General features: G+C 42.3%; 15 protein-coding genes and 1 pseudogene across 27 annotated transcripts in view; 10 read left to right on the top strand and 6 right to left on the bottom strand.

Annotated features, from left to right (window-relative positions):
• The window catches only part of ppef1 (protein phosphatase, EF-hand calcium binding domain 1), a 10536-nt gene extending 4053 nt beyond the window's left edge, over positions 1-6483 (bottom strand). The window contains exons 1-11 of the mRNA XM_030097338.1: positions 6393-6483; positions 5897-6046; positions 4617-4649; positions 4261-4388; positions 4106-4166; positions 2369-2532; positions 2172-2286; positions 1657-1703; positions 1376-1542; positions 700-736; positions 406-555 (exon numbers count right to left, since the gene is read on the bottom strand). Of these exons, the coding sequence (XP_029953198.1) occupies positions 406-555; positions 700-736; positions 1376-1542; positions 1657-1703; positions 2172-2286; positions 2369-2532; positions 4106-4166; positions 4261-4388; positions 4617-4649; positions 5897-5951 (957 nt within the window). The 5' untranslated portion in view covers positions 5952-6046; positions 6393-6483. The remainder of the gene's footprint in view (positions 1-405; positions 556-699; positions 737-1375; positions 1543-1656; positions 1704-2171; positions 2287-2368; positions 2533-4105; positions 4167-4260; positions 4389-4616; positions 4650-5896; positions 6047-6392) is intronic.
• A 2708-nt stretch (positions 6484-9191) lies between these two features.
• Positions 9192-14764, top strand: rs1a (retinoschisin 1a). Of its 2 annotated transcripts, XM_030091884.1 has the most exons (7): positions 9192-9295; positions 9396-9457; positions 9849-9874; positions 10281-10401; positions 12317-12458; positions 13435-13630; positions 14556-14764. In XM_030091884.1, the coding sequence occupies exons 2-7, from the start codon at positions 9403-9405 to the stop codon at positions 14706-14708; spliced, it is 693 nt and encodes a 230-aa protein (XP_029947744.1). In that variant the 5' UTR covers positions 9192-9295; positions 9396-9402; the 3' UTR covers positions 14709-14764. The 2 variants fall into 2 exon arrangements, with proteins under 2 accessions (XP_029947744.1, XP_029947736.1); XM_030091876.1 differs by having other exon boundaries at positions 9192-9457.
• A 4794-nt stretch (positions 14765-19558) lies between these two features.
• On the bottom strand, positions 19559-61280 carry cdkl5 (cyclin dependent kinase like 5). 5 transcript variants are annotated; one of them, XM_030103865.1, is made up of 20 exons: positions 61062-61280; positions 54506-54540; positions 41342-41387; positions 41127-41263; positions 39303-39423; positions 37924-37983; positions 36919-37009; positions 34327-34429; positions 32788-32874; positions 32155-32235; positions 31697-31872; positions 30180-31027; positions 29228-29568; positions 27876-27977; positions 27509-27614; positions 26755-26890; positions 26144-26249; positions 21947-22108; positions 20519-20785; positions 19559-20142 (listed from the first exon to the last, which is right to left on the bottom strand). In XM_030103865.1, exons 1-20 carry the CDS (start codon positions 61096-61098, stop codon positions 19732-19734), a joined length of 3453 nt encoding a protein of 1150 aa, XP_029959725.1. In that variant the 5' UTR covers positions 61099-61280; the 3' UTR covers positions 19559-19731. The 5 variants fall into 5 exon arrangements, with proteins under 5 accessions (XP_029959725.1, XP_029959871.1, XP_029959787.1 ...); XM_030104011.1 differs by having other exon boundaries at positions 21986-22108; XM_030103927.1 differs by having other exon boundaries at positions 29228-29565.
• LOC115397776 (tubulin beta chain-like) lies at positions 24525-25521 on the bottom strand (annotated as a pseudogene).
• A 6747-nt stretch (positions 61281-68027) lies between the features above and the next one.
• Positions 68028-97755, top strand: scml2 (Scm polycomb group protein like 2). 3 transcript variants are annotated; one of them, XM_030099394.1, is made up of 14 exons: positions 68028-68049; positions 73803-73865; positions 74180-74248; positions 74519-74589; positions 75366-75600; positions 76867-76955; positions 77455-77698; positions 90629-90936; positions 91198-91324; positions 92295-92501; positions 93306-93479; positions 95190-95411; positions 95583-95734; positions 95820-97755. In XM_030099394.1, the coding sequence occupies exons 2-14, from the start codon at positions 73844-73846 to the stop codon at positions 95943-95945; spliced, it is 2046 nt and encodes a 681-aa protein (XP_029955254.1). In that variant the 5' UTR covers positions 68028-68049; positions 73803-73843; the 3' UTR covers positions 95946-97755. The 3 variants fall into 3 exon arrangements, with proteins under 3 accessions (XP_029955254.1, XP_029955250.1, XP_029955255.1); XM_030099390.1 differs by having other exon boundaries at positions 68030-68049; positions 91195-91324; XM_030099395.1 differs by lacking the exon at positions 68028-68049 and having other exon boundaries at positions 91195-91324; positions 95190-95405.
• A 6023-nt stretch (positions 97756-103778) lies between these two features.
• Positions 103779-153191, bottom strand: nhsb (Nance-Horan syndrome b (congenital cataracts and dental anomalies)). 4 transcript variants are annotated; one of them, XM_030099369.1, is made up of 14 exons: positions 152611-153191; positions 113902-114054; positions 113671-113807; positions 113150-113197; positions 112899-112943; positions 112736-112780; positions 112462-112524; positions 112011-112203; positions 111609-111740; positions 110565-110717; positions 108671-110323; positions 107138-108577; positions 106026-106149; positions 103779-105864 (listed from the first exon to the last, which is right to left on the bottom strand). In XM_030099369.1, exons 1-14 carry the CDS (start codon positions 152888-152890, stop codon positions 105231-105233), a joined length of 5100 nt encoding a protein of 1699 aa, XP_029955229.1. In that variant the 5' UTR covers positions 152891-153191; the 3' UTR covers positions 103779-105230. The 4 variants fall into 4 exon arrangements, with proteins under 4 accessions (XP_029955229.1, XP_029955214.1, XP_029955238.1 ...); XM_030099354.1 differs by having other exon boundaries at positions 107138-110323; XM_030099378.1 differs by lacking the exon at positions 152611-153191 and adding an exon at positions 120103-120297 and having other exon boundaries at positions 107138-110323.
• Positions 153192-157497: 4306 nt separating this feature from the next.
• On the top strand, positions 157498-167077 carry ace2 (angiotensin I converting enzyme 2). 2 transcript variants are annotated; one of them, XM_030093397.1, is made up of 18 exons: positions 157498-157686; positions 157771-157929; positions 158053-158146; positions 159626-159769; positions 160084-160199; positions 160324-160426; positions 160907-161004; positions 161383-161555; positions 161904-162130; positions 162680-162824; positions 163185-163283; positions 163905-164027; positions 164215-164393; positions 165703-165761; positions 165911-166008; positions 166111-166227; positions 166316-166510; positions 166683-167077. In XM_030093397.1, exons 1-18 carry the CDS (start codon positions 157498-157500, stop codon positions 166786-166788), a joined length of 2424 nt encoding a protein of 807 aa, XP_029949257.1. In that variant the 3' UTR covers positions 166789-167077. The 2 variants fall into 2 exon arrangements, with proteins under 2 accessions (XP_029949257.1, XP_029949252.1); XM_030093392.1 differs by having other exon boundaries at positions 164215-164406; positions 165689-165761.
• A 261-nt stretch (positions 167078-167338) lies between these two features.
• Positions 167339-174092, bottom strand: LOC115388394 (uncharacterized). Its single transcript, XM_030091522.1, has 7 exons — positions 173951-174092; positions 173735-173853; positions 172463-172559; positions 171881-172229; positions 171102-171227; positions 170834-170973; positions 167339-168374 (listed from the first exon to the last, which is right to left on the bottom strand). Exons 1-7 carry the CDS (start codon positions 173960-173962, stop codon positions 168156-168158), a joined length of 1062 nt encoding a protein of 353 aa, XP_029947382.1. The 5' UTR covers positions 173963-174092; the 3' UTR covers positions 167339-168155.
• A 5392-nt stretch (positions 174093-179484) lies between these two features.
• On the top strand, positions 179485-194924 carry LOC115386295 (uncharacterized). Its single transcript, XM_030088560.1, has 11 exons — positions 179485-179548; positions 184831-185029; positions 185895-186088; positions 186186-186399; positions 188196-188226; positions 190620-191146; positions 191294-191415; positions 191496-191735; positions 193089-193250; positions 193398-193487; positions 193573-194924. The coding sequence occupies exons 1-11, from the start codon at positions 179525-179527 to the stop codon at positions 193741-193743; spliced, it is 1974 nt and encodes a 657-aa protein (XP_029944420.1). The 5' UTR covers positions 179485-179524; the 3' UTR covers positions 193744-194924.
• A 910-nt stretch (positions 194925-195834) lies between these two features.
• pir (pirin) lies at positions 195835-212449 on the top strand. The gene is made up of 11 exons (XM_030094203.1): positions 195835-195948; positions 197173-197373; positions 197717-197814; positions 197895-197987; positions 200932-201012; positions 203698-203904; positions 206852-206936; positions 207912-207956; positions 210428-210510; positions 210908-210974; positions 211089-212449. Exons 3-11 carry the CDS (start codon positions 197722-197724, stop codon positions 211205-211207), a joined length of 873 nt encoding a protein of 290 aa, XP_029950063.1. The 5' UTR covers positions 195835-195948; positions 197173-197373; positions 197717-197721; the 3' UTR covers positions 211208-212449.
• Positions 212450-212663: 214 nt separating this feature from the next.
• vegfd (vascular endothelial growth factor D) lies at positions 212664-218259 on the top strand. The gene is made up of 8 exons (XM_030094192.1): positions 212664-213489; positions 214591-214804; positions 214915-215035; positions 216200-216269; positions 216387-216514; positions 216593-216708; positions 217125-217290; positions 217990-218259. Exons 1-8 carry the CDS (start codon positions 213382-213384, stop codon positions 218006-218008), a joined length of 942 nt encoding a protein of 313 aa, XP_029950052.1. The 5' UTR covers positions 212664-213381; the 3' UTR covers positions 218009-218259.
• Positions 218260-223813: 5554 nt separating this feature from the next.
• Positions 223814-228422, bottom strand: grpr (gastrin-releasing peptide receptor). Its single transcript, XM_030094214.1, has 4 exons — positions 228115-228422; positions 225571-225922; positions 224824-224937; positions 223814-224077 (listed from the first exon to the last, which is right to left on the bottom strand). The coding sequence occupies exons 1-4, from the start codon at positions 228420-228422 to the stop codon at positions 223814-223816; spliced, it is 1038 nt and encodes a 345-aa protein (XP_029950074.1).
• A 4128-nt stretch (positions 228423-232550) lies between these two features.
• On the top strand, positions 232551-238677 carry LOC115394097 (cell surface A33 antigen-like). The gene is made up of 7 exons (XM_030099266.1): positions 232551-232724; positions 233314-233480; positions 233570-233786; positions 234728-234889; positions 235164-235280; positions 235417-235546; positions 237014-238677. The coding sequence occupies exons 1-7, from the start codon at positions 232673-232675 to the stop codon at positions 237441-237443; spliced, it is 1275 nt and encodes a 424-aa protein (XP_029955126.1). The 5' UTR covers positions 232551-232672; the 3' UTR covers positions 237444-238677.
• Positions 238678-239084: 407 nt separating this feature from the next.
• LOC115389584 (cell surface A33 antigen-like) lies at positions 239085-243287 on the top strand. Its single transcript, XM_030093019.1, has 6 exons — positions 239085-239236; positions 240576-240739; positions 240860-241076; positions 241324-241494; positions 241814-241933; positions 242016-243287. The coding sequence occupies exons 1-6, from the start codon at positions 239191-239193 to the stop codon at positions 242168-242170; spliced, it is 873 nt and encodes a 290-aa protein (XP_029948879.1). The 5' UTR covers positions 239085-239190; the 3' UTR covers positions 242171-243287.
• Positions 243288-257083: 13796 nt separating this feature from the next.
• LOC115390874 (cell surface A33 antigen-like) lies at positions 257084-260856 on the top strand. Its single transcript, XM_030094914.1, has 6 exons — positions 257084-257204; positions 258487-258650; positions 258756-258972; positions 259154-259324; positions 259633-259752; positions 259835-260856. The coding sequence occupies exons 1-6, from the start codon at positions 257159-257161 to the stop codon at positions 260056-260058; spliced, it is 942 nt and encodes a 313-aa protein (XP_029950774.1). The 5' UTR covers positions 257084-257158; the 3' UTR covers positions 260059-260856.
• Positions 260857-268226: 7370 nt separating this feature from the next.
• Positions 268227-285333, top strand: LOC115393413 (immunoglobulin-like domain-containing receptor 2). Of its 2 annotated transcripts, XM_030098400.1 has the most exons (10): positions 268227-268376; positions 271801-272187; positions 275000-275119; positions 278317-278373; positions 279929-280075; positions 280164-280331; positions 280546-280680; positions 281022-281367; positions 281456-282170; positions 283413-285333. In XM_030098400.1, exons 1-10 carry the CDS (start codon positions 268253-268255, stop codon positions 283446-283448), a joined length of 2235 nt encoding a protein of 744 aa, XP_029954260.1. In that variant the 5' UTR covers positions 268227-268252; the 3' UTR covers positions 283449-285333. The 2 variants fall into 2 exon arrangements, with proteins under 2 accessions (XP_029954260.1, XP_029954267.1); XM_030098407.1 differs by lacking the exon at positions 278317-278373.
• The last annotated feature ends 1050 nt before the right edge of the window (positions 285334-286383 follow it).

Genomic DNA, 286383 nt, shown 5'->3' with positions numbered 1-286383 from the left:
CAGAACTCATTCTCTTTTTGTTTGTTTATTTATTTATGATGTCTGTGTGTGTCTGCCTATCATCTGTTGTTTTTAATGCTGCTATTTTGACCAGATCTTGCTTGTAAAGTAGATTATACATCGTTTTCCATATTTTTGCTTTAGCTGTAGTTTTTACCTTTCATTTCTACCACTTAATTCTATCTAAACCCATTCATTCTGGATGAAAAGTTTAATTTTATGTAAATCCTTGGCTTGGGATAAATCAGTAATTTTCTTTCTATTTAAACTTTTTTTACATTACTATTTGTACTTCTGCATAAGTAGAACACATACTTTTAGCACCTCTTTATGTCCGTTTTTATGTCTGAACTTTAAAGTTAAGATTTAGATTTAGTCTAGGAAGGCTGAGGAAGAATGATGGACCTTGTGTCTGTCGATGGAGCCCAGGAAGTCCAGGTCGGTCTGGTCTGAAATCCCTCCGTGAACAATCAGGATCTTTCCGTCAATGACTGTGGCAACAGGCAGGAGGCTGAAAACGTCCTGGAAGAGCTGGAGGATCTCACGGCCGTGAGTCTGCGAGCATTAAAACACGGGCAGAAAAACAAAACAAAACAAAACATAATTTCATAGCTCAGACAATTGAATCCGTCCAGCTGCACCAGCTGTGGCAGTCAAAACCCAGCAGGGTGTGTAAATGAGGGCGGTGCATGACTTTACCTTGTACTTCTGCGTGACTTCTTTAGTGAAGCCATATCTAAAGGAAACACGTCAAACCACCAAATTAACACACAGTTTATCTTAGTTCACAGCCATGTGCCCATTACAGGGCAGACAGAGAGAAAGAGAGGGAGAAAGGCCACACACACACACACACACACACTCATCTTCTGGATCAGTTTCTAAACATGCTGGATGCCCCATCAGGGAGATTCCCTGCATGTTGCTGCAGTTTGAGGGTCTTCAGGCCAACCTCACCTTATTAAATGTCTCTTTTCCTTGTGTTAGTTTCAGTAAAAGTTCAAATACTGAATGAATAAAAGATTAGAGCTATTCTATTTGAAGAAGTTAGGAACTGTTCATTCTTAGACAATAACTCCAAAGACAAACTGAATTACATTAATTTATCCTGATACTACTGCTGCAAACTCATTAACAGTGTGAATAAATGTGGTGGAAATGTGATGTTTAAACAGATTGTGTTGGACATATTTCATCAGTTCTTCTTGCTGTGACTGATATCTTTGTGCTTTTATTCATTTCAGTTCAGTAAACTAGCAGCTACTTTCTTCCAGGTGATGAATTTTAGAAAATCTAGTTTGGTGATCTACATTCTGCTCAGGTGTTTAGTGAAAGCATGAAGGACATCGAAACTAAAACCAGAAAGCAAACTGACCTGAGGTTCATGATGTGGTCTTCGTGGTTTCCTCGGTTCAGGTGCATGTTGTCAGGGTAAAGCAGAAGGTAGGCGAACAGGAGGATGACGACTTCCACTGACTTTTTTCCACGGTCCACAAAGTCCCCATTAAACACATACGGGGTCTCTGCAGAGGGAAGCCCGTTCTGAGAAACAGCAACACGTCACTGAATGATACCTGGATTTTCCACCTGGAAGTTTATAATATCACACGATACTTAATAAACTGATGCAGACACATGGACGTAACCTTACATTACCTTATAGAATATGAGAAGCAAATCATCAAGTCTCCCATGCAGATCACCTAAACCCCAAGAGATAAAACAGAATAATGAAAGAGTCTGACACCTGACGCTTCTGCTGATCCCATTTAAAGAAGATGTATCAACAGTCTAATCAGAATCTAATGAGATGCAGCTCAGTAGGAGGAGGCGGCTGGAGAAGAGGAGTCAAGTGTTTGATCACTGGGAGGAAAAAAAAAAAAAAGAGGATTGTCCTTTTGTGAAATGCTGCTATGAAGATACGGTCAGCTGTATCAGGGTTATTCAAGAACATGTTTTTGGATTGCACATCAAACTGGAGTACCTGAAGAAAACACACACACACACAGACACACACACAGACACACACACAGGAAGAACAAACTCCACAAGAAAGAAGTTCCTCGTCCAACCCACCCTGGAACCAGAACCTCTGGGCATAAATATTTCCTAATTTTATTCTTTCAGATGGTAAATACATGAAAAATGAGTGTGAATCCATGAATACCTACCACATATGGTGATCTCTTTAGTGTAGGAGGTGGACAGGTGGATGATGTTGGGCATCTGTTTGAGAAGCTTTTTGGTCTCATACAGCAGCTGCAGAACGTATCTGGCGTGTAGAGTCTGCGCCGAAGAGAGGAAGTTAGTCTCAAACATCACCATCCAGTCACAGGTGAGAGTGTGAAAGAGCACAGGCGCGTCGTACCTGTTGCTCCTTAAACGCATTGAGCAGAGTGTTGGTGTCGGAGACGGAGAGAGGAAAGGATATGCGGGGCCCAATGTAAGACTCGGGAACAGGAATGAGGTTGTAGCAGGTTTCTCTGTCCAACCAGGGGTCGACCACCGGATCCAGCAGCTGGGAGATCAAGTCTGGGAGGCACAGTGCGTTAAACAACACGCAGTATGCTTTTTGAATTTGACTGAATTCAAACACAAGGGTCATGAGCACACTTTAAAAGAGGTGAAATATGAAAGAGATGTTTTCCTTTTTTTTTTCCAGACTTCCAAAATATCATTAGCTTTTGCATTTTTATCGTCATATAATCTCTGTCCTCTAACATGGAATGTGAGAACAATTCAGAGATGACATTTTAACTGTTAATTTAAATACCATTTCAGCTTTTAACAGTTTTACATGTATACGCTATAATTTTTGTCAACAGACTTCCCTAGGAAACTTAAAGGAACTTCCCATATAACAAAAATATAGAAAGAGATAATTGTGAAGTTTTAGGATGACTTCCACTGTAATGAAAAACTCTGAATAGCACTCAGATGACATCCTGAACAAATAGTCATTAATTTGCAGTTCCTCCTTTTAGAAACAGTTTGACATGGCAACGCATCTTGCACCGAGCTGTGATAAAAGACCTCTCTACTCTGCAAATAAAAAACTGATGGCTTCTAATTTATGCAAACCAACAAGGGAGGGACAGATCTGCAGGGCTTTCTGCTTTTTTTTCCCCTTCCATTTTCTCCCTCATTGTCTTCTGAATGTCTCACCCTGCCTCCGTCTCTCTCATGCACACACTGACGGTGATAATGCTGTAATACAACAAACATAAACAACATAGCCTGGCCTCTCTGTGTGTCACTTGTGTTGACTCAATGTAAAACCCATGAAGAGGACGCTCATCAGGCGGCCAATAAGGGCTGACGTCAGGCTTAGCTTGTCAATGAAGCATTATGTTTTTAAGCGGGATGAGTGGGTCGATACGCACTTCAGCCACAGCTGTTTCACCGCAACACACCAACACATTGGCCTCCACATTCACAGTAGTTGCCAGGCAACGGGGTATACGAAATAAGGCTCTCTAATCCGGACATAAAAAAATAAAAACAATAGGGCTCTGACTAAAGTGGTGTTAATCTGATGGAAGTAGAATGTGTACCTGTGCAAGAACAGCAAATGATAACTAATTAACACCTGTCTTCCATTTCTATCACCTTAATATTCAGCAATGGATTTATTTGTCAGAAATCAAATTATTTCCAGAGCAAAACAAATATATAAAAAGAAAATGATCTCATCAACTCACAAGTTTAATGTTTACTTTATTGAAGACAGCAATCCTGCTGCTACAGTTAAAACTAAATATTTTAAATGCAGCCACCAAACAATGCATCTGCAGCTCTAGTGTTTTTCTGCGGACACTCTGGTTTATGCTGATCTCTGCAGGTTCCGATACCGACTTGGCTGGTGGCCCACTGGCATACCCACAACAAACACGAGATATGTGTGGAGGTGGCTGAAACACTGGAAAGATGCAGCTTCATCTGCAGTTGAATGAGACTGGGCTTTGCTCATTTTCTCAGGAGGGATAGTAAGAGTAAGAACAACATGTGCAACATAAAACATACACTGTTGTTTTATTTGTTTTTTATAGAATTTAACTACGAGTATCCCAACATTTTCCCAAATAAGAGAATCTTGGTAGCTCACCTGGCCCATTTTCATTAAGAGAAGTGAAATTGTCCAGCATGAAACTGAAGAAACTGGATAACTAAAGACAAAGGAGGATGAAAAAAACAACATCATGTCGATGCTTTGCGATGCTTCTACAAATGAGCATATGGATATTTCATTCTCAAAGACACCTGTAGCTGATCCTGTTCCCCGGCATATTCGATGGACTGAAAGATGTTCCAGGTGTACCTGCGTCTCATCTCGAGCCGGGCCCTGTAGCGCCGATACCAACGCTGGATCAGAACAGCTGCCTTCATGGCTGCAGCACAATTCCAGATGTTACAGGTCACTTAGAGAGCAGACATGTTACAGCATCTTAAGTCATATCTCTGCAAGTCACAAGAATGTTTCTTGACGTGCATTGCAGCCATGGTACATACCGTGTACAACACAATGCAAGCACACACACACACACACACACACACACACACACACACACACACATGCAATCACACGGGTCACAGACTGATCTTTAGTGGGATCTTACTGAGAGCTGGGCTGGAAGTCTTAACTTCATCATCTGTGAGAAGAAATACTACAAATTCAGCACAAGTAATTGGTAATTGAATAAACTCATTAACAAAAGGAACAGACACACACACACACACACACACACACACACACACAAACACACTGAGAAATAATAAGACACAGGGGAGGTCATGTGCAACAATAGGACTGGAAAAATAAAGCAAATTAAATAAGCTTTTGGGAGTATCGGGGCTCATTAAAGAGAGGAGGGAAGACAGAGTGCAAGAGAGGAAAACACCGTCTGTCAAACATCTGTGTGTGTGTGTGTGTGTGCAACAAGTCAACAGAAAATATTCACTCATTTACCTTCCATCAGCTTGTTACACAGAGATGAGTGAAAAACTAAACCCCATTGCTGTCTGCTGGACATAATATGATGGTATGAGAAGTTCTTCTAAAGCCTCAAAAAGCTTCAAAAGAACCAAAGAAATTCTAATAAAGCAAAGTACAGAGAGAATGTGTTTACTTAGGATTGACTCATCAGCCCTGATTTTTAATCTTGCCCATGAAGGGCAGCACCGACCATCCTCTGCACAGCATGCTCGCCCAGCAGAGAAACGCCTTCTGGAACAAACTGCTGTCTCAGTCCTGCTAAAACGACACACTGGGAAGGTCCTTTCTCCCCCAGGCCACGGGGCTACTCAGCTCTTCACACTACCGTCATCAGGGAGTCGTGACGGCGCCTCCTGGGTCAGACGAGTCCTGGCTATGGAAAGGTTTTTCACACTGCAGGTGAATTTGACTGGATGTGCAACGGTATATTACCATATGGACTGCACTGTTTATTTCTAATACTACTGGCTCATTAAATTGATAGCATCTATTACCCTATAAATAAAAAGTGCAGTTTGTAGTTATGAATTTTGCTTTATAATAACAAAAAAAACCCCCGCTAACCTTTCAAATTTCAATCTAATCTTATCTGTCCATGTAATTCATGAAATAAAAGTTAATTAAAATCTGCAGAAGAAGGCAGATTCAATATTTTCCCACCCTGCTCTCATTAATTAGGTTTTGCTAAAAGCCTCTTTGAAGTTGTTCCTGAGCTTGCACTCCAATTGCCTTATCACACCTCAGGTCTATTTACACTCCCATTCTTTCTCCCCCAGCAGATTAAGAGGAGGAACATGTGAGCTGTAATCTTTCCAACTGGCAGAGAAAAAGAAATGAATCGGCTCTGAGTGGACTGCAGGCATCATACAAAGCAGTTCACGCCACCTGACACATGGTTTTTACCTCTTTCCAGTATTTTTACTTGGGTTTCTGTGGCGACGGAGGTGCCACATCCCATGATCGCCAAAAGGGAGGTCAGGGGGTCACATCAGTCACTTCTTCCTAGCCTGGCAGCTGAGGGTCATATTTATCTGGTGGCAGGTGGAAAGGGACCTGTGAAGAAAATGAAAGTGTATGATGAAGCTGAATGAGTCGGTAGTTCACATTGCCATAAGCCTCTGAGCCTTAAACAGACGAAAACCAGTAGATAATAAATAATAATTGCAGTCTCAAAAATATCAAACTCTTCACAAACATTCGTACTAACTCACTACTGCACCCTCAGATACACGTGGTATATGCAAGACGTGGATATATATTCCTTATAGTGATAAATACATTAATAAAACAGCTGTTGAAGCTTGAAAGAGCACAAAACGAGCGGTGTGGACATACATTTCACCCTGGGATGAAGGAAATGCTCTTAAAACGTCCAAAACTATCATTGAATTTGCGTCACCTTAAAGGACTGCATGTTATTCCGACGAAACCCCCCGGAGCAGCTCATTCATCTGTTCCAGCGGCTCCTGGTCTCCGCGCGTCATGGAAATCCCGAGCGGGGCGCGCGCACAAAAGATAAACGTCAAGGCTGCAGGGGGGGAAAAAAATGGCACCCGGCGTCCTTCTGATTACTGGGAGGTAAAAATGAGAGTATTGTTGGTGTTTCCCCTCCAGAAGCAGGAGCCGCGGCTGCAGGAGAGAGAGCTGCTCGGTGAGGAAGAGGAGGAGGAAGAGGAGGCGGAGGCTGCGTCAGGTGGACTCAAACCACTGTCCCCCCCCCTCCCAGCTCCATCCTGCTCAAATCTCACTTCAGCCCTCTGAACCACGTGGAGGTCCCTAATTTACTCAAAATGTCTCATAACTCATCAGTTGTACTCTTCTCTGTACAGTAAGTGAAACATTTGTTTTTCCTGCTCACAAAACACAGAGCACAGAAAGTCCAGGGGATTTTTAATGCCCTTTAAATAATGAAATCCAATGATTTCAGCGACATTTGTCCTTGTAATACTGGTGTGCGTTGGCTGGTTCATGTATCTCACATTCTGCTTTGTTATAAACTGTATGCCACATGCATAATGATCAAAGCTCCTTTGACCAGATGTATTGTATTGTACAATCTCAGTGAAAGTCTTGTCATCAGTTGCGCATCAAGATGACACAAACCAAGTGGTAAATTTTGGTTCAATTCCTGACACACCATTTCCACTACTCTGCATTGGTCTCAGCACAGCTTTAATATCAGCTCCAGTTTTCACTTTAATTCAAGCCACAGATAACCTGAACCAGCTCACTGGAGAAGTGGGGTTCAAGGCAAGGGTCTTGCTCAGGGATCCACAGTGTTTGACTATATAGTTATTTGCATTTAGTCTTTAATTAACAGTTTTAAAGCAGCACAGGGCAAATGATATCCCCTCCAATTAGGATCCTCCAGTTACAAACGTTTTGTGAACAAATCTTTTTAAAACAACTTTGTTAAATCTTGATTGGTCTTGTGCCAACATGGTTTTTCCTCCCATAAATGAAAAGGTTGAGGTTAATTGGCAGTTGTGAATCTACAGGAGGGATAATGTTTAGGTGAACTCTGACCTTCCAGTTTGTGTTGAGTGTACTTGATCACTAGACAGAGCCTGCATGTTTTCCATGCCTCCTTACTGCACCTCACCCGACACTCGGTTTGAAAAATCACTGCATTTGCAACAAGTGAAATGTTAAAGGAATTATTTATTAATACAAAATTTTAAAACTCAGTTCAGGTTGAAATCTTCATGCAGCAGTTTTTGCATTATTCTTGCGCTGCACAAGTGTGACGGCGGCGGTGATGTCCTGCAGAGTGACGACTTTCATTCTGTTGGTCTTTGACAGGCGAGACGCCTCGGAGCTCACCAGCTTGAGCAGGACGCGTTCTGGAAAACGGAGCCTGAGAGTCCAGAAGTCTGGCCTCATCAAGTTTGGACAAACCTGTGAAGTGAGCATAGAAAGAAATAAGTATAAACACACACTGACCTGAACAAGCCCGATGGATCTCATGTTGAAATCTTTTTTTCTTAATTTCTAAATTACATAAATTCAAGGATACGTTTGAAGCAGTGGAATTTCTCACCTCTCTATGGATTTTGTAGATGTGTTTGGCGTAACCTCGAGTCCTTTTCTTTGTTTTGGGAGCATCTCCACATTTGCCTTGGACTGCAGCCTTCATTTCCACTTCTGTTGACAACTGCACTCAATCAACTGAAAAGAGCTGCTGAAACCGAAAGAGTCTTCCTGCATTGATCAGGTCACAACATTTAAAGTGTGTGCAAAGAATGAAACAGGTGTTTTAAATGAATGGACGCAAATTGAGAACAGCTGTGATTAATAAAGCTCGATTGGTTCCCCCACCTGACCTTAAAACTCTCCTGTGTGATTTCACCCTGGAGCAAATATGCAGAACACAGAAAAGTGTGGTTGGTCAGTGCACGTCTGGAGAAGTGCACTGATGTGACTGATTAGTTTTGTTTTATAAAGAACAGTGAAGACAGCACTGTGGCCGTCTACTAAAAATAAATGTATTTAACAGTCCTGCTAAATCCCGCTGACACATTTCATTTCTGCTATTTTTTTTCAGGCAATCATAAGATATCTTCACTGTCTAAATATAACTGATCAAACTCAGGTCAGAGGTCATTATCACACTACGCTTTTTGGCTTTTTCAGTTATTTTAGACTCAGCTGAAGATGACCTCAATACATTGAATCTTTCCACTTTACCTCAGATTTCTCTTTGTACTCAGTTATAATATCATTCAAAATGAATAATTATTGAATAAATAAATGATTTTAGAAAAGTTGTATGTATTTTTAGGGGGATATTTGTATTGTTTTGTGAATATTTCATTTAAGCTAATATAGATTCAGCCAACAGAAAAACAGAGCATCTCAAAGATGCACTTTTCTGCTATTTTCAGCTCAGTGATTTGATCCTGTTGAACTACTGATACTGTCTTGGATCATTATTTTAGAACAAGTGTGGCAACTCCACTCATATTTTGTCTTTGTGTTCCGCTTCCTGCCACCGCATGAAAATCATCACAGTAATCCAACTGGAAAACACGTAAACACACGAGGATATCTAACAGATCCACCCAAACTCAGACCTTCTGCCCAATCATATGGATCACAGGGCCCAGCGCCGGCCATCACCCCTGTGTAGCCTCTTTGTTTCCCCTCGCCTGGCCACGGCACACACCCAGATCTGTCCCTTGACCGTGATTGCTTTTTTGTTTTTGCCGCAGGATTTCCAGTGTGCGCGGTGGCGTGGATGGTTTTCGATGGTGGTGGGTGAACAGCTGTAGGAGGAGCTTTGACAGATAAGGATGGCATTAGGTAAGGCCATTAGTGTCCTGTGGATTATCGTAATCCAGCCTCTCCACCACTGCTGGTTTGGCTGCTCAGTCTACGTTCGGTCTGGTCTGGCTTGGAGCAGGTTGAAGATGGCTTTCCGCGCTCAGCGTCCGCTGCTGGTCCTGCTTCTTCTGGGAGCCGATGGTAAAATGATTACACTCAGATCTTCACTGTGTGGTTTTGGGTTGATCAGTACACTTTGTGTTTTCATATATTTTTTTGGTTGGGTTGAGATCAGTAAATTCAGAGATCTGTAAAGTTATTTCTGAATAACTAACTGACATCCTCAGATGTCAGCTTCAGTCAGATCAAACAATTCCTTTATGTTTATCGAAATTCACAGATTTTTATTTACGGTATATCACTCAAATTCTGTGTTATGGGTTTGTGTTTATTTATATTATCATCATGTGGTTAAACTGACAGATTGATGCACAGACTTGTAGCCACAACAAATTACATCCAAAAAGTCCATTTCCAACTGTCTCATCAAACGGCTTTTTTTTTTTTCTTTCCTCTCCATCTGGCTGGACAGTGTTCATCAGCATCCATGCTCAAGAGGTATGAAGAAATCTACATTTGCATTGTATAAGTTTTTGAATTCTTTTGTTTTCTTTTTTTTATTTTGCAGATACATTTTAAAATAGATGAGGGCTCTTGGTGGCCACGATAGAGTTGCTCATTTATTTGGATTCTATCATTATTATTATTATTATTTTTTTTTTTGTATTGTACCTAAATAGTGAAGGGACATAGGTTAGCCCCGACTGATGGAGATCAGCTGTAATCAGAAGCTAAAAGATCCTTTGCAGAATAATTCTGACTTTACAGTCATTACTGAATTTACTCAATGTGAACTGCAAGCCGCAAAATAACTCTACTGTCACATAGAAATGATATATTCAAGGTGTTTGTAAAGATGCTGTTTGGATAGTAAATGTTGTTTGTGTGTTTATTATTTCCTGAGGTCGGCGTGACCGAATCATGGGCCAGCAAATCCTGCAAATGTGATTGTGAAGGAGTTGAATCCCCCACAGAGTTCACCCCCACCGGATCGGGCTCTTCTATGGTGCAGGGCTGCATCCCAGGTAAGAGCTCTGTCATGTGGGTCAAAAAAAAAAAAAAAAAAAAAAATCAACATAAGCAGTTTTTCATTTATTTAAAAAGATTTTTTGATTTTTGTATTTTGTTCACATTTAAAAATAATGCACATGCTAGGCTGCAAACGTTATAAAAAGCCGGAAGTGCATTTTAAGTTCACAAATAAATATTGTGTTTTTTATTATCAATATCATCAATTCAACTGCTGAAACTTTTTGTAATAACTAAATTTTTTCTTCTTGAAGTGTCATTAAAGCAAGTAATTGAGAGACTTTCTCTGTACATGTGTTTCTAAATGTGCGCTGAGGGAATCTCTATATGTTGAAGAACATGCATGAGTGAATAACACTCCAGATTTGACGCCACAGGCCCGACATGCTTCACTGGACATCCACAAAGAAGCTGATGCAGATGGAGCCGTGACAAGTAGCAGATACTCCACCCACAAAGGCTCCACGATCCATCAGATTTACTATTTTACAACAGAAATCGTCCTCATTAATAGATGCTGCGAGATTTGACAGGCTGCTCAAAATTAAAACTACTGCTCATTTCATTTTTTCCAGAAGGAAAAAAAGCTTTTTTTCAACAGACACACTGTGCAATAAAAGGAGGAAGCGCAGAGCAGTGTTTACATGACCTCTGTACACTGTGTCGCTGTGACTGGCAGTTCAACAACATCTTCGCTTACGTGGTGCAAACCCTCAGATCTACACTGGTCTAGTTTAAATTCTCCGCTGTGTTAAATATGTAGATCTGCGTATTTGTAAATTGAACTCAGGATCGCTTTACCTGATGATTATTCAGTCATTTGTGCTTTTATGAACAGAAGAGAGTAGAACAAAATGCGGTGTGTGTGTGTGTGTGTGTGTGTGTGTGTGTGTGTGTGGTGTGTGGTGTGAAATCACACAGCAATCATTAACTGAGAGAAGAAAGAAATCCTGTAGATAATCACCATCTGAGAAAATGATGCAGAGATTACGGGTTCGTAATAGACGGCGCCGATGGCACAATCACAGAAACCGGTAATTACCCAACACGGACCCGCCGATGATGGATGACGAGCGAGAAGGACTTTCCTCAGAGTTCATATCTGCTCATCTTCCAGTGTCTCCCTCCTGGGTTTACTGCTCTATTTCAGTCATTTGAATTTGTCTCTTTTAGGCAGGCGGTACATCAGGGAAGCCTACAGATGCATCTGCATGAGTGTTATGTAAACACTCATCTCCTGACTCACACACACACGCTTCTGCGTTGTAATAGAGGGATTAGACGGGATGTGACCCTCAGCCACGTAGGCTCAAGTGAATAGTAAACAAAATCACAGCAGGCTACTTCGACCACACTTTCAGCTCCGTTTATCCACAATTGACGGGCTTGTCGCTCGCGCACAGATCTCTCTCCCATTCAGGTCTTTAAAGTGTGTCTGCTAAGAGCCCAATGGAGTTCCCCTGATCTGTTTTTAATGGAACTGGGAGGGGGAAAAACACGAGAGCTGCACGGTGCTAAAGCTGTGGAGAGTCGAGCGCGGCCATCTGTCTGCCTGCCGCCCTAATGGACATCACTGATCTCTTATTGTGGAGAATTAAACTGCAGGCTTTTAGGATGGGATATGGGTCACACCGGGGCTGCTAACGGCGGGGGGTGTGCTTTTGGAGGATGGGAGACAGCAGGGGTGAGGAAAAAAAGAGGAAAGGATAGAAAATTGAGACTCTAGAGAGGCTTAGCGATGATCATTTGCCGGTCACATGTCAGAGTTTTACTGCAGACGTGTTGCCGTCGTCTCAGGGGCGACCTTTAAATCCCTGCTGCAAGGTTAAAGAGGAAACGCTAACCTGAGAAAATGTGAAAGAGCTTCAATCAAACCCCTCATCATTTTCTTATCTCCGGTTCCCTTCGCAGAGTGTCCATACCACAGGCCGCTTGGCTTCGAGGCCGGATCAGTGAATCCGGACCAGATCACCTGCTCCAACCAGGACCAGTACGCAGGCTGGTTCTCCTCCTGGGTCCCAAGCAAGGCGCGGCTCAACAGCCAGGGCTTCGGGTAGGTTCACGCCAGCAGACAGGGACTTTCACAGGTGAATCAGCTAAAACAACTATTTTCTTCTTAAAGTGAAATAGCCAAAACCTCTTCAACATAAACAGGTTTGGTTCGTTTATCAAACTATATATGCAGTTGTAAAAGCTGTGTCATCCTCACTTTAGAGGTTGAACATATTTGTTTGGCTCCAGAAGAATTGCATTTGGTGGAAAGTGGCAAAAACAAGGCTTTTGGTCATTAAAAGGTTTAAGACTCCTGGACCAAATCCATCTAAATCCACTTTTCAATGTTTTAGCAAAAAAAAAAAATTTCAAAACGTATGTATTCAAAACAGACATACAGTAAGAGTATGACTTTGGCTCCTTAACTGTATTTGATCTTGAGTCCAGATTTTCAGATCAGTTCATTGTGTCTGACTGCTTCAAAACATTTCCAATCAAAGTTTCCTGCTTCATGATACCTGGATGCATTCAGGGTGTATCTTTTCTTATTTCCGGTAAAGACCTGTTTAAAAACATTAGTTCACTTTGTACCATCTCAGTTTGAATTCCATCTTGAGCAGAACACCTCAAACTACATCTACACACGTTCAGAAGGTGAAAAACACCAGAACAGTTCTCTCTGTATATTTCATGGGTTTCAAACTCCTTTTATTTGAGGACACAGAAATACTGAGATTTAATGTCTTCAGTTCAAGCTGAAATGTTCTTTGCCACACATAATCTATTCAAACTAATATTACTAAAATGTGATTTCTGCAGCCTTCACTATGAATGGTTTGACCAACTCAGCCTCACAATTTGGTATCGGTGTAATTTCTATTGATCTAAAGAAACAAGTGTAACCAACTGTAAACAAATTATAAATAGAAGTACCTTTTATTTAAAAACTGTAGCTACTGTCCTTTTAATATTTTCTTAGATTTGGTAAGACCGTCTGGCAGGACTTTTTCATGTGCTGATCTGTGTTTCTGCTCCAGATGCGCCTGGCTCTCCAAGTTCCAGGACAACAACCAGTGGCTGCAGATCGACCTGAGGGAGGTGATGGTGGTGTCCGGCATCCTGACACAGGGCCGCTGCGACGCCGAGGAGTGGGTCACCAAGTACAGCGTGCAGTACCGCACGGACGAGAACCTCAACTGGATCTACTACAAGGACCAGACCGGAAACAACAGGGTCAGAAAAGCTCCTGACGTGTGATGAGCTGGAGGAAACGCCTCGAACACATTAGAGGATGATGGCGATGCTGATTCGGCTGATTCTGTTTCTCTTTTGCATATTAGATGTGATGAAATATGTTCCCCAATTAAGGGAGGAGATGTTAAATCTCATTCTGAAACGATATACTTTATCTAATGTACTTCATACTCTAAAGTTACTGTGATTCATTTTAACTCTGCACAAAGACACATTGAATTTTCAGGATTTAGACCAAAAACAACAGTTGAACAAAGTTAAAGAAAACAGGCACTGGAATTAAGATGCAATAAGATTAATTGCCAAAAAAAAAAAAAGTAAAAAAAAAAATGGAGTGAAACCAGAACAGAACTTTTTTTCACTCAAGTCAGCAATGAAAATTATTTTATTTTTTCTATTGTTGAAGTAATGCTGTCTTCATTATTATAAGGAGAAAATATTTAACCATCAATTTTTTGAAAATGTTCTTTATTTCATGTGCTTTTTTTTTAAACATTTTAAAACTCAATAAAATGTCGCTTTAAATTTTCATATATTTTATGATAATCATAATATTTTCCCCTAGCCCATACTCCAATTCCCACTAAAAAAAATCCACTATATATTAGATTTTATTTATTCACTTGTTAATTAGCAGAGACAGTAACAAATCTTTTATGTTATTATGTTTTTTAAACAGTCTTTTTTTTAGAAACACGCCCCAATCTACTTCTCTACAATCATGATAGAAATCTTCAGTTATATAATGAATATTATTTATCATTTAATTTAGAAACAAGTATCACTTTAATATTAACAATATTCATTGAGACTCAAAATTTGCTCTACTAACAGCTGAACCCAATGATAAAGTTGTAGTAAATTTCCTTCCCGGCTAAAATAAACCTTCGACTTTTCCTTCCAGGTGTTTTACGGGAACTCTGACCGCTCCTCGTCGGTGCAGAACCTCCTGCGGCCGCCCATCATAGCGCGATTCATCCGCATCCTCCCTCTGGGGTGGCACACCCGCATCGCCCTGCGCATGGAGCTGCTGCTCTGCATGAACAGATGCGCCTGAAACCTCCTCTCTTCACTGGCCTTGTCCCAAAGCTGCATCATCCTTAACTCGGTGTGTGTGTGTTTGTGTGTGTGTGTGTGTGTGTGTGTGTGTGTGTGTGTGTGTGGTGACTGGTTAAATCCACAGATTTGGCCCCGTGAACCACAATTCGACCCCTGAAATATTCCAGCGTGAAACCTTTTCAAAGCGAAACAGTGAAAACGTGGCATCAGAATAGGCGTGTTTGATATGTACAATGAGCTTTTATTCCCTCCACTCCGCATTGTCTGTGTTAAACCAGTCCCACGCCGAGGGCTTTAATTCTCAATGGATTGCTCCTTTTGCATTGAAATGGCATAAATTCAAAGCAATAATCAGGGCTGCAGAGCACGAGGCAGCGTTGCTAGGGGGGCTCGTGCTCGCAGGTTGGAAACGAGCTCTTCCAAAACATTCGTGTTGTTCTGTGATCCGTCTGCTTTCACTGTGTTTGATTGTTGTTCCAGTTTACACTTCTTAGCCAGCCTCCACTCCTGATTCACCTCCAGGTAAAGCGTGGTGATTTCATTCACTTTTCTTGCTGTAAATAACTCAGAACTCTGTTTTTGATTGATATTGTGTTTCTTGATTAAGAACAGACTGGAAGCTCATTAGTCCAATGTGTTGTAAATGTGTTGCTGAATATAAACCCCAGCAGGCATCAGGACCAGCTGTATTTTCATCAATCAGCTTCTGTTTTAATAAAAATAAAAAACACATCATAAGATTAGTGGGGGGTTTTTAATTATTATTATTCATTCAAATGTTTTTCATCCCCTTGGGGAAAATCCTTTTTTCCCACATTAGCCGATTAGCAGGTGGGGTCAAAGGTCTTACTCAGGGACCCACAGTGGTGACCTGTCCGCCATGTGGATCAAGTTGTGAGCTTCCCATCCTGAGTCTGTCTCTCTAACCTCTGGGAAGTGGAAAAGTCTGGTAAAATGAAAAGAAACTGGAAAGAATACCACACATTTTCATTTCAAATGTCCTGACTTGGCCTCCTTTTCCACTCTTCTTTAAATAAATGCCATTTTGAACGCTACGGTACAGAAAGACCAAAGGAATGGAGGATTCACTAATATTCAGATGTTGTGTGGTGCTGTGGTTCATTCCTACTTTGTTTTATGTGTGTGTGTGTGTGACTGTGTGTGTCTGTGTGTGTGTGTGTTCAGTGACATTTTGGCTGAATTTCCCATGGTGCTTTGGGAATACGTTGGAGAGTTGTGTTTACTCTGAAAATGTGTTCCTTATTGTATCTTCAGAACATTTCCTTTAATAAATCGACGTGTGTTCGACATCTGTTTTTCATCTGCATCACAAAATAAACATTTGAGCCATTCAAAAATGTACAGTTGGCATTTATTATATGACCCTATCATTTTTAAAGTAGAACGGTCAATTTAGATACAGTCTATTATTACTATTTACACCCTGTCAGAAGTGGGTAACAGCCTGATGAAAAAGAAAAAGAAGAGAAAAACATAAATAACTGATGCTTTAGGAAACACATTCATCGTGTTTTGTGAACAGAAGGTGGTGGTCTCGGCGCGTGAGCGACTCGCTGGGGGTTGAAGCCTCCGTTTCCATCTGAAGTGTTGAGTCAGTGAGCTAATGTAAGGCTTCAGGTCACTGGCAAGGCAAGCTTCGTCATCTCTCCGTCCCACTGATAACATCAACAAACCCACATCAGCAGTCGTTTACAATCATTAGCAATCAGGGTTTTTCAGGATATACACACCGCGGGGCAGTTTTACACGTCGGGGGGGGGTCACGATCAAGGACAGACTAAGAAATATATTGCAGGATGAATTCTGGATATTATACGTGGACGCTTGAATCACAGCCTCCTGCTTTAGATCCCTCTCTGCACTATATTTGGCTCCAGTGTAACTAGCAGCTGATTTGGCTCGTACAATCACTCTGAGTCTCTCTCTGAATGTTATTGCTTTAAATCAGCCGTGTGGTCAATTGGTCTTCTTTTTTTTTTGTTTGCGTGTTTTGATCTTTTTCTACTGATTTGAAAGAGCAATTCTTCTTCATTTTTCTCCACCAATGTCCTTATATATTTTTTTCCTGTCTTCTTTTTATGATCGTGTTTTTATATGTATTTTTTTTTTTTTTTTGCTTTCAAATCACAAAGAAGGAAGGATTGAAGGAGAAAGGTGAGACTGGAAGAAAAAAAAACTATTCTGTCTACTTCTTTGCCTAGGCCACAGATAGCATTTTGTTCTATTCAGTTATTTATTTATTTTTTTTTTTTTTAACTCAACCACAGGTCAGAAGACAACAAGTAAATGCTTTCAGAAAACAAACTCAAGTTAAGTAAAATCATCCCTGATCATGACTGTTGATGCTAAAAGGAAAGCAAACACGGAAATCAAATTCTGCTTTACAGAAGGCATTTACAAAAACACAAGCTCTGCACACAGAAAATGTAAACACATGTGTTAGAGGATAAGTCTGGTGTTCTCTCACGTGATTTATATTGTCAGAAAAGTCCTACAAATGCAGAAAATGTGATCAAGCACATTTCCTTGAGTTTCTAATAGTACTGTTATCTTGCACACACTACAAAACCAGAGTGACTAATGGAGCTTAAGGTTTTACATAATAACAATACAACTCCTCATTTTAATGACTACTGCTGAAAAAGCGAGTCTTTAATTTGTGCTCTTTGTTATGCTCCGGATGTCTGTCACTTCTACTAAGAACTAATTTTCTTTTTAAACACCTTAATTGCTTCACTGTGCATTTGTGGGGTTTTTTTTTTCTCCAGATTTCCTCCCACAGTCTGAAAACAGACTTTAGCTTAACAGGCGGCTCTAAACTGGACGAAGATGTGAATGAGAGTATGTTGCTGTTTTGAGTTGTTTTGGGCTCGTGACTCCAAGTTGGATTAAAGCTATAGAAGATGCTTTAATCAGAGAGACATCTGCCTCTTCACATACATCGCTCCATCTTTCCTTCCATCCTCTGTAGCTCTGTAGGTTTGTGATTTGAGAACACTGGTTAAATGGCTTTATTCAACTGAACAATGGCAAAACAGGAACTTTGATTAAAGCTCTGGACATTGTGACTCCGGATATTAGACAACATAATGCTTTTTGGGCAACTCTGATAACTTTGATGTTGAGAATGTGGGAGAGAATGTCCTTTGAGCATCACTCCAAACAGCTTGTCAGAAACTATTTTTACCAACGTCTCTAAACTTGGTGTCCAAAACTGACAAGAATTCTAGGATCAGTCTACTAATTTTCTTAAACAAATCAGCCGAGAATCGCTGTGAGACTGTCAAAAATGCTGCTGCAAGACTTTTAACAGGCTCTAAAACAAGGTCCCACGTCACTCCAGTACTGGTTGCCCTTCATTAAATTCATTTTAATACATTTTAAAAATTTTAGTTCACACTTTTAGAGCTCAAGATGGTCAGGCTCCTCAATACATCAGCGGCCTGCTGAAATCTCACTCTTCGTCCTGCAATTTGAGGTCAAAAGGTCAGAAGCTCCTCTTAGCCCCACACGCTTGATTTAAACCTCACGGGGAAAAGGCTTTACTTACTGAACATGTTTTCAGCATGAACAGATCCTGACCACTGCAGAAATATTTTGTTCACAAAAAAAAAAAAAAAAAAAAAAAGCAAAGACCTCCCGGTGACTTCAGGGTCCGTCTATTGACACCTTTTTATAAATAAAACCCCTAAAATGGGTGAAACCCTTTTCACAGACGCTCAGTTTGGGTAGAGGTGGAGGTTTATGTATGACAGAGGACTTCTGACAATAAAAATATATGCAAAACCAGACTTATCCCTTCAGATCTTAAAGGTTGGGGGTGAGGTATGCGTTTTTGCAGAGAGCTCTCCTGTCACCTGAAAACACAGCAAATGTTTTGTTTCATGTAAGTCGATCCTCACCGGGGCAACGCTGCCCCGTTACTGTTAAGGCCGTAGACAAAACCAACATGGCAGCACGGAGCTTAGAAAGCTGTTGTCGCTGGTAAACGAACTGAGACTGAGAACAAAGGGGGGGTTGATTTTAAGATAGCGACCCCAGGAGCAGGACACAAAGTGAAGAGACGATAACTGACGGTATTGCACAGAGCCTAACAGTCTCACTCTGGCTGTTCTGCTACCAAACCCCGTCGACTGAGAGTTTGTCACAAAGCTTCAGCACTGATGTCGTGAGGGCGATGGGCAGATTTCCACTAGATGTAATATTAGAAGTCAGTATTTTCTTTTTACACTTTGCGATGAAACAGACAAAAAAAAAAAAGGGTAAAAAATAAGAATATAACATGAACATCCATTAATAACATATCAAATTGAACGAAAAAAGGACATTCACTATTAATAAATATTCCTTGTGACATATTGTATTATCAACACATAAATATCTATGCATGTCTTTGTGTCGAAACTAAAGCTCTTGCAATTACACATTTAATTCTATATTACCTTTATAATATTCCCATATAACCTACATACTGTGTCATTTATAGCTTAAATCCTTGAATTTAAAACAAATAAATATTTAATAAATAATATTGATATAAATCTTTTTTTTTTTTTTCCTTTGTAAGTTCCTATCAAATATCAGAGCTTGAAAAACATTAGAGTTCTTTGGCCGCTGGCGTCGCCAGCAGCAGTCTGATGTGTTGCAGTAGCGTCTTGTGAGCAGAAGATGGCAGCAAAGAGGCCACATGGGCAGTGTCTCCCAGACAGGAAAGATCAGCATATTCTGATGTAACCTTGGTAGTAGAGAGAAAAATAACAACCTCTGCAGCGCCAACACCCCCAGAGGGATGGGGCCCTTCCGTGTCTCTGTCGCCTAACGGGACACTGTTGTTTCCCCCTTTCGTCGTTGAGTCTTCGCCAGTTTCAGAGACAGAGTAACTGCGTGTCTGAATGAGGACTTGATCCAGTGAAATTCGACTCTCATGTAAACTTTCACTACGGTACCACGGCGTCTGCGTCTGACAGGCGCTCCCAGCACGGCGGCGGGGCTTCAGGGTGTTACAGGGCCGTCTCCTTCAGGTCGTTGAGGTTTGGCATCCTGGTGCGGGAGGCTCGGGTGAAGGTGGGTCCGTTCTGCCCCGGTTTGATGCCCAGCTGCTCGGGGGTGAACTGGGCGCCCTCCGCCCGCTGTAGAGCCGACACGTGCCAGCTGGACTCGATCTGTCCGGGCAGCGGGTAGCTGGGCTTGCGGCTCTTGGACTGGGCGGAGCCGCTGACCCCCGTGTGGCCCCGGCTCTCGCCGTGCCCCCGACCCTCGGGGTAGCCTGCTTTGGAGGAGGGCTGAGGGGGGTTGGGGAGGGGGGCCTGGAAGCGCAGGTCTTGAGGAGGAGGAGGAGGAGGCGGCTGTCCTTGGTTTGAAGAAGAAGGGGAGAGGTGAAGAAGCCTTCGGAGTGATTTGAGCGGCTGGCTCTGGAAGGAGAGAGAGAAACGGGCGATATAAGATCTGAAAGCAACAGTGCAGGTTTATGCTGCTCCTCGCTGGTCTGATCCTACTCTATGCTGCTCTGATGGTCTACATGCCTTGTGAGCCGGGATCCATTCAGGTCTTTGTTGGTTTGAAACTAGTCTGCTGATCTTTGGTCTGTGCAGGTTCATGCTGATCTGATTCTGGCCTGAAGATGGTCTAAACTGTGTAACCTGATTTTTTTTGCTGGTACGTGTTGGTTCAACTTGTGTACCACCACCACAGAACCCCCAAAACCCAACTGGTTCTATCAATATATGTTGTGTTTTGGTGAAAATGGTACATACAAACATCTTGGCTGACATTTGAGGGGCTACATACCTGCGAGTGTGAGTCCACTGGTTTGTCTTGAGGCCAATCACTGACCCTCTCTCTCTCCCTCCCTCTCTCCCGCTCTCTCTCTCTTTCCCTCTCTCTCTCCCTCTCCCGCTCTCGCTCTCTCTCCCGGTCTCGGTCTCTGTCCCGGCTCTGTTCCCGGTCCCGGTCTCTGTCGCGGGACCTCTCCCGGTTTTTCCGCCGGCTGCTGTGGTGAGAGGACGATTTGGAGCTCCTCTGAAGGGACAGGTGCTCTTGTCCGTTCCCCGGGACCTGACAGTTCAAAAATGATAATTAAAAAAAATAAATACAAACAGAGATATCATCAGTTCACAGAAATGCACGTCAAAGCGAAACCATTAAAATCACATCTCAGATCTCTTCATGCACTGCCTCTGGCAGCAACAGACCAAACACAACAGGCGATGATGGTGATTAGTAATGAATACAGACATGAAAAAGACACAAGCTCTCACAGTTTTTGTGTCAGAGTATCTTTTTAAGACATGCTGTGCATAAAAACAAAAAGCGGTTGTACATACTTATCATTTTCAGCCATTCTATGTGATTATTGACAAGCTGAATTATCCATTTTTAATTGGCACAAGAAAAACCATTTATAATCAAAAAGTGACTATTTTTCCATTACTGTCTAAATGCTTTGGGAGTCGCTATCTCTTAGGAGAAAAGGAGAACATCTGCTCTCATAAAAAGGCAGTGATGGGCTAGTTTATAGAAAAGTGAACCTCTGACCAAAAGTAACCATTTGAAGAATATAATATATATATAACAACAATGATATGTGTCTAATTTTGATCCACTTGGCAGAATTCAACCAATTCCTTTGTACATAAATGACATTAAACTGATGATATTACACTGACATGAAAAATCAAACAAAAGAAAAGAAAACACTTTACTTTTAAATATCCTTTGATACTTGTTTCTCCTGAAAAGTTGAGTTTTCATATATTCTAATGATCTCTAGTGAAGGGTTTCGGTTAAGTATGTATATAATGAGTAAAATAAGGAGTACTAATTTATCTTAAAGGAGCAATACAGTATCTTTAACCTTGGAAAAACATTTTTTTTTTTCAATTTGTACTCAGCAACAACTTAAACACAAGAGGGGGGAGAATTGTGTGTCCGTGTGTGCACACGTGATAAAATGTGACAGCGTCGTCCTCTCAAACGTCACACACCGCAGCATGAAAGCAGTGTCTCACAATGCAGCGTGAGGCGACTGCATCCACAAACACCGCAGCAGAATGAAACAAACAGCGTGCACTGACTCAAAAACATGTTTGAAATCCTCTCAACTTGTTGAACGGGGTCAATCGGCAGGGTTTATTGGGAGGATTTCAGACCGGCGCGCGGGTTCGGGTGAGTGCAGTGTGAGGTTAACATGCAGCCGGAGTGTTGAGGTTAGATTACTGGTGAGGCAGGGTAGGGCGCGGGAGGCTGGTGTTGTACCATAGGCGAGGCCACTACAGGGAGGACTTTGACAGCTGAGTTGTGCTTTAAGCTATTCTTAGAGCTAAAGAGGGGGAAAAGGCTTTTCTTGATGCTGGGGTTCCTGCCGTCCTCCATGTCCGTCTGTGGGGGGGGGAGAAGACGCAACAGCCACAACGCTCAGCACAAAACTCTACCAGCAAACAACAACTCCAGCAGCCGATCCTCCTCTAACACCACGGCGCTCCACACACATTTAAAGAAAGCAATCTTGAATATTTCATTAAGTTAAATTAGAAACAGAACATGTCTTATTAACAAGTCAGTGGGATGATCAGACAGGCTGTAACCAGTAACGTCCTGTCCCTCTCTTCTTCTTTTTCCTTTTTTCTTAAGCTCAATCTGGGCTGAGAACCAGTTTCAAAGAAGTAATTCAGTTTCACTAACTAATTTCTATCTGTATGGAAAAAAAATGTCTATTTCCACTCATTCATTATCTTCAAAAATCCCAAAGACCAACAGAAACACTACTCAATATTTAATATGTGCAGATTTAACAAATGTATTGTCTATACAACAAAAAGCCATTGTGCACAAATGATAAGTGATCAACAAAACCTGCTCTGAAAAGTTGATCAGATTTGAAAAGAGAAATGAGGAAATGGTGGCATCGATAACATGAAACACCACATTTCCATCATAATTTAAAGTGTTGAAGGCTTGAAGCGCTTCTGTATGGTTACTTCATGACACTTTTTTTGCAATATTCTGGGGAAAAAAACAGTATTTAGAATGTACAGAATTTACGCCGTCATCGTACTAAAACTGGACACATTTCTACTATCTTCTAGGTATGTTCAACAAATCAAATCAAACTTAATCTATAAGGCACTTTTCATATTAAAAAAACAATACAAAGTACAAGACAACATGAGACAACAGTTTCAATTCAAATCATTGATGAGAATATTACTGAGAGATAAACTTGTCAAATCTATGTGTAACCCCTGCGAAATTTGGTGGTTTTCTTATAAATGAAAGTCGTTGTTTCGTGTTCTGGTTGCAAAGGAGAAGTATTTGTTTTGTCATAATGCTTTTTTTTTTTTTTTTGCATGTGTACAGTGCAAAAAACCTACTGTTTGGAGTTGAACTAGCACCGCATGATTCATGAGCTATGATTGGTTGTGGAGCTGTCATGTCAGGATTGTGGTTTCTGATTGGCTGGGGGGTGGGAGCAAGGGGGAAAAAAATGAGAGGCGCGTACGGAGCAGTCGACGCTAGGCCGCCGCGACACTCAGGCCTGATTCACACATACGTGGTCACTGCGCGGGCGCGGGGCGGACGCGTAGACCGCGCGGGTGCTGGAGCGGCGCGTTCAGGTGTCCCTTTCTCACCAGCGCGGTGTGCGTGAGCGGGTTGTCCGCGGCAATGGGCTACTAGTGTAATATGTTTGAAGTAATTCCAGAGGCGTTTCGGGAGCGAAAGGATGTTTATTCCCAAGAGCAGAGATCCAGAAACGTGCATCAGCATCAAAAACACACAGAGTCAAAAACACACTACACAATGCGGCTTCCGTAGCTCCGGCATAGACTTGTAGATATAGATCTCTAGATATGTGTATCTAGACACGCGCGCTCCTCTCAACTGCGCCGAATAGTAAATTCAAACGGAACATATATCTGCATATATGACAACTAGGCCCTGTCTTCATTGTTTTCAATGGGATCCCGCTCCAAGCCGCGCGGAAAAATAGACAGACCAGAACACCGGCAAAAGCCTCTTGTGTGACCAGTTTGTAAGCAGACATGAGCTCAATACATGCATAGAAAGCCTAGCTGACACGAGATGTGTGTTTATGCCACTGGTTTCAATGGGACGCCGCGCACAGCCCGCGCAGAAAAATAGACTTGATTTCTATTTAGAAACCGCCGCGGATTTGAACAGGGCCACGCGCGGGGCCCGCGCGTTCCCCGCGCGTGCAGTGTGAAAGGACTGATCTGTTTGCATGCAGTTCTGACTTTTCTGCGCAGACACCGTGCAAACCCGGGGGACATTGGCTGAAAAGTGGCCACGCTTTACATGCCACAGTGAAAGAGACTGCAGCATCCTGGAAACTTTTGAACGGACGTCCACTCCAGAGAGGACTTCGTTGCTGAGTTAGCACGCTATGCTAACTGCTGCGGCTAACTACAGAGAGCACGTGGCAACCCCGACAGCGCTCCAGGTGACCGGAAAAGCCTGGTACTGCGAGGGAATAAGCACCATTCCCAGGGTGAACAATCCCTCCTACTCTCCTCCCGCTGCTTCGGCCAACATCTCCACTCCAAGCTGTCTGGAGGTGGAACGCAAAGACACTAACAGTGATATTCGCTGATACTGATTTTGTTTGGGGAACTGGTTAATTGTATTGCCTGTTTCATTCTTAAGAGCCAGTGAGTGTCTGCAACAGTGTGCTTTTTTTGTTTTGTTTTTTTTTTTTGGAGTTCAAATAACTTTTTATACTCAACCACTGAAAACACTTTTTTTCCCAAAACAATTCAAAACAAACGTGTGAGGCGCTTCAGGCCAAGTCTTCTTTGGCCTCGAACTCACCCTCCTCCTCAGCCGTGGCGTCCTGGAACTGCTGGTACTGGCACACCAGGTTGTCCTGTTGCTCTCAGCCTCCATGAACTCCATCTCGTCCATGCCTTCTCTGGTGCATCAGTGGAGGAAGGATTTACGGCGGAACATGGCGGTGAACCACTCAGAGATTCTTTTGAACAGCTCCTGGATGGCGGTGCTGTTCCCAGTGAAGTTCGCAGCCATTTTTAGCCTACGTGGAGGGATGTCGCACACAGCCGTCGTGATGTTGTAGGGGATCCAATCAACGAAGTAGCTGCTGTTCTTGATTTGCATGTTCAGCATGTGTTCGTCCATCTCTCTGACATGTGGACATGCGACCCCTGAAAATGGCGGCCGCTGTAGGCGAGCTGTCGCTGTAGGCGAGCTGTCGCTGTAGGCGACCCTTGCCATAGCTGCAGGTAGCAGCTATGGCGAGGGTCGCAGGCCACCATCATGTTCTTTGAGTCGAACATTTTCCGGGTGAGCTTGGGGACGGTGAAAACCCAGTCATGCTGGCTGCTGCGGCTGGTCAGCGGGGCAAAGCCCAGCAAGAAGAAATGCAGCCTGGGATACGACACCGTATTAACAGCCAGCTTCCTTGAGCTGGCCGAGGAAGCAGCACTAGAAGGTGGTCACCCCCGCTCATGGTGGCTGCCACCAAGTGGTTGAGGTCACCATGAGTGGGCGTGGTCAGCTTCAGAGTGCGGAAAGAGATGTTGTACTCAACCTTGTCGAAGCAGAAAGTTTTATCGATGTTCTCCACCGGCTGGTGGACGGAGAGGGTGGCTCCACCACCGTGTCAAGACACCTTCGGGGGCGGCATCAGCTGAACGTGTTCGTTAGGCGGTCTGGATCTTGCTGATGAGAAGCGTTCCCAATGCCCGAGCCCATCCCTCCTCCCAGGAAGTGGGTGGGCTGGAAGCCCTGCAGGCGGTCCACAGCTTTTCTGCCTCTTTCCTCACCGCATCCCGGATGAGCCCCCGATTATGTAGCGCTTCTCCAACCCCCGTTGATAGGTCAGCGCCCTGAGTCTAAATCTTTTCCCCTTTGTTTGGATGTCTTAACCCCTTAAACATAAATCACTGAAAGTTCTGTACAAAAATACTCTTAAAATGTTTTAACAGAATTAAATTGGAAATGATCTGATTGAAGAAAAATAAAATGTGAACAAAAGACTCTTTGATTTTTGAACTGCACACACGCACCAAAAAAATATATATATATGACAAAGCAAATACTTCTCCATGGCAACCAGAACACGCACACAATGAATTTCCTTTATAAGAAAAACCCCAAATTTCGCAGGGGTTACATATGAATATTGGTAAAGATATCAGACACTGGCAACAGTGAGTTTCAGTCTATTAAAGTTCAGAAAACCCCTTGTCTAGTTTATTCTTCTCACTTGAGGTGCACATATTCCTTTTGTAGAGTCTAACACATAAAATACATGGATAAAAATGTGCTCAGAAAAACACTCAAAATCTGCGTTTTCTAAGGTGCAATAAACAGTTAATACAGAAGAGAAAGCAATATGAACTCAGAGTAAAACAGTGAAATAAACCTGAAAGGTCTTACTATTTGTGTCTTCTTCTTCTTCTTTTTGATGGCTCTGAAGAAGCCTTGTTTCTCCTTCTCTTTGGTGGGCTCCGGGGGGTTCATGACCATCGCTTCTGCAGCAGTCCTGCGCACAAAAGGTTGAAAATCTGCTCAAAAATCTTTTCCGTTTTAAATCAGCAGCATGTAAAGTCTAAAACTCTGCAGGGTTAGGATTTTGATAGTTTAATAGTGGATGAAAGAAAAAAAAAATTGTCTTGGTTCAATGCAAATAACTTTACGCTGTGATGAAAAAAGTTAACATTTTCATTGATCTTCACAGAAACACTGGAGAGACATCCTGACAAATCGTATTGCTCTTAATTACTGTTAATGACAGGCCTTCGTGTGACAGTGATGAAAACATGTCGGAGATGATGACATGCAGGATAACCTCCATATTTAACATGGAAAGTGCTTCACAGTTACAACTGCATGATTAGAGCGCGCCGGAGAATGGAAGTATATCATCGGTGTGGGGAAAGACCTTGAAACCATTGTAGAAGAACGTGAATGTTATGCATGTTCTTTTTTTTTTTTTTCTTTGTGGATTATGAGGTGTGCATGAACACGGGTCAGTAACGCGTCCTTACCAGTCGAAAGCAGTTTGGCGTTTGGAGTGATTAGCCAGGACGACGGGGTCTCCGGGGACACCCGAGACGCCGGGCACTCGGCCCTGCCCAACGCCGTCGTGGAAGGAAGAGGAGTTGTCTGGCCTGGGAGACGGGACTGCAGACACGAGGAGCAGGGAAAATAATATATGGAGCGAAGGTGATTTCACTTAACCTAGACTGTACATTTCATTTCATGTAATCTTTCGTTTTAAATTTCCAGACCCCCCCCCCCCACCATAAACTTCATGTCATTTTCTTAATCTAGTTAGCCAACTTGAATAAACCAATCTAAAATCAAATCAATGTTGTTCCAAAGCCTTCCATTAATATTGTTTCTGAAAGATGCAAAACATTTTGGCAAATAAACAAACATTTGGAAAGTATCCATTTGGACAGTCCAGTGTTACTTAATCAGATATCAGACTTGTTTACCAGTGAACATTTGATTTTTTTTTATATCACAATTGAAACAATCACTAAAAGCACATCCAAAACATTTTCATCACCATGTATTATCTACGTAATATGATCATTGAACTTTTTTTGACAAATTATATTGAATTTAAAATGTGATTCATACATAGTTACAGTTATTTTAGGAACAACTGGTCATTTTTAAAGAACAAACGATAATCAAACAGCAGCACTAAATGTGGCGCAATAAGGGACCGGATCACGGTAAACACACCCAGTGATCCTCCCTGTCACCGCTGCCAATGTTTTCTTTGTATACCTCTATAGAAGCTGCCGACTCTCCGAGGCATGGACTCTGTAAAGATCATCCGGTTCTCTTTCGAAGCAGCTCCATCGTCATTATGGGGGTCGTGATACATCCCCACCTAAAAAACACACAAGGAGCGCAGATGAGTTTCTCAGCTTTGTTGATGATGGTGGTTGATAACTACTTCATCTAATCTCACGTCATCGCTTATCGTTAGCTGTCACCAAGACATTCAGGACAGTCTTGGAGCTTTTCAGCGGCGCTACATTGATACCAGCCACAACGTGCAATGAAGCTGTAGAAACAGATAAAGCTGTGGAAACCAGCAGCTGCAGTCTGCTGTCAGTGAACTGGTGAGGGAGGATTCGCAGGGTCGGACCTCGTTTTTAGAGCGCTGTGTATGAAAAGCAGCAGTGTTGTCCCTCGTAGAGTCTTTGATGGGTGCACAAGGATGGCTCATGTCTTTAGGGGGCTGCTCACTCTGTTGAGAAGACGGACAGGTGCGGGTCAAAGCAGACTGGAGAAGCAGCGTGAAGCAGTGGCAATGACAATGTGAGACACTGACAGTCCCTGAAAGCACGCATCAGCCTGGGACACACACACACACACACACACACACACACACACACACACACACACACACACACACACAAAGATCGGAAATGCATATCCTGCGGACATTATTCCACTATTTGTTCCTCAGAAAGGGGGAAGATTTAATCCTTTTTTATTTAATGGTTGGCTTTCGATGAAACATTCTCATCATCATTAACACTGCCAACATCGATTCATTGTTTGTTAAAAATTTTTTATGGATAAAAGATAAAAGAACCTTTTTCATAACATATCTGGCCACAGTGTTGATAACCAATCAAAATATATGATTCATTTTGAAAATAATAATGAATACTTTGCCTTATCTTGTCTAGTATGGTCCTGGTGTTTTGGTTTTCTGCCTTGCCCTGTTTTCAGGTTTTGTTTTTAACTGTTTTCCCCTCATGGAAAAACCATTGCTTCCTGTTTTTCGTGTCTCCAGTTTTACATTCTGTCTCTTATTGCCGTGCCCGGCTCAGTGCCCTGTCCCCCGATTACGCTTTGCCTGCTGTCAGCTGCACCTCATTGTGAATCCTCAGTTTGATGGCCTGTGTCTCCAGCTGTTTACCCTGTTTATGCTTGATTTCTGACATTGGTTTAGTTCCCCTCACAGTGAGAAGCCCTTTTTGTTCCTGAAATTTCACTTAATAATTAATGCTCGCCTTTTTGTGTGCCCGCCTGCTCCTCGAGTCCTTTCTTTCCAGCACAGCAATAACGTGTTCGGGTTTATAGTCTTTGTACTTTATCTCTAAGTTGCAGCCATCCGACGCTATTATTCTATACATGATTTTTGCCGACGAGGCTTGAAGAATATGTAATGTTTCTTGTCTTGAAAGCTAAGAATGGATCTAAATCTGCAATAAACTCTCAGAAACCCTGTAATTGAAAATAATTTGCATGGGAATGAATCGCAGACCATAATTTGTACAGAAACCGGCGGACAACTGCAAAACGCCTACAAGAAGGCTATTTCTGCTAAAGGAACCATCACTAGCTTCGGATGCCAGGAGTGCATTCACTTTTTCCCAAGAGGAAAGTCATGTTTTGGTATTTGCATTAATACGGTATTGAAATTATATATTTTTTGTCAATTACTTAAAGTAAGCTTTGACTGCGATCAGCACAGCGGCCACTAACCCTCGTCATGTCGTCGGTGCAGTCCTCCCTGGACGAGCTCACGGAGTGTCCGGTGAGGGTGGTGCGGTGCTGCAGCTGGGGGGAGAGGAGCTGCAGGCTGCTGGCCCGCGTGGGGATGGCCTGCCCCGGAGCCGGCAGGCCCGCCATGCCGGCCTCGACCCCGTGCGGCCGGTGGCGCTCCCTCCTCACGTACATGGAGTGGCGCTGAGGCCGTTGCTGAGAGGAGAAGGGGGAGGTGTAGCCCAGGCCGTAATGGTAGGACTCGTGTGGAGAAGGCAGGGTGTGGGTGGAGGGCATCCCCGCTCCTCCGGGGTCTAAAAGCTCTGGAGCACCGGCGTCTTCTGGAAGAGAGAGGAGAGGTCAGACTCCACCGACTGATCATGTGATCTCAACTGATCACTTCGTTTTCAGGTCTATTCACATTTTACATCTCATTCTCAGGATTCCATGTTTTGTTTCTCTTTTGCTTTGATTTGGCCAGTTTTGTAACTACTCTCCAGTTCAGTCTTCTCTGTTTTCAAAGACGCTGTTGTTTTAGTTTTGTCTTGTTTTGGGAGTGGCGACTTATTTGTTGAGCTTTGTCTTTGTGTTCGGGCTTTGGTTGTGTTTTTGTCCTGAGATCCTCTGCTGGGCTTTTATCTTTTGTGCACATGTAAAAACAAAGAAAGCTCCCTGTGCTTCACACACTGATGCTCTTCCTTGATCTGTGGTGCATAAATGAAACATTTTCTTGCAGCTTTCACTGGTTACACATGAACAAACAAGAACGCAAAGCTGCGGAGCAGGAGTTTTTAGTTTCCTTCATAATGTCAATAAGTTGACGTCTATCTGGATTCCCTTTGAATTTGCCACACTTGGCATTTAGCAGTGTTCTTCAGGACCCTACCTTTATGAATTCTAGCTGATGCACGAATCATGAACTTGGAAACCAACATTTGACCCTGAACCCTACCTGGCGGTAAAGCTTTATGTCTGGATTTGTGTCGGGATGAGGAATCCAGCGTGCTGCTCTCCATGCGGGGGTTGCCGCTGCCACGGGAGGCGGGGCTGTGCCCGGATCGATCGCTGTGCCGAGCGGAGGGGCTGCCCGGGGGGCCCGGCGGGCCCGGGGGGGCATTGAGGTCCAAACAGCTGGCAGGAAAGAAGCGCGCCCCCGGTCCCACCACTCCCGACGCGTTGGCGTTGGGGTCGTCTGGGTGGAGCCGGCCGTCGCTCAGGTTGCCCACAGACTTGGCGTCGCTCAGCGCGCTGTGGCTCTTAGACAGGCTGAGATAAGAAGCTGAACTCTTGGAGGACGACGACATGGATCCGTGGGCGGAGTCGGCCATACTGTGAGCGTGTCTGCTGTGCTGCTTCTCTCCTCCAGACTGCAATGTGTTGGTTTTACCTTCCAGGAAGGTGTGGCGGCCGGCCTGCTGCTGCTGCTGCTGCTGCTGCTGCTGCTGCTGAGAGCGAGACGAGGAGCTAGACTTGCCGTGGCCGTACTTCCCCCCGTGTCCCTGCTCAGACAGTTTTGCGGAGGGTCCCAAAGTGAAATCAAACTCTTTGCTTTTGGCTTCTTTGGGACTGAGGAGATGCGGCAGGTTGTTGTTGGCCAGGTCTTTGTTGGACGAGGGGGAGCGGTTGAGGGTCTGGGACATGTACTGGCCCTTGTGGTGGAGCGTGGGGCTCAGGCTGGACGGAGGCAGCTTGTTGCCGTTGAGGAAATTCTCATTGCCGAGGTGATGGAGGTCCCCGTGCCGCGGGAGGCTGGAGCATTCTTTGCTGTTGGAGCGTCGGCTTGAACTCTTCGTGTGACTCCTGGAGGAGCAGAGGAAGGCACATTTGGATTACGTAATATGAGATTAAAACTGTATTTTGTTCATGCTACAGCCATTAGCTATTAGCTACTAGTCAGTAATGAAAGTCCAAACAACATTTGGACTTTTAAAGAACCTCTGAAGTATTGATTTGGTCTCTTTAAATTGGAAGCGTTTACATGTGATTTACCGACTTTCTCAATGAGAATATTCTCTACAATTCCTGAGTTTGGGGCCTTTGCTAAACTTATATAATTTGTAGTGCTGTCAATTTTAATCGCGATTAATCCATTGAGGTCTGCCAATTGGGTCAAAGAAAAGAACTAGAGGATAATAGTGTTTTTTCCTGACATTGGGACTGATTTATGAGGATTAGTTTCTTCATTGCAATTAATCTCTACTTTCAAAAAGTTAATTGTTGACAGTTCTCCATGAATTAATCACGATTAATTGCGATCAATGCAATTAAATTGCGATCAATGCAATTAAAACTGACAGCACTAATAATTTGAAATAATACAATAAATCAACTGAAGGCGCATGACTTTTTAGTGGTTAGCACTTCTGCCTCATAGCGACCAGACCTGGCTCTGAAGGCTCTTCATGGTGGAGTTTGCATGTTCTCTCTCCATGTGAATACATGCGTTCAGCGAGAGAAACAAAGTCAAACCTGGTAGGAACCGTGTTTTCTCCATGATGGTGTGTTTTCCTCTTGGAGGAGCGAGGTGGGTTGGGCGACGCCGGAGGAGGCCGCTCTCTCTCCACCTGCCTCAGAGGCTGGAAGGCTGGATGGTTCAAACTCTGCTCCGTCAGATAGCGCTCGGTGGGGTTTAGCAGCAACAGATTCTGGTCAGAGAAGACATCCACATGGGAGGAGTTGGATGTATTTCAGTGACTTCTGACTCAGGTTTTATTCATAAATACAACCAAGATGTGATTTACTGGAGGGAAAGGGGCCAGGAACATTTCTCATAGTTAATAATAATAATGAAAACAGCATTTTCATCCCTCCCCTTCTTCGACAATTTCAAAAATTGCACCTAATATGCAATTATCCAAATGTTCATTCTGAAGCCCTGAATGCGAACAAAAGTGGACGGATGGAGATAAATGTCTGCTATATATTACCTTCATCAGATCCAACATCAAGCCACTCAAGATGCCCTGGTACCGTCTTTCCAAAGTCTGAGGATGAGTAACTGAGGGAAACTGGCACAACACACACACACACACACACACACACACACACGCACACACACACATAGACACTGCATAAGATTTCGGTCCAACCTGCTTCTTTCTGTGCATTGAAGTTTACTATTAGGATTTACACTCACACACACTCCATGTTCCTATCAGGAGAAAGTAGCTTGCAGTTCAAAACACATAGAAATCTATCACTGGATCACACAAAACAAACTACAAAGTGCACGCACACACACAAACACACACACACACACACACACACACACACACACACACACACACACACACACACACACACACACACACACACACACACACACACAGTCTTGCTCGGCCTTCTGGGACATTTTCTCTTGCTGCTTAGCTGAACACCAACCACCTATCTCATGAGTCATAGCAATCCACTCAGTCATGGTGCTGGGAACACTGCCACAAAAAGAGAGAACCAGAGAGAAATGTAGAAAGAGAAAGAGCTGCGAGAGAGAAGGGAAAGAGGTAAAACAGAGACAAGGAGGAGGAGGAGGAAGAAGAAGAGCAGAAGCGATGTGTTCCTACCCTGATCCCATGAAATCGAGGGTTGTTGTAGAAGAGCTTCATCTGTTCAGCGGGAAGAGGCCCCAAAACCTTCTGAATGGTGAAAAGCTGCAGATAAAAAGAAACAGCATCTGATAGTTTTCCTTCAACCAGAGCACAATGTGCGGAATCCTCCTTCCACAGTTTGAAACATTCACAAAAGGTTAAGTTTATGATATGGGCTCAAGATTTGCAGTCATTTTGTGACTTTGCAATCAGCTTGTTGACACAACGTTCACCTGAAAGTCTATTTGTAGACAATAAAAGGAAATGTAATGGTGGCCTTTTGCAGTATATTTCCATGACAACTTGACTCAGTGATAAAATAAAGCAAAGCGACATGATCGACCTTGAGGATATTTTTGCCTCCCCACCAGCCATGCAAAAATAAACTCCTGATTAAGATCACGATATCCTAAGACAATCCCATTTTCCTGTTAGTTGAGGACACAATGGTCAGCCACTTAATCATATATCAAGTTATGCACCTACATTAGTCGCACCACTTTGTAAAAGCATGTGTGAATGTAGCTGTTTTCCTCTCCACGACATGATGGCACATGATGATAATGCGCCGCTTATTATGCTACGTACATCCAGACAGACGAGCTGAGCAGCACTAAACAACCCAGTCCAACAGAAACATTCATCAGTTTCACCATAACTTTATGGTTTTGACTTTATGGGCTCTGACATTGTTCTGAATAATTATGTCCTCTTATCATGGAGCAGGAAATGAGATGCATCGACAACAGGAAATAATAATGAGTAAGATTATAGTTTTCTGGACTCGAGCCCTGTTAGTCTTATTACAAGACCAAATCCTCTCATAAGAGGAGAAAACAGATTGCCATCTTTTACATTATTCTGTGATGAAATTTGTTAATATTTTGCAAAAGTTTTTCACATTAGAACACGAAAAACATTGTTATGTTATCATCAACATGACATAACATGACAAAATAATGCATGGCGTTTATGATACTATGGTAAAATATGAGTCCGATACGGTTGATGCATTATGCTGAAGTCAGCATTATTGTCGTTTTCTTTTGATATTGAAAAGACGGGTGATATTTTGATAAGACTATTTTTTTATTGCCCTGATGGACAACCAGAACATGAAAAGAAAACAGCTGGATGAGATGTTTCTGGCCTTCGCGCTTTCCTGTGTACTGCTATATCAGCGAAAGAGGCGATAATGATCGAAATCAGGACAGAATGTGTCTCGGTGCAATGACCTGAAAACGATGCACTTGTTCCCATAAATTTCCCATTACAATGGTTCGGAAGCTAAACTGCACGCCTAATCCATTCAGCCTTATGGAGGCCGAGGTTAAAAGTGATTGTTTGTGTGCATCAATTCACTAATTTGCAAGGTTTTTTTCTTCTTCTTCGATTAACTGATGAGTTGTCTGTGTGTATTCATGTCATGACGTTTGCTTTTAATTCACAGAACCCCACAAAGCGGAAAAAAAAAAAGAAAGTTTTTAATGAACTCCCTGTTTCATCTCCACTAACCTGATCGATCTCACTTTCCCCTGGAAACAGCGGCTGTCCATCACTCAGCTCTCCCAGGATGCATCCCACAGACCACATGTCCACAGCCTTCCCATAGGGAGCCCTGGGATCCAGAAAAACACAACAAACATCACTCATGTGAGAAACGCCAACAAAGACCTTGATAATTAGACGGTTTGGTGATATGGATGATGGTGGGAAAGAGAATGAGGAGGATCGGAAGATGTGAAGTAACGACGGGCGTTCCTGATGGAGCGGCTCGTGGAGGAGATGGTCATCTCAGAAGGAGCGGAGCTGAGGAGTCTGGTGAGAAATGGTGAGAGATCTGGCAGCACAGGAGCGCTGGTGTTGGTGGGAGAGAGTATTTGAGTGGGCGGCATTCAAACGCCGTCTCAATAAATGTTCCAGGGCATCTACTAAATCAGGCTACAGCAGAGAGGCTCGATGACGCTCGGCTGTCTCCAAGCTCCGATGGACATTCGATGCAGCAAAAGCTCCAAAACAACATAAGCACGAGAAATCAACAGCGAAACAGAAGTCTGATCTTCAGGATGGGGCGTGTTTGTGACTGTTCAGGTCATAATAAAGCTGGTGAATCATCTGTTTTTCCCAGAGATCTGAGTGGAGACGTTACACAAAAAGTGAAAAGAGGCACTTCACAAAAGGTTTGTCGGCTCAGATTTGTTCATTTGAAGACACCAGTCCATTATGTGCCGTGGGAAATATACAGATTCATACGTAGCCCAGTGTACAAATTTAATTTTTCTCTCCCAAAAAACATTAACTCTGGAAAAAACTATGTAGATTTCTTTTAATTATTATAATTAAAATACAAGCTTTAATAAATGTTACAGGCTACAAACAGGAGTTGTCAAGGAAACCTTTGTTAGTTGTAAATAGGAAGAACGAGACTTGAAGTAGTTCGGTTTGGCTGAGGTGAACTGCAGAGTAGCCCTTTGTTTTTTCGCCTCCACGAGTTTCAGACCGTGTATCTTTAATTTTGCTTTGTCCGCCCAACTGGGATATTATTAGGAATTTAGATAAATGGGAACAACAAATCCAACAGCAGTTACTAATCCGTGTAGTAGGTAGAGAGTGATGTAGAAATCAAAAGCAACACATGGTGCGTAAACTCATTTCTATAATATTAATAATAATAATAAAAACAAAAAAGTGCAAGCAATATTATATAATATTAAGAATATAACTACGTAAGTCTCCTTTAATCTCATGAAATCAAACTGCTAACTCTTGTTAATCCATGGAAAACACGTCTTTGCTACGTACTGGAGGGATATATCATCTAACCCTGTTGGCCATTTATCCTCACGTCCGCCACTCGACACTGACTTACAGCTCTAAAAATAAACTGGGTGAATTTTGAGAAATCTGGGGACTTTTCTTGAAATTTCTTGAAAATACAGATCTGCGATCCTGTAACTGCCTCCTAATGCATCATGACCTGAATAATTACTCTCTTGTGCCAAAAACATATCTGATGCTGCACATATCACAATGTCGCTCTTCTATCTGTACACACAGTGGCATTGCATTTAGTTCAGTAATTTTCAGTATCTTTATGTTTGAGTGATTTTCATTCATTTATGCATTTACTTTTTGCTCTTGGTTGATGAGACACGGGGTAGACGGGTCAGGACTGGAGTTACGACAGTTCATATTGAACGTCTGTATAAGTAACCAGTTCCACAAATTTAATTTATGATAAAAATAAAAATAATACACAAATTCACCTATTTTACACTGTTGTAAATATACTGTTGATTTAATGACGAATTAAATGATTAGAAAATTGCAACCATGTGGGAGTTTTTTTGTGATGAGTTTAGATGATGGTGACGATGGTGGTGGTGTCTGGTGACAGTTGATGGTCCTGGTTTTAAATATGAGGATTTAGTTTTTTAATGTCACTGTAACTGGGAACGCCTTGGGATCCTCCCAGAGGAGCTGGAGGAAGTGTCTGGGGACAGGGAAGTCTGGGCATCCCTGCTGAGACTGCTGCCCCCGCGACCCGGCCCCGGATAAGCGGTAGAAAATGGATGGATGGATGGATGGATGGATGGATGTAACAAATTAGTGGAACTAGAGTTATGAAACAATTCACTTGGAACAAAAAAGAAGAAAAAAAAACCTTTTCAGGAACATGGGATGAATTTTTTAACAGGTGCTCATATTTTATCCGACATCTCAAAGTGTTACATATCACACTCCAAAAAAAAAAAACATGATTCACAAATAATTCAACAATGGACATTATGAACCAAAGCCTTCAATTATTTATTTTGTCTTTGTTGCAGCATCATAAAAGTGGTTCATCACAGAGAGTTTGACAGTGACAGTTAAATTTGGGGGAAATTAGAGCTGGATCGGGACACCAGCATCGTGGGCGGCATTATGAAAGGGAAAAAAAAAAAACCTAAAATAAAAATTATGAATTGCTAAGTCTGTTTCTGATACCGTCTTTAGAAAATCAGACATATCGGCCTCTCTCGGTGAATTAAAATCTGCACAGTCGTGTGGATGACTGCTCGCGCTACGCCCCTCTGCTTCTCCATCAGCCTCCATCAGACTCACCCCAGCAGCAGCTCGGGCGAGCGGTACCACCTCGTGGCCACGTACTCGGTGTAGTTGGCATCCGTTCCCTCAGACAGGTTACGAGCAAATCCTGAAGCGGAGTAACACAGGAATTAACATAGATCACACAGATTAGTACGGAGACATGCAGCTCTTCGGGTGTGATAACGCTGAGGCAGTCACACACAGGACGCTGTGCTTGGACAACGTGGCCGTCTGTCCACGCGACCGGCCTCTATTAGTTGTTCCACTGCGGGCCGTCCCAGACTGTGCTTGAGATAACTGCTGTGCAGGGAGTCCATTTTTAAGCATGAGAAGTCACAATAAACAGAACGCCAGCTCCAACAGTGAATAACAAACAAATCTCACCCCGGCTGACTCAGTCGGACTGCCTGAGCCAGCTATGCAGAGCGAACTGACCGTGTGATTTCTCAAATGATAATCAAAATGTGGAAGACGCACCTGAGAATCTCTCCAAATGCTAAAAGGCAGATCAATATAATACATTATTGGTTTCTTTTTTTCTTTTAATCAGGTGCCGAGTATTTCCAAAGGCATTTAAAGAAAAACCTTTGGCATTTCTTTTTTATTTAACTAACAATATTTAAAGTACCATAAAGTAACTCTACGAAAATGAAACCGATCTGAATTGAACGGCCAGTGTTTATTTTACAGAGCTTGGTGTTGGTTGTTTCCCAGTTGGCAGAATTGATCTTACTGATACACAACTTTCAAGGTGACAAATTATTGGTGGGATTTTTCACAGTAAACTGAGCCCAAGACAGCAAACTGGGAACAGTTGAATCACAGATACAACTGTAAACCTCACAGTTATCACAATGATTCTGCACATGCAGAGGAAAAGACGAACAAAGCATTGATTTGATAAAGGATGGGGTTAATGTGAGTAGTAGACGGTTTGATTTCACTACCTGGAAATCTCAACAATACAATATAAACATGGAGAAGCTGTTGTGAAGAATGCAATAAGGACCAAAGAACTACCGAAGTCGCAGAGTTTGAGGACATCCTCAGAGCTGATGAGGAGGTTCTCTGGTTTGATATCTGCAAGAGAGAAACAGACGTGTTTGAATCACTATTCCACCATTTTACACTTCCCCTAAATGAGGCATTTTATTAAGCACTCTGAACAGATTGTAACTGTTTTTACTGTTGATAAAAATGGTCACCAACAAGCAGTTTACATCCTAGACAGATGGACCTGCAGGTTTGTACAATTTACGCAAATCTATACAAATGTAAAGCCAGAGAAAAACTACACACACTCTGGGGGAACATGCAAAGTAAACACAAAATCCCAAATCAGATATTCTCGCTCTGATGCGAAAAGGGCTTTCTGACACAACCCTGATGATAATATTCCTCTTACATGTGCCTTCAAAATATAACTCTACATAGTTGTCTGTTTTCAGTATAGAGAACTCTATTAATAATTCAGTCTTGGCCTCTGTCTTCACCCACCCATCCATTCCTCGGCTGCTGTTTGACGTTTCCTGAGAGGAGCTTACGGTAATGTATTGCCCTTTCTAACATCTGCTAACAGTCGTCCCTACATACATTACATGGCTCTGGGCAGAGTATAATGTCAACTGGAAATTTGGCGGAGATGGCACATGAGCACTTTGCCATTTAAGAGCATTTTTGATTCTCTGTTTCTGCTTTTATAAAGTGCCGACTGAATACAAATGTGCCCATTTCCTGCCTGCTGTTAACTGAACCTCGTCTGATCAAAATATCTTTCCTTCTTTGATGGAAAAAGTCGCAAGTCAAAATCTCTCTTGTCTCTCAACCTCAGTAACAGGCATGGCCTGTATCCAGATTATTCCAGATAATTGCTTAAAATGTAATTATGGTAGTTATGGACCACAATCATGAGTTTTTTTTTTCTTTTTTCTTTTCATATTTGGCTTGTTTGGTCTTCTTGTCTTCTTCTCTCTCAGTATAATTGGAGGGTAAAGTATAGAAAAACTGCCAAGGCTGGTGATCTATAAATTGGATGACTTTCTCTGTGTTTTCTCTGCCTTTCACCAATAAAATAAAACTGAAAAGAAAGGTAACGGTAATAAATCATGTGAGCCCTTGCTTTGGCTGCGTCCCGCCCAGCAGGTTGACAGGACTGGTTCATTACGCCCGGACCACACCGGGTGCTGCGGTGCCGCGGCTGCCAGCCCCATCTGTTTACACCCAGCCCGCCTCTGACAGCAGCCATCAATAAAAGCATGTTTATTTCCTTCCACTTGGATACGAGAACACAGCGGTCAGGTGGATGTGAGATGCTGACATCTTCCTTTTTTAAAGATGAAAATGTGATTTTTTTTTTTTTTTTTGAGATACGAAAAAAGCAGGGAAGAAAAGCTCCTCACCTCTGTGTACGATCTCATTCTTGTGACACCAGTTGATGGCTTTGATGAGTTGGTAGATGTAGCTGCGGACTTTATCGGGCGGCGCGCCGTTGGGCAGTTCCTCCAGGAGCTCCAGCATATTCTGCCAACAGCAATAACATCTAGCTGTAGTGGCTGCTCGGTTTTACAGCTGAGGGTTAAACATTTTGATTTTTTTTTTCTTTTTTTAAAAAAAAATCTATCCTCAACATGAGGGGACATCGTAGGACACCATCCTAAATGATTAGAGCACAGCACTAAAATAAAACCTCTCATAAAATAAACACTTGGCTGAATACTCTGGCATCACAGTGGGGAATACCATTACTCACAACCACATAGTTCATATGTTGCCATGGCAACTTCTTCTTCTTTTTTTTTTTACACTTAACTGAGCAGTCTGAACATGCTGAAACTTAGAGGTAAATTAGAGTCCAGATACAGTAGAATAAAAAATATAAAATTATGTGCAGTCCTGATGTCCACTTCTCAAATTCTGGAACCTGCCCCTATCACCATCAGCCAACCTGAGGGCGAAGGCAGCGGACACCCTGTGCAGGCTGCCAGTACGTCACGCATTCCCAACAACAATTTACAGGCACCAATTAATCTAGAACTGCCTCTGACCATAACATTATGACCAGCTGCCTGATATTTTACAGTTTGACCATTTGCTGCACAAACAGCCCTGACCTGTCGAGACCTGACCTCCACTGCGCCTCTGAAGCTGTGCTGCTGTACCTGGCACCAGGATGTTTATATCCTTTGGAGTTGAGAGGTGGATCAGCTCTCAATGAGCTGATGCGCTTTTCTATCAGAGGCAGGAGTTCATCTGCCGGATCGGTCCACATAAGCCAGTCTTGCTCCCCAATATGCATCACTGAGCCTTGACAACCCTTGACCCTCAACATTTTTCCTTCTTTGAACCTTTTTTTGACAGATGCTGGAAACACCCCGTAACAGCTGTGGTTTTGAAGATAACAAATCGGCCCTTGTCAAACGCTCTCAAACATTATTCCTGCTTCTAATACATCAGCTTTGAGGATAAAATGTTCACTTGCTGCTTGACATTTATCTTCCACTATCAGCTGCTGTGATCAAGAAATATTCATTGTTCAACTGTTCATCATATCAGGCCTGAACTGTGTATACCTGAGTCCGTTACCTTGTGTGTTTTGTGTATATACACATTGTAGTTGAAAATTATGTGGAAATGTGTTGCATATGCTGTAAAATCAGTTAGATTATGTCCCGTGCTTTTATATATTTCCGAGTGGATTATGTTTATTTCTATACTGAAGTTCATGAGTGTCTAATATTTAAGTTGTGTGGTGACATTAAAGGTGCTGTAGGCAGGATTTTGCTAGTCAATGCTAATTTTTCTGTGTTTTCTTTGGATTAAATGTTAGAGTATCCATTGATATTCCTTTAGGAGTATAGTATAATTGCACTACCGTGAAGGCGCAGCGTTTCCATCTGTCTCTGTTCTGAGCTGAAAAGGAATCTCGACAGCTCCAGGTATCTTTGACCAATCAGAAGAGCCCATGAGGCTCTAACCGTGATTGGTCGAGTGGCGTTCGTCGCACGTTCTTGTGGGAGTGGCTTAACTTGCTTAAGGGCTAATGTCAGAGAAAACAGGACAGGATTGGCTGTGCTGGGTTTCAAATCGCCATCTTAGATGGGTCAAATCGCCATCTTGCTTAGGTAAACCTAAGCAAGATGGCGGAGATGCGGAATCCTGCCTACAGCACCTTTAACTGAAAAAAAAAATGATTTAAATAACAATGAGGGCATCATCTGACTGACCCTCTCAACATATTCAAAGACCAGGTAGAGTTTCCCCCGTCTGCGAAACGCCTCCTTCAGCTCCACAATGTTGTCCTGCTTCAGCGTGCGAAGCATCTTAAGCTCCCGAAGCGTCGTCTCTTTGACCTCCTCATTTTCTGTGTGAAAATCAGAAACAGATATGATAAAGCCATTCCCCTCCCCCTCTTCCCTCCCTGCCTCCGTCCTTCACTCACCTTCACTGTCTTTGAACTTCTTGATGGCCACCAGCTCATTGGTTTCCTGTGAAGATATAAGACCGAGAGCTGTTAAGAAAACTAAGCTGTGTACTGAAAAACACTTCAGGAGGCAATTTAGAACGACACTTAAAAAGATATGAACAACACAGTTAGAAACCGAAAGCATGAGAAGAACAAATTCGAAGCACATTTAAAATTTACTTCCTGCCCACTCAAGAAAAAAGTGTGCCCAGTTTGCTGTGGCATTATCAATGCAAGAGCTGCTGCTCTCGTTTCAATTATTTACCAACCACAGGACACTTAAACACAAAAAACAGTTTTTTTTATATATGCATATTAGTTCTCTGTCATTTCTGTATCTACCTTGCTAGCTTTGTTGCAGATTGAAAGATTTACTCTAGCTTTGTTTCAAATGCTTTTGCACTCCTCATATTGAACAAAGGGGAGAATTTGCTTCTAAAGAAAACACACATGAGTTTGTATCATTGTCATGACTTTTGCAGAGCTATAGCAATCTTTCCTTTGTCGCTATTCCTGACAAAGAAAATACAAGAAATCATTCTGCAAATTGGACTTTTACAGGACAATCACACATTTCAGTGGGTTGATCTCTTCTGGCTACATTCACACCAGAGTCAGGAAATTGTGAGAAACACAAAGGACCAAACTGGATAGAAATCATTCCCTCAGCAGCCTTTTTAAATAGACTATACACAGAAAAGCCCTGCTATGCTGTGAGCTGTCCCCTGCTGAAAATGAGATTCGTGATGAGTTACAAACTTGCAAAGGCTGAAATGATTTTCCTGCTGAACTGTGCTTAAGCTGAGTGAGAAGCCGCAGCAAAAAGGATGACAGCCTCAGAGCTAACTACAACAAAACCGACTGAGCAGCAACTTTCATAAACACCTGGAAACAGCATTCTGATGACTTGTCCCAGAGAAAAACACATCGACTTATTTCCAACTGGTATTGAAATCAGAGCTATTTTAAACCTAAAAAAAAAGATCCATTCACTTGACATTTAGGGACATTATCATTATTACTTTCTGAGATGACGCAGTGATTTTTTTTTCCATCAGCTATTTGCTCATTTGTAAACCCAGTATAGTCACAAACAAATGCATTTACTTATTTGGAGTAAGTTAGAGTTAAAAAAACAAATTTCCATGATTATTCTTATTATTATCCATGGTTTATTCATTTATTTATTCATCACCACAGATGTGCATGATGGGTACGACACATGTTTACACCGTGTGCTCAGGAACCCACAATTATGTCCTGTTGACACTGGGATTCGAACCACTAACATCCAGTCACAAGCTTACTCCCCAAAACTCGAGGCCACCACTTCTTTTATTTTAATTCGTGATGAGCTATTCTGCTGGTGTTCCAAAATGGGGGGGGGGGGGGGGGGAATCATAATAGGCCCTCTTCAAAAGCATATCTGACTCTTTAGCTGATAAATGTTCTCCTGAGTTCCCAGTTTGATACTCAGTCTTTCTGAGCAGGTAGTGCACAGCAGGCTTTTCAAGCTTTTACACTCAAAACAGCTGCGTGTGTCGGCCAAAAGCAACACTATGGGAGTAGTGTGAATGAAAACAGTGAAGTTGAAGTAAGGCAGCACTGAAGGGAGCTGCAAATTCAACTGATATTACTCTGCAGGTTCACCGCAAGCCGCCTGTTCAGTTTTAATGCTGGACCCTGAGGTTGGAGTGGCCGAGGACAGATGTCCAGAGAAAATTACAGCATAGATGCCAGTGTCAGCAGCTCCTCGTGTGCTCCTCTATTGCCCTTTTGTCTGTGAAAGTTAGACGACAGAAAGCCGTCGCTGTTGGGAAGAAGCGATGCAGCGAGGAGCGGCGTGTCACTCGCAGCGCTGCGGCTCAAACAGGCCTATTGTTTTAATGAATGTGCTTTTTAAATTCAAAACACTTGTCTGCTCTGAGAATTTCACTTGGTAGCCAGATGAAATGAAAAGCCAGTGGATTTACAGCTCTGAGGCCACTTAACCCGGACAGCAAAGTTACATTTTTTTATTCAAAGAAAAAAAGCAAACCTTCAGGTTTACAGTGTTTTTAAGGCAGATGAAGAAAAAAAAAAACCAAACAAACTGGCACACTAACAACTGAACACCACTTGAGACATTTCAGGCTTTGCAGAAGCAGCTGGTAATGTGCTGATGATGCTCGTGCTTGTATGTGGCTTCTTTGACCTCCGTCTGATTCACCTTTTCAGCCTCTGTTTAGTCAGCACACCGAGAAACAGCCTCAGAGTTTTCTTATTTTCTGCTGATGAGGTGAACCACTTCCTCTAAAGCTGGATTGTTTCACATTGTATCCCTCACTGTAACACTGAACCAGGGAGAGGATGGTTTACCATTATGGTTTCACAAAGGGCAAAGCAGGCTTGTGCCTGCATGTGGGGAAATGCATCATAAAAATGAACATTCCTGATTTGTCAGTATTGGAGACAAGTATGGATGAAGGAGGCACAAGTCCTGGAGAGTCACCGGAACATCGCAGGGCACATACAGAGAGACAGATAGCCACACACACACTCACACTCACCTTCACACCGACAGGTAAGTCACTGACTACAAATGAATGTTTTAGACTGGTGGTGGAAACCAATCTAACTGGAAAAACCCACCAAAAAGAATCAAAACGTAACCAAAGACTCCTAATCCCATTAGTCTTGACAAAAAAACACATGCATAACTATGATATAACATCATTAAAATTAAGCAGAGGTTTGTGCTCGACTGATATTTCCATCTTCATTCGATATGCAGGGTTTGCCGGATTAGAACCCTTGGTGATGAATTTCTGCGACGACCCCTCTTGTTAAGTCTCCCTCCAGAGGGTTTATATTTATGTCTGCTCCAGGTGCTGTTCTCCACCGCATGCTGTGACCTCCATTACCCGGCTGCCCTGCTCGATGCCCTTTATCAGGGTCAGCTGAGAAGCAGTTCCTGAGAAACGGGGTCTTCCGCGTCTCTGTCTGCAGTGTGTTTCTCACCGCTCTGATTCTGTTGAGCTTCTTCCACATTTTCTCTGTCATACAACACGATCCCCCACGGAGATAACTGATCTCACAATTCAACCAAATGAATCAACTGGACGCAGATAAATAAATACCCTCTAGTGCAGCATGAGTCATTAGATAGTTGACATTATTTAAAAGGACACAAAAAAAAAAAAAAGCCAGAGAGTTGATTTGGAAACGCATATAGAGAAATAAATGAACAATTAACCCATAAAGCACAATCTGAAGAAAAGCGTTCTTTTAATTTCAACCAAGAATACCGAGTAGACTTACTTTGTTTGTTGTGGGATAAGGATTTGGTCATAAAATGGCTACATTGTTCCAGTAGAAATAATTATTATATTATGCTTTTGAAGACTCCCATGAACAACGCGAGAAGCCGTAACAAGTGGGTCGCTGATGACATTACAAATAATTAAAATAAAAATAACTCTGAGCTCCAATTGAGATACCGTATAGCCACCAGGAAACACTGGCTCACATGTAGGTTTTGCTGTTGTCACTCCTGAAACACAAATTCAAGATAACACATAAGCCTCCATACACACACCCACATACGCTAATACAACACTTGCATAAAGTGGCAGAACATTGCACAAACGCTGGCACAGAATCACACAGCTAATTAAATGTTCCATCAAACACACACCGCGCTGTAAAGTACACATGATTTATACGGAGGGGCACATCTTTAAAATGCATCCCGTCCCTTGGTTGGAGTGTGTTCAGCATCACCTGAGGCTGCGTGAGCGTTAGCCCGATGCTAGCGTCTCTCGGCTTGAAGCCTCCGCCACATGTGCAGGTCTGCTGGAGACTCCTAACAGGGTGACCCATTTACCGTCAGTAGGCTATAGTGTTCGTGTTCAATGCCTCCCTCTTCATCTCCTCCTCTCTGTCACACACACACACACACACACACACACACACACACACACACACACACACACACACACACACACACACACACACACGCACGCACACACACACGATGCTTCGCTCCCTCTCTTCCTCCGCCACCCTCGTCTCTTTTGCCCTGCTTCCAGCTGAGAAAAGTAAAAATAACTGCTCTCTTGCTGCAATGCTAAAACGCATCTAATGCCATGGTCTGGGTCTGTGGGTCCTGGTGTGAAAACGAATCCCCTGCTCCACTCTGTTACATAAACAGGAACCATGTCACGTCACTTCGCAGCAATTGTGAGAAAAGGAAAAGCCTGGCTGGCATGGACAGACAGAAGTGTTTAAAGCAGAAGAATGACAAAATAACGAACAACTAAGTAAATCAAGACGAGATGAACATGCTATATTTACTGGCTGGGAATTAGTTAAGGCGTGTTGTGGCTCTACCTGAGTGTGACCCTCCCGTCATGTTTCAGGCTCCTACAGATCATGTGTTTTTCACTTGAATACCCGCTACTTGGTGCCACATTGAATTCTGAAAACAGGGTACGACATTGTGTTCCGTCACACAATATCAACATCCACTGAAACGGAGGTGACAACTAAACAATTTATGTGCCTTCTCAGGAATAGCACTGTCAGCCAAGGTTACTGCCAGGACTTCCTGGAGATCAACAATGCTGACCAACAATCAACCGCCTGTGGCAGACACTGTACCCCAATTACTAAGATATTACATAAAGTGTGCTGCTTTTCAGGCTTACACAAATAGATTGTGCTTTCAGTTTCCTGGAATCTCTGTGGGTGATTAACTGTGAATAACACCCTGAGAGACATTACGTGCAAACAAGAGTATTTGTGTCCATCAGGACCTTTTTTCACGAGAAGGATCCGCTGCAAAAGGGCTTCCGTCCATGTTTGTTTCTTTGAGTTCACCATGAGATGTGAAACCGTGGAGTTGGAAGGACCGACAGTGTTGTAACACATCAGAGCTTTACAGAAAATAAATTGGAATTAGGGATTTTTGGGGGAGGAAAAATAAAAAAGCTCCTCTCCAGCTGCCAGAGCACAACTGGTCGGAGGAGACGGAGGTTCTCATGAGATCTCTGTTGATCACTGATAACCAATTTATCAATACTGCACACAGCTGGCTTCTTTAACACTACGATGAACTTCCAGTCCTGAGTTACTGGAGCTGATCCTGTAGTTGACACTGGACAAAAAGCAGGCTATGCCCTGGATAAGAGCTGTGTTTACATTTTCCACTGCTAATCACTGGTTTTGTAAAGGTTTGGGTTCCTGGTTTGTGAGGAATTTGTGTGTTATGAGACAAAAATAAACCTATTATGCATTATTATGAATGATAATATATTTCTAAATATATTACTGCATTTAAAACACTAAAACCATCCACATTGCATGCTTACCTGCAAAAGATAAAATACCGATTTTGTTTGAGGGGTTTAGAAGCTGCGTTCGGTGAGTTTAACAGATCGATGGATGAATGACGTCCTTCCTTCATGCAGCAGAACCTCCTCAGCGGCCGGCAAACAGACATCCTTCATTACAAGAGTCAGTGGTGAGTAAATCTAAATGTGAGACAATCATTCATCACTAACTGCCCTTAAATCACTTCTTAAGACACACTTTTGTAGATTTGCACTGAAGTCATGTTGAACACTAGTACGCTATTCTACTTTTATACATTTTGTTTTCCGGTATAAACTTATTGGCTGTATTCTTAACATCTTAAAAAAAAAACTGTTATTGTGCTATGTTATTAATGCCATGATGCCATTTTTATCATTATTGCTTTTTTGTGCTGGCAAATAATATGGCTACAAATGAAGAAAAATAATTTTACTTGTTTTGTGATCGTGAAATAAAGTAAGCTGTTTTGCTTTACACTGAAGGAAACCAACTTCAGTGTGACTCAGATGCACAGACTCAATGTTGAAAAAAAGCTTTCTGCTCTGCTTTATTCTCCAGATCATATAGAATTTGAATGCAATAGCTGATTTAATAACTGTTTTTCTCCCAGCCTCGTCATTTTTCACAGAATCGTTCAATTCTATGATGCATCACTGTGAAAGTTTGGGAGATGTCTCTGCTCTTTTGTCTCCTCAGATGTCATTCATGGTTGTTCTCTCAGTCTTATCAGGACACGGAGCTGCAGGACACTAAAACTTTGGTTCATACTGTGTCTTTCCAGCCACATTTTGAATTTGGGCTTAAAATCATTTGCCATCTGTACATGGAGCCGTAACTCATCAAACCTGAAGGGATCCTCGTTTCCTCTGTTTCCGCTGTAACTCTGCCAATCACACGTCAAATAAAACGTTCATGGCAAAAATCAGGAAACAATGCTTCAGTGTTTGTTTTCACTTACGAACTACTGTTGAACGGGAAACATTTGTCTCACAAATGCAGCTCTTAACTTTAGCAAACAAAGAGCCTCATCACAGCACAAACACTTAAGCCTTCCTCACACAACAGACTGACATCTTGGGAGGACCAGACAAGGGAAATGTGAAAGCCAATTTCCTCACTCGCAGTCAGTCACTTTCTGCATTTCAATACATCTGATATGTCCTTTACTTGAGCTTTTATCTGCTTCTGTTGGGCTGCAGCTTCCCCTCGCAGCATCTTGCTCTGCTTTACCATGTCACTTGGCGGATGGCTCCAGTATGCACGCGTCTGCATATTTAGAATTTCACTCATTCTATATAATTAATGGCGCTTTGAAAATTTTATGAAACACTGCACAGAAGAAGAAGAAGAAAAAAACTCGGACAAATATAGGGCCTACAATGAATGAAACATGCACAAATGGCACGACAAGGAGAACGTATAGAGGAGGCGACCACAGGAAAACTCCAAGCACTCAGACTACTACATAATATATCAACCTCTTCTTAATTCAGAAACAAACCTTCTGCATTCGACAACCATTTAGCTTCCCTCCCTGCTGTTGTAAGCAGATTTAACAGCTGTCAAAAAACAGCAACGGATGATTGTGGACATGCTTCATATTCACATAAACCGGTGAACTAATGGACTAGAATTGAATTACAATGAAGTCAGTTCTCTTGTCTCGTTCCTGCTGCAACTGTCACTCCTCCTACAGGAGTCCTTTCTCACTCTGTGTGTGACGTTAGGTGTTTTTCACAAATAGATTATGCTCAAATGTGCTGACAGAAGGAGGGATATGAAATCGGACTAAAAATGTAATTTTGTAACAGAACATGCTGCTTCGTCCCCACAGATGAATCATTTCTCTCCCCACGCTCAACTTTGGAAATTGTATAATTGTCCCCTTAATTCTCAGGTTATCAAGAAATAGTAGCTGAGTGAGCATATGCTGATTTCTGAACAAAATAAAGGAAACTTGGGCCAAAGTGTTCCTGAAAAGGTATATGTAATTTTCCCAAAGATCAAACACAAACTTACTCCATTCATTCTGTATGGATAAAAAAAACAGTTGTATAACCAAATTACATCTTTCTTGGGCAATGACAAGAACTTAGATAGACTTCTCAGAGGTTACTCAACATGCTTCATAATGTCGAAAATAATCTCTCTTCAAATATCAATAGTAAAAAAAAAATTACTTGAAAAAAACAACTGGGAAATGGTTTTCGCCTATATAGAGCTTTTTCCCTGCCGTAGTGTTTCCAGACTGCTTTATTTTGTTAATCACGTTCATCTTCAAGGCAGTTTGACAGAGGTACATCGGAAGATGCTGACATTGTGTCGTGTTTGAGTTCCTGAAATAAAGTCGGACTTGTGAAATTCCAAACCGCTCATTTATTTCGTCAGTATCGACGCTACAATGTGAAGAGGCTTCAAGTTGCTTTTCCATGACAGTCATGTTGAACAAAGCATCCCTCACTGCTTTTTCAGTGTGTTCATGTGAGCCATTAAAGGAGCTGACCCATGAATTTACAGATTCTACAAATATTTACGGCTCTGATGTCTGCTTTTTTCGTTTGTCAGCAGACTAGAGCTGACACAAAGCCGCCTCCTGCCCGTTTCTACCTCAAACCACTGAAGTGCCTGTAAAGAGACCAACTGGCCACCTTTGGAATGAGCGAGGCAGGTTTGAGCACTGCTGAAAACGTTTTGACACATTCTCCATTTCTTTAACCTGAAGGGTCATCTTTTGATTGACGGCCGGTGATCTTTGCAGCAATAATAGTTTGATATGGCTGGAGGATGCTCATGCAAGATGATTTATTTAATCAAAATTCGAGTAATTTTGGATTAAAAATACAGGATAATATCGCTTGATGCAGTTTCAACTGCAAGCGAGTGATTATAAGCAGTACTGTAAGACTTCACTGAATACTGAAAATATGTTTAATCAATCGAATGTTATTCATAAAGCACTTTTTTAATGAGACAGGTTTGATTTGAAATGCTCCACAGGACGCTACAGCACGAGACAAAACAAGGAAGGGCATGGAAACAGAAATTAGAAGAAAAGAATGGAGAAAAAGGTGCTTAAAGGTAAACTGAGGATTATTATTCTGACTGAGGAAAAAAAGAGGTGAATTGAACATCTTAAAGAAGGCAGCTTGACAAGAAAAAAAATGTTATGATGATTAAACTGAAAGTAAGAGATAAAAAAGAAGAAACAGAAATAACACTAGTTATGAGCAGAAAATCTTTCATAATGAACTAAACAATAATGTAAGATAATATTAAAGTACTAAAGGAAATCAAGTAAAATGAATGCATGATTTTTGTTTTTTTTTATTGTGTTGTTTGTTGGCTTTCTGAGCTGCCATACATCTATGAGACAAAATAATCACTTATATTTCTGGCTTCAGTCATGTAATGTCGACTGGCAATTTGTGAGTATGACTCAAGTCAAGCTATTTTTATCGATGGCGCCCAATTTCACAACTCCCGATTTATCCTCAACACAAACCGGCGTTAAAACACACCCAGTAAAGGCTGCACGCAGAGAATGGTATTCTAATAACTCTCCATCAGGTCGTTACAGCCATGTATGAACAAATAGAAGTACAGATCGATACCAGAATAGACTAAAACTAAGTTTGGACCTCAAGGTATTAATATAAAATAGTGAAAAAAATTACGCGTTAAGCAATTCGACATCTTCAACCCAGCGCAGAATTTTTCTCAGTGGACTTGAGAATGTTCCTTTTCGTTCCCAACATAATGATCACAGTGATACGCCCAAAGATGGTACGTAAATACAATGGATGGACCTTTCGTCACGTCACCCTTAGCGTTCCGAAATGCTGTTCTGAAGATTTCAGTGAGTCCAGCAGGACGTCTCCATATTGAACATTTGAAATCGGATGTAAATGTGATTGGTCCAGCCTGTCATGTGACTGCCTCACGTGGCCAGAGGAGGCGCTGTGAGAGGACGATTTATGCAAAACTTTAACTGGTAAAATAAAATAAAGAGATGATCTATGTGAAATCAGAGTCTGGTAAAGCCAACAGGGTTGTAGAGACCAAACATGTTCTGAAAGTGGGACCTTTATATGTTTATTTGCACTCTGAAAATGGGCATTTTTGAATGGGTTCCAATACAACCTATCTTCATGTTTTAAGAGCGGAATTGGCGCTTGAATCCCAGCAAAAATCTGCAATCCAATGAGAGTCATGCACAAGTCGGGTAGATCTGAGTTGCGCCTGCAGTGCTGCAGAGCAGCAACTGTGACACCCAGACCTGAGGTCGAAAACCCTTAGATCAATTAATTTGCCTTTCTCCCAAACAAATGATCATAAAAGGGTCAGCGGTGCTGTCGCTGTCTTTCTCACTGAGATTGAAATGCCCATTAATGTCACTCTGTGAGTGAAGGTGCTTGTAATAATTGCAGTAATCTGCCATTAACCCCATTCTGGTGTTGGATCAAGGTGGGATACAGGTTTATCATCATCATACGTCACAAAAGGACTGAACGCGAAGGTGTTTTTGGACACAGGTTCCATCCATGTGTATCGACTCGTCACAGCAGTCAGTCCCGTAAATTCATCCCGCAGACTGCGATTTTAGCATTCCTTTATGTTTATCACGCTCTGATGAAAATGTAAGAAAAAAAAGCACTTCATCAGCAGTTTCACACTGAACTTTTCTCTAATAGCCCAAAAGAATGCACACACACACACACGCAGAGTAAACAAGCTTTTGTGCTAAGTTAGGCTAAAAAGAATATCCCAGAGCAACTTAATGATTTGTAACTCTGAGCACTGTAGTTTGAGAATATTGCCTCCATTTGACAAACACACCACAGAGAAACAGCATGCGGAGGACAATAGAGCAGTGAAACATGAGCCGGGAAGCGAGCACGCCACGTATGTCAGACGCTGCCGGATGAGTCACACCAGCAGGCCGTGTGCTACTTTCATGCATACCAAGTACGTTAATGGCATGAATTTAAATTGTTTCTGAGCAGCCGCCACTGGAGACCCCGTGATGGACCCGTGTTTCTCACAGAACATTCGGATCACGCTGTGATGATGGAGTCTCCATGTAGGTCTGTGCCGTATGACTGCATGAGAGTGAGTTCCCAGCGCCGCTGAAATTATAATCCGCTATTAAGTGTGACGCTGACAGTGTTTTATCACCCCGAAAAGATTCACTGCTCAGTGCAGACTTCATTTGGCTTTTTGACAGCAAAATGAAGATAATTGCCATCAGTTAACCGGAATATGCACATAGAATGGTAGAACTGATTAATGAAATCATTATGCATGTATAAACACAGAATTACAGGTACTGCAATTTTTGTTTTTTTGAGTATATAGGGAAATGTTCACATCATTCAACTTCCAAGATATTTCAAAATACCTGTGCAGCAGAAACCTTTTTAAAGGGAAAACTTTCCAAATGCAAACCTTGCCTTCTATCCAGAATCTTGTCAATACAAAAAACATATCTGTGTGAAGTTTACTGAAAAAAAAAAAAAAGTTTAGCTGCAGGTCAATTTTGTCTGTAGTTGACTTTTTTCAATATTAAAAAAATTAAATTGTAAGTTAGTGTGGGTTTTAGATAGTGAACCTGAAGTTGCTGTAATGGTCATTATTTATAGTATTTTAAGATTCAGTCAGATTTCAGATTGATATATAAAAGAAACGATGCATATTATTGAATGCCCTTTGCAACACACAACAAGGCAACAATAACAGCAGCAGGAGGAAGATATTTAAGTGCATACTCATCAGAGGGAAATGTCTAAGACTAGAAAGTGTAAAGTGGTTGCTGTGGCACATATTTTTGTTAAATCAGATCTCCTTCTGTGTCACAGTCATGCTTGTGTCTCTCACTGTTCTGTCATTTCCTGTTTTATTTTGGCTCTCCTGCCTTGTCTGTGTCTCCTGTGGCTTTTGGCCTTTTGGATTTTTGGACTCTAGTGGTTCCTGCCTGACTACACCTTCTGGATTGTGTTGTTGGATTCCTCTGTTTGTGCACCTGTGTACCTGCCTTACTGGACTCTGTGACTCTGCTCCTGGTTTATGTTCTTTGTACCACTACTTACTCTCTTCACCTCAGTGCGATTGCGGTTTTAGGTTCACCGCGATCCCCGACAAATTAGCAAATTTTTGCTGATTTTGACCAGAAAACCTGTAGAATAGATTTTTAATGCCAACAAAGTTTTCCCAGTTATTTAAAGTTCAAACTAATAAATTACTGATAATCTTTGCATAGTGACAGACACAAATGTGCTTATGCAATATTAGCACCAAATTTACAGGATTGTGTGAGTTACAACATATAAATATATATATATATATATATATATGTATATATATACATATAAAGGAAAGAGAAGTGAATTGAAACACCTTAAAGAAGGCAGTTTGACAAGAAAAAAATGTTAACATGATTAAAAAAAAAGTTAAACCTGCTGATGCACTTTTTTGAGAAATTGAAAACTTTGAAGTCTGACTACAATCAATCACTGGAAGTAAATAGCTCTGTTCAACTGAAAGCAGACGGCATCAAAGACACTTGTCTTCACAACCACCACTGCAGAGCTTCCTGCACGTAATTTGACTAATTTCATCTTTAGAAACCTATTTCTCTGAGCGCAGCCTCTTAAATAACTATGGCTTGATAAATGTACAATTATAAGATTGCAGATAAAAATAGTGTGCATGAAGGAGGATAAGACCCCTTTAGTCTCATTCAGCCACTGTAGCTCACAACCATCGCCAGGGAAAACCACGAGAGTAGCAGCTTAATGACACATTTGATGCTGTGAAATACCATGTCAGAGTGTACTAAGTATACGATGAACTATTCATTTCAGGTATGTGACAAAAGACCCATTGAAAGTAAAACCTGCTGACTTCTTGATGGATGACTACAAATAAGAAGTGTAATTTTATCCCCAGGACTCAGGTGTTACTGCATCCAGCTTTTACACTGTTTGTAACTCCCTGCAAAGTTTGATCATCTACCCACGTGGCTCCAGCAGGTGAACCTGCTGCAGGTAGTTGAGTTTCTTTAATATCAGGAGGCTCAAGATCCTATTCAGAAGCAAGCACACGGCTATCTGTTGTGCATTCATGATAAGCTGAATTATAGGCAGAAAACTGTGCTCAAAACATACGACTCTAGGAGCAAAACCAACCGAGCTTTTTGATTTATGTGTCATTATGTGTCATTATTATGTGTCAGTAAGATGCTGCCTCTTTCTATGTTTGCATAAATTCCTTAATATATGCTTGCGTTTGTGAAAACATGTACACTGAAGGTTGCAGGGATCACGCAGCTTAACAGATTTTTTGAAACGTTTTTGCCGTTTGTCTGGAGACAAACAGTGCGGCAGACAGGATTCAGAGTGCATTCATTATATTCTGCATTACATGTGAAATCCTGGTTGTAGAACCATAGCACCATAGCAAACATGAAACAATATGAAGTGATGAAACCATTCAAATGGAACTGTAACTTTAAGAAAGGCAGCAGTTTAAACAGCGTGCACTTTTGTTTTGTTGCCGTTGCGATTCTGGAATTCGAAAGTACAACAACAAGTTCATCAGAATCAAAATATTGCACATCTTTGTTGCAGCTTCTTCACAGGTACATTTCATTCCTCAACGTCGTCTGATAGGTGACCCCAGACCTCAGAAAAAAATACCCCGTAATACCAAGACCGCACATCATAACGAGTCAAGCCAGGATTAATTTAATCCAAAGGAAAGCAGCAGCAAGGAGAAAAGCTTTCTTACCTTGTGTCTGCACTTAAGCACCACTCCATATGCTCCTGGACAGAGAAAAATAGAGAGGAAGGCAGAAAATGAGGTGAGGCCGCCATGTGTTGGCGAGCTACAACATCTTAATTACACTTCAGCTGCTAGTTATCAGAAAAAAACAGGTTCAGAAAAAAACAAGTGCATGTGAGAGAAACACCAGAGGGATGACAGGTATATGTACTCCCACACACTCAACATACATTTATGCTTTTAGCTTTGACTAATAACACACACGAACACCATGTGCCTTTTGTTTGCATGAAAATCAACATCCAGCACTCTGATGCTTCAGATCACATGTACATGTAGGGCCTTAGTTTAACTTATCAGTCTTTGCAGGCTTATTTTAAGAATCTTGCTCAAATTACACAATTACATTAAAGGTTTTTACTGCTTCTGTCTCCGCTATAAATGGCCTGTTTTTGTCACGATGCATTTCAGCTATCGGCGCCTCGCCTGACGTCTGAGCAGGGCTGGAGAGATTTTTATAGCCTGTTCCGTACAAAGAGTCACACCCTCATTCCCCGCTCCCCTCTGTCTCCGTGGCGTCTATCACAAAATGACTTTTTCTTTACTTTTATTGTTCTGTGTGAAAAGCTGAAACAAGATAAAGCAGCCATTATTTTTGTAAGTTCCGTTCAGCGCAGGCCTATAGTGGATTAATACTGACAGAGTAATTGTTTGGTAAGTGGAACAGATTTTCCAGTGATTCTGTAATTTTATGTATCGACATGGCGAGTCAAGAATGAACAGAAAGCTGGATTTTTTTTTTCCCCCCCCTTTACAAACAATTTGCACTCCCCAAATTACAGAATGGTTTGCCGGCTGCACTGTACAGATCTTTCACTTGCTTTCAGGTGTGTTTATTTTGAATGAACTGTGTCACGATTTGCATGTTGCAACCACAGCGAGCTGGGCTGCAGAAGTTAAGATGTTTATGCTATTTTCCCCGCGCTAAATGACAGGTAAGTGGCTGCAGTTAGAGCACTTCAAAGTACTGTGATGGGAAGCTTCTCGTTGAATTATTGAATATTACAAAACACGAGCAAGTGGGTTAGAAAGCTCTTCTTTTCTGTGACAAGTTAGAGGGAGAAGAATCGGTATTTAAACTAGTGAGGTGAAAATAGTCACAGGCTTTTTTTTTTTTTTTTTTTTTAAGCATCTACCTCTGCTTATCTGTCACCAGAAACCAAAGACTACATGACAAAAAGCTTAAAATGCACTTAGGGATGCTGTCACAGATCTGGCATTGGTTTCTGGATCGTGGCTGTGCGGTGGTCAGCCGCTCCTCTTTAATTCCTCATAAAAGTTAATTCCACCTTAAAATGACCAAGCACCTGAAATCTTTATCCGTGAGTCAAGTTTAATTCCAGATAAACCAGCTGGTTTATTCTCATTGGGGATATCAAATCGACATGACTTTATTCTGGTTTTTCTGTGCATATTTGTTCCCGTGCGATGAAGCAATATTCCAAGATGGCTCCCCTGCAGCAAGCGTTCGACTCGTACGGAAGCGTTTGAAGAAATGTATATAATGAAAAGAGTGGGTGGACGGGCGTTTAAAAATGCGTATGTTTATAAAGCTGTAGCATCAAAGTTAATCGAGGGAGAAAGAGACAAAAACCGCCGGCACCGGGGCCTGTTTACTCCCAGTAGATGGGAGTACATCACGTCGTCCCGTGTCCAATCAGAACGCTGCTCAACACCCAGCATGAAGGTGGATTTAATCCTTCATTTTTCTCATGTAAACACAAAACTAATATATGTAATTTGGAATCAACTAATTCTGAATTAAAAACACCATGAAGCTGTGGCCAGTGTGTGTGGTTGAACGTTGCGAATCAACTGTTGAGATTACTCCAGTGGTAAAATGTTATTTATAAGTGAAATCTTTGATTAAGGATTCATCACAATTGTGCAGCATGATCGGTTAGAACAGCCACAGCGTCATCGGACCTCACAGTTTTTATGGAGACATGTGGTCCGAAAAGCGATGTTTCTGGTACATGGTAGCTAATAAACGCCGTACGATGGCACAGTGGTTAGTGCACTGGCTTCATAGCAAGAAGGTAAAATTTGAAATACCAGCCGTTCCCTCCAGGACCTCCGGATTCCTCCCAAAGTTCAAAAACATGCATATCAGGTTAAATAGAGATCCTCAAATTGCCCCTAGGTCTGAATGTGTTGTTTCTGTCTTTATGTTGGTCCAATGTGGAGCCTGCCCTGCTTCAGTGCCCCACGACCCTGCACAGGACTAAGGATGGATGGATGGATGGATGGATGGATGGCACAGTGGTAGGTGTTGTAATGTAGTGTATCACACTGACAGGTATTCCCCTCATTCTGCCCTTCACGTTAAAGCATTAAATAAAACCTGCATATTCTCCATTTAATGTTAAGTGGTGGTTTTACAACCACTGATCACTTCAAGAGCAAATTCAAATGTCAATTCCTCCGATCAAAACTCGGGACACACAGAAGCATACACTCATTCTACACATTGTTCTTTTTCTGTAAAACCTTTAATCATTTTGCTGAAGCTGTTTGTACGTCTCGCTGTTTGATTAATGTTTGCTGACAAGCAAGGCTATGGATCAGTTAGTGAGAATTATCAACAGTACGATAAACACTGTCGCCTCACATTAGAGTGAAGCACGATTTCATGTCCGTCCAGCTCAGTCAAATCAGTGCTGCTGGTTGCAGCAAACAATGGCTGCATGTCAGCAGAGTGAGGGACTCTAACATGGAATACCTCAAAACTAAACTCATATCTTATCAACATATATTAATATATATCTGCTTGGTACTCATCTCTGTTATTGCAAATGTCATTAATTATAAAAAAAATAATCATGGAAGGGTGAAAGTTGTGACAAACTTCAATTTTTAGAGAGAAAATGAACAACAATTTACTCTCTAATCCTTTGTTTTGTTTTAAAAGTAGTTTAACTGTGACTAGAATCTAAAAAACATGGAGGATAAAACATATTCCTACCAGGGAAATATATGCCGTGAAACATCTCAGTCCTCCAAGCCACAGAGTGAATGATTGTCCATTCCTAATGTGTTTTCCTGCTCCTCTGATCTGACACTGCTGTCTGCAGAATGACATCCTTTATCTTCACCTTTCTAAGTCATTACATAAGACTGTTGATCCCGATGCTTTCTAAACAGACACTGTGAGTTACTGCTTGGGTAAATCTGTGTTGGTTCCTCGTCGGTCTCATCATAGGCCCGGATAACTACCCTGACAATGTCAGTCAGCAGAAAAATGCGCAGCGCAGACACAAAGTCACTGTTTAGACTTCTGTGATTTTATGATGCTACAAGTATAACCGTGGCGCCGCTGACAGCAGTCAGCACTGCTGCTCGCTGTTCAGATGTCAGTGTGGGAGAAAACATAAAGCACACAAAGCCAGCAAACTGCTAAAATATATAAACCCAAAAAAAATGTATGGTCAGCCTGTCCATTTGCCTCTCAGAATAATAAGATCTCAATGCGACATATAAAATAGCAACAGGAGACAGCTTGTTATTCCACATCGTGACTCTTTAAAGAACTAAACAGGTTCCTCCTCCCACTGTTGAGTGGGAGAGGGTTTCAGGAGTATCATGCCTTCATCTCTGGCCCTGACACTCTCCCCTAAGCCTTACCTCTCTTTAAAACGTCATAGAATATGTTTCTGCCAAAGAAAATCAGGATTTGAATTTGGTACAGGATTTGGACATTTCAGGAAGCAAAACTTTAAGTGACACCGTGACAGCAGGGGGGAGGCTTGAAACTACTTTTTCATTGTACAGTATGAAAAAATGGCTGAAAGTATGTGGGGATGCACAAATGTGTAAAGAGTTTAAACATGGTCTTTTATTTTTAAACAAAAATTTGTTTGTATGGTAGAATTCTGTTGTTTCATTCGTTGAAAAGCAGTTCGAAGGTCAGACCATAGTCAGAATGGATGAAACATATGACTATGCCTGCATGTGTCTGTGCAGATTTGTGTATGAGAAAGCAACTGGATGTATAATTATCACATTCAAATGTTTGGTGTTGTTATTTTCTTTTCCAAGCAGAAGGACCAGAGCATGAAAGTGAGTCTGCGGAAGAGGATGAAGAGGAAAATAAAGACGTATCTTCCATACTACAGTCTGATATTCCAGCTTGACCCAAATGGAGAACAGCCACCAGTGGCAGCTCCCATTAATAACCAGAACAGCAGGGGAACTTCCCGAGATCAAAAGATTTTCTATCCCTTTGTCAATACTTCAAGCTGTTTTTTATTCTCAGAAGACATCCTTGAATTAATTTCAGAGCAGTCAAATCTACATGATGTACAGTGTGACCCCAGCAAACCCCTCAACCTCACAGACCCATTCAGGGGAAGGCCCAAAGCCAAACCTTCCAGGTGAATCCTGTAGACGGAGATACCAAGCACTCGCCTTGGCCCGTTCTAAAGGTATTCCACATAACTCTGAGCGCTCTACATTGAGAGTTGCAGCAAGTGGCAACACTGTCCTCCATCTGGTCAAGCAACAGAATCATGTCGTCTGTTGACAAAGTGTGCCTCTCATTCTTGTTCTTGCTCAGGAGGGAACCCATTGGCCTGGTGTTGTCTGTAGCAGTTAGTCTGATGCTTGATGCTAAACTGAAGAAAAACGGGCAAGGATCTGTAAACGCTCAGTCAACAGTCAACGGCAAAGAGGCAACAAAATACAATGCCGAGAATGTAGCGTCCGTTTGTCAGATCCAAAAACTGCTCCCTGGGGATACAGAAAGTCAGTTTAGAGACAGAAACAATGATTTTTCTAATGTTGGTCTTGTTTGTGCTTCATCAATTCAATGAGAAAATCATTGGTGCTTTCATGACTTCTTAGCACATTGTTGTCCTCAGGCAGCAAACCTAAATGTTGTAGGTAGGAATGAGATGGGAAACCTTTGCGATTGATACATTATTAGAAACCCTGAAGCTCTCAATAAATGGTATGCAATGTGTTTTACCTTTTAAAATAGAAAGAGAGTGGGGTTAAGAGTGATACCGTAGGGAAAAGCTAAGAATGTCATTCAGTTTGAAATGTCAGAAATGCTCAAAGACTCCTGCATTTGAAAAAAACCATCATGACAATAAATATAGAAAAACAGTAGAGACACAGCTGCAGAGCGTTTGAAATATGGTGGAAGAAAACTGACCGGAGGCCAATCAACAAATCACTATTGGTGTGCCTGGCACACCATCAAAGTTTCAGAACCTTTCAAAAGTGCTGAAGCCCCAGAAACAGGACTTCTGTGTGGGTGAAAAACAACCCAAGAACAAAAATGGCAATAAAGGCACAAAACATAAAGTGAGATTGGAGTTACCTTCACGCCAAGACAGGACAAATTCAACTGCCTGACAGATTTCCACTTAATCCCACTCTGGGGCGAAATCTTTTTGTGCAATGAGTTGCTCTTTTTTTTTTTAGCATTATTAATGTTTTAATATAGGCAAGCATTGTGATGCAATGGTGAGCAATGTCGCATCGTGTCAGGAAGAGCTACTAGGTCAACATAAAAGGGTGATTTTGTGAGGAGTGTACACGTTCTCACTGTGACTGTGGAGCTTTTATTTCCCCCACAACCAAAAACTGGCTGTTAATGTGAGCACATGGGGGGGATTGTGTGTGTCTCTCTTTGTGTGTGACTAATGCTGATGCATTGATGGATTGATGGATTAATGGACTACATGTTCGGGTGGCACTCTTGTCTCGCAATGAGAAATCTCTGGTTCAATTGCTGGCATGGGAACAGAGCTTGTAAATTCACCCTGTGCATGCAAGTGCTCTGGTGTGTGTGTGTGTGTGTGTGTGTGTGTGTGTGTGTGTGTGTGTCCTGTTCCCCCAGTCCCACCACCTGAAATTGGATGAAGAAGGTTTAGAAGATGGATGGAGAGCGTGGGCTGTATTTTGTCATTCCTAGTCACTTGTATCCCTTTCCCGTCGAGTTTCAGTTGTATTTTTAGGGAACACAAACAACAACTGTGAAGAAATAGCCACAAAAGGTTGCGTGTGACAGTCTCCAGCTAATTAAAAAAGTGGTGAAGGAACTTCGAAGACATGAAGAATGATTTGAGTTTATCAAAGGTGTAAAGATCCGAGAGCAGAGAAACTTCTAAGGACAGCTCCCAACTGTTAACTAAATTAAAATTCTCTAAAAAAAAATGAGTAAAGTTTTGAATTTTCTTATGAGGATGGCCTTGAAGGATTACACAATACTCCATGGCAACCTTCCTAACCTCTCACGATCACACACAAGCGCCTTTAAAATTCCTCTGCACTTTATCAAAAGCACGAGTCTTCTCAGAAGGGAAAATGGGACATATATAACCTGACAACAGCTACGGTTATTTTTCAGCTCTGAAGTGTAAAACAAACTAAAAACATTACCCTGGATATGGAAGACCCAGATCTCCAGAAGCAGAGGTGGAGGTTTTCACGGCCACATATGCAGTCCTCAGTTTCAACAAACATGCTGTAAAATCTGCTGTGTGAAATCACCCACCTTCTCCCACAATGCCAAGGACTTCAAACTTATTCATCACATCACCGAGGGCGGGGGCTCCTCCAGCAGGTGAAACGAGCTGAGCTTTAGCGAGGAGACTCCACCGCTGACCGGCGGCTGAGGGAGTGGACCGCGGACTCCAGGAGAAACACAGCGAGCCTCTGACTGAACCCCATCTTTACTCCGCCTCTCGTCTCCTCTTCAATCTGCAGCTCTCTCGGATTTCCTTTCTTTTTAATTTTGTTTTTGTAAATGTCAGCTTCTTTTTTTAATGAATCTGCCTTCAAGCTGTGTTTCTATTCCATGTCCCGATATCCGTCCTGTACTTTCATCCAAAAGTCCAAACGGGCACGTCTGAAATACAAAACAGAGAGGCGTTAGAGTACATCACAACGGGGTCACTCCAAGGTCCAGCATCCCATGATTCCTTGCGTGGGCTGTAGCATGCTGGTGGTATTCCTGACGCAGATGGCGGCTTTAAGTGGGACATGAAGATGCACAGAAAAGCAGCATTTCCTTCAGGACACGTTTTAATCATGGATGACTGAAGCATGACTTCCACACGTTTTTTTTTTTCATCCCATCCCACACACGCCGACCTGCAGGATGCTGCGAGCGTGACACGCCACGACGAGCAGCACCGCAGATCGGAGCCCACTCTGGACGGGACTAACATCGCAGCTTGCCGCCAATCAGTTGCTCCACCACTTTGATCCAGAGTGAAATGTGTCGACAACAACTGCATACTGTCAGGAATGCAGGCCGTGTTGATGCCCTAACTTTCCCTCCAACAGCAGCAGGAGAATGGCGTTTATGCTATTTATTTAATTGTCTTGACAGCCGATAGATGGATTGCCATATAATTTGGCATGGATATCCGTGGTAAGGGGTGGAGGAATGCTATTCCACCTAACTTTTACTGCAGCAGGTCACAGTTTTTACTTTCCCAGTAAAACATTGCACCATTTATAAAGTACTTTCTATTAGTAGAGACACTGATACGGGATTTATGTTGATTTTGGCTGCACTTTTTCTCTTTTTCTCACTGGCTGAGTGGTTTTGGTGACGGATTTAGTACTCATGGTGTTTCTTTAGCAATAAATTTCAGTGAGTTGTAGAGATTTCCCAGGCAGCACGATGATGTGCTACTGAACAATGTTCCCTCAATAAAAAGATGCAGGCTCAGGTTTCACTTATTTGTAGAGTTTCCATGTTCACCCTGAGAAATTGAGGGTTTTTTTTTTCTAGATAATCCACTTCCACCCACATTCAAAAGCAAGGCACGTTTAGTTTAATGGATGGCTCTAAATGTTTCATATGTGTGTGTCGTCTGTCTACTGAGTCAAGACTGAGCAGAGCAGACTTCCTGCTCAGGACGTGTGTTATGTCCTCTTCAGTGCCAACCACTGTGAACACTCAGTGCAGAAAAGAATTTCATATGGCTGAAACCATTTTGACCTTGTGAATAAATACAGTTGTTGAATCTGAATGTGAATATATAGTTTGAAGGTATTCCCTTCACACTTCATGTCATACCATCAGTTGCGGACAATCAACATACTTAGATAAACAACGATATGGCTACCGTTCAATTTTGTCCTAAATTTTTAATTTCAGTTTGAAGCACTTGCTCTCTCTGGGCATTCCCTTTCAGCACATGTATATAGAAAGCACGAATGATGGCTTCTCCAAGGCAAAGTGGAATCGTTTGAGTACCATCCATCCATCTTCTGTACTGTCTCGCCCAATACAGGGTGGCAGAACACACCCAGCACACACCAGTCCATCACAGGGTGAACAACACAGAACGACACACACTCACTTTTTTTTTTAATGCCGTTTACAGTCACCAATTAGCCTCAAAGTACATGTTTTGGGCTGTGAGAGGAAACTGGACAAACTTGATAAAAAGCCCATGCACAGGGAGAACATGCAAACTTTATACAGAAAGCACCGTGGACTGAAGCACATGCTGCCCCAAGGTGAGAGCGCTCAGTCACCACACCTCTAACATTCCAATTAACAATGAGACCATTACAGCTGTTCCCTATACTTCATATTATAAGCAAAAAAAAAAAAAAAAACAATGCAGGAAACACCTGACAGTTTAATGTCACCATTACCCAGATATTTATCATTAACCCAGACTTTGTTGATGAACTTCCCTTTCCTCCTTTTTCCAGAATCTCCAGCGTCATGCACATTGGTTCAGGCTACTTAATGAGAACGAAAAAGACTCTGAAGGCTCAGATAACATTCTGTCTTACTTCCAAAAACTGACCACGGTTATTGAATGCCTCCTTTGTAATGTGAAAGCTGCTGGACTGAAACCATCAAAGCTCCTTGCACTATCAGTCCAACTTCTTTTCTATAACAGCAGTGCAAAAAAAAAGAAAAAAAAGAAAAAAAAAAAGAAAAGACTTTAATGTTGATTTGGCTCATGTGCCTGTGTGGGCGTTTTCCTATGCAGTGTGCTCTCCACAGAGCCAAGTCTTTCCAAGGAAGAGATAAGGTGGATGTTCAGGCAGTCCATAGTCATTTAAGGATATGGTGCTATAACACAAGGAGGGGTGATAAGCTTCATATCATCCCCACAGACCTGTCTTGAATGTACAATGAAAGCATGCAAATAAAGGATACACTGTGTCCTCAACTCAAGGAAAAAATGTTCCTGAGCAGCAGTCAGTTTATTGATAAGCTGCTGCTTCTCCTTACATCCAAACGGGGAATGAGGTTGAACCGTCACTGCGTTCTGGATATACTGCCAGGATGGAGCGACGCGTTAATCTCGCAATAAACGCCTGTTGGTGCCTGCAACGCAAAGACAATCTCTGAAATAAGTGACTTCGGGAGTGTGAATTTAATGGGCAGGCGCGTGCACCGACAAGTGCGTGTTTGTGTGGTGCGTGGATGTGCGAGGTGAGAGGGAGGGAGAAGGCGAGAGAGAGAGAGAGAGAGAGAGAGGGAGAGAGAGAGAGAGAGGATAGTAATGCTGCTCTCTCTGCACCGAAACTGCGTCTCTGCCGTCGCTGCGTTGCGGAGCGCACCACCATTCCTCCGCTGTCCACGCGTTTCTCAGCCTACACAGCAACCAGTGCATATATTATAAAGGTAGTCCACGGACCATGTTCACGACAGTGTTGCACAACAAGATCCACAAATAGCATTTTCCCCATAAAGCCACAAAGAGGCATGATTTCACGTATGGAAGAAGAAGAAGAAAAAAAAAACAGGAGCAAATAGAAATGCAGGCGTCCTACCGCAGCCCTGCTTGCTTTAAGATTGCAATGTACACATAGATGTGATCTATCGCTTCTGTGAGGTGAGACAGATCAATGTAGCATCATGCCCATGAAAATGATGGTGTGGGAAGACGAAGAAACATCATGTGGAGAAAACCCCCCGGGCCGCGTCCGTGCGTCGTGACACGACCAAATGTCTTACTCACTCGGTGTCTGGACGGAGATCTGGCCGGATCCGCAGGCTGGAAAAAGCCGACGACGGGGTGTCAGTGTACCGTCAACAGTTCTTCAGAGGCTCCGTGCTCATAGCCTCAGCATCAGCTGGTTATAGCAGCAAAAATCGTCATTCCTGTGAGCGACGCAGCGGAGAGCCAATAGAAACGCGGACGGCAGCGCGTTCCAGCAGTGGCTTTTTAACATCCACCGCGAGCTGGGATAAAATAAACTTTGGGATGTGGATGAAAATCCAGCTCATCGTCCGTTTAATACCATAACTGCGTGAAATATTCACCCTCCAGCCGTAGGATGCGCAGCTTTTCCAGAGTCAGCTCCTGAGGGTGCTGTTGCGTCCTCCCCTTTGGACAAGCCATGTTCTGTGACTGATTAAAAATCTTCCTGCAGCTCCTCCACGCTCACTCTCACCTACACCTCCCCTTCACGTCTGCACTAATTGGCCAAAATCAGTGCGAAAGCATCGGATTCACAGACAGTGCGTCGGCCTGTTTTACAATAATGCTGATTTGTGGACATGACGCGTGGCACGCTTTGCGCAAAAAATGTCCCTGTCATCTAAAGACCCTCCGGGTTGCGTTTGGTCCCCTTAAGATCACAATGGCTCATTATGCAACAACTTCAGCACAAAGTTAAATGAATGGCATCCTCAATACTGACTGGACACGTGCAGAAAACACATTTTCGGGCTGGTTTGACAAAGACAGGCAGCGGATTGCAGCTTTCTACTGTTAGGGTGTAAAATTAGAATAAAAAGTACATTATATCTTAGAAATTTTATGAATTCGTTAAGCTTACGTAAAGTGATGCATGCAAAACGTCACTTTTTAGAAAAGCGCAAACCATGGATGTCAAACATAAAGCCCGCGGACAAATATAGACCCTCCAGAGAGTCCAGTCTGGTACTGCAAGACGTTGCAAAATGTAAAACTTCACTTTTTTGTTTTAAAATTTCAACACCTGTGATGTATGGTTTATTTACTTGGGGTGGCTGTTTTAATGAGAGTAGCAGTGTAGGAAAGAAAAAAAGCTCTCTTTGCAAAGTAACAGAAGCACAGTGGAGGTGAAGTTAAAAATAAGAAAGCTACATTTGAATAAATCATGTGTCTTGATAGGAAGCTGGGTGTTATCAGCTTTAATTTGAAGATAAATACTTTTGCAAGAGAGAATGAGACAAATTTTAGTCACTTGTTACTTTTTTTTTAATTACAAAACCAAACTGAGAGGAATTATTTGTTGGACATTTGGGTTTTTTAAATGGTAATAATGGGATTTAGGCAAATTGTGCCTCAAGTCTTGAACAAAGATTTTCAATACATTTTTTGGTAAAACATCAAGGAAAACATTTGAAGTTGTGTGTTTTTATACATTACTATCATCATTTTGATGGACTGACTCACTCAAGATCAGATTTGGCTGCATGTGACAACTGCACTACAGTTTACCATCCTTAAAGGTCTTTGGATATAAATCTATCGACATCTTTATTTCATTTAAAATGTATTGACATTTTTATTGCACATTCATGATGTGATTTAAAAAATTTATCAATGTGATTTTTGCATAAGAAGCTTCTCATTAAAATAAGTCATGCAGCAAAGAAGACGAGTGAAAACCAAGTATGAAAGTATCAAATATTAAGTAAACCAGCTAGATATAGGCAGTGGATAGACAACACTGAAAATTAAATTATTTTATTCCATCATCATGTGAAAGTAAATTTCAGCTAAATATACTGATTTTTTTTTGTATGAACCATAGAAGGACTATGAATATTAACTATATTCAAGCTACTATATCTATTATCAAGTAATATAAGCAACAGCATAAGCATTCTATTTCCTATAATGAGACAGATGTTTGCAGTTTTATTATGTTTAAACTTCACAGGCATTTAGTTACATATGATTCATGGCACAGTCAAAGAATGTGGATGACTTTGTTTCATCTTTTTTCATTGACACATCTTGTGTGATGATACATTTCTCAATATTATACTGCCTACATTATTTTGCAGACGTCACATGTAATGTTTGAGTCTCTGGATTCAATAAATGCTGATAAAGGGAGGTCTTTCTCAACCTAGTCAAAATGTGCACAGAACAGTAAACATCCAATAATAACACCACTGAATGACACATATTCCCAAATTGGAAACTGTCCATGTATAATCTTATGTAACGTGGCATATTTACAGATCAAACTGGGACAGAAGAAAGAGATAGTGAACTCCACCAGGTGACTGGATATGAACACAGTCAGAGTGAAAGAAGGAAGTCTGCAGAAACCGCACATTTCATATTCAGACAATCATTTACTGAACGTTTTTAGAAGGGTAAAATTCAAATAAAATATTAATAAATAGTCTGCTTGAAACATATTGCAACAATTTTAATTGTTTTTGCATAGATTTGAGATATCAGTGCATTATGTCCTATGCATTACACACTCAGCTGTACATTTGTGAGTATTGATAGATAGATAGACAGATAGAGAGACAGATGGATAGATAGACTGACTCATCCTGAAGGGAATCCAAATTCGCAGCCAGTCTTCTAACTTTCTAATCTCACATAAAATGCCCTTTTTAGATATATAACTAAACATTAAATACACTACTAAGTTATTTACATTTAAAATAATGTCAGCATGTTGACTTATATATATATATATATATATATATATATATATATATATATATATATATATATATATATATATATATATATATATATATGTGTATATATAAAATATTTGGCGTACAATGTGAAATACTCATAGAAAACAAGACCAAGAGATACATATAAACCTCCCACAGACATCATTAAGGAAAGGTAAAAATAAAAGTGCTTGTACATTAAGAAAATTGACATTTTTTCAGCTAAATAATGTTGAGGTATAATGAAAACTATTTGCTTTTGAAACTACAAATTGCTCCTGATTAGACACACACAGTTTTGAATATTGTATTTTCTCTATAACTTTGGTTTATTGTCTTAATAGAGAAGAGGTGACCCCTGCTGTATATGTACATTTGTTCGACACATGTTCGATATGTTTTATCAGGAAAACATGATATATTTTTTTAAACAGATGAACCGATTCGAATTCCAAGGAAAATGAGTGATCCTAGAGTATATCTCAACCACGGTACTTTTTCTTGCGATTCGAAATAATCCAAACAATGTGACTGTAGTGCAAATTCCTGTAGACATCACTCCCACCATCCGCAACCAAGGAGCGGCAGTAAGTTACAGCTGCAAAATGTTTTCGTTTCCGCGTCACCTGCAATTTATTACTAATGCTCGACATGAAAGAAAATCTTCCTCATTAGAGGGACTAATTAACGATCCCCCCATCGTTCTTCCCCGGTTTATTTAGCTCAGCCTCCAGTGGAAAAATATGAATTACAGCACTGCGCGGTGGACATGCGCGGAGCTGCAGCGAATATGGCGGCTTGCATCTGATAGAAAGTGAGGGGATCTCTCATCAAAAACACCCTCTTCTGACGGTTGGTACGGCTCTTATCTCATTATTACTCTCGCGTGCTGCAAACGGCGGCGTTTGTCCGTCGTCCGCGTCGCGGGCTGCGGTGAAAAGCGGCCCCGGTCCGCTGCCAGCGAGCCACGCAGCGCTCAGATAGCAGAGCGTGTTTATACTGTATTCCGTGCAGACGGAGGGGCAGCTCGGTGCTTCACAGCAGCCACATTCAACTCTGCTCGTCCTGTTTACCGGAGGATCCTGCAGAGGTTTGTGCACGACTGCTGCTTGATGGAGCGGTTTTTTTTTCTTTTCTTTTTTTTTTCTCAATTAATTAATTTTTTTTTCTCAGCCCGATCCTGCAGCCTCGGACTATCACTCCGTCGGGAACGTTAGCAGCGTTTTTTTAGCACCGTCCCGCCCACAAAATGTGACCGTAACCCAAATGAAAATGCGTCACACACTTTTCTGCACGTTTAATTCAATCTCCCGGCTGTTTGGCCTCTTTTCTCCCGCACATTCCCGGTAATAACACTCATTAGTCGTTCGCGCTGGTCGCACGCGCTGCGCCGTGGTGCAACTCGTCTGCACACATTGACACCGCGTGAGGCTGCTGGGATTTGAGGAGGGGAGGAAAAAAAAAAAAGAATGAAGGGGAGGAAAAAATAGTTGGTGGTGGTAAAAGTTGTTGCGTGATGAAACGATGTGCATAAGTTCCCGAGGAGGAGGAGACGCCCTGCAGCGGCTCGCGGCGCTCATCCTCCCGGCAGCAGTAACGTGATCTGCGCGCTCTCTGCCTCCGGAGTGTCCTCCGTGTGTGTGTGCGTGTGTTTGTGTGTGTGTGTGTGTGTGTGTGTGACGGAGGAGCAGGGCCAGGCCCACGCCACACACACTCACCTCAGACAACACACACACATTTCAAAACACCACGTTCCACCTCTGTGCACAACGAAGGACGAACCGACTGTTAAAGTTCATTTTTCAATGTTCCCTCTGCCTGATCTGATTGCATTTAGAGCAAATTTGGCCACTTCCCTAAGTTGGTTTATTTTATTTGTGAAGCTAAACGGTCATGTTTACTCCACGGTTCATTAATTTGTGATCTTTTGCTGCTTTTGTGACATTTACTGGTTGTGAAACATGTAACCTTTGGGTCATTTTTCCGGCTAGAATGTCTCCCAGTGAATTTATTTATCAGGCATATGAGCACAACTTCTGCATTTGTTCTGTTTCGAACACTGAATAATTGTGAAGTGCACTGGAGTTACTGCACAGCAGTTTCTGAGTTTTTTTTTTTTTTTTGTAACTTTTTGCAAATGATGCATTGTATAGTTTCAGGACAGAGGTTCTATTAGATTGTAATCGTTTATTAAAACATAATCAATTCATGCACAAGACACTTGATGGAGGGTAATTTCACACAAATTGATTTATGACTGCAGGAATTGGTAACTCTGATTATAATGAGGGGAAACAAAAGTTTTCTTTTTTATCAGAGAGCCAAATTTTAAGTGTTGAACAATGAATGACAACTTTGACTTAATTTAGAATAAACCGAATAACTGTAGATTATCTGAGTAGAATCAAAGTGTGTTTTATGATTTCTACCTTAAAGGAATGATTGCAATTGGCTTTGGATTCAGAAACAGTTTGATAAATGTCTCACAAAGAAGCTCTGTACATTCCAAGTAGTAAAACTGTTTACTTGTTTACTTCTCTAGATTACATAATACTCTGCAGACTAACGTGTCTCAATGGGTTTAACTAAGCATAGTCTGAATTTAAAGATTTAATAAATAGTGATAAAATTGTGTCCCATATGCACAATTACCTGGTAGACATGTCATAAAAATGTGGTCTGAGCTTCACACCCCCATTAATAAATTATCACCACTGGATGACGTGCTGCCGACTGTCTGTGGTCATAATTTTAAGAACTGTGACAGATTTTCAGGATAAACAGAGTGGACTCTGCCAGCTGCTTAAGATTAAGAAATCAATGTCACAATCACAGTGAGAGGAGGCTTTAAAAACAGATATTTGTGCACTTCTGCTACAGGATGTTATTACTTTTAAAGAACTGGAAGCATGGTTTGGACTCTTATCACAGCATTAATGATTAATCCATTTAGTCTTTAATCCATTTGAATAATTGAAATGTTTGTGTCAAACCAGGATGTACATGAAGTTTAAGGGATTTTTTTTTTCCTCAAAATCAGGAACTGTGTACATTTTGATCAGATTAATACAAATGTAATTTACATAAATGACACTGTGATCAACACTTTAAAGACTTAAATTCTTCAATTATTCTTCAGTCAGACTTAAAGGATTGACATTTGCATTGATATATTGAAGTATGCATATAAAAGATTAACGCTGTACATGTTTACTCTTTAGAAACCTCCCCAATATTTCTTTGATTCATGATGAATTATAGTTACATACTATTGATCGTCAAACAGCAGCATCGCATATGTGACATTTGGAGTTAATCAGGTTTTTTAATGAATAATCATGACTTTAATGTTTTTCACTCTTTTTTAATCTCATGATAGTAAGATCAATATATTTACTTTTTTAATTTGCTAGTAGTGTCATACAGCTTGATGTAACTTTCACGAGGATTTTTAGGATATTTTCAATGATTCTGGTATTTTATTACCCAAACTAATCATTTAATAGGAATATTGACTGGACTAAGAGAATAATCTTCATTACATTCCGATGAATCAGTGATGTTGACAGCGAGCAGCTTGCCGTGTTTTGAAAAACTAAAAAGCTAATCTAATACTTTTGTGGAGGGAAAAAAACCCAACTTCATTTGATTGATTTTTTTTCTGTGGTCCAATCACAACAAAAACTTTGATTGTAAATCTAAAAAAAATGAATAGTATTCTTTTTTTTTAATTTTTTTTTTTTGTTGAATTTTAAGCAAATGTTCAAAGCAACTCCTTAAACCTTAAGTCAGCATTTGTCCTTTTGGGTTTAATTGTGCGCCCAAAACAAAAAAACTATATTATCACATAAGACTTTTTGTCAGACTTCAGCATTTTAAAAAAGGCAAGATGTTGAATGGTACTCACCTCTCATACAAATGAGTATAGATAGGAAAAAAATAAAAAAAAACAACCAGACTTAAAAAATAATCAAAAGAAACAGATTGTCTTTTGACCCTCTCATACCTTGAAATGACCTCCAGTGAGGTCAAGCGGGACAGTTTGCTGCTGCAGGTTGAATGAACCAAACTCTTCATACAGAAAGGGCGTTTTTTTAATGTTCAGTTTCTGTTCCCAGTGGGTGAAGGATTCCACAAAGCCAGACTGAGCGACTGTTGAGGCAAACGCTTTATTCTTTCACAGGGAACGTAGCAAGACAGAGAATCTCAGAAAACACAAATTAGAACCGACAACAAGACACAGAACTCAAGTCCGATATTCATGGTGAAACATATCAGGGCAGGAAATTTCAATCAGGCAAGAGGAGAAGTCAAGCAGCCTGAAACGAGACCGAATGAGAAGTTAAATGTTTAGTTTAATGTAGCATCAGGTAAAATTAACTATTAGACTGAAGTATTAAAGTAATAGATTGTAATCGGCAGCTGCTTATGCAGAATGAGAATTACAGCTTTTCATGAGACCAGGTCTCAGGCCATTCTTCACATCTTCTCACGGCGCAGGTTTGTGAACATTACGCTAATCCCCGATCAACGGTCGCCTTAGTGGAAATGGAGGCTGTAAAAATTAAGTGCTTCCTGGTCTGCAGGGCAGTCCTGTCTGACCCTCTTGAGTGGGGCGGGCAGCCTCAGTGCAAACACTGAGCCGGTCTGGAGGAGAGCGAGGAGCAGGGCAGGAATCCTTTTCATGTGGGCCTGCAGACGTCCCACATCCACACGTCTTAATGGCTTTTTATGGCAGCTTGGAATCTTTATGGCTCCTTCTGACTCAATGGGATCCATCGCAGAGACAGAGGGGTCTTCAGAGGGAGGGCCGGCTGCAATACATTGCAGATGCGAGGGAAGGAACGCAGACATTGTGCGGCAGCTTCTGTTGAGATTTCAACCTTCCAATTTCTGGATTTAATTTGGATTGGATTGCTATTTTTATTGCAATGGATTAAATTTTTTTTTATTTTTTTTTTGAGCTGGCACCATGCGTGGACTTCACAGGGAGTGGGAGTACACTGATGGGTTTTGTAAACCTGATGTGGATTTTTGGGACAGACTTTCAGAGTGCACACCGTGGTAACGACTCCATTACATAAATAATTGCTTGAATGCATTAGGTTTAATGGTGCGATGCAGTGAAGCTGCAAGCTGGGGCCTTTGTGCAGAGGAGCGCGTATGGACTTGTTTATCATACAAAAGAGTTTACAGGTTGGTATCATTCATAAACGGGAAAATCATAGTTTATTATACAAAAAAAAATCAATAATTAGATGTTTTAGAAAGATTTAATGCTTCCTGTTGCTTTTGATGCTCATTAATTTAATGCAGACAAGAATAGCAGCTGTAGTAATACAACCAGGCTCATCTGACTGCTTTCCACTAATTATAATAATGAAATGCTTCAACATGGCTCATATTCAGGTTCTGAGATTTGACTAAGTCCCACAAAGACGGGAAGATGTTAATGTCTGTGCCTCGATGTGCTTACGGCTCGGTACTGCGGCCCATTTGTTCCTTTTGCACACAATAGCAATGAACAACACTTCACAGATGTACCAGCCGTCGCACGCTGCAGGTTTCAGAAAACCTCACTCAGAGAGAAGCGAGCCGCCGGTTTGTGAAGGACTGTTTCCAGCTCACACACACGTTTGGTTGCTCTTTCCCGTGGAAGAGTCGGCGGTAATGAATAAACACGACACCTGGTGCAACTGTTGCTCTTAAAGCCGGTCTGGAAAATAACTCTGACTCACAGGAGCGGTCGCCAAGCAAGTGTCTGTTACACAGGTGATGCTTGTTATTAGAAGGAAGTTATTTTTGGTTTTGGTCTTTTCATGGGATTTGTTGATGGCGAGAGAAATGCTACAATATAACGACGGCCAGGGTCTGAGGGAAGCCTCATGGAATTCATGTTTAGGATACCTTTTAACAGGGACACTATGATGGCAACAAAGTAGGAGAAACAGAAATAATGACATGAAGTGTTGAGAAAAAAATAGGAATAATCAAAGAAGGGTACAGTAAGTATATGAAAGTGTGAATGCTTGGTCCCAAATTTATTTGCTCTACATTCCTGAAGCATGAAAGTGTTGCCATCGGTATGACATGAGACTCTGACACAGCATGAATCCCACACGAGCTGCGGCGGAGGGAAGAAGCTCCAGCAGAATCGGGCTCAGGGGTGCTGCTGTCTTTTAGCCACTCTGGTTGGCGTAAGAGAGACAGTGTAAGACACGGCGGAGGGAAAAACAAGTTGACATCAGAAAGTCAGATAATCACATGGCTGAGACACATGAAGGGGGACAGGAAGACACGCAGAGATAACAGGGAAGAGGAGAGAGCACTGACTGCAGGAGACACATGTTACTGACGTGTGTGTGAAGGTTTCACTCGGTGCAACAAAGATAGCTCAAAGCAAATTGCATGGTGGCCGGAAGCCTTTCTATTGTGCAAGTACATTTATACATTTATACATCAGCTTTTAAGATTGATTTTCCAAACACGACGCAAGGGAACAGAGTTGGCGACGACTCTGTTAAAGTGCTTTGACGCACAAGCCTGGTTTTTGTTCGTTTTGAGTTTTGCTCCCGGTTTCGTTTGACCGTTTGTCTTGTGTGTGTTCAGGTCGGAGCCTGTCTGAGTTCACCTGCAGCAGCACAGTCGTCATGGGTCGAACGCCACACAGAGGTTCGCCCGCTCGCCGCCGTTTCACTGCTCATCCCGTCACTGCCTGATCCTCATTCGCACTGACAGACTTCAACATCAATTTGATCACAAATCGAACATAAAAAGACTTATTTATTTAAAAGAATGCTTTTTCTTTTCAAACACATCATCATGAAATTAGCAGTTTTTTTTTAAACAGTCCTCTGACTTTTTTCCTGTTGTTTTCAGAACTGTAATAAATGCATATTTTATACCTTCATCTTTGCCGTAATTAAAGTCTGCATATCAAAGCTTCCGAACTGTGATGAGCGGTTCAATCACTGTTTTGATTTCAGATCAAAAAGAGGAGAAGAAGGAGAGACGGAGCAGCATCACAGCGGGCTCTGCCCTCGATAAATCTAACGGTTGGTGATACAGATCTCCGTCCTGTCTCTCCTCACTCCCCACCGCACTGCTTTATGGACATTTCCAGTGAATAACTGCTTTTTTTCCCCTGATATTGATCTGTATTGGCATCGCTACATGCACCACCACGTTAGCCCTTTATGGAACCAGTTTATTGTCACTGCCAGTTATAAGTTAATACAGAACATGATGTTTGACACTAGTGCTAACATGATTATAATCATTTCTCTGAGACATTCAATGAGAATTGACTCGGTCTGTGTTTGCAGAACCGTTCAGCTGGGAGGATTATCTGAGGGAGACGTCCTCCACTGCAGCGTCACCGACCTGCTTCAAACAGGTGGGTGAATAAAAAGATCCATCGCTCATATCATTCATTTCTCTTTGCAATCAGTTGCTCCAATGTTTCCTTCTACATACTGGATAAGCTGTATCATTCTCTTTGTTAAAATGGTGTTGTTCAGCTACAAGTCATGGACACTGATTGCAGATTATACCAATTAGGTTCATGTGTTTTTTTAACAATGCAAGGATAAAATGATCAATACGTAACTGTGGGGTCTTAGCTGTAGACTTTAATATCTAGTATTCTAATCAGTGAGTTATATTCTTCAAAACAGCAAAGAAACAACCTGCCAACACACTTTCTCTCTCTAGTTTTAATAACTTTGCAGTCACTTTATCTAATCTATCAAAGCTGAGATGATTTTGGGTGAAATGTTGCCTCAAAGAGACACATAAAAATCTGATTTGATTCCATTGCTGACAACAAAATGGTATGGGATGGCATTCGTATTGCAGACATGCAATACGCTGTATTTCTGAAGGCACTATAGTGTAAATATATACAATAATCATCAAATTAGGCCAATAGTTTTGAAAAACTTAATTGTACAAATAGAGAACAGTGTTAAAGTCACAGACTCGTACAGTTTCCAGTTAACCAGGTTTCCAGGGTCAAGTATTCAAACAAACAGGTGCTCATTTTTACATTTTTTTCCCTAAAAGTTTTCAATTCACACTAAAAATGTAATGTTGAACAGATCAAACAATTAAAAAAAAAACATCACAAAGAAGCAGCTCAGATGACTGAAGGCCTCTTTGTGTGCGTTGCAGTCCAGAGTCCCGCCCGCCAATGACTTCAAAGCAGGCATGAAGCTGGAGGCGCGGGACCCTCGCAACTCCAACTCGGTGTGCATCGCCACGGTCATGGGCATGATGGGTACCCGTCTGCGGCTGCGTCTGGATGGCAGCGACAACACTAATGACTTCTGGCGACTCATCGACTCCTCGGACATCCAGCCGATCGGAACCTGCGAGAGGAACGGCGACATGCTGCAGCCGCCGCTGGGTGAGCTTTCCCCAACAACACATCTGTATAATTAAGTCAGAAAGTCATGCAAAACATGTCTTTATATATACACCTCTTTAACTTTTCATTTGTTTTCAGATGAAACAAATATATTTCAGGACAGACTTGTCAAAAAAACCAGGATGTCACTGATTGTTTGAAGAGATAAAGCTCTCCCTGTATTTGTCTGACAAACTTACAAATAATTGTGAAGAAAAGCCAATGAAATCATCTTAAAAATGATGCCAGGAGATGAAACCAGGATATAAACAACAGTGCTCGAAATTCACACTTGTTCTAACGAGGGAAATTGGTTAAAGCTGTCATTCGCCCAAAATAATATACTGTATCTAAATAAGTAGCATCTAAATCTCAGTTAAATCTGAAAATAACCCAGGTGAACAGCGATTCATCGGAGATTCATGGGGGTAGCCATTTTGAATGACATCATGAATCTCCCATGATGCTTGGTTCAGATGAAGAAATTGCGCTCTGGGAGAGTTCTCGCCTCAGTCTGATCAGATGTTGTGCAGTTTTGCTGGAGGGGCTCTGGTGCTGTTAATATGACTATATTTTAATTGGCACGTTATAAATCAAGCTCTACTGAATTGAATCATTCATTCATTTCCACCATGCCTTGCATTTAGCTCAGAAGGGACCTGAAATAACATAAAATGTTCAACAATTTCCAATTTCCTTATTATTACAGCAAGATCAAAAGTTAAAAAAAAAAAAAAAAAAAAAAAAAAAAAACTACTTGCAGTGGTTATATTTGGATGAGTGACGTTCACTCCACAGGCTCTGATTTTGGCCAGTTGGCTGTTTTACAGATTTCGAGTTCTGAAGTTAATAATGATAAAAATGCTGATTGGTTCATTAATGTCACACAGCTACCAAACAGGAACTATCATACCCCAAACAAAAATCCTCTGCAGACTTTTTCTATACATGCATCTGACCAGACTGGAATGCAGGGAGCAGAGGAACACACTTCATATTGAGTTTTTTTTTCTATTCTAAAATGTCAAACCTCTTCTAGTGACAACAGTTGCTTTTAAAGGTGTAGTATAAACCCACCATCAGCATGAACAAAAGCATAACCACCTCAAAAATTGATACAGAGAATCTAAAAATGGAACACTGATTCACTGATTCAAACATTATTAAAAAGAAACAAGGAGCGTCAACATGAGGCTTTTGCTCTTTGACTAACAGCCTCAGCGAAGGACAGTGTCTCAGACTGAACTGTTTTGATCTTGTGAACAGGTTTCAGGATGAACGCCTCCTCGTGGCCCATGTTCCTCCTGCGGACGCTGAGCGGTGCCGAGATGGCTCCAGCTTCTGCTTTTAAGAAGGTGACGACAAATTTAATCTACCTTCATTCAAGAAAACAAACAAGCATCTTAGCCTTAAATACAAAATGACTAGAAAAGGAAAAACTTACATAACACAAATTTATGAAACCTTGAAAATCTTGAGAAATATTTTGTAGGTTTAATTAGTTATTGATGCTGTACCAATAATGACGTCCAGGGGGAGCTACTCACAGCTCAGTCCTGACAGGAGTGTGTGCCTGCAGGATAAATTCAGACTTTTACCTCACAGGCTCTCCAGAGTTTTCACTGCTATCCTCAAGTGTTGCAGTTAATTCTGTACAGCATTTAATTACCTGTGAAAATAGTGTGAATATTTGAACTCAGGCATAACCACTGTTCCAATGTTTAACTTGTACTCAGTTGAAACTGTTCATTGAATTTGATTCAATTTATCTGCCTGGAAAATCTATATTCAAAGATTAGTTCAAAGACATAAAGTAATATAAAATTTGAGTAATTTGTGTGTGTGTGTGTGTAGGAACCAACCAGTCCTGCCAAAAACTACTTCCAGCCTGGTATGAAGCTGGAGGCGGTGGACAGGAAGAACCCCTACCTGATCTGTCCGGCCACGGTGGGGGAGGTCAGAGGTCAGGAGATATTCGTCATGTTTGACGGCTGGCGGGGCGCCTTCGACTACTGGTGCCCCTTCGACTCCCGAGACATCTTCCCCGTGGGCTGGTGTGCTCTGACCAAGCACAGCTTACAGCCACCAGGGAACTTCTGTGAGTGCAGCTCTCCTTGTTTCTTTGCCGTGCTTTATTTTTTTTTTTTAACTGATGTAAATCAGAAGAGAAGGGGTAAGGGACTAAAAGAGTGTATGATATGAATATGTGGTTATAATGGCTGTTTGCATTTATTTTATTCATTCGCTTGCACCACGGTTACTATTGCACCGGCTAAAACTAACCTCATGACAGCTCGAGTTTCCTGTCAGAGGGTGAACAGTCCGACACTTTCTGCTTCACAATCACACGAAGCGTCAACTCTCGACTTTCAGTCCCCACAATTTTATTGAGAGAAACAACACAACAGTGAACTCAGTGATGCAGCAGAGAAAGTTGCTTCCGGTGAAGCAGCGTCTCGTTCACACTGTGACAGTGAGTTGGTTAAACACAAAAATGTTGATGATGATGAAATATCTCAATTGTAAGGCATAACTTTTGAACAGTTCACTGTATTTTTGTTAGCTTTTATAAAATTGGCCTTACATTAAGATTATGCTTATTGTCCTGTACACCTCGATGTATCTCCTCACAAACGGCCGGGCGTGCCGGGCCTGTGCCAGTAGTTCTGTTGTGTTTCTTTATTGTTGCCAGCAGGTTGCATAGCTGTAATATTTAATAATGACCACCTTCACCACTAGATGGCAGCAGAGTTTAAATTCAGATTTTTACAGATCTTGTGACCCTTCCCTGTTTGTCTTGAACCACTGATTTCATTGATAAAAACAATGAAATACAATACGAGAGAGAGAGAGAAACGATTTAAAGATGATTTGATCCTTCTGTAATGAAGATTAAATGTGGATGAAATGATTCTGAGGGTGGAGCTACGGGTCAAGAAGAAAAGAGGACAGCCAGTGAAGGGTTGATGATCCAGTGAGGGAGGGTGTGGGATTCAAGAAGATGCTCCACTAAAGTTAGTTTGCTCAGAAACATCAAACTAATTGTTCTCCTTGCTGCTGACTGCATGACAGATCTCGAAAATTTAAACATCAATCACTTGTATGACATTTCTGCTTTTTTTCATGCAATAATAAATATAAAACATAACTTTATGGAAGTAGCACACCATAAATGTGAACATGAATGAAATTATAAAGCTAAATCTGTTTTCACCTACTATGAGCAGAACTGAGTTATGTTGAGTGTACGCTGAAAGATCTCCGGCCTCGATACGTCTAATTGGATTCAGGCGGTAGTCTCGTTCAGCTGTCGTCATCCTCAGACGCCCAAATCACATCTGCATGCTGCAGAGTAGTGGATCAATCTCTGATCGTCCGATCGGGCTCCTGAAGAGTCGACCCATGTTTTATGACACGGTGGTCCTGATCTCATCTAAATTTGTCGACGTCTTGCTGCCCCTCCCACCACGTCTCCTCTTCTTTTTGATGCTTGGGTCTTTTTTCCCTCTTATATTCTGCTCTTCTTTCTTCTTTCTTATCTTCATTTTATTCATAATACATGATAATACACATACTGCACTCTATCTCCATCTTTTGTTCTCATCCCAACCCTTTGTAGTGAACTCATTAAAAGAACTGACACACATGATTTACCTCATTTGAAAAGTCACTGGACTTCAGTCAAGCGCTCTATAATTCCATTTCAAGTTGTACCTCTGGTCTAGTATAGAGCAGGGCTGCTCAGCCCCGGTCCTCGTGAGCCACAGTCCTGCATATTTTAGCTCTTTTAAAAACAAGATGAAGACGTCAACATCAGATTGAGGTGATCTGAAGTGGAGAAACTTCAGATCACCTCAATCTGATGTTGACGTCTTCATCTTGTTTTTAAAAGAGCCCAGTAACGAGCTCTCATTGCTCGGATAGGATTGCTGCAACTGGGAGAGACCTAAAACATGCAGGACTGTGGAACACAAGGACCAGAGTTAAAGCAGAACTATGCAACTTTTTCACTTCAATAAATGTTTTTCAGAATCCCTGTGGGGGTAAACAAAGACTTGTCACGGTGATTCGCCGGTCCCTTCACGCCCCCCGGTGTCCGTGTCCTGAAAGCAGCGCTTACAACTTTCAGAGGATCCGACCCGACTACATCTCGTGAGAACAAATCTGCTTTATGGCCCTCATACGGGAGTACAAGTATAGAAGCGCGTAAAACAAACATGAAACCCTCGCTAGCGTTCACAACGCCACCCTTAGGTGCTCACGGATGGCAGAACCAAAAAGACAGAAAAAAACCTTTGTCGAGCGGAAAAAAAGGAAAACGGGAGTGGGACGCTCTGCACGCGGGGGTGGGGGTGACGCGGAGAACGTTTACAACAGTGAGCTTTCACAGGAGACCAGTAGGGGGAGCGCGAGAGCAAAAGTTGCATAGTTCTCCTTTAAGTGGAGCTGATATATGCAGCTGACGTCACACACCAGCCTCACGCCGGGCTGTCGCCGCCATGTTGGAGTGAAAACAAACAAACGGCGCAGCATAGTGTGTGTGGTGTGTTCGACAGAGAAGTCTGCATCAAAGTGGTGAAAACATGGTTCTCAACTGTGTAGCAGTTGGGTGTACCAGCCACAGAGGGGAAAAGCCAGGATTGTCTTGTCTTTTCACAGGTTTCCAGCCGATGTAGAACGGAGAGAGGAGTGGATAGCTGCAACTTGGAGGTGGGGGGAGGGGGGGGGGGGGGGGGGGTGTTTGCGTGGTCAAAGATAATGTTTCTTTTTGAATCTAAACAACTACCCAACCTGGAACGTTAAAACAATGATGTCAGAAATTTCGTGGTTTAAAACAGTGGCTTGTATTTGTCACAGACACTGCTAATTACTTCAGTGTCTACTGCTTCACTCTGTAGAGTCAAAAAAACAAAACAATCAGCTGAATTCTGAAATACCGGGAGTTACTGCTGTCGTCACTCACCAACTAGTTAAATAAACTGTCTTTTAAGACAGGAATGTGTGTGAAATGTGTTAAGTGCATTATAACAATTATTATAATTCTGTATTGCCAACAATTTAGGACCATTCCAATTTAGTGACTGATCGCTTTTCCTTAGAAACGAACATATAGAAGCACCGAGTGTGAGTCTTTACACGATGAACAAGTCCATTTTGGCCTGGAGTTTAACACTGACATGTAAGTTCGCAGATCTACGCACCTTAGACTTTGCAAGAACGTTGTCCGTGTTGTCCCAGCGCTCCCACAAAGCCAGAAAGAAATACTTGTAGGAATCCAGGCTCTTGTACGCAGAAGAACTGTTGATTAGATGACAGTAAATATCCGTGTACTCCAGATCTGGGAGTTCTTCAGTCTCAGCCGTGCATATGTTAAAGACGTTAAAGAACATCGAACGTGTACTACTGTATATGAATGAAACCGCATATCACTGGTTGTTTTCACTCCAGTATGGCGACGGTCTTCCGGTTGCCAACTTCCGGGTCACGTGACTGCAAATACTCTATAGAAACTGATTGTCAAACAATAAATAACATTGATTTTTGTGTTTTTTTAAGTGCAGTACCTTTTATTTGATCAAATTAAGCAAAAGTACTTTCAAAAGGATATAAACACTATAGACATTCATTTATGTACATTAAAATAATCAGATACCATAAATTCAGATGTAGTTAGTGAATAAAAAACAATTAAATATCTAACCAGCGAAAATAACTGAGTGGGGAAACGTGTTAAATACAAAAACAGAACCCTGTTTATGTTTTTGCACATGTCACAATTCTTCTTCTTCTTCTTCTTCTTCTTCTTTGAGACGTAAACAAAAGATGGGATTTATCGAGTCTAGCCATCTGCCTGATAAAAGTTCAATGGACTCTGTTGTTCTGCTTGATACATTTGTTCCTATGGCTCAATGTGCTCTGATCCGTTCACATTGAGTTCCGGTAACCACAGATTAAATGTATTTTTTTTTGGCGTTTGTTCATTTTTAATTTTTCGGGAAGCCCCTGTTTTACATGATGCGGCCTGGTTATTGAGTGGCTTTGTTCGGGTGTTAGCAGAGGAGTCGATGTGAGCAGTTGTGAAGATGTTGGGAGCTTTGATCATTGCTTTTTTTTTTTTTTCCCCTTGTCCTGTTCGGCAACTGGGGCGTGCAATATTGTATGACTGTAGCCTTTTACTATCCGAACAGATTTTAATGTTAGCAGCAGGACGAGACTGAATCTCCTCCTGCTGCTGCCTTTATTTAAAACTGGCATCCGGCATGGCTGCCGGACAGGACCGGGATCATTGTTAAGATTTTGATGTGTTTACAGTTGAAAAATTAAAACTGTGGAACTGGAATTGTGGCAAGAAAAGCAGATTTAACTTTGTGAATTAAACCAGGAATCCACCTCTGAAGATTTGTTTTCTTAAGTAGTTGTGGAGTGAGTTTGTTGATGCTGAAATCTTTTTTTTTTTTTTTTTTGGAAAGGTTACCAGCTACGATAAACATGTCTCTGTTGTCAATGTGTAACTGTCAGCAAACGCGTGGTTGGTTGTTTAACCAGGGCTCGCTGGCAACCTTGATTAATGGCTTAGTTTATGGCTTCCGTTCACTTTGTGTCACGGCACCACAAATACACCAGCGTCTACAACACACGGAGTCCTGAACAAGTTGACTGGATGATAATATTCTTAACTTTGAAAGGAAGATATTCTCAGACCTACCACTAAGCTTAATGTAGGGACCTTAAATTTCAACAGTGGTTTATTGCAGATTTGTCAAACTAATTTTATTGTAGACGACACCTGCAGCTTGGTTTATTCTTATTACGGCCACAGCAGGAAGTCTACGTCTGGCTGATCTATAAATAATATTTTTTCAGTAGTTTTAGGGCAAACAAGTGTCAGGACATTCTGAAATAAAATTTTAACATTTAGATAGCTGTCATACAAAACCTAAATTAAGGAACTTTAAAGCTCACAAAAGCCTGACGCTTATTTTCCATTTGTGCAGTCGTCATCTGGGATCTGGTCTGATCTACTGGGATCTTCATGTAAAATCCTCTGTTTTATAGAGAACAGTCCAAAAAATGGTAAATATCCATGGAGCTGCAGCGCCAAAACACTTTGTCGATATCAGAGATCATAGGAGAACAGGACAAACTGATTCAAAATCTTGGAAATGAAGAAGTAACTTTTTACAACCAAGATATGCGTCAGACCATCTCTCACAACACAAAACATTGAACCTTGAAGCTGAGGCCCCAGCAGCCAACGACCACACCGGGTTTCTCTTCTTTCAACTTGACAACGTGACACAGAGGAGACGGTTTGCACAGGCTCACCAAAATCTGACGATAGAAGGTTACAAAACCTGGCTCAATACTGTATCAACACTGGCAAGCGTAAAAATAGCAAGTTCGAAGACATTTACGTATATGGACTGACGTTCAAGTAGGATTGTTATTTAAGTGACACTTAAGGTGCTGTAGGCAGGATTTTGCTAGTCAGTGCTAATTTTTCTGTGTTTTCTTTGGATTAAATGTTAGAATATCCATTGATAATCCTTTAGGAGTGTAGCATAGTTGCACTACCGCGAGGGCACAGCGTTTCCATCTGTCTCTGTTCTGAGCTGAAAAGGAATCTCAACAGCTCCAGGTATCTTTGACCAATCAGAAGAGCCCATGAGGCTCAAACCGTGATTGGTCGAGGGGCGTTCGTCGCACGTTCTTGTGGGAGGGGCTTAACTTGCATAAGGGCGTGATGTCAGAGAAAACAGGACAGGATTGGCTGTGCTGGGTTTCAAATTGCCATCTTTGATGGGTCAAATCGCCATCTGGCTTAGGTAACCCTAAGCAAGATGGCAGAGATGCGGAATCCTGCCTACAGCGCCTTTAACACTTCACCTTCCAAGTCCCAAGAGAATGTGGCCTGGGAGTCATGACGCTCTGCATTGCTGTTATTGTCCATCTACTCACAGAAGAACGTTCCGTTTTCTCCATTTCTGCAGAGACAGAGATGGAGAATTGTCATATAGTGTGTTATCTCCTGTTTACATGGAATTGGAGCCTGAGCCATTTTCAAAAAGTGGCATTTTCCATGGCTTTCAGGAAAACAAAACGCTGCAAAAGTTTTCCATTTTCACTTGAAAATGTCATGTAAACAGGAACATCTTTTCATTATTACCACTTCATATAAGACATGGACTTTTTTGAATAGTTTCACCTCCTAAATGACTTAATTATCTTCAGCCTGACTGATGAGTTCACGTCCTCACTGAGGTCCTGAAATCATTCTTGTTTGAGTTTAGAGGTTTGACACGTTTGCCTTATTTGCTGTTTCTTAAGCCTCAAATTACCCAGAGTTTCTTCCAACAGAATTAGGTCTACCCAGGATTGTACACAAACAACAAGAGCACTTTGTGCAGAAGTTGAGATCGTGTTCTAGACATGAACCGTTTGTCTCTAGGAAACCTTCTTAAGGTTTCAGGGTTTAAACGTTGAGGGGAATGTAACCTTTGTGTGCGATTAAAATCATCAGACAAGAATAATGTTTGTAGGTGATTAAGTGAATAAGTGGGACTTGGTTGAGGTGCTAATGAGCAGATAATTAGCCGTGCATGTGAGAGAAAGAGCGAGAGACTCTGCTTTGAAATTTCCAATTAGTTTTCATCTTAATTGTCCTGATGTAACCCTGCTCATAAGAAATCCGGTGTTATGCTTAGTGTGTTTTTTTGTGCAGTCTTGGCTTTGTTCTCTTATTCCACTTTGCTTTGTGTTTCTATTATTTTGTGGTAAAGTACAGAATCTGACTTGTAAACGAAGCTCATAGCAAATTTGTGACTCATCCATATAAATGCTTATATCATGATAATGACATTGAATTGACACAGAAGCAGTAGTAAAGGAAGTTTTCTACAAAATTAGTGTTGACACACTTTTAAATTTTGTTTTGATGCGCATCACTTGTTTGCTGCCTTTTGCTGTGAATTTGTTGACCTTTTGTTATTTTCCTTCTTATTGGCAAAATGAAGTAAGTTCTCTGGAGGGATTCTCATATGCATAGACTTCAAAATGCATTAAAAATCCAGAAGTAGTATTGAATTCCTCTCCTTAAAAAACTCCATAGTCTAGATTTCTTGTTTCCCGGTAGAATGTGTCCATTAGAGACAGATCAGGACGTCTCCGAACAGACTTTTCCCATGCAGACTTCCTCTGGCTGCTCTGCACCACATTGTTCTCCAAGCAGGGTGATATCCGACTTTGCCAGAGCTTCCTGAAGCTGGACCTTGCCATCTTTCATTGAGGAATGTCTGAATAGGCTAGGGTTACACTGTGGGGAGGGGAGGGAGGGGAGGGGCCGGGGGGGGGGGGGGGGGGGGGGGGGGGGGCGAACTCCTCCTGGCTTGCGAGAGTGTGTTTGTGTGTCTCCGTTGAGGGAAAGCTTGCGTGTGTGTGCACCGGCTTTAAGATTCTGCCCGTTTTCACCCGTTCCAATCAGGACTCTTCTGATCCACTTTAACCCCTTACCTCTGCTGCCACCCTCTTTTTTTTTTGGTAGAAAAAAAACAAAAACAAAATCCCATCCCCCATCTGCTGTGGGAGCCCTACCGTTAACTCCCCCCCCCCCCCCCCACCCTGCGGCCCCCCGTTCATCCAGAGGCTTTGCTGAGAGGCAGGTGACTGATGTAGACTGTTGATATGGCCCACAGATAACACTAATAAAGGACTCCACTCCCCTCCCCGCCTTCTCCCCACCACACCCAGCCTCGCTCACGCCAGCCCTCCCTAACCCCTATGCAAATTTAATACCCCCACCCTCCCCTCCCCACCCTCTCCTCCTTCCCCTCCTCCTGCTCATTCATTGGGAGGGAAGCTTTGCAGGCGCCTTCAGCCAGCAGCAGCAGCAGCAGCGGCGGTGGCGGCGGCGGCTTTGTTTTGGGCTACTGGCTGCCGGGGAGAAAAGAGAAGGGGAGACACTCAAGGAGACAACTGAGAACGCAGCTGATAGAGACGCAGGACGCGGACAATGAGGGGAGTGCATTAGGGGAAAGTTAAGACGACCCGAGAACACGCCGAGGGAAATGAACAACAGCTGAAAGAGAAAGCCGTTCCTTAGAAAACACGCAACTGTAGGGAGTTGTGTTGCCACTACTACTACTATCAGCACAGCTGCCTCCACTGCAGCTTTTATTACTGCTGCTACTACAACAACACGACCACAACTGGAGCAGAGGAGTTCTGCTTTTTCTGGGGGGATTTCCTGGTGAGTTGACTTTGTTTACAGAGTTGTTTCAGTTTGTTGTTTTGCAGGAAATTAGTAAAAGTTCACATTTGTTTGTGTTCATCTGCATAGCTTTTGATTAGAACAGTGTTTTGTGATGAGAATCAGTGACGTGCAGTGACTCTGCGGTGACTCTGCTTTTAAAAGTACTGTACATGCTTGTAATAGAACATTAGTTTTATAGTATAAAAAAAAAACCTTACACTGTTTTCACTCAGAATCTAACAGCCAAACTTTAATAAGTAAACATCAGAAAGTTCTCAAAGTGTTTTATACAGTTTTTCCAACACACACTGATTTTCAGTGATTACCAGAGAGAACCATGCAAAATCTTGAGATAACCATCCAGAAATGTCCCTCAGATTTCTGCTGTGTAAAAAGAAAAAAATACAAAGAAGTGAGGGCTAAGTCTCCACTTGAGATAAAAGTTGTCTCGCAAGCCGACTCTCTGGTGAAACAGCCTCCTTGTTGAGTGTAAATGCTCAAAGCTGCTGTTTCAGTTTTCTTTGTTTGGCGTGAAGACTTTTCTGAGTGACTTGCTTTCATTCATATTCATTGTAAGAGACAAGTGACCGCTGCCAGACGAAGTGACTCAACCGGAGGATTTAACAGTGTTGTTAGCTGTAATTGAGATTGGGGCTGCATGTGGTTTTCATCATGTCTTTCTCTCTCAGTGTGAAGCATCAGGAACTGCTTTGGCAAAGGGCTCCAGAAAGGATTAGTAGATTGCAGAAATTTTAGTTTCCTTATGGAGTCGTTTTCAGAGCGACCGTGTACATTAACTGCGTTAAGACAGGAATTGTTTTAGTTTTTGTTTTTTTTTCTTTCATTTGCATTTTGATGAAGGTCTGCTGGAGAACAGTGTTGTGTTTATTCTATAGAGCCCGAGGCTGTTTTAACTTACTTCCCCCTTCTGCTTTTTAAAGCCACACACACCTGAATCTGCCATTTTTAACTGCTGTATATTTACTGCAAACAGCTTCTATGAGTTTGTGATGATTTGGGTGCTTTAGAGGTGTGTGTGTGTGTGTGTGTGTGTGTGTGTGTGTGTGTGTGTGTGTGTGTGTGTGTGTGTGTGTGCGTGTGCGTTCTTGAGCGTGTGCGTGTGTGTGTAATTACATGAGAAGCAACTCTGTTGAGCCCCTCCCCCGACTGCAGACACACTTTACCCAGTGATGCCGTTCCCAGGCGTATACACACACACACACACACACACACACACACACACACACACACACACACACACACACACACACACACACACACACACACACACGTTTCCTCCGGCTGTGGCTCACACAGGTCAATGGGTCGACTTGGAATTATATAGTCATGATTAGGACCATATGCCTGTGTTTTGTTACACTGTATACATGCTCGTCATGCCCAGAATTATTTTTTAACAAAGGCCAGCTTTTAGAAATGCTACTTCTTTTAGCTCCCTGTATTAGTCACGCCTTAAATCTTCTGCATATATCATAAACTACTATTCAAAACGTGCTTTTTTTTTTTTGTTAGTTTAGAAACTTGACATCTTTAACACCGTTCGTTGTTCCACTTTTAACGTTGCAGAAATGAATAGAAGCAAGATTTTCCCCAGAAAATGCAACTAAATATATGTATTCCGTGTAACATTTTGATAAGATTTAGTGATTGTGGTAATTGTTTCTCTCTTTTTTAATTTGATAGCTTTGGAAAGTTGTCTTACTTAAAAATAAATTAGACGCTTAAGGCTGTTTTTCTTATTGTTTGCGTAATAATCCTACTTGGATTTTAGAAGAAGCACTTCCGAAAGTGTACGTTGGCTGTGATTGGTCGATAAGCCGCTGAACGTGCCTGCTTTGGTTTGTTTAAGTGTTTTTTTTTTTTTTTTTTTACAAGCGGCCGGTCGATTGAGGTCTCGTCATTAAATCTGTGCGGAGTTGAGGGGTTTTAAATTACACACTGTGGATTTGTTTCCTCAGACTGTTTGAAGTCTCAGTCAGTGTAAACATCGTGCGGGCTCACTGTAAACCTGGAAGCAGCCAAATCAAACATATGAAGCTGGCATGGCAAGTAATTCATGAGCAGACCGTCTCCGAACGGCGGAGTTTAAAAGAAGAATTAAAACCTGCTGATACCCTTCTTACAGATTTTGATGTGCCTTTGTAGGGCTTACCGGTGCGTCACTTTGCGTGCAGGTTGGCACCGCCGTCTGTGAACACATTTTGTGTGACCGCGAGACGGTGAGCCCGTGAGCCCGCGCCACCTGAAACAAGACGCCGCTTTATTCTACGCCCACTTTCACTCATTTCCCAATTACGCAGATCTCTGAGCGGCCCGGCTCTCCCCTCTCCCATCGTGGCTGCATATTGCTTCAGTCAAGGAGGCTCTAATGAAAGCTTTGGTCTCCTGAGAGCTTTACCATACACTCACAGCCCCCTGCCCCCCGCTGAATTGCACACTTGTTTTGAAATAGAAGAAGGTTATCTTTCGCTTCTCTCTCTCTTTTTTTTTTTTGCCGGCTCTCGTTTTGCCCTCTCTCTTTGGCTCTATGATCATATCACAGTGTCACGCTCCAGCTAATGGAAACAAAAAAAGGGGGGTGTTAGTGCCCTGCTTTGTGTTTTTGCCCCTTTTCCCAACAATAGCTACTGCTGCTCCTCACACTTGATTCGTCTCCTCAACACCTTCTCTGATTGGATTTCCTTCATCTTATCAGAAACACACTATAATATTAGAACCATGATTTCTTACTTGGTAATACGGGCATTAAGATGTCATATCTGTGTAGGTCTATTGCAGTGACAGGGCGTTGCCTTAAAAATAAAACTGAAACGGATGAAAAACACATTTCTATTAAAGTCAGATTTTATTTGCTCAAAGCTGTTTTGAAATAGATAGCAGGTTTACCCTGTATTGTAAAATATTTGACCTACGATCATCTAGCTCCGATACAGCGCTATCTGCCTCAGGGTTGTATAAAACTGGTAGTAGTTATCTGCATTGTGGTGAAATTTGTGACATGAGTACAAGTTTAAAGACTTTGTAGAGTTTATAGAGTGATATCAAGGGAATAACTGGCTTTTTTCAGTATTTACTAATGTATCTTTAGATGGTCTGCAGGTCACTAGGATGTTTCAGGCTGCTGTATGTTAACATCACTGCACTGACTGATTGAAAAGTAATACGTTATTACACTTTGATTGATGGGGAAAAAATCAGTTCAGGGATATCCAAAATCATACATCCTTTCCAGCTTTAGCCAACTATTGCCAGTAAACTCGCTAGCACTCATAATGAAACACAGCTGCAATTTAGAGACACTTGAAATGCACGTTTTAGACTTTGGAAACCAGAGTGTCCAAAAAAAACTCACATTACGCACAGGGTAGAATGTGCAATCTCCACACAGAAAGACTCCCCCAAGTACCATGGTGGTACCTAAAGCACCATGATGTTCTTTTGGAAAGTTTAGGTCAATAGCAGAACAATGAATGTTAAATGTTCAAAACTGTGTAGAAACCTCAGTTTCATGTTGAAGTTCGGTTTGAAAAACAGAGTTTTAATGTTATCTTCCATTAAAAAAACGAAAGCTTCCTTGTGTTGCTCAAATTTGTCAGAGCGAGCTAAAGTTGTGTCTGAGATCATATAGAGTTAAATATTGTGTTTTTTTGTAATGCAGACTCGCTCAGACTGCTTGTTAAAACCAAAATGTTTCTTTCAATACAGAAATCTCTATAAACTGATAAAAATCTGTGTATCACATTGGCAGTTACAATTGTTTTTCATTTTTTGCTCCATCTTCATAAATGAATTCATCCTGGGTGTGATCACACCTTTGTTTTGTAAAAAAAAATACATAAAAACAAAAAAAAGTACATGCATCTATGCATATGATATATTTTTTGTGATACAGTTTTTAAATCCCCTCACCAACATCTGCTCTTGCATTAAGGAACGACTTCACATTTGATCGCTGTTGTCAGATTGTTAGATGTTGTTGTGTTGTAGCTGGAGGCAGAGGGTTGGGTATCTCGCGGGCAGGTCTCCTGGGGCCCGTGACTTTTGACTCTGATTTCAGTTTAGGGAGGGGCGTAACACAAAAGACCTGCCAATCTCAGAGGACTCTAGAAATTCAAAACAAATCGTCTCAGCAGGGCCACTCAATTATTTATTTTTACCTTTTGTCTTTTGTCTTCATGCCCCAAATTTTCACCGCACGCTTCAAGGAGCCTCAGCAGCGCTGACCCTCACCCCGTATTTCTGATTGAAACATCAAATGAGGAATAATGACGCTCTTCATATGAAAGTGAACAATTAATCAGCACATTCTTGAATAAACTAATCATTTTGAGGAAAAACTTTTCGAACAGTGAAGGCATGGGTTCTTCTGAAAATTGCATTTACATGAAGCACATTTGTCAGTAGTATTCATAAAATAGCTCAAACAGGGAAGAACAGACATTCCCCCCTACAGTCAATATAATGTTTATCGCCCTGAAATACATGGTTTCGGACAAAGCACATGCAGAATATCAAACAAAGAACATGCAAACTGCACACTGAAAGGCCCCCCAGGCCCATCCTGGACTCCAACCAAGGATTCTCACACTGTAATGTGAGAGACTCACCACTAACACGACTGACTGTATGATTAATATTTATATTATTGAATGTGAGCACTGAGTGGCACTGAGTTTTCTACTCATGGCAGTTTAATCTTAATCCTAAATCTGATTGATTTGTTTTCTCTGCCTCTCTTTTGTTTTCCTGCTCTCCCAGTCACTCTGCCCGGTGCGCTCCTCGCTCCCGTTTCTTCCGCCTCAGCGACTCGCCGCTCCTCTTACAACTCGTCCTCCTCCATGCAGACCTCGTACCGACTGCCTAACCCCTTGCCGCCCCTCCCCGTTCGCAAGGGCGTCCGGGGTCGCCGTCCCAAATCCCAGACGATCGCTCTGTTGAAGGCGGCGGCCGAGGCGGCGGCGGCGGCGGCGGTCAATGGAGCATCGCCGAGTCCTGCCAGGACGAGCTCCGAGACCCCGCTGGCCCCCAGACCACACAAGAAGCGAGGGCCCAAGCCCAAGAACAAGGTGAGATGTCACAAGAGATGCAATCTATTACGTTGAGGACCAATGACCCCGCTGCATCCTGTTTTATGTATTATGGCAGAAATGAGTTGGATTGAGAGAGGATGAGGTGAAAGGTGAATTATTTTAGGAAAGAGAGAGTTTTTTTTTTGGGGGGGACGTTAACTGGAACTGTTGAAGAACTTTACTGCGTGTGCCGCAGTAGTGTCTTCTTAGGTTGCTGAGATTTAATGAGATTAATTGTTTATTTTTTGCTTTCAGAAGAAGCCTCGGGTGGTGCAGTCATTGGGGGCGCCGTCAGTCACAGCTCCACCTCCAGAGACCAGACTGAGCAGCAGCCACGTCTCAGTGGACAACAACCTGAGCAACAGCTCCAGTGTAGTTTGCACAGGTAAATTCAACAATTGGTGAAAGGACTGTGGATGCTAGTGCAATCCTGCCTGTCACTTTATATTCAGTGATGCACTGTGGCAACACCACAGACGTCAGTTAAAGCATTTAAAGCATGTTTTTAAAGGTACTTGCTTCATTATCGCCCCCCTTGAAAAAAACAAAACAAAAACAGAAGTATTCTACCTACCTTCTACTTTGACTCTCATTCTTGCAATTTTTGTTTTTTTTTAAATATCCCTAAAACCTGAAACGTACTGATTTGGAGGCCATCTTTCACAAATGTAATTAAATAGACTCTCTGTAGCCCTCCACAGTAAAGCAGTGGAGAAATGGGTAGAGGCAGTGGATCGACTGTGAGCTCAGTGTTACCAGGAGCACAGGAGCTCCAGTCTCTTAAAATATTCAATGGTTTGGAACCAAAAGGTCCTCTTAAAATATTGACCATTGAATAACCTCGCACAGTTGTTCTGATAAAAGACAAAAGAAACAGAAACATTGTAAAGGCTGCGGTCAGTATATTTCTTGTCTCTTTTTTTTATATTAGTTCAAATAATTGTAGAATTTTCTATGGAGCATGAGAAAAGTGAGATTGAGTGAGAATGGGTCAAACGACCTCGATCAGGTGTCAGATCGAGTGGAGATCAAACATTTTTAAAAGCCAAATTGTCTTCTTTAATGTACTTAATGCTCAATAGTCTGAATTCTATGAAGAGATTTCTGCTTGTAGTCAAACAGAAACAGCTGAAAATACCAAATGCATGTTTCCAATTTGCCACCATGGGTGAAGAGAATTCTTCTCTCTTCCAGTGTTTGCTATTTATGTCGAGATCTGTTTTATCAGCTCTGTGATGATTAATAAGAGTGTGATTTAACACTTAAAAAAATATAAACTTTATTATTTCGAAACGAGATCTTAAAAAAAAGCCTACTTTTTGTGCTGATTTGTTTCGTCTGTGTTTTTTTGCCAGTGTGTGTCTATGTCAACAAGCACGGCGACTACGGCCCCCACCTCGACCGGAAGCTAGTGCAGCAGCTCCCGGACCACTTCGGCCCAGCACCAGTCAACGCAGTGCTTCAGCAGGCCGTGCAGGCCTGCGTGGACTGTACCTACCAGCCCTCCGTGCTGCTGTCGTTCCTACAGGGCCAGTCCCATTCCGGAGGGGAGGTCATCAGAGGTAAATACACTGAAGACACTCAATTTGAGAAGCTGTCAGCAGCCAGTGGTCTGTTGTCTGGATAAGACACGTGATGATGCTTCCACAGGGAACTTCAGACACGAACAAATGACATTTGGATTAGAGGCAGATCTAAGTTGAAGGCTGCGGTTTGATGTCCATCTGCCGGCAGTAGCTTCACATGAGAATCCGTCCTGTCGTGTAACTCTCGCCAAAAATCCAGACGCTAAAAGTCACTTAAAGAACTGTGCCAGACAATTTGTAGTTTTTACCACTGTGTGTCCTGGATAGGCAATTGGCCAGGTGAACTTGGCTCGTGCACACAAGGATGTCTGTGTGTGTGTGTGTGTGTGTGTGTGTGTGTGTGTGTGTGTGTGTGTGTGTGTGTGTGTGTGTGCGTGTGTGTGCGCGTGTGTGCCTGCCGGCCTGCCTACCAGAGACAGAGAAAAGAGAGGGGGGGGGATTATAAGATGGTGCCTGTGGCAGCAGCTGACGTGAGCGCTGTGTCTCTAATCAGAGGTGACATGTGCGTCTAACCTGGTTTGGGATTCTGGGATTGAGTCTCCCCCGGGGGGCCGGATTGGGAAGGCGATGGGTGAGGCTGGGTGGGGAAAAGGGGTTTTAATTTGCTGATTTGTGCAGGCTTGGCTTGGGTGGGAGGGTGCAGTGCCGTGTGGGATGGGGCGAAAACCGCAGGTTTATAAAGTGCGGGCGCAAACCCTGGACCATCTGCTGTGTTATTTAGCTGCCATCAATGCGCTGTGCATGTGTGTGTGAAAACTATTGTGCTCTGTCTGCCCTCAGTGCGGTCGGAGCACGGTATCCGCTACATGAAGCTGCCCTCTGTCTCCAGTGCGTCGTCTGTGCTGCGGTTCCTGGAGAACATGTGCCAGCATCTAGAGAGTGACAGTTTATTCAGCTCGCAGCCTTTCAGCCCCTTCGCCAACAACACACGCTTCTACAACAGAACCAAGTCAGGTGGGGAAATTCAAGCTTTACAGTCAAATACACATATATGTACAGAAAACTGTCTAATGTTGTGTAGGTCCCCTTTTTTCCAGTCTCATATGTTACAAATGGAGATTGACTGTGTATTGTGACACCTTTCTGTGAGAACCAGCCATAACCTCAGTAACTGGTTGCCTTCAACTCCCACATGTCTAAATGAGCCTCGTCTTCCTGTGACACCGTCACCGGTTCACTCACCTTTTCTTTCCCTTAGATCATTCTTATTGATACTGGCCAGTGCAGATCTGGGAACAACCCACAGGAGCTGCAGTGTCACTGGTGCTATGAACCCCGGGAATCATAAATTTGCCTTTGATACTCATGGAAAACCTCAGTGTTGTTTATTATTCCAACCAACTTTGAAAACAGAATCCATGTGCACCAGGATAACATAAGATCATCCTAGTCGCTTAAAACTTGCTCATTGTGATGTTTCTAACCCCAAAACCTTCCTTCACTGTGACCTCCTTTTCTTTCTCTCAAGGAGAAGATCATTGAAGGACGATAAACAAGAATTGACGTCGCCGTTTTGAAATTATTGCGAACAAATGAAACATTTCCCACCTTTGAAAATGTATGAAGAAAACTTCATGTTACTGTAGTTCAGTCTTGGATTGTGTAAACAATACAGCATGTTCAGTTGCATCTCTATTATTTTTACATTTCAGAACTGAAACACACAGATATGCTAATGTTTGAAAACTAAATGCATCTGTGCTACAGCAGAGACATTTGCTCTCCTTCCCAGAAGGAGATGCTTTTGGAAGTTTTGCAGATTCTTCTCCCCACATCATCTTTATAGAACTATTTTTCTGGTGTGGCATTCAACAACCGTTGTGTTATCGGTTGGAAATTTGATGTCTGTGTAGTTTATACAGAAAAGCAGGCCTAGGTTTTGTCCCTTTTCCCATCTTCTGCAGGAATTCTACAATAGAATTTGTTTTGAATGGTGAAATGTCCTGATCAGAACAAACCGAGTTCTGGTTTCTGCCACTTGGACAATTTTTAGGAGGATGTGTCAACTTGTAGGTGGTAACAAATGAAAGCAGGAGAACTGTGCTGTGAAGCGGGCAACAAAGACTATCTGAGTGAATGCAGAAATGGAAAAACTGCTGAAACTTTTAGATTTAGGAAACAGCTTGTCTTATTAAAGTTCCAAGACTGTTCTGGCCCACATATGGCACATATAGATACAGATAATGGTTCACAGATGACAGCAACTCATTTGCCATGAGCCGAGGTGGTAACAGTAAAGCTTTCTTGATTTTAATAGATTGAAACCAGTGTTAAATAGACAATTCAGTTTATTTTTATACATACAAATCCATTTACAACACAGAAACCTCTTGACAACGGTACAGACAAAACTCCGAAATCCCACATGAGTAACATTGATGGCAATCGAGAGGTGGAAAATAAAAAATCCTGGAAGAAACCTCTGCAAAACAGCAGCTTTGTTGTGATCGTGTTTAGGGATGAGGGGAAAATAGACAAAAGGGTAGGAAAAAAAGAGAGAAACATCGGTCTGATATCAGAAAAATCTGATCCACTTGCTGGAGACTTGATTGTGGAGAGGACAAACAGAAAACAGGAAAACACATTCTCTAAGAAAAATCTTTTTTGTTGTTATAGCTTTTCTGTTTTCACAAATGGCCTTAAACTCCTTCCTGTTTGAAACAGAACCCGTGTCCGTCACAGAGAACGGCCTGTCTAATGACGATTCCTCGAAGGACCCGAATCCCAGCGCCCGGCCCCACCACACCGCCTCAGACTTCAGAGCAGCAAAGAGGGAGCGGCCATATTACCCCGGACACACACAAACGCCGCCGCCCCTACGACGCGTCAGCTCCAACCCCACTGAGCTGGTTCCCATGTGTGCGCACAGACGAGTGGAGGGTAGGGGTAAAAGAAACCACACACTGAAATTTGGATTGCACATTTTTAACTAAGAGTTCCCTTTTTTTTTTTTTAGCTAATAAATCAGCAAACCAAAAACCAGATTTTCCTACAGCGATCAAACTACCAGGTTTATTTCAGAATAATAATCAGTTTCTCATTTTGTCTTCGGAACAGCGAGCTCAACGACGGGTCCAGACCATGTAAAGCAGGACAAGGAGGGTTCAGCAAGCAGCGCGTCTTCCTGGTCGGTGGACGACGTCATACGATTTGTCCAAGAGGCCGACCCACAAACCCTCGGCCCGCACGTCGAACTGTTCCGGAAACACGTGAGTGCACAAGCTGCTTGTTACCTGAATGGAGTCATTACTCTGAGTTATACGCTGACGACATGCTTCTTTTCCACGCACGCAGGAAATCGACGGCAAGGCACTGATGTTGCTGCGCAGCGACGTCATTATGAAGTACATGGGACTGAAGCTGGGCCCGGCCCTCAAACTCTGTCACCACATCGAGAAGCTGAAACAGACCAAACAGTAGAGGAGGAAGACGATTTCCCTCCAGGGACGCATAGTACAAAGCTGTAGCTACCGATGAGGACACTGAAGTTGCATCCCCGGCATTCTGGGGGATTTGGGGACTTTTAGCAGCCTGGGGAGAGTTTCCATTTGTAAATTTTATACTGGTGAACTGTTGCGTGAGCTGAGGCCGACCAACTCGCTAAAGTATTTAGCATTATTCCTCAGAACTTTATTTATGTGGTCAAGATGGAAGCAGTCTGTAGACTTTCATGTTGGGAAATTCTATTGTATTATTATACAAATGTGAAAAAAAATCACGTAATTAAGCCTGACATTTTCTTTCTTGACCTCAGTGTTCATAAAGTCCTAGTTCCTGCCCTTCCTTAAACAAGGTTTATTTTTCTTTGTTAAACTTTACAAACCACAGATACATAGTACATGATCATAGAGGTAGAGACACATTTTTGAATATCTGTGAATTTTGTTCATGTTTGTATCTTTATGCCTTATTCTCTATAACTGGAGGCTGCGTTTCATCAGTTCCTATCAGTTAAAGTCGACGGTTTATCCTTTCTGTTCTGACATTCGGCTGGTGAGATCTTCTAATGTCCTTTGTGTAGAACTACAGACGAGGAAATTGAGTTCAGGTACGAGCAGTGGACGTCTCTGCATCATTTCTAACAATGCAATAAAGTTTCTGAATGACGGCTCCCGTTACAGACTGTCAAAGCTTGTTTATGCATGCCAGCGAATGTATGAAGTGCGGTACAGGATGAGAGGAGTGCCTCAGCCGCGGGGAAAGGGGGACGTTTGAATCCAGCTGCCGGTGGACTAGTCTTGTTCGATGAAGTCAATTACTGAAATGATATTCTGCCACTTGTGCTCAGATGTGTTTATTGACAAAACGCATGCACTTCAGTATGTGTTATTCTTACTTATTGGTGGCTGTTCCATTTTCGTCAAAATCCTTGACGATGTTTTGAGTCTGCAGCACGAACCGGATACTGAAAGCTGATTATTCCTCTTGTTTGTGTTTGTCTGTATGCTGGAAGACTTTCGAGCTGGACTGTTCCAGCTTGAGCACTTATGTGGCTACATGATTGTATTATGCTTTGACAGTCACACACTCACACACACACACACACACCCATACAGTGACTGAAACACTGACAGTATTTTGACATGGTAATTGACGATGAAGCTTGAGCGCTATTCAGAAAGGTAAACAGCACACGATGGAATAACTGTTCTGTGTAGAGTTAAGCAAGGAGGCTGTTTTGTTGTTTTTTTTTATATATAATTTTGTACTGTAACAAAGTGTATCAACCAGTATCAAGCGTAAGTGTAATCATTTGTTTTCTGCCTGAAATAGTTTTTGTGTGCACCATCAATTAACTACCTACAGGATGATATTGTGTCTGAACTATTCACGTCACAAAGTATTTATCCATCATCTCCGATGGCAGAAATGCTCATTTTCTGAACATTTCAGAACCATTTTGAACCAAATCATGTGTTTTCTAGCTGCATTTCCCACTGTTGCTCTCCTGTAGTGGTAACAAGTTGATACTTGAAACCGTCTTGCTTTAATGTGAAACTCAGGTTTTAGTAAATTGTTTTACATCATTAGCATTTTTGTGTTCATTGCCGCAGCGTAGACGGAGCACAATTGCCAGTTGTTTATATTTTTTAATGCCTTGTCGTCTGTCGCCCCACTGCATCTCGTGTGTGTGTGTGTATATATCCGACTTTTTACTGTAAATTCAACAAAAGATGTTTGTTAAATATGTTTGATATGCATTCACACAATTAAACATTTGTTTAAATCACGCAAGTGTTTGAGATGTTAGCAGAGGCCAACGCAGCAGTTACTAACAGGTTTTTTTCATTTGTGCACCATTGGTTTCCAACCTTTTAACCTCTGACCCCCCCCCCAGCAAGGAGGGTCGTCTCACAACCTGTCAGTATTGTTTTGAGTCTTCACACAATAAAATGATCTCGTTTTCTTTTTTTAGATGCCTGAAAAAGAGATCCGTATTTCCCCATAATGAGTGACAATCATTTCACATTATAATCTTTTTTTTTAAACCTTCATTTTATTTCCATCTCACAGATCCCCAGTTTTCTGTCGTGACCCCAAAGGGCATCCCAACCCCCGTTGCATAGACCAGTGACCCAGCGGGTTAAACTGATTAAAGCGAGCCCAAATATAACTAAATAAAAGAAGGGAAAAAAAGGTTTGATATGAGCAAGAAATGCCTTTTTTTTTTTTTTTTTTTTTTTAATGTATAGTAGTCGACGCTAGACATTTGCAGAATGTAGCATCTTATTACTTTCACTTGTTGTTTGACATTTTGCATATGTGAGCCTGGGGCATGAAGGAGCTCAAGGGTCAAAGGATCGTGGATGTCTTATTTAAGGAAAGTGGCAGTCCAATGGGAGCCATTGTTCAAAAGATCAGTGAGTTCGGCAAGCTCGCCAGTGGTGCTCAGAATAAACAGGCTCATTATGACCCCCACAGATTCTTTACATGTTTTGTGTTTGTGAAGTGGCGGTCGTCCTGCTGAAGGCTGTACTTACCTAACACATGTTTACAACTGTTTAAGGAATAAACAATGTGGAATAAATAGTTTATGCAGCCTTAGGAAAGCCAGAGGTTCGGGGAATGCATATATAAAAACAGAGGATCAAAAATAAGCTATTTCTTCAGTTTAAATTGCTACTTTCCAAAGGAAGCATTTTGCTTTCTTAAATGAAGCAAGCAAAACATCTGTAAATGAGTTGCAAGTGGGCACTTTTTCAATAATGTTAATTTTTCTTTTTCTTTTCCTCTCTTTTTTTAGCTCCAGCAAATTCCAACATCTGGACAGAAAACACTTTTTTTTTCAAGATAAATAAAATACATCGTCTTTTGATTGGGTAATCCTAAATTTGGAGAGTCTCAGGCATATATGAGTAGATTCTAAGCAAGAAAAAAATCTTTCACTTACAAGAAACAGAAATATAGTATATGTACACATAAGGTAAAACGAATTCAACATTTAAAAATGTAAATTTGGCTTTTCTGATGTTTATTTTCCTGCTAACTCAACCTTTCAATGTCGGCAGGTGAGACTCGTGAGACTTCGAGGTCTTTCTGCGTGGAGTTTGAATGGTTTGCTGGTGCATGTATGGATTCTCTCTACATATACCTGTTTCTTCTGCCACAGTTCAAGAACTTGCATTCGATGCGAGTTTGGGATTCAAATAATGACCAAAAGGAGTGAACATGAGTCTGTGTGGATGCCTTTCTGTATTCATCCCATGATGTACTGGCAACCTGCCTTCACTCATAGGCAACTGGGATCAGGTCCAGCATCCCACACTCCTGAATTGGATCAGTGATAGAGGACCGACGTGTTGAGATTTTCCATTTGATGAACAGGACAAAAGCAATGTTTACTGCAGAATATGCTCATGTAGTGGGCTGATTCGTGATTGGACCATATTTTAACAACAGAAAGAATGCTACTGAGAAGAATGACAGTCCAAACCCCTAATTGGTGAGGAAAAAGCATGCTGGAGGTGCTGTGTGGATCCATCCATTCCTCACATCTTCTATGTTGCTTTATGCACTTCAGACCTAAAGCCACTGTCAGATATCAGTGGTTAAAGGCAGAACACATTCATATCTACAGGCAATTCAGTATCCCCACTTAGCTTCAAATTAAAGTTTTTGATCTGGAATTGGAGGAATATGCTAACTCCATATGGATAGGCCTGGCCTGCACTGTGGCTACAACCTTCCTGCAAGACAAAAGTTGTCACTACCACACACTGACATTACATGGATGTGTTTGCCAAAAGTTAGCCCCTAATTTACACCACGCGCGGCCACACCACTGCACAACATCCATATCCATACGGCACTGTGCTTTGGATGGACCTACATCCAGGATGAGACTGCAGAATCTGATGAAAGCCAGTAATTTTCAAAATCAAGCATATCAAGTCCATAGTCAGATTTCTTTTAATTCAGCTGACAATATACATCATACCTAGTGACAGCAGGCCAGAAATTTAAGGAACAAAAGTGCAGTCTGACAGAGTAGTTATGCTTCAATAAGGTGTATACTGATGCCAAGTTTGAGAAAAATAGAGACTGTTCAAACATCAGCTATCCTGATGTATATACACACTTTTCTTTAAATACAAACATAAACTTTCAAGCTTTGGTCACAAAAGTTGCTTTATATTTTACTCCTGAGATTATAATTCTTACTACTGCTACACTACAAGAAATCACTGATTAACATTTCTATTGTTATGGGGAAATATTTCTCATGTATTGCATGGACTGATTAAGAGTGACTTTATTATTTAATAACACAGCTCTCAAAAACTTCACACAATAAAAAATAACAATAAAATAAACAAACAAACAAAAATATAAATCCAAAAACAAAATAAACCCTTTATTCAGTGAGCAATAGGGATTCATAAAATTCTCAAATCACAAAACTTTCACATTTCCCAGATACACTTGAACGCACCTCAGCTGAGCAGGAGTTGTGAATCCACGTGAAGCTACAGCCTGAAGGAGAAACAAGCACACCATCAGCAACAAGCGTGTTTTATAAGGTAAGTTAGGGAATGTTGAGGCCTGAGGACCATGCGCTAAGTTACTGTCAGTTGATGGACTTAATTCAGTTTTAGCTAATGTTAATGCTAACGCTTCAAAGAGCTAATTACTTCGGCTAATAAAGTCTGATATAAGAAAAGCACGTAATGGCAGCGGGATGGTACAGCTGCAATGGGCCATATTTTGTACTGAGTACAAAAAAATTGATCAAGTTAAATTAAACTGCATCCTCTCTGTGTCTGTGAAAGGCTCTCTCTGTAAATAATGGATCTGCCATTTGCACAGAGATCTTTTGACCATGCTGTGCATTTTACCAATACAAATTAACATGCAATTGTAATTAAGGTTTATACTTGCTTTATCTATCCATCTTGTGCATTTTTTTTTTAAATCGTTCTATACTGAACTATAATTAAGGATAGATTATGTGTACAATGCCAACCACCCAGAAAAGCTGAGCATGGAATTTGCATGTTCTTTCTCATGTTCATGAGTCTATTACTTCTACAGTCTAAAAACATGGCTGTGTATTGAAAGAACTGATGTCTCTGAACAGGTGGAGATGTGTGTCATAAGTGCTCCATTTTCAATTTCTTTCAAAAGGACTCTTGTTCAACAATTCGAAGTGAAAAATGCAGCACTGACTGCAGTTGAGAGTTTTGTTTAACAGTCAGTTGGATCTGTTTCAACCGGTCAGTATGTCAAAGTGTCCTTTAGCAGGGCAGTCAATGTGAAGTGACCCTTATGGATTGTTAGGGTTGAATGTTAAGCTGTTTAGGTGTTATTTCATTGACTGGAAAAAACAAATTATCCTCCCACATCTAATAAGTGATAAACACAGCTGTATGTATACTGACAGATCTCAGCAGGGGCAATGATGGCTGACAGCTCAGAACAGAGATATAGTACAAAAAAGACAATTGATGAAACATGGAAACGCTGCCATCTAGTGGAGAGAGTCTCTTGGTGCATTTGGTTCTGCTGAGAAGAAAATCAAGTGTCACACACACACGTCTTTCAGTTTCATTGCAATCACATTTATTGGCTTTTTTTCTATGCACAGTTACTAAGCAGCCTGATGAGCTGTTAAAATGAATTAGATATAGAATGATGGAATTTTCACAATGTTGTAACCCCTCCCCAAAAAAATAAATACAAGACTGAAGGTGTTGCACAGCTCCAAAATATACAAAGGCTTGGAAATTATCATGTAAACTTTGAAAAAAAAATTGTTTTTATTCTTTTCTTGGTTTATTTTACAAAAGAATGAATTTGCAACATTTTTTTTCTTTAAAAACCTATTTACAGGTTTATACAAAAATACAAAAGTGATTTAAATCTGTTAAATCCTAGCTAGTTTTAAACATGGAGCTTGATTTTTTTTTTAACAGTTTGTCTTCAGTGTCTTTTTTTTCTTCCCTCTTATATTTTAAAGTCTGTTTAGTGTTATTCCATACTGTACACTTCTGAATAAAAATATTAATTGGCTGTTGCCATACTTCACCTCAGGGTAAAACTTGTGTGCAGATGTTGGACACAGGTTAGGAAAAGTTTCTAAAAAACCCCAAAGATTTGTCTTCCTTTTGTCGTTTTCCCAAGCTGCTGAGGACTTGAGAGGGCAAAATGAGCGCTACACTACGGTCAGTATGGCAAACTTAAAAGTCTGTTTGGAATCAAATTGTGTCCACCAATCCTCTGTCCACTGCTTTAACAAATAACGGAAAGAGTTTTAAAATACCCCTCTAGCGTCAGGTACAGTACAGAAAAATCACACTAAACAAGCATTTGGAAAATTTGAAACTCACAGAGTTACATTGCATTTCTCATGTAATACTGTATAAAGCCTTAAGATGCGTTTTACTTAACTGATTCAAAAATTTGTCAGAATAAAAATGAAAGTGTGGCATTAGTCAAATCCAGAGTTTGTCTTTCCGATCAGGTCAAATACATTTGAAGATTATGAATGGATTTCTTTTTCCTTTTTTCCTCCCCGATTCGCACATTTCATCCAAAGCAACTCTTCTGTATATGCATTTCGAACAGAGCCAGCAGTTTCTCCTGGAAAACATTTCTCTCCCCTCCGCAAGCTCCAGCATGTCTCGGACACGTCGCAAACGCTTTCAGATTACCCCTCTCCACAAATCCTTTATCGTCTTCTTTACAGTCTCTTATACGTATGATTGTCCAGTGAGTAGATATACAGTACAAGATAAACCCCTGTTTGTGATCACGACTATACAGAACAGAATTAGCCAGACAGTTTGTACATCTATAGAACACACTATTGAACTTGACATTTCAACAGAAAATACATAATCTTTTTCTCATGGAGACATCCCTCAGATAAAAAATAATGATTTGGTGGTGTCCTTTTTCTTTTTCCCCTTTACTTATTGCATGCGATAGAAAACACAACAAATAAAACAATGGACAGGAACAAGTGCGCTTTAGCAATATGGGCATGATGAATGTAAAATTCTAATAATCAGTTCACAGCTTTTTACTCTCTCCATCTTACACAGTGTCAGTTCTGCAATTGAAATTCGCTGAGTATCAAACAGTTGTGGTTTGTTATCTATCTATCTATCTATCTATCTATCTATCTATCTATCTATCGAGCATTTACAATAAAACAGTAATATGCTTGCTGAGGTATTCACAGAATACAGTGAATGGTTTCTATTGAAGTACAGTCTCTGGATGTGAGATGCTAGTAGTGTGTGTGTGTGTGTGTGTGTGTGTTTGTGTGTGTTTGCTGTGTTAGGCAGGTGAGAGTTCAAGCTTTCTACGGATGATGGTTTGCTTCTGTGACGCGCTGGTTATTCTACATGCGTAACGTCGAGTAGACAGGTGGGAAAGTTATCCGCCACACTCTAACCCCTGTTGTCGGTTTGAAAAGGCTGCAGCGGCACAAAGAGTACGCTGCTGAGTTGTAAAATACTGCTGTTAATGTCGTGGTTTCCTTCACTTGTCTCCTGTCTTTCAGTTTTGAGTGATATGAGGTCTGGAGGGTAAGACAGAATGGTTTGCACCAGCCACTGGATTTCCGCTTTCACCTGTCTAATGCTACTGGGTCAGTGCAAATGAAGGAGAGGCAACAAGGAGAGGAAAACAGTGTACATTGCTAAGATTTGTGTGTGATGTTGTCAGTGAGACCTGTTCTTCTTTGCTACACTCAGATTGATTCCCTATAAAATTTCTGCTCGTCATTTTATATAGATATGAGTTTTTATATTCAGTACAAATATACATATGCATTTCATTATAAGATATATTTTCTTTTCAAGAATATTCTTGAAAAATCATGAAGTGCAAAAGTGAGGTTGGTTCGTGGAAACCGTTCCAGATTAACCTCAAGTCTAACCGATTGGGGACCTTCTAAAGCATTTTCACCGTCTGCACTCAATGGTATACCTAAATCTGCTTGGAAATGCACCTTTTCCACTTCATGTTAGCACAGCAAGACTGGCCAGCTGTTGGGAAAGCTTTAATCAGTTCAAGCGTGCTAAGGATGGGTATAAATAAGTACGTGATTGAATTCTGGTGGAACATGGCACAGCTCCATGTCTATGAGCAGGGCTCTATAAATGCCCTGCTTACAACCACCTCGAGTAGAGAAAGGCCACTGTGCGATTGTCCAAAATTAGCCTGTATCTCAGACAAATAGGCATAAGCCCTTGCTCCTTTTCAGACACTCAAATCCAACACAAATCAATTTAGATCACTGGCAATGTGGAACAAATGTCACTTAAATCTTTCCCCATGAAAGAAGTGTTATCATTATCGTACAAAAGAACCACAAAAATGTCAACAGAAACCAGGATCCAGGGGATGTTTCCATATAGGGTCATGCAACATGTTGAACCTTTATCATCATGTTCTGAGGTGCAAGTTTACAAAAATACATGCATTATGTTATTTTTTTCTTTTTTTTGGGATATATTTTATGTGAAGAAATATATGATTGGCTCTGCATGATATACTTTCTATGCCAGGTCTGCAGATGGAATTATAATAGATCAGTTGGTGCTGTGTTTACATGTCGTTAGTCACTTTCACAATGAAACAACCCTTGCTTACTGGCAGGAATCTTGAGTATGAACTCTGGGAAGTCTGGCTAATGCCAGACACCATCAGGTGAAAGAAAAATAACCGCCATAAGAATTGATTTTTTTTTTTATATATGTATATATATATATATATATATAAGAAAGCAGTTCCTCAGCGACACATCCACACCATTCAAAACACAAGAAGTAAAAATGTAATCGGATGTTGCATGTGTTTCTCCATGCACACTCACTTTGTCTGTCTTTACTCCACAAAAATTATTTTGTTAGATATAGATTTTTTTAAAAACATTTGGGACTTTTTTTTTTAAAAAATTATTATTTTTTTTAAGAAAAAAGTTCAATCAAAATAAGTCTTACACTTTTAGCTATGAGGGAGCTCTTCATTAGTTAATACTGTGTTTAAGGATCATCAATATTTTCGTAATCGTCCCTTCCTTATTCACTATGTCACAACAGTCTTGACACCCTTGAATAGATTAGTAAATCCATAACTGGGTGCAGGTTTGCAACAGTCATATTGTGTGTGTGTGTCACAAGAATTACACATCAGCTATTACAAATAGGGGCCATTTTAAATTTATGAACGGACGGCATCTGCCGTCATGTGGTTTTAGGACGACCTGTCATCATGGGGGCTACCGTCTGAGTTCTCCGTCTCCCCTTCAGAAATGGCTTGCATGGGGGCTGTGTAGAGGCGGCTGCGTGTACTATAGCGGCTGCTGTTGGCTACAGGCGGGATCCGAGAACGTCCCTGCCGAGACGCAGCTGACATAGGGAGGGTTTTGGGGGTGAAGCTCTCAGAGTTTGCCCTGGGAAAAAGTCCCGGAATCTGGATTGGCTCCAGGCCTGGAATAGGGTGCTCCTGGAGTGTAGAAGGTGGTTCCTCAGCCTGCCTGATGGGTCCTTCCTGAAGGGACTCCCCTGGCGTTTTTGGGGTGATGGGGCTTTTCAGAATCTCGGTAGCCGACATGCGGTAGCTGGAATCTGACCTGCTACCCTTTTTCAGCAGCAGGAGTTTAAACTCCTCGTTGGACGTGCTGGACTTCTTGGCGCTGCGATAAATTGGCACGGGGGCTCTTTGTGAACCTGCAGCCATGGCTAAAGTAGGTGGAATGTTGAGAGGAGGGGCCGGTGGGATCACAACAGTAGACACATTGCTGGGGGGCACTGGAGGCGGTGGGCATAGGCGGGACTTCATGTTCAGATCTCCTGAATCTTTACGGCCCAGGACCTTTCTCTTGGATCTGTATGGCACAGACAAGAAATTGTAGCAGAGTACTAAAGGTTAAGCAATGGACTAATAGTTGACAAACACAAAGGAATTCAACAAATAGCAATGCAATTAACTGATTGTGCATTAAATGGTACTTGAAGCTGACTGACCACCATTGAAAAAGTACAGCACCTGTGTATCATTGCAAACAGGTCCTCAGTAGTTCGGGTCTTGTTGGGTGATGTGATAATGATGTCGTCATCCACTTTGGCGTCATCCATCATTGGCGAGAGCGAATTATCACTAGGTGTGGAATCTGCAGTGCATAACATTCGTATCACACATCATCCAGCATACTAGCTGTTGCATGCAAAATCCTTGAAAGGGATATTGAGAAGGTCCTATACTTGTATTATTATTATGAATGTTATTTTTTAATTCAAACGAATTATCAATCAAAATACTCAAGAAATTGGTGACTCTAAAATTTACCCTGTATCCAGCCTTAGACCATAGTTTGTTGGGATTCCTGGATGACTCTATTAACATCACTGACTAAAAGTTGTTGCACTGTGTTATTCGTAGTATTATTCCATTACACCAGTTGGTATCAAAGTATATGCAAAACACTTATCTACAGATTCCAAACCTTGAAAGACAGCAAAACCATTTTGCACATCATAGTACTACAAAATCAAGTCATTGGTCCAGCTTTGACAATGACAAGAGACTGCCTCCAAAGTTAGACTGTGTTGTGTTCATGTAAGATGCAGCTTTTTGTTACTTTGTACTTACATCATATGCTACAAGGCCTCTTGGCAGTATCATTGATGTCCATGTTTTGTAATGAATTAAAATTACACGGAAACAGTTGCAGTTATGTGTGTAAAACGTTGTTTGCTTGCCAGTTCTGCGGGTTAGCCAGTACGTAAACACATAGGATTTACTTTTTTCGAAGATTGTGCTGAGGTAAGTAGGATTCTAACAGTGCAATTACACAATCCTTAAAAACTTGGTTTTTCCACTAATTCTAACACTGTGAACTAAATGTTTTAAACAAATTCTTTAAATATTGCTCTGTAATTTTTAAAAAAAAAAGTGATTGTTAACTTTTTGAACATAAGCAAATGTTTTGAGATGTTTCCCCAATTTTAAACGGCATTGCCTCTTGTCTCTTTGAAACTTGCACGTATTAAAGTTCCTATAATTTCCAACCGAAAACAAAAACAATAAATCAAATATCATGAAAGCTTAAATATTGTCTTAATGAACAGCTACTCAGTTAAATTTGATGAAAAGCTCACCTTTACTGAAGTAATCCTCTGTGTCAGGAGTTGTGGAGTCGTCTTTGCTCTCATGTGGGTGATGCTGATGGGCACTTCTGGTAGCACCTGATGTCACTTCCTCCTCTTCTTCTTGCTCTTCTTGTCCTCCTTTCCTTGCATCGCTGATTAGGTAAGGATGCGATGTCTCCAGTGTGTTACCAGGCACTTTGACAGGACTAGCCCAGGGCCCTGAGTCTAAGTGGGATCCCCCAGCAAATTCATATGCTGGGGGCGGAGGGTGATCTGATCGCATGCCTCCTCTGTAACATGCAGCCCTAGGTGGCTCCTTCACTGGCTCTTCCTCTTCTTCTTCTTCCTCTTCGTCGTCATCATCATCCTGGGAAAATGACCGTTCCCCCAAAACTCTAAACTCAGGATGTGCATGAGTTGAGTGAGTGAGCCCTCTGAACTCTGTGTGTGAGTGGATATGTGTGTGTAAATCCACCGGCGAAGGGTGAGGCGCGCGTGGCACCGGTCGATGCAGGGGTGAGCTGTCCTCATGATCTGACAATGGGTCCATTCGAGCTCTGAAAGCTGTCATGGCCCAAAATGTTCCAGGTCCATAGCGGTCCTGTCTGAGTAGCAGGCTTTCGTAGGATGGTGGCCCATCGGGGTGGCGGCCAGGGGGAGTTGGTTGTGAATGTTCCGGGGATGACGTGAAGTCATGACCTGGAGGTCTCGGAGGTGGTCTGCGAGGAGGCAGAGGCCTCGTGTTAATAGGCGGGGGAGCCAATGTAGCACCAATCGGAGGACATTTGGGTCTTGTAGCAGTCTCTGTTGAACTTATTTCCTGGTCTGTTGTGGAAGTACTCTGCTGATCAGTAGACTGGTTAATAGGATGGAGCTGTACTGAACGAAGAGCCGATGGTGTGATTACTAGCAGATTTGAGCTGGGAATTGTTGAGGCCGAATTTGAACTTGATTGTGGGTTGGTCGTAGTTGCCTCAGGAGTCAAAAGTTTTGTTCCAGTGGCTAGAGCATTTGCAACTCTGTGTTTGCTGTGGTGAAGTGTATGCATGTGGTGTGTCCGGTGAGATAGTGTGTGTCTTACATAGCCACCATGAAGAACATTAAGATCAAGCTGGGAAGGTGGAGGTGGAAAGTCAGGATCTCTTTTATAGCAAGAAGAAATGGAAACTCCATCTCTGGGGAAGTGCTGCAGGGAAGAGAGGGAAGACTTCCTCTCTGGCACTTTGGGTTTTCTTTTGCCAGTTGAAGGAGATAGTGGTCCTGGGAAGAATGCTGCCGAAGATGAGGGCAAGGTTGAGGTTGGAGTCTCTGATTGACTGGAATAACCACTTGATGGTGATGCAAGGCCAGCCAGCTTTTCTGGCGAGCCAAGTTTGAAGTCTCCAGGAGGGAGAGGTGGACTGGCGGCCCTAATCTCACAGGACTGAACAGGGGCCTGGGTTTGGGTTTCTGTGGAGGAGGAAGAGCTGTCTGGTGACTTGATACACTCCATGACGGTAGTACCTGTGGCTGTGCTTGAGTTGGACATAGATGTGTACTCACCATTGTTCGACTTTAGCTCATTGTTGTGCAGCCACAGGTCTGCATAGTCAGATTGCACAGCACCTTCATCCTTAAATGAGTGCGTGTCTGCCGAACTAAAGGACATGGGCTCTACTATATCCACAGTTTCACCTAGTCCCATACCCCAAGCTCCCAAAGGCTCTGCCACTAGACAAGATGTCTGTAATGGTTCTGGAGCACCACCAAGCTCTAGGTCCAGTTCCAGTTTTATATCTGTGGAAGACAAGGTCAGGTCTTGTTCACTAACCATCTTTGGTTGATCCTGATCGGCCTGTGTATCCGTTCCAACGTCAACATAACTACTGGTCTCCTTCAGTGAAGAGGTCCTTTTGGGTGGTGGAGGTTTGACTTTTGGTTTCCTTAATGGACGACAGGTCCTTCCCAAGGTCATAGTGCCTGTTCTGAAGTCGGCTGATCGTTGGGGATAAGCTCCGTGTGTTAGTGGTGCTGCCACAGTGTTGGTCTGAGCACAGTCAGGCCCTGGGTCTGCATAGTTATACGTGTATGCTCTGTAACTCTGATTACACTCCCCAAAATGCACAGAGGAGGAGTAGAAACCCTCTGTATCAGTTGAGTATTGAGAGCCAACCTCTTTGTCGGTGTTGCTAGTTTTGTCACTGAAACTCGACTGGTCTTCAAGACTATTTTTAGAGCTGTACTCCTGAACTAGCCCATGACTCCGGCTAAGGTTTTGGGTCTGGTCGGGGTCCTGGTCTGCATCTATCTGGTCTTGGTCTGGAGGATATGTCCACTCACCCTCACTTGCTGTACTGACCCCAGCATCATCCAGCTGGTCTGTGGCTGAGGATGTGAATGAGCTTGATCTGTGACCCTGTCCCTGGGGTCTGAGGTCAGAATGGTATGAGGGATCCAGGCTGAAACCCTCATCAATGGCATTGGGAACAGTGTTAAGAGACAGCTCTGAATCACAGTGGGATGAGCCTGTCAAGGGTGGAGAAGAGGGTGGTGGGATGGTTTCAGATGTTTGTGAGGGACAGGTAGAGCTGGAACCGCTCCAGTTCCCACTTGATGACTGGTGATCTTCCTTGTGGTCCACATGGCTGCCCAGGACTCCTGTTGTCGACACTGAGTGAATAGGGCTGCTGAAAGTATCGGAACTGGATGAGATCTCACAGCTACCCATGTCAGCCTTGCGAGGCAACCGAGAACGGCCTCTCTCCATCCAGCTATGCTCTGGACTCCCCCCTCCACCACCCCCTCTGTCTCTCTCTCCGGATCGCTGCATCCGTTTTAGGCTTCCAAGTTGCAGTGGCTCAGGAGCTGCCTGATCGTCTGTACTTTCTTCTTCGTCCTTCATCAACATCATCTTCATGCGAGGACTAGGGCCAGGTGGAATAAAATCCTCTGCTTCGTAAGGTGACAGCTCTTCATCTTCATCATCGTCGTCGTAATTGTCATCATCATCATCTTCATCGCTGTCCATCAGACGTCCACCCTCTCGTGGAAGACTGCGCGAGCGCAAGCGTCCACCGTGGGTTGCAGCCGTAGTGTATGTGGAGTCTGATTGGTCACCCAGGGAGGAAATGTTACCCGTTGAATGGGACAGAGAGGCAGGAATTCCCTGATGGCCACGCTGAGCTCTAATGCGCCTTCTGGAGGGAGCAGCTGTACCTAAGATATGAGGAATCATTATATAAGTGAATCAGGGCAAGACCTGAACAGAAAAACACAGTTAATAATAAAGCACATAACAGCTCTAAAGTTTAGAGTATTATCCAAAAGGAAGTTGTAAATTAATGGACAGCTCCTGACCTTGTTAAATGTCAAGCATTTTCTTTTCTAGGTTAGTAACCTTGTTTGTACTTAAAATTTGAGTCTTAAGCTGCCATGTATTAAATTCTGACAAACTTACATGCTATAAGGAAATCATCTGTCTGGCAGCCAGAATCGCGGGTGTGATGAAGACGACCACTGATTGAGAGGTCTTCTTGACATAGAGAGAGTTGGTGGGGGTTGGCATGGATAATCACTGTGCGTTCTCTTGCTACGGGTGATTCATCTGAATCTGAAACAAAGACAGAAAGTGTGCGTCTTATTCATCTCCATCACATTAGGGTCAGAATTACAAAATGTGATGCTAGCATGGCAGGTAAACCTTAAAACAGCACAACTCAAAAGCTATAATAGTTTTTTTCATAATCCTACACCTAAAGGTTTTTCATTATTACACTTCAGTATTCTTTATTGATGGGGTGTGAGATCTATTTGTCTCAGGATTAAATTCTAAATTATGTACATTTGTGACTACCTAATGGTTGACTCATTTTGGGAACCTGCATTGATGCATATTTACAGTTAAGTCACTTTTTCAGTTTTAATGTATGAAAAGCAAATCTGTTCACATAAGACCTTTGATAATGTAGGAGCCAAGAATGAATTGCGTTGAATTTTATTGCACTACTAAGGTGAGGGTTTGTTATTGTTCATAAGTTGGTATTGTTTAAGGTGTCATTTATTGTATGATCATACTGAGTAGGGGTGTCACGGGTCACTTGTGGACGGGGATATTAAGTTCATATAATCAGCTGTTCACCCATGTGCTGTGACGGGGAGAGAGAGGGTGGGTTGGGTCGCCATACTTTTTGTGGACTTATGCTTTCTTTGATCACTGCGATCACTCAGATTATGAGTTTGTGCACGTCAGACAGAGTAACAGACCCACTGCCAGCTTCTCAGCGACTCATTGGTTTCCTGAAGTTGCTAAAGATATGTTGCTCATTTTGCTTTGTGTTCATTTAGCCATTGGTGTCTTAGTAAGATGTGCCTGGCAGTTGATCTTTTAAATTAAAGTGAGGATAAAATAAAAACACTTAAAAAAAAAAAAAAATACAGCAACAATTATTTGTATATTTTCAATAATAAAATACATTTTCAAGAAATGTGGTTGATATTATACCCATGTCCTGTTGCACTCTTTTGGGTATTCCTGTGATAGTCTTCCTCCTCCTCAGCTTCCTTCTCCTCTGAAGAACTGACTGCGAGTGAACCAGAGAGCAGCGAGCACTTGCTTCCCTGTCAAACCCCACTCCTGCACAAATGACAGAGAAGCCAGAATGCACATTAAGTCACGTACTTTGAGTGCTGACATGAAGTATCTTTCATGCCTCATTTTCATCATGAAGATGTTCAGATCGTCATGGTGAATACATGTAGTTATGATTGCTGACTTTCACAGAGTCTCGATGTGATGACAGATTTATTGACGGTAGCTCTTTGATTACTTGTCAGCACCGCTGCATCACAATCAGAGGCAATTATTTATGCACCATCCATTTCTTCTCTTTATTCTGTGTCTCACCTGTGACGTTGATGGGAATGATGCAGGACGAGATGGCATGACTGTCACCGCACGCCTTCTGATCTGATGGTGGAACATTTTCCTTTGACCAGTTTGTCTGTTTATCCTGGGTGGTGGGGGCGCTGGGGGCCTGGGCTTTAGCTCGATTTCCTCCCAAGACTTCGCCATCTTCGCTTTCCCCTGCCGAGGTAGCCTACAAGAAAAAGTGTGATGCACAGTCGGTCTTCATACAGTCTTCGTTTTAATTAAAACACATTACAAGTTATCAGGAAATATTTTACACTGTTTTTTTTTTTTTAAACATTCCTCTAACATAAGATGTGACGAATTCATGTCTAGTGCAGAAGGAAGTTCATGAAGAAAAAAGTACACAATAATAATAATTAAAAAAAAACACGCTAATGTCACTAGAGGATAAACAAAAAGATGAAACCACACAAAGGCTTCATACCTTTCTGTTCCATGGAATGAAGATGCAACCTTCAATAGGGTGAAGTGAGTAAAAGCACTCAAACTACAAACACAAAATCCAACAAAGGAAAATTATAAAAACAAGATGAAATGAATATATCAAACGATTCAACAGTTCAAAAAAAAAAAACAACACAAAATAGTAGAAGGATAAAGGTGGCAGATGAATGAAATAGACAAAGCAAATCTTTTTTGGGGACTTTCCCAAAAGTGTGTTTTAAAGAGTAAATGTTTGCAACAGTGTTTTATTTTACCTTTCTTTGGATCGTCTGATTATCTGCTTCTCTCCCTTGCCTCTCCTACAAATAAACACACATACATTATGTATTACAGTGTAAACAGGCATTTAGTTTTCCTTTACCAATGAAAATAGGATCAAACAAAAAAAATTCTGGCACTGTTCGTGAATTTTCTTACTTTTTTCTGCACTGTCTGGATCTCAGTTTCTCTCACAGTCCTCTCCTTCATCAAAGAAAAAGAAGATTCCAGTTGAGAAAAAACAAATCAATTTACCTCGATGTAACACACTGTGAAAACATACCAATATGCAGTACACACACACACACACACACACACACACACACACACACACACACACACACACACACACACACACACACAGTAGCAGATACTGTTAATTTAATTTACAGACAGATGTGTTGCTTTACCTTCCTCGGTTGATAGTCTAACTCTCGCTCTCTTTCCGCTCTCTCTTGCTGCATGTTAACAAAAGAAGGGTAGAATGTCAGTTTAACACAATAAGAACCAACATTGTAAAGAAATATAGGAATGTTTTCTCTTCAGTTTTTTTTAATTTTATGTGGACTTTATAAAACATTTTAAGCTCTTACTGTTTGTTTTTGAAGCCATTCATGGCGTCGGTTAACTCTGTGAAAACAGCAAGGGGCTACCGTCCAAACGTCAGCTGATGCTGGTGGTCCTGAGATTAAGTTATGAACCATTGCTGCTTCCAGTTTATTTAATCAGATTGGTTTTCAACATGTAGTGGAAGGGTTTGTAAAATTCAATTGGTATTTCCAGAAGTTTGTATTTTATGCATTTTCATGTATACATATTTAGAGTTTTCATGGATTGTATTGCGAGATTTCTGGTATCTGGTAGACATCCCTGTAGCACTGAATGAATATATTTTGTTTCATAATACATTTTCGTGGCGTGGTGTTCTCACCGCTCGTGCCAGGCGACTCCTCTGCTGCCTGCGGATGGTGTGCGGGGAGGGGAAGGTGGGCATGGGGGGCGCCACTGAGATCGAGATGGTCACCCTGTTTCTCTCCCTGCTCGTGGACCGCTGGCACTGTTGCTCGTCTGCAAAACCCAAGCGCACACACGAAAAATTGGCAAACCATAAAATGTGTACAAGATGTACAACAGCTGTGTGGCGTGGAGCGGCGGGCGTCACCTCGGTGTAGAGCTCTGAGACTGAGCTGAGCGCTCCGGTGCAGCTCCTCCAGACAGGACGGCCGGGTGCAGGGATGAAACACGTTGTGTTGCTGGTGCCATGGAGCCTGATAATGAGCTGACAGCTTGCTCTCTATATCCAGGTTTGACACCGCTAAGATGAGAGAAGGCAGAGAGAGAGAGAGAGAGAGAGAGAGAGAGAGAGAGAGAGAACACGTTAAAGGGATACTTAGTAATGATTTTTTTAGAATGATACTCTGACTGGAGACCTTGCTAGTGAGGGATTTAAAAATAGAACAACTTCTGCAAATAATTGTTTCTATTTTAGATAATTTGATACATTTACCACCTACCATCAAATAGAAGTCTGATTTTTAACAGTTACTGAAACATTATGGCAAAAGCCCCAAGAATCTGACCGCATGAACTTACAGTGAATTTGATACTTTGCTACTTTATATTTGGACGCAACATTTCCACACCCTGCTGCTTTTTCTGTAATGTTCAGTCAGAAAGCAATCTGGTAAGTCATTTGTGTCTATTTTCCAGCTGGTATAGACATTTCACAAACATGTCGGCGTAAACAATGCGGTGTGTGTCGCGTGTTCGAGAGAGTAGCCCAGCGGACGACACGGTGTGGAGCATACCGGTTATCAAACAGGGCTGTTTAAGACTGCTTAAAGACATGGCAAGTGGCATTACATTTAGCAGTTATTAAACAATAAATGTTGAAACACCTCAAGCCAGACTTGTGTTTTCCTTCCCATCAGGCGGGCTCGATAAAGACAGCCCTGAAACTTGGCCCGGCTTTAAACCAGCTGAGGAAGATAAAGTTCTCTTCAGGTACCCTCGACCAGGCTGAAGCACGTGCGTGAATACAGCCTCCTAAAGACCTGCAGGTCTGTCTTCACCACACTCCAGAAACACTGATCCTTGCAGTGAAATCCTTCTTTTTCTTCCCAGGTCCAAAGACAACACTAGTTTAGAGTCAATTTCATTTTCTACCTGAATCAGGAGTACAGAAACACAAAAAACACATCTCAGCTATATTTTTATTGATGTCATATGCAAGTAACGACAGCTGAAACCAAAAATCTTATGTCTTTTTACCCTTGCTGTGCTGTTTGACTATTTGCTCTTGCCTTCTACATGATATTTACAACCTCAAGCATCTGTTGCCATAACAAGTGAAGCAGTACAGCTAATAAATAACATTTCCATTAGTTCAACTAGAGCGTAAAGCGCCTCAGTTTGCCCACAGTGTGCTTTAACGGCGTCGGCTGGAGTTAAAGCGTACATTGAAACTGCATTTTAAACAGATCCAGAACAGGTTTCACATTTAGGCAACATTGTTTTACACTGGTGCCACAATGAAGCCAGTCAACACGAACCGATAACTAATGAAGAAATATCCATCCATCTTTTCTCCTTCCGGTTCCAGGTGAGTGTGTGAGAGGCAGGGTGTACCCAGCGCAGCTCTCCAATCCATCACAGGACTGACAGAGAGAGACTGACAACCACACACTCACCGTCACCACTGGAGACAAGTTTAGAGTCAACGACACACACACGGTTTTGTACTGTGGGAATGCCCTAAAGTACCAGCAGGAAACCCATGCATGCAGAGAGAGAACATGCAGTAATGAAATTAAAAACCTTTCGAAATGGTTTTGATAAGAGGATGACAGTATTCTGTCTTCATGTACTGTTCATTGAAAACATGAGACTTTGCTAGAACTCACCAGCAGATGGCAGCTAAATCCACCCCAGAAGCACTGCATGCACCAGCAGTTCATTGTCTATATTTCAAGGAGCTTCAATTTTAATAGCGGGGAAAAGTATTATTATTAGAAATCACAGAAATGTGATTTTATCAGTGTTGTAAAACACAGTTAATTTTTCCTTGATTTTCTTACAATGAGTTATTGACTAGTATTATCCACTCCTCTTACTTTCCCCCAGAGCCTCTTTAGCTTTATTTATGAATCCTATTCCCCCTATTTTAACTCCAAATTCAAAATGCAATCGTGTCCTTGAAAGCTACACTGTACATCAGTAGCCAGGCAACCTTTCATCACTTATCAAGGCCTCCATTTGCCTGCAATTAAATCAGTGAGCTCACATCAGCAACATTCAGCTATCTCATCCAGAGGGTCAAAGAAGCACGCACAGCCAGCTCATTTACACTAAACAAACAATTATTTATACAGCTTTCTGTTGTAGGGGCAGTCATATTCGGATAGTTACTTTAATGTTGAGTGTGTCACACCTTTCATTGATGGTGCTGATTAAATTGTACAAACATGAGTGGAAGAAGAAAAAGCCCTCAGAGCGCTCATTATATCTGCTCCTTCTAAAGGCTGAAATCATGAACTGGATGAAGGAGTTGAGACTGTCTTCTGTCTCAAAGAAGAAGATTTGTAAAGCTGTTATCATTTATAGAGGGATAGATGAGGAGAAAATATGTGTTCAGCACAAAGAAGGGTCCTCCTGCTTCATGACCGAACTGTTGTCACGCAGTTTAAAGAGCGGATTGTTATTGTTGCGTGCTCCCTGCTGTTTTATCAGAATTGTTTGTACTAATCTCACGTTTATCTACAGACAAACTCGAAAAAAGCTGTACTTAATATTCTTCATTTTCATAATATTAAATATGATCCAAAACTTTTAGGACTGGGAACAGAATGTGTCACAGTTAACAGTGGAGACAAAGTCCAGTGGACTTGAGGTGGAATAATGTCTGGAATAATGAAATGAAGCGCAGTCAAACATGACTCTTTTGATTCATGCTGTATTTTTTTCCCTTGTATCCAGTTTTGGATCAATGCGAGCTGGAGCCAATCACAGCTCAAGGCAGAATAAACGCTTTGGACTGGACACAACCCACATTCACACACAGTCATACCAGTATAGAGTCTCCTAGACATGCTTTTGGACTGTTGTTAAAACCAAAGAACCCAGAAATAACCTCACAACAAAGGAGAATGAGTAAACATCACACTCTACAATGCATCACTATTCTGTAACAAAAGTTTCTCTCTATTAAAAGAAAAGAAAAAAAAAACCTTTGAACAGATCTGACAAATCATTTGTAGAATGTCTTGAGAAGTAACTCAGATCCAGTACATCGGTGCTAACTCCCCCTCACTAAACTAACACTAAATACAAAATTAATAATGTAGTATAATCATTGATCAATAATTATTCCTTCTTGGCTCCTTTCCCCAATACCTCAGAAATGTGTTACCTGGCAGCGAATCAAATGGCCCAGAAAAGTCTGAGAGAAACACGGACGGCCCTGAGCTGACTTCAGACTTGACACACATAACCTCCAAACTGGTGATCAGCAGAATGTGGCTGAATGGCACATTTTACATTCAGGGTTTCATCTCTCCACCTTCTCGTCCATCATTCCAGTCAATTATCGTGAAGGGGCCCGCATGCAGACACGCCGAGCCGATGTGCTGCTTTCCCTCTTCATGAGCCGCTCTGTTCCTCCACGGCTTGTCTGCTGCTGCTATTACTGCTGGAACTAGTGTCTGCTCTGTTTAACTGTATCTCTCTATTTTTTTGGTGTATGTACGGCGGTGTACTTTATTGCAGTCTCACCTCAGAGTGAGACGGTCCCATTTTGCATCTGTTTCTCAGTGTTTTCCCTGCGATGGACTGGCGACCTGTCCACTGTGCATCCTGGCATCGACTCCACCACAACGCGACAATAAGTTGGTATTATTTTGTTGACATTTTAATTGTCAACAAAGAGATCAGAGTAAATTTTGTCCTTTCATGTTTGGTCAATGTGAATGATAATAAAGCTGAATCTGAATCTGTTTCCCCCTTCATGATGTTTGTAGGTGCGGAGTCAGCCACTTTCAGCTTCATCAGCAGGAAATGCAAACAGCACCAGAAATGACACCCACAGAGAAGAGGTCAGTAAAAAAAATGACAAACATTAAAAAAAATCATGATGTTATGCAAGTGCGTAATGCTACGAAGGTCCAAAGTACTCAAAGAAATACGATTCACGGGTTACAGAGAGTGTCGTTCCTTTCACATTTCCAAAGCTTTCACCCTGACTGTCTCTAATACTTATTATCTCGTTACCTTTGGCAACTTCTTTTGCCTTTTATTGCATAATTTGAAGGTATCGGTTATTTTCCACAAGTTTAACATCAGCAGCATCAAATAAAATAATCAAAACAGTTTGAATAGCGTGTCACTACACAGCCTTCCGCCATGTCTGACTGTACATGTCCGCTTATGCCAAGATCACAACATAATGTACAGACAACTACAACCGTGACTCACTTCAAGTACCGGTAACTATCTGTATTTCTGTATATTCTCAGACCTTTCTGAGTGAGTGGCTGCTGTTGGCTCCATGTGAGGCTTGCAGGAGGATGTTTTTTTTTCCCTCTCAATTCAAGCTGAGAATCTTCCTCCTTCCTTTCTGCAGGTGCTCGATTAATGCAGGAGAGCTGCTGCAGATTTAAGAATTCAAAGAGAGCTTTGAGATGCCAAAGAAGGGGTTCTTTGTAAAAGTGCTTTTCAGGCGACTCCACTCGTTTATTTCTTGAAAATAGAGGGGTAAATGGATTGATAGACTAATCAGTAAACAAAAAAGCTTTCTGTGGACAGTTTACCTCACAACAGCCTTTTAAGGACACTTAAATCTGCTTAATTGATCGTGAATATGCACGAGTGTAGAAAATGTACTCATAAAGTCCTAAGTTGCTGTCTGTGCATCAAATTACGCTGTTCAGTCAGTGTTCAGCCTGGATGTTTAAGGCTTTGGAAAACCTTTAAAGGACTAAATAAATACAAATTCATAGGCGACATTGAACAGGTGCGCCCAGCTGGGAATCAAACCTTCAGCATTTTCTTTTTACATGGGGAGCAGCTGCTCTCACATGTCCTGTACCTTGACAACTTGGATATCAATTCATTATGTAAGTTTTTTTTCCTTCATAGCAACTATTTCAGTGTTCCAGTCGTTTTACACATCATTTCAGAGTCGTCATTTACTTCCTAAGGGCTTTTTCTAAACTTGGCTGTTTTGTTACAATATAAAGAAAAAAGAGGAGACAAGTAAAAAAAAACAAAAAAACTAGAAACAAGATCACATTCAGCCACACTCATCCTTGACATGTGCAATGAAGACACCAACTTTTCAGCAACATGATTAAATGTTCCTCTTGGTCTTCCTCCTTTTTCTCTCTCTAAGTCCAGATGTGAGTGAGTGTAAGTCATTAGTAGAGAATGTATTAGGGTGTATCTGGGTCAGTCGGCACACTCCCTATGGCAGTAGCTGCAGAATCTTGTCATAGTAGACAGCTGTTATATAAGAAACACTTGCTGGCCAGTTCTGCAGAATGAAAACTGTGCACAGTTTTCACGCAGTGCACCACTTCATCTCTTTTTCAGTGGTAACAATGCATTATTTCTAAAAATATCACAAGTGTTTACTAGTCACAGTTACACATTTGAGAGAAACATCACTTTAACAGTCGTTTGACACAAATCTCATTTAAACTCGCTGTTCATCATAATACAGAAGATTAAAAAGCATATTAGCATATAGCATAAATATAATAGGTTATTCTTCTGTTTCCAAAATCAACATCTAACTAGCCTCAGTTATTTCACAGTAACTGTCATTTAATAAATGAATGCATCTCCTGAAAACTCCTGATCACATCATATACAGAACAATCAAAAACAAAAGGTAATTTGTCAGAAAACATGGAAAGTCATTTAAAAAAGTTTCAAACACAAATATTTTATTTGAGAAGTCCGAGAAGACCTGAAATTAGTTCATCATTTGTGAGATGTTTTGGCCATGGCTGTACACCATGATGGCATGCAAACCTGCCAACGTCGACGACAGGAACATTCACTTTATTCTGAAATTTGGGATTTGATTAAGCATGTTTAATCATGTGTAATTCAAGTCAAGCTGAAAACGTTTACTTGCCGAAAAAAAATCATTGTTTTACATTGACATCACTGTAAATGATAATGAGCCTATTTTAATTATCCAAACTGCGACTTATGAGAGATGTCTGACATAACAAAATACATTCAAACAGTTCGTGAAAGATTGGTTAATAGAGAGACAGAGATGCTACAGTCACCTCACTATTCTAATGTATAAACAGTGAATCAAAGCCTTTGAACTCCACACCGATGTTGCTGACCGTACCTTTGGATCGGGCAGCGACGCAGCCTAAACCAAGACAAGCCAAAGCCATGTCCAGCAGCTGTCTGCTCTCTGTCTCGCTTCTCTTCTCTTCTGTCTTCCTCTAGCACTCCCGCTTTGCCCCCGCAGACTCCCGCTCATGAGTTACGCCACCTCATTTGCTCCTGCAGACCGCTTCAGAATCATTCCTGTGCAAGTCCAGCATCCGGACTAACAACATCTGCAGACACAGACCCTCCACTCCCCCTCCTCCTCCTCCTCCTCACCCACCCACCTGCTGTCCTCCCCCCTGCTCTCTCCTCCCTTCAGCCGACCCGGCACGTCACCAAAACGGAAACGTCTCTCGCTGTTGACCACAGAGAATGTGGACGCTTCACTTTGGCCCAGCTCTAGAGTCACATCGCTCCCGTAGGAGCGGCGCACGTCCGCCCCGCCACAGGCTCTTCTGTCTGTCTGTTCCCGATACTATTCACCCCTGTCTGCCTGTGTCAAATGGTAGGATCCTGCCGGAGCGTGGCCTGTCCCTGACAGTAATCTCTTTATGATGCAGTAATATGTGGGGGGGGGGGGGGGGGGGGGGGCTCAGCCGCAAAGTATTAATGTATTAATCCACCACATGCTGGGAATATGCATCACGTGCTCAATCCTTCTATTGCTGCCATCAAAGGGCGATGATCTATGAGTGGGTTTGCGTTGGTTATCATATTATATATTGTTGGTTGATTATTGTTAAATATTGTCGGTTAATTATAACAATGAGGTTAATTAAGTTGAGTTAATCCATCATTCAGAAAGATGAATGCAAATGAATCCACCTTTCATTCAGTGTCCTCAAGGAAACTTGGTATTAGCGCTTCCTACTGACTGAGGAGTCAACATCCCCATGTGGTTACAAAATAAACAGCATGAAGCACACGCACACACACACAGTCAGACAGAGAGAGTGTACGAGCACCCTGCCCGGTAATCTGCTGTAATCTGGAGCTCTGGCAGTTCTCTGACTTGGGGTAGAGCCGGTGGAGCTGGCAGTCTGCTCCAGGAGCTTTCAGCCTCCCCATCATTCCCGGGAATGACACAAACACGGACGATTTCGGAGCGCACACATTCATCTCCGCCACGTGTCTGCGCACGCCTCACTGCAGCGGTCAGCGGCACAATGAGGGGGAAAAAAACAAGGCTGTGAATATTAGATGTACAGACTTTACTTGCGGCTCGCCTCAGTTATTTACAGCAGATTTCCTAAACAGGACTGCTGGGACTTCTTTAATAGCACGCCGTCCCTGGGGCTGTTTGTCAGCAGTGGTATTGAGTGATCTATGAGGCATCAGTGCCAGATCACAGACCTTTCAACCGCATATTAACTGCTTGGTAACCTGAGCTTCTTGGATAGGACCCTAATGGCTTGTCCAGACTGAGGAGATTAGGCCAAATCACTTTATCAGTGTCGTCTTTTAAGTCACTTAAACCACACTTTGCAGACTTGTTTATTGTGTGGGGATCTTGCTCATTTTACATTTTGTCATTGATCTGATGCCTCATGACAGCAGAATTCGATATTTATATGTTTGTTCTGACTAAATGAATAAATCATTGTTCTTCCATTCCTTTTCCTCACCCGACTCTTCACAGCTGCACACCTGCACTATTGTTCAGCCTTCCTCCTCCTCCTCCTCCTCCTCAATCCCTCTTGTCTGGCCCCCCGCCCTGCACAACATTCATGCCACAATAACTGTTTGCATGTCTCTATTATGCTGTGAGACCCATCTGAAACGGCGAACAGAGGCCAGTCCCTTCAGCTGACGGCACCAGCAGTGGTCTTATTTATAGCAGCCGCCGCGTCACGGCGGGTCCAACGGGACAGGGAAACTATCAACAGCGTAACAGCAGGTTAAATGTTCAAGGGATTATTTCCTGGCTCTGCATTTGCCTTTTATTCAATTTTAAGAGATTGCACTGAAAGGGCTCCTGCGCTGCCCCTTAGTGGCACAACATGAACACTACATGGATTATGAGTGAAGCCAAAGCCACATGAATGAAAAGCACCTTCGTTTGTGAGTGCTGCCATATTTAGTCATAGTTTCTGATAATAAGTGAGAAGTAAATACCCCATTGATGATATAAACAAACTGTGTGCAACTCAACTGGAAATATTTTAATAAAACAAATTGGCCAAGCTTTTTTTTTTTTAAATAAACAATACAACTTAATAAACCAAATAAGTCATTTCCCTCTGATAAACAGCACAGGTTCTGAAAATATGGCAAGAAACTGTGACGCTGAGGTAAAAACTATATTTGAGAAATGTCTTGTGATTGTGAAAAAGACTCTTCCTGAAAGAATATGGTACAGCCTGGTGTAGTTATCATGCATATGAATTAATGTGCCAGCACCTCTTAAACACACAATGCACCATTTTTTTTAATCTTGTCTTTAAATTGTTATTTCTGCCTAAACTCATCGATTTCAAAAGCAGCAAAAAGTTCATTTCCAGAACATAAACTTTTTTGAGCAGTTGCTGATAAATTATTTGTTTCAAAACATTTTTTCTCACAACAAAAAAAAGCTAAATAAAACCGTGAATTTCAAAAGTATTCACAAAGCAAATTCCAGAAATATTTTCTGTCGACACAATTACTGAGATGAGCAGCAGCAGCAGGATATCAATGTTTAATCGTCTCATGTAGTTGTAAGGCCTCAGCCCTTCACTCAACATTTTTGGAGGCTTCTTTATTTCCCCAATCCTTATAAATATTACAGCATTGTTCCTAAAGAGGCACAGATCAGGAAATATGACATTCAGACAACAACCACATGGAAAACAGTTTGAATTTGATTTGTTTGAAAAGCTGTGTTTTTTGTGTCTTAGTTTGGACACAAAAAAATATGATATGAGAAACTCGACTAATCACCTGAGGTCTTTAAGTTGTATATATGTGGCTGCCTCGCTTTCATCTGCTTGTATAACTGTTCATCAAAAATGGCTTTATGACACATTGGCTAGAATGGAGTTGCTGTTTTTTTACATCAGAATTTGTTGTTGGTGGTCCAGATGACCCTTTGACCTGCATGTTTCTAGGGATCTAATTTTATTTGTTTACCTTTGGCCTAATAGAGAAGGGAGATAACTAAAACATAAAGGGCAGTAATCGCCGGGAATCTCCTCAAATCTGTCAGTGTATACCACTGTCAGTGTCTACTCTGAAAAAAAAAAAAAGTTTTTGGAATCTGTATGAATAATTTTGCACCTATTTTATACAAAATCTATGAGAGAGGTATAGCTAATCTCATAAACATTTCTAAGTAAGAAATAATCAGGTACACATAAAGATTCATTAAAAATGTTTTAATATATGCCCTATACTATATCTTAAAACAAATTTTAGTGAAAAAAGTTGATCTTATGAAATTAATAACATTTAGTTGCTATAAGTTCTATTTTTAGGACTCGTAAACTGAAATTATACTTTTCACAATTGAAATAAAAAAAGGTTTATTATTTAGAAATTTTAAATATATGGGCTTTTGGATGAAATAATGAATTTCTCCATTGTTTTTCTTTCTTTTTTTAAAGATGATTCTGTATGCATAGCTACTCTATGGGGGAAATAGAGAGTTTTCCTTCCTCCTGCAGTAAAATTGTCTTAAACACAGATGCAGTATTGTGGCGATCAAACAGCATCGTAGTTATCCAGTGAGTTTTAAAGCGCCATTCGATATTGAGCAACCAGTAGCAATCACATGAATGGAAAACTGTCACCAGAAAGTTTTAAAGCCCAATTTCTAAAAAAGCACATAGATATAGTGGCCCTTTCAGTGACATTGTAGATGTTTTTGCAGCATAGACAGACATATTTTTCTTAAAAGTCAATGAATACTGGAATTAAAGAGGATTTAAAGTCATTATGTAATCAGAAATTGATGACTTAACAAAGTTTTACTGCATGGCTGTTCCGCATTTAACTAAATGACCATATAACCAGGAGTTTATTAGCTCACCTTTGAATGTCATAACTTTGCAGTTCTTACTTTCACTTCATATAACCACAGTCCAACAGTCCAACTGCAGGTGTTCTGCACTAGTCTTCTCAGAAAACCTCAACGCTACTGTTATACAGAGCAGTCAAACATACCCCGACCGTGTGTGTGTGTGTGTGTGTGTGTGTGTGTGTGTGTATGCTTCAGCCATGTTGGTGGAATGGCACAAGACAAGCCATCGCCCATGTTATTTTTAACCGCGTGTCTCCATGGAAACCGGCACATATGCTGGGAGGGGGTGATCTCCCGCTGTGCGAGTGTTGACGAAGACTCCTACCCATGGTCATAGTGTGAATGGGCGTGCGTTTGTTTGCATGGGTGTGCGTGATCGTCTTTGTGAGTCCACTGATTGATTGATTTTCAGTCAACTTTATCTGTTAACCTCCTTCAAAAAAAAAAAAAAAAGTATTGTTTTAAAACGAGTGTGTTACTTTTCTCAGCATTGTATCACATTTGAGTGTGTGGGAGAGAGTGTGAGACGCAGTGACATGTATGGAGGGAGCGCCGCGGATAGGGAGAGGGAGGGGTAAAGGGCTTCTGAGGCAACTGAGGAAACACCGACATGCTGTACCTGACGACAGGAGGGGGGCGGTGGTGGTGGGGGAGGGGGGGGGGGGGGGTCTGCTGCGGCTATGATAACCTCAAATAACCCAAGCTGTGCAATGAGTTCAGTGAATAAATAGATATCACCTGTCTTGACGTCCATATGCCAGTGAACTGCATCTCACTAATAGATAAACCGTGTCTGACTGGAAAACACTTCGTTCAAACCATAATGTCAGAACTTAAAGGAATTCACAGTGGAACCCTTCAATCATGAATAAAGAAAGAATAAATCTGTCCGTTTTTTTTTTTTTGGTCTTCAGTGCTTGACATAATCAATGATCAATACTGGTTTCCTATTACCGATAATCAGCAGATCATTGAGTGTACAGTGACTAAGACGTTCCTCTGTTCTGTGGATTGTGGAGGAGGCTTAAGTTGGGTGAGGACATTCTTCTGTAGCGTTAGAAGCCATCCAGTTATCAACGGAGTGAACGTAGTTGTTTCTATGGAAACAACTTAAAGATTAAAGCTGTGAAGAGCTGTGCCAGAGTGATTCCCATAATGCCTTGTGCCTGGGGATCTCAGGGAAAGAGAGCGAGGAGAGAGACAGACGGAGTGGGACACAGAGTGTGTGTGTGTGTGTGTGCGTGTGCGTGTGCGTGCGCATGTGCTTGTGTGTGTGTGTGTGTGTGTGTGTGCGCGCGCGTGCATATTTTTTTACAGAGTCTTGGTCGTGTGAGCTGTCAGTCTGAAGTGGAGATTTGTAGCGTGGCACCTTTAGAGTTTAAAGACACACACACACACACACACACACACACACACACACACACACACACACACTGGTACACTTGCAGGAAGGTATCTTTCTGGCGTAGGAGGGCATCGACTTACATTTATTCTCTGGAATTTTACCCTCAGCCATAATCTAATCTTAAACACTTGGCCTGACATAAACCATAAACTAACTGTCTTTCTTTTTTGACCATCCTCTATATCGCCTCATCCGACGCCACTATGAGGTATTTTTGTTGTGACTGGAAAAAATGGGGGAAGACTGAAACATTTCGAGCATTTATTTATATGTTGGTTTGTGGTAAATAGACATCCGGTTAAACAATGAGGAAAAATATCTGCTTTTATGGAACATTCTAAAATATGAGATTCTGCGTTTGTTTTAAAACAAAAATTAAACTTAAGATTTGAGATGATTTTAAGAATTTATACAGCATTTCTTGCCCAATGCACCTCTAAGGTTGACCAGTTATTTGCTATCTTGGGCGACATGCTGCTGGACAGGAAGTGAGCAAAAAGCTTTTCAGTGAAATCAGCTGCCAAATGTTCCATTGAGACCAACTGGTGCCAAATCAGCCAAATTTCTATATTAAGCTGAACAATAAATTCAGTTTTACTCTAAGGCAACACAAATTCAAGATTAACTACAGAAGATGACAATATTTTTTAGGTTAATCAGTGCTTTTTTTTTTCACGGTGGATTATACAACACATGATGGCGTGAAAAGAATTATTTGGCAAAAGAGTAACAAAGTGGCGTTAATGCTTTTTTTCCACATTTTCTGTATAATACCGATGGCTTTTTGTTGTCTGCTGCTATTAACTTAGAGATAAGGACCTCACTGAGCTTTTCTGTTGTTCTGTGTAGATTCTGTTGATTCCTACTCGGGATTCTCTAGCTAGAAGATATCAATCAGTGCAGCTAACATTTTCATGATTCTTTTTATCTTTTTTTTTTTTTTTAAATTTTCTATCAATAAATGTTCCAACTGTGTTCACAACACAAACAACTGAGTATTTAAGAATTTAAAGCCATTCTTATGACTCTGATCACAGACCCAACATTACTTTGAGAAAAATACTGAAATAAAATAATACAATTTTCACAGCGACCATCAGAGCATCACTAGAATCCATTAGATTGAATTCCTGGAAAGAAATAGTCTGTGCAAAAAAAAATTGAATATCATTTGCTAAAAAATATCAAATCTACTACCTAAATTGTCATGTTTTATCTTGTAATTTACTCTGTTAAACAGTTTGTTCCTCAGTAGAAGGATACATGAACTTACTCTTAACTATCACAACAAAGTGCATGGCCCCAACCCTGACCCTCACTGTCAACTGAAGACGCCTGAAGCTGCATTTCAGACATGGTGAACACACAGCAGCGGGGTCCAACAGTTTGAATCCCTCGGGAGTTTAGTCAGAACCTCAAAAAAGTAGTCCCTTCGTGGGTTTCAATTCAAATTCAATTGAATTGAGAGCAAAACAAAGGTGCACCCCCCCCCCCCCCCCCCCTCCCCCCCACCACCACCACCACCAGCACCACCACCAGCACCACACACACACTTACACACACTCGCACCTTGAATAGCATCACTGTCTGCATTTGGAGTGTTTTCTTAACTCTCGGTCTGCTTTCATTTAAACATCTATTTGCATCTTTTCCTCTTTTGGATTTAATGTATGTACCTCCTCCCTATGTCCTCTCTCTCTCTCTCTCTCTCTCTCTCTCTCTCTCTCTCTCTCTCTCTCTCTCTCTCCCTCTCTCTTCCCCTCGCTCTCTCCCCTCCCCCTCCCTCTGGGTGATGCCAGTGCTGTTGTCAGGCTGGAGCTGAAAGCAGCCAATCGTGTGGCTCTGTGCTGAGGAGCTCTGGGGTGATGTTAGGCAGTTTCATGCTCATACGATGAGCTTTGCCAAATGTAGGTCATGCTTCTCCTCTCCCTCTCTCCCTCTTCCTCTCTCTCTCCCTCTCTCTCTCTCTCTCTCTTTCTCCCACTTTTAAACACACTCACACGTAAACCTCTTCACCCCTTCACAGATGCACACATACACAGAAAATAGATAAGGAAACATGTATTTTTGCCACACAAGTGCGCACACATAGCACCAACCACACAAAAGTGTACTTACACACACACGCACACACGAACACATGAACACACACTCTTTTTCACAAGGTGGGGTGACACTCTGCTCGGTGGTAACACTCGCTGCTGTTTGGTAACAACCTGGTAGATCAGTTCCCCGCCGGATGGACGGCTCCTGAGATGCTGGGATTCTTCCTCCTCTGCAGCCAATATTTCCACTCATGATAAAATATTGATTACAGAGTTAAATCACACCATGAAATAAAAAAAAAAACCCAACAACAACAAAAATCTGCCCCTGCCTTCTCCTGAACTCTGGTTGAACCTCCTTGGTCTGCGCTGCAGTATAGCACAAGCAGAATTTTGATTTGAGCAGCAACAAAAGGGAGAGAGAAGATTATACTATATATAGATGGTAAATTGGGCGTCTATCCTGACCAGCTTGAGTAGGATTGGAAAATCACACGACAAATGTATGGTTTGTTGAAGCCATGGGAAGCTGTCCTGAGGTTGTGAGCTGAAGTTTTCTCAGGCTCTCTTTTTATTTGGGTCGACATTAACAAACATAAATAAAAAGTCATTGAATCACATCTGAATGAATTATGAAATATACCTAAAACTGCTTTTCATGACAATGTCAACCCTCACATTTCAGAACATGCCATCAAATCGATACTCTGAGAGCCACGTGGCAGTCAGAGAGTATATTAGTGATGTTATGGGTTCTCTGGTTTCCTCCTACAGTCTAAACACTCTTTTTTTTTTTTTTTTTTTTACCCACAGGTGTGAATGTGCGGTTGTCTGTCTCTCTGCATTTCTAATGTAATGGACTGACAAGTTGTCCAGGCTGTATCCTGCCTCTGCCCAGAGTCAGCTGGAGTTGGACAAAGCACTTTAAATGATGGATGGATGGATGGAGAGACTCCCTTTAATAGTCTAGAAAAACCCTGGTGGTGTCATGGTGGTCCAGGTGGTCGTGAACTTTTTTAGTCCCACAAGGTGCCAATGGGTGCCAATACTTCAGAATACTTCAGAGTTTTCATTGTTTCAGTTTCAGTTTCCACTGATAACACACTGATAACAACTTCGTCTGAAAATCGTAGTGCGATCTTAACGTCATACCTCAAGCTGAGAGAAAGCCCAATACTTTTAAATTCAATCATTCAATCCCAGGGTGTCCAGCGATATTTTTTGATTACTCAAATAAAGGCTTGAGACTTAAGATTCATCGGAAAGTTCTGCTTTCAAAATTCTGAGTGAGTAATGATATGCAGCTTTATTTTCAAAATTATTCTGCTGGTGATTATTACATTTGATAATATTAAAGAAATTAAATCAACCTATTTTGACCATTTTGATAATACATGCTTCATTATTAAGTCAAGTGATCCTTTCATTTGGGCTGCGTTCCTTTTAACGGGTCATAATGATTCAAAAACCGAACAAACAGAAAAAAAAATCCACACAGAAATTTACCTTAAGGATTCTATATGTCTCCGCTTGTTGTTTGATTTGTTCTTTCAGTAGAGGGGTATTTGGATGATCTGGAATATGATGAAGAGCTTCACTTTTAACAAAGAAGAGACAGTTTGAAAAGAATAGTAGATGTTTGTTTTAAAAAATATATAATATAAATATATAGAAAATAGAAAGAAGAACTTTGACTTTGGCAAATAAAAAAACAGTGATCTGAAAGGGTACAGTATTTCAGTGTTTTAAAATCAAACTTTTCAAAAGCTATTTTAAAACCTATATCTGAAAAAAAAATGTCACTACTTTCACACAAAATGTTATCACACCTTTTTTTTTTTTGCAGTGATGGACGCAGTTATTTTTACTATCACACTGTTATGTTTACCTAGAGAACCCGACCTCCCTAAATACTTTGTTGCAGGATATGAATTAGCATTATATCAGGAGGTGCTGACAAACACGCTGCCTCCCCAACACACACATCTACATACACACACACACACACACACACACACACACACACACACACACACACACACACACACACACACACACACACACTCACACACCGACACACAAAGCTCCTCAGAGAGGGAATCATTTCTACTTCCCTGGGTTGCCACTGCTAGGTTGACCTATTTTTGTCCAGACCTTTCCCTCTCTGTCTCTCTCTCTCTCTCTCTCTCTCTCTCTCTCTCTCTCTCTCTCTCTCTCTCTCTCTCTCTCTCTCTCTGGTTCACTCGCTTCAGCCCCATAATTCACCCTGCTTAATAATTCACTACAGCTTCATAAGCCGCTCCTCTCCTAGACAACAGACTCAGAGAAACAACAGCAGGTTTTTAGAGATGCATTTTGCAAAGACACATAAATAGAACACTGTGCACGTATAATCTCAAATGTACTGTATCTGCGGTAGCTGGATATATACATGACGTACGGCATACAAAAGAAAGGGGACACGGACCTAACTAATGTGTAGAAGTAGAAGTTGGTCGGCAATTTATTGTCACCACATGGAATAAATCACTTTATAGAGAACAGCACAAAAAGATACAAGCAGCAGAAGAAGAGGAGATAATTGTGGCTGCGGTGGTTGTGGAGTGTTGTTGTAAAAGCGCAGATTATTTGCAAGTCTATGCACAGAGTCGCTCTGCCTAATGCGATTGGCTGGCAGGATTGGGAAAGAACCAATAAGGGCACCGGGAGTAAGAGAGCAGGCACAGAGAGTACTCTCGCTGATGCTGGGCACACCCTGTAGCCCTCTGTGTGTGTGTGTGTGTGTGTGTGTGTCTGTGTGTGTGTGTGTGTGTGTGTGTGTGTGTGTGTGTGTTCCACAGCCGTCTATAAAATTAATGCCTATGCTTTGTGATTATTTATATATTATGCGCACATGTTCGAGAGGCAAGATATTTTCTTTCAACTCAAAATTCCAGCCTCCATTATTTTACATCTACCCTGCCCCTTTTTTAAAATCTCCTCCCAGGAGCCTCTGCAGAACAAAGACAACAAGTCTAATATATTCTGTACCCATATTGTCATTGCATTATAAATAACACTTGAACCTCTGCGATTTTTTTTGGGTTTTGTTTTGTTGTTTTTTTTTGTTTTTTTTTTGTTTTTGCATAAGCCTGCATACCTGTGTGAATCTTTAAAACTGATGCAGTTATTTCTGAATTTTCACCTTGGTCTATTTTAAGACTTTTAGCTCGAAGGGAATGAGGTTAGCCTGAAAGAAACATATAGCACAACATGATTTCTGCTCTTTAGCTGAAGGGTGGATATAAGAAGCAGCTAGCTTAGCTCGGCAAAAAGACAGGAAACAGTGGGGAAACAGCTTCTTAGGCTTTTCCAAAAGGTTAGTTATTACTCCCCCTGAGAATCCCCCTAATCAGTTGGTTGAATGTTTTTGGCTGATTTTTCGTTTGTAACCATACACATGTATGTAACACACTCTCTGCAGGGAGCACTTATGTTACATGTTGTTATGACTTGTTTTTTTTTTTTTTATTGTATTTGTCCAAAATATTAAAGTATTTATGTTATTAATTATTCTATTCACTTGAATGTGGGGAGTGCCTCACCCATGTATCATGTTTTTTCTTTAAGTTGAAAGGCTGTTTTTGAAGCAATGCTCTCACTTTTTAGGGTTTTTCAAACCCTGCTCAGGCCTGGAGGAAAAGGCACATGGAGCTGAATTAAAAACAGAAGAAATCAGTTGCTGTTTTGTGCTGAGACTACTAATCATTTGGTCACTCGGTGTCATTATGCCTACAAAAGTAAACCGAAATCCACCACCGTGAAGTTTAAATGATTGAATTGAGCAAACTTGACTTTGAAACCTGCATCTACTGCAGTTCTACTTCAACTCATTTCACACAAACAGAAAAGAAAGCTGCATTTAAAAAAAAAAACCCAAACTAAAGTTGCACTGCAATCACAGATTAATCACAACAGGTGATTCACATGCTCCACGCCAACTCTGTAAAGTTTGTACTGATGAAGCAGTGAGAGCCTAAACACTGCTCCAACACACGGAAGTCAAGCCCTCTACAGTAAGAGATTAACTCTTCAAGTTCAATGAGTAACTGTGGGAAATAATTTACGTTACAGTTTAAATTACACAATGGTCTGAGATAAAGATGTTTGGCTTGATACTGCTTAATAAGGGTTCAGACACAGTGTGAATTAGGAATCCAAGCAGTGAAAAAACATGAAAGCCATGTTTGGAATCTGTGTTTAAGGCTCAGAATGTGTGGCTACGTCACGCCAGCAGTTTATTTGGGTCTAATGTCTGTACTGTCTAAAGAGCGTCCAAAAAAAACATTGGGTCAAAAACAGACCTGCAGATCACATGATGAAAAAGGAAGGGCGAAATAAATCTGTCTACAGGTAATTCAGGCTCTGAATTACCTGAAACATGTATTTATAAACCTTTCAGCCTTCTGAATGAGCCGCGCTATTTTGTGTTTGCTGCTAGTTTTATTCCAAGTTAAACTAAGTTAAGCTCTTCCATGTCACACACATGCAGCGGCGCTTTCCCTTTTACATTTTCATCAGCAAAACTCTTCCTCCACATTAACATGAAAACAGTATTTCCTCTGTGTAATGTATAACAGCCTCCTCGCATTACCTCCATGTCATATTTGCCACAGTGGGAGCACAGAGGGAGCAGGGGTGTCGTCTGCATGAGTGTGTGTGTGATGCTGTCGTCTGATCGATGTGACAGTGAGAGTGAGTCTCCTCGAAGAACCCCAGCCTTATTGCTCTTCTCTTACGCGCAGCCCCCCCCCCCCCCCCCCCCACATACTCTGTGGCCTGTTGTCACACACACACACACACACACACACACACACACACATATACACACTCACACACACACACACACACACACACACACACACACACACACACACACAAACAACACTATGGCCAGTTTCCTTTTCCCTTTCCTTCTTCATTTCTTCTTCAAATATATCAACAAATAATTTAGAATTTATATATATATATATATATATATATATATATATATATATATATATATATTATATATATATACACCCATATTACAGGGAATTTGATCTGTTTTTACTTTACATGATATCAGAGGAAGCAAATATGAATGTGGTTTGAAAGGGACTCTGGATGTGAGAACAGTTTTTTTCTACAGTTTTCTCCATTGTATGGGCAGAATTTTTTACACTCATTAGAAACTTCTGACATTATAGCTGCAACAGATCACATGGCTTATGTGTCAGAGTGCCTGAACCGCAGTAACATTTTCACCTGCTGACTCACCATCAGTCTGGACCGTGAGCTCTACAGTCCAACACGTGTTTCCCTCTTGAATCTGAGCCAAACGGTGACTTTTTTTTAACCATATTTTGACTTTCGTTTACTTAAATTATTTCTGGTGTGAACAGTGCAAACTGCCAGTTTTATAAATGTTTGTCCTCATATAAGGAAGTGAGAAAACTTTGTGGTTTATCTCCAGAACTTCCGGGTTGTCCAGCTCAGGCCTTTGAAGTTTCACCGTTTTCTAAAAGCAATGGCAAACCTGCTGTTAAAAAAAAACACCTTAAAGCACAGGGAAATAACTTATTTTGCATTTGTTAAATCTCAGCCCTTTTTATTTATAAAAAATGTTGACATTCTGTATGTCTTCTGCAAATTGGTCAAAATCCATATTATTGGTACAAACGTATGGAAGCTGATGGGATGCACTGAGGACAGATACACAAAATGAGATACACTCAGCATTCAGCATGTTTGAATTCATGATTAAGGAATATAAGATGTTTCTCAGAAATGTTACACAAACTTGGTGGAGTTTATGCTCATAGATTAATGTTCAAAGCACCAAGTGATATACTATATCCTAAGATGTTTGTTTTGTTCATTATTGCATCTGAAGTAGAAATATTATTGTATTATTTTGCTGAGCCGTATCCTTGACTTGTTCTCCACACATTTTCTTTGGCCACACCATTTCCAGCTGACGGTTCTTCAAACTAGGTGTAATTTACGTAAAACCCTCAATAGAAATCTCTTGCTTGAGTATGAGGGTGTTACATAGTCTATTTACAGGAGTGTGCCGTTTAAGATCTAAGTAAATCAGACCGTTGGCTTGTTTTCAGATCTGATAATGTGAATTAGAGAGTTCAAAATGGGTGGAGATCCAAATGCAGGTTGATACATTACAAATCGTTTGGTCTGTTTTCATCCTCACTTGAAGGCCAGTTGACGGAGCTTCCTGTTTCAAAAACTGTGAAGCGCGGCTCTGTCAACATGTGGAGCTTTTTTCCAGAGAGACTGCTCCAATCAGACATTTAAGAATCACACTATGCACTTAATTCTTCTCTTGAGATGTTGCACATTTTGGAATTTGTGGACAAAATATCACTGAAGTTTTGAAGCTTGATTGGGTTCCTGTTTGGCTGAAGCAGCTGGTATTTTCTTTAACCATGCACGGCCGTGTTTAACATGTTCATCCTCTGACTCCACCTCTGTGTGAAAGGGGGAAAACGCAACTTTTCTGAAACTCTGCAACTGCTCATGTGTCCCACAGTCATAGTAAATAGTTTGACGTTTGTCTTCAGAGTGGTGTGACTCCCAGCGGAGAGTCACCTGGAATAGAAGCCAAACTTCGATGTTTGTCCAGATGAATGTCCAGTGATAACGTTTTCAGTTTGTTCTTCTCTGCATGCACGTGTGTGTGTGGTTTCACTGCAAAAACAACCAACAGCACCGACATGAAAACTACATGGTTTTCAGCGTTTCTGCCATTTCTGTGTAAACGGGCCTCGTTTTCAAAATGTTTCTGTGTAAATGAAAAGTTTTTCTGAAACAAAATTGCAAAAACACTGTTTTCAGTTCTACTATTGTGTAAAAAGGACCTCAGTCGGGTTGGTGTGAAAACACTTTTAGGCTGAATCCCATTTCACCCCTTAGCCCTTCCCCTTGGCCCTTCCCCTCGTTTTGCGCATTCATGTGGAGGGGTAGGAGTGTCCCAATTGTCATTATGACGGAGGGGTAGGGGGAAGAAGGAGGGCTATTCACCCCTCCAAAAGGAGATTTTCGAGAGGCACACTCCAAACGGAGTTGGCCGATGGCGAGGGACGCCTGTTCTGTCAGCGTAGACCATGACTGGCGGGCGGGGTTAATTCACTTCCGCATTGGTGGGGGCGCTCGTTTCCACACCCGCGCATTCCAGGCGCATTCCAAACACAACAGACAATTATTTTCAATAAACTGGTTTCTTTAACACTGCCCGCCTGGAATGTGCGGGTGGGAAACGAGCGCCACCGCCAATGCGGAAGTGAACTGACCCCGCCCTTCAGTGACGGTCCAGGCGACCAAACCAAGCGCCCCTCGCCACCTCCGCCACTGGATGACAGATTTCTCAGAAAGCCTTCCAAGATCGGCAAGATGGCGACGTCCGCAACGAAAGAAGTTCATAAATGTCAGTATTTTGTCAATTAATAAAGTTTTAAAATGTAAGAAAAACATTCTTCTTCGGCAAACAATTGTCGCATCTGCTACGTCATTGGCAGCGGCGACTACTGATGACGTAGCAGAATTGTCGGAGAGGTGTCCCAATTCGGAGGGGTTTACTTTCTGCCCTACCCCTTAGCACTCCGTTTCATAGGGGTCAGGCTAAGGGGTAGGGCTAGAAAGAGAAATGGGATTAGGCCTTATTCTATGTTGCAGTTAAAGCATATAGATGGAATTCGGTGTTTAATTGGATGGGATTTCCTCATTACTGTTAAAGTATTTAAAACAAACTAAAAATGTGTATTATTAAACCCTCACCCTAAATACTATCAATGAGGCAAGATGTCTTCATACAGTAGGTAACATGATGAGTATCAACGGGCCAAAGTCTTTCCTGACTTAAGTTCAAACCATATGATTTGATCATCCTTTAAACTTTGTGTTGTCGTTTTCAATAATAGAGAAGTCAATGGCAACGAGTTTGTATTTTAACTTGTATCAACACTAGCCGTAGTTTTTAAATGGTGAGATTGTTGTGTTGCATTACAGTCATTGACCACCTGTAAAAATTCTCCCCATTGAGCACAAACTTGCTCAAGTAAGTCTGAGCAGCCAATGTGTACAGCTACAAAGAGTTACAGCGAGAAGCATACACATACAGCTTTGAATGTGAATTGATAGTTTTCCACATCGTTAAGAGGGTTTTGATGCTTCAGTTTTGATTGATGACTTGCTGTTAACATATGGTGCAAAAGTGACGTTTTCCTTTTTTCTGTGCAAGCATTACTTATCGAATAATTAGCGAGGATTGATTAAAAATATGTTATCTACCACTAGTACTTCATAAAATGCAGACCTGCATGTGTTTTTTTACATTTTCAGATAATATTTCCATGCATCAGGTAATCATTGATTTCTTCGTTATAGTTACTGAACTTGTGACGTTGCAGTTCATAAAATCACCATAGTCAGGTGATTTTATGACCCTCGACGGCAACCTGTCATGCAACGTTAAAAGGTTCTGAACTCAATCCTGTTCTCATCCTGCTTCTTCAACTAAAGGACACTACATAACAAGATCAGTGTCAGTCGTATCCAATCTATCTGTTTACTGCGGAGTTAAGCGAGGTATTTAATGTCTAAATCTGTTTAAAGGCTTGGAAACCTCGGCCATGCTTACACATCAGCTTTAAGAACAGATAGTCGTGAACTTCAAAGTGGCCCTGTCTCTTTGAAAATGTATTTATGTACAGCTTAGCTGTTTCCCCAGCTGCATCATGAGGCAGCATTCAGGGACAAGGTTTTTTTTTTTGGGGGGTTGTTTTTGAATGAATGAAATGAAATGAGCTGCAGATGCTGAGAGGAGGCTGGGTTGGATGCAAGCGCAAAACACTTAACATGTAAAACATTGCTTTGCATTCATAAGCATTAAATCAAAAACCACGTTCACTTCCAAACTTTCACCGAGTGCTTTGAGTGGATAAACACTTAATACCACTGTACTGATGAGAAGTGTGTATTCTACTACAAAAATTTACCCTTTTTGCTGGAACAATTTAGACTTTTTGTGTGTTCGGTTTTACAAATATTCAAATCCTTGGTCTTTCCTGGTACTCTGTGAGATCCAGTGAAGGTTGCTGTTCTTCAGACTGTTTCATCTGTGGCAGTTCAGTTGTAGGAGATATTTATTCTGTCGGGGTACTGCAAAACAAAAAAACGGACAAAAAAAAGGGCAGCACAGAGGATCACACACGTTTGTGTTCATGAATATGGACTATGAGGCAAGTGTACCAAACCATGCAAAGTACTGAGAGTACTTTATACTGATAGATTTATTTACAAATTAAATTATGCTTTATGTTGTGTTTGCAGCTAATATGTTTGAAAAGATGTTCAAATGCAGTCAACGTCTTGTCGAGAAGCCGCTGTTACTGTGTTTTCCTCTGAGGGCTCCCCACAATTTTTATTAGTGGACCTTATCATCAGATACTTTGTAAGTTGTTCTCTTTGAGTCTTTCAATCTTTGATGAAAGATCTCTTCTTATTTTTCTCACTGTCTTGACTTTGTTACAGGTCATTTTTCATATTGCATCATTTGATTTTCGTTGTCATATTCAGATTTATTTGATATTAGACTCCGAAACACTTCATGTCTTAAACCCACCGGCAGATCCAGCTGTCAGGACTCCGTTCTGTTCCTGGTGAAGTTTGTGGTTCTTATCTCTCTTGCCTCTTTCAGCTTTTGCACTTCCTGTTTTATTTTAAATCTCCCGTCTCGTCTCTGCTTCAGTCCACTTTTCTTCCTGTCTGCCTGGCCTCAGTGTGTGATTACCTGACTCCTTAATGTGATTCACCTGTGTGTCTCCCCCTCCACAGTGTATATAAGCTCACTTCCCTCATTCCCCACGTTTGAAGACCTATACTTGGTTTGTTTGAAGCCTGGCTTTTGAAACCAAACCATTTGAACTTGTACTCCTTGATTGTTTATTTGGGCTCTGCCAGTGATTTGTGGCGCCTCCTCCATGGTGTCATGTGTTGTTTCATTATGTGCATATTGTGTCTTGTCCATTCATCCAGTTCCTCCAAACAAACAGAAACTCATGCCACACCCTCATTTAAATACTCCTGTTTACATGTGTTGTCAATCACGGTCTTATTCTTGATTGATTACCAGCAAAATGCATGCAAATGGAAAGTACAGTGTATTTGCATTTTTTGCATTTCTGCCTACGTTTATGTTGTAGATAAATTAAGATAATTTTGATTTGCTTCATTCTTTACTTTGAATTAAAGGTGATTTATACAAGTGAACCAGTTGAATGCTTGAGGTGAGAAACATGTAGTTTATACTTGACCACAAGTTTTAAGCGTTTTTCTACCTCTGGCTAAGAAAAAGGATGAAGACATTAATCAAGACATCACCCGTTGCAGTGAGAAGGTTTTGTGAGGACATCCTCTTTGATGGCACATATATACACTAAAGGGGATATTCTGAGTTACTTTTTGGTGCGCTTGATTCGACTTCTGTTGGTCCCTTCAGGTCTTAATGTGCAGATGGTGCACATCGACTCGACTCACTTTTCAGAAACACGCACATAAAATTCAGTCAGAACTTTTGAAACTAAAACATGAGTAAGTTTCAGGGGGACTAAATAATAAATTCCTCATACTGAACAGGGGCCCCTTTTTTACATCATCTAGAAAATTAATAATCCTTCTTAAATTCATCAACTCCTCTTTATTTGCTTCTGTAATGGATAAAGCCTGGTAGTAATAAATCAGCCAGTTAATTTCTTTTACCTGGACTCACCTCATCATGAAATGCGAAGGCGATCCTGACGGCCTATAGACTGGACTGTAATGTGGTATAAATAATGAGCAAACTGTTCAGCTGCAGTTATAAATATTAATCTGAAGTAACAGAGGAAAAATGAAACAAAACAAAAAAAAAACCTTTCGGCCATTGTGAGTGAACTTCACCGGGAACTGTTGCATGATGGGACAAGCCGTGCGCATGAGTGATAACACTGGGGTTGTGTAGCAAGCGTCATCTCATTAGGAGCGACCTGTTTAAAGACATAGGCTGACTGTACTGTAATGAGCAGTTAAAAGTGGGGAATATGTATAATGTATTATCCCCCTTTTATCCTGAGGATGAGAGGAGGATCCGTTTCTGTGGGACTTCCAGCTGTTGGCCATGGATTTGTGCATCTGTGTGCGATATGAACGTGTGTTTGTATATGCATGTAGACGTTGAAGCCTATTTGTGTTAAATCTTTCATACATCTGTATTTAGAGAAGAAATGATCAGGCCTGTTCTCGTAATCTCACTTTGTATTATGGGAGACTAATGAGGACTACACCGTGAAAACGGCAAATAAAATGAACAGGATATCCCCCCGCCGAGACATTGCACCTACTTTTTGTGAAATTTTCTCAAATCTTCCTCCATGGATCCGTAGTGTTGCACAGTACAGGCAAACCGAAATGCCAGAGCTACATCAACATGCATAAGCTGTTTATCATATGTGATAATGAGTGATGTGATTGTGTGAGATCAGTGCTATCAGGGCTGTGGCCGCGCTGCAGCGATAAACATCAGATGGTGTAAATGCGCTGCACAAAGGTTCAGCTGGGGCGGTTTCATCCTCAGGATCACTGCTTCTGATCCACTGCAAACCATATGGCTCTGCTTCACTTTAACACGCATGGATTAAATGCCTGTTTTGGATGTCCACTCACACTAAATTTGTCAGTTATGTCCTACTGCAGCTCAGTATTTTATTAGAGATGGAGATTTGATGGAAAAGGCTCAACACGTCCTTCTGTTTTCAACCTTAAAATCAACAAGTTTTTTTTTTTGTCAGTCTTGTCAATGCTAGTGAATATTTTGAAGCACTTAATGCTTCTTTGACTTTTTTTTCAAGTATGCATGCAGTTTTCTGTTTTTTTATACAGAAAAAAAACCATGCAGTAAAATCCATTACTGGGTTTATTTGTGTGAATTTGGCCTCTGACATATTAATCTATTTCATACTGATTTAGACAAACTCAAAACGCAACTTTATGTTTGAACTGAAAACTGTGACAATCAAAAAGGAACATCATCCCAAATGGAAGGCAGATGACAGCCTTCTCAGGATCTTACAACTTTAAAGCAGAACTGTGCAACTTTTTTACCTCAAATGTTATTCAGAATCCCTGTGGGGGTAAACAAAGACTTATCACGGTGATTCGCCGTTCCCTCCACTCCCCACGGCGTCTGTGTCCTGAAAGCAGTACTTGCACCTTTCCGAGGATCCGACCCGACTACATCTCGCGAGAACAAACCTGCTTTACAGCCCTCATCCGGGAGTACAAGTATAAAAGCGCGTAAAACAAACGTGAAACCCTCGCTAGCGTTAGCAACGACACCCTTAGGTGCTCACGGATGGCAGAAACAAAAAGGCAGAAAAAACCTTTGTCTGACGAGCGGAAAAAAAGGAAACGGGAGTGGGACGCTCTCTGCTCGCGGGGGTGGGGGGGGGGGGGGTGCAGAGAACGTTTACAACAGTGAGCTTTCACAGGAGACCAGTAGGGGGAGCGCGAGAGCAAAAACTGCTTGGTACTCCTTTGAGAGTGATCATTTTGTATTTATTACCACTTGATTTTTTTTCAATATGTCATCAGTTGAATTTTGGGGAAGATGAGAGGCTTGATCACGAGTTTAAAGGAGGGGTATCATGCAAAATCCACTTTTTCGAGCTTTGTGTAATGCTATAGTGTCATTTCCCCATTAAAAAGACGCATGGAGTTGTTTCCTGAACCATTCACGCATATTTGAGCAATCCCTGAATCTCCCCCTGGCAGCCATGTTGAGCGCTGAAACGCTCGGTGCTGCACAGCTCCGCCCATAATGCACAGCTCCACCTCAGCTCTGACGTAGTCTGCACAGCTCCTCCTGCACAGCTCACGCTGCGGGGGAAATACACCGCAAATAGCCGAGACGGATGCTTTGAGGGGGGCGTGTCGCTAAGCTGAGGAGATTCTTAAAAAGACAGGGACTTATTTCCAGTCGTTTGAGGCAGCCTGATGCAGAGGTAAATTTGATTTAAGGTGTTTTTGACACATGCAGCGTTCACCATCCAACTCTGGGCAAAGCTTTTGCTTGAGTGTGCTGTAGATTGATACTAAAGGGCTAAAAAACACGTAATACCCCCACTTTAAAAGGTAAAAAAAAAATCCCATCAAGCTGAAGTTGTCACAGAAAAGCTGTGACTAGTGAACAAATTTCCATCTGTTGGATACTAAGTGATGAAACACTGATAAAAGAAGAAATAATGATTGTTCCTTCAATATGTTAGGCTATTAATCTGCTATCACATTTCATCTGTAGGGACTTGGCCTCAGTGGAGTAATCTGCTGGGTTAGGCTCTCACACACACACACACACACACACACACACACACACACACACACACACACACACACACACACACACACACACACACACAGTAGTGCCACGGAGTCCCCAGTAAGCCACACAATTGGTTAATTGTAATTTCTTGCTACTGTAATTATTCGACTGTGTGGTGATAATTACTAGATCATAGAATGGGAACAGAATCTGTCAGGATACTGTAATTATTTTTCATGTATTGTATCTGGAGTATTATTACTGTATTGCGCTGAACAAACAACTCCTTTCTCTCATCTAGTCTTCATTCTTCTCATTTTTTCTTTTTTTGTTATATTTAATACTGCATATATCTGATTTTTTTTTTTAAACTCTAGTAGAAACTGCTATGTTATTTTTAATCTTGTATATTGCATGATTCTAGTCTATTCTTTAAATTGCATCAAAACGTTGCAAATTAAAACTCACTTGTGCATTTTCTGCTAATTTGCAATGCTGCTAATGCGTGCTAACAGTTTTGATAAACACTTTAAAGGTGCTAGAATATGTTTGGAGCTGTGTTGCTGTAGAATACTTTGTACAATAATTATTTTTCTTCCCTTCTCTCCGCTCTGTTGTAACAGCTGTGGTTGCCTGCAGCGCTTTGCTAACGCATCTCAGGCCTGTCATCCAGCGGTGCATTAGCACACTCATTTAGCAGGACACACTACATACAACATGCATGCAAACCTTGCACACTCGCACCGTTGTGCTCACAGTGTCGCTGCACACCGTCCGCTTTATGTAGTGGTGCGATAAATTGGGATTCCTCATATCATGGTGGCGCAAAACAAAGAAACAGTGAGAATAGGTTGCAGCCGCATGAAGTGCATGTGTACTTATGTAGATATGTACAAGTGCTTGAGTTTGTTGGGGCTGCAGAGAGAGGGGGGAAAAAAAAAGGTGGGCTTTGGTAAGCTCTCTGATACAATCAATAGTGACAGATATATGGCTAATTAGTGCAGCCTTGCCTCGGCTGTCCTCACCTCTCACCAACTCGCTGTGAAATTGGATTAATTTACCTCACCTTAATGCACCGCGTCGACTGTGGGATTCATACAGCAGCAAGTTTCCACCACGAGCGCAGACGTGCCGCAAGTTTTGCAAAGAAACATGTTCGAAATGTTGAATGTTTAATGTCTGTTTGCATGTTGCGTAAAATTGCCGCTCGCTCTCCGTTTCACATACATGCCTGCACAGGACGGCGAGCGCGCCGGTTTCTTCAAGGAAGGAGTCGCTCGTAGTCCAATTAGGCTGACTGGTCTTTAAGGCGTGCTAAGGTTCTTACAAAGACAATCTGTTTCTGAGGAACTCCTTAAGAGCAGCTCAGTCCTTAAAACAAGCAGCAGACAACCTCTCCTAAGCTTTTTTTCTGGCTCCATCTGTTTCCATCTTGCGCCGACAGTTTACCAAGTTCACCGACGAGCTCTTATGTGGAAAATCACCCCAGCCTTGTGTTCTTTGACCCTAAATCCCCAGCTGATACTCATAATCTCTGGTGTCCATATTCTAAACCCAGCTCAAGCACACCGTTACAGCATTATTGATATAATTGACTTCCCATTCTATTTTTGTCATCTGCTGATGCTAGCCCTGGATAACTGACGACTGCAGGGTAGTCCTAACACCCCACCTAACAAGGTCAGGAAAACATGTCTAACCTGGCACAGAAAGAAAAGAAAAAGGAAATCATGGCACAAGGAGGCACAAGCAGTGGTTAAAAATAACTTGCCTAATAGCAATCAGCTTTAGTTCATTGTGTTTTTCTTTTCAGCCTTCTCTTATTGATAACAAGCTTCTTCACATATTCCAGTCTTCTCCAAGTCTCGCCTCAGTTTCTCTTTTATCTCTATGTTGTAACATGACTTCTCTGCCAACAGCACCCCCACGAAGTACAACAACAGCCGTCTGCGAGAGCCTCGGCATGGGATTTTCTTGTGATGCTGCGAGGAAATCACTGAGGGAGTGAGAGGCAGAGAGAAAAAGAAACACAACAAAACAATGAAAATTTAACCCTACGTATCAGTCTGACTCTCCAAAATCACACATGAGGCGCTCGGACATTTCAAGTCTACTCAAAAAGTTAGAATTACCAAATCTGAGAAGCTTCAAGGAGGAGCAGGTTTTCAATGTTTTAACAAGCCTTTCCTAATAGGCAAAAACTCACTGATGAAGTAAACATTTCAGCTCTACAAACATAAACTGAATCGACTTCGATAAATTGACAGTCTACTTTTCAAGTGTTGGGGTTGTGTATACAATGCCAGAAAATGTTAATAACTTTACAACTTTCCAGAGTTCGAGTATTCATTTTGTTTTAGTCCAAATCTCTTCCGAACAGCATTCACAGTGGACTAAAAATAAAGAATTTAGAAGATAACCAAGTTACAAAGGCTAAAACTAGTGATTTTCAGACACACACACACACACACACACACACACACACACACACACACACACACACACACACACACACACACACACACACACAGTGGGAGTCATTGCTGACTGTGTGATTTTTTTGGTCCCTTGCCATCCGTCAAACATTTTGTGTGAGTAGCGATGATGATGGGGCCTCCAGACAGCAGTGACAGCAGCTCAGCTCAGTTCAGCAGGTCACAAGACACGTGCACACATCATGCACGGGCAGAACACACACACACAGGCGCACAGTAGTGTCGAGGAGTCCCCAGCGAGTCCCATTCAGTTGTAATTTCTCACTATTGTGATGATGTGATGGTGTCATGATAATTAGGATGAATCACTCAAATGAGAGAATGTGTTACTATGCAGTGAATGCCACGCTCGGTGAGCTGTCTGAGGATTTTTCAAAACTTTAAAGTCATTGGAAAAAAAAAAGACATAATGAATTAAGTTGAAGAGCATCAAACTGAACACAAAACTCATATGTAACAATTTTCACCTAAAAAAATGTGGAAATTGAAGAAAATTCATTTCTCCTAGATCTTGTAGAGATTGCTGTGCTATTGAGCGCCACAATCCTAAAATATAAATACCGTGTCCTGAATATGACTTACAAAAAAAAATAATTTCATATGTTTACATTCATTTTATGTTGACAGTGCTGACTGAGCGTGTTTTTTGTTGTATTGCAGAGCTGACTACATTTTTCACCGCCAGCTTTAAATTCTTCAGCAATTTTTAACAAACAAACAAAAAAATCTTGCGGAGGAGCGTTAGCTCTGCCTCCGTGGTCAGTCGTGCGCTCAACCCGGCCCATCAGCGTAGCTATATCACTGAAGCAACGATAAAGCTGACGCTTGACACTTTGGGCAAAGTACTTATTCAAGAATTAGATAAGAAGAAATCAATAGCACTCCGGTATCTGCCTGTTGGATGTAAAGCCGCGGCCAGGAGGTGATTAGCTTAGCCAAGAAACAGCAGCGGACGCAGTGGGCCGCTACACCGAGGAGGTGGTGGGAATCTACTCCATTCCTCAAAACGCCTTCATATATATCTACTAAATTCAACTAACAGTGTGCGACAAGGCATTTCTATTCTTTGAAGAGAGTTTTATAGTTAGAATTTGTTAAAGCCTAATTATCTTGTAGAAAAACACAGATTGAATTGAATAGCACTCGTTTTCCAGAGAAGTTTAGGGGAAAAAGTTATGAGTAATATTTTTTAAACTATTTATGTGACTTAAAGGTGCAGTAGGCAGGATTCGGCATCTCCGCCATCTTGCTTAGGGTTACCTAAGTAAGATGGCGTTTTGAAACTCAGCACAGCCAATCCTGTCCTGTTTTCTCTGACATCACGCCCTTACGCAAGTTAAGCCCCTCCCACAAGAATGTGCAACGAACGCCTCTCGACCAATCATGGTTAGAGCCTCAGGGCACTTCTGATTGGTCAAAGATACCTGGAGCTGTGGAGATTCCTTTTCAGCTCAGAACAGAGACAGATCGAAACGCTGCGCCCTCACGGTACTGCAATTATGCTACACCCCTAAAGGATTATCAATTGGTTCTCTAACATTTAATCCAAAGAAAACACAGAAAAATGAGCATTGACTAGCAAAATCCTGCCTACAGCACCTTTAACATTTTACTTTTTTCTGTGTACGATTATCATCTTTTAAGATTCACACATTTATTATAAAGAACCTATGCTATAAAAATATACCAATGCTGACAAAAGGTTGTCAAAAACATGCAAATAATTTAAAAGCAAGTTAAAACACTGAATCGCTCTTTCCGTGGCTCGGAATGAAGCTACTTTATCGAAACATCCTATTATTTCAGTAAAATGTAATCGGTAATCATCTCATTCAATGTTATTCTGCTAGAAATATTTACAAGTTATGAATAAACTTCTAAAACACATATTGTTTGCTGTTGGTGGTGATATCACCCCTCACCCACCCGTCTTCTGCACTGCTTTATTCACCTGCCAGATAAAGATAAATCTGGATCTCGAAAGCATTTTTAAATGTCTGCTTATCCCAAGAGTTCAAGTTGTTCTGATTTCTTGTTGCAGACGTCAGGAGCTTAAAAAGTTAATATTCTCCCCTATCTTCGAACAACAATAACTTGAAGAGGCAGAAATCGGCGTGCGCGGACGAGGAACGGTCTCCAGAGAGCCAGCCTCCAGCCGGAGAGCCGGGCTGCTGACTGACTGTTGTGCTGCACAGACCGAGGAGTTCTGCATACATGTTTTATCGCACGCAGCAACAGCAACAGAGACACAGGCACTTAAAGCAGAATTCCAAATGATAACTTGAGAGAAAGTGAAAGATGAGGCTTGCAGAGTTCAGCGGGTTGTGTGTGTGCGTGTTCTGCCCGTGTGTGTGTGTGTGTGTGTGTGTGTGGATTGGTGTTTATGTGTGCGGCAGCATGCTGGCGTTTCAGTACAGGCGGGCTGTTGTGAAGACGCGTGCACGTGTACGTGTCAGTGTTACTGTATATGAGACAGCGGGATCACTTTTGCCAAAATTAGCATGGAGGTAATTGGGCCATGAGAACAGAAAACGTGCAGTGATGAGTTTACTCTCCGTGACATAAGAGACTGAGGAGCTGAATAAAATGCATCGTGTGTGTGTGTGTGTGTGTGTGTGTGTGTGTGTGTGTGTGTGTGTGTGTGTGTGTGTGTGTGTCAAGTGGCCCTACAGCTCGGTGCTTAGTAATGACAACACACAGTGTCGTCACATTCATTCCTGGTATCTTCCACATGTCATGCTCACATGTTTCTGTGTCAAATTAAGTGGACATATGTTGGCCATATGCTTTAATTGTTCTTGTTTCACCCCGTTTACTGCTGTGAATCATCTTATGTTCTTCATCAAAATGTAATCAAAACATTTTTTAAAGTAGCCTCTCATCAAACAGGGTCTTCTTCATGCTGACCTATTATCTTCATTGATTATCAAATGTTTGTCTCTTCTGAACACGACAGGACGCTCTACATTGAAGTGCGGTTAATGCAATAATTAATTTACAGTAAATGAGCAGCGCCCAGTTTTGTTTTGGGGTTTTTTCTAGTGCACATGCAGATTCCTGTCTTCTAGAAGCACTGATAGCCTGACTGCCCATAGCGGCCTCCCTTAAATGCGTATTTGGCCTGTTAATTGTCATAACTTTGGGTTTTTTAAAATGTGGTCATCAGTGGATCCTTCAGCGTAATGATACATTACCACAAGACACAAAATGTAAGTGTCTGCTCAAAAAACTTTTAAATCTGCATTTGTTCCCTTTGTTTGCAACGTATAAAACGCTGTGCATTGGAAAATAAATTCACATTTATACATCAGTCTATCAAAGATGGTTTAATATGATGGCATTAATGAAAAAAAAAACACTTTGAGAAGAGTTCAGTTGAGAGGAAATTTTCAAAATTGTATATATCGTTTAGATTTAAAAATTTCAATAAGTCAGTTATAATACAGCGTGTTCATATGTGGGCCTCTAATATAAATTTTGAAACCTGTGATCTGTGATTAAACATAAGATTACTACTGACCGACTCCAAATGCGGCTGATTGTCGTTCACTGATTACTTTCTCCAGCGATGATTTTCTGTTTGTTAAAATGTCTTAATTCCAAGAAGATGGAGAAGATCACAAAGGCTGCAGCCTCATTACATTAAAACTTGTAGTCTGGTCTAGTTTTTAATGTAGAAATGAGACGCTTGAGTATTGTTCTTTTTTATTTATTTATTTTTTTAATTAGCTGGATGCGAGTGACCAGGAGGGTTATGGAGAGTCATATCATTACTTCTAGGATTCCCATTTTATGTTTATACACTAAGACAGTTGTAAATGACATTGACTCTTTGATCAGGGTTATTGTACTTTGCTGGAGAGAAGATCTGCCTTCCGGACAGTATTTTCTGACAGGAGTCTTTTAGACGTACCTAAAACCTTTGCACCACACTGTATGTAGAAACGTTCAGTGCGTGTTAGCTGGCGTGTCTGGTGACGATCCCACAGCGCAGCGGTCGATGGTTGTGCTGTTTCAACATGTGCAGTGAACATGTGGGAGCTAATTTAGAGTCCAACTTTTAGTTGCAGCTTTTATTGATGTTAGCGAGCATTTTTCATGATTTCTTTTCTTCCTTGCCAGTTCACATCAAAAGACCTGCCCCATAATACCACAGCCTTCCCTTATCTTTATTTCTCCATTTCACTCTGTTATCAAACTCTCTTCTCTTCTGCTCTCCTCTCGCTTCTCCCAGGCTTGTAAGTGTCTGGGTGGAAATCAAAGTGCATTAAACATTAAATATGCTGTCAAGAAGCAGAAGTCTCTCCACGCTGCTGATGATGGGGAAAGTAGGGCAGTGAGGGAAGAGGTATAGATGGAGAGGAGAGAGGCGAGGAGAATGGACACAGATAGGCAAAGATGGAGGACGGGAAAGAAAGACAGATGGAGACGGGGACGGTGGCGAAGCCGCGCTGAGAGACATGAGAGCGCATTAATCATCGCGCATATTGTGTTCCGAAAACATCGGAATTGACGCACTCAGTGTTGGCCGTGTGTGTGCGTGTGTGTGTGTGTGTGTGGTTGGGTGTGAGACAGACAAGATGTGCTCGGACACAGCGCATAACCTGCCTCGTGGAGTTAAAGCCGGACCCCTGCGCCACGAACACAACCTCACACTGAACAGATTAACTCTGCTTGCCAGTATCACAGTATGAAGTTGGTAAAAAAAAAAAAAAAAATAGCATTTCTTTTCTACGATCTGGATTCTTGTGTTTATTTGCAGATCACAGACAGTCACACACTGCACCGCCGTCTCTGTTCGCCGTCCTCTCGTTTAAAAGCCGTTTCATTGAGAGTGTGTTGTGGCGCTCCTGCGGTGGAGCGAGTTGTTCGGCTGAAAGTAGTGAGTAAAAATGTATGAGAGAGAGATAGAGAGGGATTGACTCAGCTGAAAGGTTAAAGCAGGCCTCCCTCTCTGTCCTGTTACTATGCAGACTAGCCAGATAGATCAGTCCCCCGCTGCCACAGGCCATACTCCCTCAAATTCAAATTCAAAGTCAAATTTGCTTTAATGGCACAACGGGAAGAAACCAGTGTTGCCAGAGCAGTACTTCATATTTGCTACAGACTAATATGTTCACGATGAAATCCCCACCACCGTGTGTGTGCGTGTGTGAGTGTATAAAGACAAACTTCTATTTAATATACTTACTGACACTTTTATGACAACTCAGAGTTTACCTTCTCCTAGGACGATTTGATTATTATTATTAGTATTAGAAAAAAATAACAACAGATTAAAATGTGCTCAGGAGACTGACAAATCTCTTTGATTTTATGCAAGTTTGATTCATTGTTAATACAAACACTGTGAATTAATGTAGCTTTGATGAGTGGGAAACAGGCATTGAAACTCTGGTTATTTGGGCAGTTCCTCCATGTGTAACTTTAAGCTGTGCTGTTCATGATGGTGCGACAGAGAGAGATCATATTACACCACAAATTTATAACACACACACACACACACACACACACACACGATGGTGATTTAATGTCGCAATAGCCATAAAACATTTTACTCACGAAGGGTACTCTGTGTTCCTTCGATTCAATGTTCTGTTTTTTGTGTAGAATTAGTGTTTGAAGTACAGCTGTATGTTTCAAGTAGCAATGATCAAATATCGGCTTGATACGCCTCACCTTTTGCAAATAAACTTCTAATTCTATGGACGTATAAAGAATTTAAATTCCACCTGACTTTGTCTTGCATTGCACGAGAACAGGTTGTACATTGTGCCTCACTTTAGAAAGGCTGTGGACTTCCTTTCAGGTTCCTGACTTACAAAAACAACCCAGTGAAGCCAAAGGTTGGTCCACACACCAAAAACAGACAGAAGCAGGAGCCTTCCACCTGAAAGCAACAGCTTTTCCGGTGTGGCGAGTAGGGAAAGTGTCTGTTCTGGTTTTCTTTGGTAAAAACCTCAGAGCATGCAAATCCTTGGGCCTCAGTTTGGTCCCCAGTGCCCCCAAAGCCAAAACCCAGACCTGAAGTGAGTTGTGGACCACAGAAAGCACAAACTGAACGATCCAACAAGTCAACCACTTTCACTGAATGCCGAATGCCAAATGCTCTGTATCTTCAGCCACCGGCTATAAATAGACAGTCTCTATCTTTGGGCCTTTGACGGATGGCCCGACGTGACACTCGCAGACAGAAATCTACAACAAGCAAATCTCGCCGACCTCTGACACCCAGACGCTCAGTCAGCAGAGAAAACAACCATCAAAGACGGTCGTGTGTTTCATTTGATTCGGCTTTGCGATGCTCACGCTGCTTCATCGGCCCGCCGCTCACGCCATATCTACAGAGGAGGTGAGAGTGCCAGCGGCCCGCTATCAGAGCAGCAGCAGAGTCAATCCTCTGTTCAGGAACAGCACTGAGCTGTAGGTCACATGCTCTCTTGGTCCAACACACTCACGTTATAGAAGCGAGAAAGCGGTAAACTGGAGTGAGATGCGTCATTCAAGAAAGTGATTTTGATTATGATTTTCAATCACCGCTATTAACAGAGGACTAATAGAGGCTACTGTAGCATGGTTAGCCCACGCAGTTTATCGTTTTCCTCTGACATGAGAAGGAGTCTGCTCAGGATCAATCCACGTTCCCGCTGCAATGTTGACTGCCTTGAATCTTGATACACTCCACAATCAGATGGGGAAACCCTGCTGCCACTTATTCACATTCTCAGGTTTATCTCTGTCATTTGAGAGCAACAGTGAGGAGAATAACCCGTTACAGAGGTGAATAAAGATGGAAGAAACTCTGGCGGTCGTCCATCCATTTTTCCAACCCGAAAACAGTTTCTGCAGCTGATTTGATGTCAGACACAAACCATCAAAGAGCGAAGACAGCAGCTGGATTTCCCTTCAGAATGTGTCGAATGACTGATGAGCAGAATAAAGACAAAATGAATTGAGATCCCAGACAGTGACTACGCTGGACATCCTGACTGAGTTTGAAACGACACATTCATGATCAAAACAGCGATAGCAAGCCTGAAAATCAATCTCAGAACCATTAACGTGACCGTTCACAGCCTATGTTGGAGTGATCGGTTTTCAGAGGACATGAGAGGTTGTGTGACGCTTTGTTGACTCATTCTGTCCAAGCATTGCATCATTCAAGCCTGGCCAAGGTCTGGCTACAATGGGAAGTCCTAAACAACAACACGATCAAACACGAAGGAAAAAGAAATAAATGAAGCAACAGAAAAGACAACAGGTCAACACTGGATCTGCGTTTTGTCAAAAATGTGGTCAGTAGTAGCTTCAGGCACGTCTCACCATGTGTTTGTACCAGTGATGTCAGGATGACTTTGGTCTGTTCATGAAAGGTAATTTTAACATTTTCAAAGAATAAAAAGGTTTTTATAAAGGTTTGAAATGACCACACTTTTGAAGTAAAGAAGCATGACGGCATCCTTTCACCTAAATGTCACTAAACAGTAAGAAAGCCGCAACATTTCCGGCCGATACTTATTTTGTATATCTTGACAGACCGAAGTGATGCAGAAGCACAATAATCCACTTAACAAATCAATATTGCAAGTATTTTTCTGGGCTCAACAAGTGCAGGAGACAGGCGGGCTTCTGGGTGTAGCGCTGTCAGTTTCCCGGAGTTTGCATTGGCGCGAGGCGAGGCTGCTGTCATGTGTTTGGGTGCAGATGACTTCTGCACTGTTGAATTGTTAAAGGAGTTGAGCAGAAATTCAAAGCTCTGTCACACAATGTTAGTGCATGTGTTCAGAGAGCCGTTCATCCACATCTAAAGCAAACTGGAGTAAATAGAGCAATACTGTAGATCTGTTTTATGTAATAGAAACATGGCCGCCTCACTGACACATATGCTCTGATGTGTGTGTGTGTGTGTGTGTGTGTGTGTGTGTGTGTGTGTGTGTGTGTGTGAGGTGGGGGGGCTTGCATCTAAATAAATGAATGTTTTCTAGTGTGTAGCTTCAAGGCCCCCCCCCCCCCCCAGAAATACTCTTTGAATGTGCCAGATTTTAATAACCCACAGCAGTGTTGAATCCCATTTCTCAGATGTGGACTAAAATTAGAGAACCGATCATCTAAAATCTGAAGACTTACGCTGAGGGGACTGCAGAGAACATAAATAATATGTAGCTGCTGTACAGAACGCTCTGTTACAATGAATTGCAGAGTCTCTCATCGGTGCCAATCAGGCTTATTTTTTTTTTTCATGTGATCCGTCCACAGACGCGCACACTGCCGCTGCTTGCGACGGCTGCATATGTAGTCATGATCACTTCATATTTACCCTGCAACACGGACATCTGGATTCATTATTGATGCTGTGTTGGTGCCGCTGCATGTGGAAAGGGTGGGTTTGGCGCACGGGGAGTCGCCTGTGAAAGCCCCATCACACAAACAGGCGCGTGCACACACGCACACACGGAACACTGGCATAACATGCCACCCATTTTTTTTTTTTTTTTTTTTTTTTAATAACGGATTGGAGCCTGAACTTCATGCCTTGGCGCCCTGTGTGGCGGAGGCGGACTGTGGAGCAGCGCCTCCTCAACATGCTTCAGGTGTGCGTCGCTACCCGCAGTAACGAGACTGCGATGCTGAGCCAATGCAGCGGCAACACACACCCCTCCGCTCCGCGCCTGCCTGCCCGTGCACGCACGCACGCGCACCACACACACACACACACACACACACACACACACACACACACACACACACACACACACACACACACACACACACACACACACACACACACACACACACGACACACACACACAAATTCACACATGCTTGCCTCTCCGCGTCGACAGACACGCACTCTCGTCCGACTCCGGACCTACAAAGGAATGAGCAGTCCCAGTCCCGCACGCGCTATGCGCGTCTGGAAAACGCATCTCGGTGTTAGTGAATGGCCAAATGTGCAAACGCACTCGTGTGACACATTTCAATTGGGGGGGATGAGAGCGCGGCCGCGTCTACGACGGGCGTGCGTGCTGCTGGGTAAAAATCATTTTGAGGTGCGCGCCCCACCGGAGCGCGAAGACACACATATAAAGATGTGAATGAATAAAATCTCACTCGGGTGTCAATCATGTTGTTATTCTTCTAATTTCTATCTATAAGGGTGGGTGTACACACTTGTGGTGGTCTACTTACGCACTGCCTCCTTTTTGGGGTCTAGGGCACTGGCAGTCTGCTGGATCTGGCCTATTTTGTTCTGGAGGACCCAGACTCGCTGGTTGGTGGTGATGATGTCGTTTTCCAGCTCCTGGAATAAGGAGCAGGCGTGCCGGGCCAGGTCGGAGAGCTGTCGCAAGGTCCGGGAAAGAACCACATTACTGATGGCACACAGGTCCTCGAAAAGCAGACCTTCATCGTTGGGGATCGGGTGCCTGCACAGAAGCTGCGGCTCCACAATCCGTTTGGCGAATGGCATTTTGCACGCCAAAAACAAGCGGGACCGTGAGCCAAATGTAAATTCCCACTGCCTAGAAGAAAAAGGTAAAAGGGGAAAACAGACAACATCCAAAATGAATAAATCCACGAGAAGCCCGATGATGTTCAGGCCGACCGCGCGCTATCCCCGGGCGTCAATCCAAAGTTCCCAGATTCTCCTTGAGATCCTCCATCCCGCTGCTGGTTTCTGGGGATCACTCACACTCCCGCTCACACACGCACACACATGCACACACATGCAGGACACAGCTAAGCCCAGGTCAGTGGTGTGAGGAGGATGCGTGTTGAGTCTGCGTTCATGGGTTGCCTCCGTGCGGCGTCAAAGCAGCTCGAGCGCACAGGAGGCGCCGCGCGCGCATTTCACAATAAGAATCTGGGTCAGGTGGAATTTAAAGATATGGCGCAAGACACGCGCACAACAGTTGTGATAAATGCAGTCAGTACGAACGTGGGTAAACAATAAAACAGCGACATAAATGATATACGGAAATGTTTGGTGAATTAGTGTTTTTTTCTGAATCCGTCCGCGCGCTTTGAGCTTTTATCTTTCAGATCTGTGCGCGCTTTTCCGGCTTCGCTGTAGCTGTTGTGGTGATGATTGATGCAGACTGGCTCTGTGGCCTGAAGAATGTGCAGCACGGAGGATGAGAGAGATGGCCGAAGTAAAACCCGGAGATCTGGATGCGTGCAGACAGGGAATGGTCCTGTTCTGTTTTCACACACTGTCAGTGTCAGAGCAGCGTTTCAGGGCGTTTGAATTCAGGAAGACTTTTGCCAGTTGATTGTGATGCGAAAGATCATTTGGTGCAGAGGGAAAACCACTATTGTTATTGATTATTTACAGTTTAAATTTATTCCAACAGCTGCTATAGATCAATTGAATTTTATTTCAGGGCACAAAGTCATGTGATTTCACTGCACCTAAATAATTTCCCAACATAACAGGAGTCTACTATTTGAAATTTTCACAAATGCTTTGATACAACCACAGCAATAAAGACATGTTTCCAGTACATCACATTCAGCAAACACAGACAGTTACACACATTTAGTTCACAAGTTACCATAACTTTGGTCTCACAATTAATCCTAAACACACATTTTTTTGACTGTGACATATTTTGTTGGATGAATTGAGGATGTTCTTTCTGCAAGATTGATTTTCACTGCACTGCCCTTGATGCACGAGACACAATCTTTATAAATCACTGCATATGCATGCTCAGTGTGCTGTCACTCAGTGTGAAATTTTATTAAATAATATTTTATTGTTCAGGTCAGACTTAACGTCTTTTACATTTATGTTGAACTTCAATATCCCAAAGATTAAGAAGGGATTTTAATAAGTATATTCATGTGATCACGATCTGCTGTAAAACTGTAGTACTGTAATAGTTGTTTCTCTGATTACTTTATTGTAATTTCTGTATTTTATCACCTTGATCTAATTTTCCAGTGTTTTCTGCCTTCCTGTGATTCTTAAATGTCAAACAGTGTTACAAAACTGCAATGTTTACGAAAGTGTTGAAACTAGTGATAACATAAAAAGCCTGTTTTCATGTCCACAGATCAATGTTGAAAGCATATAGAATATAGATCCCTGCTATAGTAATATTAATATTGATTTTCACTTCGATGGAGTCGTTGTTTTGCCATCATTCACTGAATAGATGTACGTTTTTTTTTCAGAAAGTAATTTTGTGAGAAGTGAAACCTAATTTTAAACACAATGTTACAAACCAGTCGGATAATTTATCCTATAATTCACTAGATCGCTATGTATTGACAAGTTCATCCTCAACTGGACTCTCTACTGTAGCTAAACAATGTTCAGTGACTAGATTTTTTTTTTTTTTTTGCTGAACGTGAGTTTCCAGGAAGCTAAGCCCGGCTGTTGTCTGTTTCATTCACAGTGATTAGCCTATAGCCTCTAGGCTCAGTCTGCATATAGACATGTCTGCAGTAAACTTGCTGTTGCAGCAAATCCGAGGCCGAGCAGATTGACAGCGACCTGTCAGGGGCCTCACTCCCAGCTGCCAAGAAGACAGGCACGCTAAAAATGCTCCATACGTGCATCCCAGCAAACAACGGACCGTGCAGTCATCTTTTATGGTGAATCACACCTTTTATCTGACATATTTCCTCTCTGAATGCAAGGCGTGGCCACCAAAATGAGAGTGTTCCTGATGCTCACTATGAAGCAGAGGTCTCCAGTGTAAGGTCTAGAACCCCCTTAAAGGACAGTCACAGGTCATCAGGGGTCTCAAAGCTGCCAGATGATGAGACTGGCACACCTCAAAAAAAAAAAAAAAAAGTCATGTTGAACTTCATGTGAAGTCCCTTTGGCTTGTGGAGAGTTTGGAACTGAAGCTCAAAGATGGAGCTTATTGGTTCAAGGTCCTTGGACTAAAGTTAAAACATGAATCCATAAACAAAAATTTAAAAGAAAAGGTCATTTCTGAGGTTTTTAAGGTTGCAAACGTCTTAACTTGATCTGCAATCATCACATTTCAAACAAGTTTATTTTAGCTTTACTGGGATTTCATTTATTCTGCAATGAAATCCAATCTTTATTCTTTATACGTTAATGGATTTTCAGTTTTTTTTTGTCTGTATTGTGTATTTATTACAACAGAAATTTGTTTGTTTTTAGCTTGCTTTCAGAGGCCAAAACAAAATCAGTGAGACACAGAGACAAAGTTATAACTCTACACTTTTAGCCTGCAAAAACACATTATTGCAAACCTGTAAATGTCCAGTGACAAGAAAAAAATTTACCAAGCTGCTGTAGGGTAAAGGTCAGTCACATTGCTTGTCTGTGATTTTTTTTTTTTTTTTTTTTGGTGATAATAAAAAGTGTATATTTTTCAGTGGTTGCTGTTCAGTCCCAATGTTTCACGAAGTGAGAGTTGTTACTTTATCAATAAATCATAGGTGGGTTAATTAACAAAGTCTGTCACCACTGTGACAAGGATAAGCCTCCAACAGTGGATTTACTGATAAAATGTGTGTTGGGACGAGACAGACTTTAGAAAGTGTCTTTTGCCTGTCATGAGGGCTGCGATGCCAACTCTCACCACAGGAAGGTGCTGTTGTCTTAAGTTTCTTTCAGGGATGTGAAAACAGGTGCATGGTCACTACACTGAGAGAAACATCATCTTAAGGGACTTTAAAACGGAACGAAAGGATCCAATAGATGCTTTTATCCTGTCTGACAAAGCCCAAAGAACTGGGAAATTATTCATATTTATTTAGTTTCTTTGTCACCAAGAGCGAGGGCAGACAGAGGGAGATCCCTGGCATCCATGATGTGAACAAACCAAGCTCACAGTTCACAAGAAAAAATGCAAAATTAAAACTTTGGTTGAATCGGAATTCATGATTCAATACATAAACTGAAATAGTAATGATAAAGTCAGCTCTTGCTTTTTTTTTAAAGTGTGTGTGATTAATATACTTTGCCCCCTTTACTGATTTCTTATCAGCGTTTAGGGTCTAGCAGTTCACGACTTTCAACGTCTTGTGTCAAGAACTCTGACAACTAGCGATAAGAGTGATGCCTCCTGATCGCTGATTCACATTCACCACTGAAATAACAGCAAAGAAAGATGAAGGAATTACAAATTAAGAGTTACAGATGAAGAGAAGTTTTGGTTTTTTTAGGTTAAATCAGCCCACCCCAAAAAAAAAAAAAAACAATTTAGTGTTAGTGTTTTCTGCCTCTCTCTTTACACACTTTAAAGTTAATATTTTCTGCTAAAATCTAAACTACTGAACACCTTCTGCTGTGTAAATACATACAGTCTATAAAATTAACAAGTGTGTGATTTTTGTCTTTATTTAGCACATTGTTTAGTCACATTTTGACATGTCCATGTGAATATACGGTACTAATCAAGCCCCGTTGAAAATTGATATGAAACTTGTATGACATTTTATCGCTGATCAATTGTTGTTTGTTTTATCAAAATTAATCCTTTTACTCATTTTAATTTTATGAATGGATGGTTGTCGAAGCTTATTCCTGCTGATATTTGATGAACTTAAAACATTAAATATGGTAATAACTTTATTTCAACCAAAAAACTGAAGACGAAATTAAAGCCTAAACCCATTTGCCTTGAGATAAACACCAAAAGGTCACACTGAAAACATTTTCTTTCAGGTTCTGCTCATTATTTACTGTCATTTATGTAGTGAGCTCTCACTGACTTTTCTTTTTTGCTCATATAAACAGACTTTTTGCTGATATAAAGAGGCTTTAAAAAAACAGATGACATGTTATTTTTTGAGCGATAGTAAATCAAAGAGCGGCCCGCCCCGCCCAGCCTTCATGTGAAGCCGGCCCAGTGACGTTTGCACTTTGCATGAGGAATCCTATCTCTAAATGAAAACTCAGCTACACCCTTGGTTATGGCACTTTCTGTCCAAAGGCCAAAGCAGCACAGAAGGTTATTGAAACTGTAAAACAGCGTACAGTGTGTTTCTTGCTCACACTGAGGTTGTGAGAGCGTGTGTGTGTATACGTGTTTCTGTGTGTGTGTGTGTGTGTGTGTGTGTGTGTGACTGGAGCTGAAGCAGCCAAAGATGTCTGCTAGAAGTCTTGTGGCTCTGCTGGCCGTGTGCTGCGCCGCGTCTGCCCAGTCGGACGTGGAGAACAGAGCGAGGGAGTTCCTGGACCAGTTTGACGCTAGCGCCGGCGACCTGGTGTACCAGTACTCTCTGGCATCGTGGGCCTACAACACCAACATCACCAAGGAGAACGCAGACAATGTGGTGAGTATTTGCTAAACAGTGACTGATTTGATTGTTTGTTACTGATTTATGTGAGCCGAGTCGTTTTGCTCCGGCGCTTCGCAGACGGAACAGGGGAACATCTGGGGGGCTTTCTACGCCAAGGCCTCGGCAGAGTCCCAGAGTTTCCCCATCGACCAGATCAGCGACCCAGAAATCAAGTTACAGCTCATCTCTTTACAAGACAAAGGCTCCGGTGCCTTGACCGCAGACAAATCTGCTCATGTAAGACTGTCATCACGTTTACTGCTCTCTTATAGCACTTTAAAACTTGCGTTATTGTGGAGATTTGTGGTTCTATTCAGGGTCTCACTTTCGGTAAACATGTCATCCTTGTGTTTCCTGTAGCTGAGTAAGGTCATGAGTGAGATGAGTACGATCTACAGCACGGCCACAGTGTGTATGATCGACGACCCCCTGAACTGCCAGACTTTGGAGCCAGGTAGGTACAGTCTGTTCATAAAAAGAATGGCTTACAGTAACCTGCTGCTGTCAGCAAACGTCAGATACTGTAGTTTATAATTAACACCAAGGACAAGAAACTGCAAGAAAAACATTCAGGGTGTTTACCCTTTCTTTTTGTACCTTTCAAATGACCTGTTCAGAGTTTTCCATTTTACTGTTTCTTACACTTCTGCTAAATATAACATTTTTCATTGAAAAAATTGTGTGGTTGACACCTTTAGTTCAAGGCAATCTTTAAAACAAAATAATTTTTTTTTGATCAAAACACACCAAACAAACATTTGTAGAGATTTAAAACACGATTCAACCTTTCATTGATCACTTCTGGAATTACTTGAAAATTGAACATTTCAATCCCAGAGTAGCAAAATGGTGTAAACATTTATAGGTATTTTTGTGCCATTTATATGTAATAGAATAATAATAAAAGTATTAAGTGGACCTTGTTTCACCTTAGAAAATTTGAAAGCTGAAACATGCTGTAAATTGCATAATTCACTCACTGGATTTCCACACACTATTACACACTATGGTTGTAACAACAACACTCTGTTTTATAATATGCTTAAAAAATGAAGCTTAATTATTCCCCACTGTTTGCCTTATATATTTAAAAAAATGGTCATCCAGTCATTTCCATCATTTTCATACCTAACAATCCCCTGCGTAGAAATCCAAATTAAAAGCCTCAAACAACTGATAAGATGCAAGAAAACAACAACAACAAAAAAAAAAAAACCATACCAGGAGCATCTATGGAAGTGTTTAACTTGTCTGTATAATTATTTCTTATTTGTTATCAATGAAAAATGTTGATAGGAACTCCAGTAAAAATAGAGCGTCTGCGCTGGTAATATGTGACTGTTATTTTAGTTTCTGGAATATTGAAGCCATCTGTTCTGAGAGCATCAGTTTAAAACCTGCTGTGCAACAACATTACAAATTAAACACACACACACACACACACATGCACACACACCAAAAAAGTAAAAAGAGTTCCACTTTTCAAATGTTTTATTGCTCGGGAGTTTTTCCGGTATTATATTTCCTAAAAACAACACTGAGTTGAATCAATTTTTGCATATTGCCTTTTGAAGGATTTTACAGAATTTTTTACTGAACTTTTCTGAAGCAAGTTAAAGGTTTTGTGATGAAATTCATGTTTAGGCCAACTCTACCTGTGGAACCTGAAATGAAAGTCAGCTATGAACTAAATGTACTTTCACCACTGAAAACAGAATTTTCAGCTCTCAGATCAAAAAGATCTCCAGTGTGTCCATCTTTTGGGTGTGTGTTGTGTTGCGGGGGGTCTGCAGGCAGAGAGGTGTGTTTGACACCAGAGCGTGGGAGTTTTCAAGATCCTTAACCTCAGGAAATTTCCCAGGTTCCTTTGTGACAAATAAAGTCATCCATGTAATTTATCTGGCGGCTGATTTGTGTCTCTCTGCGCTCCCAGGCCTGGAGAGCGTTATGGCCAACAGCCGAAACTACTCCGAGCGCCTGCATGTGTGGGAGGGCTGGAGGAGAGAGGTGGGGAAGAGGATGAGGCCTCTGTACGAAGACTACGTGGATCTGAAGAACGAAGCTGCCAAACTGAACGGTAACGAGCGACAACGTCTCACATTATCGTGAATGATGGAGGTGTAGAAGTTTACTCATAGTCCTGCTGTAAAATTTTATCAAGGAACTGTACAAATATGAGTAAATGTCCCAGACTGTGGGGAACTAGATAAAGATAAGAGCTCACAAAGGCTGATAACTGTTCTCTGCTCACGTGCGCCGACAGCATCCTGGAAGAGCCGCTGATAGCCGTCACAGAGACCTGACATGACACCCACCGTGGGGCCGTTCCTCCTAATGAACGACGGAAAATAACAGCTTAGTCTCTTTATCCTTTCTCTCACATTTATTCAGGATTTGAAGACTATGGAGCTTACTGGAGATACAATTACGAGACCATTGAGGAGGATCCTAAGTATAAATACACCAGAGATCAGCTGATGGGTGACAGCCGCTCAATATACCAACAGGTACAGCCATGATGGTGCAGTCTGGTCAGTGTGTCTGCGTCAATAACACCGACAAGGTAGAGTTTCATATTGCTTGCGTGCAGTAATTACCAACCTTTTGTTTCTCTGTCACTCTGCGTTTCAGATCCTCCCCTTATACAAAGAGCTTCATGCATACGTGAGAGCCAAGCTCATGGAAGTGTACCCACACATCGATGCAGAGGGACCGCTGCCTGCCCACCTGCTGGGTACGCTGCAGATTTTACTTTAGAAGAGATGATCAGTCAGTCAGTTATTATTTGGACAACTGGTGTAGTTTTAGCACTGCTTAACACCCGTGTTAAACAAAACCCTTTGTAGTCAGTCTTTCCCTGAACACAGGGTTTTTCAGATCTACTGCTGGATCTGAGCTGAATTATGTCTCCCTCTGTTGGTCACTTTTTATCACTGCTACTCTGTCAAATCTGAAAAGAAATGCTGTAGATATGTAGCCTCGTAAACCAGCCCCGCCCACTCCTCATCCGCGTTTGGATTTTGGTGGATGAGGAGTGGGCGGGTCTGGTTTACGAGGCAAGTAGATATGATACACGATTAAAACCTCGGTTGATTTTTAACAGTTTTTAGTGTGCTCTGACTTTTATGTGCTGCTCACTATCTTGGGAAGGATCTGAGTGTTTTTATTGAAATATAAAGATGATTTTGTTTGTGTGTGTGTTGTGTTTGTTCAGGTGACATGTGGGGGAGATTCTGGACCAACCTGTACCCGCTGACAGTCCCTTATCCAGCCAAACCAGACATTGATGTGAGCAAGACCATGGTGGAGCAGGTACGGTAAAGAAAATAAATAAATAAAAGAATATGTTCTGAATTTAATCTCAAGCTAAATTAAATAGTAGCTGATGTCATGAGATCTCTAGTGAGCTTTTTCCTGTACAAGTGGCTGCCATGTTTGAAAGGTACTATGTGAGATTCTCGTTCATGGAGAATTATTATCACCTTAAATAATTTGTGGAATGAATCACAATAATTATCTTTAGCTTTATTCATATTGTGTTGCCTCAGCATGTGCTTTTTGCACCTTTTATTATATGTTTGTGCCCATCACTTCACTGCTCTCACAGTAGAGTTTAAATTTGTGGATCCATTAAGGTTATTTTATCTTGTTTTATCTTATCTTAAACCAACGCCGCCCCTTTCATCTCAGGGCTGGACTGAGGAGCGACTCTTCAAAGAAGCAGAGAAGTTCTTTGAGTCTGTGGGCCTGTACACCATGTTTGACAACTTTTGGACGAACTCCATGCTCACGAGGCCCACGGACGGCCGCAGTGTGGTGTGCCACCCCACAGCCTGGGACATGGGAAACAGGAAGGACTTCAGGTGCGAGAAATCAGTGAGACTCTCACAAACTCGCTGATAGAGGGTTTTTCTGCCGAGTCAAGAAGAGGGGGATAGATCATTTATGAGAGTCATAAATATGACCTTTCTGTTGTAGTGATGTTGACTAATCTTTGACTCATTCTTTCCTGCTGGTGGAGATAATGAAGGGAGGATGAGGAGATAATAAAGCTGTCAGTTTTACAGTATGTTGAGTAAAAAAGACAAAAAAAAAAAAGTTCATAAACTGGGAGAGCTTGTGATGTTATTGACCTTTGTTTGCTACATGTGATAGCTGGGTGTGTTTTGGCTTCGCTGCTGACATGAAGACTCCTCTTCTGATGTTCGCAGGATTAAAATGTGCACCAAGGTCAACATGGACGATTTCCTCACAGTGCACCATGAGATGGGTCACAACCAGTACCAGATGGCCTATCGTAACCTGTCCTACCTTCTGAGGGACGGAGCCAACGAGGGTTTCCACGAGGCGGTCGGAGAAATCATGTCCCTCTCTGCTGCAACTCCCAAACACATGCAGAGCCTCGATCTCCTGCCCGCCAACTTCACTTACGATGAGGGTACAAACCGCTCTCTGAGTGCTTCTTCAAAGCATCACAGTCACTGTTAACAAGCTTTAGCGGAGATCAACATTAAGTTGATATTTGACACATAAATCCCAACCCCGAGAGCCTGATATAACGTAAAAGAGAAGACGGATTGATGGAATTGTCTGAGACTCTGTTTCAGATGGTCTTTTCTTGTGTCAGAATCTCTCAGGCACTTCAATTTAATTGCTGTCATCTTTATCTGAGATAAGATTTTACGATGCTACATTATTGCTGAGTTTGCATAGATTGCCTTCAAGTGTCCACAGAATCCAAACTGAAAACGAGGACATCAGTGAATGTGGCCCTGGGTTCACCTCTAACCACGTTCTGATCCCTCATTTAAATATATGGCCTCACATTTGTGTCATAACAGCCCATAAAATACAAAAGTCCTAAATCTTTTTAGTTTCTGCTGCAAACTTGCTGAAACAAAATCAGATCACTGAAAACGATTTGAGTTTTAATGACTTTGCGTGTCTCCGGAGCCTCACTCTGCCTGTTGTCTTGTTCTTCGGACAGAGACGGAGATCAACTTCCTCCTGAAGCAGGCGCTCACCATCGTGGCCACGCTGCCGTTCACGTACATGCTGGAGGAGTGGCGCTGGCAGGTGTTTGCAGGCAACATTCACAAAGACGAATGGATGCAGCGCTGGTGGGAGATGAAGTAAGCAGGAACCCGCAGGAGGCAAACGATGGAGTTCGCTTGTAGAAATTCCTTCATGTGCAAAATGAATGACTTTGAATGACTCCTGAACATGGCATGCAGTGGAGTCCTCACTGCTGAAAATACTGGACTTTACTACTGATTGAAAGCTTGGACAACTGAAACACCTAATCATTGACAATCAGCCATAAAATATGTTGATTTAAAGCATGCACACAACAACAGAGAACCGCATGTTGTTGAAGATTTGCACATCTTGAATCAGACACAGCAATGAGTTGCCTTAAATTACTGATCTTTATTGAAATTCAGTCAACGCATCACCTTGTATGAAGATTGATTATTGTGTTGTTCTATCAGGAGGGAGCTGGTTGGCGTGGTGGAACCAGTACCGAGAGACGAGACGTACTGTGACCCCCCTGCTCTGTTCCACGTGTCTGGAGACTATTCTTTCATCAGGTAATGGTCTGCACCCCGAACTATCAGATCTTACAGTCTCTTCCCTTGTTTCAGTTCAGTTTCTGTGAAGATTAGAAGGAAGCCAGACCTCACACCCTGAACATTAAAACTTCAGATTCTTTTCTTTCAAAAATAACAAGGTGCTCATCTGTAAGTCCAGAAAGACATTTATTTACCATAGTCCTGATGCTATGTGGTGCCCTGGTTAGAAGTGGAGGCCCACAGCAAAAATACCCATTTTCATTTCTGTGCCCGAAGCTTTTTCATGTGTGGTTTGCACACGCTCCAGCCAGACATGCTGGTTAAGGAATGAATATATCCCTCTCTTTATGATACAGTATAATATTAGCAGCCCCAGAAACTAACGTGGTTAATGAAATGTAATGCTTGAACCAACTAATCTCATCCATCCACTTTGTCCAGTTTGATTATAACCATTAACTTACATTAACTGAGCTTTTTACAAAGCTAGCCAGCACCAGTTGACAACCGGAAAAAAGTGTTTTTAGTTACTTTCTTATCATTGTGTGATATTCCTGTCAACTCACAGCAGAAGGTCGATTAAAAAAAGCTGGGGAAGTTGAGCATATCTTTGTTTTCTGTTCCTGGTTTGAAACGCAGGTACTTCACAAGAACCGTCTACCAGTTTCAGTTCCAGAAAGCTCTGTGCAACGCTTCAGGCCACACCGGGGCCCTGTCCTCCTGCGACATCACCGGCTCCATCCCCGCCGGAACCAAGCTGAGGTACGAGCCTCCTGTTCCTCACTGAGAGCTGGGGTTTGGGTTTCAGTATCCCTGATGTCCATAATCATTTTCCATTCGTCTTTTTTTTAATAGTATCTTTCAGACATTCCCATATCTTGCTTCCTTTTCACTTGTACCGTTGTACTGTGATACAAAGCAGTTTACCAATATGATTGTTTTTGTTCAGGAACATGCTGGAGCTAGGAAGATCGCAATCCTGGACCCGAGCGTTAGAAACCATCGCTGGTGACATTAGGATGGATGCGGTCCCCCTGCTGGACTACTTCCAAAAACTATATGACTGGCTGGTGGCAGACAACAAAAAGCACAACAGGCACGTGGGCTGGAAGACAACAGTGGATCCATGTGAGTGCACAAGGTGTTCACACTGACAGTCCTGCAGGACGATGGAAGCCCTCAGACTGGAAACTGGCACATAGCTTCACCTGAACCCCCGGCAAGCAGGCGTTTTGTACAAAATACACAAAGGAGATATAACAATGCAGCACAACATTTGGTGAGATAATTCCTGCCCCAGTCCTGCCTGTCACTGTCATCCTGATACTCTGTGAGAGACAGTGTTCACACTTGGTTTCTCACTCCAGTTTGTTTTGTTTTGCACTAACACTGCGATTGTTAAAGATTGAATCAAAAGCGGTAAAATCTCCATGGGAGGGAAGGCCTTGATACACCTCTTTTAAAAGCTGCCATAACTTTCACAGTAACGCTTGGTGCAGCAGGTTTACAGGATTCTAGGTGAAAACAGCCGGTGAATCGTTTGGATGCCTCTTCTGCAGACAACCTGCCGGGTCTCATATGAGTCAGTTAGGCTCTGAAGAAATGTTTACATGTATCTATGATACAAAGTTTCACTGCGAGTGTCTTCTGCAGAGCAGTGAATATGTATGTCCTGTTCGTCCAGGGATAGCGTGTATATAATGGATAATAATGAACTGCTGAGGTTATCCGTCCTTCAGTCACCTGCACATCTGTCTCTCGTTTCTGAATCCAGTCTTGACTCGTGTCCGTTTCGCCTGTTTCCCCTTCCCGGATTACCTCACAGTACAGTATGTATCGACTGTGTGTTTCTGTAGACTGTTTCCAGGACTGCATCTTAAAGTTCTTCCCAGAGAGCACTGCTTCCTCTCACACTTCACGTGAGACTAAATATTCCTCGCTGGAGCATAGTAGCTACAGTCCAGATGTGCATAAATCTTATGATGTTGCTCCACTTTGCTTTGCAGCCTGCCAGACAGTGAATTAGAGCTGAGTGTCTGCACACAGCAGCGTTTAAACCCACATCAAACACACTTCCTCTGACACGATTCCCCAAAGTACACAAGTTGTACGTTCTTCCACCATTATGTAATATTATCCTGCGTTAAAGATTTGTTGTGTAACTTCACTTCAATTCAGTTAAACAAGATTTAAACCTGAGAAAGTTTTTGAGGAAACAGAGAATACATATTTCATAATTTTCCTATGAATGTAACCCGGCAAGAAGGTTCTTTTGACTTTTACATCATGGTAATTTCTGGTATAAACTTCACTCTCTTTTAACTTCACTAAAATACTGAAGGAATTATTAGCAAGTGGGTGTAATTTTTGAAAAGATGCATCTGATTGTAAGTGCTTGTTGCTGATTTCACTAAATATGTTTTTTCTTTTTGCACAGATTCAGAAAATGCTATCAAGGTGCGGCTGAGTTTGAAGACCGCATTGGGTGACAAAGCTGTGAGTATTATCAGTCAATATTTCACGGATTTTCATTGTGAAATGGAGAGAAATTTGGAGTTGTTGTATAATTCCATCCATCACTCAAACTTCTCTAGCATACAGTATTTGTGTAGTGTGTGTTAAATGTGATGTAATGTGTGTTTCAGTATCCCTGGAACGCCAATGAGCTGTACCTGTTCAGAGCCAGCATGGCTTACGCTCTGAGGCAGTACTACAGCCAGAAGAACCGGACCATCGACTTCACGTCAGTAAACTGCATCTCCCTTCAACTCGAGCTTCTCTAAGCGATCCAACTGCGACTTGTTGCCACATTGAGACTGTTTTGTCTCTTTTTTTTTATCTTCAGTGCAGAGAACGTCCTCGCCTATCACGAGACTCCCAGAATCTCCTTTTTTATTGTTGTCACCGACCCGGCAACTCCGTCTGTATACATCCCAAAGGGCGATCTGGAGGCAGCCATTAGGTGAGGCGCACAGCAGAGAGTCATTTTGTACTCATATAAATATATTTGTTCGATGCAAACCATAAAAGACGTCTCGCTGTCCTTCCAGGTTATCTCGAGGTCGGATCAACAACGCCTTCCAGTTGGACGACTGGACGCTGGAGTTCGAGGGAATCGTTCCCACGCTAGCGCCTCCCTACGAGCAGCCGGTGGAGGTCTGGCTGGTGGTGTTTGGTGTGGTGATGGGAGTCGTGGTGCTGCTGGGCCTCTACCTCATCATCTCAGGTGTCCGACAACGCAAGAAGTAAGTTTGTCCTCTCACTGCCTGTCGTGTTCAAGCGCAGCTCTAAGTTCAAACCTTTAAATACGTTAATATATGGAATATATAAAAACACACATAGCTGTGTTATTGCAGTGTTGTGCGAACACATCAGCTGATTTTTGTCTAATAAGTCATGTTTCTGTTGCGTTTGCAGGACATCTCCGGACATCAAATCCGTGGAGAATCCGTACGACGCGAGCAGTGAAGGACACAGTAACAAAGCTTATGATGACAGTGACAATGAACAAACTGGATTTTGAATCCGAGCTGAGAGGCCGAAGGGCGTGAAATGATCGGCTGGCTACAGCACTGTCAAATTCGCTGCCCAAAAGTGCAAACGCCTTTCAGTATATAAATGATGTAATTTTGATTTTCATCAAGCCTTTGCAGTTTGTCATCATGATTACACTGTTTATTGTGAATATGTGAAAATATTTGCTGGGAGTCACAGCTGTTGTACAGCAGATTTTGACATTCAAGAATGAGATGCAGTTGCAACACAAACACAACATTATCATTAAAATTTAGAAACAAAAAGTTCTATTTTGACACAGGAGTATTATAATTTGTGCTACAGCACCAGCTACTGCAGGACCACTAACTTTATTTCTAAGACATTTAGTGCAATCAAATGTGTTCATGTCTTTGTGATAATAACTAATGCTTTAATTACGTTTTATCTTTCATTTATTTTTGAAAATAGGATTGAGATGAAAAATGTTGTGATCAATTAAAGTGTATTTTACTTAACTGTAATATTTGAAAAACAGAAAATGGCCATGTGATTTAATTTATACAGTTTAATGGTTTAATAAAGGTGATTCAGAAGAAGCTTTTCCAATCTCAACATGTGTGAATTCAGTTGATTCATTCTTTTGTCACAATAAAATGAAAAGTAGACAACCAACTTTAAAAAAAAGATACTTTAAGGCATTTTCAAATATCATCCATCCATCCATCCATCCATCCATCCATCCATGGAGAGATTCACACTTTATTCAAGGAGCAATACTCAGTTTATCGAAGCCAATAAGTTTTAATTTTATATTGTAGCAATAACACTTACAATTCTATATGTTTTATTTTTGCAACATTTATGCCCAAATACATTTTCTATATCTAGACAATATGATTGAAAACTTGAAAAGTCATTTTTAGTCTGTGAGAAAAATGCAAGTAAAATCATTTCAACCTCATTTAGCATGAATCATCCAGATTTTTGTTTGATTTAATACTTCAGTTAAAATGTAAATAGCATGTCATTTTGCTTCTTATATATTTAATATGTACATTGTACATTCATTCAGTTGAACTTTCAAAATGTTCAGCTTCATGACTATAAGATTGTACAGGACACACATTCAGCCAGAAAAGTAAACAAACAGTTTTCTATTTTTTTCATAGTTTTCTGCAATAGCAGAATCTTTGAAACATGAACATTGTTTTTTATTTTTATTTTTTATTTTTTGTAAATAATAATTAGTAATACAAAACATATCCTCTCATTTTTCTATCCTTTTTTTTTTAAAAAAAAAAAAAATACCATTCAGGCTTTTTTAAAGTAACATAACTTAAAGCTTGACTTGATTGAGAACTTAAGTTTTATTTCAGGAACAGACTTCTGATTTCACTTCTGAATGATGACGAGGAAGGACCGCTCCTCAATGTCTGTGTCCGACCTTCTCACCTCCACACGGTCCGTGTTGACGACGTGGATGAACCAGCCTTTGTGCAGCGCCGACTCAAAAGTGCGGTGACCCGACCGGTCTCCCTTCATGTAGAAGACGTAGGAGAGGGCGCTCTCATCGCTCTTGGAAATCTGTTTCAGCTTCTGCTTTTCACATACCTACAGGGACAAAAAACATGTGGACTGGTTGGGCGAATTCCCTAGCCTGGCATGCCAGACTGACCTCATATGTTACACACAGAGACAGTCTGGTACCGCGCCATTGGGGCTTCATTTCAAACAGGCTGACGAGAGGCGGGACTATTGAGCGGAGAGAACCAATCCAAGAAACGAGGCTGTGACGCAACGACAGCGCGACGTACACAGCGCTTCGTTGTAGTAGTTTTGTAGTCCAAAACATGGGATCATGGCATGGAGTTTTACGTCCGTTTTACCCCCAAATTCCACCGGACGCTTAAGCGCTGCGTCACGCCGGCGTCTTGTTCCTGAAGTCAATCCACACCGGGAGCACAGTTCAGAAGCGGTGACCTGAAGCGAATCACCAGCACCGTGGCGCGCGCCTCCATTCTGGTGATCTGTCGTAACACCGGCGCTTCTGGGACGCGGCACGGCGCTTTGGCGTCAAGTGGAATTTGGGGTTAAAGAAAAGCCTTCAGAGCAGATTCCTGCTGTGGTTTCAGCGCCAAATTCAGTTCGTTCAAAACTTCAAACAGAGCCGTGGTAAAGCCTCGCTGTGTTGTGGCCGCCACCATGATTGTTTTGAGGGGGGGGTATACTATGACGCATCGCTAACTCCCGCCTCTCGTGGGCTGTGATTCGCCCGGCAGAAGTTTGCCGGGCAGAAGTCAGACTCAATTGGCGCGGTACCAGACTGTATCTCCGTGTATCCCTGAGCATGGAGAGACAGTCTGGCGTGCCAGGCTACGAATTCCCATGAATCCTTGAGCACCCTGTGAAGGTTATAGAGCTTGTCTAGTGTACCATGACCAGGACAAAAACCACATTGTTCCTGCTGAATCTGAGTTTCTATCAGCCGAATCGTCCTCTCCAGTCCCCTGGAAGAGGGGAAACCACTCCCCCAGTCTGCCAATCCAGAGGCACTGTTCCCAACTGGTTGACATGTCAACCAAGACAGTCGCTGCACATCCTGAGACTTACAGTAAGGTACTCAGGGCGACTCTCGTCCACCCCGATGCCTTGACACTGAGTAGCTTACCAACCACCTCAGTGACTTCAGCTTGGGTGATCGATGCGTCAACCTCTGAGACGTCAACCTCCACTTCCTCTACGGAGGACATGATGACGGGATTGAGGAGGTCCTCAAAGTATTCCTTCCACCACCCGTTAATATCCCCAGCTGAGGTCAGCAGCTCCCCACCTCGGCTGTAAACAATGCTGGTTGAAACCAGCTTTTCCCTTCTGAGGTGCCAGATGGTTTGCCAGAATTTCTTCAAGGCCGACCGATAGTCTTCCTCCATGGTGTTCCCGAACTCCTCCGAGACCCAGGTTCTGGCAGAGGGTCCCAACAGACCCTCGCGATATGTTTGGGTCTGCCAAGTCTGTCTGGGTTCATCCTCCGCCAACGAATCCAACTCGCCACCAGGTGGTGATCGGTCGACAGCTCTGCTCCTCTCTTCACCCGAGTGTCCAAAACACGCGGCCGGAGGTCAGCTGACACGACAACAAAGTTGATCATTGACCTCCAGCCTAGGGTGTCCAACTGCACTTGTGGAAACCCCTGTGCTCAAAAATGGTGTTTGTTATTGACCCCTGTGGCTAAGGCAGAAGTCCAATGACAGAACACCAGTCGGGATCAGATTGGCGAGGCCAGGCATCCCATTTAACCCCCTCCAGGTCTCACTGTCGCTGGCCATGTGGGCATTGAAGTCCCCCAGGAGAGCAATAGAGTCGGAGCACTGTCCAGCACTGTCCAGCACCTATCCCAGGGTCTCCATGAAGGCCAGGTACTCTATACTGCCGTTCGGCCTGTAAGCCGAAACAACAGTGAAGCATCTGAACCCGACCCAAAGGCGCTGGGATGAGATCCTCTCCTTCATTGGGGTGAACAACACATGATGGTGGAGCTGTGGGACTATAAACCAACCCACACCAGTCCGCTGCCTCTCACCGTGGGCAAGAAGTAGAGAGTCCAGCCTTTCTCGAGGGATTAGGTTCTAGAGAGCAGGCTGTGCGTAGAGGTGAGCCCAACTATATCCAGTCAGTAATTCCCAACCTCCCTCAGTCTTCCCACCCCAGCAACGTGACATTCCATGTCTCTAGAGTCAATCTCTGTGTCCAGGGGGAGGGTCGCTGGGCACCCTACTGCTGGCTGCCACCCAGTCCACACTGCACCCGGCCCCTATGGTTCCCTCGGACTTGGACTTCCCTCAGAGTCCACCAGAGGATTGTTTAATATTTTTTTCATGTTATTACACTAAAATTCACAAGAGAAGGCCCTGATAGCACAGCATTTTGAAGGGGTGTTATGCTGAGATAAAGCTGCCTCTAACAGGCGATCATGTTAAAACAAAGTTTATACCGTACATACATCATTCTCACAATGCAGAATGTCTGGTCCTACATTTTGATAACTGGCCATAAATCTGAACTGCTCTCACCTCCACCTGTAGGAGCACCTTGCAGTCCGACTTGCAGCACCTGAGGAAGCAGCTGGACCCGGTGAGGTTTAGCACCACCGGTACTCCAACAAAGCACTTGTCCAGGAAGTTTGACTTGTAGCGGTAGATGGTGATCATCTCTGAACATCAAGTTAGAAGAAAAACGGGGGGATAATAGAAAGAAAATATTCACATCTATTAATGATGACTGATTGATGATGGGATTCGGTTTATATTACGCTGACATGGACTGATCAGATTTACAAACCTGGATTTGGTGAGGCATAGACAGCTCTCTGCGAACAGGCTCCTCTGATGTATCGGTGAGAGGGAATATGCTCCACCAGCGCGTTCAATAGCTTTTCCTGTTTGAAACTGCCACCTCCTCTAGGAACTGAAAGTGACACCCAAAAAGAGGAAGCAGGTGGTCAGAGGACGAAAATGTAAGACATCCACTTTTATTCACAGAAAAAGGAAATACAGAACAATGGGAGGCTTTGAGTTAACTCGTAGCAAGTACCTGAATATAGTTACAACAAAAGCATTTTGCAGTGTAACATTTGGTTATGATAGAATATTATATATATTAGACTATATGTTGTACGTTTATTTTTTCACCTATCCATGTGTGAATGAATGAATTAATTTGAGGCATCGTATAACAAACACTAATGACTCAATGAATAAAATGTGCTATATAAGTAAAACTCCGTTCATCTTCATTACTGCTTTATCCATTCCACACCTGACAAGAACCACAGTCCCACAAAGCTTCACCTAAAGTTTCCAAGATCTTATTGAAATAAAGCACATAAGATAGGAAAGGGATTTATTGTACTTTTTCACTTCTTGATGATTAATTTTTGATATCAGGTAATAAAGTTGACAATATAAACAAACAGATCAAGCTTGTTATGTTTGGATGAAAATGTAAAACAGACAATAAGATTAACCTAAAAAACCTCCAGTGTACCAGATTAACTTCATATTGTTATGTTATTAGAATTTGCACTGGACAGAGGAGGAGTGTACAGCCAGATTACTCACCCAGCGTCACCTTGCTGGTTTCAGAAACGAGCACAATGTCATTGAAGGCGCAGCCGGTGCTGTTACAGCCATGACAGGGACTCTCTGGATCGCAGCTCCTGCCATTCACTAAGGAGATGCTGGTTTTCGTCATCTCGATGATGAGCAGATCACCTCCCTCCTTGCACTCCTCCTGCGTATCCCCTCCCTCCTTGTCCTCTGCCTCCTGCCTCTCTCCCTTGTCCTCCGACGCCTCCTCTCTGGTCATCTCCCAGCTAAAGCTCAGGGTGACGGTCTCCTTGGAGAAGGGGCGTAAGATGTCTTCACCCTCGGGGGGCTGCTCCTCTTTCTTTCCAGGCTTATGAACTGTCTTCAAGATAAAAATGGATGGAGAAAGAAAGAACAGTATCAAATTAAGGTAAACCAAACAATAAAAAAAATAGCAGAAATTCCAACACATCTGGCAGATCATACATCTTGTTAGTAAATATTTTGATTACTACTAACCGTGCGTTTGTGACTTTCTACTCATTTCTAGTTTGAGACACTGCTTCTGATTTGAAGTTATTTACAGGATAGGGCAGTGGCTGCTTATGAACTGACCAGCATTGCATTTCCTTCAGCTAACATGTGTGCCAGCTCCTCAGGGGGGAAGTCCTCTAGGTCCATGCCGTTAATCTGCATTAGTTTGTCTCCTTTCCTGAAAAAAAAAGTACTGTAAAATACATTTTTCATGGGAATCCATTCGTGGTACTGCATTGGCCCTGATGCAAAAAACAGAAATATAAAATAGAATATAAAATAGAATAAAAGCAAAGGGCGTGGGATGGTTGAGATTCTTCTTTGTGCCTTCAGAGAACCTGGATATATGTTCACTCATGAGTTAACATATTAGTTTCATTAGCTGCGTGTTTGCATGTTAAAAACTACATAATGAGGGTTTTTTTTGTCTATTTAAATTCATTAGAGCTTTACAAACTTTTCAACAGAATAAAACTACAGTTTAATACTTTTAAAAAGTTCCAAAAGGACAGCAACTGAATGTCAATCAGCATAAAGTTTTTAAGATATCAAATTATTATTAAGAATCACATTTCATTCTCTGCACCCTGACAGTCTCACACACTCACAACTCTTAAATTCATACTTTGGTCTGTTTAATAGAAAACCCACATCAGAAGAGAGGAACATGCAAACTCCACACCCAGAACCCCAAGTCCAGGACTCCAACCACAAAGCTCCCCGTCTAAATCGGTATAAAAAACAGATCCAAAAATTTAATTTTTGTTCAGTCAAACTCAACTTTGATTAACTCCAAATGTTTAACTTTGTGTTAATGTAAAGAAGAACAAAAATATTCAAAAAAAAAAGTCAACATTTATTCAAAGGTGTTTTTACAAAATGTGATTTTTTTTTAAGAATTTTGGGGGAAATGTGAGCAGTTTTAACTGGATTGATGATAATAAACTCAGTGCTTTTTCAGATTGTCTGCAGGAAACAGATTAAATTTCTGGTATCAATTTTTTTTTTATGACAATCTTTCATTAACTTAAAAACATTTTGCCAATTATCTAGTGATACATTAGAGAGTAGTATTAAAAAAAATGTTCTTTCACAATCTGACAACTGCAACCAATATTATAAAAATACTCAAATAATTTGTACATTATTTGGCTGTATTACACAAAAAGACAAAAAAAAATTACATTATTACTAATTATTATGTTATTGTCTATATTGTGATACACACTGTTTTAGAAGGTGCTGAAAATTATTTTTCTCCTATCAAACTTCCACAAATAATAAAACTGTAGACTCTCATCAATCAGGTCGATGACACAATTGATTAAAGCAACATGTAGTCAGTAGGTATACCTGACAAACGTCTTTTTCCAGGTCCCTTTTTGTCTCTTCACCACATTTTCCACTTGATACTGATGCTTTCCGTCGTGCGTCTGATGGGCAATCAGAAAACCTCCGTCTACCACACTGTCCTGAAAGTCAACGACAAACAAACCGTCACCTTCCCACACAGACAGCCTGAGCTGATTTCTTCGGTCATGCTTGTCCGGCAGTGTTTTATTCACTCACGCTGGGGTCCATGGTGTCAGCAGGCCCTGCTGCGGTGAGGGTTCAGAGGCTGAAGTCGACCTCTTTGGCCACGCAGGACTTTTAAAGCCTCTGTGCTTCTGCTTTGCAGGAACCGAAAAGGAAGTAAGAACAAGTACGTTTCCAAAGCCGGTGATGGGGAACTGCAGCAGAAAGAGGAACCAAGTGAAGATCAATATAAATCTCCAATGAAAATGGGACAAAGGATGTTAATTCTTCCAAAACAGAACTTGTGAAACAAACAAAAGATGACGATGACAAATAAAATCAAAAAAAAAAAAAAAAAGCCCACTGAACTGACAAACAGAGCCGATACTGTACAACAGTAAAATGAGACAAATGAAGTGAAAAGAGAGGAAATGATCATAAACAGATTTACAGTACAGCACAGAGCACATGGGAACTACTGAAAGAATATTACTTCCTTCGAAACGGTGAAACAGCTCTATTGTGGAGTGAACTATTTTGTTAAAATGTGCCATTCCATGGTTTCTTAATCAACAAGAAACAGAAGTGATAGTAGTTTTTTAAACAGTTTAAAGCCCTTTTGGTTAAACGTTGTCTGTTGTGTTTGCTGGATTATAATACAGCTTGTGTGTGTTTTATGATGTTTAATGTGTTTATTTGTGCTTAGCATTTAGGTTCAAAGGTGTTAAGTAACGCTATTTTCGAAACAAAGTTAAATTGCATTCATTACGAGTTGCTTCTCTTAAATCCACAACAAATACGGTTGACGTGATTTGAAACACATTCAGAAAAACCTCATGCACGAAAACCAAAGACACACAGAGGAAGTGACAACTAACAGTTTATTTAAGGTGAGAAAAGTGGTTTTGAATTCTATGACGTGAGAAAAGAGTCAGTAGCAACAGATGTGAGCTTTTCATGTATGTCACTATGTACTTATGAAAGCAGCTTACAAACTAAATCTTTGGTGTAAAATACGGTACTTAGCATCATATAGAAAAGTAAACGGAACAGTTTTGCAATAATCATTTAAATTTGCCTCATTTGACAGATGATGCTCTTGTTTTACTGAATACAAAATAGTCGGACATCAGATCAACGGCGTGCTGAAAGCCAGTCAGCCCCACATTAACCAGGTGAATTAAATACTGCGTCAAACAGACTTTTACTCTAAACCACTAGACTTGAACATGTTGTTGTTCTCATTTGTGGCCAGAGTGCTAGTCCTGCTTCGCCCTGTGAAGCCTGCTGAGCTGGGTGTTGAACTGAAAAAGTAAAAATACAGTGAATGCAATATGAATGAGACAGTTTAAACAGTTCCATCTCCCTGAAAACATGATGTCTTGTTGTTATTTATTTATTTATTTATTTATCTATCTATCATATTTTCTTTGTTGTTTTTGTTTCATTTTGAGAACCTCTGACCCTTTGGCCTTTCTGTCTTTGGCCATGGATGAATGTTGTGGTTGATGCTCGACTTTTAGGATTTGTTGTTTTAAATTCGGTTGTTGTAGCCGTCTTATCTGTCTCTTTAAAAAAGCTCCATTCAGTCAAACTTCTTTTAGGGTTCTCACCATGTTAGAGAGAAGAAAGAAGGGAAATACTTGTGCTTGAGACTGTAAATGTATGTGCTTGACATTTAAAAGGCGAGATGAGTTGTGTTAGTAAACCTATACAAGCCCTGACATGAAAAAACAGACACGTGCACAGTGAAGCTATTTCAAGCTTTCCCTGGTGAGCCTGTGAGGTCCAGCTAAATCTGGAGAGAGATGTATTGAGTTACAGGAGAGGCCACTGTCACAAAATCACAGGTCAGGAGAGCCGAGGAGGCTCGGACCACGCTGCAACCGACTCAGAGACGGCCACAGACGGACTCTTCAACCAGGTAATCAGGAAACGCAGCATGAATGTACCGTGTGTGTGTCCAGGCTTTAAACAAGGCAGTAATTTAAATATTGTTTTTTTTTTCCCCCCCTACAATGTCTTTATTGATTTTTCACATTGTAACAAATGACAGTTGAACAAAGTCAACTAACACACTTTCACACACACACACACACACACACACATACACACGCACGCACACACACACACACACACACACACCTTAATGCGTCCATACTCCTCCAGTTCAGAGCAACAGCTCTCCTGGCGTGCAACGGTCCAAAGTCCAATTGTTTTGTTCGATTCTTGTTCCGTGAGAAACCAACAGGATATATTCCCAGAACACAGAGTTTGGCACATAAAGGTATTTTAACCTTAAACATTTCTTACAAACAATTTATAATATCATTCCAGAACTTCCTTATTATTATATTCCCATAAACAGTGAATAAGAGTTCCTTTATCATCTCATATTTTTTGACACACTATTTAGTTTTTCAGGGGTCATATAGACCCTTGTTAACCGTTTATATTGTAGCCATTTGAGTCGTGTGTTTATTGTTTGTTTTTGGGCTTTTAAACACGTCTCATTCCATTCAGTTTTGTCTGTATCTTCATTTATGTCCTTCCTGCATGCATTTAGTCTGTCTATCGCAGAGTCTTTTGAATGGTACATTATTAATTTATAGTATTTGGATAACAGTATCTTTCTCTGTTTTGTCAGAAATGATCTCTCAATTGCTCATAATTTAGGAATATGCATCATATCACTTGTCTTTGACATAAAACTCTTTAGTTGTAAATATTTAAAGAAAAGTTTGGAGGGGAGTTGATATTTGTTACACAGATCTTGAAATGTAAGTAATACTCCCTCTTCATATAGCTCTTTAATCGTGTAAATGCATTCCAGTTTCCATATTTTAAATCCTCCATCATTTTTGCCTCTAGTAAATAGATTGTTATTCTACAGAGGTGTAAATTGGGAAAGGGTCAAGGGTTCCTCCAAATGTTTGTGTGCTGTGTGCCAGATGTTAATACTGTTTCTCAAAAATGGGATTCTTGTTTGTTTCTTTAGTGTTTTTTAGATCTGCAGAATATATATAACTATATAATGGTAGTTCTTGAATAGATTGTTATCAGATATTGACCCAGGCTGGGGGCAAGTTTTCACAAAAGTAATGGGAACATGATGTTAACTAGGCAGCCATATAATAGCATTTCAGGTTTGGTAGTTGAAGACCACTTCTTTCATAGGGCAGATATAGTAGTTTAAGACAGAGTCTTGCTTTCCTATTATTCCAAATAAATTGACTAAATAATTTATTCAAGATATTGAAAAGTGTTTGTTGTAATGGCAGGGAAAGCGTCAAACAAAACATGATGGGAAAAGTGACGGTAGACGGAGCCACAGCCTGATGGCTCCACACAAAGACACCCAGAGAGTGAAAAACTCTTGAACAGAGAGAGCAGACTCTGTCTGGAGGGAGGAGAAGGTCTGCAGACAGAAGTGAAAGTATCTAATCAGTCGGGCGCCGCCCCCCGCGATTCAGAAACAGAAAAAAAAAAAGCCAAATAAACTTTAAAACTAAATGATAATGTACTGTCAATGTATGTGCCTCATTAACCTACAAATAATCTGTAATAAAGGAGCGGATAAACAGTCTGTAGTGCCGGAAAAGCTTCTCAAGGATGCGGGGATCAATGCGCCTGCATGGAACGCGCACAGCTGAGCCCAAATGTAGCATGGGAGGAAGCGCGTGCGCATCGGTGGTGTGCGGAGGCTCCAAAGTGGACGCGGAAAAGAGTACATGTGAAGCGTGGACGAGCCTTTAGGACTTTACTGAAAATTATAAACATCAGGTCAATGTTGATTTTGACAATGTTCCCGAGGACGCTGGTTTCCGTAAGACATGCTCCATGCGATTGATTTGTAAAAGACTGTAACCTCGGATCAATCATCCCCTTCGGGCAGCATCGCCGACAGAGGGACAAACTTTTACAAGCCGAGACACTGACTGCAGGTAAGCCACACACACTCCTTTTATTGTGAAAAATCATGGGGGGTGGGGGAGGGGGGCTTCTGGTCAGATCATAGATGAAGTTAACATTTACAGTGTGAATTCTGGGCTGCAACTGTGATGTATTGGTCATTTGTTTAAGACAGATGTACAAATAGAGACCAAGTCTGAGGTCATTTGATGAACTCAATTAACATTATTATTTAAGACTGTTTTACAACGAGCAAAAAGTTTAGTTTGAGACTTGTATAACATAACCACTAAAGAACTGGGGGGAGGGGGGCTTTTGTGTTTACAGATGGTAAAAGATGAAAGAGAGAGGGGCGGGAGGTTGCTGATGAGAGTGGAATGCAGAGCTTTCAGGTCAAAAGGTCACTACTGCCAGCCCAGCCCAGATTTATGGCTGTGCACGAGAGAGAGGTCTCTTGTGCTCATCATGGCAAGACAAACCTCTTGTCACTGTTATTTGACTGGATGATTATGTAAATATGATATGGCTGCAACAGTTTACACATGGTTTTCGTGCGTGTGCGTGTGTTTTTCAGAACTGAAACACGCTTCACTGACAGCTACAGTTTTTTTCTGTGAGACTGTCATCCGTCAAAGGATTATAGTTGACCAGGAAGTTCTGCTAATGGACAAGCTGCGAAAGATATCCGTGGACACAGTGAAGAATCAAGAAGGTCTTGATGCTTCAGAATACAGGTAACCGAAATATCACGTGTCTCTCTCACGGTTCTTGTAAACAAAAAAAGTAAACACTACAAGGTTAATTGTTATTGACTTATTCTCACAAAAAAGGGTATGTGCGTATGTTTATGCAAACACACACGTCTATGCGCACACACATACTCATCTTTCCCCATATTTTTTGTGTTTCAGGCAGGATCTACTGAAGAGGCGGCTGACTTCTCGCAGCTCGCCGTCCACTGCCTGCCATTTCGCCACTGGATTTGTTGCACAGTAACCTTGTCTCTTTTTAATAAACCCTTGTTGATCTTAATTTATCAATTTTGGCATGTGTTTCGTTATCTTGTGGAGATTACTTTGCGTAGTATTTTCATGTCACATCCCAAGAGACTGATTCCTCTATATGAGGCACAGTCTGTGGGTGTTTGATTTGGTTTCAAGATTAAAGTAATAGTGGCTAATCTTAATGAGTCAGGGAGGGTACCCAAATTGAAAGAGTCTCTAAACATATTAAGAAGTGGTTGTATCAGTTTATCTTTGTCTTTTAGACGAGTCATTTTGCCGGACTTAGCTGTCAACACAATGCAGCAGGATGACCTCTGCCCCACTTCTCTGCTGGCTGTCCCACACAGCTGATGGTGCGATTGGGGGGCGGCGCCTTGAGGGGGCAGGGTGCATTTTACCTGCTGCCTCACACCTGCTCTGCTTTCCTCATTTCACATTGCTGCAGTGGTGCTGCTGGGGCAGTAACAGGCTGCAGTGTGGTTTCTGCGTGGTGGTTTTTGTTCTGCCTTGAGGGCTTTGCACTATTGAAAAGGGTTAAGTTTAGCTTGCCCCTCACTTCACCGAACCACAATACATCTGCGTGACCACTCGTGTTGTCTGCGGCACGTTTACATTGCATGTGTGGCTGACTGCAGTTTGCATTGCCAGTTCGCTGCTGGGGCTTGTTGTAGCTCGTTGTGGCCGTTTCCCCGTCTGCAGGCTCTCTGCATCCATGACTCCTTCACTTGGCTCACCTGTGAGTATTGGCTCCTTGGCCATGAACAATATTGCACTTCAGATTATTGATATTAACATGTTATTGCAGGCTTAGAGCTGTGATGTGCGGCCTGTGAAGGTTGGCTAGGAGCAGCTGCATTTTTTCTTTTTAGCCTCGACGTTGCACACCAGTATTTTGTCCTGGTTCTCAGCCCCTGCTGGTGTGCTTCGGCTTGGCTCAGCCGTTCTGCCAGACCACACTGTGGTTGTTGTTCTTTTGTTTGGTTGTATTGTTTAAAACCTCTGCTATTGTCTTTTTTTTTTTCTTTCTCCCCTCATTTTTATCTATTCCGTTGCGGGTTTTGTGTATTTGATTTGTTTTCACTTTTTTTTTTTCTTTTTGAAACAGGACCTGTGGGTCCCCAGTCTAACCAGATCCCTTGGTGGTGGTTATCTGTTGGCTGCAGCGACGTGCACTACGTGCACTCTACTCACAAATCATAGGTGTCCTTGGTTTGTGGTGCCACGTGGTGTGTAGATCCCCCCTGTTGCTGGCTGCCTGTTAAGCCCCGATCCTGCTTTCTTTGTATAGGTTGAGTTCACCCGCGATCTTAGTGAATTTGGATTTTACTTTGTTCTCCCTTATCTATGGTAAACCCCCCCCCCTTTTTTTTCCCTCCATTGTAATAAAATTATATATTTTTTGGGGGAAATTATGTCTCTAGCACTCTCTTCATACGTGTGAGAACGGACCTGTGTGACCCGGATTAGTTTTGGATAACATCCCCTCTAACTACTATGTCCTGGAGCGTTGTCTGCGGCACTAATCTAAAATTTCATTGCCCTGCCACAACATTTTAAACTCTAATTAAGGCCCTTAATAAAAAAAAAATTGAAGTGTCTGAATAACTGACAGTTATAATAAAATCACTGGCAAATGTAAACTGAAGCAGTGTATTATTACCACGTGAGGTTGCAGTTTTTTATTACTTGACTCAGTCTTTCGCACATGTTTAGATCTTCACCTCTCTATGGTTCAGTGTTTGCTGGAGCAGAGAGATTTTTGTAGAATTCTTCAGCCTGCTCCGTTGTTGCAAACAGATGAACCTTCCCGCCACGAAGAATCCTCGGCTTGCACGGGTGATATATCAACAAAAATATCAACAAAGGGTTTCGGCTAAGAGGTCCTGCACAAACATGACTCTCAGCCCATCATGGTTGCTCTCTTTCTTCGCTTCTTGACAGACCAGTTCCTTTTTTTGAAATTTCAAGAATCTTACAAAGACGGCTCTTTGTTGGGTTGGTCTCCTCGGGGTTAGAGTGCGATGAGCTCGCTCCAGAGTAAATATGTGGAGTTGAAGCGGTAGCCCCAGTCATGTTGGCAGCAAGTCAGCTTTTTACTGTTCAGCACGTTGCGTTTTTATGAATATGAAAAGTGCTTTTACAAGTAAAGATTGAGATGACTCCGACTGCCACCATCGCTGCTCTGTATTTGGCATGGAGGAGTTGGCGTCGGCTGCGGGCGAGGCGCCGGCATCGCTTCTGGCTGCATGCTGCCCTACGATGGCCGTATGAGCTCGGTGAGTTCCACCGTCTTCTGCAGGAGCTGCGCCTGGACGACGGCCGGTTCCAGCGCTACTTCAGGCTGACACCCGGTTTCCACCTGAAGCGGTGAACAAATGAAATCGGGCACGCTGCTCACCACACGCCGCTCGCCTTGGCATCACGCCAACTGTTCTGGTGGCCGGAGCCCTGCATGCCCTATGTCAGCTCGTCCTTGAAGACCTCCACGCTGATAGGCTGTCCTGGTGCGAATTTGCTTGAAAAGCTCAATTATTTCAACTCAAGCGACAATCGTTGAGCGGTGAAGTGGCGGGCGGCGATTTTTGAGCGGTAGGCGGAGGCAAGTGGCGGTGCAAGTCGACGGGCGCGCCAATTTTTAGATGGAAACGCTTGCGCCGGGTGCGTCATCAGTTGCCGCCCATCGCAAGCCGCTCAAGATTGAGCGGAAATCGCGTCATTACATTGACTTTGTATGTAATCTCATCGCATGAAAAATTTGCGCAGCGTCCGGTGGAAACAGCGTAACAGGAAGAAACCTTTGCAGAACCAGGCTCAGAGGTGGCGGCTTTCTTCTATTCCGGTTGGGGTGATGGGATAGAAAGAGAAGATAGGACAGTTTCTTGTATCTACATACATTTCATATATATAAACAGAGTACACTGGCTACAAAAGAAACAATCAATGACATGTAGTAATACAATGAAATTAAAGCCGCAAGCAGCATTGGTCGGGACCGAGCCTCCCCGCCGGCCCACGACTGAGACGTCCTCGTACCTTGCTGGCCGAAATCCAGGTCACCGGGAGTTTTGCTTCTCTGTAAACATCCATTTTCTTGATTTTAATTCATTTTCTGTTGTAAAAGGGCTTTTATTTTAAAGGAATGTTGGGCTTTTATTTTGGAAATGTAGTATATGCTGTCATTGACACTGGTTAACCCAAAATTGTCAATGTGTTTTGTTTGAAATGTTATTTTTCACAAAATTTGGACTTTTATTTTGAAAAGGTTTGAGGCTCTTATTTTGACACTCCAGAAACCTTTTAGACCTCAATGAGACGAACGCGTGAATGTTAGATATTTGTACGACATTCCTGCGGGCCGTGGCGAACATTTTAGTTTTTGTAGGTGGCGCTAGAGAGCAGATGGGGTTAATTTTTCTATTTCATAAAATTTTTCACCAGTCCGGATGTGCGTGCCAAATTTGTTGACTTTCGTGCATGTTTAGCAGGTCAAATCTGAGTTTGTTTCCGCGATGGAATAATAACTAGCATATAGCTATTAGCATCTGTCATCCATTAGCATTGCTCTTTTTACCACTGTTAGCATCTCCCATCATTTAAAATGAAGATGTTCGTGTCTAATCTATTAGCATGTAGCTGTTAGCATCTTCCACTCATTTCACTGGAAATGTAAGGCTCCAATCTACTAGCATGTAGCTGTTAGCATCTGTCATCTGATAACATGGGTTTTTTAGCACCACGAGCATCTCCCATCCATTAACATGGAGCTGTTAGCTTCTCCCATCTGCTTTTGAGAGTCACTGAATGAAGGCACTGAGTGTCAGAGTTTAAGCGTGGGCATACGTGCCCATATATGGTAATGTGAGTTAGAGTGGGAGAGAGGAGAAAATAAAAGCTTCTGTTTGGGGAAACAACTGCTCCTTGTTCCTTTCCTGTTTGGCAAAACTGAACAAAAAATATCACGTTTGATAGGAAATTTGGTTGTCTCACAGTTGGTGAGGCTTTCAGAGCATTCAGACTTTTAGTTTGGACCTTCGAGGCCTCAGTTTGTGAGAAACGCGACATTTTTCCCCATCCGGCTCCATTATAACTGAGCAAAAAAAATGCAGAGTGCACACCTTTTCATACCTGTGAAACGTACATATATCAAGATATTTTCCCCACTTATGTTACATCATCTTGTTCGGGAGGACCTGGTGACGCTTCACGTCTGCTCGGTTTGTTGATAGGAGTCACGGTTTAGCCACACTCGATACTTGTTTGAGGTGCTGAAAAAAGGCGACTTTTTTCCTTTTTCCCCCATTATAAGGGATGAGGGCAGGAGCAAGGCAGGATTTCAGACTTCGAACTTTAGACGCTAATAAAATCTACACCGTGGGACTTTTGACAAAGTTGTTCACAACTTTTGCAGAGAAATTTGTCCTCTATCACGTCGCGTGACTCTGATCTCTGTACGACAAACGGTCTCGGAGGAGATCATTTTTTCGTGAGGAGTGATTTTGAGCAAAATTTTACATTGAAAGGGAAATCCCGGACTTCCTGTTAGATTTAGGTCAGGGGTGTCAACACGTGAATATTAGATCTCAATGAGACGAACGCGTCAACGTTGGTTTGATCTCTCTGCCACATTCCTACGGGCCACGGTGCCTATTTTACTGTTTCTAGGTGGCGCTAGAGAGCAGATTGGGTTAATTTTTCCATTTTATAAAATTTTTCACCGGTCATGATGTGCGTGCCAAATTTGAGTTTTCGTGCACGTTTAGGGGGTCAAATTTGGTGTCAAAGAGGTGGGACGCGTAAGAATAATGTCTAAGAAGAAACGGACGAAAAACAATAGAGACCTTGCCCTCCGGGCTCGGTCCCTAAATACATTGAAACGAGAGAAGCAGAACTGGGAGCCGGTTCCACATGGTAGGAGCCCGGGGTTAAATAAACGCTTACACCCACTGGGTCCGGGTTACCTCAATTAATCAATGGATCAGCTTTTTTGATTGATGCCCAGTTAGAATTGAATGCACCCATTGAATCCAGGTTGTCTTCAGTAGATCAATCGATCAGCCGTGATTGATGTTCTGTATGCCATCCCTCAATCACGGCTCTAGTGCACCCAACTCATCAGTTTTATTTTCCAGTTGAGTGATTCCTTTCAGAGCGGATTTCAGAGCCTCTGCGGTCTTGCACGCCTCCACTTGTTCAACCTGGGCTTCGGCCTGTTGAATCCACACCGTGTTGCCCGCAACTTGTTGCTTTATCTAGTTGACTTTACCCTCAAGTGTCACAAAAGTGTCCGTCATACCCGTAAGTTTCTGATCAATGCCATCAGGTCTCGTCCCGAAGTCCGACCGCAGTGATTTGAGCTCACACATTACTTCTTCCATGCTGACCATTTTAGCATTAGCCAGGCTAGTGCTTGTGCTGCTCGGTGGGCTCGGCAAAGTTGGTTAAGGAGTATTCTTGCGTCCTCGGGTGAATATGTTACACTGTTTGACAGTTGTGGGTCTTGACATGTCCACGCTGTGTGTTCTTCTGGAGGTGTTGGCAGTTTATCAGGTTTTTTTTTTAGTGGAAAATGAGAGGTACGATCTCAGAGCCTCTCTGCTAAGCCGCCATCTTGATCACGTGACCCCCGGAATGCCCCCAATTTAAATATTGTTACATTTCACTTGTTTAGATCACAGTTCTCCAAAGTTATGCAAACATGAAATGCTAAATCATCTTTACTCTTTTCCTTTTGTGTATAAAAATGCAGTTCTTTATAAACACAGATGTGACGCTTTTCAGCTGTACTGTTTTGCGTTTGAAATAACAAATGTGACTTATATTTGTTTTTTTTATGCTTAATGGCATATTTTTTGTTGGCTGTGACTCATAGTCTGGAAATTACTGTATGTGAACTGTTAGAATTTCATTACTGTAATGGACTCTGAAGCATCTCCTACCTACAGTCATTTATAAAGAACAGAAAAGCTGTAAATCAGGGATCTGTTGTTTTGACTGTTTAATTCTACCTTTGTGTTTCAGATGGTGATTCTTGATGTGATAATCATTGGAGGAGGGCCTCATGCCTTGACCCTCGCAAGTTTGCTGTCCAGCCATGAATGTGACCCTGAATGTCACACACCCAACTTCCCTTCACACTCGCACGCTCCACGGTCTCATCCAAAACCGGAAACATCCAACAAGAAACGCTGCAGTGGCAAAAAGAAGAGAGTGACCACAGGTACAATTTAACTTTAGTACAACTAAAACACTAAAGTATTCACTTTTCTCTAATTAGTGGATCTGTAGAAACTGAAAACAATATCACCTATCTCAATGATCATGTCAGTGTTGAATTAACTAATTCTAGATAGAAAATTGGCAAAATGATCAGATTATGGAGCTTTCCCTTTTATTTAAAGAAAGTGACCGTCTTGTGTATTGAAAACAATTATAAAGATGTTAAAACAATCAAGAATGTTTATTTACAAAAAGCACCCTGATAAACTAGTCAATTAAATGAGTTAAGAAACTAATCATACATCGAATTCAGAGTTACGGTTAAATGCAGACTAATTTTTATATATGTGTGACAAAGCATTTTTCATCTTCGCTTTCATTTTTGTTGAACTGATCACATTCACACTGACCTCTGATCCACTATGTGGGGTTAAGATGACTGGGTCAGTGTGCAAAAACCTTTGGTAAGACTTAATAATAAATACTTATTTTTAATTTTGGCTTGAATCCAATTTTGGGGGAAGTCCATCTATTCATCGTCTTTCTCACTTAATCCACTCAGTCATAACTGCAGTATGGAGAGCAAAGAAGCCCAGATATCCACGTCTACTGCAATTTCCCAAAACTTTCAGATTAATCATGACATATAATCTCTACAAAGGGGCTCTTGATCTAGTCGTATGCCTAAAGTCCTCTCAGTGTGGAGGTTTGGCAGCTCAACTGAATCTCACTTCGATAGTTAAACTCATTTTTTTACCTGAGATCTTATTCTTCCTGCCATGACCCAAACTTTATGACCATATTTGAAGCTTGTATAATGACTGGTTAAAAAAAAAAGATCAAAATCGGTGGGTTTTTGTGACAAGTCTCTGCAGGTCAAAGGCTGGAGTGCCAACCAGCAGAGTCGACAATGTCCGAGCGGCCTGTGGCCCCCCCGCTGAGCCTGTGTGTGGTGGATACCTACGGGGAGTGGACCGCTCTGTGGGAGAGTCAGTTCACCGCTTTGAACATCCCTCACCTGCGCTCGCACACACTGGTTCACACAGATCCTCTCAACAAGGTACAGGCAGAAACAGCCCCCCCTGCAGCAGGAAGGAGGCTGATGGACCGCTTCCTTTAGCATGATTGTACATAAATGTGAATATTTCACTTGACAGAAAGCACTTCAGGAGTTTGTTTTAAAGCACCAACGCTCGGCAGAGCTTCACAGTCTTCCAGACCAGGTTTACATCCTGGATGAAAATGCTTTCTTCAATGACATGAGGCTGGGCAAGAAGGAGAGGAGACGTCTGAACGTCACCTCCACGCTGAGGAAGAGTTCAGCCTTCAGTCTGCCGGGAGCCAAACTCAGTGTGGATTTTTTTAAAGAACAGGTGTGTGTGTGTGTGTGTGTGTGTGTGTGTGTGTGTGTGTAAACGAATAAATAACTTAAGTGACTGATTTGTTGGTAAGTATCATTAATCTGTTCATACTAATACTCCTTGACATGACATTCATGCTCACATGGACAAGAAAAGACGATCTGCAACTAAATGTACTGTGAAGTTTTGTGTGTGTGTCTTATTTGGAGTTTTCTTTACTAACACTTGACTGATATATGATTTTAAAAATGTAATTAAAAATACTAATCATGCATGAAAGCTAAATGTTCGTTACTCATAGTTGCAGAACTCTGAGACAAAAGTGATGCTGTAAAGTAATGGTTCCTAACCTGAGGTCCAAGCCCCTCTTAGGGTAACGCTAGGAAGCACAGGAGGGGCCTCTGGCTTTATCTGTCCCAAAGTTGTCAAAATTCCATTTTACTTCCAAAGAAAACTAGAAGACATGCTTCACAATCTAGGCATGGTCTGATCAACTGCTCAGTGTTTTTATCTCAAAGTCTTCTGTGTGTTCGTTGAGGGTTTGGTGCGTTTGACTTCACGGTTAGGACATCTGCAGGGACAAAAGTTGGGAAACACAAATTCAGATTTTCTGTGTAGAATCCTGCAAAATGCTGAAGTAGAGATGACAAATCAAGGTTTATTGAGGTACGCGTCTGTCAACGCCAAGGAAAAAGTAAAAATGTTTTCCATCAGTGTGAAAAGACTTTAAAGAAGAAAAACGCAGTAATGATGTTTTGCATACAGTTGAATGTAGTATCAGTTTAACAAACACAGCTGCTTGAAAAATGTTGAACTAATGTTTTTTTTTTTATCTCCAGACAATTCATAATAAATTCATGTTTTAATTCAAGTTCATTTTGCTTCAAGCATCAGTCACGGCAAGTTGAAGTTTAAGTGGGTGAATTAGACTCTTTGCTTAAACATTAACACCATGTAAAACTTTTTTTTTCCAAGTCAGAAGATATTAGGTTCCCATTTTACTAAACTCATCTGCACTAGAAGAAGCTTCTAATACATCTCGAAGTAACTTGAGAGCACAACCTGAAAGCATCAACACCAGGCTGTTACTGCAGTACAGATGATGCATTCATCAGCCTTTAAAGGTGCATTAAGGAGTTTTTCAACTTTAAAAATACTTATTTTCCACCATAAATATGTTACTAATATTCAATGATGTGTACAATGTGCCCTGACATATTCATTGCAAGTACCTCTAACAACGCTGAACTGTCACTTGAAAGTTGCAGTGCCGGTCCGGCACCAGAATTTTTTTGGGGAGAATTTGAGAGAATGTGACGTAATGCACGCTCCCGCTGGCCTGATTTGCTTCGCTTTCGTTTTGTCCGCCATTACTCCGGCAGATGCTTAGCAGCAACAACTGAGCGGTGTTGAGGAAGGATCTTCCAGAAAGTAAGAAAAGACCGGCTTCTAGCACTGCCACAACTCCAGCACAGACCCCACCAGGCAAAAGCAACTTAAATTTTACTTGAGCGCTACTAAAAGAGCGAGGAAGGAGTTCCCCTCTTCCGTGCATGTACAAGGACGCAAAGCCACAGGCATGAGTGTTTCACTAAGCTGCATTACGCCCAAGGCCTGCAGGGGCTGTTGTTTCACATAAAACATGCAAACTCCTTAATGCACGTTTAAAAAATATTGTTTAGAGCAGTTTCCCTTTGTTGTTGTTCACTTTTGTTAGGTTCTAAGTTATTTTGTTGCTTCTTCCATTTATCATAAATACATTAAACTGAATCTTTTTAACTTTTTATTTGTTTTTTTCCATTGTAGTAGACACAAAGATGTACAAAAACAAAAATGGGTACTGTTTCACATTTACTATTTAAAAAAGGAAAAATAATAGAATCAAATAAATTAGTCATGACTAATTTTGCACCATGGGGGTCAAGTCTGAGTCGGTCTTCTTCTGTTCCTTTTTTTGTAAGTGTGCCATTTAGACCAGCGTTTTTCAAAGATGTGGCCACAAAATTGCAGTTAAAAAGTCAGCCTCTCCATTAAGTAAATGTCTTCTATGATTTCCAGCCATTGTTTGTTTGTGGGGGATTTTTTTTTTAAGCCAGTTCCTTGTTATCGCTTTCTTGGAAGCAATTATAAGAATTTTAAAAATATATTTATCTTCTTTTCAAGTTTCTGGGGGAAGCAAACCAAGTACAAAAATCCTAACATCATTTGGAACACTGTAAATCAAAATATAATCAACTATTGAAAACACATTGACCCAAAATGAATTTAAATGAGTACAAGACCAAAAAATATGAGAGTGATTGTCATCAATGTTCCCACACTGTCTCCAACATTGTTGATTGAGCCCCTTACATTTGTTAGTGATGTGAGGAGTAATAAAGAACCGTATTAAAAATTTCCACCCAAATTCCCTCCACCTTTTGGAACTTGTAGATGTATGTTGTGTGGAGCACATTACAAGCCAATCGCCCTCTGACAATGTGATGTTTAGCTCCTTTTCCCATTTTGATTTTACATAAAATGGATCATTTCCATTTTGTTCCTGCAACCCTCGACAAAGTTTTGAGATGTTTTGGTGGGTCGACATTTATAGGCATCTGTAAAAACTTTGATTAATATGCATTCAGGTCTGAGAACCTCTCTGACTTCTGTATCATATGACGCACTTGTAGGTATCTAAATAAATCTGCATTCTTCAATTTGAGTTCAGCTTTTAATTTATCAAATGGCTTAAAAGTGGATCCTTCAGTGAATAAACAGCGCAGTTAGACCTTTTCCAGCCCAACTAAAAAATTTGGAATCAGACCCACCAGGTAGAAATTTTTGCAAAGAAGAGGGCCTTATCCAGGTTTTTACATAATTTGCTAGATTATATTTTTTAACCACTTCTTGCCAGATTAAGAGAGTGTTTCTGACAATACAGTTTTTGATACTATTGTCCTTTACAGTTTCTCCTAATTGTGTTTGTGGCTGGCCTCGTAAACCAGACCCGCCCACTCCTCATCTACATTTGGATTTGGAGTTAAGCTTAGTCTGGATAGGAGCCCATAGAAGCTTCTTGCAGGGGGTGTCGGTTACTCCTTTGACTGACAGCGTACTTCAGCCAATCAGCGCTTCAAAACAAATACGTCATCAAAATGCGTTCGCTTCTCTAAGGGTTAGCATTAGCTCATTAGCTCTAGCTTCCTTACATGCAAAGACACGCGAAAAACATCTTTTCCTGTTCGAAACTCACCAAGCGCAGACTCTTGCTGATGCTTGATTGTTGTAATACTTGGTATTTTGGCTGTAACTTTACTTATTGCAGCTTTCAGATGATGGTTAAAGTTAAAGTCCGTAATCTCCGCTACGCACAGTGATGGCGTCACTTCCAGTTTAGCCACCGGAATTCGCCAAAAAAATTTGAAAACAAAAAGCAGTAACGCTGATTGGCTCGGCAGTTTCACGATCGAGTGAAATCCCCTTCTATGGGCTGCTACCCAGACTGAGCCCAACTCCAAAATCCAAACGCGGATGAGGAGTGGGCGGGTCTGGTTTACGAGGCAAGTTTGTGGCGGCGTCTCACCCGACCTCATCTCCATCTGTTTCCTTTAGGCTTCAACTTCAGATTAGCACCAACACGCCACATGTCTCAAATTGGCAGCAAAGTAGTATTCCTTCAGATTGGGTAGCGCGAGACCGCCTTTTTCTTTATTGATTTGTAGGGTTTTGAATTTAATCTTTGGCTTGGCTCCTGCCCAAATAAAACGTGATGTTAATTTGTTCCATGCATTGAACTGTGAATCCCAGATAATAATAGGCAATGACATGAAAAGGTACAAGAATTTGGGCAACAGATTAATCTTAACGATCTCAATTCTGGAACTAAAATCCAGAGTTAAAGCAGTCCAACAGCAGCATTTAACTGACTCTTTTAAAGCCTGAGCTTCTTACCCAAATAACTGATGTAACTTAATGAGTGAATCCGACATTAGGCAGACATTAGACAATAGGTATAAGAAATCTAAAGTAGCACAAGAGCTGTTTTTCCAAGTAACAAACACTTTTTTTGCTTGCTGTGAAGAACATTACATCTAAAATAGCTGGAACATGTAATTTGCTTATGTAAAATGAGTAAAACCTATAGCTAATGGACCAACATTTAGCCAATCTGCTGGGTGAAAGAGAAGATCTACAGTTGGATGATGTTTCTTTTGATTTGTAAAAAGTTTGACTTTCTCATCATCAAAGACATGGACTAACTGTGGTATTTTCCTTCATGGAGCATGAGCATGGAAATCTGAACTCTGCTGTCCTGAGTAGTTTGACTGATCTGAATCTGAACATACAGGTGGAGAGATACAAACTGGAAAAAGTGCTGGTGAAGGGAACGGTGGAGCGGATCACCCCTGTAATGGAAGATAATGAGGAGATGGAGGAGGAAGAGGAAGAGGAAGGCTGGTTCAAAGAACATAAAGCAAATGGAGATAACACTATAATGAATGAAGGAATGGAAAATGGGACGAGAAAGAGAATAAGATACTTTCAAATCCAACTTCAAGAGGGAAACGTCCTAAAAGCCCACCAGGTTGTTGTGGCAACAGGCCCAACTCGTGCTCAGATGGCCAACATCCCGATGTGGGTGCAAAATATTGCAGAGAACTATCCAGAAGGGCATTTGCAGCATACAGTCCATCTCATGCATCATCTACCAAACACAAAGCAAAGATGTAGAGAAGCAAACTGTGAGAGACAAAAGGAATCATTTTCCACTGCAGGTAAATTACTGTACATTTCTCCTGATTTTGCACCGGAGTAACAGAAATATTCATGCATTTATCCAAGCAGAGAAAATATTAATGTCTTGAGGATTCACATACGCTCACATCTGCTCCTCCCTTTACAGTCTGCTTATGTGTGTGTAGTGTGTCAGGCAGGGCAGAGAGTAATGGTAGTGGGTGGAGGTCTGACCAGTGCTCATGTCGTCTCAATTGCCATTCAGCAAGGTGCCAGCCGTGTGACATGGGTCATGAGGAAGCACCTCCAGGTCCAGTGACAGTGTACAACATGAAGGTGCGATTAAACAACAAACAAACAAAGAAACACTGTAATTTGTCTCCTTCACAGCTGAAACAGTTTGACGTGGGTGATGTGGAGAGCTTGGTGGGTCGCTACTCCCACGTGGAGCACGGCATCAAGATGGACGGCCAAGCCTACCTGAGGCAGTTCTACAATGAGCGGAGCCTCCACAGACGGCTGGCTATGATTCGCCAGGCGAGGAAAGGAGGGGCCGTCACCCCCGAGGCGTACATGCACCTGCAGCCGTTCATAGTGAATGGACAGGTGGAGGTGAAGACGTACTGTCAGGTAAAGGTGCACACAATGCTTTTTCACAGCCAGGGTCGTGGAATGCAGAAAGCAGTTCCAGGAGGCTATGGGCGATGGCAGGGTACTCCCTGGACTGGTCGCTAGTCCATCACAACGCAAACTCAGAGAGACAGTCACACACAATAAATTAACATTACGTTTTTAGACAACATTGGAAAGCACAGAAAAAAAACAAAACTCATAACATACAGAACTTGCAAATTCCACACAAAAGGCTCCTGTAGCCCAAAATTTAACAGAGGATGTTCTCGATCAGAAATCAGCTCTCATAGTTAAAGCGACACTAAGTAACTTTTCAACCTTAATAAAACATTTTAATATCTTTTGTGATGATACATCGACTTACAACGAGTTGAATGACCCCTCTGTCACGGGCTGAGGGCGTCAGTATTGCTTTCACTTGGACTAAGAAACTGTGAGGAGGGTGGTAGGAACCCAGCACACGGCATGCGTCACATTATGATATAACATTGTTTAGCCACCATTAGATTCATTACCTCATCGCTATCCGTCCTTCACACAGCCACTGGAAACAAATGCAGGCGAGTTCAGTCCGACAGCATGCCAACCGGAGCAGCATTTTACGATGCCACGCACTAGTCCTCATGGGAACTGTAGTATTTGTTCAGGCAAAACACTACCGCTTTTGTCCACTGGCGCCGCCAAAATCAATAGAAACTGAAAGTTCCTTAGTGTTGCTTTAAATAAAGCAGACAGACACCTGAAAGAACTTTAAAGACCAGAGACTGACCGTCCAAACTGCAAAAGTGATTCATTCACAAATCATTTGCTTTAACAGGATCTGAAATTTAAGAAAAAAATGTAATTAGCCCCTTTGTTATGCTGCCAGCTCCTGCACAGTAAACTTCAGTCTGCTTGTTTGAACATTAACCAGGTTTTCTTCACTTCATTTCAAAGTTGAACCAACCAAGTCCAAGCTCTCGGCCTATTTCAGTCTCTACAGCTGATGGGGCGACACAGCAACGGGTTTCTCAATATGCTTGGCTAGATAGCACTTTCTCTTTCTTATAAGTAAGAAACAGATCAAAGTCAATTTGGCTTTCTGAACAGAATGTGCTCCTCCTTTACTCACCTTGATCAACAATCCTTCCAATGTTTGATTACAGTGACAATATTCTAACCAGCTCTTCACCTCTTCAGCTCTTTCTCCTCTCCTTTTTGCCTCTAATTCCCTCTGAGACAGAGTATAGCCATCCATTATTACACCTGTCGTGGAATTACTGGTTCATGCTAATCTATGTTATATATGAGCTGTTTGCGATAGGCCTTTAATGAGAGGAAAATTAACCTGAATGTTGTGCACCTGACCAGGTGAGTGAAGCCAGCTGGTGCTACAAGAACCAGGCGTGGCACCTTTGTCTCAGCACTGGGGAGTGCTGGAGTGGAGACATGATCTGGCTGGCCACCGGCTGCAAACTCGATGTCAAACAGGATCCATTGCTTTCTGAGGTGATGCAACAGTTTCCCATTCAGGTGGGTGAGACAGAAGAAAATGCTTGAAAGCATCACTGTAAAAGAATATCATTTGTATGAGGGTTTCATCCTTCCTTGTGTTATGTGTTGATGTTGATGTTACCTACTGCGCTGACCAATGACAGGATATAATGTGATCCCATTAAGGTAATAGATGGGTGGCCGTGCATATCAGAAAGCTTACAGTGGGCAGAAGGCTGCCGGCTGTACCTGATGGGGCAGTACACGGCTCTTCAGGTGGGTCTTCTGTTCAGTGTGTAGCCAGCAAGAATCTTTACAGGTACATTATGTATTATTTGCTTTCTTTCACTTTACTGCCCAGATTGGACCTCATGCCGTAAACCTCGCTGGCGGACAGGCTGCCAGCATGCGAATTGCCAAAGACATCATGCGGCGTCACGACTGGGACGGCAGTCAGATGTCTAAAACGAGCGGAGAGAAGACAAAAACCGAAGAATATGTTCAACAGATGCACGGCCTGTTATGGCTTTGATTCACGTCATTTACTGAAGGACTTTCAGTAAATGGAACAATCAACTGCTCATGATCATAATCATCCATCTATTCATCCATCCCTCCATCCATCCATCCATCCATCCATTCGTCCATCCAGGGGTTACCTGGAGGTACTCTGGCGTCCTAAATCCCCCCTAGGTGTGAATGTGATTGTGTGCCTGAGTGCCAGTCAGAGGAGGCAGGGGCCATCATGGAAAGAAAAAAAAAAATAATAAAATGAATAAATAAATTAAATGGTTGTATTTTCCAGTGATTTTATAAACTAATTATCAATTTAACTTCACCGTTTTTATATTATATTTTAATTTTCATGTTTACCATTAAAATACTGAGAAGAGACGAGGCAACGGACACAGCGCGACACAGAGCTGCCCGGCTCACAATCGGAGGCTAGGTTTGACTGTGCCTCAGATGAGGGCGGTGCTCTCTCTTTATGCCCCTGATAAATGTTCAGATATGAATACTATATGAACTAAATTTTCATAGTTTAGCTGATTTATGTAATGAGCCGTGTTTTTGTCAGCAACTTTATTTCTGTAATGTGTTTCTTGTGCCATACAATCGGTGGCGTAGAAGCATAAGGGAGGCCGACAATTCTCCGGCCTCATGTTAGGGGGCGCTAACATGCCAGGGAGTGGCAGTGGAATAAACCATTTACAGGTAGTGCGTCAAGTGCTGAGTCATCCATTTTTTTTCTTCTCACCTTGTCATACATTTTGAGGATTATATTCAGAAGTTAAAATAATTCTCAACTTCGGATTTCCACTTGAAGGAGGAAATAATAGCTAAAGGAAGACCGACGCCATAGCTGAGAGATTTGCTTCAGAGCACGGATCTGAAAATCTGCTCCTTTAAAACGGACTGGTACTCAAGAAAAGACTGGCTGTGTGGATGTCCACTGAGAAAGCGCCTTTTCTGCATTTTTCACCCAGTTGTGATAGTGTCTGGAATCAGGCAGGATATTGCAACCTTAAGAATTTACAGCATGGACTTAATTTATAAGTAAAGGCAAGACCATAATGACACTTCATAAAATTAAATGTGCTTTTTTGTGTGTGCTGGAACCAAAGCACAGAATAAGTGTATGGTGCAGTTTTTTTGTGAAACATTTTTTTTCTTCAGTTTTTTATTATTAAATGCTTGTTTTGTGTGTGTGTGTGTGTGTGTGTGTGTGTGTGTGTGTGTGTGTGTGCGCGCGCGCGCTTCTTGTGAACACGCTGCTCTTGAGGGCTGTGTGCGGATGTCTCTCTCTCTGTGTCCTGTGATGGTCTGTTAGCCTGCCATCACTAATTATGACTCCTGAGCCCTGCAGTCCTGTACAGGATAAAGAGGTATAGACAGTGGGAGCATATCTATTTTTTTTTTTTTTTTACCTCAGCATACACTGTAGTCTAACTTTAAGACTGTTTAGATATTTAATGCACTGTTGTCCCGTTTTTTTTTTTGTATTTCGATTTGAAATGTTTCATTGAGTAGCAGAATCAAGTTTTGCAGTAGAATCAAGGGTTGTGAATAACAGAAAAAAATCCTTATAAATATGCTTGGATTTTACTTTTATGGCTGGACCTGAATAATCATGGCACACACGTTGCCACTTTGGATTTCTATTTATGTATTTCAGTTTTTCAATTTGCACTTTTTTATGTGCTATTTGTACATTTTTGAATTGATTAAAAAATAAAATTACATACAGTTCAGTGCAGCTTAACTTTTTTTTTTATTAGCACCAAGTACATCACATTCATTTCATGGCACTTTTACACGTGCACGCACACACATATTTGCACGGTCTCTTTTTGGTCTCTTAGTCTCTTGTAATAATTTCACATTCTGTATCTTATTTTGGTCTGTGAAAGTGTTTTTTTTTAATTATTTTCTTAATTATTTAGCATTTATAATATTTTTTCCATTTTATTTGTTTTATCTTTTATTTATTCATCTTTCTTTCTTTCTTTCTTTCTTTCTTTCTTTCTTTCCTTCTTTCTTTCTTTCTTTCTTTCTTTTGGTCTATGAAAGGTTATTTTGTAGCTTTCGTTCCTGTGACGTAACATTAGCCCCGCCCCCCTCAGGACTTCCGGTTTGTAATGCACCTGAGGCTTGAGTGGAAGTGTTTTTTACGGTCGGTTTTTAGTCGGAAAACAGTCATAACAGCGTGGTCGGAGCCGGTTTCCTGCACCTCCAGGTAGGTGGGAGGCGCTCCTGCAGCAACATGCTGGTCTGGTTTGTGCAGAGCGGCCACTTTCAGCACGTTTTAGTGGAAAAGAACGACGTAAATGTCAATAATTACCATGCACGTAGAGGGAGATGTGCGCGCAGCTCTACATACGCCTCTATTTCAAATGAAGTCATATTTATATAAAACAGTTGAGAATAAACAGAGTCGATGCTATAACATGTTGAAGGTCTCTGTAATGAACTGCCTTTGTTGTGAGACCTGACGATCAGCTGATGATCAGCTGCTGGTTTTAAAGGCTGAAACTCTGCAGTTAATTCTGTAATTACCTTTCGATGTTTTCTCTATCCAGGTCAAAGTCTACATTATTAACATTGTTTAGACAACAGATATAGATTTTTTTTAAATTTAGATTTTATTAGATTGATTTCTTTGGAAAGATGTTGCATACATATAGCAATTCACTTACTGAACTGTCTGTCTGTTTCCATGCCATATCCATTCATACTCATATTTTGATTATGAAAGAAAAGTGCTGATTGCAATTATTTGAATTAATTTTTTTTTTCATGTATTGACACCCCTAATTATTTCATGCCTGATGGCCTCAGTTGAAAAAACTAAAATCACAAATATCTACAATCCACAGCAAAGTCATGAAACTGCTCTCAGGCTGAAGGGCTGATGGTGGAAACACAGTTGTGCAAAACTTTTCAAAGGGTATTGTGAAGGCAGAGAAAAGAAAGGCATCATGTGTATCCTCAGAGTGACTTTTATCACAAACCACAGCTGTAATTAAAAAACAAAAAAAACAAAACAGCAGAAAATTAGATGACAGTCAAGCAACAGTATCACTACTCACACAGTAGTTTTCTACACAGGAAAAATGCTCGACCACATCCGCATTTTCCCACCACTTATTTATTCCCTGGAGGCCTCAACAGAGTATTTAAATGGCAAACAGGACAATATTGTCATTTATGCATTTTGAAGTTTGCCGCAGCATTGTAGCATTGTGTTAGTGTTAGTGTTGCATCAACCTCATATGAACATATGACACTGCTAATAACCAGGTCTATACGTACAAATAAGAACAACACTCCTTTATGTTCCGATTGTGTTTTATCATGGTGACATCTTGACAGAAGTATCCTCGAAGTGACATCAAGGGCAGAGACGTCGTCCTTCACTTCTTGATCTTGACCTGAACTTTGTGTTTTGTTTCTTCTTCAGGGTAACGAGGCCTTCTCCTGTGGACAACAAATGAAATTAAGAGTAACCTCCCTTCTGACATAACAGAGACTTCTTCTTCAAAAAAAAAAAAAAAAAACAATACATAGCAGAGCAGAAGTGGAACTTCTAGTTGTGTGTGTTTTTGTGTTCGGGGAATTTCCCTGTCATTTGTTGTTGCCTGGGAAATTTCAGCGCAGACACGTGAGTTGGTGTTTGAATGTAACATCATAAGATTACAGCAGCTGACCAAATGATGTCGAAATAAAGTGATTTCAAACTCACTGAAGGTCACACATGTCCTGATGTCACCTCAGAGTTTATGCGAGAAAAAAATGTGTCGAAAACAATAAGAGAAGTGACGTAACTTTAGTCATAGTTTTGGATGCTTTCTCAACAAGTGATTTACGGGAAAAAAAGAGGTCTTGTGGATAATATTGCATGGATTTCCTTGAAAGTAACAATGCATGTTTTACAAAGGTTAATTCCATATTTACTTACTCTTTTTTGAGTAATGCTGAGTTGTGTTTTTGTGTTGAATTGGTAGAAACAATGAATGTGAGAAAAGTGGAGCGAACGGTTTTGAGCGTGGAGCAGGGAGAGGGAGTCGGCGCTCGGGTGCGCAGGAGCATCGGGAGAAAAGAGGTGAATTTCTCAAAGTCATTATTTTCATGTTCCTTCATGAACCTTCACCATCAATAATACCCCAAACGTTTTATTTTCAGCTGAGGAATTTGGATCCTTTTCTGATGTTGGACGAGTTCAGAGTGGGAAAACCCGCGGGTTTTCCAGACCATCCACACCGAGGATTCGAGACGGTGAGTATCGGTCCGGGTGCCGGGTTCTGGAACTGAGGCGACTGTGTTCACCACTGTGAACCCGGAAGGCAGCGACGTTCGACTTGTTAAAAGTTCTTGGTGTGGCTGAACAGTCAGCACAAAAGCTTGAAGTCAAATTAGTAGCTTCAAACTATTCCAGCCGTCACACCCTTGTTCAGCTGGTTTCTGAAGTTGCTTTATTTCCTTTTCTTATGCTCACTTATCTAAGGGATGGATAGTTACTGATGCATGAAGGCCACACTCTCATGATAACGCAGTGAAAACCACTTTGACCCGTTTCGGGGTATGTAAATACTTGACGATTAAAAAGTTTAACCTGTGTGTGCACTGAAAGCTGGCAGTTGGCACTTATTTTATATTTTATAGCTTTAATGATACTTCTGAGTGAATATCTGTAAAACGACTAACTACAAACTAACTTTTTCTTTACCATTATTAGGTCTAAAATGACTTAATCAAAAAATTCTGTCACTTGCACTAAATGTGTTCCTGTATATTATGTTAACATTTTAAAAAGTAAAGTATCAAACAAGTGTATTGACAAGGATCAGTAGATGCTCGAGTATGAAAACACAACCTTAAACACTAGTGTAGCGTGTGACATTCTTTAGCTTAGCAGTTTTAGTTTGGAGTAAATGCAAATAAAGTGTCAATAATATATATATATGTATATGTATGTGTATATATATATATATATATATATATATATATATATATATATATATATATATGTATGTATGTATGTATGTATGTATGTATGTATGTATGTATGTATGTATGTATGTATGTATGTATATATATATATATATATATATATATATATATATATATATATATATATATATATATATATATATATATACACATACATATACATATATATATAAATTAAATAATAGCCCGATAAACTTTTAAATCCAAAAACAAAACTGAAAAGAGAATTAAAAATAGAAATATCAATGTGAAACTCTTCAGTGTCCACGCCTCCATCACCTGCTGGTGTGGAGCAGCTGGGCTGTGGACAGGAAGGCTCTGCAGAGGGTGCAGACGATCAGCTGCTGCTGCAGGCTGTCCTCCATGCAGGACATTGAGACCAGTCGGTCCAGGAGCAGAGCGGCCCTCATCCTAGGTGGGGGACTCCACCAGGTGGACTCCACCCACCCAGCAAGCAGACTGTTCAGCTTCCTCCCCTCAGGAAAAAGACTCCTCCGACTTAAAGTTGGATTTCAGCCCAGCTTCTGTCTAGAAACTGTCAGACTCATGAACAGCTTCTATATGTTGCTATATATTTTTGTAATTCCATTTCACTCTTATATTCTGTATTTTTGTGTATATTGCTGGTCCTCAGAAACAAGTTTCATTTACTCGTGGAAGCGTGCAAGACCTTGAATCTTTCACGAGAACTTTTAAAATGTATTTTCTCTTGTGGCCACCAGATGGAGACAAAAGTCTGATGTCAAAGATGTAACAGTGACAGAGAGACTTTTTAGGTCAAACATTACACTACAGATATTGATCACATTTATTTTATTTCTGCTAGCTTTATCACTCGTAAAATAGAATCTTATCTAACATATAGTTTTATTTATTGTAATTCTATCTTGCAAATCATGAAAATCAAAAATATAGTATCTGAAAATTATATCAATCTCAATTAAAAATTCGCCAATGTTTAAAATTATTTCTATGTTATAGTTATAGAAATAATGGAAAAAAACAGTTTATGACTCTAGTATTTTTCTCGCATTTGATAAGTTGAGCTCACAAGCTCTGGTTCAGAAAGTTAATCAATTTGTGACATTTACCATCAGAAGGAAATATATAGCGTTGCCAAAGAGCTAACTTTAAAGACATTTTTTTTTAATTTTGTAAAATAAAAATGTTTTGTTTTCTTGTAGTTGTTATAAATTAAAAAAAAATGACAGCACTGAGCTTCTGATTTCATATTTGCAGTGTTTGTAGTGTACAGAAATAGCAATCATTTCATAATCAGACCAATATCTGACAAGGTTTAGAGCATTAGATGAAAAACATCAGAAATGATATGATTAACATCACTGAACAGTAATACTGCCAGTACAGTGCAGGTTGTATCCTGGAGAGAAAAAAAAATCCCTAGACGTTGTCCTTAGATTGCCAGACATCCTCCCATGTGTGTTTGATTTGGCAGAGGCAGCTTAAATCTCCCGGTGTGGGAGGACGGCGTCGAGCTCCACTCCCAGCATGCCTTTCAGCAGGTGTGTTTTCTCACACTCGCATGACTTTTGAAATGGTACAGCTGTGGAGACAGATCGCATGCAGCTCACTGCGGGGGCCCGAGCTTTCCTCCTTTACTCAGATGTTGACCTTTGAACCCGTGACCCCCTCGGCACCGCTCTTCCCGTCCAGTCTGACCACTGCGGCGGCCAAATCCGCGCACACGTGTCTGTCGGCGCCAGTGAAGCACCTTTTTGGAAGCTTGAATTCATGAAACCAAGAAAGTGATGTTTTTCAAAACGGTGATTTTGTTTATTGCCGTCATGTTTGCGTTTGTGAGAAGGCGGTGTAGTGGTGTAGTGGTTTAGCACTGCTGTACTAATGAACCTCTGGATTGAACTAAGGGGGGGGCTCTGTGCTGAGGTTGCATGTTCCCCATGTGCATGCGTGGGTTCAAAAACACACGTTTGAGGTTAATTGGTGACTCTAAATTGCTCGTAGGTGGCAATGTGACTGTGTGACCGTTCCTCCGTCTGCTGTGACGGCCTGGCGGCCTGCGCAGGGTGTCCCCTCCTTAAAGGTCACGGGGTCATAGTGAGCTGGAGCCAGCATCAGCTGACAATAGGCACAATGAAGGGTGCACTGACAGCACACAATCACACTCACAGGTAATTTGCATCATGCCAAATTTTGTTAAAACACTTAAATTTGTGTGTTTGTCTTTCAGGTATCATACGTTTTAGGGGGGGTCCTCGCCCACGAGGACTTCTGTGGACATTCAGGACGACTGAAACCTGGAGATCTGCAGGTACTGCCTGACCAAAACGCAGAATTTGGCATTTGAGGAGTGATGCTTGTAAAAATGTTTGCAAGTCAGATGAAAAGTTTAGCAGAGTCTCATTAACAAGTAACAAAAGCTGCCCTAGAATGCATTTAGAGCTCTACAATTAAATAATTAAATCCGTTTTATACGAGGCTTGCAATAACTACAGTGTTTTACGCTGCTTTTTTACAAGCCGAACAATTTACCTGTTGGCTGAAGCTTCATGTGCGTGAAAACACTGAGTGCTGATTTCTCTGCAACCTCAGGATGTTAACAAAGGTTACTGTGCCCGGCCAAGAGGAAGTCTGCCTCATAAAACCCACTGAAACAAAAACAGATTCTTTTTTTTTTCCAACAATTTGGTGTCAGTCCAGAAAAAATGAGGCAAACAGTTTGGCAACAAGAGGAGCTTTTTTTATGATGACGTTTTTTTTAATCTGAATACAACCAAGGAAACTCACCTAAGCTGATGATTATGAGTGGTTCTGTTTAGAAAAAGTTATGAAAATATGTCTTCAATTTGTTTTTAATGTACGAACACGAAGAGGCAATAATGCCTCAACTAATGCTCTAATATTTTTAATATTTTTGTCAGCTTTCTCTTGAATGGGAAGCTGCAAACCTCCGCTCAATAAATGTGAATGAAGCTGCAAGACTGGCATAAATATTCTTTTAAACTCAATACTTATACATTAAAATGGTGTGAACTCACACTAATTGGATATTATGCCCTGTGGGTTGTTTCCTGTTTTTTAAAGTTGTAAAAAAATACACACGCACACACACTTACGCTGCTGACTCAGCGTGGATCGGCAGCAGTGGTTCAGTCAGTTCAGCTGGATCTGCTCTCAGCGACCACGTGCAGCCTGTGGGAGCTGCAGACGCTCAGACACACACACACACACACACACTTGTCCTTCCGCTCCTCTAAAGGGAACAGCGAAAGCATCATCCTGAAATGTTTATAGAGCTTCTCAATTAATGTATGATTCAGTTTTACATCCATCCGTTGTAGAAGCGGTAATGTAGAAACAGCAGAGAAAAGCTGATATCCTTTTGATCCTGTGGTGAGACTTGACTCAGCTCCAAGTGTGTATGAGCAGGAAGTGGATCAGTGGGTGTTGTGCCCACCCTCTGCCCCGGGAGCAGCGTTGGTTCATCTCGACACACTTACACTCGGTTTAAATATCTTAACAAACTGGGCAAAGATCTTCTGTGGATAAAGTTTTTGGTTTTTTAGAGATCGTTTAGTTTCCATGTATAAACCCAGACAGATTTGATAGTCAGGGCTCCGTGAGGCCCACGCCATCTTATCAGGGACCTGTTGTTCGTCTTTGAACTCTGAAACTAGTTAATAATAATTAAGTGGCTGCATGTTCTGGGCTGTTTTACACCGTCCTGCTTACATAATATGCCGTGTGTATGGCATTTCATTACATCATACTAAAACGTTTACACAGAACCGTGTGTGTGAAAGTTATCAATGAAAAGCTTTTTTTCATACTTTCATACGCAAAGTCCGTCTTTATCGGGACAACATGTACCCTAGTGGCCATATAATTTCAAACCCAGATCTGGGCGGCTCGTGTTCTCTGGATTTCTACTTATTTTCTGCTGCGTGATGCATTTTTTTATTATCCACTAGAAGCCCGAGAGGAAACAACTAACACACAGCAATAAAACAAAAACCAGCAGCATGATGAACAGTCCCAGTTATCAGTGGAAATTTCCAGCTGGCCCTAAAGTTCACTCCGTTTAATCGCCGCCACTTCATTTGAAGCGCTACCTGAACGCAGCCCCACATGCTTCTCTTTAGTCTGGAAACCCAGCGGCTGGAGATACGCCGTATAAAACTGACGTTTCTGCCAAATGGCGGCTTTGCTAACTTTATAGTCTACGAAATAGAAAGTGTGCGTCATGTGCATACTGTGTTTGTGCAGTTTATGGTTAACCGTTTTATACACTGTTTAACAGCCGTTTGACTCTGGGTCACATCAGCATCTTTCTCTGTGACTTCAACACTGCCGTTCAATTACTGGCAATTAGAGAATGCAGGAATAAAAATTTGTGTCAAACCATCGAGCTTTGACAAGCATGACGATGCACAGCAATTCTGCTTCACACTTCCTTCAGAAACGTCCCGTCAGTACTGTGGTGTTTTTCCAGATTGACATAATATTTTATCACATGACTTGATCGTTTTTTTCAAACATACGCCCAAGTCACAGCGTTCACTACTTCTCTTGCAAATAACACATTATTATTAATTCCTGCATTTTGACAGAAATCTAGTATGAAATTCATCCGGTTTTACCTGCTTTAAGCTTCATATTTTGTGCTTAAATGTGCATCAATATATTATTTTGTGCCAGCCATTAAACATGTTCATCTTTTGCTGCTGCTTTACAGGAATTATTAATGAATGCTTTAGGGCTGCTTTCTTTTGTTCTTTCATCATATTTTTGCAACAGTAGATAACTTATGATGCAGTTACGTGATACAGAGCTTAAAAATATGTTGCAGTTCTAAAATAAAGCTTTGTGTGAGACGTTATTATCAACATAAAGATCAATGACGAAAGAGACAACAGTGACTCTTAAACGGGGAAAAATGGAATTCGCTGTTCTGTCTGTGTTGTTTGTGTGATAAGTCCGTCTCCTCGCTCGCCAGTGGATGACTGCAGGTCGGGGAGTGGTGCATGCGGAGATGCCCCACTCGGAGGAGCCGGTGGTGGGTTTGCAGCTGTGGGTGAACCTGCCGAGCCGAGACAAGATGGTGGAGCCGGTGTACCAGGAGCTGAGAGGCTCCGAGATCCCCAAACCCAGCCAGGGGGGGGTGACGGTCGCTGTGATATCTGGAGAAGCTTTAGGAGCAAAGGTATGAGAGTGTGAGTGTGAGTGTGTCTTCGATATTATAAGTATTTTCACTTTTTAACTTTTGATTTTACTTTGTCTTACATCACATCACACCTTTTATTGTATCTTATAATTAAAAATTTTCAGTATTTTAACTCCTTAAGAGAATAATAGTAATGTGCAGTGTTTTTAAACGCTGTAAAGCACTTTGTGTTGCTTTTTTAAACGGTGCTAAAAGTGCTGTACAAATAAACGATTTGATTTGTTTTGACCCGTCTGGGATCAGTTTGATCCGTTCGGGCTTTGTGCTCGGACATGTTTGCCTCCAACTTCCGTCTGAGGCCTGAAAGTGAACATTATGTGAACTCTCCTGCCCGCTGCTGATCTCATGATGACTTCTCAATGCTTCAGGCAAACTGCGGGGAAAAAAGACAACAATGATGCAAGTGTGTGTGTGTGTGTGTGTGTGTGTGTGTGTGCGTGCATGTGTGTGTGCGTGCTAACCGCACCATCTGAACACTCTAAGGAGTCTCTGTCTGAAAAGCGGAAGCAGTGAAAATCAGGAGCAGCTTTTTCTTGTCGACAAAGAATGACTTGGTGTTTTTGTGGGACTGTGAATAACAGTGGAACTTCCTGAGGAGCATTTTAAAAATTAAGGACAGATGAAGAACTTGGACCAAACTTTAGGCGAAGAGTAAACTCTTGTCGTGTGAATTATTGAGTGAAATACTTGGATTTGTGCTCCAGATTACAGCTGCGAAGAAGTTGAAATGCTGGTTGCTTAGTTTGACTTTTTAAGTAGCTTTTCAGCAGCAAGTCAAATCAAAGTGCTTCATGTCAACGAACATTATTAAATACAACAGAACATAGAAATCTGAATCAAGAATTAAAGATGCTGTGCAGCACAGAACGATTGATTTGCTGAAAGGCAGCAGCTTCAGTGAACTTTAGATCCGTTCACTTTGGCTTTAAAATCTGCTCTACAGTTGTATCTTTGTTGAGCTGATAGCCGTCCACAGGTTGATCCTCTCTCTGTAGCACTGGACTGTAGTCTGCTGGATAAAGAGCTGTCATGAATAAATCTTTTGGAAACTTTGCTGTGATTTTTTTGCAGCTCAGAACTGAAGTTACCTCCTGACACATGGAAGTCTCTTATAGTTAAGATATCTGAGTTTAGTCTGTGGTTTAGATGAAGGTAAGCCTGATGTTGGAAAAGATGTGGGTAAAGCTTAAATTTCTATTTTTTATTGCAGTTCTCTATCTAAAGCTCTTCATTTCTGGATTTCACTGACAGAAAGTCTTTGGTTTTGAAGCGTCAAAGCTGATCTCCCACTGAATTGACTTCATACATACAGTTTCTTTAAAATTAGTAAATGACAGAATCTGTAGCAACACTGCATTTATAGTTAGATCACAAGCTACTGGCTGACTTCTCAAGAAATGCAACAGAAGCTTTGAGTCTTGCGTCGTCTGCTGGTGCTTCAGCAGCTTCATAAAACTCTGAGTTTGTGCTGGTCACTGGAGACCTCAGCATGTGAGACATCATTTCACCCTTTTCTCATCTGAATGTCTGCAGTGATTTTAATCAGTTATTGGTTTTTTTTTTTTTTGGGGGGGGGGGTTTTGGCTTCATAGAAATTCATTTTGAGTAATGACTGAAGTTTGCGACTCATTTTTAGCTTCTTCTTTAACACTGCTTCTTCAAAGTGATCTCGCCTGTCTCAGGTTTGGGTTTGGATAAACGAAAAGTTAGAATTTCTCTTGTGTTTCTGTTGAGTGGGGTTCAGGTAAGGGGCATGATGTGACCAAGAGCTCTTACAAAGTTAAAAGAACAAACATGTGCTTGTATGTTCCGTGAAGAAGGTTTACTGCAGGGCGAGGCACGGGCCAACATCACGGCCTTCGCATTGAAACATCTGTTTCTCTTTATTGATTGTGTTACTACATGTACGACACAGCACTTGTTGTTTCTGTAGACGGGAAACTGTTTTCCCTCTCTGAAAACCAAAAAAACAAAGTCAGAGTTTAATTCCATCGCCATTATATGGCCTTTTGATTTCAAATGTTTTTGGTTTCTGCGGTAGGAGGACACTTTTCCTCACGATCTGCAGGGACATGGCTCTGAGGCGAGGACATTTTCCAATAAGCATAAAAAAAACATGACCTAAATAGAAGAAAGGAGAGAAAATTACAGTTATGGCATTGAAAATATAAAGTCAAAGTGCTTTTGTTGGTTGCAGTTTCCCTGGTAATGGAGGGATACATTCTTCTGTGCTCATTGCATTTTGTGATGAGTGATTTTAGCTTCAGTGAGGGATGAAACTCATCTCCTACATCAGCAGGAAAAAAAAACATGTTTTTAAAAAACACAAAACTTGAATTTGACCGAGCTGTCACGTTTACTAACTGGGAGTGAAACGGTACTGTTGTGTTTGTTGTTAGTTGTGTTTCTGGCCAGCTGACCAATATTTATCACTTTGCCTTTTTTAACCCCCTCAGAACTGTAGATTTCACTGTTTTTAATGATATAAATTCACATGAAAGTCCGATAAAGTGCAAAAATATATTTGACTGTATGTTTTTCTTTTTGCACTCATTTCTCATTTTTCTTTGACATTCCCAAACTTTACTTTTTGTCTTTTTTTGTGATTTTATACAGTGAGGAGCTGAAGTTTGAAAAACTGCTGTGAGGTTCCAAAAGCTGTTTTGACTTGGTTTTGCATTTTGTAATTATAAAAGCGATGGATTTGCACTTCCCTGCTGAAAGCAGCATATTTTCACACTTGTTAAACCTTTAAGTTGTTTAATCAAACATAAATAGTGGTTAAGTTATATTCAATAACTAATATATTGGTAATAGACTATAATTTTTATGAAACTTCCCAAATCACATGTGTTTTTGGTGTTGATCTGGAAAGAACCTTCAGGACTAACTGTGTTTTCTGTCCATCTTTTCCTTTGTTGCTTAGTCTAAAGTCTTTACAAGGACGCCAACCTTATACCTGGATTTCAAGCTGGAGGAAGGAGCCCTTCATGTGCAGCCAGTCCCTTCAGGTAGGGAAGAAACAACTCAAACTACCAACAATCTGTGGTTTTATGTCCTGTGCTACAGGCACGCAGCAACCTTCCTCGGTTTCTGGCAGCCTCGCTCCTTCACTTTTCTTTGTGGCCATCCGTTACTAACGGGGCTGTTTTCTTAAGAGTTTTTGCCTTGGAATAACCTTGTTTACTACTTGTTGATTCGATGTTTACCCCGATCTTACGCGCCATTGTTGGAAGATAATACGGCAATAGCAATAACTTCTCCTTGTCATGCCCTGTTTAGATGGAAAGGAAGTTTTTTTTTTTTTTTTTAAATTAAAACATGATTCAACAGCACCGAGACATTTCAGTCAAGACGACCTGAAACCGGTTAATCAAACCTGTCATTGCTCCCTGCAGCAATAATGAGGAAAATGACATTGAAAAGGTTTTTTTTAATCCACATGTCAACAGTTCGTGAACATGAAAATCAGAAGTTAAATTATCGGCTCGAATGCAGGGGCAGCAGTAAAAGAGGTGTGCCGCCGCGATCCTGGTGGGCTGCGCTCTTCCCGTCCATCGTCGTCGTAATCGATCTAGACTTGGAAATGACACACTGTGCACTTTTTAGATTTGATGCACGGCAGATGTTTAAAGAAGAGCACGGTATGCGGCTGATGTGTGGAAAAAAACCACACCTGAGCTTGAAGGTGTTTTCTGTGTGATGTAGCTGAGAGTGACCCAGATAACACTGACGCACAGGGAGCTCTGGGCAGCGGCGAACGGTCCATTAGTTGATTATTATCTGTCACTGAACTTTGCTTTTTTCACACCGCCAGAAAAAACTGGAAGGCTGTCCGTCATTCTGACAGGTCAGATTACAGAAGGCAGCTGCTCAAAAATCACAGACAGCAAAGAAAACCGAACGCAGTGCAGCTTGCTAAGAGCAATATGAATATATGAATGTAATGAAGCTCTTTATGCGTTTGACATTTCTCTGTTCAACAGGTTGGACTGCGTTCATCTATACGCTGTCAGGAACTGTTCACGTTGGTGAGTTTTCTCATCAGTACAAGACCTTTTTATAGTTTTTTTTTTTTTTGTTTTTTTGAAGCTGGACGTTTCATCATGGTCTTCTTGTTTCCTATTAAGGAGAGTGAAACGTGTGTGATAGCTGGGTGATTTTTAACCTTCCTGGGCTGGATGTGTGTGTGCACTCCCTGCCTCATCGCCTTGCCCGCATTTCTACTTTATCAGCATCACAAAAATGTGTGTGTTGTCAGTCCAGAGAGAGCGGCATCCCTCCTGCGGTCAGCTAGAAAGGCCCGTGTGCTTTACAGCCTGATGTCTTTCTCCACTGTCACTCATCTGCGATTTGTTCAGCTTTCACTCCGCTCCAGCTTTAACCTCATGTTACACACGATCACTGGAGTTTATAGTGACACACACAGTGTATACAGCACCACCATCTCACGGTGATCAGCACCCCCTCCCCCCGTTGTGTCGGTGTTGCTGTATTTTCCAGTGTTTCAGGCTTAATGGACGGCGTGGTGTGATCAGGGAATTCCCTTTTCATGAGAACTAACCCCTTTACAGGGCGAGCTCGTTCTCAGAGGCTCTGTTGATTCGCTCGGATCTGCTGTTTTCGGTCAGAATTCCCCCTTTTTTTTTAAATACTCCTTCCATAAAATGTCATTATGATTCGATTACTTTCCATTGTAGCGCCGCACGATCTCTCAGACGGCCTGGAATTGCCAACAGATGTTTTGATGACACGAGAGGATCAAATTGGCTGCCGAGATTAAAGTAGTAATTTGAATTTGAAGTCTCCATCACTGCATGCTGTCTGGCCAAATAAGAACCAGCTGGCTTTGAGACTGTATGCGCTGCCAAACACAACCAGAAAGGTTTTGTTTTCCCAGCTTTGATGTTAGCAACATGCAAACACACTGGCTGAGCAGGTTGAAATGTCTGAAACCTTCAAGATGTCTGTTGCACTGAAAATAAATCTGTCATGCTACAAAGTTCAGTACATCCTGGAGTAATTTTACTGAATCTTGACTTTTTAAATTTCGTTTGTTTGTTTCAAAACTTTTAATTTAGCTGCTTTTTCTACTTGTAATCCAGACACAGTTTGCAGAGTTTGCTCCGAACTTGTTCATTTCCGTGGAAACTGAGGAACATATACATATATATGTGTATTTCGTGTGTTTCTTGTTACCATTTCACTGCCACGCACACATTTATCATTATATCATCTGAAAGATTCTTTATGTAGATTGAAAAAAATACAATATGGACATGACATAAGAAATAAAGCATGAAAAATAAAAACTATTCATTTGCAACAAAACAGCATAAGACTATTTGAGTGGAGTTGCTTATTTGCTACTGATAAAGGAGAAGGACAAGACACACAGGCCATGTAGCGAATAAATGAAGCAGGTCATCAGATTTCAGGGGTCCTTTTCATAGATGTATGCTCAGCATCAAAAGCATTGTCAACGAAGCAGAAAGCAATTTTGAATAAATGCCACCTCCGAAGATTGTTGGTCTGAACTGTTGCTTTCATAATGAACACCACATAACTGGGTTTTATTTATTTATTTTGGTAGAACAGAGCACGTTTTCTCACTGGTGTTGACATTTCAAACAACCTAGCATGCGTGTTGAAGTCCCGTCCAACACAGTTTAGTTTGAAGCTGTAAGGTTGGAGAGGATTTTGAAAAATGTCCTGCCAGCTGCTAAGTCATCTGGGTTTTATCCAATTCCCATTGATCTATTACACCCACAGGTTTGCTATTTATGTGTGTGTGTTCTGAGTCATGACTGCTGATGCTGTTAGATAAAACATTACCCTGATAACAGAAATATTTTGAAAAAAATCCAACGGTTTTCTTATTGCTGAGATGGACAAATTAAGAATGTAAATGAATTTTCCATCAATGTGAAGTTTTTACTGTCTTTTAGGAATGCATCAAACTGTTACGCAACTCTTTTGAGTCGCTTCAAATGACCTTCACTGGGTTGAATTGAAACATTTTTATTACAGCTAAAGGTGCGTTACTTATTCTTACCCTGTTATTGAAGTAAAGGGTCATTGTGACGTCCGTAAAAATACAACCCTCACTACTGAAGTTTCATTATGAAGGGCACATCTCCCTCATGGAAATATGAGAATTACTGCTGCTGAAATACCTAAAAGAACAAATTGTTATGTCTTTCAATCAAGTGCAGATATAATGAAATGATCTTCCTGCCATTACCTGGACAGACAGATTAAGCTTTTGTTTGAATTGTAGGCCATAAACATTGGGAGCGAGCAGCACCAGTCAGTTTTACACCGTTAGAATTTTTTGTGCTGTCCTCCAGTTAAAGCTTGTATAGATGTATAAATCAAAAACCAGAACCAGAGCATTGTTTCTTTCTAAAATAAAAAGGTCACCAAGGTCAAGTAAAATCATAATGACATTTGTGCAGACCTCAAGTGAGGAATAAAAAGCTGTTTAAATGTTGTTTTACAGGGCCAGATGAGGAGCAGCAGCACGTAGAGCCTCATCACACTGTGGTGTTTGGAGATGGAGACTGTGTCAAGGTGGAAAACAAGGTGAGAGTCCTAAATTGTGTACTTTTGTGTAACATCTACCATGCATTGATCTGGAGGATGAAGTGTTGGTTATGTTTGAGTCATGTAATTTGAATCATTTGGTCCTCTGTCTTCTGTCTGAATCTCCCCTGAACAGTGATTTATCACATTTTCTTTCCCATCGTATAAAGGTCAGAATATCCAACTATTTATACTAAAAAAAAAATAAAACTCTTAAATGTTAAAAATGAATATAATTGTCTATTTTATTGATGTGAGGGTATTTTAGTTTATATTTACTGACTTGTGTTGCACACACTCTCCAAATGTCTCGGTTGGGAGAGGCTGACATTAAATCATAGATGATCAACAGTAGCTGGAGCTCAGATGACAGTACCGCCTGTGTTTTCCCCCTCAGGGCCCTGAGCTTTCCCATTTCGTGCTGATTGCTGGACAGCGACTCGGAGAGCCCGTGGTACAACATGGTAAATAATTTATGATCTTCCTTCATATCGACGACATGTCAGCGAGCAGATTGAATGCGCGACGTGGTTTACCAGCTGTTAATCAATACCTTCGATGCTGTGTTTGCTTTTCAGGTCCATTTGTAATGAACACACAGGAAGAGATCAATGAGGCCATCATGGACTACCGGAATGGCAGAAATGGGTTTGAAAGGGCTAAAAACTGGAGATCGACAATCAGCAATTCCTCTTGAACACTACATAGTGCGAGGTTTTGTCAAAACAAGATTATTTTTGTCTATATTGCTGAAGAACATAGGAATTTAGTGTATGGGGTGTGCGCTGTATGTTGGTACAGGTTATTACTGTCTTTATCAGACAACCTATTTGAGCTTTAAATCCATATTTGATATATTAAATTATGGTGACAACGAAAAATATCAGATTTGCAATCAAGAGAAAATGCCCCTCTGGTTTGTAACGGAGAAAAGAACAGCAGGTCCCATGTTGTAGCACAATCATTTTCTCTCATGCGTCGCCCACGAGTGCCTCAGGTTCCCTGCAGATCTGTCGTTACAGCGTTGGTAAGTGGCCTTTACATCTCTGTCCCTGTTTTAAGATAAGCTCGAGCTTGATTGTAAAGCGCTTTTTGTTGCTTACAACATTGTAGAAGGGCTTTTCATGGCAGCCGTTGCCGGCTTTTGTGTGCCGTTTGTGTGTGTGTGTGTGTGTGTGTGTGTTTGAAGGATCATTAAATCGAGTTACGTCAGGGATTCTCAGGGTCGCCTGTTAGATGCTTTTGAAATGTCTGGCATGCTGCCTTACATTGTCTGATACTGTTGCACTAACACTTTGGTTTTTTATTATTATTATTATTATTGTTCGTCTTCATTCATTAATCTTAATGACACTGAAAACAAATCCAGTCATAAATGTGTGTTTTAATGAAATTAGTCATGGTAATCCAATGAAATGTTTTTACTGGAATGTCTTCCCCCGACTTTTCCTGCTGTTCTCAAAAATGAAGGTTTGTTTGGTTTTGCTTTTTTGTTCTAAATGTGTTTTTTTTTTTCTTGCTGAAGTCCCAAATGGAAGCAGATTGATATTTATCAGTACCGAATAATCTTTAATAGTTTTTTCAAACTCTTAACACAGCAGCGTCGTACTCGTTTCTCAGTCGGGCTGTAAAAATAAATCGATATGTAAATAACTTCAAACTCATCTTTCATTTTCTGTGCAAACAACTACATCATAAATATCACTTGTCTAAAGCACAATATCCCATGATTTCTGTTTCATTCAGAATAATCAGCTGGAAAAGCAATTTTCCAAAAAGATTCTTCATAATGTTTTTGCCAGGAATAATATCCTGGAATCCTGAAGCCTCCGGCGAGTGCCGCCCCTCTGTGGGGATGATTTATCAGATTTTTTTTAAAAAATACGAAGGTTTCCAAAAACTCCTGTTATAAATAATATATGAACTCAATGATCAATAATACCACAAAAACCACTTGAAAGTTTTGTTGGATGTGTTTTTTTTTTTTTTAAAGTTTCTTTAAAAAAAAATATGAAGTCTGGCAAATGATGAATGATATTCATAATGCACTGCATTCAAATGAAGTTACATCCTGGGTGAAAGGGCTTTGAGGAGTAGAGTGGGTGGGGTATCCCTGGGACAGGGGTGGTGCTGGCATCTGATTTCGCCTCACACTTTAAGGAGGTCTGGATCACATTTAAAACACATGTTCCTGCTCTCCGTCTGAGCGCTCCAGGAGGAAGGACACCGGTAGGGGATTTAACGGGCAGGGGACCTGACCACTTGACAGATCAACATTTAAAAGGAAGAATTGGAACATAAACTTGAGGCTTTGTGAAACTGAAACGGGGGAAGAGAAGACTGGCTTTGGGAAATTTATCTTGCAGATATTGTAACGACTGAAATCACAAAACCACAGAGGAGTTTCTTCAGATCCACTACCTACAGTCCAATAAACATCGCACGGGCCTCTAATCCATCTGGACAACAGAAATCACACAGGAAAAAAAAAGTTGACCTCTTTATTTTCTGTGGTAATTTCAGGCTTCTGACTTTTAGTAACCTCGTTATTCAACCGGACACCTCTGCTGGTTCTGCATCAAAGCTTGAGGAGGAAGAGGTGTGTGTTTTAAAGCCCCTTCTCCATTTGGCTCGCGGGTGTCTGGGTTGCCGTGACAGGTTGCGTCTGGCTCAGACACACACACACGCACACACACGCACACTCTTTTCTGTACAGCTGGAAGATCAAGAGTTTGTGTTGCACCTCTCTGCTCTGAGAGGACTGAGTGTGTGTGGTCTGAAGGACTCAGCTGCTCTGACTGCTCTGGAGCTGCACTGAAAGAAGAAGAAGTCACACGCTTTCATCCAGTTTCCCAGAGCGAGGGAGTGCTGATGAAGATGAAAGGGACTCTGTGCAAACTTTCTTGCTTGATGACTCTGGTGGTGGAGCTCAGCTGGATAGGCGTGGGCCACGGCGTGCACAGGGAGGAAGGAAGTAAGGTAAGTGTGGCATGCCGCTTCACATGTGCCAGTGTCGCTCCTGTTTAATGCATTCTATATACTCACCCTCCAAAATTTTCACAGCTTTTTATAGCTCTTCTATTACGTCCTTTTAAATAAATCTAAATGTCTAATAGTTGCATTTTTTTTCTTTTTTCTGGAGCTTCTTCTTTTCTTCATTACCTCATAAAAGTCACATTTGACCAGATGCTTCTTTCAGCGGTCGGGTCCTGTTCTCTAAACCACCTCTGACAGGACTCATATGCACACTAAACACGCAGAGGGGGAAAGTACGTCAGCTGGCTGTCTGCGTCAGAGTGGCAGTAAAACCTTTTCATCCGTTTTAGTCCCATTTTCCTCCTGAATCAATTATATTGATTGCATTGTCATTCACTGCAGTTTTTGGTGTGATTTCTTTCATCCTCTATTTCTGCTCTCGATTTCTTTATTTTAGCCTTCCGTTTAGCTCCTGGCATGCTTTGCCTGGACACTCCTGCACTGTTTTTCATTAGAGGGTCTACTGGATGGGAGTTTAGGAGGGGAAACCTCCCTGTTTTCTACTGTTTTCACTTGGATTTAAGTGGCAGCAGTCAGCCTGCGAACCTGCCCCACCCGCCATTTCAGAAAACGCTACGCACACCAGAGGACTTCACTCATCTGGACTCTAGAGGGTCTGAAGCGAACTGTCCAGCCCATGACTGTCATTTCCGCTTCCCCTCCCCTCGGTTAGAGCTGCAGTGTAGGTTCAGGAATCACGTTGTCGAATCGTAAACCCTGGAGCGTCTGGCCGCACAGTTCATGTCCTCAGTTATCAAATGCCGATTTTCTCCAGTGAAGAAGAAAAGTGACTTCATTCATGCCAGATCCATTTCATACAGCTCTAATTCATCCTGCTGGCATTTTGTTTTGGCTTCATGTCACAGTGAGAACCTTGCCCTGCTAAGTTAGCTTGACATTTCGTTTTATGCCTTAATCCCGTCTCTTCTGTGTGGAGAGAAGCCGGAGAGCATCTGGTATTACACTGCATGTGTTCATCCAGCTTCAGCGTGACATGACCTTTTAAGTGAGTCAATATAATCTGAGCTTCTGTAATCCCAGCAGGTAATGAAGCAATGGGAAAGGAAGGTGCGGTCCTCGTCCAGCCTGGACGAGCTGCTGAGACTCGCTGACTTTCCCGACTGGAAGCTGTGGAAGTGTCGCTTGAGCTTTCAGCAGCCCGAGACCCAAACAGAGACCTTCTCATCCGCACCTTTGATGGGGTCGCACCGCTCCACACGCTACGCTGCTGAGTCTTACAGCCTGGAGATACTCAAAGGTTGAAGAACACACACACACACACACACACACACACACACAAGCTGCTTTGTGTGAATGTGTAAATCATTTCAATCGCCTTTGAGCTCTGGATGTCTTTCCTCTGTGCAGCCATCGATGAAGAGTGGCAGCGGACTCAGTGCATGCCCAGGGAGACGTGTGTGGATGTGGCCAAAGAGCTGGGAACCGATCCGTCCATGTTCTTCAAGCCGCCCTGCGTGTCGGTGCACAGGTTTGTTCACGATAAAACCTCATGCGGAACATCCCTGCCTTCTCTTCATTACCTCACAATGTTTCCAGATTTGGTTCTTCTACAGTCAGGAAATAAACACTATTAAATAATATTCTCAAGAAAATAGTAGTGTGAATGATTGTTACAGGGTTTATCCTTATAATCTTGTTTCCATGGATTCTGCCGTTCATGCTGGATGTTGTTCTCTTCCTGGACCCGTGGTCCGGTGCTGCCTCTGGCTGCTGCTGTGTTGAAGGAGAAACAGCACTTTAAGTTCGCCTTTGGCTGGATCTGACTGTTCGGTGCTGCTCTGGGCCTCAGCTAAAGGCTCCCATTCATGACTAATTGATGCTCGAGGCGCTTGTCTCACTGACTGACCTCAAAGCTCTGATTGTTCACATTGCTGATGCTGATATGTTGCATGATTTTGATCACTTTCCTCTATCTAACCACCTTCTATCACTAGGCCCCCACATTTTACAACGACCACCAGCAGCTATTCAGTCATGCATTCTGTAGATGTTATTAATTATTGTAACTTTAACACAGTCAGATATTAACTTCCTGTGAAAGAAATGAAAAAAAAATTGAAATCATAGCATCACTTACCTGATGATGAAGAGGCTGTGCTGCTTTTGTTTCATCAGTAAAAACTTCAAATACAACCAAGAGACCGGTGCAAAAGGAAAGAGACAAACGGAAAGAAATATCAGTTTGATGGACCTGGTAGAGTCAAGCCTGAGATTCATCAGTGACCGCAGCTCCACAGTGTATCAGTTCAGAGATGAACTGTTCAACGTAACACTTCAACTGAACTGGGAAATAAAAAAAAAAAAACACTTTCTCCGCCACTTTTCTATTTATGACAGTGAGAAAAGGCACTTTGAGAGTAACCTCCTGTAGATCCTGTACTACAATTCTGTGCATCAGTCAGCTTCAGCCTAATCTGTCGAGGAGGCCTCACGCTTTGGGTTCTCATTGTTTTTGCACCCATATTGCACCGTGTGATCACGCAAATAAGATCTGAAATAAAACATAAAACCATCACTTGCTGAAGGGCAACTACATGAGCTTTACTGATACTGCTGAAATATTGCCAACAGTGTATCTTTTTAGTGATGCATCGCACTTTGCCCTGATGTGACGGAGTTTTCCTCTCGGCAGGTGCAGCGGCTGCTGCAATCAGGAGGGCGTCACCTGCAGAAACACGACGACTGTATTCGTGAACAAAACTGTGAGTGAACACATCTCAGAAAACACACTTAACTCTTTACTTGAGCTTACCTAACACTAGTGTATTTTGTGTGTGCGTGTGCGTGTGCGTGTGCGTGTGCGTGTGTGTGTGATGTAGGTCCTCAGTGTGATCCCATTCAAGTTTGTGCCGGAGCCTGTGCTGATTAAAGTAGCAAACCACACAGAGTGCAAGTGCATGGAGCCGGCAATAATCCGGCGTAATGCTCAGCCTCACAGGAGCGCCGGGTGAGTTCACACTTCGTTTTCACTCAACTTTCTAGAATATTTTCTTTCCCTGTATTAATCCCTCTACCTTAATGGCAGCTGCTCTCCGATGGACATGATGTCTGAGGCGGAGGACTCCAGGAGACTTTGTGCGAGAGGGTTGATCTGGGATTGTTCGGCAGACAGATGCATTCCGTACCCCTCCAGTTCTCCAGGTGTGTGCAAGTAACACTGATGGGACAGATGAGGCTCATAAGCAGGGGCCAGTATGGGACGAACATACCAAACATACGCAGGATGTTTCAGGTGGAGATCTTAACTAGAAAGGAATAGGAGGAGGGTGTTACTGATATATTCTAAAAACACTCTTTTAGAAATGAATATATTAGTTGTGTTAAAAATTTTAAATGCTTCGTTTTTGCATTTTTTCAAAACAATTACAATCACTACAGGCAGTTTGGAGTTGCCTAATGAACTCAAACCAATGAAAGGCCTCGCAGCCTGAAGTCAAATATTCTCACTGTGATGACTAAGATCTATATCTTCGAATGTTAACATTATTCATACTGCGAGGCGTGTGTTGAAGTTTGTCTCTTTAATGTCAGAATGCGACGTGGTCTTGTGCTCTCAGAGCTTCCCCTCAGCACGTGGATGCCGGACTGCGAGATAGATGTGGAGCGCTGTGACTGCCTCCCCAGGCCTGAGCCCACTCTCCAGCAAAGGCCGGCCCATCGCTGTCACCTCAACTCCTCCATCTGTGGCCACCGACACCAACACTTCGACCAGACCTCGTGCAGGTAGACCACAGGGGAACCTTTCTGCTCAGGTGTTAGCCAGCGATCGATGTGAAAGCTTCTGCTTCCCCTATCCCTGGAACGAAGTGACAAGCTCACTAGCCTTGAATGACTCCTCTCATCAACCTCACTCTCAAACAACCTTTTAAATTTCCTGTTTTTGCAAAACACCAAAGAGCATTGAGTCTGTCTGTGTTATTAAGCCTGTGAATTCAGCACAAAGGGCCACTCGGCAGCTTCTGATAATTGTGTTGTCGGGCAGATGTTTTGAAGCCACTGGATGCTCTTTATCTGGAAGCCTATTGATGTTTCTGTTTTGTCTCCGAGAAGCATTGATTTGTTTTTGTGTTTGCTATGCTCTGCTTTATTTTTAATCATTCAAGCCATTCACAGTGATTATGGTATCAAAATTACGCATTTTGACTGTATATGCCTTCCGACTCCTATTATTGTGATATAAGAAAACTAAAATGTCAGCGGGAAGATTTTATGGGGAATTTATACTCTGTGAAACAGAAAAAATGAGATGACTCCCCTGCAACTCCTCAGTAGCGTTTGAATAAACTAAATAGATAGAGTGCTCTTTTTCTCAGAGTCCTGCTGAGTTCGGGTTCATCCAGGATGAAGGCTGTTTGAGGGCATTCATTTCTCTGCAGAACTGAATGCATGCACTGTCTTTAATAATCCCTCTTTAATTCACAGATGCAGATGGCCCAAGTAGGAGACACTGGTCAGATTCCTTATGACAACCTGTACGCCAAGGATGTTTGGAGGCAGAGACAAGAAGGCCCATAATTTATTTACAGTTCTATTTATGCTGATCACTTTAACTAATGGTACTACTATGATGGTATTAACTCACATGACCATGTTAATTGATTTTTTTAACATGCTTACCTACGTTTCAATCAATGTCTGAAGTGTATAATTTGTACATTTTTGTTCTTTGTGCACTGAACTTGTAGTTTATAATAAAAGATTATTTTTATAATTGAAATTGTATGAATTTTTTTTTCTTTGTTTTGGCTTGTTTGCAAGTTGTCTAAATGCAACTGCTGAAAGAAAGCAGCTTTTCTCAACAATACATGACTAATTCTGTCATTTAAATCACTTTATGGCCTGAAGGTATAGTCATTCCTTAAAGGAAATGCATTCCTGAGCTTCAGCAACATGTTTATGACATCTTTGAAAAAATATTCACGCACGTCTCAGACTGTTGTCAAACTGTATTGCAACAACAAACGATGATGATGGTGATGGTGATGTAGTTGTCAAATACTCCTTATCCTGTAGAAAAGAGTCATTTTTCAACAATACAATGAGCGTAAGAGAAACCAGTGCTGCTGTTTCCAGTGCTGTGGCCATAACGAGCACCAGCTCAGCACAGTGCTGTTCATGCAGCCGGGAGATGGAATTGTGGGTCGGGTTCCGTTTTCCAGTTTACAGGCTGCAGATTACGGCGACAAACAGTATGGCCCCCTTCAGGAAAGCTTCTGCCACAGTCCAGAGAAGAAACTATAAAGCTGGTCCTCACATCTATCAGGCAATGAAATTCAAGAGGTACAAGTTGTTTCAATGGTACCAACACCCCACATTGGGAGGAGGAGAGGGGAAAAGTGAGGGAGAGGAGGGAGCATACAGCAAGCGTTCAAAACTGATACTAATTATTGAGTGAATCAGTGAGGCTAGAAGCTTTTTTCCTGTTAAAATAAAAGGGCAGCGCTGCTGTTTTCGGTGTCAGAGTGCAGCCATTCACGTAATTGGAGCTTAGAAAATGTAACGCTAAAGCATAGTCGAAGAGCATTTTTTTCTAGAAAAAAATGATGTCTCTAAATTGCCTTCATGAATGTATGAGTGTGAGGGTGATTATCTGTCTTTTTCTGTTGGCAGTAGAGGTGACCTGTCCAGGACGTGTGCCGCCTTTAATCTGGCGTTGGCTGGAACATTTTCTGTCCCTGGACAGCCATCACACAGGTGTAATTTCATCAAGAATCAAGTCTATTGATCCATCCATCTTCTGGATCTGCTGAAGCCGGAGCAAAAGGCAAGGTGCGTCTGGAACAGGTCGCCAGTCCTTCTCAGGGAAACGCAAATAGAGAAAAAGTCAGTGTGTAAAGTCGTCAAGCAACGTAAGTAAGTTAAGACAGAAGAGTAAACGCTCAGGTAACAAGCCGATAACGGAGAGGTGACTTCTCCTCTCCCTGTGAGATGAGAGTGCTAACCTTCTGCCACATAATGCTGAAATACCTCCACCCTAAACAACATAACATGTTCTAGAACAGAATTTTCTTATAAAAACTGTGTTCTTACTGAATGTTCTTGAATGGATGAATTGATTTCTTTGTGGGGACATTTCTCCAGAAGTGCTCTTCATCTATTAAGGGCAAAGAGGAAAGTGTACGAGGGCGTATTGGTGACCTTCTTCTTTTTATCATCAGAAGAACTGAGTTGATCCCATCATGTCTCTGGTGGGTGCAACACATGAGGAGCACTGAGTGTGACCGACCTCTGCTGTGGGAGGCTGCTTTGCTTTCACTGAAACACTGAATGTCTCGTTTAGCGAAACATGGTGCGGCTGATTGTGCTGAAGTTGCAAAGCGATTTGTCTCCCCCTTGCTTCAGAGTTGGTGCAGCTGTTTCTTCACTCTCTACTTTTAGACTGAGCAGAGATCCCTCCGTCCGTCCATGCTTGCTGTGCCTTCGGCTGGGATCAGAACTGGTGCTTTCCAGTGAGCCTGAAATGAATAAAATACCACAGAAGATGATCGTCAGTGCTGAGAGCGTGATCACAACCTGGAGCATCGACCTCTGTCACAGCGGTCAGTTTCTGTGTGTCTCCAAGGTTACTGAGGGAAAAAAAAGCAAAGACGTCCTTTTAAATTTAAGATAGTATAACATATAGGGTGAAATGTTCATACCATTTTACTCCCAGTGTGAAGGCTGAAAATATATTTCTTCAAGAAGAGCAAAAATGATCTGAAAAATTTGAGTTTTTTTACATTCCTCACTTTTCAAGTTGTCTAATAAAAGATGTCTCGTCCGCTTGAACAGTTACTTTTTTCTTCTTCATGTTGTGATTTTTGTCTTTGTTGAAGCACAATTACAAATTGATTTCCTGTGATTTCAATTTGCTTTCCAAAATCAACCTTAAATACACGAGACAACAAGAGAGGAAGCAGTCTGACTGAACAAATTTGCAGACAAAATAAACCATTTTATTCAGTTTGCTTTGGTTCTTCCCTGAAAACGTTTGTCAGATGCATAAGATACATAGTCCCAGGCCTGTAGTGAAAAATATTTTTTCAGGAGATGAAACACGTCAACTTCTTACAGAGGATATACTCGGCATCTTACACACTCACTGGGGGAAAAAAAAAAAAAAGAACCCTAAAAATGTAATATAGAAGATGGATAAATCATGAGATAAATGCAGGGTTGTAAAAACATGCCTTCACTGTTTCTTTAATCCAATCAAACCTGCAAAAAACAATCATCAGCATTAGAGGCGTCACATTTCCTGTGAAGCAAAAAGGAAACATCATCATGACATTTAGAGACCACTGATGTTAGTGGGCAGTTTTCAAGTCTTTCTCAAGCACAAGGAGATCAATACATCCAGAGTAAACACTTTCACGACCCCTGACCTCAGGATGTGAAGGAGTTCAGGAGGGCTGGAGGTGTTTTTACTTCAATTTGCTGCCATGTGTTTCGAACGCCTCAAGGCTCTGTTCTGAAAGAGAGAGTTGAGGCTGGAAAGATGTTTTCCCGGTTATAAAACTAAAGGTTTTATAACCTTTGATCCACAAGAGAGTTAAAACTGAAACCTTTCAAATAAAAACTTAAAAGAATTTAAAAAAATCACACCAAGTCTTTCTCCATGGTGTAATCTGATGTACCGTCACCTGGATGACTGAGAACTTACTTGAATATGAAATGGATAGTTTTGCAGAAAACGTTATGAAGCCAAATTTAGAAGAAACGTAGATGTTTGATTTAAGGTCGAATATTATGATCGATCACAACTGAATGAAGCAAGAATGAGAACTTTGTTGTCCTCATATCAGTGTCACTCACACGGTTCACTCTAAACCTAGTTTTATGAGCTTAGTGTTCAGTCAGTCATGCAAAGGTCAGAAGATGGTGAAGAAACTCAGGTAAAGGAGCAAATGTTTGGCTAATTTATTGTAAAGAGTAGGCGGACGAGATTTAAGATGAGCCTGGAACAAACGTCTCAGTGAGATTAACGGTCAGCTGAGTGGAGAACATGAAGCGATGCAGGTGCAGACAATTAGACTGAAGACGCAACATGAGACCTGGAACAGGAGGAGAGTCAGCGACGTCTGGAGACTCCGTGAACATGAACCTGAACACTGAAGCGCGATGTGACGAGACAAAACCTTTGAGTCATTACAGTCATTAAGAAAAGTCTTTAAACATAGAATCATATAAACAGTAGGACCACAAATAAACTGTTTTAACAAATCCTTCACGGGCATATTAGATGCTCCAACATCTTCATCCTGGATGTGCTCGTCTGTGGCTTTCCATGTGAACTGAATTGAATTGAAGTGAATTTAACTGAATTGAAATCTAGTGCACAACCTCCAGGGCTCAGTCTATTCCTCCACTTGTTGTTTGCTCCAGCTGCTGTTGTGTTCATGCTCCGGCTTCGCCTGCTGCTCCCGTCATCATCCGCCTTGTTTCCATCTGAGACGGAGCATTTCAAACCATCTGAATGGCTCATCAACAACAATCCCAGTGATCACTGATCACCGAGTGACCTGCGTCTTTGAAGGCCTCACAAAAGAAAAAAGATCTACTTGGGAATAATAAATGACGTCTTCAAGTGCATCAGAGAAACAGTGGATGAGCTTTCAGAGTAAAGGGGTAATAATATCTTTTTAAATAAGTAGTTTGGCCTTGATCAACATCAGATTTGTGTTTTATTCCACTTTCCAAAGACCGGATTGAAGATTAAAAGCATTGGTACCTTTTCGCGACAGCAGTAAAGCTTCATGAACCGAAGAGATGGTGAGTGTCTGCTCATGTCTGGACATTAATATCCCCTAGACTCGTTTAAGCGTTTAAAAAGCAGAAATCCCACAAAATTAAATACACCTGGTTGGTGGTTCTTTGAAGTGTGTTAGTTGATTTGTTTAAAACACATAATAATGCGCTTGACATGCTTGAATCACGCAGGAACTTTCATTTATTAACACATCACTGCACTACCTCACGTCAGGAGTTTCACACTCCTCAGCGATGCCTGAAAGCTTCCGTTGGAAAGCCAGCAGATAATGTTAATGAGTCGTCTATTTATAACGTTCTTTCACTTATTCGCTTCACCACCTTCGCATTGTTCACACTCCTCCAGAATTTCATTTTCTTGCATTTCCTGATAAAGGGCCTTTTTTCTTTTTTTTTTTGTTTCCCGTAAACTATCAGCAGGACTTCATATCTAAATGTGCATTTTTCAAGACCTGGCCTGTGTGTGTTTCATCCCCTGAGATACGAACTAATCCTTGTTTATGCTGCACTCTTTCCCCACAAATGGGCTGTGACATTTTAAGTGAGGAGGTGAGACTATGCAAGACACAAATTTGGCGGCGGGCCCTCCACACAAGAATCAAACAAACTTTACTCGGACTGAATTATTACGCCCCTCTCAAAACAACCTTCTGGAATATTCTCAGCATGTGTAGCACTCCAAATTAGGACATCTCTTCATGCTATGTAACATGTTGCCTGGAAATAAGATGTTGAAGTACAGGATAGTAACGTCCAGGAGCGCAGCGCAGCAGGACTTAGTGTTGTTGATTAACTTGAAACCTGGATATGCTCGTTAATTTAATCACCATTTTTTGTGAGTTTTCGTTTACGATATATGAAAAGAGACACAAACCTGAGTGGGTTTAACACAGCTTGAAACTGGTGTGCGTTTATTCTCTTTGAGAAATGCACATAAATGATCACAAACAATGAAAAAAGTACAAACACGTCAAGTTTCACAGTTTTCACAGCACCTGATACTTAGATATATTGCTCACACATAGTGACAAACTGCCAACAAATTAAAAATCAGTTCATAGCAGGATACTCAATGACATACAAATACCACAATTTAAAGCATGTTCAGCAAAACAGATCAGAAAAGTGTGCATTGTATTTCAGTTATGAAATAAGTTGCGGCTGCAAACATTAGATGAACAGCTGTGCTCTTTATTGGTAGAGAATCCAAATGTCCATCAATTAATTAATGAATGAAAAATCAACATATGAAGCATTTAAATAACAAACACTATGCGTGGTTATTGTACAATATGAGACATTAACTGCACTTACAACGAAGCCTGAACACTTTATACAGTCACAGTTAATCAATTCCATAATCACAGTATCAATGCAATCAATACAATAAAAAGCCAACGTCACCAAAAGTGATGATAGAGCCATTGTCTTGTGTTTCTCCTAGAAACCTGAACTCACAGAGAAAACATCAACACGTACAGACCGCTGCTGTCCTCTGTCACACCTGTCGGCCGTTGATCATGGTCAGACTTGCCAGGGAGTGACGGGTGCTGCGCACAGACGTCACCCGGGCGTTATAGCGAGTGGAACTCGACAAGGAGTGCTTGACGGTCACGTACCTGCAGCAACACAGCTGCTGGTTGAACTGCTTCTTGAAGCTGTTGCTGAGGAGGTAAAGGGCAAAAGGGTTGAGGCAGGAGTTGGTGAAGGCCAGGATGCGAGCCGCGATGCTGCACACCAGGTGAGGGAGAGAGGTGTCCACCTGCAGGACGAGACAGAGGAAGGGAAACTCTTTAGAGGAACAAACAAATCATATATAACCGCAGAAAAACAGATATTGCGGCATTTCCCATGTAGACACCTTATCGTCACAAGCCTTTGCTTCAGGACTTTATTTTGAACCATAACTTTAAATTTCTTCAGACTTCCTTAGTGTTTTCAAATAAAAGCTCCATGTTTTAAAGAGAAATCATCGAGCATTTACATTGATTATTGTTTTGGGTCGTATATTGGTGATCTGAAGAGGGCTGAGACTGCAAACAGCTTCTTCTCTGAGGCTGTGATTTCCAGACTGTCGTCTGCAGGTTGTGCTGCTGATTGCATGAAGCTACTTCTTATAAAGTAAGTGTTAAATACTAGACTTTTGTCCAGGTTCTTTCTTTGTTATCATTATTGTGCTGTTATTGTTATCAACATTAGCAATTAAGAAAATTGACAGTTACTCTGTTTACTTCTGAGGCAAATTGTTCCTTTGTATTATTAGAACACTTGACAATAAAGTTAAATTAATGACGTTAGAATTAGAAGGAAGTCAGACTTATTATGCATTAGTATACTGAAGAACAAATACTTCCGAAATATTAAGACTGAAACTATTCAAACATTACTGGTTGTGTGTTTTTTGAAGATATTTTCTTATCACTGAGATCTTATTCCATCCGGTAGGTCAAACAAAAGCAATACAAAGAAAGAAAGACAGAAACAGACTGCGGATTGGTGAACAGGTACCTGGGAGTAGTGATAGGAGCGGTATAAGTAGATGACGTGATTGGGTAACCAACACATTGCAAAGAGAGCAACAAACACCAGCACCGTCTTGGCCAGTCGCTTTCTTGACTCGACCTGTTGATTAACAGCAAAGAAAGGTAAAAATTAAGGAGCGATTTTGTGAGGCTGAAGTCAGGCCCTTCATTCTGGTTTATCGCAGAGGGAAATCATTGTTCCATTCATGTTTCTGTGTGACTGAACTGTAAAAAGTCAAAGTTTTCGAGAGCTGAATTACTTCTGTCCTTGTGTGTGATGCTCCTGGTGTTTTTGTTTTTGTGGTTCGCCGTGTTGCATTCCTGCGTGTTTCAGGGTGTGTCTGTGTTTGGTGTTGTTCTGGTTTTACACTTCACGTCGGGTTTCAAGTTACCGCGTGTTCCCCGGTCTCCCCTCACGCCTCGTGTCCCATTACTCTGCTCTCATGTCCTCTGAGCTCCTCAGTCTGTCCTGATTCACCTTCATTGTAGTTTATTGCTTTGGTTCGTCATCTGTTCTAGAGTTGTGCTGTTGGTGAAATGGGCATGGCTAATGTGAAAAAGCCAACACGGCACTTGTGCGTCAAAATGTTCATATCTGTGCATCTCGATTCTATTTTTGATTCCAACACACTTTCATATGAAGCCACCATTCTGTCATGGTGAGGAATCTCCAGATGGAAGTGATGGATTATTCTGTGTCATGTCAGTCACCTATCTCAGTTTCAGCACTCGCCTGTCGCTGAGCGTGCACGTTTCCCTCCACAGGCAGGTTCGAGGCGCTCTTCAGGAGACTGCGGGCAATGAAAGTGTAATATATGGAGATGACTAGCAGGGGAATGATGTAGAATATGAGAAAGAAAGCCGTGGAGTGAATCTGAGGGTGCAGCTCTCCGGCATGGGGGTAAGGAGCGCAGGTGATGAAGCTCTCGTTGGTGGAGGTGACAGTGAAGGTGTGAAGGTCGGAGAAGATGGCCTCGGGGATCGCCAGGAGCAGGGAGACCAGCCAAATCAGCGCTGCTCGCAGGACGATGCTGGCCGTGGTCATCGACGTCTGGATGTCCAGCGGTTTGACAATGGCCCTGTACCTGATAGGCAGACAGACAGATGCTGTTAGATGGTAGTGATCTCCTCACCTCTTGATCTTGAACATCATCTGTGAAAATACAGTGAAACAGTGAAAACAGCCCCCATCTAGACAAGAAGACGTCACTGATTCTCATCATCAGTATTTATGGAACTTGACAGTACCCTGATTATTACAGTAATACACAAAGAAAAGAGCCCCCCCCCCCCCCCCCCCCCCCCCGGGAACATGTCAAAATCATGTTGAATAAATGCCAATACTTTAAGTTTATATGTGATTGAACCTTTGTGAAAGTGCAAAATGAACTAAAGTGACATAATTTTTCAGTTATAATACCAACTGTGAAAAATTCTGAACTGTCAAAGTGCAATACCAGTTTGTCCAGTGATCTTTTTACACAGAAGTTGAAGTATTTCTTCAAACTCGCAGCTTCAAATTTGAAGAATCAATTATTATACGTAAGGAGGTAGCCCACCATGGAGTGTGTGTGCTGCTTTTAACTAATGCAATTAATAATTGAAAAGCAGATTTTTTTTTTTTTTTTTTTTTTTTTATAATTTTTTATTTTGAGGAAAATCAAACATTGGTTCTCAGGCCACAATCATTTTGAAAACTTTTAAAGCATATAAACAAAAATACACAACCGGGTATGTGATCTTGCTCTTATGAGGCATATTTACCTGACCTCAAACATACTCAGAGGTTCCTTTGTTTTTTTGTAGTTTTTTTAAAAACAGACAGTGGAAAAAGAATCTTATTACAGGACTCAAACCCTGGTTTATATTCTAACGTTCTCACAAGTTTGCAAAAATGTTTTTTATTTGCACAGAATATCTGCAACACAGCTGAACAGTGTAATATGATGAGAATGTGTTCGTCATTTTGGAGAAATACTGCCAGCATGTTCTCTCAGTTACAATCTTCAATAGAAGTTTAACTATTTTAATGTGACTTTCTTTCTTTCTAAGGAATACTAAAAGATAAGGCGTCTTTTTCAATTGAAGAACAGCCAATGGCAAACATTTCTGAAGAAAAAGATAATACAATATGTCTCACAATACTTGTATATTATTTTATCATATTGCAATTGATAAGTAGATTACTTGAGCCGAGGTGTAGGTTAAAGTAAAGGAGCTTTGAGGCAATATGGCACATTTTCAGAGCAAAAATGACTCACGTTTCCATTTAATGGTGATGGGGAGGTATGGTGGTTAGCATTATAGCGTTAAATCTCACAGTAAATACATCCCTGCTTCTAGATTAAAAGCGCCACACAGATGGCAAGAGAAGGAGGCCTGTCAGTAGTTCCATTGTATAAAACCAGGGAATGGACAAGCAGAGGCACAAATAGACATCCTTTGGTGGACTGGTTAAAGCACTCACTTTATCGCAAGAAGGTTGTCTGGTGTGTGTGTGTGTGTGTGTGTGTGTGTGTGTGTGTGTGTGTGTGTGTGTGTGTGTGTGTGTGTGTGTGTGTGTGTGTGTGTGTGTGTGTGTTTTTCTCCTGTGATGGACCAATGACCTGTATTCCATGCTCTCACACTCAGCTGGAATTGGCTCCAGAGCCTGTTGCTCTGTGTTCGATAAAGCAGTGAAGCAGTTCAGAAAGCGAACAGACAGACTGGTGGATGCACATTAAAGCAGTGTTGAGTCTGTTCTTCCCACCAACGGCATCAACTCTGACAGAAACCTGTGTGGCTTGGTTATCCATTCATGTTTGCTCCATGCAGACACAATTCACTGTTAAATACAGTATTGCAAATCTATCATCCTGTTCCTTAGAGAAAAGAGTGAAAAAACGTTATTTTTATGTTGACCATGGATGTGTTTATCATAAAAACAGTGCAAATGACAGAGTTGAAGTAATCAAAATTTAAGTTAACAAATATTTTCATATTGAATAATCCTCCAAACAAAGTTTTAACCTGTAAGCAACCAAACATGTCATTTAAATGTGTTGTGACTCATGATTTCTGACTTCATCCTTTACACCAGCTGACGGCTCTGCACAGAAACACCTCTGCTGTACCTAATATTCCGCTGGTCAATACGCAATAAGTCACACATCGCATTTGTGCATATGACCAAACTTAAAGAGAACTATAAAATGATGAGAACTGTTAAATGATAGAGATTGATGCAGGAATCGTTAAGCTTTATTATTAAAGTTTCTTTAAGGAAAGGGCGTCCTACCTGTCAGCGGAGAGGGCTGTGAGCGTGAATACAGACACTCCGACCGACGTGAGCTGGATGAAGGGGATGATCTTACAGCCGATCCTCCCGAACATCCACTCCTCCGTCAGGTAGCGGCTGGCGTCCACCGGAGCGCAGGTCACCAGCAGCAGGACGTCCCCGAGCGCGAGGCTGGACATGAAGAGGTTCGGCACGTTGCGCATGGACTTGGCAGAACAAAACGTCTTGATGAGCGTGATGTTGCCGATCAGCCCCAAAACTATAATGATGCCGTAAAGAGAGGCGATGGTCAGGCCGGTGTACCACATGCCGCGCTCCGTGTGTGAGGCGACGCGTCTGCTTCCATCCGCCGCTTCTCCCCAGCTGTCATCACAGCGAGATGCTTCTCAATGAAGCTCCTCAGAGGAAAAAAGAGAGCTGAGTGGACGCTGCTCTAAATTACACAATAAGCAATTGGCCAATGTGTGTCCATCGTGTTGGCTTTAGGATGAGGAAGGACCTCAAAGCAAACTCTAAATAAAGATTTTTGGTTTAGTGTGTCTTTTTCTTTAAATCTCGCTATTCAACTCAAAATCAATCGTCTTTGTCACGTGTCTCTGGGTTTTTCTATTGGTACCAGACGTTTAAACATTATTGACCATGATTACCAGAAGACAGGTCCCCCAGGGGGTCCCACCTGGATCTCCTGAAGGAATTATTGAACATCCTGCACCGATGCTTCCAGGCTTTATTGAGGTTTCTCCTGACAAGTTGATTGTTGTACATTTTTTTTCAGTTTTAAGGTATTCTTAATGAAATGTGACTGAGAGAATGTTATTAAATGAAAAAGTGTCTGCAAATAATTTGGATTTTAAGAGGCATTTTAAGAGCTTGTTGTTTTTTACAATTCTCATCAGCCATAGGTGTTTGAGCGAGTCGATTTCCAAAAGAAGAGATGGCAGGAAATTGTTGGCCTGAGCTGAAAAGCTTCACAAGTCATCTTGAGAAAGAATGAAACAATCAATGAACCCTGACAGGTAAAGCTCTTTAAACACTTCATTAGAGAGAGAAAGAAGTTTTCACATGAAATAGGTTCGACTTGTATTGTATTGTATTTTCTGCCAATAAGGTTGTGAGTGGATTTTTAGAGTTTTTTATTTATCTAAATGTAAAGGCCTGCAGCTGAGATTGTTGCTATGTGTCAGCTAATAGAAAACAACAAGTTTGAGAGACAGACGACAAAACAGTGATCAAGGTGAACTGCAAGAGCCACGGTGTTGTCTCAAACACCTAACAGCTTCAGTTATGCTATAATGTCTCCATGCTAAAAGACAGTTCTGTGGAAGGTTTTAATCAGCTTGCTGTTGATATTTACACTCGGATCACAGGACACAACCTGGTCAGTCATAACTGTCAGGTCTGTGTTGTAAAATCTCGACGTCGTAGCTCAAAATGCCGTGCTGCTCTTGATTAGATCAGAAAATAAAAGATGTGAAATTTTGGATTTTAGGCAGATTATTTTTGCTGCATGCAACATATGAATGTAACACTATAAGCTGATTCTTAGGAAAGAATTATACAGCCATCAGTCCATGAGTTCATCAAATAAAAGTATTGGAAGCTGAAGCTGAGCTCAGCAGACTTCAGGTAAAAAGGCAGACTACATAATAAACATGCACACGCTCCACCGATTAACCCCACTGGACATGTTTTTGATTGCTTTATAATGTGTGAGAGGATCAGAGAAAAAACACACTCATTCACCGAAAGAATATGCAAACTTCACACAGGAAGAAATGAACCTGACAGTGAACCACAATCTTTTCACTGCATGACCCTATAATTACAGAACAATTCATGAACTATTATTATCAACAATCAGCAACAGGAGGTTTAATTATCCATCATGGCTGCTGGCAGGTATCGTGTACCCATGTCTTTTCAATCAGGTGAAAATCTATTTACTGCGAAGCCAGAAGCATGTGGCACAGCAGCGGGGAGTGTGTCATTTTCACCTCCTGTGAGGAGCATGGGATGCTGTGTCTTTAAGATGAATTTACCTGATCTCCTCATGGCTCCACATTGTGCACTCAGCAGGTTTCTGTAGAAAATGATGCCTCTTCATTTCCCCAGGAAAATGGAACTTTTCAGGATGAAAGAGGAATTACAGGCCTTCAGCAGACACTCAAGTGGAGAAATGGTTTGTGAAAGACCTCTCGCAACAGTGCACTGAATCACATGTTCAGCACAGCGATCTCACACACAAACACAAAAGAAACTGTGACAGATAATCCAGCAGGGTCTGATACTCCAGGGAGAAAGAAGCCCTCTTATCCCTGTCAGTTACTCATAAACTGTCACTCGGAGTGACAACTGCTGGGAGTCCTGAAGCCATCACATGGAGGTAAGGGAGCACAAAAGATTAAAGAGGTCACCATGTTCATATGGGGAAAATAAGTGGGAATGTACACTGATGGAAATAATATATTATGTTTTGTCCCATTTCTAAAGAGGATTGTGACTGAAATCACAATCGAGAAAAAAAAATTACACATGAAGCACAAAATGTCATGTAAATATCAAGCAAATAATGCTGTGATGCTTCCACTATAATCAGGCGCTGGGTGCCTAATTTGTATAATAAAAATACACAGCACAATCATCTGTAATTGCAATCGGCAGTCTGTTCATGGGAGGGTCACATAATGACATATTGGATTTCTTGTAGATCTGCAGATAACTGCAAAAAAAAGTTTGCTATGTATGCAAGAACTGCACCGATGGTTCGAATTTCATGGGAGAAACCAGAGAGAGAAGTCGTCAACTGAAATGTTGGGTGACGGCATAAAATGTTAACAGGTAGCAGCTCTGACGGAGTGATGCATAATGAGAGTTTCATGTAAGTCAGCATTGAGTAATGACATAAAGCTTTATCAAATCTTTAAAGAATGGGTAAACGATTTACAATTAGCAGTGGTGAAAGACACATCACCTTTATCCCACATCACAGGTCAATTATTTTCTGTATTTATATCATGGTACCGAGCCAAGAATACCTGAAATGGTGAATATATGTCCATATAGTGCAAACTCCTCAAACTTAAGCAGCTCCTTCAACAGCTTGTGATCACAGGAGTGCTCAGACATGGAGTTGAAATGACAGGAACACATATCTTCTCTTCTGCACTGGCAGAACTGCTAATTATCTCCCTCTTGTTAACAACATAGAGTAATTTCCAGTTTGGATTGATTACACTACTGTTTAGATTGAAGTAATGAGAAAAAAAAAAACATGTTAATAAAAACTATTCTGTTTATCAGTACCATTTAAATAGAACGATCACTGATTTTGAAGAACAAGATTGTATCATATGAGAATAAAAAGTAAATATACTATTTTTGAAAATTGCCGAGTTAATACAAAACATCCCAGTCAACAGGGATTGATTGCACCTCTGACTCCTAGGTTGGTCACATCACAGAGTCGAATGTCTGTATATAAAAAAAGAAAAACATGAAAACATGAAGTAATGTCTTCATCCTCTTATGAACTCTGGTGTAGAGATGGAATCCTTCTCTGATCGTGCACAGGCTCCTCATTAGTGTCAGAAACCAAAGGTTTATTCTGAGTTAAGACATCATGTTGCAGGTGATTCTTCCAACACTTGACACTAAAGCACTGCAGCCCTTTTTACATTAAAATTTATGTCAAATATGCCATCCATGTGTTCATCAGTTGGAAATCATCAAAGGCCAGATACATATAGATCAGGGTTGGTCAAAACATGTTGCTGGCCAGTTTCTGATTTATCTGTTAAAGAACAACAACTAACAGCAGCAAAAAATCTCTACTCCACAACTGAAATTGCAGAAGTTTTGTTTTTGTTTTCAAATGGAAAACTTGGCATTGATATTCTCTCTCTCTCTCTGTCTCTCTCTCTCTCTCTGTCTCTCTCTCTCTCTGTGTATGTGTGTGTGTGTGTGTGTGTGTGTGTGTATTTGCCTCAAGGTGAGAAACCCCAGACAAACCAGTTCAACAGGAAACTGAAATGCTTCTCCTCTTTTAACTGATGGCCCATACAAGTTATTCTGTGCGCCTTCCGAATGTTTGGTCTCCTCCTTTACTCTCTTTGCTCTCCTCTCGTTTCTCTCTTACAGCAAAACACTTGCTTTCTTTCACAAGGTTGTACATTTTGAATATCAATTACTTGGTGTCTGTTGTGCGTTTTTTAAATTGTAGAACTAAAGTCAAAAATGTGTTTAAAAAAATTATTCATGTTCATAAAAATAGCCTAAAGTCCACAGAAAGAGTTCCATTGAGGCGTTCTTCCTGGTAAACGCAGGTGAGACAGCAGGTTGAGACAGGTCCGGTGGGCGGGGCTAGAATGTTCGGCGGCAGCGGGAGCTGCGGCGATTGGCGGGCGGAGCTGTCAGTCACGGCGAGGCGGCGGGCGCGCCCAGCGGGCTCATCACCGGGTTTCGATGCAAATGATCACCGGGCGGCTCGACTTCACCTTTCAGACTGAGACGGAAAGCTGCCGGAGCCGCGAGAGTCCGTGCGTTTAGTTAAAAGTAAGAAATGTTGGCGATGGAGAGGCGGATTCCCGCTGCCCTGACTCTCCTGTGTGCGGGTGAGTAGTTTGATTCTCTGGAAGTGTTTGTGCCTTTGCGCCCTGCGGAGCTGCCACACCTGTTTACGCACCTTCAGGTTCACCTTCTGAAACACGAACAGGCCTGAAAAGCCTCCTCTCCGTCTTATCAGCTCGTGTTAATCATCTTATTTAGCAAATTCATGCAATGTAGTAGTGTGTAATAAAATAATATTTCAAAGTTTAATTAGTGCGCTTGTAGTCTGTCGTGCACAGTATGTACAAGTATTTATTTTTTGGGATCAACTTCGAGTTTCTGCTGCTGGACGAAGATACATTTTTTAGGGGGAATCAAAAATTGAGAAAAGAGGGTGTGAGGCGCTCCTCGTGTCTCCCTTTTAATATCTCGATCAGTAAATGGAAATAAGCATTTTTTTAGTTGTTCAGTTAATTTATGTATCATTTTGTTTTTGTTTCATTTCTGGGTTAATTTCTAGAGAAGCATAGATATCTGGCTGTCACGTGCACAGCACTGAAAAGAAACGCTGTAATCAGGATGTATGTGCTTCCTGAATGAATGACGAGCTACCTCTGTTTAATGCTGATCATTTCACTGTTCTTCACTTCACAGTGTTGTCGGGGGTTGGAGCCCTGGAGGTGGTCATCCCTCTGGATCAGTATGAGTTTGCCAGAGGGGACAACATCACACTGCCCTGTTCCTTTACAAGCAAGGTCAAGCCACCTGAGGTTGTCATTATCACATGGTCGATTGAGGGCTTACAGGCTAATGCTAAAGAGGTCAGCACCCCCCCCCCCAAAAAAAAAAAAAAAAAACTGAAAACATTGTTATCTTTGAGCATTCTTCTAATTCTACTGTCTTCCTACAGAATGTGATCCTCACCCACTACCATCCTATTAGAAAAACTGATATCAGTCAGTCGTATGAAGGCCGGGCTTCACCAGATATTGACGTCCCAAAGGGGAAGGCCAACCTAAAGCTGAAATCCATCATGCTGGGCGATAACAAGATGTTTGAGTGCCGTGTCCAGATCCCAGGCGACGATGAAGGAACGCCGGCGGACACTGCACGTCTGGTCGTTCTCGGTAATACGTGGTGCAGTTTTAAAGTGTTTGTAAAGACCTGAATGTTGTTTGTGTCTTCACATGAATGTCAAGATTGAGAGAGGTCATTCATAATCTTAAAATACCAGCATCCACCATTATGTGGGCTGGTTTTTCTTCAAAATGTCTAAAATTTAAAAAAAAAAAAGTGTTTTCAGAGTCTACTTTCATCCTTCCTTCACACTTCCTCTAAGAGTGTAAAGGCGCAATGATTGTGGATCATTTTTAGTTGAATTAGTTGTTTTTCACCTTGATCAAGGTGAAGCTTGATCTTTAAGTTAACTTGAAAGTAATAACCTCAGTTTTGCTTTTGGCCACAGGATTGCTCAAGTATGTCCTGATTACACAACAGTGTCTGTATTTTCGAGTGAATGTGGCAACATTCATTGTGCTCGTTTAGAGCATCGAGAGGCTCTGAAAACTGAAGTTTTTGAGACGGCTTCCGAAGTGCAACGTCCCATTAGAAACAGGGAAATCAACTTTTCTCTAAACGCTGCGCATGCGCACTGTGGTCAGTCGCAAGCTTTCCTGCGCTTGCAACTCAACAGTCACAGTAGTTTGTGCTGCTCGCTCTTTTCAGTTTAACAGAACATCTCCATCAGTTTGTACATTTACTCCACAGTCATCTGAATCGCAGAGAAAGACACCGAAAACACTTGGTGTCCCTAAATGATGAAGAAAGACAGTCTGAAGAACCTTCAAGGCTATTATTTTTGAAATGTTCCCCAATTAGTTTTCTGAAAGGAGAAGCATCCCATTTTTATTTGAATGTTGCCACATAAACAGGGTCTCAGGATGAAAAGAAATATTTCACCATGTGTTGTGAGAAACTGTTCCCACTTCATCTCTGGCCTCTCAGATCGAATATTATATATTGGGAAAAAAAAAAAAACATCACGAGTTGTTTCATGTACACTTTGCAGTGGCTCCGTCGAAACCCATCTGTAAGATTGAGGGAAAAGCGGAGTACGGCCAGAACATCAACCTGACCTGTCACTCGGAGGAAGGTTCCCCGCCGCCTGAATATTCGTGGGAAGTGTTTGATGTGGAAAGGCGGCCCCGTCAACTCCCCGGTGTCTCTAACAGTGAGTGCCAGCGACAGTTTTGTCATTTAAAAATGTATTTGGCATTGTTTCCATGTGGGTAAGGATCTCATCACTTTTTACTCCTCGTATTCTCAAAAGTGCTCAAGATGTGAATTTGTTCTATTTGTATAAAATCTTCATTCTCATAGACTAAGAAACATTTGAATTACAATCAAGGGCTTTTTAAAGTCCTGTTAAGCTGATCCTCGGTGAGATTAAAGTCTCTGTTACATGATGCCTACAGTAATACAGTTGATTCCTGACTGTCTTTCAGGGGGAGCCATTAAGCCTCTATTGAATATCTCCAGAGAAACCTCAGGATTCTACATTTGCACCTCGAAGAACAAGATCCGGTCTGCCAGCTGCAACATCACCCTCGCGGTTATGCCACGTAATTAAAAAACCGTCCAACAGGCACCGTTTCTTGACTTTTAGATTAGTATATCTTTGCAGAGTTCCATCACAATATGCATTCTTCTTTTGCTCCCTCCCTCCCTCTCTCTGCTCATGCTCCTCCAACCCTGCAGCATCCATGAACATCGGTTCCACTGCTGGAATCATAGCTGGAGTTGTTGCCTTTCTAATCGCGCTCATCGTCATCATTTACTGTTGCTGCTGTCGAAAGAAGAAAGAAGACGACAAGGAATACGCCATGGGGTGATTATCTTGCAGCCACACACAGAACGTACAGTGGAGCTGGTGGTCGGTCACATCAGGCTTTGAGATTACAGGAAGAGAAACTGTGTGCTGTCCATTGTTGCTCTGACTGAAAAGTTTTTTCATTTTTTTCTTTTTTGTGAAGTTCATTGTATTCAAACAGGAATGTAAAATGTGGAAAAGCAGAATTAATTAGTTAAATGGAACTGCTCACAGCCAAGTGTTGTGGTTGCTTTTAAACAGAAGTTCCCATCAGAGTAGTGTTGATGCACAGAATGTTTCAGCTCTCAGATTGAGGTTGCTTTTAGTTTTACATCCTTTTGATTAAATTATTCACAAAGAAACCCAAACACGCCTGATTATATTATGAGTTATCAAAGATCGTGGAGGTCATATTGCTCCATTTAATTTAAAAGGATTTTTTTCCATTTGTGTTTACAACGCACTTAGTAATGAGAGCCAACAAAGCTCTAAATATAAGCATAGAAAATACAGCCAAGTTTAATTCTTCACTCACTTGGCATTCAAATGTGTGCACATTATTTTAATGAGGAAATACATCCAGGAACACGTTACGCTGAATCCCATTTCACCCCTTAGCCCTCCCCCTTGGCCCTACCCCTCCGTTTTGCACGTTCACGTGGAGGGGTAGGAGCGTCCCAATTGTCATTATAACGGAGGGGTAGGGGGAAGAGGGAGGGCTATTCACCCCTCCAAACCGAGATTCTCTGGAGGCACACTCCAAACGGAGGGGTATGATGCAGTGGCGGCCGGTGGCGAGAGGCAGTGGTGGGAGCGCTTGTTTTGTCCGCCTACACCGCGAGTGTCGGGCGGGGTTAGTTCACTTCCGCATTGGCGAGAGCACTCGTTTCCATACCCGCGCATTCTAGGTGCATTCCAAACACAACAGATAAACTGCCCACCTGGAATGCGCGAGTGTATAAACGAGCGCTCCCGCCAATGCGGAAGTGAACTGACCCCGCCCGACACTCGCGGTGTAGGCGGACAAAACAAGCGCTCCCCTCGCCACCGGCCGCCACTGGAAAGCCTTGCAAAATTGGCAAGATGGCGGCGTCCGCAATGAAAGAAGTTCATAAATGTAAATATTTTCTCGATGAGTAAGGTTTTAAAATGTAAGAAACATTCTTTTTTTGGCAAACAGTTGTCGCATCTGCCCACATCATCGGCAGCGGCGACTACTGATGACGTACGCGATTGTCGAAGGGGTGTCCCGGAGGGGTTTACTTTCGGCCCTACCCCTTAGCACTCTGTTTCTAAGGGGTAGGGCTACAAAGAGAAATGGGATAGGGCCTTAGTTGGCAAGATTCAAGAGTGCAGGACCTGAAACTGCATCCGAAGCTTCTTGGTCCATAACATCAACACATGCTGCCACCTATTCAGTCACATTGATGCAGAATAATTCATAAAGTTCTTCTAATATTGAGGTATTGTGTGTTGAATTTTCAGAGTTCGCCAGGATGAGTACCACGACAAAGAGGCGGATGGAAACGGTGAGAACCGCCGCCCTGAGAGGGAGGAGAGCGTCCAGAATCACGACAAGTCTGAGGTCAGGAGCGCCACTGATCGACGTGACCAGTACGAGGACAGAAGTGAGCGTGACTACGACCGGGGCCGCGAATACGACGACCGGGGCCGCAACTACGACGACCGGGGCCGCGACTACGACGACCGGGACCGCAACTACGACGACCGGGGCCGCAACTACGACGACCGGGACCGCGACTACGACGACCGTCGCAGCGATTACACCAATCGCCGCAGCGAGTACGACGACCGCGCCAGTGACTACGACAACCGCCGTGAGCGCTACGACGACGACCGCCGCTATGAAGATGAGCGACGCTACGATGAGCGCAGAGATGACGACCGCTATTAGTCACGACGAACGACGACGGCCTGTAAACTTGATCGAACATTCACCTCCAGTTTGGTTTGACTTGACATCGTTGTACGTGATCTAATGAGAACATTTTAACAGAATATTGTTTTGTTATATTTGCCTTGAAAACCAAAGTGTCCCTTTAACTAGGATTTAAAAAAAGGATGCATAATGGGCTTCCTTTTTCATGCAGGTGCAGGGTTTTTAGTTTAAAACTGCAGGTATAGATGAAACTTGGTACGTCACAAAGTGCCCAGAGCAAGATTGCATGCCAGGCTGGGATTATAATGTTCTTTCTAAAGTTTACTGGGTTTTGTGTTTTTAATCAAATGAAATTCAAAATTAATATTTTTGTGTTCTGTATCAATTTTAACAGCTCTCTAATCTGGATTTTGATAATCTGAGCGAAATTTGCACCAACAATAATGAATCATATCCAAAGTATCTGCTGTAAATCTTCTCAGTTGTACAGGAATGTGTACAGATTTCTTTTTTTTATGTTATTTAGGTATGAAATTCTATCAAATGTTCAAAAATGTACAAACTCAGCTGTGAGGGCAGTCTTCCTGAAATGATGAAAACAGGATGTTGTTGTTTGACCATAATTGTGAACGTAATTTCACCTGCTTCTGTCATTTCCTCTGTGACTCACTTTAAAACACAAAAACTGAGTCAAAACATGCAACAGTTGTGGCGATGTTTGAAGGTGGGCTGTGTCGGTCGTAGATTCTTTCAGCATTAAACTCACAGAAGGCTTTTAAGGTTTTTACATTTGTCTCAATTTATACTAGTTATTTTTTCTGTAGCAAAGATTTCTCACCTATAAATGAAAAAATAGTCTTGTTTTTCACTGAATGAAATCATTTTCCATACAGTTACATCATGTGTCCTGCTGTATATAAACGACACTAGATCAGCTTCAATGTTTTTTTAATTGCATTTATCTGTAAACTCACTTTTCAGCTTGATAATGTTGCCACTGATGTCCAGTATGCAATTTTTTTTTGTTTTAATTTTAAAAGTATGTAATCTAAGTTTTAAAAATTTAAAATCTCCCTTTGCCATTTAGTCTTCAAAAATGTTTTCTTCTACTGCATTATTATGGAAATGGGCTGCATGTATAATATCATTTAGTCACTCGAGGGCTTGATTTGGAATTTTTCAGAACTGTTTGTACTTGTGAAACACACTGAACTGTGCTCAAGAACAGAAATAAAACATGTGGACAACATGGGTTTGTTTCTTTGAACCACCACATTTACAAACCGGATGAAATAAAAGGAGCAACGCAGCGTTTGAAGATCTGGAACACTAGATGGCGCTAGAGGGACGAAAACCACCACGCTGGAAACCTCACGACAACATTAAACCTGGTACCGGACTCTTGGTCCGCCTCTCTTATTTTGTATTAATGATGCATCTTCCTACAATAAAATGAACATGTGAAACAAAGAAAGAAATGCCTGAAATGCAGTGAGAGGTGTTTAAGTCATGCCCAATTCTGAAAGTACAAATATTAACAAAAAGCTGTGCAAAAACGATGAATTGAGAAAAAGACAGAATTAATATACTCATAAAAGAGTTGGGTTGCAGTCCGCCAGTGGATGTTTTATTTTATTTTGAAAGCAGCCATTGAGGCATTATCACATCTGGAGCACATCTGTCCAGAGATTATTGGAGGGTTGACTGGAAAACAACTTTCCTCAGAAGCTGTTTATGCAGTCGATTTGCAGTATTTGGAAAAATGATTTTGATCCAGAAGCTTTGGATTTTCACCGTTTTTCTGGCAGGTAAGAGACATAATTATCAAGAAGAATGAAAAACAAACCATGTTTTTTTTTTGTTTTGTTTTGTTTTTTTTTTGTTTTGTTTTTTTAATGGAACAAGGATTCATTTTTGCGTGATTTCAAGTTGATGTAGTTTTTGTTAAGCTGAAAAAATGCTTCTCTCGAAAGAGAAACTCGTTTCAAACTAAACATTATTAAAGGTTCTGATATTATGACTGATAAATGATTACTTTTTGCTAATTACACATTTTTTAACCAGAATTTGTGCAGAGTGACCTGAAAAGTATGTTATTGGCTTAAATTTCCAGGTTCCTGCCTTAATTTAAGAAACATAAAACACAGGGAGACAAAGAACAGAATTTTCTAAATGTACAATATGTGGGACTGTTTAATACATGACTGCATTTTGTTGAGTGAATTGATAATAAAATCAATTTGTCATCAAATATGAGCTGCTTTGCATCTCAGTCACAAAGGTCTAAGTCTCAAATACTTTGAAAAGTAAAGCCGGTTTTTCTGCCTGATAATTTCAAGAACATCTAAGTGGAGTGAGATGTCTAGTGCTATTCAAATAATAAAAAAGTTAAGTTTTTATCAGAAGCATAGCTGATATGAGCAATTCTCTGCACATAATAAATATCCAAAGACCTTCATTTCAGAATTGTTGATTTACATGATTCGGACTTGGTGTTACTCATTGAAGAAATGGTCTTTAGGTCTTTACCAGTCCACAGTGTATGTATTTACATGTCCATAGATGGAAACAATTTCATTTTGAACTGGTACCCCACCCGAGCAGACTGCAAGAACGCAATACACAAAGAAAGCACTGAGCACCAGCAAAAGTCTTGAAGTGATTATAGAAACAGGACAACATTTCTACTTGTGAGCACGGCACATAAAAAAATGGAAAACATCTATTACTACAGAAGATTCTGTTGCTTTTTACTTAAAATTACCAAAGAAGGAAATGTACCTTTTGTAGTGTCTCTTTCAAAGCCCATGACTAAACCCATTACAGATAATGTGGAGCACTGCTGAGGTTACTGCCACACAAGTTTCAGCTTGAGATTACAGCATTATGTGTTCAATAAAGGAATAAAATCATGTGTGTGCACACTGTTGGTGGATCCAGTCACATTTTTTCCCCATCCATGTGATAAAGTTCAACATTGCAAAGGGCTTCTGTTACTTTTCCTTGACACTAAGAACTCAGTTGAGGATTATTGGATTATTTAAGCTGATCTGTTTCTGCTATTTGAAAGCAGTTTGGCCAGACTGTATTCCACTATGTCTTCAGGCCATAATGAATGATCGGATGATTTTTCTTTAATCTGCACAGTTCTGTCAGGTGTAAGGGCCATCAATGTGCACATCAGTAAAGAAAACTACGAGGTACTGAAGGGTGACAGTGCCACGCTGACCTGCACCTTTCAGTCCACTATCACTCCACAACTTGCAATCATCTCATGGTCTGCTGTGGGTACACAACCTGATGATCAGGAGGTCAGTATCTATCTATCTATCCATCTATCTATCTATCTATCTATCTATCTATCTATCTATCTATCTATCTATCTATCTATCCATGACATATTATTATTGGTATTATTTTTATTCTAACAGGTCCTGATCGTCACCCACTACTACCCAATGAAACGCACTGATGTGAAACCAGCGTATGCAGACAGAGTTCTCATGCATGCGGATGTGTTGAGGGGAAAGGCCATGCTGCGACTGTCCTCTGTCACATCAGCAGACGACAAGATATATGAGTGTCGTGTCCTGATCCCAGGTGACGACGAAGGAAAGTCAGCTGCCACCACTCGCTTGGTTGTCAATGGTAATTCAATACAAAAACTGTGATTGGTTCCCTTGGGACTTTTCTTGAGAGGGAGTGTAAATAATTTTAGGTTGAGACCACACACACACACACACACACACACACACACACACACACACACACACACACACACACACACACACACACACACACACACACTTACTTCAGAAATTTTGACCAGAAGTTCTTAACCTTTAATTTTACAGTGAAACGTCAGTGAAAATGTCTCAGTGTCTTCTTTTTCTAGAGCCTGTATCCAAACCAGTTTGTGGGATCCAGGGAACAGTGAGGTCGGGTGAGAACATCAATCTGACCTGCCACTCCGAGGAAGGTTCTCCACCACCCTCGTACAGATGGGAGAGGTGGCACGAGAGCGTAGGATCCAAGCGTCGCTTCATGGCCCACACAACAACTCAAAGTAAGTACTGAGACGCCAGAACTGAACAAAGTAAGAATAGTAATACTTGTATATTGAGTATTCATGCAAAATAATATCCAGTAATCTATCTGGTCACATCTTGGTAGACAACCATGAATGAGTCCATTTCAAGAGTTTGGTTCACAGATTTGTATTCCTAATCTAATCTTTATTTTATTTTATTTTATTTTATTTTATTTTATTTTACTTTATTTTATTTTATTTTATAATGAGCAGTAACCCTAAAATGCACTGTCTGTAAAATCAGAGGGCAAAAAAATATCATGATAGCAATGGCACTTGTCTATTTCTCCTACAGATGGAGGAGTTCTGTCTCTGTACGATATCTCCAATGAGACATCAGGACTGTACTCATGCATGTCATCGAACAAAATCCGCACTTCATCATGCAAACTCAATCTCACAGTCTTACCAGATGGTAGGAAAAAACATTGTTTCATACATTCTTTCGATGATTGCATCTGTACAGGAAGTTATTTCGATCTGCTTCTCTCCATTAGACTTTCCAGGATCTGATGTTTTGGCTGGAGCTGTAGCTGGAGCTGCTGCTGGAGCTGCTGCTGGAGTCTTGGTATCAATTGCTTCTGTTGCTGACAAAATAATACTGGGGGATGGAAACAATGATGAAGGACAAACGCCTCCAAAATCAACCTAGCTGGCTTAATGATCCCTCTAAAGGATCAAATATATTCTTTTTTCTGCTTAGTTGCATAATTCCAAACAGTCCATAGCTGCTGTGCTTAGATCAAATCAAACCATCGTGTCATTAAGACTTACGTTACACACAAATATGAAGATTTGATTGTGGTCTTGAGTCTGAAATAGTTTATACAGGCCGGAGTCATGTGATTTGTAGAGATGATGTGAAAATCTTTCATATTGTATACAAACCATGAATAAACAATATACTTGCATTATTGTTGGAAGTAATGTTCACATACAGTCAAACTTCAATGTTTGTTCATTTTTTTTCATGAAATACTGCAAATAGAAGTTTTGTAGAAAGGTTATGGCAAGTGTCAAATGTCATGCAATAATGATTGTTCCAAATACTAATCCACAACAGGAATAACAAAATTATCTCTGGATAGAGATGTCATCTGCTTTCGAGTGGAATTTAAAGCTTTATTGATCACTTTTAAATGTTTGCACTCCTTGGGCCCTTCATACCTGAGTGATATGTTGCAGCCCTGCAGGCCGACCAGAGACTTGAGGTCAGCTGACCAGCTCCAGTTGGTTGTCCCTAAAACCAGGCTAAAAACCAGAGGTGACAGAGACTTTTTGGTAGCTGCACCCACCCTCTGGAATAGCCTCCCCCTGTATATCACGTCCTCTCAGTCTGTAGGACAGTTTAAGTCCAGACTAAAAACACACTTTTTCTCACAGGCTCGCTAAACTGGAGTGTATCCTGGTGTCTTATTTGTGTTTTATATATATATTTAGGTAAGTCTTTTTACTTTGTATTTCTGTGAAGCACTTTGGTCAACTGAAGTTGTTTTTAAATGTGCTGTACAAATAAAATTGAATTTAATTGAATTGAATAATAAAGAGTCTGGTCATATTATTATGAAATTAAGTACCTTTAATACCAGTGAAATGCATCAAATTTGTTATAGATTCTTTACTTTGAAATAAAAAAAATGCTAATTTTAACATATATGCATGCAAAATGTATCTCCTTTCTCTACCTGTTACTTTTTCATAATATTTGAGTGTGAATCCTGTTTGGTAAGTTTGCACTGTCGTATATAATGGCAATAAAAACAACTCAGGCATGGCACCTCAGACTTTTTTTTCCCTGTTGACATGTGTGTTGCAGCTGTGATCACTTCTTTCGTGTCCAACATTATATTTCTGGCATAACTTTTAACAATATTAAATACTGCAAATAACAAAGACACCTTATATCATACTCTGCATAAAAGCTAACTATTGTTTGTGGTTAACAGTTACAGAAGTTGAGTCCTCCTGTTCAATGCATCAGCTCTGTCATAAATACTAAATCAAACGAATGAAATGATCCGTTTCAGTTTGTATCAGTTGCTTAGGAATATTATAAGAACCCTAAAATACATATTTTCTCTTTGTTACCTTTGGCTAAATGAATAAAGGCCATTGTTTCTCTGTGAATTAACTTGTTCTCACTATAATACCTGTTAAATGAGGGAATAGGACAGTAACACATTTATCAGTTTTTTAGTGAATTATTGAGTCATGAGAGGTGTCATACTAAAAAAAAAAAAAAAAAAAAAACCAACAAACATCCAAGCTCATTTCAAAAGATGACAAATTATATCTATGTCAGTCCCAAACTTTAAATTCGATAGTGTAAGTCCAGACTGAGTCCAGAAAACTATTAAAACCTGGTATAGACAACACAAATAGAGTTTGAACCTGATCTAAATGAATATGAATTCATTGTAAACTATTTCTAAACTAGAAAATGCATAAATATCTGGTCTCAAATTAAAGAAAAACGGTTTTTAATTATGTTACATTTAAAAAAAAGGTCTACACTTAATCCAAACCACAGAAAAATAATGTTTACCCCAATCTTTTTTTTAATTAGAATTTTGCATAGAACAGTCAGTCGTAACACTTATGTGAACAATAGTTCTAAACAAGATTAACAGTGACAGTTGTTTTTACCCAAATCAATCCCTCCTCCCACCTACCCACCCACCCTAAGCTGTACACATTCAATCCATTCACTCTCACGACAAACACAGACACGGATTATAAACAGGGAAACAAAAAGTAAATAGACATGATACAGAGAATAAATAAATTATTAAAAAACACATAAATAAAAGTATGTTTTGGATGCTTCGTAGTACATAGTTGCCAGGAGGTGGTTATATAAATATTCATTGTGTAAGCATGTCCACACACACGCACACACACACACACACACACACACACACACACACACACACACAAAGGGGAGGGGGGGGTCACTTGGTTTTCTCTACTCTACAATAGTAAGAGAATCAATGTATGATAGAAATGGCTGCCATATCTTATGAAAACTAACAGAGGAACCTTTCAGGGAAAACCCTAATCTTCCCTAGAGTAATGCACTGCAGTATGTCTTGAATCCATTTTTTATGAGTTGGAGGAGAGGCGTGGGACCATTTTAAAAGAATAAGTCTTCGAGCAAGTAATGTGGTAAATGCTATGATTTTTCCCGTGGACTTAGGCATATTGTATGAAGAGTGCAAACCAAAAAGAGCTGCGAGGGGTTCAAGTGGTATGGTTCGGCCTGTTGCTTTACTAAGTGTTTCAAATATTGCTGTCCAAAATTCAACTAACTTGGGGCAAGTCAAAAACATGTGGACCAAATCAGCGGGAGCTTGCCCACATCTGTTACACATGGAAGCTCTGTCAGGATAGTTTTTTGCCAGCTTGGCATTAGTAAGATAAGCTCTGTGCAGGATTTTGATTGATTGCGAAAGATTGGAGACTGAAATGACTGTGTGTGTAGACCAAAGCTTTTCTAAACTGATTCCAGATCATCAGAGTGTTCTTCACAATTGGATTGGGGCTAACCTGTTTAATTAACAGTGGTAGTTGAGAGCACACCACAGACCAAGGGAAAAATGAGAGGACGATACTTCATGCAGAGCCCATTGTGGGCGATTGGGTACTACTCTACCTGTATTACAAAAAAGGAGCTTGTTAATATTACAAGCCCAGTAATAGTAACAAAAGGCTGGGAGTGCTAATCCTCCTAGGGATTTAGGAAGTCAGAGCGCTGGACAACCAATTTGGGCTCTTTTATTGCCCCAAATAAAAGAGCTAATCAGCTGATCAAGATTTGAGAAAAAAAGATTTTCTTATGAAAATAGGAATATGCTGGAAGAGGTAGAGAAATTGTGGAAGTAATGACATTTTTATTAGGTTGACCCGCTCGATCAATGAGAGGGGGAGAGAGGACCATCTGGTCAGATCTAATTTGGAACGCTCGAGTAATGGGTTAAAGTTTTTGGTGAAAAGTTCAGAAAAGGATTTTGTCACCAGGATTCCGAGGTACTTAAAACCGTCCGTGGCCTTCCTAAAAGGGGGAAGACCATGAGGAAGAGGGTCAGTGGCCGAATTAATTGGTATGTAGTCACTTTTATCCAAATTTAGTTTGTAACCAGAGTACTTTCCAAATTTCTCAAAAATATCTAAAATTATAGCGAGACTGGAAGCAGGGTTGGATATGTATAAAACAAGATTGTTCGCATAAAAAGAAATTTTATGAAGCTGTCCATGGCATAAGATACCCTCAAACCCGTTCTCGCTTTGCAACCAGATGGCCAGGGGTTCGACTGCCAGGGCAAATAATAGCGGGGAAAGAGGAAAACCTTGTCGGGTGCCTTTGTGTAAAGGCCTCAGTATGCTCCCCCGTCACCACGACGGCGTTCCTAAAAGACGTTTACGCAGTAGCCCTACGTCAGGCTACGGCGGGGCTTGACGTGCATCTCCCGAAAATCGTGAGGGCTGTGATTGGTCCGCTTTCGCATTGTTTATAGAATGAAGTAGAACTCACCCCGAATGCTTTTCTGATCCCAACAGTGCTTCGGGAGAAATTTAGATCCAAAATTGAGTGGCGCACATCCCTTTAGCGGACTGTTAGCAGTGTTAGCACTGTTAGCAGTTAGCAGTTGTGTATAGCCGCTCCTAAAATGGCTTTAATCGTCCAAAAGCTCATTAGTTTCACCAATATTTCATCACGGTCCGCTCATGCCACTCCTCCACGACAGCCCGGTGTCGCCAGATATGTCATATATGCAGATATATGTTTGGTCAGTGCACGCGTGTCTATATGTGTATGTCTAGAAATCTATGTCTGTACATTTATGTCTAGGTAAAGCCGGAGCTATGGAAGCCGCATTGTTGTTGTGACTGCCTAGCGGCTTGGTGGTGAAATTGCAGAGGAGGGCGTTCCCTTGACGCAGAAGTAAGATATGTTCAGTGGTGGCGTAGGGTTGCCGGCGTAGGAACGACGTCACTGCGACGGGGAAGCATACTGAGGCCTTCAGGAAAATAAGCGTGCGTGATTTAATACCAGTTGACAGAGGCTACAGAGTGAGTGTAAAAAAGTTTTATCCAACCCACAAAGTTAGGGCTGAGGCCAAATTTGTTAAGAATGTAAAAAAGATATCTCCACTCTACACAATCGAAGGCTTTTTCAGCATCTAGGGACAAAACAAGTTCAGAAGAATCGGTAGAGGAAGAATACAGAATATTAAGTAAATGTGTTTGAAGATGAATGTCTCCCTGAAATGAAACCAGTTTGGTCAGGATTGACAAGGGATGAAACCACTCTTTGGAGGCGGACAGCTAAAACTTTAGCTAGTATTTTAGAATCTATATTTAGGAGGGAGATTGGTCTGTAGCTACTACAAAGAAGCGGATCTTTATCTTTTTTTAATAACAGTGTAACTGAGGCCTCTGATTTGTGGATGGTAGCTGACCCTTCACCCGAGCATCGTTGAAAACCTTAGCTAGTAGCGGGGCAAGGAATGTAGAATAGAACTCAGTGGTATAACCGCCAGATCCTGGTGATGACCGCCAGAGGTCATGCGCAGTTCGAGTATGTATACCAACAACTTCACTTGTAACCCTTGGGTGACCCAGGAACTGCTTATAAGTTTGGGTCTTACCCAGGTTCGGCTCCTACGGAATTTTCTCGCGTGACCACGAGGATTCTGAGTGCTCTGGTGGTCATCCTGGATTCATAGAACCGTAGTTACATTTGTAACTTTCATTCTATTTCATTACTACCACCACCCTTGGTAGGGGTGTCCAACAGGAGAGGGCGCCCTCCAGTGCCTTGAGGCCCCTGCAGGTGCACAATCTGCAGGCTGGCCAAACAGGTCGCAGACCACAATAGCAGGGTCCGTACAAAGCCTGGGGAAGGGTGTAGCACGGCCGTCACCAGCTAAAGGCTCCGGGCCGACACAGGGCAGCTCAGTAGGACAAGACGGGACCAAATGGGTAGTGGGTACCATTCGTGACGTCACCCGTTTGTTTCTATTATCATCAAATAAGGCTCCTTCGGAGGCTGACATGTTGGAAATTTGGAGCCAGAGACGAAAAACAGACAGTGAGGGGGCGGGGCCACAGAGTGACAAGGGGCAGGGCTGACAGAGCCCAGGACTGTGGTGTTGTGTGACAATGTGATGTTCTGCTGTGAACTGCTTCCATGGTGTTTCATATCATTTACTTGTCAATAATAACGTTTACAGTGTTTATGCATTTGACCAGAATCCCAACCAACACGGGGAATATCCACCGCCCCACCGTGCCGGCAGCTAGCAGTATCTTGACTCTCTTTGGGGATTCACAGGCTGGAGGGTTCATGGAGGGAAGTGCCGCCGGGCCGCCGCTCAGCGCTGACAACAGCTGCTCTGTCCATGGCCAGCCAGCACGGCCAGCCAGCCCCACAGTGCCCCCCCCCCCCCCCCCCCCCCCCCCCCCCCCCGAGCGCTCGCGCTGTTTTCTCACAGGTAGCGGTACTTTCTCCACGTCGTTCGTGGTGTTTTGTCTCGGTTAGCAGGGCTAGCAGTGCTAGCGACCCACTAGCTACCCGCTAGCTACCCGGCCATCGTGGTGTTTCCGCGGGCGGCGCTTCGCCCCTCCCGGCTGCCAGGCACGGCCAGCGGCGGAGCTTCCCTCCATCTGCGTTTCTCTCCGCAACTCCTCAAGCCAGTAGATTTCCGAACCGAGCCGTAGCGTGGTTAACGAGCTGCTGGGCAGCCATTCCCCCTCCTGGACAGTGTACTATTCGTGTGCTCCTCACGATCCTCGCTGATAGCAGCAGGATTAGCGTTGGTTAGCTGTGGGTTGTAGGCCTCATATGCTGCTTCTCCTGCTATTGGACCTCCCGCGGTGGCGGTCCCCACGCGGTGAGTGTTGGCTTCCAGCAGGTGACGTCTTATGGGACGGAAGGGAGTTGAGGCCGCCATGCGGCCGCTCCTTCTCCCGGATGTGGCTCCGCTATTTTGCTGGCATAGTGATGTTGCATTGGCTGTGCAGGTGGCGTATGCCCCTTTCCCTCACCTTCTTGCACTGGTCCTGTCCATAGACTGTGAATAAAGTGGACGGAGCATGTAGCAGAAAAAATAAAATCCTACCTGGAAGTGTCAAAAACTTGCAACATCACAGTGTCCACCAGGGCTGGCTCCAAAAAGGCTGTGACTCCATAGACTCCAATTCAAAATGAAAAATCAATAAAACTGGATTGTCTGAGTTTCTACAGTTTCAGAAGAAAGATCAGGTGGTTCATCTGAAAATATATTAGTATTGAATTTTATATAGAGCGTTAAAGTTTTCATAATGAGGGGGCGTGGTTACTTGATGGACAGGTCTGCTCTGGAATGATTGACAGATCCTTCTGTCGGCTTTCAGCAGGTTTACATTGAGGAGTGACATTAAGATGTTCTCCTCTAATCGTTATTTTCCACAGTGACTCAGTTTGTTGACTAGTTTTAGTTAGTTGATGATTCATGACTAGTTCCTGGATACTCAAAAAGACCCTCAAATGATTTAGTTATCCAGTTTTTTCTGTAATTTCTGCATTTATATATAGTATTAACACTACAGTAAATATGATGTGGTGTGTTCACCAAAACAAATAATTTTTTTCTGAGGTGTTGTGTTTTGAACATAAAGTTTAGAAAACTTTAAGCAGCACCGGGTTTTGTATGTCTGACTCTCATCAGTGCTGCCTCGTTTTGGAGCCAGCCTGCTTTGTCCAACTTTTAATGCAGCCTCAGGCTCAAAGCTTCGCTCGTTAACCACAGCCAAGCCGCAGCCTCACGGGTCGGTTTGGAAATCCACTGGCTTGAGGAGTTGCGGAGAGAAACCCAGATGAAGGGAAGCTCCGCAACTGGCCGTGCCTGGCGGCCGGGAGGGGGAAAACACCATAGATAGCGGGTAGCTAGCGCTGCTAGCCCTGCTAACCGGGACTAAACACCACTAATGGCGTGGAGGAAGTGCGTGGAGGAAGTGCTGCTAAGTGTGTGAAAACAGTGCGAGTGGCCGGAGGGGGGGGGGGGGGGGGGGGCACCGTGTTGCTGGCTGGCCGGGGACAAAGCGCCGCTTGCGGCTGCTGTCAGCGCTGAGCGGCGGCCCAGCGGCGCTTCCCTTCATGAAACCCTCCAGCCTGTGAATCCCCAAAGAGAGCCAAGATACTGCTAGCTGCCGGCACGGTGGGGCGGCGGATATTCCCCGTGTTGCTTGGGATTCTGGTCATATGCAAAAACACTGTAACGTCACTGTAAATGTCACGAATGGTACCCACTTGGTTGAACCTGGTACCAGACTCTGTATGCCTCTCAAATTTTGAATTAATAATACAGTTTCCTACAACTTTAAGCTACGGAGCCCCGGACATGACATGGTAAAAAAAAAAATTAAATTGTGGCCACGAATTACTAATTCGTTCCCACAAATTAATAAATCGTGCGCACGAATTACTAATTCGTTTCCTCGAAATAATTAAATCGGGCGCACGAATTAGTTAAATCATTCATATACTGAACAGTTCAGTAAAGTTGGAAGCATATTGACAGATACGGACTTTCGGTCTCAATAACTCTTTAACAAAACATCAATAACATACAAAGGGCGCTGCATCCCATCGTTGTGAGGTGGACGATATGCTACAAGCTCATTTTTATTAAAAATATCTGTCCTTCAAGCAGCAGAAACAATATTGATTTCAATCAGCACCCGGTAGTGCTGCGGGCTTCAGGGACCGTCTACAATTTACAAGGCGCCGCAAGAGTGAAGACAAATAGCTAAAAAAACAAAAAAAAAAAACAAAAAAAACAAATAAAACAACAACAACAACAAAAAAAAAAAACATAATACCACCACTGGGATTTACCACAGTGTCACCATAATCGCTACAACCTTCATTTGTCTCCTATCAAATTTATTGGATAAGGTATTTGTCTTCACTCTTGCGGCGTCTTGTAAATTGTAGACGGTCCCTGAAGCCCGCAGTACTACCGGGTGCTGATTGAAATCAATATTGTGTCTGCTGCTTGAAAGACAGATATTTTTAATAAAAATGAACTTGTAGCATATCGTCCACCTCACAACGATGGGATGCAGTGGCCTTTGTATGTTACTGACATTTTGTTAAAGAGTTATTGAGACTGAAAGTCCGTATCTGTCAATATTGTAGCAGTCCAGGAAAAGGAGGCTCAGACGTATATCCAGTTTGTGGCTCGTTTATTAGCACAAGTGGTCCAGTTAAAGGCGTTTCAGTACATGCGCGTCGCTCGCGCCCGAAAACAGAGCAACAGGAACTAACTTTCACCCCGGAAACCCCCCTACCCCAGAGTCCTTCCACAAAAGTTCCAGGGGAATCCGCCTCTCAGGGAGGCCCACTATATAAGTCCGCTGCAGCAGCCGCTACACTACCCCCCCCCAACAAAAGTCCTCGCCCTCGAGGACAGCCTCGGGAGACAACGGTCAAACAACAAGTGGAAATAAACCCGGCGAAAGAGAAGGCAGCAAGAGGACAAGTGCAAAATGCTCGTAAACAAAATCATACTCACACACAAAAAAAAAAAATAAGAGCCACAGTAACAATCACTTCAGAATCAAAGTAAACAGTGCAACAACCCATCAACAAATCAGTAACAAATTTTCATGAACAGACCAAAAACGCTTTTTTTTTTTTTTTTTTTTTTTTTTTTTTTTTTCCAGTTTCACACACTTTAGTCCACAGACACAACAAAGTCCTGCAAGTGAGCCGGGGGCCTCACCTGCCGCTTTGGCCGCGACCCTGTAGGGGATGGGGGTGGGGGACCAGGGCTGGGGCCCAGTACATCAGGCTGCACGGGGGAGGCATGGGACAAGGCGGCGGAGAGGCAAGGGACGCAGACCCGTGGCCATCCTGGGGTGCAACTGGGGAGGTGGGAGGGGTCGACAGTGTAACCGAGGTGGGAGAGGGAGGCCCACCCCGGTAGGGGGCCAGTCTGTCTCTGTGGAGGGCCACACTCCTCTTCCGTGGGGGCAACTGCACTCGGTACACAACCTCTCCCAACCTCTCCAGCACCCTGCAGGGACCTGTCCACTTGCAGTCCAGCTTGGGACTACGGCCTTTCTTCCTTACAAGGTTGTAGACCCAGACAAGCTCACCCACCGTAAAGTCCCTTCCCCGAGACGTCACGTCATAGTAGCGCTTCTGTTTCACACCGGCCTCCTGCAGCCGCTCTCGAGCAAAACTGTGTGCTGAGTCCAGACGGTCCTGCAGTTTCCTTGCATATTCCGGCCCGGCGGGAACAGCCGGGGCATCAGGTGGGCGACCGAAGGCCAGCTCAGCCGGGGTGCGCAGCTCCCTGCCCAGTATAAGGAGTGCCGGCGTGCACTCTGTGGACTCCTGTACTGCGGAGCGGCAAGCCATAAGCACGAGTGGCAGATGTTTGTCCCAATCTCGCTGGTGGCGGGAGGTGACAATGGCCAGCTGGTCTCCGAGGTTCCGGTGGAAACGCTCCACCAGTCCATCACTCTGTGGATGCAGTGGGGTGGTGCGAGTCTTGTGGATGCCCAGGCGTTCGCACACAGCCGCGAACACCCTGGATTCAAAGTTCGTACCCTGATCACTATGTAGGGACGCCATCACACCAAACCGACTTATCATGCCTTCCACCAGGGCATCAGCGACTGTCTCGGCTTCCTGGTTTGGGATGGCGTACGCCTCTGGCCACTTAGTAAAGTAGTCAATGACCGAGAGGACGTAGCGGTTACCGTCGTCAGACAGAGGGTACGGTCCTGTGATGTCGATTCCCACCCTGTCCATGGGGCATCCCACCGGAAACTGCTGAAGTGGTGCCTGTGAACGCCCAGTTGGACCTTTGCGGGCAACGCAGGGGTCACAGCGACGGCAGAAGTCCTCCACGTCTCTCTTCTGCCGCCCCCAGTAAAAGCGTTGACGCAGGCGCTTCAGTGTTTTGGTGACCCCAAAATGTCCACAGCCGCCTGACCCATGCATGGCCTTAAGCACCGCCTCCTGCAGGCCCCTCGGCACCACCACCTGCCACTGCTCCTCTCCCGTGGCCGCCGTCTTGAATGCACGCTGCAGCACACCTTGTGCCACCCTCAGTGAGTCAAACATGGCCCATAGACCTCTGGTAGCCTTGGAAAGTGGCGCCACTGCCTCCCACGGAGGATGCTGCCGGCACTCTACCCACTCCAACACAGGCAGTAAGTCTGCGTCGCACTCTTGTTTTTGTCTCCACTCCGTGTCCGACACCGCCTGCACTTCCCGACAGATGACCGAGTCGACTTGACTGACAGCTGCACATTCACCTCCCTCCGTCCGCCGCTCCTGCTCCCGTGTCTCCCTGCGCTCGCAGTATCCGCATCCTTCTGCTGCACACGGGTGGCGCGAGAGGGCGTCGGCGTTGGCATGGCGAGCCCCAGGTCGGTGCTCCACCTTGAAGTTGTATCCTTGCAGCTCTTCCAACCACCTGGCGACCTGCCCCTCAGGCTCCCGGAAAGTCATCAACCACTGTAAGGCAGAGTGGTCAGTCCTTAATAGGAAGGGGAGGCCGCATAGGTAGTATTTGAAGTGTCTGACAGAGAGCACCACCGCCAGGAGCTCACGGCGGGTGACGCAGTAGTTCCTCTCTGGCTGAAGTATGCGACCACCCTCTCCCCCCCGGGCCATGGTTGGGATAGGACACCTCCCACCCCCGTACTGCTGGCATCGGTATCCAGCATGAAGGGCAGGGCGGGGTCAGGTGGGGCGAGTACTGGGGCCTCGCACAGCGCCCGCTTCAGCCCGAGGAACGCCTCCTGGGACCCCTCCGACCACACAAAGTCTCTGTCTTTCTCAAGCAACCGGTACAGGGGCGAGGCAATAGTGGCGAAGCCTCACACGTGTCTCCGGTAGTAGGAGGCCAGCCCTAGGAAGCTTTTCAGCTGTCCCTGGTCACGAGGGGTGGGCCAATCCCTCACAGCCTGTACTTTCTCCCTCATGGTGCCGATGCCATCCGCGCCCCAGGACGTGCCCCAAGAATGTCACTGTTCGTCTCATAAAATGGCACTTTTCCGGATGTAGTTTCAGGCCTGCCGCCCTGATTCTCTCCAGGACCCGCCTCAGGGACCCCAGGGCGGCCTCGAAGGAGCGCCCGTGTACGAGAATGTCATCCAGGTACACCAGGCACTCCTGGCGGGGGATATCGGCCAACACCTTGTCCATAAGCCGGGCAAAAGTGGCTGGGGCATTGCACAACCCGAAGCTGAGGACCTTGAACTGCCACAAGCCCCGGCCGGTACAGAAGGCGGACTTGGGGCGGGACTCAGGGGAGAGAGGCACCTGGTAATATCCGCTCTTGAGGTCCAGAGTGGTGAACCACGAAGAGCCGGACACCAAGTCCAGGGACTCGTCAATGCGGGGTAGGGAGTATGAGTCCTTTGTGGTCACATCATTCAGCCGTCTGTAGTCCACACAGAAGCGCCAGTCTCCAGCATTCTTCTTCGGGACCATGACCACTGGTGCCGCCAGGGGCTGCCAGATGGCTCGATAAGTCAGCCCGCAGCAGTCCATCAACAGCTTTGTCACATGCTTGCTGGCGAGCAAGGGGAATGCGGCGTGGGTGGCCCTTGATGGGCCGCGCTGACCAGTATCAATGGCATGTTCCGCCAAATGGGTTCTACCCACCTCGGTCTCGCTCATTGCGAAACTGTCCTGAAACTCCCCCAGCAGCTGTCTCAGCTGCTCCTGCTGCTGGTCTTCCAGGTCTCCATACTCCTCCCTCCACACCCCCGCCACAGGACGCACGGTGGCAGGCTCGGTAGAGGGGGAAGAGACAACAGGGGACGGATGAGGGGACAGAGGCACTGGCCCGGAGGACAGGGCTGTGAGGGCAGGCAATGGGGTGAACACAGGGGCCAGGGGAGACAACTGCTGAAAGGGGGCGGGGCTGGTGGGGGAAACGGGCCTCATGGAGGGGGGCACAGGGGCGAAGGAGGTCAGGGAGGGGTCCATGGGAACAGCAGACTTCGGGTTTGGCTAACCCACGGGGGGGTCGGGGCAGGAGGAATGTTCAGGGGCTCTCAGCGTCTGGACGAGCCGGGCCGAGGGTGGGGGCCCAGGAGCTAGGGGGCCCATGGCAACTGTGGGGCCTCCTGGAAAGCTAAGCACACCCCTGCCTATGTCCAGCAGACACCCAGTGTCCTGGAGGAAATCCAGCCCTAGGATGCAGCAGTCCTGAACATCTGCCACCCAAACCGGATGGTGGACACACAGGCCTCCCACACACAACCACAGGTACCCCCTCCCCGCCGTGGGGGCCAACTGGCCCGTGACTGTGCGGAGCTGGACTGTCGTGGGTTCGAGTTGGGTCCCCCTGGGCAGAATGTCCGGTCTCACCAGCGTCACCGACGACCCCGTGTCCACCAGGCCCACAGTCGGTACCCCCTGGACAGAGACAGCTACATGGCAGGAGCCCCCGCTTCCGGAGCTCCTACGAACCCACCCCACCACCACCGGTGGGGCACCGCTGTCGTCTGCTTCTGGGGGGGATGGAGCCCCTCCCCCCTGGCTGGGCCGTTGGCTCCTCCACATGGTTGACGGGTGCAGGTTAGCGGAGTCGGGGGTAGCGGCGACGACGGTGGTCCGCATGTCCCCGCCAATGCGGACCCAGCGCCGGTTCCCTGCTCTCGACGGGTGTTAGGGCATTCTCTGCGGATGTGGCCAGGCTCACCACATCTCCAGCAGACCCGCACTCGACCTGGGCCTGAGCCCGGCGGGCCCTGCAGAGTCACTGCCCTCAGCAGCTCCGTCATCTCAGATGCCCACGCCGGCGTTTCCTCACCAGCTGGGCGCCCTGACACAGACCGCACCAGGTGAGCCCCTCCTTCCTGTCCACCGCCACCGGCTGCACTCTCCAGGCCTCTCCCTCTCCACAGCGGCCCTCCAGTGCCCCCTGCAGTGACTTAGGGGTGCAGGAGCTGTACCTGTACACGCAGGCTAGGAGGGGAGATGGCTCTGATGAACAGGTCCGTGGCCAGCTCGCTTCGTGTATCCGTGGACAAATGACCATATGCGCGCTGCACCTGGCCCTCGATGTCATTAGCCAGCCCCCGGAGTGACTCTCCGGGTTTTCTGCACCTCCCCCTCAGTTCATTTTTTAACAACGAGGGCTGCGACCACCTCCCGAACCTCCTCCCGAGGGCCCCCACAAGGGCATCATAACACCGTCTCTGAGCAGGGTCGAGAAACAGCAGACAGGACAGGGCATCTCCCTCCGAGCACAGAGCCAACTGCAGCGCTTTATCTTCTCTTCCCCACTGTCTAGCATCGGCCAAAAGTTCAAATTGAGCGTGAAATGATTCCCAGTCCGACCCACCGGAGTATTTTGGCGTCCTCACCGAGTTAGCCGACGGTGGCGGAGGCGCGTCGCCATGGCAACCGCCCGACGCCGAGGAAGCAGCGGAGGATAGCGGTGTCGTCCCGACGTCCCCGCGGATCACCGTATCACTCATGCGTGGGTGGGAGTGCGGCTGCTCAACGATCACACAGTCCAGAGCTGCATCCTGCGGCTCGGCTTTAATTTCCAGAGCTGCGTCTCGCGGCTCGGCTTTAATCTTCGCTCCGGCGCTGCTAAACATGCTACCAAACTGATAGCCTGAAGCTAACTGGCTAGCGGTCGAGGCGTGATGGGATCTTCTTACCGCAACAAAGTCTCTCGTAAGTTTTCCAGTCGCAACTTTTTCTTCTGACACCAGTGTAGCAGTCCAGGAAAAGGAGGCTCAGACGTATATCCAGTTTGTGGCTCGTTTATTAGCACAAGTGGTCCAGTTAAAGGCGTTTCAGTACATGCGCGTCGCTCGCGCCCGAAAACAGAGCAACAGGAACTAACTTTCGCCCCGGAAACCCCCCTACCCCAGAGTCCTTCCACAAAAGTTCCAGGGGAATCCGCCTCTCAGGGAGGCCCACTATATAAGTCCGCTGCAGCAGCCGCTACAATATGCTGCCAACTTTACTGAACTGTTCAGTGATGACACAGTGTTCAATGATATAACTAATTCGTGGGAACGAATTAGTAATTCGTGCGCACGATTTAATTATTTCGAGGGAACGAATTAGTAATTCGTGCGCATGATTTATTAATTCGTGGGAACGAATTAATAATTCGTGGCCACAATTTATTTTTTTTTTTTTTACCATGTCATGTCCGGGGCTCCGTATTAAGCACTTCAATTGTGTGTTCTTTAGAATTGAAATACATGGTTTGATTTATTGTTTTACATTCTGCATAATGGACAGATTTTCCACTAACAACTTGCTCTCCTATATATTGAGAAACTTCTGTTCTCTTTTTTGGGGAAAAAATACAGTTTTGTCATTTGTGGTATATGACTATAGATAAAATGTGCATGTGAAACAAAGAAAGAAATGCCTGTAATGTAGTGAGAGGTGTTTAAGTCATGCCCAATTCTGAAGGTACAGATATGAACAAAAAAACTGGGTTGCAGTCCGCCAGTGGATGTTTTATTTTATTTTGAAAGCAGACATTGAGGCATTATCACATCTGGAGCACATCTGTTCAGAGATTATTGGAGGTAAGACTGGAAAACAACTTTTCTCAGAAGCTGTTTATGCAGTTGATTTGCAGTATTTGGAAAAATGTTTTTGAACCAGAAGCTTTGGATTTTCACCGTGTTTCTGGCAGGTAAGAGACAATTATCAAGAAGAATGAAAAACAAACCATGTTTTTTTAATGGAACAAGGATTCATTTCTGAAGGATTGTAAATCAATGTAGTTTTTGTTAAACTGAAAAAATGCTTTTCTCAAAAGAGAAACTCGTTTCAAACTAAACAAGCATTAAAGGTTCTGATATTATGACTGATTAATGATGACTTTTTGTTTATTACACATACTGTTTTTTAATCAGAATTTGTGCAGAGTGACCTGAAAAGTATGTTATTGGCTTAAATTTCCAGGTTCCTGCATTAATTTAACAAACGTAAAAGACAAGGAGATACCAAACAGTATTTTCTAAATGTACAATATGTGGGACTGTTCAATACATGACTGCATTTTGTTGTGTGAATGGATCATCTCTTCAATTTGTCATCAATTGTGAGCTGTTTTGCATCTCAGTCACAAATACTTTAAAAAGTAAAGGCAGTTTTTCGGCCGATAATTTCAAGAACATCTGAATGGAGTGAGATGTCTAGTGCTATTCGAATAATAATAAAGTTAAGTTTTTATCAGAAGCATGGCTGATATGAGCAATTCTCTGCACATAATAAATATCCAAAAAACTAACATCAGAATTTTTGATTTATAATGGACTTGACAGTGTTACTCAGTGAACAAATGTAAGTCTTTACCAGTCCACAGTGTATGTATTTACATGTCCACAGATGGAAACAATTTCATTTTGAACTGGCACCCCACCCGAGCAGACTGCAAGAACGCAATACACAAAGAAAGCACTGAGCACCAGCAAAAGTCTTGAAGTGATTATAGAAACAGGACAACATTTCTACTTGTGAGCACGGCACATAAAAAAATGGAAAATATCTATTACTACAGAAGATTCTGTTGCTTTTTACTTAAAATTACCAAAGAAGGAAATGTACCTTTTGTAGTGTCTCTTTCAAAGCCCATGACTAAACCCATTACAGATAATGTGGAGCACTGCTGAGGTTACTGCCACACAAGTTTCAGCTTGAGATTACAGCATTATGTGTTCAATAAAGGAATAAAATAATGTGTGTGCACACTGTTGGTGGATCCAGTCACATTTTTTCCCATCCATGTGATAAAGTTCAACATTTCAAAGGACTTCTGTTACTTTTCCTTGACACTAAGAACTCAGTTGAGGATTATTGGATTATTTAAACTGATCTGTTTCTGCTATTTGAAAGTAGTTTGGCCAGACTGTATTCCACTCTGTCTTCAGGCCATAATGAATGATCGGGTGGTTTTTCTTTAATCTGCACAGTTCTGTCAGGTGTAAGTGCCATCAATGTGCACATCAGTAAAGAAAACTACGAGGTACTGAAGGGTGACAGTGCCACGCTGACCTGCACCTTTCAGTCCACTATCACTCCACAACTTGCAATCATCTCATGGTCTGCTGTGGGTACACAACCTGATGATCAGGAGGTCAGTATCTACCTATCTATCTATCTATCTATCTATCTATCTATCTATCTATCTATCTATCTATCTATCTATCTATCATTATTGGTATTATTTTTATTCTATCAGGTCCTGATCATCACCCACTACTACCCAATGAAACGCACTGATGTGAAACCAGCGTATGCAGGCAGATTTCTCCTGAATGTGGATGTCTTGAGGGGAAAGGCCATGCTACGACTGTCCTCTGTCACATCAGCAGACGACAAGATATATGAGTGTCGTGTCCTGATCCCAGGTGACGACGAAGGAAAGTCAGCTGCCACCACTCGCTTGGTTGTCAATGGTAATTCAATACAAAAACTGTGATTGGTTCCCTTGGGACTCTTCTTGAGAGGGAGTGTAAATAATATCAGGTTGAGACCACACACACACACACACACTTCAGAAATTTTGACCAGAAGTTCTTAACCTTTAATTTTACAGTGAAACGTCAGTGAAAATATCTCAGTGTCTTCTTTTTCTAGAGCCTGTATCCAAACCAGTTTGTGGGATCCAGGGAACAGTGAGGTCGGGTGAGAACATCAATCTGACCTGCCACTCCGAGAAAGGTTCTCCACCACCCTCGTACAGATGGGAGAGGTGGCACGAGAGCGTAGGATCCAAGCGTCGCTTCATGGCCCACACAACAACTCAAAGTAAGTACTGAGACGCCAGAACTGAACAAAGTAACAATAGTAATACTTGTATATTGAGTATCCATGCAAAATAATATCCAGTAATCTATCTGGTCACATCTTGGTAGGCAACCATGAATGAGTCCATTTCAAGAGTTTGGTTCACAGATTTGTATTCCTAATCTAACCTTTATTTTATTTTATTTTATTTTATTTTATTTTATTTTATTTTATTTTTTAATGAGCAGTAACCCTAAAATGCACTGTCTGTAAAATCGGAGGGAAAAAAATATCATGACAGCAAATCCACATGTCTATTTCTCCTACAGATGGAGGAGTTCTGTCTCTGTACGATATCTCCAATGACACATCAGGCTTGTACTACTGCATGTCATGGAACAAAATCCGCACTTCAACATGCGAAGTCCACCTCTCAGTCTTACTGGATGGTAGGAGAAAACATTGTTTCATAAATTCTTCCGAATGAATGCATCTGCACAGGAAGTTATTTCGATCTGCTTCTCTCCATAGACTCTCCGGGATCTGATGTTTTCGGAGCTGTTGGTGGAGCTGTAGCTGGAGTTGCTGGTGCTGCTGCTGGAGCTGTTGCTGGAGTTGCCGGAGCTGCTGCTAGAGCTGCTGCTGGAGCTGCTGCTGGAGCTGCTGGAGCTGCGTCTGGAGCTGCTGCTGGAGTCTTGGTATCAATTGCTTCTGTTGCTGACAAAATAATACTGGGGGATGGAAACAATAATTAAGGACAAACGCCTCCAAAATCAACCTAGCTAGCTAAATGATCTCTCTAAAGGATAAAATATATTCTTTTTCCTGCTTAGTTGCATAATTCCAAACAGCCCATATCTGCTGTGCTTAGATCAAATCAAACCATCGTATCATTAAGACTTACGTTACACACAAATATGAAGATTTGATTGTGGTCTTGAGTCTGAAATAGTTTTTACAGGCCAAAGTCATGTGATTTGTAGAGATGATGTGAAAACCTGTTTCATGCAAACCATGAATACATATACTTGCATTATTGTTGGAAGTAATGTTCACATACAGTCAAACTTCAGTGTTTGTTCATTTTTTTCATGAAATACTGCAAATAGAAGTTTTGTAGAAAGGTTACGGCGAATTGTTTGTAAATTGTCATGCAATAATGATTGTTCCAAATACTAATCCACAACAGGAATAATGAAATTATCTCTGGATATGTCATCAGTAATAAAGAGTCTGGTCATATTAATATGAAATAAAGTATATTCCAGTGAAATGTATTACATTTTTTTGTGGATTCTTTACTTGAAATAAAAAATGCTTATTTTAGCATAAATGCATATAAAATGTATTTCCTTTCACTACCTGCTACTTTTTCATAACATTTGAGTGTGAATCTTGTTGCCTAACTTTGCACTGTCATATATAATGGCAATAAAAACATTTTAGGCATGGCACCTCAGACTTTTGCTTTTCTGTTGATATGTGTGCTGTGCTGTGATCACTTCTTTCATGTCCAACATTATTGTACTGGCATAACTATTCGCAATATTAAATACTGCAAATAAAAAAGACACCTTATATCTTACTCTGCCGAAAAGCTTACTATTTTTTGCGTTTAACTGTTACAGAGGGCTGAATCCTCCTGTTCAATGCAACAGCTCTGTCAATTTTAACCGAATGAATTAATACGATTCAGTTCTACTACGTGTGGTGCTTAGCCCACCTACGGGTTCTTATACGATTCCTAAACAACTGATATAAAATTATCATTACTGAACGTAACTACAGCTCTACGAGTGTGTGCATGTCCACCTATGGGCTTTGCTATTGGTACTTTCCCTGGCGCCAGTCAACCACTGAGACAGATCCAAAAACTGACGCGCCATTCCCGCATGCACGCTGGCACACTGCCACGCCCTTCTCCAAGGGGATATAATCAGTGTGCGCCCGCACAACTTCTTTCTTCTTTCTCAGCCTCGAGACTGATTAGAGCTCCTCAAGATTCAAGACTCAAGACAAGAGAAGACATGGACAAGTCGCCCCGAGAAGAGTCGCCATCTGGCGTCGGGCCATCCACCTGCCACGGCTGTGGCACTCCGCTCCTCGAGCAAGACCGCCACGAGAAGTGCTTCACCTGCCTGGGCTGGCAGCATCAGTGCCAGCGGGCTTCCTGCTCTGCCTGCCTCGCCCTCCTGCTCGAAGAATCCAAGCATCCTGATGAGACCGGCGCTGACGTTGCTGCCGTTCCATCATTTCAGGCCAACGTGCAGCTTGACTGGTGTGCGCCCCTCACCGCCATGGGTGAGGTGAAAGGCTACCGTGAGTACTGCTGTGTGGAAGGCTGGCCCCTTGTGTCCAGAGTCCCAGTGATAGAGGACTCCGTGAGGCTCTGCCTGTTACCCACCTCCACCCCCTGGCCCGGCGGAAAGCCCGTGCTGCCGTCTGAAAGAGACAGGCGCATGACTTCCTTTCTGGACCATGGTTAAGCTTATGGCAATCAGGTGTTCGCTTTAGCTAACAATATGACCTTTCTCCTGGGTTCCATTGATAAGCTGTGCCATGAGCGGTCAGAGCTATCACCGGAAGACATCGAGGAGATTCAGAACACAGTCGAGGTCCTGATGTGGATGTGCCATGCCACCGCCATCAACAGAGGTCGTGCCATGACCAGCGCCCAGCGCCCAGCGCCCAGCTCGGTATGAGACATCTGTGGCTTGGTCTCTCCTCCCTCGCGGAACGGGACCAGAAGGGTATCTTGGGGCTCCCCCTTTCTACCTCTTCCCTCTTCAGTTCAGACATACAAGTGACCATCGAGCACCTGGAGGTGGTGGCCCGAGGTTCGCAGCAGCTTGCCCCTCATCTCCAGCCCCGCTGCGTGCTGAATCCACCATGCCGGCGTCCTGCAGGGCAGAGGAGGTCTGCCCCCTGGGATCCCGCGGCACCTGGCCAGAGTCGCCCAGCTGTCCGCCGTTCCTCATCATCCCGGGGCTCCGACCAGCCGAGACGGTCCAAGGCTCCCATGATGCGGAGAACTCCGTCTACTCACCCTTCTGCACCTGTTGTTAAAAGTGTTGTCATTAAAGGCCGTCAGGCCCGTTACATCTCTAAAGAGCAGCAATCCCTCCTTTCTCGCCACGCTCGCATGACAGACACATGCTGAGCATGCCTGAGCTTTCTCCCGCCGTCACCGGCCTCCCTCCACTGTCAAATAAAGCGGAGTGTCGAGGCGAGTGATGGGCTTATGGCGGCACCCGAAGATTCTGGCGTTTCTAAAGAACAGCAGTCCCTCATCACGCTCATGCCGCAGGGCTGTGCGGAGCCCGGAGGATGCTCAAAAGGAGTGCCTACAGTGATGTGACGTCAGCTCCTAAGTGCCCCAGGCTGTCCTCCTGGGCAGGGCTTGATGCCCCCCCACTCGCATTGTCTCCCCACTGCTCGGTGGGGAGCGCCGAGCGCGCCCTTCCCGTGCCCTTCTCCTATGCTCCAGCGTCACTTCCGCGAGGGAGTGCAGGAGAGTTTCAGGGAGCCAGGATTATGCTGGCTGGCATCCCCGCTGTTGAGCGCTTGGACGCCAGGATCATCAGCAGAGCCGGTGGTGCACCACGCCCCCTCCACCTACTTCGGCGGCTGCAAAGCGCCGGAGCACGACCCTGAGGCGGCCCCCCTCGCCGCTTTTCGAGCCGTGCCGTCCGCAGCCCTTTCGCCAGGGGCCCCCCGCCTCCCGGTGCCGGGTGGTTGGGCGGGCCACCTTCTTCAAGCATGAATGTAGTTCAGCCACTGACGCTCCATTTCCGGACATGGTGTGTGATGCTGGGTCCGCTCTCACCCTGGCTGTCCAGGACGCTGAGATGCCTCTACAGTTTACATGTCGCCCGCTTCCTTTCAACGGAATCCTCCGCACACGGCTCCCATGCCCCTCGGGGGCTGCCACTCTCGAGGAGGAGGCGTCCTCACTCCTACGCCGGGGCACAATAACGGAGTTGAGCATGGAGGAGGCGCACTCGGGCTTCTACTCCCCTTATTTCTTGGTTCCCAAGAAAAAGGGTGGAGTGAGACCCATTCTAGACCTGCGGGTCCTGAACACTCATGTGGCCACCAGGAGGTTCCACATGCTGACGGTCAAGCACCTCCTGGAGAGCATCCACTCCGGGGATTGGATGACATCAGTCGACCTCACAGACGCCTACTTTCACATCCCCATTCTCAGGAGGCACAGGAAGTTCCTCAGATTCGCCGTGGGAGATGGGTGTTTTCAATACAACCATCTCCCCTTTGGCTGTTCTCTCGCTCTGCGCACCTTCACCAAGTGTGTCGAGGCCGCACTGGAGCTTCTCCGTTGTCAAGGTCTGAGGATTCTCACCTACATCAACAACTGGCTGATACTAGCGCCCTCTCACCGGGAGGCTGTGGAACACACGGCCCTGGTCCTGCACCACATCAAGCTTCTGGGGTTCGTGGTGAACAGAGACAAGAGCACACTCGTTCCAGCTCTGGGCTTGGAGCTGGATGCTCTCACCATGACGGCTCGCCTTTCCAAGGAGAGGCAAGCCTCTCTCCTGTCAATCCTGAGGTCTCTGATCGCATTACCCGCGGTTCAGGTCCACCTGGTCAGGATCATCCTGGGGATGATAGCTGTGGCCCACCCCGTGGTTCGCTTGGGCCTTCTGCACATGCGCAGGCTCCAACGATGGTTTAGCGCCTCTGCCTTTCAGGGATGCAGGACAGACTCAGGATGGTCTCGGTCCTGCCCCAGGCGGGAGAGGACCTCCAGTTCTGGCTGGATCCGGTTCTTCTTCAGTAGGGAGTCCCCATGGGCTGCGTCTCTCATCACATCGAGGTCTTCACGGATGCGTCTCTCACCAGTTGGGGAGGCACTCTAGGCCACCTCGCGGTGGGTGGTGCCTGGGACTCCACGCCCATTCACATCAATGTGCTGGAAATGACTGCAGTGCAGTGGGTGCTCCTCCATTTCCAGCCCAGGCTTGGGGCAGTCATGTGTTGGTCAGGTCAGACAACACCACGGTGGTGGCTTACCTGAACAGACAGGGAGGGAAGAGATCTCCCTCCCTGCATTGCAAAGTGGTGGAGATCCTGTTGTGGGGAGACCGGCACCTGTCCTCTCTGAAAGCTCAACACGTGCCCAGGTTTCTCAACGTCGGCGCGTACAGAATGTCCCGAGAAGGCCCACTCCCCGACGAGTGGACCCTGTCCCCCCGAGTGGTAGCCTGATTCTGGCACAGGTTCGGGCCTCCCGCGGCAGACCTTTTCGCCAGTGCAGAGAACGCACTGTGCCCACTTTGGTTCTCGCTCAGGTCGTCACACGAACCGCCTCTCGGGGTAGATGCTTTCGCTCACAGGGACTGGCCTCCAGGCCTTTCCTCCGACCCGCCTCTTGGCCCCGTTGCTGCGCAGGATGAGGGTGCAGGGCCTCCATATGCTAGTGGTGGCCCCGTACACCCCGAGCACCAAGTGGTTCCCGGACCTGGTTCAGCTGGCATTCGGGGATTCTTGGCCGATCCCCGACGAAACCCGACACCCTACTACAGGCAGGGGGCGCCCTCCGGTCCCACCCCATTATGGGCAGGAGACTCTTGGCCTGGATGCTGAGAGGGTGAGACTAGTTGGGCTAGATCTCCCCCCAGTTGTGGTGTCCACCATCCAGAGCACCAGGGCCCCCTACACTGTCAAGGCTTACAGGTCTTGGTGGCGCCTCTTTGCGTCGTGGTGCTCAGAGAGGGGTCTGGACCCTGTCTCCTGCACTGTCGGCAGGGTGCTGGAAATTCTGCAGACTTTGCTGGATAGTGGTCGCACTGCATCCACTCTCGCGGTGTTTGCATCAGTCATCATGACGGGCCATGAAGGATTTGGGCGTTTTTCGGCGCGCAGTCAGCACCTTGCCCACTGGGTTGGTGGCGCTATTGCGACTGCCAAAGAGGCACGGAACCGCCTGCCGCCTGCGGTGATTCGCGCTCAGTCTACGTGTAGCGTTGCCACTTCTGCGGCTCTGTGCAGAGGTGTCACGGTGGGTGACATCTGCCAGGCTGCCTCTTGGGCCTCTGCGTCCACCTTTGTGCGCTCCTACCTGATGGATATGTCCGCAGATTCTGTGGCCATGTCAGTTTTCAGCGAGAACAGGGGTTCTGTCGCTTGACTGTGTTGGTTTTTGACCTGGCCGGCTACTGTTTCCCTGGGGGGGATTCAGGCCGTGTGTGGCCCTGTTGCCTGCCATTGTGACTCAGGGAGTCCTGACCGGCGTATGTGTGCCACTGTGTTACAGTGGTTATTAAACACGTTGCAGTCAGTGCCTCGGTGCGAGGCTGCCGGCCGCCGGTGTCTTGGATATTTGGTATGGCGGTACTGGGCGTACAGCCTGCCTGCTTCCTTTTCCACGCCAATCTTGTCAGCCTGTCCAGCTGGGGGTACATTTATCCCTACGGCCTCCGCCTTGGTAGTGTACCAATAGCGAAGCCCGTAGGTGGGCTAAGCACCACACAAACTAGAAATTATAGTTACTGAAAGTAATTACAGTTCTACGAGTGTGTACGTGCCCACATACCTGCAAACCCAGCTGTCCTGCTTCCGTTTCTCCTGGGCTGTTCAGAAGAAGGAAGTTGTGCAGGCGCACTCTGATTATATCCCCTTGGAGAGGGGCGTGGCAGTGTGCCAGCGTGCGTGCGGGATTGGCACATCAGTTATTGGATCTGTCTCAGTGGTTGGTTGGCGCCAAGGAGAGTACCACTAGCAAAGCCCATAGGTGGACTTGCACACACTCGTAGAACTGTAGTTACGTTCAGTAACGATAATTTTATATAAGTTGCTTAGGAATCGTATAAGAACCCTAAAATACATCATTTCTTTTTGTTACCTTTGGCTAAATGAATGAGAAACCAATGTTTCTCTGTGAATTAACTTGTTCTCACTAAAATACCTATTAAATGAGTGAATAGGACAGTAAAAAAAGTATGTTTTTTAGAGAATAATTGAGTCGTGAGAGGTGTCATACTAAAAAAAACAAAAAACAAACAAACAACTAAGCTCAATCTCAAACAATGGTGAATTGTATTGATGTCAGTCCCAAACTTTAAATTCAATAGTGTAAATCCAGACTGAGTACAGAAAACTTAAACCTGAGACAACACAAATACAGTTTGAACCTGATCTAAATGAATATGAATTCATTGTAAAGTAGCCTATGTCTAAACTACAGAAAATGCATGGATATCTGGTCTAAAACTAAAGAAAACCAGTTTTCATTTATGCTAAATTACAAAACAAAAAAAGTCTAAACTCAATCCAAACCACAGAAAAAAAATTGTTAACCCTGCATAGACTCCATTCCATAGAGAACCAGCTGAAAGCCTTCCTTAAAGTAGACAATACCAGTGAAAATTTAGTCCAAATGACAGAAAACATTAATTAATGTGATAAATTGCAGCAAGTAATACATAGTTGGTCTCAATATCTTTTTGTAATTGTTTAAAACAGTCCTAACTCTGCCTCAACTAAGCATATCGAAACCCAGAGAGCTCGTGTGACTGCTGTTATGCGTTCGTGCACCGTACACATGGGTGTGTTTTTCATATCAACTGATCTTCACCAGATGGCAGCAGAGCTGTGTTGGAGGCACACCAGGCAAACCGCAAACTTTTTAACTTAGTAACACTCGCTGCTCTCCCCTGGTGGCCGTGGTTGGTCGCTGCACCCTCTTCAAAATAATGTCAAAGTGAGAAAACATGGAGATTTTGTTGCTATACATTTGAACCGTTTGTTTGCTTCATTGTGCTTCTCAATTTAATTGCCCAATATGGACACTTTTGAATGGATCCTAAACCACTTTCTTCACTTTGCATGGGAGCGGAGCGTGCAAAATGTAGTGGAGCTCAGTTCAGTCTGTCTCAACTGTAGGTCTCCCACTTTTAGAATTAGAAATTGCATTCGTAGCACATGCCACAATTCAAACAACATTATCTGTTTACTTCTCTCATCATTTGTTTTGTAAATTGAGTGGCCGTAGGTGTGACAGAGGCTCACCTGCCTCCTTTGTCCTTGTCTGAGACTTTCTTTGATTTATTTGGCCTCTAGCCTTCCTCTCTCCGTCCCTATTGTCGGGATGCAGAGCAGTGAGCTGCGCTGCGCCTCAAGTAACACTAGTACCGGAAATGAAGACATACAGCGCGTCAAAATAAGACGATCCGCAAGAAGGATCTGTTAGATGCAATTGGCTGCTGTTCTGAGATTTGAAGTACCGGAAAGTCATTGCTTTGTCAACTGAAAGACTGATAATGAATAATTTATTTTGTCCTGGAATGCAGAATCAATTCTGGAGCACAATCCAGACTTCGCTGATGAAGCTGAAAACAGTTTGGTTTGTTTTCAATCAGCAAAAATACTTGTCCAGAATAAAGTCAAAATGTCAGTCTTAATGCTCCATAAAAATAAAGACTAGCTAAGGGTCCGAAAAGTTAATGTTTCAGTTGTCAATAAGTTTTTGATGATATTTACGTTACAAAAAGTTGTAACTTTACAAATTGTATGCTTCAAAATCACCGTTCAAAATGTTGTTCAAACTGTTTGCTTGTACAAATATTGTTTTACTGTGCTTCTGTTTAACAATTTAAGGGATTAATTTGCTCTGGCTGAGGTTAAAGAGTATGAGGATGGATAGTCTGGTGATGAATCTTTTTTTTTTTTATTCAGCAGTTTTGTTTGAAAAAAACAAAACTTTTTTAGGAAACCGTCCATTCATCTATCTGTTCTTGCTTGTTTGTCAATTATGATTATTTTATCAACCTTTTCCATGTGGTCCGCAAAGTGACACAGCCACAATTGAGCTTTTATTTTGAAAGGTCCTTCCAGGATGCAGGTGGTCTTACTGTGGCTGTCTTGATGCTGGTTCCGGTGTCCCGGCGCCTCCGTCCCGTTATGTGTCCGTTAAACTGTCCGACGGAGATGAGACGAAAGAGAAAAGGAGACGACGTCCGTCGGAAAACAGCTTTACCGGGAAAACTAACGCGCAGCATGTGGCCGGCGCTTTGGACCCCGAAATGGTGGATTTTTACGGTCTGTGTAGCAGGTAGGTGTAACAGGTTGTTGACTTCAGCTTCGAGGCTGGACTGACGGAAATCTTTCTGCTGACCTGCTCGAACCGATTTATGAGTCAGGTTCTAACTTATTCCTTCACATGTGATGGTTAATGTTTGTTTTTATGTGCAAGCTGTTGTTTGACTTGGTTTTTCTGATTTGTGCTTGGTGTGCTGACAGATTGGATTTAGTCATGTGTGAATAATCCCACCAGAAGCTTTGGGGGGTTTGGGATTAAGAAGTCTAATTCCGACAAATTTAACTGGATCTTTGAGTGAAAATAAAGTTTACAGCATGATTTAGCTATCAAAGACAAAATACACTATCATTAGTCTGAATTTACTGTTTTCGGTCATATTACGCATATTTTTACATTATTCCACATCAGATTATACAAGATGATGAACTGAAAATTAACTCTTATCTTATTTTATCTTATCTTATCTTATCTTATCTTATCTTATCTTATAACACCAATATTCATATCACTGAATGATGACTTTATCCACTATGCATAGCCTTAATTCAACAAAAGTTGGGAAACTGAAAATACGAGAAAATAAATAAAAGTTGAAATGATTTGCAAACCTACCACCGACTGATGTCACGATTAAATTAATAAGAGAGAAATCTCACTCTTGGTTTCTTTGTTTACTATAAAACTACTGAATTCAATCCCCTCCAGAAGTTTTTTAAGCGGAGCTGGGCAAACCATTTTATTAATTTTTATTATATGTTTGGAACATTGGAAATTCTTCCTGCTTTATTGTTCTTAGATAATTCTCAATCAAATGTGTTGCAAATCAAATTTGTTTGGTGGCACATTATATTCTTTGAGAACTCAAATCCCTGATTATAGTTTTTGTGTAAAACAACCCTGAAAGTGTATTTACAAATCAGTTAACCTGCAGACTAATTTACTTTGTCTGATGTCTGGTTTCCTCACACACTTCACTCACATCTCCCTACAACCAACATGAAAAACACTGATCTGTCCTTTGCTCCCTCCTCCACTTTCATTGTCTCCTGTAAAAACTAATAAACCTGGAATCACTGTGCACAGCCTGTAATCCCAGAAAGACCAGCCCCAAGGGTTTTTTTTTTAGCTCCACTTCTTGGAAGTCTGAGTAATGTTAACTGAGGAATCTGTGTTTTAGTGGGCTTGGTTTGAAACAATGCTTCAAAATCTAAGACTTTTATGCTGAACCGAAGATGGACTGAGATAATATCTTTGCAAGAAAAACATCCAAGTAAAGTAAAAGCATAAAACTGATTTTCAACAATGTGCAAGGCCAGAACATGAATAAAATACAGGAACATGAACACTTAAACAGGCCTGAATCTGTAAACAAGTCTTGATAGGAGAAATTTCTAACGGTCTGTGTACTTCAGAGTATATTAGGGTTTCTTTATTTTTTAGAATATGACGATCACACCATGAATCATAGTTGTATGGGCTCGTTAGTAAAATGCTAAATGTCTAATGCAGTCTAATGTAGTTGCTTCTTAGACAGTTCAATTATAAAATTATGAAAAGTGACAAAAACATGCAAACATTTATCAGCAAATAGCATTTCCCAAGTTTGAACACATATTAACTCATTAATCTTTTATCTCCTAAAAATAACATGAAAATTTTTGATTCACACTGAAATAATATCATGGAAGCAATCAGTGATGTGAGAAGCTGAAACATTTCTGAATAATTCTTGACTTGACTCATAAATCTGTTATTGATGAATTCATTGTCAATAAGATGAATAAAAAAGATCTGATTGTGTGTCTAGAAATAAGAACCAATGCAAGCATGACTCCTTGTTCGCTGTAGCTTGTCGGTATTTGGATAAAGTCATGCTGACAAAGCTGTGGAGGATCAGAAAGAAAACAAAACTCTTCACAACCGGCCTGGTCTAGATTAAGTGAAGTAACCCCCGACTCTTTCCTCGCCTTGCGGGGGTGAGGCGAGGAAAGAGAGGTCAGTCACACCTTCCATTGCTTGGCCTGATAAATATACATGGACTGCAGCACACAGATGTTTGTGGGTGTGTTTGCGGTTTCTCACACGGCGATTCCTTTTGTGTGTGTTGCGTTTGAGCTCCCGGTCATCATGTGACCAACTCCCACTGCCTCAGGAGTTCCAAAACAACCTGAGGTCAAATGAGCGCACAGTCAGACTTCATCATCCTGCACAGAGGCTCTCAGCTTATCGCTGTTTTCTCAGGGAGCAACGTTAATTTCATATCTGCTCCTAGAAAAATTTATATGTTCAGAAATTCTTTCTCAAATAGTCACATTCGACTGGACCTTTAACAAAACCTGAAGCCATGGGCACCCATGTACAAACAGGCTTTCCTGCAGCATCTTTTCCACCAAGCTGGTTCCAGTGCTAGTTCGGAGCCAGAGCCTGACTTAGCACCAGTTCGTACCAGGCTTTCTGACAGTAAAGACACCGTGGGTGGGGTTACTCAGGAGGGGGTTTCAGATCAGTCAGGCAGTTTTCTGAGCCAAGTTTGAACACATATTAACTCATTAATATCTTCTTTGGCAGTTCAAAAAATAAATAAATTTTTTACTTGAATGTCTCGACATGGCTTCACTAACAGTTGGTATTGGACAGTTGTGATTGCCAGGCTGTCAGCTGTATTTGCCTTATTCCTCAGACAGAGCTCCTTCCACACTCATGTAGCTGGAGTTACTCTCACGCTCTGGTTTACCTGCTCTTCCCAGAGCATCTCCTCCTCACTGCCAGCCAAAGTGTTTGAGATGCAGCATTTTAAACCCTTTAAGTGACTTGGTAACAACATCTTGATGTTATTTTTTTTTTATGTTCTCTTTTCTGTCTGTTGTTCTTTTTATAGACCCTTGAGTCTGGAATACAGATTGATTGATTGATTGATTGATTGATTGATTGATTGATTGATTGATTGATTGATTGATTGTGTGCTCTTGATGTCTGAAACACTCAGTCAGACATCCATGAATCACATCCAGCATGGTTTTATTGTTTGTGGCGCCTTGCTGTTGTTATTCTGTTTCAAGCATAACAATGAGAGGTTGATATCAGGCTCAAATATCTCATGAACCCACTTTTTAGACTTCTTTTCCTGGAAATCGCTTATTTTATATTCAGATCATCGAGATCTGGATACATTCTGAGGTGTGAGTTACTGTCATTCTGACATATTGTCTCAGTATTGTGGTTTGAGGTTTGGCTATATGCAAACTCTCTGCGTAACTCCTGCCAATGTTGTGTGCTTCACATTAGAAAATTGTGGTCCAAACAGTGTTAAGATTAGTTTTCTTTGCCATTTCACATTTAAACGCCAATTCCTAATCACAATAAATAACATACTTATGGTGTTGACACCAAATCTCTTCAATCACTTAAAGTCCGTCTTGTTTGTCTCCTCACACAGGTGTCTTCCCTCAGCCATGCGCTGGTGTCCATGTGTTTGTGAGGGATGAGAAGCGGTACGCTGTGCTGTTTCAGTCGGTCGTCCTGCCATGTCAGTACAACAGCGTGTCCACACAAACCGCCGTGGTGCAGTGGGTTTACAAGTCCTACTGTCGGGACCGCACACGGGACTCGTTCAGCTTCCCTGACAGCCTCGGCGGGGGGCTCGGAGGAGGTGGGATGACCAGCACAAGCGGAGGATCCGGCGGAAGCTACGACACAGGAATGACTGCAAGTTACCTCGACTGCTCCGACAACAGCAGGACTGTCCGAACCGTGGCCTCCATCTCTGGCTCCTCAGTCACACTGTCAGAGTACTACAAGAACAGAGACATCTCCATCATCAACAGTAAGATGTGCTCCTCTGGTTGTTTTTCTCATCCAGTTTCTTCTAATGGACTTTTGTGAAGTCAGGCAGCAGCTATGGAGCCAGACCGACACAGGCCGTTACTGAATCAGAGATTCCTGGCTTTAAGAATTCAGGTTCACCTGCTTACAGTTAGCAGCTGGAGAAACATTAAAGCACATTGTCTGAAGCACACAGCCAGTTTTTAAACACCGCACATTTCATTTTCTTTATCAAACTGAGTCCGTCCAGTTCGAACTGGGCATTATGGAAAAACAGGTCTTTTGTTTCCTCCGCAACTCACTGATCCACATTTTCATTTTTATTTATTCTGCTACTGAAAGAGCCACATTTCTTGTAAAGACTGGGCGTTGAATCGTCCTAACACACAGATTCTTTGCTGACTGTCCAAAGTGAAGTCAGAGTCAGGTGTAGATACACATATGGAAGACACAGACGAGCTTACAATCGTAATCTTACTACCCTTTATATCAGTTAAATTTTACAAATCATTGCAAATATACAGTTGAGTATCCACACCGAAAGGCTTGTTTTTGGTCTAAACTGTACTTGCACGTTTTTACTGTACTCCCATAATGCCTCCCAAAGACCAAGGAAAGGACACTACTCTTCGTGCGTTTGTGTGTGTGTGTGCAGTGGTTGCATGTGTGTGTGGATTTAAATAGAAAGAGGTAGTCTTGTTTGCTGGCTTCAGATTTATGGAGCTCTAACTCTTTAGCAAAGAGTCAACCTTCTCTTCACATGCCAGCCCCACAGACAAAAGACATGGTTTTCATGCTGTCCTCTCATTCATCCTGACCTCTCACTCCTTCCCTCTGATGTACTTCAGTGTCCCACTTTGAGTTTTCCTCTCTTGATCTCTGCACATCCCACCATCTCCTGTGAGCGCTCATTCTCCCACTGTAAGGCTGTCTTTGAATTGTTTTTTTGTTTTATTTCCATCTGTTTTTTTTCTGTGTCCCACTCCATCCCCTGCCCTGAAACAGGTCACTGTGCTGTTGTAAGTGTATACAAAGATGAAAGTTTTGACTGTGTTGCCTTTGGAGACGCCCAGTCATCCATACTCGTGTAATCCTATTCAGGATCATGCGGAGTTTTGAGTCAGTCCCAGCATGCACTGGTCAGAGGTCGCTCTGTTCATCACATGGCTAACACGATCAAACCAGCACAGAAAAAACTCAGTCTGGGGAAACAGACATAGTTTGTAAAGATAAAGAGAAGCAAATTAAAATTGCAGATGAAACTTTAATTTTTATAACAGAAAGGAAGTTGATGCTGCATGAATGGAGGTGTCACTCGGGTGAACGCGAGACTGTGGATCTCCTCCTCCTTCAGCCAACAGGAAAAGGAAGAGAATTAAACAACCCAGTTCCTGTCTGCTGCTGTATGCACGACCCTCCTGCAGCCCAGCATTGTCTTGAATCATTTACTCTGGGGCCAGGCTACTTTTAAGCTACACTGGTTCATTTGCATCAAATACATTTCATAGAGAACTTTCAACCTTATAACACAAAAATAAGCAAATAGGTCATGAAACGTAACGTTGTCCTTGACAAATATGAAGCCAAACAAATGTGAATACTTTTGCTGAGTTTTGTTAGGTTCACTGGCCTTGGCCTGAATGAACTTGGTTGGTTACCGTAAGAGACTTCCACTCTATCTGACAACTGAATGCACAATTCCAAAAACACATTCGGGGGGGGGGGGGGGGGGGGGACAAAAAAAACCCACTTTAACCAGTAGACTAATTAAAAAAAAAAAAAAAAATCTTTATTCCAATGTGTTTATCAGTATATTTTATTCAAGTGCATGTTTAAGAACGTGTGCCCTGCTCTGATTTGCAACTTTGCAATGTAGTAAAAAGCACTGGATTGAGCCAGGCCTTATATCTCCATATTAAGAGTGACTTTACTCCAAGAATGAAAGCAAATCCCTGGATTTTCTGATTAACCATCTAAGCTCAAGTCTGTTTTTCTAAACTTCTGCAGTTCTCCCTGAAAGACATCTCTAAATTCTGTCTTTCACAGCTGTGAAAAAGAATAAATCTCCATGAAAAAAAAAAACTGCCTGGATGGTTTAGATAAGGAAAAGTTGGGAGAATAGTGAACACCAGCCAACACTGTGGATGAATAGTGTATCACTTCATCTGATCATGAGACGGTCCCCGGTTGAAGTCCCAGTTAGGAGACTTTTTATGCAGAGTTCTCCCTCTTTGTGCCCAGGTTTCCTCTGGGTCATCTGGTTTCCTGTCACAGTCCAGAAAAAAACCTGGTTGGTGACTCTAAATTGCTTGTAGGTACTGTATGATTGTGGGCAGCCGTCTGGCTCTCTGCTTGCTCTGTCATGGACTGGACATCTGGAGAGATTTGCACACATAGCAATATTATTGTCTTCAAAGGGAACAAGAAATAATCCTTGTCTCAACTGATTTTACTTCATTCTTCATTTCAAATCATTCAAACGGAGGTTTACTGTAACTTTGTTAGTTATTTTCAGTTAACCGTGGTCTCACCAGGAAGCCTTTTCAATGGGCATGCCATGCTTGACAAACTTACAATAAAGTATCGCTTGTTTTTTCCCCCTGCTCTATAGACCTGCAGGGTGGAGTGCCTGTGCTTGGAGAATGACATGTATTTGTTTGCAACGGTAACTGTGTCAGTATTTAAAATAGATACAACCTAGATAGAATCATAAGCACAATAATGTCTAAATGCACCATTTTCATAGAGTTTCAGCCTTGAAACATGGAAGCTTTTGCCTGTCCTGTTAACCCTCTTGTGTTTGTGTCTTCCAGAGGCAGACCTGCGTATAGGAGAGGTCCAGTGGGGAGACAGTGGAGTGTACATCTGCAAAGTGGTCATATCTGATGACCTCGAGGGACAGAACGAAGCCTCGGTGGAGCTCCTGGTTCTTGGTAAGCTGTCAGAGCTTTCGGCGTGGGAGCTCAGCCTCCCTTACGCCATTCATTTATTTGGGTGTTTTAGAAACAGTAGCTCTAGTGCTGTCATAGATGTCCCACCAAACACATTTCTGCCTCTTGCCTGGTTTAAACACAGAGCCAGAGATCAAAATCAAGTCTGAGTAACGCTTTGTGTTTTTCTTAATCCTAAACATAAAGAGGCGCATCGTTTACTGTAAGTTATGTTTCCTTACTGCCTGTCATTATGTAAGCAGGATATTAATCAATGCCTTCACCTCAATAGAGTCTCATTAGGAGCTGATTTAGAGTGAGCAGTGGTACATTGTGGACAGTCTTGCCTAATCTGTGTCCCTGGCAACTCCAGAAGCCCATGCTGTCTGCTGTGATACCCGTACCAGGGTTTGTCACATTGTCACTGCTGAATACTAGTTTGAGTTTTTTTTTTTTACGCTTTCATGTCACTTTGGTTTTTTTTGTGTGTGTGTTTGTATGTATTTTATTTAAATATTACAGCAATATGTTGCCTTACAGAGACAATCGACTTACATTCAGCTACAAATGTTACCACAGAAACTGCTGAGAGGCTATTTGGCTTTTTGTGGCTGAACTTTTGTCTGGCTGGCACTCGGAGACTTATGTGTGTGCATTAAAAGACTCACTCACACACACACACACACACACACACACACACACACACACACACACACACACACACACACACACACACACAGGTACTGAGCAATTAGCTTTTTCATTGTGACTGGAGTGGATTCCGTTGCGGCCTCTGTTGGATTGGATTATGCTCCAGGCAGTTGAAGTTGCCAAGATTCTGCTGCATTTTTGTTGTTTTTTTTTTTCTTTCTCTACTGTATTTAACTTGAAATGAGAAGCCCTAAACCACCATGCACTTCCTGGTCTGAGTGTAGCTAATATGGCATGTGAGGCACTTGTAGTGTTTCCATAACAACAGTTGGGGCCATGGCAAATGGCTCTGGGGGTCTTTTGTCTTTTTAGCCAACGGTTTCGCAAGCGAAGAGGACAGGGAAGATTTAATGATGTGGAGGAGGGACGACAGCGCACAGCGATACAATGGATGGAGCTGGCGACGCTGTGTGAGGCACTCGACTTGTAGAACTTTGAGAAGGAATCCTGCATTTTCACTGTGTCATACGTCGCTCAGAACCTGGACCTGAAGAAAGACTAAAATGTACACAAGAAGATAAATCTGCCAAGTATTGTGCCTTTAATCCTTAGCGTTCATATTCAATCTATTGTAATCCATGGTAAGAATCCCTGATAGTTTACTTGAAACGCTTCTTGAAAAGTTTAGTTTATGCAGGTTTCTGGAAACAGTGTCCAGTTTACCATGAATAAAAATGTGTTGACATTTTAAGAATTGTCTAAATGATAGTGTGAAAAACTGATGTGAAAATACCTTTTTATATAGAACGGTCATTTAAAACAGAGACAGCCAAGGCTGTGTGAGAACATAAAATTTGTGAACTTTCTATTACTTCCACAACTCAAAGTTGAAATTTTTGTATGTTTTTGAGTTACAGGTATATGATATATATTTCGATCAGTTAAAAAAAATAGATAATTAGGTTTGTGTAACTTTTGATTTCAATCTTACACAGAATATTTGCGTTGCTGTGTAGATATGATGACTTGCTTTGTCTGGAGCTTGAGCTCTCTCAGTGGCCTTGGCCGTCACTGTCGCTGCACATAGCACGTCCCATTCATATAAGCACAACGCTGCTTTGTCTGCATGGTTTTACTCCGGCTCTGCGTCAGGATCGAGAACCTAGTCCAAAAGAATTGTGGCCAAAACGTTTGTATTTCTCCTTGTGTGTGTGTGTGCGTGTGTATGTGCGTGCATGTGTGGGTGTTTCACATGGTGCTTGTGGCAGTGTGCAAATATTACTCACTTGAATCCTCAAGGTGTGTCAGCATATATTTGACAGTGAATCACCAGGTAGATGAAAACTTAAGTAAGCTCCCGACATCAGTGAGCAGAAGATAGACAAACTTATAAATAAACAAAAAATGAAGCTGTCTGAAACGTCCACAATAACAAAAAAACCCAACAACTTTTAATCAAGAAGCCAGTTAAGCTGTAAATAGATTGATAGAGCCACAAAATAATTAACAGGTTTCTTTCTGTTCCCAAATCCAGCAAAGAACACGTTTAGCCTCCCAGAAAGACACTGAGGTATGTGCTTCATCAGCCACAGTCAGGGCGACCCCGTCCAGCTCGTGCACTGTTTCTCCAGGCACCTCTCTACAGCACCGCCTTTCTTTTTTCAGCAGTAATCACAGAATCAGTGTATAGGCTGTATCTGATCAGTCACAATCTTCTTCTGGCCTTTTCGCTTTTCACAAAGCTTGTTTATATGGACAAATGCACCCAAATCAAACACACTTATGCACATTTTTGCACTTGCTTCTTACCCACCAACCCCTTGTCTTTGTTTCCTTCAGTTTGTTGACCTCGTCAAGCTGTGCTGCAAGACAAATTCAAGAGAGAAAGACATTATAAGACACAGGAACATCTGTTTTTCAGGCGTTTTATTTACATTTGGTTTTGAGTGTTATGTTATGCTTATGGTTCTCTTAACTATCATTTATTTTTCTATGGATATTTGACCTTTGTCGCAAAAAAAATTTCAGAATCAAAAATGCATCAACTTACATTTAAGAAGTAAATCAAGTCATCAAGCATCTTTAAATTAATCATATAAAGCATGTACACCAGCTTTAGCACAAGTATAATCATTCAGGAAAACACACATCCTCATTACTGTTGTCATCAATAAAATTTGCTGAAAAAGTATAGTTGATGGATTCATTCAGGATTACTGAACAGGAATCAGAGGAACAGGTTGAGGCAGGTTTTGTTGGACCTGAAAGATTTTCTCACTTGTTCTGTTTGCTGGTGAGATGGTGTGAAACTGCTCATCTGTTGCCCTAATATGGAGACTTTCTGGAAGGAGACCACAATGTCCCATCATGCATGCTTCTCTTGGCCTCTTCAGCTTCTTCTCTGTCTTTCTCTGTTATTTGCTCTGTGAGTGTGTTAATTCTGTCCCGATGCATGCTGCAGCGGCAATAACGCTCCTTCAATCAATCATTCCACGTTGTATCGACTCCATCGCCTCTCCTCTCGTCACCTGTGCGCTGTCTCCCTGCAGGTTTCTCAGGTGTGCCAGAAGATCTCCTACCAGACTTTGATTTGAAGATTATGCCAGGTAGGGGCATAATGTACTTTCCCCCTCACCTGCTTGCCTGTTGTCTTCCATTCATACTAACCTTACTTACAACTCCTGTCCTGGCTGTGCGAAGCAGTTTGAATGCTTGTCATGTCTAAAATGGCTTTTGAAAGAATTATTGAAGTGTACTGTTGATGTCTGCTAAGAAAAGGTCAAACTGCTGACTCTTTTTTTAGCGTTTCTAATAGTTAATTAGCTGTCTTTTAACACAGCAGGTGATTGAGCTTTGAGGATAGTTTTTTTCGGGTTTTTTTCCCGGCAGACTGGTACACACCCATCAAATAATGAGCTGCTCGTCTCTCCCACTCAAAACAGTCATTTTGGTCATTATGGTTATTTATGGTTGTGGTCAACGTGTCATATTACAGCATTTGAATACTCCCCACGAAAAAGACAGCAATCAAAAGGGAGGGAGACTTATTCCTGTCACATCAAATTCCTTTAAAGTGATTCTCACAGTGTTTATTTTGTGGAAGTAACTCCTTTAACGACTTGGAATGATTCACTTCTGAATAATGGAGCTTATCTCTGCTGTTCCTGCCGCATTAGTGAGAGCTGCGATTCACAGCTCAGAAATCCTGAAATCTGTGTGAGTGTGTGTGTGTGATTGTGTGTACGCGCATATCTGTGTGTGAAGTTCACATTACAAACTGTTTTGTTGTCACAGCCAGATCTTCAGTGTCTCCGAAGCAGTGTAATCTGCCCCTTTCCTTCCTGTGCAAAAACAGATATCCTGCGTGTGTGTGTGTGTGTGTGTGTGTGTGTGTGTGTGTGTGTGTGTGTGTGTGTGTGTGTGTGTGTGTGTGTGTGTGTGTTTTATCTTGGTTTCACATTGTTAAAGATTTCCTTATCTGCCCTCTCCTTCCCTTTCCTTTGGTTTGTCCCTATAGACAGATGTATTATCTCTTTTACTACGTTACTGGAGCAAAATGTGTTACAACTCTTCTGTCCTTATTTGTCTCTTTTATTCACACATGTCAGATTTTATGAATAAATTTTACTTCCTTGCAGTAGAATACAATAGAATACAGACTATAGCTGAAGGCATGGCTCACTAGTTAGATGTTTAAATTGTGTCTTTGTGTTTAGTTCCATTCCCAAATCCTGTATAAAATACTTGTCTCATTAGAATTGAAATCTCTCTTTAGCTCACCTTTATTCATGAAAAACTTGTGCATTATTGATTCCCTATGATGGTATTACACGTTGCAAAAGAATAGTCATGAAAAAATGATTGACTTTTTTTTTTAATCTATTCATTTATTCTTTCTTATTTTTTCCAATTTTCTTTGGGATTCCACAAAGTTGACACATTTTTGTATGTTAGATGACTTTCTTTATATATTGTAAGAGCTAATGTTACGTCGGATATAGTTAAAATGACCCTTTACAAACACAAACATTCTGGTTTACATCTTCCATTGAGTATTTATTATATATCTATGTCATATATACACCGTTTATGCATTTGTCTATGTTTGCAATTATTGGTGTGAGTTTTTGTTGACCTGCAGGCCTTTGTGTGTACTTGCAGAGTGGGTGTTTGTGCTTGCGGTGGTGCTCGGCAGTGTTTTATTCCTGCTGTTGGTCGGGGTGTGCTGGTGTCAGTGTTGTCCTCACTCCTGCTGCTGCTACGTCAGCTGCTGGTGCTGTCCCGACACGTGCTGCTGCCCCCGACATCGTGAGTACGCACACAAAAAGAAGAGCTCCAACAGAGTGCGACAGTTTGGTTTTTCTTTCTAAAGCATAAGCGAAACTTGCTTTTGTAGTGTACGAAGCTGGAAAAGGAATAAAGACGGGCACTTCCACCCCTCAGTCCCCTGTCTACCCTCCGTACTTTGTCACCGGTGTCCCCAGCATGGTCCCTATTGCCCCTCCGTCTCTGGTGGATAAGATGTCCTCTGTGCCGGCCTCAGATGGCAGCCTTCTAACAGCAGGTGAGTTTTTTTTGCCGTCATCTATAATTTTACAATTATATAATAGTAAATAATCTCTCATCCTAAGCTGATTATACAGTGGGCCTCTTGCAGACTGTTTTTATTGTTTCAAGCACGATTGTTGTTATATTCTGAGAGTCTGAACAAAAACGGTATGGTAAGACCAGTAAACACAGAAGTTGTCCATGGTGATGAGTCCAGTGTGTATCTCCAGTGCCGATGCATGCTGTAGGCGTAGGGGTCCCCTACCGCGTGCCCTCACCTCAGGATCAGGACTCTCTCAGGGTGCTACAGTATGTAGAGAAACAGCTGGCTCACTTCAACCCCGCCAGGTCCACCAGCCACCACTGTAAGATTCCTGACCTCCCTCTGTGGCTTTCCTCTGCATGCTGATGACGCTATCTGCACTCTGGTAGTGGTTTCTTGGCTTTTTGATCCTCTTGTCTCGGCATGCCGCTCTGTTCTCCACTTCTCTGCCTGCTGAATCTGAATGTTTCTGTAGTTTGGACTTGATAATGTTGTAGCAGATATTTATGCCTGCATGCCTGAGTGATCATGTTTTAGTCTGGTTGTGTGGTTTCTCCTCCTTTTTTATTCAGGGTTTCGCTTTGGAAGAAAGATTTCTCGTCATGTAGTTGTCATGCACACCGATTCTGTGTTCCTAATCATCACTTATTTTGACTTTTTCAGCTTGTAGCGTGTCTGAGCTGAGTTCCCTCCACGAGGGAGACGCCGGCTTCCGTCAGACATTTCGAAACGTCCAGAAGAAAGCTCTGCCGGCCATCCCCGATCAGGACAGTCAGCCTGAACCCCAGCAGCACCGGGGAAGCCGCAGCCCCGAGCCGCAGCGTTACCACGGCAGTCCCCCATCTCCCCGCCGTCATCGTGAGGACCCGGACTCGGATCCCCGCCGCCGCCCGGACGACCCTCCTCAGCCCCGTCGATACAGCGACGACCCTCCTCCATCCTCCCCGCCGCGCAGGCCCGGCCGGAATCAGAGGCAGCAGAACCACAGTGAGGAGGAAAACCACGGCAGGTGCGCACGTTTCTACATACACAAACAGATCACACTTTACTGACGCTAAGCCAACATGAAGTGTATTGTTCGGTGTGGCGCGTTGCAGGTGGAACCCTCGATCGGAGCATCTGCACAGGAAGACGTATCGCAACGCAGAGCGAACCGGCTCCCTGGACGAGCTGGAGGAGTTTGCCGCGCATTACAGGCAGAGAGGAGGAAGAGGAGCAGAGAGGAGGGAGGAAGATCGGGGCGACTACGAGATGGAGCTCCAGGACTTCGGCGGATACCCTTCCTACCGCATCGGCCCTCCGCAGCATTACCACAGTCATGAGAACGACAGCAGTGACCACGAAGATCAGCCCCGCCGGAGCAAGAGCAAAGCACACAACATCAGCCCGATCCCCTCGCCCACGAAGAGGCGGGGCACCTGGGATAATGAACGCAGCGCCCCCCCTCCCCCCGCCGCTGGCCCGCCATCAGCTTCTTCTCAAGAAAAGGACTACGACGCCACGTTCCTGAACAGTCTGCTGGAGCGCAAGGCGAAGCTGAGAGGGGTCAGCCAAGGGAAGAGCGGCGGCCGAGGTGAGGACGACTCGGACACGCCCTCTAAGGGCAGCTCCAAAAAGAGCAGCGGGGAGTCCAGCCGGCACTGCAGCCGCTCGCCCAGCAACAGGCCGGAGGTGGACTCACTGCCCGCTCACTCAGATACAGAGCGAAACAGAACCGACAGGCCGTCTCCACGGCCGCCCGCTGCCAGCAGCCGTCCTGCGCATTCCCTCAGCGGTCGCAGGGAGGACCCCAGAGACAAGACCCGGAAAGTGGTGAGTATCCGTACAACCTTAAATACATCAGAGGTGTTTCACGATTTTCAAGTGAACCGCAGTGAATAGATCTTTTTCAGAATAACTTTCTGTAACTCAAAGCATTTTAATTTGTATTAAAGGCAAATATGTGTTTAAAAATGTTTAAGCACAATAATTAAGGTAAATAGAACATTGAACATTTTAAATCACTATTTTAGAGAGCCTCCTGATGTGTTCTAACTACGTCAATGTTCCTTTAAACCTTTCAAGGAGGCCTTAAAAGCCACATATTGAGCCTGAATGGCCTCGTTTGTATATCAACTCTTAGTGGGACACTTCGAACAAAGAATGTCCGCTCACTGGAAAACAGTAGAACAACAAATCTAGAAAATTATTTTGGATAAATAAATTATCTTATATAAACTACCAGTTATATTCAGTAGATTATCTCTCTGTTGTACCAATACTTCTTGACAATAAACGTTGGATGGTGCCCTCAGTTTACTCCTAAATGTTCTAAACCACCTTTGTGTATTTCATATGTGGGATGAGCAACTGACCAAAGAAGTTGCCTAACCTTACTTTTCCATTGCCAATTACCTTTTAAAAGTAAAAAACAAATAAAAGTAAACAGAATTTTTGATTGATATGTGCTTTCTAGCCAAGAAGGATTTTTGTGACAAAGAAATATTTGACCAAATGCAAATCTCCTTTCAAATGATGTTGTGTTTTAATGCTCACGGAGAACTTTAATTAGGCTTGTATTGGTATTTTGTTGTCTGGATCTTTTCTGTTTACATGAAGTTGAAATATGTGAGGAAAAGAAACATGAAGCCAAATGTGTTGTACTGAGAAATAGAGACTGTCTAATTTACATGTATAAAAGTTTGGAAAAAAGGGTTTTATAGGTCAACAGTAAGTCTTGTTGTTGTACTTTTAACAGGTCAGGTTCAGAAGCTACCACAGTGAAAACTAGGTAGAATTACTCTGTTTTGTATCAAACCACCTCCAATAACTATCATCACTTAACATCTCCTCACTGACAAACCTGGGCCAAAACATCAAAGACCTGCTGCGCAAAGTAAATGGATAACTGACATCAAATTTAAACATTAAAAGGTTGAAATGCAGTTTTGTCCCAGGTTCCACTTCACCACGATAACCCGGTTTGGCTAATGTTTACTGTCTCCCCACACTCTCACTCTGCTGAGCAAGTTCAGTTCTGTTTTTCCTCTGACCGCTCTCCCTTTCCCTTCACAGGGCACCCTTCTCAGCCGAGACTCTCTCATCGTCTGATGGACTTCAAGTAACAAAGAGTAAAAACTTTAAGGGGACGGTGCGTACAGCACTGACACACAAACTCCATGTCAGCATAAAAAGACGCTTTTTGATAGAATATATGGACAACCGTGAGAAACAACGGAGCGAGAGACACGTCTCTCCTGTCATTTCTTCTCCTGGGACTCCCCCCCCCCCCCCCCCCCCCCCCCCCCCCCGCGGTGTCACTGAGAGATGAAGTCACTGTCAGACGTGTCTCAGCTGGACGAACGCTCCACTAATGTGAGCAGGCTGTGTGACCTGGACCGTCCCTGGCAGCAGGATGCCGTTAGCGTCCCCCGTTGTCCCTTTAGAAAAGACTCTGGAGCGTGCACTCCTGCCTCGCGCCTGCAGCACAACGACGCCATTCATGACCGTTTTGATGAGATACGTGATTTAAAGCAGCACGGCTGTAGAATAGCTGGTAAACGACAGTACCGGTACAGTACAAGTCACACTGTAGCTACAGTTCTGAAACAACACACACACAGTGCGTCAGTGAGAGACATGTCAGCTCCGCAAGTCTCAGTGGTTTTGATAGCAGGAACCTAAATGAGCAATTTCTGTATGTTTAAGGGTCAGTTCTAGATCACATTAAACTGTGTAGAGTTTGTATATGTTAGGTGTTTTATGAAGCGACAGCAGACGGAGACGGAGATCCAAAATAATCTGTTTTGGTCGACAAATAGAGAAGAATTCATTGAAGAGTTTTCAGGTCGTTTCCAGTATATGTCCACACAGCGGTGGAGTGACGCGATTTCTCCCTGGTTCTCTCCCTCATTCACGTTGCCTTTAGCACTGACTGTGTGTTTCCTCTGTGATGAACCCGACCAGTGAGCATCCCGCCTTCACCCAGAGTCAGCTGGGACTGACTCCAGCCTTCTCTGACTTTTATTCAATAAAACAGTATGGAAAATGCCAGAAAGGATGAAGGAAGAAGTAAAACTTAGGTTATCAACTAATCCTGCCATCTCACCTCTGACCATTGCATTAACATTATTTTCCCTCTCTGTTGTGGAGTAGGGCTTTATCTTCCACTAAAGGTTGTTGAGAGTTTCCACAAAATAACTGTGTTCTGAAAGAGACTAAACATCATGAGATTATATATTCTCTATTATCCTATAAGGTATTGAAGTGCAGCTTGCCTTTAAAACTTTTTTTTTTTTTTGTACGACAGTGTGAATACTTTTTATTTTGCCTGTAAACTCAAATTATTTATACGTGCTGTGTAATATGTTTGTAACGTGTAAATGATCCTGTTTGTCTAAGCTTTTCAGTGCGACTGTAAGATATACACTGATGTCTTTGACTCGGTGAAGCGGAGTCAGCATGTGCTTGTTGCTGCTGAGTCATCAACTAAACGGAGTGTGTTATCAACGGCAACACGTAAACACACACCTCCAACCTACTGCTCATCACATCAGTCCTTGGTTACTTTGTTCAAACAACACCACGCAGTATGAAATGCTTCAGTCTTAATCAATTTTCATTGTATTCTTAGTATTTGGGTTCCTCCTATTTTCTGATATTTGGTACTGAAAAGTGTGTGCGTGCGCGTGCGTGAGATGACTCTCGACTTTTCTGTCAAGGAGACAATGTGCGATTGAGAATGACTCATGTCTTTGTTCTTTGTTGTAATCACAGACTGCTTGTCTTGACTCCCCGGCTGTGTCAAAACTCTCTCATCTATCAGTTCTGCCAGCTCAGCTGCAGATATCCGCCCGCTTCGTCAGCCACATGGACAATTTGTAACAACAAGGTTTTAAAAATACGGAGGTATCGCGTGGGTGAGATGGCGACAAGGTGGCAAATATAATACAGACACTAAGTCCAGCTGTTTTTTTTCTCTCTCTCTCAGGCAATAAACTCGGCAAACCTGTGTACTCGAGAAACTTCTTGACTGTTACTTCGAATTGAGATTTGAGCACCTCCTCCACCCCCACAGAGGCAACTTGAATGGAAACGACTGCAACAGGGGGAAAACTAACACCGAGGGAAGCGCTCCCCACGTGGGTTCTGGTTTTATAAGGCTGCATGTTTGTGCTGGGAGGGTTCAGTCAAAACAGTGGCTGCTTGCAGTTGGAGAGCATGTGAGGAATGTTGCTGAGCAGCTCTCATCTCTCCAGGAGCATCAGCAGATGGAGAAATGACATCCAGCTACAGCAGAGAACAACAACCGCACAACTGAACTGACCTGAGATGGATGGGCCAGACATTTTGGTGTTCAAGTCAAAATGAGCTTTTGTTTTTAACATTGTTTCATCACTGTAAATTAGATGTGGTGAAACTGCAAATCAAGCTATATTCTTGAGATTACAATCTTAAAAACCCCAAACTAGGCTTCTTATAATTGATCTATATCACTAATTCACAGAAATACAGATGCCTTGGAAATAACTTTTTTTTTAACTTTGTGAGACATAAATATATTGTTAGAATTTAAATTATGTTTTCACAAATTGGTGTTAGTAGTTTTAGAATAGAAAAGTAAATGAAACTAATTCATTCCAAGCATGAAATAAAATATGGATCCATTATCTTTATAGGTAAAACAAAACAAACACATTTGAAATATAGTCAAAGGAAATAACAAATTTATTAAACCTGTTTTTTTTCAATCAGTCATTGAATTTCTTGTTTTTTATTCTATATTTTACTTAAAGAAAAATACATCAATTTGACACAATGAATTGCTGTAGCGATGTGCCCTTAATGAGAGATTGTTCCAAAACAACCGAAGAATGTTTGCAGATACCAGATTATTGTGAACCTGTCATTACAAAATATCATCAAGATACTTTTTTTAATTGCTCAAAACTCTGTTTTCTATTTACTCTGTACTCAACTTTTCATGGTTGTGATAACAATGTAAGTTTAAAATTTACAATACAATTCCCTTTCGATTATAGCCTAT

The sequence above is a fragment of the Salarias fasciatus genome, chromosome 1, assembly GCF_902148845.1.
Source record: "Salarias fasciatus chromosome 1, fSalaFa1.1, whole genome shotgun sequence".
NCBI lineage: Eukaryota > Metazoa > Chordata > Actinopteri > Blenniiformes > Blenniidae > Salarias > Salarias fasciatus.
This window is presented reverse-complemented; position numbering and strand designations above follow the sequence as displayed.

Coding starts and splice junctions, on each gene's coding strand:
- rs1a (XM_030091876.1), top strand. CDS start 9,286: ATGGCATTAGGTAAGGCCATTAGTGTCCTGTGGATTATCGTAATCCAG. Junction 9,875..10,280: donor TCAGCATCCATGCTCAAGAG/GTATGAAGAAAT, acceptor TTATTTCCTGAG/GTCGGCGTGACCGAATCATG. Junction 10,402..12,316: donor GGTGCAGGGCTGCATCCCAG/GTAAGAGCTCTG, acceptor TTCCCTTCGCAG/AGTGTCCATACCACAGGCCG.
- cdkl5 (XM_030103865.1), bottom strand. CDS start 61,098: ATGAATAAGTTTGAAGTCCTTGGCATTGTGGGAGAAG. Junction 29,569..30,179: donor ACATAAAGCTTTACCGCCAG/GTAGGGTTCAGG, acceptor TCTCTCTTCCAG/AAGACGCCGGTGCTCCAGAG. Junction 20,786..21,946: donor CGCCCTACCCTGCCTCACCA/GTAATCTAACCT, acceptor TTGAACTGTCAG/GTCCCGGGGAACGGACAAGA.
- scml2 (XM_030099390.1), top strand. CDS start 73,844: ATGGGTCGAACGCCACACAGAG. Junction 91,325..92,294: donor CTCCAGTGTAGTTTGCACAG/GTAAATTCAACA, acceptor TTTTTTTGCCAG/TGTGTGTCTATGTCAACAAG. Junction 95,735..95,819: donor TCGAACTGTTCCGGAAACAC/GTGAGTGCACAA, acceptor CCACGCACGCAG/GAAATCGACGGCAAGGCACT.
- nhsb (XM_030099354.1), bottom strand. CDS start 152,890: ATGCCATTCGCCAAACGGATTGTGGAGCCGCAGCTTCTGTGCAGGCAC. Junction 112,944..113,149: donor TAGACTATCAACCGAGGAAG/GTAAAGCAACAC, acceptor TCTTTGATGAAG/GAGAGGACTGTGAGAGAAAC. Junction 111,741..112,010: donor CATTCCCATCAACGTCACAG/GTGAGACACAGA, acceptor TCATTTGTGCAG/GAGTGGGGTTTGACAGGGAA.
- ace2 (XM_030093392.1), top strand. CDS start 157,498: ATGTCTGCTAGAAGTCTTGTGGCTCTGCTGGCCGTGTGCTGCGCCGCG. Junction 161,556..161,903: donor GGAAACAGGAAGGACTTCAG/GTGCGAGAAATC, acceptor TGATGTTCGCAG/GATTAAAATGTGCACCAAGG. Junction 164,407..165,688: donor GATCCATGTGAGTGCACAAG/GTGTTCACACTG, acceptor TAAATATGTTTT/TTCTTTTTGCACAGATTCAG.
- LOC115388394 (XM_030091522.1), bottom strand. Junction 172,560..173,734: donor TGGAAAAAGACGTTTGTCAG/GTATACCTACTG, acceptor TTTTTTTTTCAG/GAAAGGAGACAAACTAATGC. Junction 168,375..170,833: donor AGGTGCTCCTACAGGTGGAG/GTGAGAGCAGTT, acceptor TTGTCCCTGTAG/GTATGTGAAAAGCAGAAGCT.
- LOC115386295 (XM_030088560.1), top strand. CDS start 179,525: ATGACTCCTTCACTTGGCTCACCT. Junction 179,549..184,830: donor CTCCTTCACTTGGCTCACCT/GTGAGTATTGGC, acceptor TTTGTGTTTCAG/ATGGTGATTCTTGATGTGAT. Junction 191,736..193,088: donor AGGTGAAGACGTACTGTCAG/GTAAAGGTGCAC, acceptor GCACCTGACCAG/GTGAGTGAAGCCAGCTGGTG.
- pir (XM_030094203.1), top strand. CDS start 197,722: ATGAATGTGAGAAAAGTGGAGCGAACGGTTTTGAGCGTGGAGCAGGGA. Junction 201,013..203,697: donor TGAAACCTGGAGATCTGCAG/GTACTGCCTGAC, acceptor CTCGCTCGCCAG/TGGATGACTGCAGGTCGGGG. Junction 210,511..210,907: donor GTGTCAAGGTGGAAAACAAG/GTGAGAGTCCTA, acceptor TTTCCCCCTCAG/GGCCCTGAGCTTTCCCATTT.
- vegfd (XM_030094192.1), top strand. CDS start 213,382: ATGAAGATGAAAGGGACTCTGTGCAAACTTTCTTGCTTGATGACTCTG. Junction 215,036..216,199: donor CCCTGCGTGTCGGTGCACAG/GTTTGTTCACGA, acceptor TCCTCTCGGCAG/GTGCAGCGGCTGCTGCAATC. Junction 216,515..216,592: donor CAGCCTCACAGGAGCGCCGG/GTGAGTTCACAC, acceptor CCTTAATGGCAG/CTGCTCTCCGATGGACATGA.
- grpr (XM_030094214.1), bottom strand. CDS start 228,422: ATGTGGTACACCGGCCTGACCATCGCCTCTCTTTACGGCATCATTATA. Junction 225,923..228,114: donor ACAGCCCTCTCCGCTGACAG/GTAGGACGCCCT, acceptor TCTGCCTATCAG/GTACAGGGCCATTGTCAAAC. Junction 224,938..225,570: donor ACGTGCACGCTCAGCGACAG/GCGAGTGCTGAA, acceptor GTTAATCAACAG/GTCGAGTCAAGAAAGCGACT.
- LOC115394097 (XM_030099266.1), top strand. CDS start 232,673: ATGTTGGCGATGGAGAGGCGGATTCCCGCTGCCCTGACTCTCCTGTGT. Junction 233,481..233,569: donor TACAGGCTAATGCTAAAGAG/GTCAGCACCCCC, acceptor GTCTTCCTACAG/AATGTGATCCTCACCCACTA. Junction 233,787..234,727: donor TGCACGTCTGGTCGTTCTCG/GTAATACGTGGT, acceptor TACACTTTGCAG/TGGCTCCGTCGAAACCCATC.
- LOC115389584 (XM_030093019.1), top strand. CDS start 239,191: ATGATTTTGATCCAGAAGCTTTGGATTTTCACCGTTTTTCTGGCAG. Junction 240,740..240,859: donor CACAACCTGATGATCAGGAG/GTCAGTATCTAT, acceptor TTATTCTAACAG/GTCCTGATCGTCACCCACTA. Junction 241,495..241,813: donor GGCCCACACAACAACTCAAA/GTAAGTACTGAG, acceptor TTTCTCCTACAG/ATGGAGGAGTTCTGTCTCTG.
- LOC115390874 (XM_030094914.1), top strand. CDS start 257,159: ATGTTTTTGAACCAGAAGCTTTGGATTTTCACCGTGTTTCTGGCAG. Junction 257,205..258,486: donor TTTCACCGTGTTTCTGGCAG/GTAAGAGACAAT, acceptor TAATCTGCACAG/TTCTGTCAGGTGTAAGTGCC. Junction 259,753..259,834: donor CCTCTCAGTCTTACTGGATG/GTAGGAGAAAAC, acceptor TTCTCTCCATAG/ACTCTCCGGGATCTGATGTT.
- LOC115393413 (XM_030098400.1), top strand. CDS start 268,253: ATGAGACGAAAGAGAAAAGGAGACGACGTCCGTCGGAAAACAGCTTTA. Junction 272,188..274,999: donor AGACATCTCCATCATCAACA/GTAAGATGTGCT, acceptor TGTGTCTTCCAG/AGGCAGACCTGCGTATAGGA. Junction 280,076..280,163: donor GTGCTGCTGCCCCCGACATC/GTGAGTACGCAC, acceptor TTGCTTTTGTAG/TGTACGAAGCTGGAAAAGGA.